At 39.2% G+C, this 205,000-nt stretch overlaps 7 protein-coding genes and 1 non-coding gene across 11 annotated transcripts in view; 3 read left to right on the top strand and 5 right to left on the bottom strand.

Moving 5' to 3' along the window:
- Positions 1-27,959, bottom strand: part of LOC124390344 (neuronal PAS domain-containing protein 3) — a 220,455-nt gene extending 192,496 nt beyond the window's left edge. For all 3 annotated transcript variants that reach the window (XM_046856232.1, XM_046856233.1, XM_046856235.1), the window contains exon 1: positions 27,229-27,959. In XM_046856232.1, the coding sequence (XP_046712188.1) occupies positions 27,229-27,278 (50 nt within the window). In that variant the 5' untranslated portion in view covers positions 27,279-27,959. The remainder of the gene's footprint in view (positions 1-27,228) is intronic.
- On the bottom strand, positions 978-1,050 carry trnag-ccc. Its single transcript has one exon. It is a non-coding gene; the product is annotated as a tRNA-Gly (tRNA).
- A 10,074-nt stretch (positions 27,960-38,033) lies between the features above and the next one.
- On the bottom strand, positions 38,034-145,104 carry akap6 (A kinase (PRKA) anchor protein 6). 2 transcript variants are annotated; one of them, XM_046855064.1, is made up of 15 exons: positions 144,973-145,104; positions 134,446-134,811; positions 121,229-121,480; positions 118,841-120,307; positions 115,047-115,169; positions 107,220-107,316; positions 104,957-105,135; positions 84,286-84,401; positions 81,318-81,438; positions 66,286-66,432; positions 58,629-58,940; positions 46,490-46,705; positions 41,487-44,570; positions 40,572-40,694; positions 38,034-39,095 (listed from the first exon to the last, which is right to left on the bottom strand). In XM_046855064.1, the coding sequence occupies exons 2-15, from the start codon at positions 134,767-134,769 to the stop codon at positions 39,054-39,056; spliced, it is 6,603 nt and encodes a 2,200-aa protein (XP_046711020.1). In that variant the 5' UTR covers positions 134,770-134,811; positions 144,973-145,104; the 3' UTR covers positions 38,034-39,053. The 2 variants fall into 2 exon arrangements, with proteins under 2 accessions (XP_046711020.1, XP_046711021.1); XM_046855065.1 differs by lacking the exon at positions 144,973-145,104 and adding an exon at positions 144,668-144,741.
- Positions 145,105-150,332: 5,228 nt separating this feature from the next.
- Positions 150,333-161,613, top strand: zranb1b (zinc finger, RAN-binding domain containing 1b). Its single transcript, XM_046855066.1, is given in 11 exon segments — positions 150,333-150,723; positions 153,274-153,609; positions 153,612-154,197; positions 157,069-157,256; positions 157,372-157,525; positions 157,608-157,679; positions 158,275-158,473; positions 159,356-159,476; positions 159,870-159,999; positions 160,860-161,089; positions 161,172-161,613. Coding segments are annotated over 10 exon segments (2,136 nt in total). The 5' UTR covers positions 150,333-150,723; positions 153,274-153,372; the 3' UTR covers positions 161,391-161,613.
- Positions 161,614-162,637: 1,024 nt separating this feature from the next.
- psmc1a (proteasome 26S subunit, ATPase 1a) lies at positions 162,638-166,928 on the bottom strand. The gene is made up of 11 exons (XM_046855067.1): positions 166,796-166,928; positions 166,407-166,460; positions 166,196-166,292; positions 165,957-166,081; positions 165,350-165,535; positions 164,975-165,103; positions 164,353-164,449; positions 164,076-164,265; positions 163,502-163,653; positions 163,200-163,354; positions 162,638-162,893 (listed from the first exon to the last, which is right to left on the bottom strand). Exons 1-11 carry the CDS (start codon positions 166,796-166,798, stop codon positions 162,759-162,761), a joined length of 1,323 nt encoding a protein of 440 aa, XP_046711023.1. The 5' UTR covers positions 166,799-166,928; the 3' UTR covers positions 162,638-162,758.
- A 13,763-nt stretch (positions 166,929-180,691) lies between these two features.
- On the top strand, positions 180,692-181,867 carry LOC124390367 (antimicrobial peptide NK-lysin-like). The gene is made up of 5 exons (XM_046856263.1): positions 180,692-180,802; positions 180,951-181,012; positions 181,194-181,331; positions 181,416-181,573; positions 181,683-181,867. Exons 1-5 carry the CDS (start codon positions 180,700-180,702, stop codon positions 181,729-181,731), a joined length of 510 nt encoding a protein of 169 aa, XP_046712219.1. The 5' UTR covers positions 180,692-180,699; the 3' UTR covers positions 181,732-181,867.
- A 19,237-nt stretch (positions 181,868-201,104) lies between these two features.
- Positions 201,105-202,162, top strand: LOC124390176 (antimicrobial peptide NK-lysin-like). Its single transcript, XM_046855958.1, has 5 exons — positions 201,105-201,239; positions 201,341-201,405; positions 201,542-201,661; positions 201,748-201,905; positions 202,007-202,162. The coding sequence occupies exons 1-5, from the start codon at positions 201,197-201,199 to the stop codon at positions 202,071-202,073; spliced, it is 453 nt and encodes a 150-aa protein (XP_046711914.1). The 5' UTR covers positions 201,105-201,196; the 3' UTR covers positions 202,074-202,162.
- Positions 202,163-202,875: 713 nt separating this feature from the next.
- Positions 202,876-205,000, bottom strand: part of tonsl (tonsoku-like, DNA repair protein) — a 36,000-nt gene continuing 33,875 nt past the window's right edge. The window contains 3 exon segments of the mRNA XM_046856539.1: positions 202,876-203,456; positions 204,262-204,395; positions 204,904-204,977. Coding sequence (XP_046712495.1) covers positions 203,269-203,456; positions 204,262-204,395; positions 204,904-204,977 — 396 coding nt within the window. The 3' untranslated portion in view covers positions 202,876-203,268.

The raw sequence follows: 205,000 nt of genomic DNA, 5'->3' as shown, positions 1-205,000 counted from the left end.
AATTATAACCCGAGCCAAGGTGAACGGCTCTCTCAGAGCATAAGGCAGGGGAGCTGTTCCACATCAGCACCGGCTTGTTTTATTCCCAGGCCCCACTGTTCAGACCAATTGCGTTTTGGCGTGAGAGCAGCAATCAGGGTCAGTGCGCAGGTCTCAAGCAAAGATATAGCGTTATCGATTTCACGGCAGTGGAGGGGGTGTGCGGCAGCTCGGAGCACTGCAGGCCCCTCTGCCTTCCTCCAATCAGAAAGCCAGGGGTCAGGGGTTGAGGGTCAAGCCTGTTTCACACCCGTCATGATGAATTGGACTTTGTTGGATTTGATCGCATGATACTCTGCATTTGAGAGGCAGGCCGCGGGGAGGCAATACACAACAGGTAAACATGCCTCCCTGCTGCGGCTGGGCAAGAAAACAAACACAACTCTCTATTTAGACTCTACAGCTCTGTCAAAAATCAGGCTTGTGAAACAAACAGCATTTACCTACTTTTGCAAACACTGCCTTTAAATACAGATGTAAAGATAATGCATGAATATGTTCTTTCATTTTGTGTTGCTGTGTTTTAAATGTGTAACCTCTTAAGAAAAGGTTCTCTGTGTTCAAAAATAAAATTAGATTTTGCATGATTTTCCACTAACCCCATCATGTTAGTCAATCACTTTTAACATTTGTAAAAAAATAAATAAATATTGTTTTGTACTTAAAGTCTCAGGGCTAATGTGCATAGGCTTGAATTTAAAAGCAATGCAAATGAATGCTTAAAGACAGAATTGTACAATAAGGCTGGAAGCTACATTAATAATAATATAATTATAATAATATAATAAACTTTCTTTCGGCTTCTCCCGTTAGGGGTCGCCACAGCGGATCCTCCGCACGTTTGATTTGGCACATGTTTTACGCTGGATGCCCTTCCTAACGCAACCCTCCCCAATTTATCCGGGCTTGGGACCGGCACTGAGAGTGGCTGGGGATGGTTCCCTGACCGGGAATCGAACCCGGGTCGCAGCGGTGGGAGCGCTGCATCTTAACCACTAGACCACCAGGGGACCATAATAATAATAATAATAATATAATCTGTAAATATGGCTATAAGTGATGGTTTATGTTATTTATTTAAAATCAACACAGGATAGCATACTCTTAAGCAAGCATTAAAAACGTTTAGGATTTAATAGAGGAATGTGAATGTCCTTGTTACTTGGTGAAGTAGAGATTGGTACTATGGCAGACAGACAGACAGACAGACAGACAGACAGACAGACAGACAGACAGACAGACAGATAGATAGATAGATAGATAGATTCAAACCATTAAAGATTTAAAAATATACTACATGGACAAAATTACTCAGATGTGCTACAATTAGATTTTTCTTTCACCTGAACTAGGAGACCCAAATCTGTTCCATAATGACACACAAAGTGAGCTCCTTGAAGATCTAGTGTACTTGGTTGGTGTGGAAGAGATTTAGTGGCCTACTACAACTCTGACCTCAATCCTACTGAAAACCTTTGGGATGAACTGGAATGATGACTGCACTCTGGACAATCAGTACCTGACTTGAAACATTTTTCCAGAAGAGTGGAAGTTATTATAACAGCAAATGGGGACAAAATGTGAACTGGGATGGTCAAAAAGCACACATGAATCTTATAGTCAGGTGTCCACAAACTTTTTTGTGGAGAGTATTTGCTCAGCATTTAAGATGTTGAGGTTTTCGTAAGATGTTGAAGTTTTTGTTGGGAGTGACGAGGATGGACAAGGTTAGAAATAAGTTTATTAGAGGGACAGCGCATGTAGGACGTTTTGGAGACAAGGTGAGGGAGGCAAGATTGAGATGGTTTGGACATGTGCAGAAGAGGGACATGGGGTATATGAGGATGGAGCCACCAAGAAGGAGGAAAAGAGGAAGACCAAGGAGGCGGTTTATGGATGTGGTGAGGGAAGACATGCAGGTAGTTGGTGTGAAAGAGGCAGATGTAGAGGACAGGGGGGAATGGAGATGGATGATCCGCTGTGGCGACCGCTAATGGGAGAACCCGAAAGAAAAAGAAAAAGATTTGTTCAGCATTTAGAAAAGATAGAAAAAATGTTTCACAATGAAAAGGAATAAAAATTAAGAATATGATACAAAAATAGTTTGTAATTTCCAGATTTCCAGTAACAAAAGACTAATAAGATAAAAGAGAAGGAGATGGCACACATAATGGTAATACTTCCTGGAATACTCTACTTTAAAACTTAATACATTAGGTGTCTAAAAAAAACAAGCAATACACATTTTCTGTATATTAAATAATGAACTACTGTATATTCCTAAAAATGTGCTGAAACATGTGCCAGTCACTCTAGAGTCTACACTTAACCATTTACCTCAAAACGATTACAATTATTTATAATATTATACAAGCTTGCATAGTTATAGAAATTCCCCAAAATACCAGGATCATTATCACTCCATGGGTGAATAGAGACTAAGCCCAGAATATTATTTTGAACAATAGACTTAAATCTCACTCAGGAGTTGCCCTTTCTATATAGCCAAAATTGTATATGCTGAGAGCCAGCTGTGTAGTAAATCAGCATTCGGCTGCACATTTTAGTGTATTAACTTTATGCACTGCTTTACTTTTCACTAAAAACAAGACAAATGGGTATCAATGGACCACTGAGCACAGACAAGCTAGACTAGATAATGTATATATCTTTGCTATACAGTGAAGTAAATTATGTGGGTTTTTTTTTTTTTTGCTGCTTCTCATTTCTATTTCTTACAAAAAAAGCTTTGCAACACTTTTCTCTAAAATGTTTGGACATAAATCATAATTGTGTAGCTTGTGAAATGTGCCGCTTTTCTTGCAAAAGCACATATTTAAGGTAGCTGAAGTGAGGTAAATGTGTTAAAGGGTGCTTGGAGAGTTTTGCAGATGAGTGCACTTTGGCACCGAGCAGTGGGTAAAGTGCCCAAAGGCGAGTAAGAAAACAGCCTTCCAGGAGCAACCTTCCAGAAAGAAACAAATGAACAATGCTCCAGCCAGCGGATCCTGTCGCACTCAGAAAAAAAGAGAGAGAAAAAACGTTGGACCTGGGACTGCTATAGCAACGCGTGATACAACACAGTGGTGTTTTATTCCCTCATCTCTCCAGCTCTCTGACACTATCATAGGCTCATGCTAACAACCTGAGAAGAGCCAAATCTACTGAATGTACAAGTTAATTAATGTTAAGCTAAGCTAATGCACATGCTAAGGTGGCTATAAATATGCAGATACAACCTGGCAGCTTTGGTTGTTCACATCAAGAATTGGAAAGTAGGATGGGGAACAGTTTCAGGAAGGGGCATTAGATCTTACCCTAGGATGGTTATTGTTTTTGCATATTTATTTTAGAAACTCCTGGGATTTCCGTGCACAGCAGTCTATAAGAAGGACACTGCCAAACATCTAGTAAGCAGCAAAAATTCCTTGTTGATGACAAGTCAAAGAAGAATGCACAAGGCCAAACCTAGAAGAATTCAAATAACCAGTCTATACAACCGCTGCGAGACAAAAAGCATCATAGTATGCACAGCACATCTAATCTAGGGGTGGTTAAGCTATAAAAGCAGATCACACCAGGTTCCACTTAAAAAAAAACAACAACAAATTGGACACTAACCGAAACTGGATCAAAATAATTGTCTGGTGTTTTATTTGTATTTATATTATTCCCATTTAAAGTGGGGTGATAGATAGATAGATAGATAGATAGATGGATGGATGGATGGATGGATGGATGGATGGATGGATGGATGGATGGATGGATGGATGGATGGATGGATGGATGGATGGATGGATGGATGGATAGATAGATAGATAGATAGATAGATAGATAGATAGATAGATAGACAGACAGACAGACAGACAGACAGACAGACATATTTAATTGAAAATGACAGTGAAGTTTTTTTAACTGTAAAATATCCAGACTCACTGTATGTGTGTGTGTGCAGCTTTTTACAGTCCACTAGTGGAGCTCTTATACAGGAGAGAAGAAATCGCTTTTCTTTCATGAAAGGCAGACCAAACTCCCCCAGCCAAATGCACAAAGCTTATATCCTTCTAAAGCTCTCTGGGAAAGAATCAGAGAAATGCATCATGGTGCCAGCCAATGAGCATCCAGCATCACACAAGGGCATTTTCTTGTTGCTACCTTTTTTTCACACAAGCACATGGGTTGTGGAACACCACTTACTGCAAAGCCGAGATGGATGAAAAGATAAAAATGTGTATGCAAAGGAAATATACAGCTAGCTCATGATCTAACCAGTGACCTTTTTTTTTTATAGCTGTAGCTGCAAGTGGTCTCTAACTGCAATGAATCCCCAGGTCCACTGCACAGATTCACTTTACTCGTCACCAATCGCTGAGGTCTGCTTGTACAAATGAACACACACTGCTCATAGGTAATTTATAGTCAGCCATGGGAGCTCCAAAATTGAGCCCCAGGCCCCCAAGCCTGAGATATGCAGTGCAGCATGAGCTCCAATTGCAGAGGAGGTCAGAGAAGGGAGGAAGGGACACGTGGAAGAGGAGTAGAGGGAAAGGAAGGTCACGCTTCATCAGGTTGCACCTTACAGAGGCCACGCATTTGCTAGCCAGTCTGGACATCGGAGAAATATGCTGTCAGTCCTCACCATCAGTCTAATCATTGCTGATTCCTTGGTGGAGAAAAAGAATGTAAATCAGCATAGCATCCTGCATGTTGGTTTTACTGACCTCTTAAACCGACACTAACCAGCATTTTGTACATTTTCTTCACACAATTACTTCAAGTAGACTTCATACAAACACTAAGTATATTAGTTGTTTCAAGCTGAGAATAGAGATCAATTCTTGGGCAGAAACGTGTACACAGAAGCTCGAAATGAATCATGCAATTATTTCCAATCTAGCAACGTTTTTAATCTTAATCCATGAGCTCATCTAAGTTGGATATCTTTTATGGCTGTGTCAAGCTTGCTTTCTATACTTTATATAATTACTCGCTTTTTAAAAAAAAAATTCAATCTTTTCTACAAAACTGTACATCACTGCATTCATGCTGCAGGTTTCCAGGCTGTGCTGCGGCTGCTCTCCCACTGGTCTTGCACTGTTCTCTGAGTGTAGGAGGAAGGCTCGCACTGTTGTTAACCTCTTATCAAACAGTTGCTAACACTCTAAATTGTTTCCCCCTCAGCTGAGACTTGGCAAGAACGCCTTTCATTCTTCCTTTCGCTCTTTCCATCTGCCTTCATGCAGCCTTCCCTCGGAGGCGGGAAGGGAAGAAAAAAAAAAACAGGTTGCGGCCAGAAACGCACGCCTGCGCTCTGCCTTATATAATTAATCAACTCGCCGTGAGGATATCGATAGACTGAACATCTAAAATTCTCCAGGCGAGCTTTCGCCTTAAAGCAAAAGAAGCCGAGCAGAGAGAGCGGCATGCGCCAGGATTGTCTCAGAGACTCGCTCGTCCTGCTGAGAGCAAGAAACAAAAAAGTGCAGGCGTTCGTTTATTCGGCAGACTCTCAGTGTTATACCTATAGCATCTCCATTCTTTATGCAAAATTGGAGAAAAAGATGCCAGCATAGGTGCATGAGAGTGCATATATTACGCACTTTAAGATCTAGCAACATGTGAAGTCTTCCTCGCTTTCCATCTGTCTCTCTCTCTCTCTCTCTCTCTCTATCTTTCTCTCATCCTCTGCCAGTTGGTGCTGTTTTGACAAAACACTGCTAATGAAACAGTAAGCATCCCACTGGTCCTACGCCTTCTTTCTGGGATAGCAAATTAATTTTTCCTCTGTACTGATTAAAAATTTACCTACCACATGCAGCGGAGCAACACTGAAATATGCAAATCTTTTCCTTTTTTCCCCCCACTCTACTTATCTCCAGATCAAATGTTGCGGAGATGTATACTTCAGAAGTAAAGCCTGTGTGCTGAGATGGAGAGAATTTTTATTTTACAGTGCAAATATCAGCACCTTTTCTCATATGTTTATCAAAGTGCAACATTTATATCAGAGAGGGCAGAGGACACAGTTGTGTGAAGTCAAATCAAGCACAACACATGGAAAGGGAGGGCATGCAATATCTATACACACACACACACACACACACACACACACACACACACACACACGTATATACACATACTCATACACACAATTTTAAATTGGCCTCAGAGAAGTGGATGGCAAAAAAGTGGATGACTCATCACAGTAAATCTGAAGTATGCCTGTTTTTAAATAATATTCCTGCGAAAATTCCCATGCAAGCATATTACAAACGGTGTCGACTGTAACTGTAATTAGAATCGTTCATACCTCTTTTACTGCACTGTCAAAATGGAGTGCACCGTATTAAAAAAACGGCCAACGTTCATAACATCGTGCTGAGCAATTAAGTGAACAATGCGAAAAAGATTTAAACCAGTTTCCAAAATCCTGGAGACACAGCTAAAAGACCCTAGATCCCATTAAAGTATTTCGGAAACGAAATTATGAAACAATGCTTCTTAAAGGGGGCACAAAAAAAAATAATGATTTCAATCACCTCCCTATTTGAACGTGGCACTCCGCTAATTAATTCTGTTGAAACGAGTCTAATTAAATTGGCCTAATACGAAGCAGCTGACTGCCATCTCTGCACGCAGACGTGGCGCTTGTAATAGTCAGGTTATCTGTGCAGTCCACAGCCACAGTGACAAGCTTAAGCCGTGTAAATACAGCCTCCTCGCACTCCTGCTCCGGCATCAACACGGCCGTACTGAGAGCATGCAATTCCCACAGCTTTACTCCCCTGGCCCTCCCCCCAATAAAAAAAAGGGTGAGCCAGAAGAAGCGGCCGTTCTCGTGCTGAGGGCCCATATTGTTCGTTTTGTTTAATTGATAGGGAAAAATAAATTTCAAGTCCCTCTTTTAGCACCTTCCTTTGGAATAGAGGACCCAATTAAGGGCTCTCAGACAAAGGGAGATTTGGAGTGGCAAAGCTCTCCTCTCTCTCCCCGAACACTTTCCCATGACAGAGCGGGAATTCCTTGACTCTGGAGTCACACAGACACAGAGAGCTCGAAGAGTCCGACCTTCTAAATAGAGAGAGAAAGTGTGTGTGTGTGTGTGTGTGTGTGTGTGTGTGTGTGTGTGTGTGAGAGAGAGAGAGAGAGAGAGAGAGAGAGAGAGAGAAAAACTGATAGAAACAGGAAACTAAATAAAATGATTTCCTGTGAGAAATAAAGTCGTGAGCAAGAAAGAAATACTATTTCATGAATGATCGATCACGCAAACACTTTTTCATGATTTTTCCAAAATCATGACACCTGTTAACGGCAGCATCTCCTGAATAAAATGCAAACTTCAGTCAAAATATACCAGCCAGCAAATTTAATTCAGTAAAACTTGAATTAACTTTCAAATAAAAAGCAAATATTAAAACTATATGGTAATTTAGATCAGTTTTTAAATGTGTAGAATTATAATATGGTCTTCTGAAAATATAACAAACTTAAGTGTATAGTAAACAGCTATCAAATCCAGACTTGCATATTTAATTCCATTCAGACACACAAACTAGCATTTAATATGGTAAGCTAATTATAGCTTATTGTACAAAAATATTGATTCATACTGTATGACTACTGTTTCTGTTGTACTTTTCCTCCTGGCTTAAAACATCTCTGACATCAGCAATCAAGGTCACAAAAGCCTAAGCTTCAAGGTCAAACAGGAAGGTTCAGTAATAGAAGCATTCAGTCAAACCTACTGAATAGGCAATACTGAGGATTATTATTAACCTCCTGCAAAAGCAGGCATCTGCGCTTTACTGTGGAAAACAAACTGTTCGTCCTTTCTTCCTTAAAGAATGCAGGAATGAAAGGAAATGTATAGCTACTAAAATTGTGAATGGGTATAAGTAAGGCAACAGTTTTAAGGCCGACCTAAAGGTTCTCCTTAGATCTGCGAATATCCTCTAAAATAAAATCCATAATGAAGTTTAAACAGGAGTAAAGTAAACTAAAGCAAAAAATAAAGGTGCCAGAGATATGATCAGAGAAGGGTACACATTTTTTCATCAATAAATTGAACGCCCTGCTTATATAATATATGTACTGTATTTAGGTCAAAAGTCTGTGTCTGTTTTGTGTCTAAAAGCTGAAGCTTGAAAAAACATAAGAAAATACATAATAAGCTTTTTAGGAATATTTTAAGAATATTACTTTTATTATGAAACAATTTGACAACCTTCTTTGACCCATACGTAGTGTATGCTAAATATGCATAATCAAGGACGGATTTTTTAAAAGGATCTTCAAAAAACTAAGCAGAGGCAGTGCAGGCTCAGTTCTGTGTCTCATGGGAAAGAGGTGTGTGAAGTGCTGTTTGTGTAGGCATAAAAAATAAAACTGTGTACTGGCTGGATGTGTGTGAAAGCAGGCTGAAATCAGTTCCCTTTGTCTCTGAATTATCTGAAAAGAGCGCAGCTAACTGAGGGCTGCGCCTCAGCTGAAACCCTGTTTGCACTGCCAGCCCGCCTCCGAATCAGCTCTTTCTGCTCCAGCTACTGACCCATTAAGTATATTGTGTACATATGCAAAAAGGGACACAGGCAGGTGTCCGGGCCTGGTGCAGCGCGAACACTACTGCTATGTGTTTCCCCTGTTCTGTTACTGAAGGACAGCAGAGGAGGAGAGACAGAGAGAAAGGTGGGGGATGGGGGGGATGACTAGAGAAAGAGTATCAGACAGAGAGACAGTGAAAGACACATACAGACAAGAAAAAGCAAGGATGCAGCACAGAAAATCAGAGCGAGTGAGTGAGGAAGTGAAATAAAAAGAATGAGACAAAGTAAAAAGAAAAAGTCAGTGAGGCAGGCAGAGGCAGACGAGGACGGGTGGCCGGTAAGGATCGTGTCCTCTAGCTGGCACTCTAATGCAGTTGCTTGTAAACCAGCAGTCTGATGGACGAGCGTCCTTCCTCGCTTGCTCTAATCAATTTATTTAGCAACTAAGATAAATATCCTGCACTGACATAGGGGGATTAGGGGGGGTTCACTGGTCCAACTACGAAACGCGCTGCTGAAGCAAGAGGGGCATTAACACAATACATGTCGTCCATTTCTCCTTGTGACTGACTGAGGCCAAGAATTTGAAGTTAAACTGAGGTGTACTGTATATGCAAATATTAGAGAAAGTGCTGATATAATGTGATCTAATAGCATACTGTACAGATAGGACCTTAAATTATTGTATAATACTCTGCTGGTTTTGGGAATAGCTTTGTCTCATTTGATATGTGAATTTTGTTCATTCCAAAGGGAAATTCATGAAATTTGGGGCATCCTGTATACATTTAGAGCGAGTCAGATGTAGTGTATTAATGCTCTATAAGGACAAAAGTAATGGTACACCAGATTTTCCCAGCCCTTTGTGGTTCTTTCTCAAACTGATATCGCAAAGCTGAAGACGCACATTAGTGTAGAGTGTCTTTGGATGCAGTAGCATGAAATTTTCCCTTCACTTGAACCTGGAGACCCAAACCGGTTGCAGCATGACAATGCACCTGTGCACAAAGCAAACTCCATGAAGATATGCTTTGCATGGGTTGGAGTGGACAATCTCTTGCAATATGAACACCTTTGTGATGAATGTGAATGCTGACTGCCCCCCAGGCCTTGTCATCTCACTTCACAATGACTTTAGTAACACCCTCGTGTCTCAATGAGCAGAAATCTCCACAAGCACACTCCAAAATCTAGTGGAACATCTTCCCAGAAGAGTGGAGGGAACTATAAGAGTGAATTGGGACTTAATGTGGATATATTGGACATTATTAGCACTCAGTGGTCACAGTTTACATTGCCAGCAAATGCCTGGGGTTTAGGTTTTAGCTGAAAAGCCAACACACAAAGAGACACCACCACAACCACCACATAGAAAACCGATTGCGCAGTTCTTAGAAAGAAAGTTAAGGAAGGAAGGGAGAAGTCTAAGGAAGTAAACTTGGCCACGCTCTGTGGGTGGGAAGGATGTCATACTGTCTTTCCCCTGTCAATCACAGCAAAACTAGTCCATCTTGAGCATCTATGAGCTTGTGCATGTGAATTGCTTTCCTCTGAGTGTGGTTTACTGCTTTGTGAGGCCTCATGAGAAGCGGTTTACAAGATATGCCTGGCTCGCTTTACATGTCTGCTAAAGTTGTAAAGTGTCTTCACATGTGTTAGCCCTTCCCCAGGTGGTAGTTGTTATATGACCGGACAAAGAGTTCGCTCGTGGGTGGGGAATGGCCGCTGAGCCCTGGTTTTCAATGATTTAATGATCTGAGGCAATCGGTCATTTTTTTTTAGTGTTTAATCTGAAATGGAGCTTTATTTAAAAAAGCCAGGTTCTGCATACCACATAATTTAAAGTACACAATTCGGGATGCGGCTGTCACCACCCTCAAGTAAAGACTATATTCAGTGTAGTCCACACCCTCGGCAAGAGGAATACTGAGTGTTTGTCACTGACACCAAGTCCAATGCTGCGTCAGCCTCCTGGTGTGCATCAAACGCAAGGTGGTGTTTGCACCATGCCTGACATGACCCATGAAACCAAATGAGTTGTGACAAAAGGGAATGACTTTAAGAGAACCGCTATAATCATTTATAGTAGCTTCTAATGCGTATAAACACAGCAATCAGAAATACAGGACCAGTGACATTAGCTTAACTCCAATATATCCAGATCCTGTCACCAGAACAATGCTTCATCAGTTGCTAGAAAAAAAAAACACCATCAGCGCATAACGCAAACCTGCCTTTCCTCCCACTCTGAGGTGAGTCATTTGCCGTGCAGCGAGCTTCTCCCCAGCTGGGAGCTGGAGAGTCTTCAGCTGTCGGTTTGATTGCTCTTGCCTGAGGCATTAGGTTCAATCCACCATGTCGCACCTCAGTAGTTCTGCATAGACGGCTGAAATCTGACTCAATTTACCGTGGGGATTTGTTAACTTCTACATACATTTAGCCGTGAACTTGGTCAGCTCAAATTGATAAACCTGTTGCCCAAACAGTAGTGTGCACTTTTATAGAGCAGGATTTCTGAAAGAGTCGCTTCTCTCATCCCATCTTTCTCTCTCACTGTATCTTTCTGTCAAATTCCTGCTAAATTGTTGTGTAGTCTTGGTTTGGTGTGTTTCTTTCCTTTCCTTCTCTAGCAAGAAATTAGGACGTAAAGTTTCATTAGCGAGACGAGAGGAAGAAATCGGAACGTTATTAACCCACTGGAGAGTGTGGTCATGCAGTGGCCCCTCCAGCCACAAAAAGCCAATATCAATCTCCCAGCAGTGATGAATTCCTATTTCAACTCTTAAATGATAGATTTTGTTTTTTTATAAAAAATAATAAATACGGTGAGGAAAGGGCAGAAATAGGAAAACACGCTGAAACCCAAGAGGGGAGCAGAAAAACAGTTATTTAAATGTAAATAAATAGGAAGTTTATCTTCTCTGTCCCTCTTAAAGTTTGGCTGCTTTATCTTGGAGCTCCTGTGGTTTTTCTCTCTGCAGCAGCTCAGTCTATTACGCAGTGTGTGCTGCAGGTCATGGTGGATGGTGCTGGGGCGGTCGTCCACAGCCTAGTCCTGCCTGCCGGAATTAATGTGGTTGAAGACCAGGCTGGCAGCGGCATTGCTATCAGCTTCAGACCATTACCACATGTCATTTGTCATTATGTAGGATACCACAATACGCCAACATTTAATTTTCTGCTGTACTTTATCGGTAGTGAGACTTTCCCTCTGTCTCTGTCTCTTTCTTTTTCTCTTCCTCTCTCTCTGGTCCATTGTCTTTGACCTATCTACATAAAACCCAGGAAGACGGATGGTAGCAGAAGCTCTGTTCCTGACAGGCCTGAGTCCGCTGACAGCCTCAGTGCCCAGAGGAGCAGTGAAGCACTGCCAAACATGCCAAGAGTCACACCCAGGGAACGACTCAGAGGAAGCACTGATCTGGGACCAGTCTTAGTCTTTCCTGTGCCAATAATGGATTTATAGACAGACAGGGACTTTAATCCAACATCAGCACTCCTGATGTGAAATGTGCACTTGTCTAACTACTGAAGGATCTGAGATGAGTTTTTGCCCGTTCTGTGCTTTGCTGGTGTGAGGTCGGGTTTTTTCGGCTCTCCTTATGCGAGATAATACTGAAGAAAGGCCAATTCTACATTCTTCACTTAGCTGTTCAGCTCTCCTGCACATATGCACAGCAGCAACAGCTGAGATGTTACCCAGAATATGATGTAACATTCTGCTGATGGAAAGAATACATTTTAACATCCATTTAGGCCAAACTAAGAGAATGGCTCAGAGGGAGAAAGTGTTACATGTGTCTGTGATGTGTGGTATTGCTCTGTCTAATGCAGCATGAAAGACAGATGAGAAAATGCATAATAGACTGCAGCTATACAAAGCTCGAGTCTGGACAATATAAAACAGCAAACGTGGAGATATATTTTAAGACTAGAGATGGGTTGAATGCAAAGGTGTGCAAAGGAGGTAGTGAGCTGAAAAGAGTGTGTGATGTATCTGGGGGATGGAGACGGAGAAGACATCAGAGACTGGTCTGTAACCCAAGCCTTATAAGCACAGTTATGTTAATAAAAGTGGGAAAGCATTCAGGTTCTCAAAGGGAAAAAAGGTAATCTACTAACAAAATATTCTGCGCCCACATTTCCGGCAAAAGAGCCAAAAAAAGGTAAAAAAAAAAAATACTACCTGAAAATTTTCCCTGTTTTCCCTGAGGATGATTCCTGTGCAGATTTGAAATTCAACCTGAAACCAGCTAAAATCCAACACTTGGTTGTGGATTTGGGTTTAGTCCTAAATAACCCCAATTTCAGTTTCAGGCCAGGAATTTCAATTCAGTGTACAAAAAAATGGTGTAGCCATTTTCAAATTTAGTAAATCCATCCAAAGCTTTGAGCTAACATTAACCATGACCTTTAGGTTCATAGACTTGTGTGTCATTCAAACACAACTCATTTAATTCCACAGCATGTCTCCAATGTACTGAAAACATTACAGGTAGTAGTCTACCCAACCATTTGTGTCATTTGAGTAGGACAGCCATCACCTTCGATAAGATTTTAGCTGGCGATTGACCCGTTTCAATCTTTACAGTAAATTGAGCATTCATGTTTCTACTTAGAGAATAGTGTCCCTGCTGCTATACTCATGTCCTCCACTCAGACTCTTTCAGTGATCTGCCCTGCCTCATCCACAGTCGCACTGCTAACCCACTCCACCGCTCACATATATCTGCATGAGCAAATGTAAGTCCATGAATGACAGACTTCACCTTTGTTGGAGGTTAAACAGACTTGCCATGAAGATCGCCAAAGCTTTGGTGGAAAAAAATTTGCTTTTTACCCCATCTATAGTACAGTATATATCAAAATCAGTTTTCCCAGACATAGAGCGAGATGCTAACGCACATTTAGTCAGACGCCTTAAAACCAGCCAAGGTCTTTCTCATCAGTGCTGAAATTCAGTCAGCACAACTGCCATTAATAAGGCAATGAGAGGACAGTCTAGAGCACTCCTCTGATATAAATCTGAAGGCCACTATTCTCAACTCTCTCCAAGAGCAATAAAGACAAGAGCTGAATGCCTTTTAAAGTGTGCTTCGCTTTAACACCACTCAAATTTACTGTTTTAATTAAGCACACTATCATTTCAAGCGTTATTTGGGGTACTTGACCAGTGTATATATTCTCCTCTGTATATGTGTACAGCGCAACACGTACGGGTTCGCATAATAATAATAGTATTAACAATTATAACAATAATAAATATCCCTGGTTCTCATGCAATGTTTCTGGGATAGGCTGCTCATCCACAGCAACTCTGAGCATAGGACAAAGCGTTAACGCATATGATACTTGAAAAGGTAACCCTTTTGGATCATAAAGCCAAAGTACACGCCTTAATCCGTGTATTCAAATTTAGACATAGCATCAGTAAAGCAGTCCATGCACTCGTAGACATCCGGACTCTCACAACAACTAAGAACGAAGATTTGAGATAATTTTGGACTCTGTTACCCATGAAGCTACTCTTAGCTACAGGTGAATGTGAGATGCTCGGTAAAAGCAGCATTTCTCTCTGCTAAGATGCTGCCATTCATCAGCCCACAGCTTCCAGCTCCAAGCTAGGGTTTCAGCTCCATTACTCTCTTCTGCTCTTTCAGTTATCCCTCTTTACAACACTCCCCCCACCCTTCACATTCAAGTTATCCCCTATTTTTCTGCTCAAAGACCTCACGCTGTGGCTGTGTCCAAGCCTTCAGCTCCCATTCCACTTACTCTTTCATGTCTTGTGTTGATCCAGACCCATTTCACGTCACTCTCTATAATTACCAGTTTGTTTTCGGAGTGCTGGGATGGACGGATTTTGTTTCAAAAGGCAGTTGGACATACGGATTAAAATAAGATGTAAACATTAAAATTCAAAGGAAGAAAAAGCATCCTGAGATTTTTTTGTGTGTGTGAATGTGTGTGTGTATACATATGTGTGTGTGTGTGTGTGTGTGTGTGTGTGTGTGTGTGTGTGTGTGTGTGTGTGTGTGTACTGCAATCAATATCACTGCTCTGAGAGCTGTGGTTGAGCCCAGTGAGATTGGGATGAATTCAGTGTGCCTGAACACATCACTAAGCTTTGAGTGTGGGTCTGCCAGCTAGTCAGGAACGGGGCTCTGACTGAACAACACTTAAAGCATTCAGCTACAGCCAAGCAAGGAAGGGAGGGAAGGACAAATGGAGAATGAGAGAAGGACAGAGACAGTGAGGGATGGGCTGCAGGAGCATAGCCTTGGTGAAGAAAAAGTGTGTTTGTGGGGGGTGGAAGAGGAGGGGCACAGGGTGCAGACAGACAGACAGCAAGTCAGAGAAAGGAAAAGGAAGATGGACTTCCAACAGGAATAAAGGCCTGATGAAATGGGACTCCCAGAGACCGATGCTGGCATACAATGGCGCATTAAGTGAATGAGAGGATTAGGAAATGTGTGCTGCCAGTGCAGCAGGACAGACAAGTGAGCGCTGTTCTCCTGTATGACAAGCCACACCCAAGGGCCTAGGATTCTCTGAAAGGTGGAGGAGCCATTTCATTCCATATCTCCGCTCCCATCGCCCACATTCATCTTGCTCAGACAACTTGCTCCAATCCATAAAACAGGCATTAATATGAAGCTATCACCCGGCTAAGAATTTTCATTTTAACTGACAAGGTGCCCCATTCATCATAGGCAGTAAGTCTCTGTGCTCCTGGACTGCCAGTGAGGAGAGGCAATGCTGCTGCTGTTAAGTCAAAGCATATAGACTCTGTGAGGAAAAAAAGGCTACAAAGGTGTTGGAGCTGAAGTTGTCAGAGGATAAGCACTTCTTTTTTTCATACCACACAAGAAGGTTCAGAATGGTGGCTGAATCTGGACAAAGCAGGAAGAGATTTGGCCTTCACAATAGCAAGTGCCGATGACCGCTTATTTTCTAGAGAAGTGTATAATACTGACCCACAGTTACAGTAATAGCAGCATGAGGCATGGAGACAAAGTGATAAGTAAAGATATTGATATTCTGTGCAAGAAACCTAAAGGAAGGGCTTTAACAAGCAATTCCTCACTCTAGGCTTACAGCAAAGGTTCAATGATGTCCCTCTAGTTTAAATTGTAATACTTACTTGTGTTTAGCTTTTATGTAGTAACATTTAAAAATGAAACAAATGCCATGTCTGGGTTTTTAGTATTTTATTATTATTATTATTATTATTATTATTATTATTATTATTCAGTTACCAAAAATTAGGTTGAACAAAGAGAAAAGCTAATAGTAAGATGTTGGATGTCTGATCAGAAGTTCATGAGTTCGAATCCCATCACCACCGAGCTGCCAATGCAAAAGCCCTTTACCCTCAACTGCTCAGTTGTATACATGAAACAATTGCCGCTCTGTATAACAATCTCCGTAATGCAGTAAATGTAAATGTAACTTCACACACTATATAGTGGTTTGTGGTTGTTGAGAGCAAAAACACACTGTGCTACATTGTTAGGACCGTTACTGTTACTGTTACTGTTAGGAGACAATAATGAATAAAACTCATATGTTTTTGTTTTCCTTTGGCCTGTATTCATGTTCTTAACTAGCCAATCTTTTATCATATTACCTCAGATAGTTTTTTTTTTAAGTTAACTTAGAGCTATTTCTGACAACTGGACTGGGCAAAACATTAGAGCTTTTACTTGCCCGGTGGGTTAGTTATTAAATTAAAGCATCATTAATCCACCGTTACTGTATAGAACACACTGTAATCAAAGACAATAAAGAAACGTGCATTTTGCCTGACCTAAACAACCTTCCCATTAGTGACCCCCAGTGGCCCAGATGTTGCAAATGAATTAAATGACACCTATTCTAGATCAAAAGCTAAAATAAAAATATATTATATAATAAACATAATGATCCTACCGCCAACCTTATTATGTATTGACTCTTAAAATCCAAATTCGACCATTTTCATAAAAAAACTAAACAAACGAAAACCCTCACATGGCTTTCTGGTCAATTTGGTCACTTACACCTTGTCAATAAAAAAAAAACCTCTTTCAGCATTACAGGACATAATTCCTACACACTTTCTAAGCCCCCCAGAAACTGCCTCAACTGTATGTCAGTGGGCTCATTAAAGAATTTGCATCGGAGCATGGGACAATATGCGCAGAGCAGGGGGTTAAACAGCTGAGCCAAGATGACGCAAAGCAGGAGAAAACAAAGTGCTCTAAATATCTGCAAATGGTCTCAGCAGAACATTAGCAGCGTATAGAGGGCCATAGGGAAGACAGAAGATTCATTTTAATGAGTGTCACAACTTAACAAAAATGTTCTCTGTCTCCATTGTTGACAATTTTGCTGGTTTTATCGTAAACAAGCAGGGAGAAATATCTTCTGACAGCATCGCCTTGATATGGTAAACAGGAGGGCTTTGAAGTGTAGCGCCAAATTATACATTGCTGAAGTGAGATTTTTAAGATTATTCTTGTTATATCTAATGACGCAGCTCATCAGAAATACACACACTGACATTTGTAGCCTGAAAAAAATATTTACAAGGGTCCTCCAAACACACACACACACACACACACACACACACACACACACACACACACACACACAGAGAGAGAGAGAGAGAGAGAGAGAGAGAGTATAATGAATGGGGCATGGTTTGGGTTATGGTATTACTCAAATATTTATGATGAATACAGGCCTGCATGCCAACGGAATTGTAGGACTTCCTGTGGAATGTGTCTGAGCCAATGAATCTGGGCACACAGTAGGTGCCAGCCTTCACAGTACCCTCCCTCTCTCTCTCTCTCTCTCTCTCTCTCTCTCTCTCTCTCTCACACACACACACGAACACACACCCTCCTTCCTCACACAGCAGATGCTGTGCTCATCTGGTGTGCTACACAGTAACTGTCAAAATATTGATGCACAGCTCAGTCACACACTGCTATCTTTTAACCCTTTGTGACTTGTATACTGTTTGTGTCTGAATTAGTCGTTATGTTTCATCTCAAATAAAAATATTTTTATTTTTTGTTCCATGCACCTACTGCTTTCAGAACTGATACATTTCAAATTCTGGGTTTCTTGATGTGAGCCTGATTATTCCAGAATGCACTAAACTGAGGTCAGGAGTTATTACACAGATGGTTAACAGATTTCATATCCTAGCGCCTGCTGAACTGGCACATCGGCTCTTCTGGGCCTGACACATATCTGACAGAGATCTGTACACAAGTAGTACACACAGTGCCAGTACCACCCCCTCCACCCCCTAGTCCTCGCCTGAGGCACATAGTCTCTAGCCTTGTTTACTCTCTCACTCACACAAACACATTTGCTTCTTGGGTGCGACAAACATACAGTCAATCCAGAAACATATCAACCAAAACAGATCAGCCCTCTGCGATATAGACCGAGTAAAAGAGAGCAGTCCCATTTTTATACTGTAATACACTAGTGACTTTTCGTAGCCTTTCTAATTTAAAGAAGAAAAAAATTTAAGAAGCACCTGCGGGTAGAAAAGTACGTTGTGCCACATAAAGTGACCCACTTCATCAAGATAAAGGTACACATGCTGTCAGAATGAAGAAAAAGCCTGCAGACTAGTGTAAGAGGAAATTTTCTGGCTGACCAGCCGTAGAGATGCACTGTTCTGATTGGTTAAATGTTAGGGTTCCCAACATGTACTCTATTCAAAGAGTCATAACAACATTGCAAAGTTTTCTTGTGTAACCCCCAAGATTTGGCTTCTTTAAGGCAAATCCAATGTTAGGAAGCTGGGGTCAGAGCGCAGGGTCTGACATTATACAGCGGCCCTGGAAAACAGAGAGTTAAAGAACTTGCTCAGGGGTCCAAGCGTTGCAGTTTGATGATACTGAGGCTTAAACACAGACCTTGCAATGAGCTACCACTTCCCCTTCGATTTGATTCCATACAATGCACTGCCTGCTTAAATAGGAAGTAGGAGTGACATAGTATTGAAGTGTGACAATACTCTGTGGAGATACAACACGCACACACACACCAGATTCACATTTGCGCTAAGACTGAGGTAGTGACATATGCAAGCAATGAAATGCTTCATGTTGGTAAAACACAACTGCGACCTAATACAGCTACAGCCTCCCTCTTCAAAATGCACAAACGTTTTTTTTTTTTTTTTAATCAATCTAGAGACGTTTGGAAAGGGAAGAGTGCATGAAAAGAAACCGAGCCAAAACATGCCAATAGAGCATGTTTATTGCTAACAAGCCTCTTCTGTTGATACTGTAGAATAAGACCTGCCTCTTGGGGCAAGACATATACATTCTAAAGAGCAGTTAATTGGTTCACAAAGGTGTGATAAACTATAAAATGAAAATGAGAATATCTCTCAAACTATTTTATATATAGTAGTTTTTCATATATACTATCACATTGGTCCTGATAGCACTAAGAAACACTTACAGATTTTGTGGGCATTTTAGCTATTATATTTGGATCTAAATGGTTTGCTTTCTTGCCTGAAAAAAACATTTTGCAGAAATAACACTCGCTTCCATAGAAACAGGAGTCTGAGTGGTAACAGGGAAGATGAATGGCTATTGTTTACGGAATTATTGGTAAATTGATGACCTATTAGCTTCGTCTACACCTTGGCTTTGTTTGCCATTTTAATCCTGGGGGACCTAACTGCTTTGCTTGAGGTCTACATCGCAATGCGTGGAGTTTATAGCATCCTGGGTAGGCCATCCCTTCATAGCTGTGGCTGAAAGTACGCACAGCTATTGAATGGTCGAGAGAATTTTTCTGGCCAACCTTCGAGGCTATAGATCACAGAGGTATAGCAAAAAGCTGGGGATTGCACAGAGACTTGCTGCCTTGTGGGGAGAAAAGGTGTATTAGATATGATATGTTAAAATCTAATTGGTGCAGTCAGAAGGCCATGATAAGGAGAGGGGAGGAAGATTAAGTTGAGCTATCAGGGATTCTATGAAGCTGCAAAATGGCTCACACCAGATAACGATGACGGCACTTCAAAACATCATCGGCAGAAGCAAGGTGACATGCCTGGTCTAGGTCCTCCTCTTTCTTACAAAGAGGAGAGACAGGGTTAGCCAAAGATGAGAAGAAAAGGGAAGAGGGGGAAAGATTGAGAGAGAGAGAGAGAGAGAGAGAGAGAGAGAGAGAGAGAGAGAGAGAATGCTTGCATAGTCAACATAGCTTTTGAAACATGGGCTTCTTGTTGAGACACGAGGTGCTATAATACTAGGAAATATGTATGCTAATTCAAATGATATTTGTTAAAGTGTGAATCATCATGCGTTTCCATCAACCATTCTTGTGTTAAAATTCTGAAGAAAGCATTAAGATGGCATAATCAAAGATCCCCAAGCTAAGCACAGTCATGGCACACTGAAAAGCTTGTAAAATCCATCAAACATGTTTGTCATGATTTATTTACCTCAATATTAGAATACCAAAATTATAATGTTTTTGCTTTACTTACGATGTTCTCTTCTAAAACATTTAAATAGTAAAAAAAAAAAAAAAAAGCACTTGGGAAAGTTTTCACTTTGGTTTTACACCAAATAAGAAACCAATTGGGTTCACACAAAAAAAAAAAAAAAACATCTAGTTGTCCAACAGAACAAAATGCTTTACACTCAGTCCAGATGAACTTCAAAGTAAATGCACAACCCTGAAAGCTTGAATGACAGAAAATGGTATAAGCCATGCTAAAATGAGGGCCTGCCATTGCTGTGTGCTTTTTATTTCTTTTTTCCCCACTTTTTTGTTCCATGGTCTTCATTTTTGCCCGCCCACAAATCCTTTGGGATCTGGAACCGATGTCTAGCACCTAGATGAAATTGCATATTGCACTGACTGAACTTTGATGATGGCAATGAGAACGCAGTCCGAAAAGGCGATACCTTAAATGTTCAAACTGCGGGAATAAATTAAAAATTAAAAATTAGGAATGCGTGATGCAACACAGTGTACAGAAAGCAGTAGCGGTGCACAGACGATGCATGAACACTAATGTTCGCCTTGTACTATATATTGTGGTAGGGAAGCGATTCAAAGATGTAAAAATAGTAAAATACATCAAACACTAGTTAGTTAGGATTAAAATGATTGGTACAGTAATGCATATGTTTAAGTAGGCATGCTGAATAATTGTTATTTGATTGTCCAAAAATAAAAGATAATTGAATTGCCAAAATAAACCTTTGTTCTTCTGTAAAACAAACTAAGAAGTGGACTGTAATCAGAACGCCGCATTACAATTGGAAATAAAAGCTTACAAAAGTGTTTAAAACATTTTTATTTTCGATTTATGAAGACCCAAACATCCAGTCAGATCTGGGATTGTCTTCTTTTTGCCAGACTTTATATCTGCATATTATAACACCAGATATCAATTCGGATGACGGTGAGAAGCTTGAATACAAACTGATCGACTTCAGTCACGCAGAAAATTTTGCTCTTCAGCGTTTTCGACGCCGGGCCAATGCTTATAGAGCGACAATGTATTTTTTTTTTTCTATTCGAAAGTCTTTAGGATGTATTTAAATGAGAGATTTAGTTAATGAGTTTGGGCAAACTCTGGAACAGTCTTTTAAGCATTATCATTCTCATTAATTTTCAGAATTACCCGCTGTGTTGTGATAGCTGTCATGGACTTCAGACTTCAATTAATTAAATACTACATATGTATATAAAATATACATATACGTGTGTGTATGGACTGGGGGGGTTTGTTGTGCGAATGTGACTAATGGTATAGGAATGAGAATATGTTTGTGTATGTATAAATGTATATGTCAGTGTGTGGATGGAAACAAAAAACAGTTTCTTTGAAAAATTCTGCAATTTATGGTTTCTCATGAGCACACAGCTAAGCCCTAAGATAAATATGCAAATGCACAAAAAATGCCAATAGAAGGTTTTTTTTTTAAATTAATGTATTCAACAACTCCAAGGCAGGGGAAACAATGTCCTTTAGGACTAGAGTCAGGAACAAGGATCTCTCCTATTACACTCTTTAATACAGGGCTACAGGGATTTCCTCAATCCAGTTTGCTTCCACTGTTTTGATAAAATGCACTTTACAAGAAGTTTGGACTTATTATCAGATATGCTAAAGAGTAATAATAGCATAACACTTTTGGATTAGAAATCGTCGTAAGGTAACAGATGCGGATGTAAGGCCTTGGCAGTCGAACATATTCAAAGGAAAGCAGAATCCCAGCTTTTGTTGCATAGCAATCATCTAATAGGTAAACAATCACCATGTTTTCGAGCCATTTCATGTGGGGGAGAGTGCACATCGGAGACATCGGTGCATCATTTCTGCTTTATCTGTCCACTGTTCTTGTAAAGCAGGAACAATTAACCCTGCCTTCAGCGTGATTGATATAGGCTTTGCTTTCAATTTGTTCCACTACACAGATCATGAAATTCGCAATGTGCCCATCCTTATTGACCTGCACTTTCAAACACACAGGGCTACAACATGACGAAAGGAATTAAAGAGAAGAGAGCCGCGCAGCCATGAAATAACGTCTTAAAAAGGAAAAAAAGAAGAAAAAAGAGGGAAAAAGAAACAGACGTGACCTCACAAAGCCTTGACTATTTCAAGTGCACTCTCTAGAAAGTTCTTTTCTATTCAATTAAAAAAGTTTTTTATATCTTGCTTTTTCATCAACGTGCTGCCTGAAAGCAGGATGCGAGCTTTTAAACCACTGGGGTGGTTAGGGGGGACAGCAATGTTGTAAATAGGGTTCACAGTTTTCATTTCAAACATTTTCAAATGTGAGCTGCTAAGCTAAGCCTGTAAATCATTAAGACATAGCATTTCAGCACCTCTTATAGACATTGTAACGTTATATAAAACGTTCACAAAAATTATATACTGTTGGCTATCTATTATCAGGCATTTTTGTGAGTGACTAACAATGTCTTACAGAGTGTAATTTCATGTAGGCCTGAGATCAAATATGAAAGGAAAAGGGGGGAAGCCTCATGCCTTGAGCTAAGGATGAAGCTTTTACATGCAGGTAAGAGAAACTTACCCACCTTCAGGCACCAAATGCATGAGACTATATATCATTTGAATGTAATGTATCTGCTCAGATATAACCAGGAACATCAATGTATACTCATCCAACAAAATAAAACTTGTAAATAAAATGTAAAAAATTATCGTTTCCCATTTGCGTAATTAAAGCACAAATAAGGATTTGTGTACTCGTATAGATTTTAACTTAATATTTAAAACAAAGCAATTTTCCCCCCTTCTGAAAAGCTTCTAAGCGTGTTTACTTTAGCTTCTGGCTATTCGAACATATCTAGAAATATGACCTTTCCCACAGTCTGCTGCAAATGCCTGAAGAAGAAAGCCTTTAGACTTTATTGGATGAAAGAAACACAATCACTTCACCAATTACATGTCACACCAAGCATTATGTGGATGGCAGCGTGTTTCGTCAATACGCAAGTTGGGCTTCAGAGAGAGGGAGAGAGTAACAGCTGAATGCAGCTTCCTACTAAAGTGTGGCTTTGGAAAAGTGCATGCTGCTATAACCATGGGAAAAAGGCAGCACAAAGCCAGCAAATAAAGCCAAGCACGGGTGGCCTTCTTCAAATGACGCAATGCTTAAGGAATGCGTGTCAGAAAGGACCTCAGCACGCTGCAGCTCCTCGGCGAGGTGAGGCGAAGCCGGCTTTACTTCCATTTTCAGCCAAATCGCTGCTATAGCGTTTGCTTATTAAACTGACAGGTGGGCTCCCATGCATATGCGCCTCTCAATCCATTTGCACAACTCTTGCAGCGGGTGTCATTGGCAGGCACAAGGGCGGTCTGTGGGGAGTTAATCGGGCCATGTCCTACCTCCTGCTCGGCCTAAGCGGAATAATCAATTACAATTTCACAGGCAGAACCTCGGCGTGTCACTGAGGGTCGTGCAGGTGTGTGTGGTCAGATCGTAGCGTGATAAACTGGCGATGGTGGTGATGGTACCACTATTTATTTTTTTGTGTTACTTTTCAGGACAAGATTTTTTGTCAAACTCTAGTTGAGAGACAGATGTATAGCTGAGGCAAATATATTACTGCGCTAAAAGAAAGTGCCTTGAGATCTCAGGAGAACACCAAACACCATGAAAAGTCGAAAAAAAAATCCCAAAGTACAGTATGCTGCGAAGGAAAACTTTGAAGTGTATTTCAACCACTGAAATCTTTGCCTGTGCATGCTCTAAGGCATAAATATATGTACTGAATTCTATACCTCTGCAGGTTCAAACAAAAACCTTATCTATTCCTGTGCCCACATATTTCACAGCAGAGTGTGGATCTGTCAGCGCTGAAAGCGCGAGAAGCAGCCGAGGCACAGGGCGGGAGGCAAGCAGAGGCAGCTAAAGGGCAACGCTCGCTGCTAGCGTTGGAGCTGCACACATAAACGGAGGAGAGGGGAAAAAAAGGCAGATGGGAGTCAGCGAGCAGAACATCTGTCCTTCAAGCCAGAAGTTAAATAAATGTCTCACTCGTGTGGATGTTAAATGCATAGGTGGAAGGTTTGGTTTTTACCTCAGCCTTGAATCATAATAAACACTGAAAGGCCACAAGATCTGCTCTAATGTTACACTACAGTTAAGAAAGAAAGCTAAGCTTTGCCTGCGCATCATCCTGAATTGAAGGTGATTTCCTGTGAAACACTAGAGAATGATAATATTTACTGAATGGTACACAAGGACAGATTCCTGAAAAGCCTGCGATCACTAACAAGATTCACAGTGACCGTTTCATGTTTATTCATCAGTACAATAAAAGATGAGAATGATTAAACATGTTTATGACAAAAACTGCCAAAGGCGCAGTGCTGGCATGGGATGACGAGTCAAAAAAGAAAAAGAAAAAGAAGAAAGGAACACAAATAGGGCTAGTTATTACATTCATAGGAGCCTTTCGTTTTGCTGCAGCCTCGCTTTCTCTACAGCACTAATGCTGTTGATTCTCCCGCTACTGATACCACTGATACAAACATAAAGGGCTCAAGCTCCATATGAAAGCCAAAGGTACGGCAGAATGAAAAATCCCCCGCCTGACCGAGTGGGGTGTGTATCACAAAGGCGGCGATGAAGCAGTGCACAGCGTGAGGCGTGCGGTAGCGCAGCATGCTCCGTGCCTGCACTATTACCTTAGTGGGCTACATCTTCTTTATGTCTGTCTCTCGACGCTGACCTTCAGAGCAACATCAGTGGGTGGAGGAGAGAGAGACAGAGACAGCGTAATCACCACACTGCACGCCGCACAAACAGCCACAGATGGGGCTGGAAATCCCTCTTAATTGTGATAAATATGCATCGGAATGGCATGTCCGCTCCCCATCTATACTGTGTTCAGCGTTCCGATTACTGGTAGGAATTGCCCATTCTTTTGTTTACTGATATAGCACTGGGTTGCCAGTGTACCTCTAAAGCAGGTAGAAGATGCTTTTGCAAAATGCCATTTACAGAATTAAATGCTAAAGATTCATTCCATTTTGCAATTCTTTATACCATAAAAGGGATCATGTTTTGAGTTTTAGTTCACAACAGCTCTAAAAAACAATTTACACAGATGGCAGAGCAATGCTTTTAACAACAAAAGCCTACATATTTTAAACCCTATATCTTCTCCAAACTCCTATACCTGTTGATGTAGACATCAACAGAAGTAGTTCCTCCAACAACAAATCCACATTATAATTATACTGTTGAGTTTTTTTTGCATGCAACAGTATTCAAACATCTGCACCATTACATTCCTTTATTCTGTTTTCGTTCATTTTCCCATTTCACTAATACAAACAGAAAACGCAACAAAGTCAGAATGCTCGACGCAAAGCCAGATTCGAGGTAACTGCTTCATAGGAAACTGCCAACCAGCTTCTCTCCCTCATTTATTCCTCTTGTTTTTCAAGCCCAAACTCTCAGGTGCTACTCCATCACCAGTCAATAACTGTGAACCTGCACGTGTCATTAAGATCCATTAAACACCTTCGGTCCGAATTTTCAATTCGTTTCAGCTCTCGAGAGGAGCAGTGCAGCAAAATCGCAGAGTGCGATTTAACCCCTTCTGAACGGCAACAGGAGACAGGTGATAAAGAGTGCACTCATGCACAGGCTATGAAAGTTTCTCCTCTCAAAATTAATTCCATCTTCAAGATTTCTATCTTGCCGATATGCTCAGAATGGCACAAAAATATGCCCCTGCTACTAAGATTACAGCTGACTGATTTAGCATAAACATCTTCTGCTGCTGTGCCAGTGAGAGTGTGCTGAATGTAATGCCACACTCCAGGCCTCTGCTACAGTATATGACTAATACCTTTGTCTGTATTAGTTCATTATTAGAAAATTAAGAATGTGGCATCTGCAGGAAGAGTGGTCTGTGGTTGTCTGTGTTTATGATAGTCTAGCACTGATAGTCTAGACAGAAGTCCATTTGTCCCACATATATACATAGTGAGTATTGTGTTTGTGTATAGCATCAAGCAAACCTGTTTATACAATGACTTCAAGACCAATATGTGCAGATACAGTTTGGTGTGTGTGTGTGTGTGTGTGTATATACAGACAGCACACCTTACACAGTACACCTTGTTGCCTCAGACACTTACTAACCTATCTATTAACACACATGATGTAAATGGGTATTCGGCTTTGAGAAGTGCTTGTGTGACCAAATATGTTATTGACTCAGCTTTCATCCAATTCATTCCCAGCAAGGTGGTCCTGGATTTTTCGGATAAAACACCTCATTTAGTCAAAGTGAGACAAACTGAGATCCTCATTAAATCAATCAAGTATAAAGCATTTAGAGAAAAGTCATGCTTTATAAATAGTGAAACTGTGTCATGCAACATACACACCAGTACAACACTGAGCTTTTAGACTCAGATAATAGAACTAGTATTCCAATGAACACAGTACAGCAGGTCTTTTTTTTATAACAATAAATTGAAGATTTTATAAGAGACAGACTATTCCAGGTAGCCACAGCCTCGGTGTTTGGCACTGCGTGCTGATTTGTGCTAGGATTATCCCGCATTACCTGGAGGAAGCGCTCGGCTCCGTTACGGCGCTTGAGGAATCCATGCGCTACATTCAAAGTTCCTGAACAGCTCCCTGCTGCCTTATGCTAATTTCTCTCCGCTTTTACCGTCCCGCCGCAAACAGCATCTTTTTTCACTCATGTCATGCCCAGCCTGGCCTAGCGCTTCACCACAGCTCAGCTCAGCTGCAATGACAGCGACACCAAATCCCGCACCGCCAGCCGCAAACACCACCACCGAGGCGGTACTGGGCATCACGCATGGAGCCGAGCGCGCTAGTGCACGCGTCCTCGGGTCCGCCAAAACCTCCTTCCTTCCTCCTCCTCCTCCTTCACTCCTCGGTGTGTGTAAACCTGTTACCCGAGCATCAACCTCCCCTGATTGTCAAAACACACTCCCGTGGGAAAGGGCACGCCCGAAACTTCTGACATCTCAATCACACACACACACACTCGTGTATACACACACACACAAAATGCACAGCATCTAATGAGCAGGCGGCGACGCGTTAACACGCAACAAACCGAGCTGTTTTACCGTTCTCGTCTTGAAGGGTCTTGCTGAACGCCAGGCTTGGTGGGCGCCATCTTCCCGCAATTATTTGATTTCTGACTTTTTTTCTTTTTTTTTTGTTTATTCCCTCTTCCTCCTCCTCCTCCTCTGTCGTCTTTACGTTGATTCAGACATGCAGCCGAGGAGAGCGAAGGCGGTGCGATGCGGACGCGGTGAGGTGGTTAGAGAGCGGCATGGCGCCGTTACCGGAGCGGAGCGTTCATGAGCGGAGGCGCTCCACAGGCATGCCGCGAGCACGAGCCGCAGAAGCCCGGCACGCGTCTTAGATTTGGTCGGCGGCTTTTTTTATTGTTATTATTATTATTACGCGGCAGCGGATCTCGACTCACGCGGGACCGTCACATGGTGAGCTCGCCCCGGTGGAGTGCGTCCTTCTCCGGCGCGGAGTCAAGCCGCCTTTCCGTGCGCGTTCGGCTGCATTTTTCCCTCTTCCGCTCGCTGTAGTGTGCAGTAGCGCTCGCCTCCTCCGCTGCCGGCGCAACAACGCCACTCAGTTGTAGTTGGAAACAGTTTTTTTGCCTTTCGCGGAATTTACAGGTTGTTCCGACGCGTAATTCCGCCATCCGAAATTTCTCCAAACACACCCCCCCCGATTGTTCATTTTGCACCCAGCGTTTCAACGCTTTGCAAAGTGGGATAAGAAACGACACTGTTTGCAAAATATAATAATAATTAATAAATGGCACATTTCATGGAAACAATCACAACTTTTTTTTATTGCCTTTAAATCAATCTGATTTCCCCCCAATAGAATGCACAGCCTATTTAGTTGAGTTGAGACTGTGTAAATATGGCTTTTAACAACACCCGGAAAAACCATAATTATTCATCCTATACATGAATATATACATCATGACAGCTCTTCTCTAACACCTTTACATCAGTCTTGGTTTTTTTTTTTTTTTTTGGTTTTCATTGCAAAAAGTTCATCTTGTACTTAAAAAAACATATTGTAAAGCCTTTCAAACTATTTATAAATTTTTGTGCAAAAAAAATGTATTAGAGATATTTCACCCTCAATGATTTATATATTAGATTTCTCTTCCCCATAGTTTGCAAGCCAACATGAACCTGTGACCTGTCAAGGTCAACTTCTGATACACTGGCCATAGAGGGTAGGGTGAAATATGGTGTGTGCAGCAGACAAAGGCAAAGTGGTGTGTGTGTGTTTACGATGAACTTCACCTGTACTGTATGCCTGGGCTCCAGAATATTTATCACTATATATATCACTGTTTTTGTCTCAATCCTAAGGACTCTATGGATGTAGTGATTTCATATACTATCACAGATGATTCAATTAACAAGCTCTTTATTATATGAAATGAGTATGAATAGGGCAAACACTAAAACAGGTTGAACGTCTCAAAATAAGGGGAGATTAAAAGTTTAGGTCGTATTAAATCAAACCGGGTTCGATTCTATTGTTTTCATCATCACCTTCAAAAATATCTGTCCGAATCACAGCTTATTAAACAACATGCATAGATATTTATTGACTAACTTTGCCAAAAGCCTAAACCATAGCATGCTCTCTCTAATATACGGTATACCCCAACCTACTTTATGTGATTTATCTGGAAGTAGAGTCGAACACTTTTTGTCATATACTATTACATTTTATTCTTAAAAGGGTCCTATTGAGTGGTCGAGGAAACATTTCCTAAGTGGCTACTGTTAACACCCATAAATTCAGTCTACAGTTTTGGCTGCAGTGGAACCAGCAATAAACTTACAAGCTACTGTCGGCTTGCAATGAGATTTTATGACCTAAGTGGAGTTTTCACATAGAAATGGAAATCAAGGTAGACACAGTAAAGCTATTCTGTGAACCATTTGACCTGAGGGAACTTGTTTTGTTAGTTCTAGAGGGATAGTAAATAATAATAATAATAATAATAATAATAATAATAAGATTAGTAATGATGAATATATACAACAGGTTTGGTGATCAGATAGATGTATAAGTATTAGACTTAGAATTTACATAGGATGATCAAGTAGACTCAAGTAGTGTGTGTGTGTGTGTGTGTGTGTGTGTGTGTGTGTGTGTGTGTGTGTGGTTGATGTCTAATAAAGTGCAACTTGCGGGTAAGTATAGGGTGTAATCAGTGTACTTAGAGCAATCTGGTGTTTGTGTTGAATTTAGATTACAATGCAAAACAAAAACAGTGATGCGACATGACAGGACACGGCGTAAACACGCGCTCGTCGGCAAAACGTGAGATCGGGATGACTGGAATGGAATTCGATGAAAGCAGCGTTGTGCCGGATTCGGATTCGGACATACCTTTGTTGGTAAGTGCTCAAGCCCTGGACGTTTTGCGGATTGCCGTTGGTGGCGCCCGGGACTCGTGCTGCCGGCATCCCCGCGGCTCCTGCGCCCGCCGCCGCCGTCACCTGCACGCTGAAGTCCGGGAAGATCCTGATCATTCCCGCGCCGAGCAGCGCACCAGCCAGCGAGTGTGTGAGCGTGTGTGTGAGTGCAGCCTGTCCTCCGGCCGAGCAAGTCACAGCGCAATCCCATTAGTGACAAGCACGAGCTGCGGGGCCATTCTCGCGCGTTTGTGCTCTGAGTGGAGACTGACTTGACTGCTGCAGCTGCTACTGCTCTTCAGGCTTGCACGGGCATGGACGAGATGCTCAGCGGAAACGTGTCGTAACGCTTCAGGGGGGAAAAGTTTCGCCTGGATGCTGAAGCTGGTCCTTTTCACACCGGAGGCTCACTTAACCTCAGTCTAATTCAATGGTGAACGTTTGATTAAAGTCGGTGCATGGGATGTTAGACGCAAATCTGAAGTTTTTGACCGTTGCCTGAACGCTATCTCTAAGATCTCTGCCTACTACACAAAACAGTGATTTAGTTAGAAAAAACACGTCCTTTTCCTAAATATGCATAAGCCCAAATCTCTGTAATGTAAAGATAACCCCATTGAAGTGCAACAAATATGCGAATTGTGCAGACAGCTAAAAAAAACACTAAGCGACACTAGGCTCAGTTATCAGCAGGACACACTGCAGAAGTTATGTGCGTGTCTGGAAACCAGCTAAAAGTCCAAAAAGACTCGCGGTGACGTATTCGACTGTCCCTCCTCTGTATTAATGCCTTCAAGTTTGCACGTGAACCAGCTCGAGCTTTTCCTCTGGACGCGACGCTGGCACTGCGCGCGCGTGTCTGTATGTGTGTCTAAATATGCTAAGCTATAGTGTACAGCGGTGCGTCTACTGTTGTGCGTGTATGTGTGTGTGCGTGTGTGTGTATGTGTGTGCGTGTGTGTGTTCTACCGCTGAAGGTGTTGCTGTGTGAGATCCGGATCGCGTGGGAGCGGATGTATGAGCCGATTAACTGCGCCGCGCGAGCGCACAGGGAGCGCGCGCGGGCCTCCGGCAGCCAATCAGACACGCGCACGTGAGCGCGCACCGGCTGCTGCGGCAGTAACCCTTTAAAAACCCTGAAGCGTGCATGCTTACTGGTATCTCATGTTGGATCACGACATTGCGGAACCCAACAAAATGTCTTATTGTAAAACATAAAACATAAAACACGACATTGACTTTGGCATGGCTGTTGATTCCAAGACTTAGACTTAGTCTTAGTCTAAGTATTTTAGAAACTTTTAATGTGATTGACAGCTGAAAGTGACCAGCTGAAGATAGGGAAAAAAACAAGAAAGTATTTCTTCAGCTTTTCAGTTTTGGTGAACTTGTGCCTCTTTAACCTTATATTCTTGCTCTTAGCTGTGATGAGTGAAAGCCAGCATGGTCTTCTGCTGTTGTAGGCCATCCAAGTTCACCTGTTACAGGTGCATTTTGAGAGGCTTTTCTGCTCACCATATATGAAAAGACTTGCTGTCTGAATCTTCTCATTACTTGAGCCATTCTCCTGCATATTTAACTGTAAAGATTGTTGTGCGATAAAAATCCTTGGAGATCAGCCTTTTCTGAATAAGACCGCTTGACCAGAATAACATCACCACAAAGTCATTCAAATCACATTTTTCCTCATTCCGATGTTCAATGTGAGCATCTCCACATGCATGATGTAATGCATGCTTTGTTAAATCACAACGATTAATCAAATAATTGTACAGATGCTCTTTCATATGCATGATCAAATAACTAACATTATTCTACAGTGAGCACATTACAATCAAATGGAATGCAGTAAAAAAAAAAAAATTTAATTATGTTAAATATTTCTTTTAATATTGTAACAGGAATTGTTTAAGACCTTGATGCTTGTTTTTGTTTAGCTTGTTTCTTGTTGCATGTCCTTGTTTTGCATTAAGTATTTGGCAGCAGTGTATTATTTGGTAGTAAGGTTGTTAGGATATTAGGTACACTTTGTAGGTGTGTAATTACTGACTGTAGGTCTGCTGCTATACACATTTTGTCAGCTCTCCTCTAACCTTACTGAAATGCTGAAATGGTGGTGTATATATACGTATATATACGTATGTGTGTGTGTGTGTGTGTGTGTGTGTGTGTGTGTGTGTGTGTGTGTGTGTGTGAGTGTAATCACAGAAACAAGGTGCAAAGACTGTTCATTGTTTTATATTTTTGATCTACAAATTAATTTAAGCCAGTGTTAATAGAAATACACATTATGTGAAAACGATGGTTTATATGTGATTTTCACACATTAGGTTTCACACATTTTTAAAACTAGTGAATGCGTATTTATTTCCACGTTAGTTCTTTCTGCAAGATTTATTTATTTTCACATTATTTTTTACACATGTGGTTTATGTGGAAATTTTTTCGGTTTCCACAAGATTAATTGTTATCACCACGTGTCATTTCAGGGCATAACGAAATGAACATCATATGTCACACACACCAGCAAATATTACTCATATAATGACATGGGAAAATTTATGCTTTTTTTCTGTATGGGGTTTTGCTATAAGCAATTCACTCTTAAGTAATTACGTAGGATCTGAAAGTATTATTTACATTAACTAAATGCAGTGCACTGAAATAAACTTTTTGAATACTATTTAAACTGTATGGAAACTACCTATGATTCCAATTAGTGATGAGGACACACAGTACTGTTTATAAAGAAATGGAATGAAAATGTCTCACTGACTCTTAGGTCCTTGAACTGTCATCGCTCTGAAGTTGATTGAGTGTTTACCTATAAAATATTCCAAAATGCAAATATGGAGTTAATGGTCATGAATCTTCCACTCTAGCACGCTTGTCCTTTGACAAAGCCAAAGCTGATATCAACATACAATATATTTTAGGGCATTTTTATCATATATTTACAGGTTTTTAATAGTTTTTAATATAAATGCGTGTTAGAAGACAGCTGAAGGAGCAAGGAGCCCTTGAAAACGATGGCAAATATCAGATACCTTTCATCTGACAGGCAGATTTATGATTGTCAGGTGGCATATTTAAAGTTCTCTTCACACAACAGATGACACGTTAAACGTGTTTGGGCTATGAGAGAAAACGAGGGCGATAATAAGAGGCTCGACGATAAACCTGCTTATACAGTTTGCACTCGGGTACAGTTTACAGGGAGAATAATTCACTTCCTATCTCTTAAATGAAAAAATGCTGCCTATGATAATGAGTTGACATGATTATATATCAATAAAGATGTGCCAGGAGCCTCACCTGAGAGACAGTAAATGGAATACCTCTCTGTAACCATGTCTAATGAAACCACCTTAATAAACAGGCCGGAGAAGCACCCTCCACTTTGCTGCTATTTTCTTCAGATGGCATCAAATAGATTGCACTGGAAGGTTTAAACTGACACTGCAGACTCTGATACAATTAGATTAACACTTTCTTCTGTTTACTTCCCGGGGTATTTGCTGTACTGCATTTATTCGTCTGCAGCTCTTTGCTAAACTACACGAGACAGATCCGAGGGAGCAGTTGGCCTCCCACGTGCCGTAGCTGAGCTGATAGTGTACATCCACACTATGTGTGCGCTAGGAATCGATATTAGGCACGGCCGGTGGGAACGCATAGCCCAGTGTTTGCAAACAGTTGTGATAACTAACCTGCTTTTGAATGCAAAAGTTATAATGTTAGAGCTTTGAGTTACACTGAAGCATTTTCTTTGCAAATAAACCTTGCTGAGCAATGATGATCTTTGATCAAATGAAATGAAGGTCTTTGTTATCATCTGGATATAGTTCGAAACGTGAAATATAACCCTTTACACCCATTGCAAGTCTTCAACAAGAAAACAAAATCAACACAACATTTATGACATTTCTTTTCAGAAATTGTGTGATATATTTTTTTTCTCCCCCCACCAAGGATTATGTTCAAATCCTTTAGTAGGGCCTCCACACGGAGACAACGACACAGTGCCTGCCATTCTCCCCCAAACCACATGTTGACAAGTCAGCTTAATGTGAAGCAGTATAAACTGTGATTGGGGCTGTCAGTCCTGCTGTTTGTCCAAACTCTCTCCATCTCACACTCCTCGCTCATCCTCAAAGAGAAATCTCTCCCCTGCTGACTGAACAAACTGCAGACGAGTCTCCAACCAACAGAGCTCCTATTTTTTTCTTCTGTTTTTTTTTTCTTCTCCTTTTCTTTTTTTCCCGAAGACCCAGTTTCTCCATCTCGATGCCTATCAGCTCAAGGACCATACTGAATGAATTCAAGGGCGTATTTAGGAAGAATTCTGGGATTTGACAACCAGTTGCAAGTCATTTTTGCTTATCAGAACCTGCCAGTGTTTTACTCTCACCCCTAAAATGAATGTCTATTGTCTGATAATCCTGTCAATCATAAGGTCATCAGTATATTCGCTAACTGGACTGAATAATTAAAGCTGCAACTCTGTATTACTTTTTCTTTTCTCCTTGCCTCAAACGAAAGATTCGGTTGTAATAAGAATATGGTTATTGCTTTGCTCATGAAGAAATAAGTGCTGCTTTTAATATGACCTTGAACGCATACATGCATTCGAATGTTGTAATTGTAACTGTATTAAATGTTTATTTAATAATAATGATATTTATGTGAGTAATGCCTAATGAATGTTTTCATATGCAAACAATCTTTTTTTTAATAATTGCACAGGCTGATTTAATGAGGTTATGAAACCTGTTATAAAACATTTCACTTTTCCCTTGTTCTTCGATAAAAAAAAAATATTCTGAAGGCACAATCAGCATATAAATGATTGTTTTATTCATTACTGATTGCTCTGCTTAAGAGACTAATTTCCCCCTTTTGATGGTAGATGTGAATGTATGTGAGATTGAATAATTTTTACTCTTTGCATATTAGAGTTAAATTTCATATGACTTTTCTCCTCTTGCTGATTGATTGGGCAGGTCGCTTTTAAAAAGCAAAGGTGCAAAGGCTATTCAAAAGTTCATCGTTTTCTTTCAAACTTTAATGCTTTTTGAAAGATTGCTTCTTCATGTTTGTAGGGGGAACACCAAAGTTCAGAATAAATGATAAATTAACTGTTGGGAAAAATTACAGACAGTGTACCAGGGGAAAAAATCCTTCAGAATGGAAATGATTGATTTGGAGGGCCTGTGGAAAACGACATGATGGTTTTTTATTTATCCTGGATGATAAGCTTGCCATGCCCTTCCACACCACTCTGCTATTTCACATCGGATTGTTTCTCAGCCAGCTTTGATGACATGCCTGGAATCCAATCAGCTAACCCTCAAATTACATGAACAGACTCAACACATTCTTTAGTGTTTTAATGGGGCCAGCACCCCTGTCATTTGCTCCTTTCCTTCAATCGCTCTCTCGCTTCACACACCTCGTACTGTCGGTGTCTGAAGAATGTAATGATCCACCACCCGGATCACCTTAATGCAAATATTAATACATATTTCAGTATCATTACCTGATTCTGAGAGTAGGTACATGTCGGATTTGAGCTCAGAACAAAAGTTTCACATGAACTTCCACTGTGGATCAGTTATAACCTGAAATATATGTTCATAATTGTCATGTCACAATATTGATTGCTTAATAACTATGTAAATACGACTTATAATTAATAATGGTGGTGATAATGATAAACATCAATAATAATAATAAAAATAATGTAGAAAAGTGGTGTAGCATTGCCGTCCCACAACTCCAGAATAATGAGTGCAGGTTACGGTTTGAATGTACTTCTTTTTTTCATGTGGGATTTCTGTGGGTTTACTGTTTTTTTTCCATATCCCAACATGTACAGACAGATTGGCTAATTTAAAAGAATTTTGTGTTATGAATATATGCATGATGTCCTATAAACAGTGACATACTATAATATTTGAACAATATTCAACCTTTGTCCAAAAGGTTTGTGGACAGCCGACCATCACATACTGTATATCTGCCCCAAACTGCTGCCAGTATTTGTGTGCTGTAGGATTACTATTTCTTCTCATTATAACTGAGAGACCCAAACTTGTTCTAGCATGACAATGCCCTTGTGCACAAAGTGAGCACTATTAAGAATCCACAAGTCTGTCGTGCATAAACAGGACTGCCCTGGACAGAGCTCTGAACTTAATCCCCACTGGACACCTTTTCAAATGAAGTGGAAAGCTGACCACCAGTAGATCTTCTCACCCAGCATCAGGACAATCCCACTGCCACAAATAGCACATCCTGTGTTCCCAGGGGAGTTTTTCACATCCACTGGGGTTTTGAGCCACCGTTCAGGTCAGTATCTATGATGGACATTTACAGCATTTTGAACAAGTTCCTTTTACCTCATTCCTTTTATTAGCCTAGTGTAACTTTGATGCATAAAAGCTGCCAGGGTCAATGTCATTCTGTTGAGTAGTTTTTGATATATAGACATCTGCCCTGGTGACAGGCTACATTTAATATTCTGCTTTTACATCATACCTTCCCTTGCTGACTGACTGACACCCAGCAACAGCAAAGAGGCAAGTGTGAAGAGTGGACAAGAGTCACTGATATATGCTTTAAGATCCCTATAAGATACTTTGTGTGTGTGTGTGTGTGTGTGTGTGTGTGTGTGTATATATATATATATATATATATATATATATATATATATATATATATATATATATATATATATTCAGAATTAAATCCTGTAATCCTGTTAAGTGTACTATATGATATCAATCAAAAGTAAAATTCTGAAACTATTGGTCACTCTCTATTGCATTTAAAAGATCCTGATGACATTTGAATGTCAGTTTTAGATTTTTTTTTTTATCCCTCATGTGTAAAAATCCTTCACTTTCTTGTCATATAATGTCACGTAATCAAGTATGATCTTTTCAACAAAGAGTATTTGACATGATTCCCCCCATTCTATGCTTAGCAAGACTCCAAATCAACATTCCGGCTACTTGTAATTGCAAAGGCATCACGGTTCGATTCACATGACCTTTACTACCTTTAAAGTCATTTCCATTTAATACAAAATATCCTGTTAATTGTTCATCTGATGCAGTGTTTTGAAGATAATGTTAGATTCAATTTCCATCCTAATTTATCAGTGCTATCAGTCAATGCAAATCTTTGGGTTTTTTCTTTGGTTTTTTTTTTTTGTGTGTGACTTTTACTAGCAGGCGCTATAATATAATCTCCTGCCATTTTTAACAATAAAAAGAAGCACTGGTTGTGAAAGTGAGTATTTCAGACAAGTCCGTGATGGCATTTGTTTTGCTGTGTTTGTTTTTTATACAGGCAATGAAAGTGAGAAAATGACAGTGCATTACATTGTGAAAGCACTAAGCACACTCTTATTACATTCTGTGTTCTTCCATCTCCTTGACACTGCCTTGAAAACATTAAACAAATCAAAACATAAGCAATAAGTCAGTGCTGTGATGTGTCATTATGTAGATATGTGAGAATTTATCAGCCACCTGTCATTACCGTAATGTGGCACAAGTGATCGTGTAAACTGATAAGAGGCAGACAGCTCTATTACTTACCCCCAAAACACTGCTGTATTAAACGAGCAACCAAAACACACACTGAAATTCTTCTTGCCGTTCTGCATTTTTTAAATATTGAATTTAAATTTGTTCATTTCTACTGTCTGATTTTGTTCTGATGCAAGCACACACTCATCATCAACAAACAGGCGTCTGCTGCAGCAGCCGAGGGGCGATTACAAGCGGAGAGCTTATCAGGCTCGGCTCGGCAATCAGGAGAGCACTTGATTGGCAACTGAAGAGTTGGAAAGTTGTGACGCTACTGTATATCTGTGTCTCAGAGGGCCCCGTCGCATGGCCTGTGGAGTCATCAACACTTCCTGTAAACAGCACATTAGCCATGGAAATAACCATGTGATGTTTGGCTTCGAGGGGGGCATCGGGTATCAAGATTAGTGGCTTTATATAGTCTACAGTATGTTTTGCAACTGGCAAGTTCACCTGTTAAAAAAAAAATCTTCACACACACAGGTATATACATATATGCAGCTATAGGCGAAACAGCATGTATTCTACTTGAGAAGACTTAAGAAAGTCCATCTGAGCCCTTTACGTCTATCTATCTATCTATCTATCTATCTATCTATCTATCTATCTATAGTACATTATTGGCTATTTTTTTTCCTCATGTTGCAGTATTGTAACTGTAGTGATACCGCTATGTTCCAGGTTAGCTGGGAAAGCTTATTAATATGGATATGACTTTAGAAATTCCACTGTTTTATTTCTAAAGCTCACATTATGCAATGGCACATTCTTTTCTACTCTGCATGAAAGTGTCTGACACAGATGCAATATTGTTTTATAATATTTACAATGGGAAGAAGCGCACATTTCAGACAGTTTTCAATAAATTATGTTTATTTCTGAAGAGTTGGTATACTCTCAACCATGCAAGGTAGCACGTTAAGGCTTATAATTATCCACATCACAGAACAGAGTTGTACACGAACACGAATAATTCATATTGTCATTGTACACAGAGATTTGAACGTACAGTATACATATATACAGATACCCATTTGTTAGCCTCAACGTTACTTGTAAGCAAATTCTCTCACTAATTACTGAACATGGAAATATAAGCAGTGCGTGTGTGTGTGTGTGTGTGTGTGTGTGTGTGTGTGCGTGTGTGTATTTTTTAACAAAAGTTATAAGAAAGATTAGCAAGGCACAAAAATGTAAAAGTTTAAAACACTTCTTAATTTTTTTTTCAAATAACAGGGTTTAAAATAAGGAAACAGAAACAGTTAACAGCATCCCATCAACCAGTGGAATATCCATGCCACACAACCACACCCACATGTTGGGTTGCATAGATAGCTCTCCTCGACACTCATTCAGTTTAACAGTCTGTAGATCCGGGCTTTGTCTGCTAAAGCGGCTTATGCGGAGTAGAACTGAGTCAAACTGGAGCTGCTTTCCAGACTGACTGAGACAAAGTGTCACATACTGAATATGTGGTCTGAATGTAGACCTCAACAATGTGCTGCACCTCACATCTTGCGCTCAAATTGCAAATGACAAATACAGATGTGCAAAGCCATGTCTAGCTATCGTGACAGCTACTCTGTGCGAGTGTGTTGGTGTGTGTGTGTGTGTGTGTGTCTGTGTGTGTGTGTGTGTGTGTGTGTGTGTTTGAGAGTGCATTAATGTATAACGGGGAGTTTGGAGGAAGACGATGAGGTAGCTCAGTCCAGGGTGAGCAGTGAGTACAGAAGAACAGTGCCACTATGATGTCTTTGGGGTCAAAGGTCAGGAGCAAGCACTAGTGTATTACAGTGCTTGGTGAGAGGTCCTTGCTCCAGGATTGTGTTAAGATCCCAGCTCGGAGAAACGCTATGCAGCAATGGAATCGCTCAGTCAGTGCCTACAGGCAGGGATAGCAAGATTTCCTGAGAGCCTCTAGAAAACACACACACAAAAAGAACAAAAACAAACAATATATTTATTCGTAAATTATAAATGGCGAAAGAGTCAGGTTAAATGATTCCTGGTTTAACTGTAATTTATCTTCCGATCCACTAGAGGCACTGCGAAGAGAAGAGGGGAGGGTGTGTGGGTGTGGGCGGTCAATTTATTCTCAAATGCATCACAATCCATCACAATATTTCATATACAAGAATGTGTTAGGTACTAAAATTGCACACAATTTATCTAAAGCAAAGAAGCAGAATAATTTATTACAAGTCATTAGACACCGGACACATCCGGGACCGCTCTGGTATTCTGTCATTGTTATGGTGTTATACGTGTTCGGGTCCGACTTCTACCTGCTGTGTTTCAAACGTGCTTCTTTGGTGTTGAACAGAGGCTTGAACACTAGCCGGGGAAGGTTGATTGGTGCAGTCGGTATAGTACTTGATTACATTGAGCAAGCAGTGGTGGGGTCTTTCCCCCATCAGTTGTATATTATGTGAGTGGCTTCTTTGTTGCAGTGGCTTCTTTTTCTTCAAAACAAATCAGTACCAGGCAAAACTCTTTGGCTACGTGACGAAGAGGACAAGACCTACTGGAAACATTACTTTTGGCCGCCTTCAGAGATTCCCTCACCTAATTTTCAAACAATTTACTTGAATTTCTGCCATTTTGGGCTGTTTGACATCTTGCTAGTGATTTGATCATCGAAGAAAAAAGAATTTACACTGATTGTCAAAGTCAATACTCAAGGTGGTGTTTTTGTTTTATCCCTTCAGCTGGAAGTTTTTTTTTTTTATGATCATTTGGAAGTAGCAGCATGCTTGGACAAAAATCGCATTTAAAAGCATCCGATGTGAAATAAAAAAGTATCTCGATTGAAGCTTGCTTTTATCAGAATAAAAAGAGTGCTTAATTGTTTTACATATTATTTTCTACTTTCATTTCTCATGTGGATCAAATCTCTGATGTTAAGGTCTTGAAATTCTCCCAACATCTAATGCTTAAAGGTTGCATGAATGTGGTATAGAGATGTAACGACTGATTTTCAGACCAATTTCCAAGTAAGGTTGTCATCATATATATAAAGTATAGAGGCCTATAATTTAAACCATAATGTGGCCCAGAGTCAGACAATGCGTTTTGCGTCAGCGGCTCCAGAATAAGCCTGCGAGGTCGGTGCAGAGAGCATTTACAAAGACGCTGGGTGAGGGGAAAAACACATTCTCGTTGCAAATTTGCTCTTTGGAAAACCACACCAATAACAAATAGGAAGGTGCTTAGTTGCAGTATGGAATGATGTGGAAAATGGGGTGCTTACAATGCGCCACAAGATGTTGAAAAGACCCATCAGCCATTTTTCAGTGATATGACAGAAGAGGCCTGGGGGGGAGAGGTTTGTGCGTCTGTGTGTGTCAATTGTGTGTGGGGTGTTTGTGCTGATGCATGACCTATAGTACGAACCTTGGCCTGGGGTCTGCTGCTCACTCCACTCCTCACGGTCGATGAGCTGTCTGAACGGCGTGCACTGAGCGAAACCCTGCGGTCTGTCTCCACCGGTCCAGCACCGCGCTCTGACCTTGCCAACTGAGGAAATAATGAAATGAGAGCTAGAAATGACGATATCACAATCCTAATGGAGAAAATTGCTAACATTTTAATGCCCCTACCTGCTCAAAAACAGGCACAGATTTTGCACATTAATGTCACTCAAATAACCTTATGCTTGTCGAATTTTCCTATTAGTGTCATTAAAATAACACAATGACTCTCAAACTGCTCAAACAATCCAAAACCATTTTACTCGTCTATAACTTACATTTAGTGAGAGAAAGATGGATTCCAATGAGAACATGAATGACTGTACTCAGGAACCACTAAATAAAAAAAGTAAGATTCTCTACTTCTCTGGCCATCAATTCACTTAAATATTCATATTCTAGATTTCAGGTCTGTGCCTTATTCAAGCTTGTTTTTGGCATCAATGATTAGCTTGAAATCTAACCACTTAATTTACCTAATATAAGGCCAAACAACAGATTTACCATTGTGAGCTGGAACAGTGCAGTGGTGAAGTTTGCATATGAAATAGCAAACTACTTAAAATAGCACACAAATACATGCTAATTCAGTCATGAAATTAAGTAATGATTCCCACTGTAGTCTTGCTTATGAATCATAATATAATCTGACTGATTATGATTATTCTGTTCTGTAGACCTTAACATTTTAAATCTATGCCTGTAAATCCTTATTCCATTAGAGAAGAGGAAAGGGGGGGGACAAAAATCCTTCTTAAATATTTAGTGAATACGTCGGAAGAAATGCACCGAGCTCTCATTACACGCAAATAAAGCCCAGTGTTAGGTCGAAACGTACCTGTTTATAACTCGACTTGGCTTCCTGAGGAAAGCTGCACCCTTTTCTGACATTCTTCTGTTTCATCCACTGTGAAGCATCACCTCTTTCATCCCTATCATTTTTTCTTATCAGGGGACAGTTAATTTTAGGATTAATATTGAGTCCGCTTTCCTCTTTTAAAGGATTTGTACTGGAGCAAGAGACTCTTATCTTAGTCATTACAGGGGAAATATTGGATTCAAGCATTTTAGTATCTGCAAAACATTCAACAGTGTCTATCACGGTTTCACATGGTAAAGGATTAAGATAAGGAGCCTCATTATGGCACTGTGGCTGGGTTCCAGCTATACTTCCTGGAGAAATACCATGTGCTTTTTGGTATTCATTACTGGGTGGTGGAGGTGCTTGGCTCAGGGGACAGAAGGGGTCTATTAGTTTGGTGCTGCGTCTCGTGGGCCTTTTGCTAATGGACATGCTGTAGCAGAGCGGAGGACCTAAATAGACCTCTTCTGTGCAGGCCGCAAATAGAGGCTCTTCATCACGGATTTCTGGGGTTCTGGAGAGAACTGGGGTGCTACTCTTTTCTTCTGTGCATGTACTGACCTCGCCACAATCACTATCATGAGAGGAAAGCGATAAGTACGAATAGAAATCACCCTTGCGTAAATGGATTGGCCGATGAGAATGTTCCAGGACTTTCTCTTTGATCTGGGAAGTTGAGGTGGGACTAGGGGATTCCTGAGCTTCCTCTGCTTGGACATCTTTAGTTTTCAGCGCAACTGATGTCATGTCGATGATCTCCATCACAAAGCTGTGGACATCCTCGCTTCTCTCTTCATTCGAAGAAAATGACTGGTGGCTACAACAGTCTGATGGGCTCTCGTTATGATTTTCATGGATATGGTTCAGAATGGATGCTGACTGGTTCTGGGAAGTCTTGTGAGCTAATCCCAGCATGCTATGGTGAGACGTCGAGCACTCCTCTAATGGCGACAGGGAAGGGAGTTGATTCCGGGAGCTGTGGCATGGTAGTTCTCCTTTCAGCTGGCCTTCCAGAGATGATTCTCGAGACTGCAAGTTTATCTGCCCACATGAGGATGGGGAGGCGGTGACCACCATGCTCATTACATCACCTTTTAAATCATCCATGGTGTAGCAATCCTTAAAAGATTCTCCTTTCTTAGTAAAAAGACTCCCTTCCTCTCTAAGGAGCTCATCCTCATCCCTCCCTTTGATGTGCGAGCTATCCACATTGCCATTCTCCATGTCATCAACAAAACTGCTGATGTAATTTCTAGTAACATCTGATGGGTTGCTGTCCACTTCTTGTTTCTTGAGGCTGTCATTTTTAGCATTGGAGTTTGCCTCCAGGAGCTTCAGAGTAGCCTGATTCAAGAAATGTTGATCACTAAAGGTCCTCACAGGCGACAGAATCTCTCTAGACAAAGTTCCACATTGCAACTCATCACCAAGGTCTGCCTCATTCCTTTCCCTGTTTTGGGCTCTGGGTTTGACCCAGCTCTGAAACTTGCCCTTCATGTAGTCTAGTCCCAGTGCAAATGTGCCCTCTATGTACTCCTCTTCAGAGGTAATACTGGAGTCTTCATCATCTTTGATGCCCAGTTCTTCCTCTGTAAGAGTGAGAGTAGAACTAGAAAGCAGGTCGCTGTCATCTTCATCATCAGTACAGGCTGTGGTACATGACACATTCACCACCATGCTCACACTTCCGTCTGTCTCGTCTGTCAGCTGTTGGCTGCGGCTATGCTTCCGGAAGGACGCATTGGAATTGGCAGCCAAGCAGCGGTTTTTCTGCACAGCCAGATCCTCAGATGCTACAGATGAGTCCTCAATGCTACTTAGCTCTGTGAGTGAAGCTGCCAAACTCTCATTGATGGAGGAAGGGGCACCCCCCGAACGGGATCCCCGTCCCAGGAGATGCAGAGAGCTACTTGGAAGGGTAATATCAGAAATGCTGCGTGTGATCTTCTGGGCAAGCGGAGTCTGGATGTTTTCTAGGCGTTTCAGCAGCTCTAGAGTTCTCCTGCTTAGGTCCCCGGTGGTCTCTGTAGACAAGTCCAAGTCCCCCAGGCTACCCTGACTCCCTGCGTCTTCTGAACTCTTACATGGAGCAAGCCAGCTCTCCAGCGACATGCTACGTGTGAGGGTCTCTTTGGCTGATGGAAAGAATTCACCCACTGCATAGAGGGAATCTAATGAAGATCCCTGAGATAAACGAGTAGACTCTCGTCTGACCTTCCCCTCATCGTCATACCCAACACTGAAAGCTCCAGTTTCATGGCCCTCGTCCTCAGATTCGGGACTAAGACAGCGCCCATTAATAAGAATTTCCACTGGTTCATTTTTATGCTTCCTTCTGCCCTCTTCAGATTGTTCTGTTTTCTTCTTTCTAATAAAATATTGTTGGCCCTCTGTCTTTTGTGCCATAGTGTTTTCAAGCTCAGCACACTTGTTAGCACATTCCAGTATCTTATCTATGTCTTCATCTAAAACTCCATCTATACAAGGTGAGTCTGAATGGCTCGGGGGATTAAGAGTAACCTGCACCTTTGGATCATCACTCTGATAAAGCAGACAGATCTCAGAATTAGCTGTTGTTTCAGTGTCACCCTCGCTGACTATTCCACTCTCGCTTTCTGATCTCCTGGTTGAATCTGTCAGCACCCCCTGCTTCCCACTCACAAGCCCTGCTATGATGTCAGGTAGTGACTCTACTGAAGAAAAAGAAGAGTCTTTGCTCAAGCTTTTTAGCAATGGTTGCTTCTCTTTGGGTTTGGCGATATTTGAAGACAACTTCAGATTGTACTGCGGTTGTTGATATAATTCGACACTATGCAAACTGAACACCTGATAAACACGGGAAGTAGGGGGATTTGAGTGAAACCCATCCAGGCTCATTCTGCTCTGTGAAGGGCAGGTTTCCTCAAATTGCTCCTGCTGGTGCTTTTCTGACTGGTCTTGCTCCTCATTTTCTTGTGATTCCATATTGCCTATGGTCATATCAATCTCATCCCATTCCCAAAAGTCCTCTGATGCGCCACGGAGGTCCATCAGTGATGGTTCAATCAGGTTGCCTGGAACCTGTGTAGGGACAAAGAGCACTGGTATAAAATGTAAAAAAGGCAGAATGCTTTATGTAAGTGGATAAATCTATCCCATACACAGATTTCTGAGCTTCACAAGCTTGTAATCAAACTTTAATGAGATCAAAAGCACCACTAAGCTGTGAAACATTTTTGCTGTTTAAAAATTCTGCTTAGACCCATGAATTCTACACGGGATACAATTAAACAGATTGCTTGGCTCTTTATTAATGAGCGAGGTCTATTTATATTATCCTTTTATCTCATTAATCTAATAAACTGGCAAATCTAACACTTGCTTTGTATGTCATACAGTGCATATAATGAATTTTTATTAGATTTCTGTTTATTCACTTCTTGCTGATAAGGGAAATACTTATGATGAAGCTTGGATTGCTAATGCATAATAAAAAAACTTCAACATTGAGAACAATCAATCAGTTTAATCAAATAGAAAATCATTTATTTAAGCTGCCTCAGCTCTTATTGCACTACAGTTACACCAAAAAAAAAAAGGTTTAAAACTGTATTCCAACAACATCCCTTCCTTTAACCTGAAGAGCAAAATATGCTCATGCGATGTCATAAAGACTTGGTGAACAGGGCATAAAGAAGAAGCAGTGTCCCTTTTCATTTCTGAATGTGTGTCAGTGGAAGTTAGTTTCAAATTACCAGGTCTTCTGTTGACCTTCATACAGAAAATGGTGTGATAAAACATAGCTCTTGAATAAACACACACACACACACACACACACACACACACACACACACACACACACACACACAATCCTCAAACATAAAGGGGAACAAATCCAAGCTAAGTTTGTCTTCTACACCTTTCGACAGAAGGCCATTTTTATCATTGCAAACAGAGCACTGTATTAACAAAAACAGACCTTCCTGGTTATTTTTCTTCTCTTTTTCTAAACACTTTCCAAAGTGAAATTGCTCTTCAGCCCTGCAAGGTCAAAGCCGGTGAGGGCCGAGTCGTTTGTCTTGCTTGTGTAAATGAGAGGGAATAAATAAGTGGACATCCACAAACTCTGGGTGTTGCACACAGACTCCACAGAGGCCTGCTGCTGCCACACAGGAATGCACAGAATCTGCATAACAAAAGCCTAAATCTAACGATCACATTTAACACACTGCAATTCAGTTACTATAAGTCAGCATTAGGGAGTTTTGGGGAGTGTGTGTGTGTGAACGGGGTGCTGTTTGTTTTGCAGTAAACCTAACGTGGTTCAGCAAGAAAGGTAAATGTTGTATGTTCTAAAACTACACACAGGCCCTGGTTGTTAGTTAGCACATTATATAGCGTTTGTTCACTTAGTGCATTAAGATCAAGTCAATTCTTACTTTTTAATATACTGTGAGTCTTTTCTTCTTTATATTACACAATGATAATATGTGGTTACATTTCCTACCTTATTCATCACCATTATTGCTCCATTATAGCTGTGCTGCTCTATATTACTGCTACAATATTTCTAGCCAAGGAAAAAAAAACACTTAGGCTCTGTGGGTTACTGAGTTGAGTAAGAAATAAATTGACCCTTATGGAGGCAGTTTAAGAGCTGGGTAAAACACATACTGAGAAAATGAATAGCTGTAAGTGTAATAAGATTTAGTGAATGTGCTATAGATGGTAGTAGGGTTGGCTTTGTGCTTTCATTTAGTTATTTATACACAGAATGCACACATCATTGACTGCATCTTTTAGACATGTGTGAGAGGGGATTTGTGGCTGAAATGTTTATGTTAGCTATTATATTTTCATGTTGATGCACTTTGTTTTGTACAACTGTGTGTTTTTGCCACACCACACATCCCACATAATGCACACAGTGACTGTCTTGAACACCAGTCCTTCCAATATTTACCCAAGCAAATGTAGCTGTTGGGTGTGTTAAATCTGACCTGGTCTCGGCCCAGAGTGCACTTGAGATGACTCTGCCACTGGAGCACCTGCATGACGATGGCCTCCCAGCGCCTTTCGAGGTTCACTTGAAGTAGCTGGAGAGATTGACGATCAGCCTCAGAGCTTTGCTCCTCTGGCCCTTCCAGGAGCCTCTGGCACAGACGTAGCACTGAGGCCACCCCCTTTCTCCGTCCTCGCACTTCGATACATAAAGCCTAGAAAGAAAAAGTGGCGTATTCCAACATTTTAGACTGCTTTTCAACCTCTATATAATAATTTGATAATAAAAAACTAATAAATATATATGAATCTGTATTATATCGTGGATCAAAGCTGAAGCATTGCTACTAATCACTAAAGTGAGAGAATGAGACAAATAAAAGAAAAAGGAATTGGAGGTGATAGAGGTAAGAATGGAGAGAGAGAGAGAGAGAGAGAGAGAGAGAGAGAGAGAGAGAGAGAAAGAAAGAGAGTAACTGAGTAACAGTAAATGAAAGAAAGGCAGAATTGAGCCCTGCACTGATGAGGTCTCCACAACAATCCAGGCTGTCAGGAGCATGTAAATCACACAGTCCCCTCCACCCTCTCCCCCATAAACAGCATTGAGTTTGATAGTTACAGGCCAAAGCCCCAGTGCTGTGTTCCAGAGCCCAGCTATAACAATAATGGAATGAAATCGCCATAACATTCACATTTCCCCCCCCGAACAAGAGAATGCTGCAGAGGTCATTCCATGTATATGGTGAAGAGGGGTTCAGGATGTTGATGGCCTTGTGCCTGTACCGAAGCTCTCTGTGAAACTCTGCTCCGTGTGCAGTATAGGACAAAAACATTACCAGAACAATTTATGTAAATCCAACCTGCTCCACAAGGCACTGCCTGTCTCGTTCTTTACATTTTTCAATAAATATTAAACACCATTACATTTAAATTGGATTTTGTTTCTTCAGCAGTTTCGGCCTCTGTTTTAGCATATATTTACAGCTCCCCACATCTTTTAAGCAGGTAATGAGACTGCAAAATGCAATGGTGGAGGAGAGAGGGAGGGTGAAGGAGGTCAGTGCATACAGTGCATCCAGAAAGTATTCACATTGCTTCACTTTTTCCACATTTTGTTATGTTACAGCCTTATTCCAAAATGGATTAAATTTATTATTTTCCTTAAAATTCTTCAAAACAATACCACATAATGACTATGTGAAAAAAAGTTTGTTTAAAATCTTGAAATCTGCAAATGTATTAAAAAATAATAAAAAAAAAAAAGTACAAAAGTATTCACAGCCTTTGCCATGAAACTCAAAATTGAGCCCAGTTGCATACTGTTTCCACTGATTTTCCTTGAGATGTTTCTACAACTTGGTTGGAGTCCACCTGTGGTAAATTCTGTTAACAGTGCATGTCGTAGTACAAACCAAGCCATGACGTCTTAGGAATTGTCTGTAGACCTCCAAGACAGGATTGTATCAAGGCACAGATCTGGGGAAGGGTAAAGAACCATTTCTGCATCATTGAAGGTCCCAATGGCCTCCATCGTCTGTAAATAGAAGAAGGTTGGAACCACCAGGACTCTCCCTAGATTGGGCTGCCCGGCCAAACTGAGCGATCGGGGAAGAAGGACCTCAGTCAGGAAGGTGACCAAGTACCTGATAGTCACTCTGAAAGAGCTCCAGCATTTCTCTGTGGAGAGAGAAGAACCTTCCAGAAGAACAACCATCTCTGCAGCACTCCACCAATCAGGCCTGTATAGTTGAGTGGCCACTCCTCAGTAAAAGGCACATGACAGCCCATCTGGAGTTTGCCTAAAGGGAAAGAAAATTCTCTGGTCTGATGAAATAAAGAATAAATTTGGCCTGAATGCCAAGAGTCATGTCTGGAGGAAACCAGGCACCGCTTATCACCTGGCCAATACCATCCCTACAGTGAAGTATGGTGGTGGCAGCATCATGCTGTGAGGATGTTTTTCAGTGGCTAGAACTGTGAGATTAGTCAGGATCGAAAGAAAAATGAATGCAGCAATGTACAGAGACATCCTTGATGAAAATCTGCTCCAGAGCGCTCTGGACCTCAGACTGGGTTGATTGTTTATCTTGTCCAAACAGGACAATGACCCAACAAATCAGTGGCTACAGGAAGACTCTGTGAATGTCCTTAAGTGACGCAGCCAGAGCCCAGATTTTAACCCTATTGAACAGCTCTAGAGAGATCTGAGGACTGCTGTGCACTGACGGTCCCCATCTAACCTAATGGAGCTTGAGAAGTTCTGCAAAAGAAAATGGGAGAAACTGCCAAAAGTAGTTGTGCCAAGCTTGTAGCATCATACTCAAAAAGACATGAAGCTGTAACTGGTGTCAAACGTGCTTCAACAAAGTATTATGCAAAGGCTGTGAATACTTATGTACATGTGATTTTTTTTGTTTGTTTTTTAGATTTCAAACACACTTCTTTCATGCTCTCATTATGGAGTATTTTTTCTTATAGAATTTTAAGGAAAATAATGAATTTACTAGATTTTGGAATAAGACTGTAACATAACAAAATGTGGGAAAAGTGAAGCACTGTTAAAACGTTTCGAAAGCACTGTAAGTATATAACTCTTAAATCTGGATAACAATTTGAGCCCAGCATGTCATTTAAGACATGTATGCTTATTTACGTGATTTTTTTAGTTTTAATAAATTTGCAAAGATGTCGAACAAACTTCTTTCACGTTGTCATTATGGGATATTGTTTGTAGAAGTTTGAGGGAAATATTGTGAATATATAATGAATTTAATCCATTTTGGAATAAGAACGTAAAATATAACAAAATGTGGATAAAGTGAAGCGCTGTGAATATTTTCCGGATGCACTGTAGAGTGATAGACTTATCCTGTGGAACGGGAGTTGAAACATTGGAGCTTAGCAAACTTGGGGACGTTCAAAGCTGATGCACAAACAAACAAACAAAAACGCACATGCAAAATAAGACAATGCCAGACATCTAGTTTGAAGAGTCGACAAAAGTGTGTTCTCAGAGCAACTTGCAAACATTTATGTCAGCTGGATGGATTCTGTTTATCCTTTTACACAAACAGTGCATGTTAGTGCTGCGGATGGTCAACATTATTCTTTTAACAAACACCGTTTTGTTCCCTCACTGCCTCTACTCTTCATGCAGTCCTTCTCCACACAGCAAACAATCAAGATGGCCATTTTTCAATCAATATCACAAGTCCATTCATACAGATTAAATGGCACAAACCTTAGGCTATATCATAACACACATTGAACAACATATGGACCTATTAGACTTCCAAACTCCCCAGAAAATCTGATGCTTCATTGTTTCTGCATTGCTGGGCTTCGTAAATTTGATTTCTTCCCCCTCCAATGTGTCTTGCCTTATTGACAAAAGGAACAGGCAGACTATGATGTGCCAATATTTGCTAAAAAGCTTTTCCAAATACATGGAGCGGTAAAGTGGTCTGCTTTTCCCTGCAGTATGTGAATGCGAACCTACACAATGACTCCATTTCAAACCTACAGGCTGAGTGCTATGGCTCAGAAGCTGGCTGCTGGCCAATGCTCGCTCTGTTGTCCCAGTCTGATATCAAAAGGAGAGAGAAAAAAACAGAATGAGAGAGAGAGAGAAAGAAAGAAAGAAAGAAAGAAAGAAAGAAAGAAAGAAAGAAAGAAAGAGAGCGAAACAAATGCAGGAGCCAAACAAGGGAACCATCTTTCAGTTGACCATTCTCTATGAAGGAAGTGAAATGAGGAAACTCACATGAGTCGTATCTATCAGGTGCTTTTTAATAAAGGTATCATCAGATCAGCCGCTGCCGAGCACGCACTAGCGCTAAGCCAATCTTCACAATGCTTTAGATGACTATTCGTTCTCATCGGCCGGATCTCGCTCCACTATCGCCTTGCTAAATCCATCTTACCTACTGTATTAATCTACAGGTTTTCTCGATATCAGAGCTGGTAATCAAACCCGAGGCACGCTGAGGTGGCGTAATGCAGCTGAACCGCACAGACCCTCCAGGAGTGTTTCAAACTCGATCACGATATGTTGCACCAAATGAGAATTCCTACAATGAGAATGCTTTCTCTTCATCCTCGATTTGTCTCTCTGTTCACGTTCATTCTGCTCCATAATATGAAATATACAATTTCAATTCACAAAAAGACACTTGCAAGTCAGAAGGGCTTGGAATTATTCACACACTGAGGGCTAATGCTTTTTTTGTGAGGATTAAAATGGCAGATGAGTAGAAAAGAGCAACTCACTCTAGCTGCTTTGCTATGTTTGTTTGCTCCTCTCTGCTAGGAGAATGAGTGCACACTCCATCTCGCTCTTTCTTCCACGCCTGCAATTTGAACATTTTCAATTAATCTAGCCAAGATGGAGAAGCGGAGACAAAACCCCCTCCAGTTAAGGCAAGGATACAGGCATCTCACACTGACAGTGACCCAGTGGATATTCAATCAATTACCATTAATTAGAAATCTCTGATTAATTCTATTTGTTGATTAAGTCAATTAAAACCACAAGCACTTGTTATCGCAAATGAGCGTAATGAATTCATGTTGACGATTTGTTCCCAGACACAGATTCCCCGAGCTCATGCTGCTTGCAGTTTCATCCGTTCGTCACAGAAAGTGTGCCATATTCCTCTTGCATTCTTCAACACGACTGCTGATGCAGCGTAAACAAAATCCCCGCACTATCGAGGCTCAGTAAAAGGGGAAATTCGAACACAGATACCTTTCAATTAGAGTTAATGATAAACAATACTGACTCTTTGCAGAGGTGGGAAGTAATGAAGTACAAATACTTCTTTAGTGTACTTAAGTTGATTTTTCTGGTATCAGTACTTTACTTCACTATATATTTTTGCTTTTTACTTTCATTTATTAAATTTTTACACAAATATCTGTACTTTCTACTTCTTACATTTTTAAACCAGTCTTGTTACTTTAGTTTTAATCTATTAGGTGAAATTATCAATATGTTTTCTTCTTATTGCGTGACATTTTTAGCCATCAACCTATTTCTTGTTATTGCTTGGCTTTTCAATCTACCACTGGTGTATCATTTTCTGGCTCTTATGCACCACAGATGTAGGCTAGTTTACATAGCTAACAATGAGCAAGGCAGAAGGCAACAAGAAGTTTGGGGTTAACGTGGATGAGACAGAGGGAGTCAGTGATGTAAACATGACTGAGAACAGACACATTTTTGATCACCTGATCAGTACTTAGTACTGTACTTACATAAGTATCTGTACTTCTGTACTATCTGTACTTCTACTTGAGTGTAGGATTTGTGTACTTTTGCCATCTCTGACTCTTTGGCAGTCCTTGGATTCAAACTAACAACCTTCTGCTCATAGTAGCGGACAGTAGCAAGCAGGCCATCACAAATCTGTCTGAATTTAAAATGTATTCATTACCCTGACACAAGTTCTTCTGCCACAATATCAATATTTAACGCTGGGTGCATTTTTCTAATTACTTTGCCTTTTCTTGTCTAAGAAAACTGACATTTTCAAAATGAAACTAATGCCTTATGAACAGTGGCCTCCCCTCTGTTATGTGATAAAGCAAACAAATGGCAGAAAAGTGATAATAATACCATCAATAAGGACATTTTCTCATTAGCGTCGGTAAATGAAAGTGAACAAGCAGGACGCAGAATAAAAAATAGGAGTGGGTGTGTGGTCAGTCGATTGTGTGGGTAATGAACAGGCCTCTCTGGGCTGTCACCTGTCTGCTCCCCATTACCTGCTGATAAGACACTAACGCTATGCTTGGCACACCCCTATTCGCTAACAACCCCCCCCCCCCCCTTTTTTAGCACCTTAATGCGTTTAGTACTTGCCAAAGAACAGGAGTTCTTTATTCCTAATCATGGAGAAAGTATTGATATTATATCTGCACTGTCACATTTCATTAGCTGAACCGAGGCCCACAGGATGAGGCCTAGAGCTGTGGCTGCACTCTTCTGATCAGGAGCGATGAGATAGAAAGAGATGAAATCAGACTGACAATACAACAGAGATTAAACTTTAGATTTAGTACAAACCCCACACAAAGTTACTTAGAAAGCTATTTAAATGGTCTACGTGAACTGAATAATTAGTACTAAAAAAAGGATGGCCAGAAAAAACAAAAACAAAGGCTAAATTTTTATCATTTGTCTTTGTATATTTGTATTGTATTTGCATATCACTTATATTATAGTGGTGGACCTTATACTTACATGTTATTAAAATATACAAGTTTTAAAGTTAGCAGTCCAAATTTTAAAGCCTCTATAGAAAACAGCATTTGGTTGATTTTTTTTTCCCCCCAAAATAACCTTTTTAGAAATGTATCTTTAAACGAATATCTTAATTAGTGTCATTTTCTTCAGTGCCACATGTTTTTTTTTTTTTTTTTTTACAAAGTATTTATTCAGGACTGAGGAAGCTATTCAAAGAAATCCATTAATCTATCTGAAAAACTAATTACTTTTTTAACAGTAATTGGATTACTTCACTCATTACTTTCTGCATAACGTAATTACACTACTACCGCATTAAGTGGTGAGACTATAAACTGAAAACAAAAGAATAGCACCCGAAAGACCAGTCAGTATTTTTGATGAATGAAACAGCCAGCCACAGTAAAAGCTAAAAGAGTGTATAGCTCTTTTTGTCCTGAATAGAACATAACCAATAGTCCAGGGTTAAAGTCATACCCATTTCAAGTCACTTCACTACCAGCACATTGCTTGATGAGTGGCTTTAACATACAGCATGCTAAACTTACTTTTAGTTATATAAGTAATCACCTTTTAACAATCTAGCTCACTAAACAATGGTCATGTCCATGGTATGCAAATCCTATTTAATAAGTCATGCAAATTATATACAAACCCAATCCCCAAAATTTGGGACACTGTACAAATTGTGAATAAAAAAGGAATGCAATCATTTATAAATCTCATAAACTTATATTTTATTCACAATAGAATATAGAAAACATATCAAATGTTGAAAGTGAGACATTTTGAAATGTCATGCCAGAGGGCAGAGGATCACCAATTCCCCCAATGCTGCGGTGAAAAATAGTGGATCAATATCAGAAAGGAGTTTCTCAGAGAAAGATTGCAAAGAGTTTGAAGTTATCATCATCTACAGTGCATAATATCATCCAAAGATTCAGAGAATCTGGAACAATCTCTGTGTGTAGGGGTCAAGGCCGGAAAACCATACTGGATGCCCGTGCTCTTCGGGCCCTTAGATGGCACTGCATCACATACAGGAATGCTACTGTAATGGAAATCACAACATGGGCTCAGGAATACTTTTAAAAAACATTGTAGGTGAACACAATCCACCGTGCCATTCACTGTTGCCGGCTAAAACTCTATAGGTCAAAAAAGAAGCCAAGCCAAGGCTCATTTAAAATAGACTGTGGCAAAGTGGAAAACTGTTCTGTGGTCAGACGAATCAAAATTTTATGTCCTTTTTCAAAACTGGGACACCATGTCATCTGGACTAAAGAGGAGAAGGACAACCCAAGTTGTTATCAGCGCTCAGTTCAGAAGCCTGCATCTCTGATGGTATGGGGTTGCATGAGTGCGTGTGGTATGGGCAGCTTACACATCTGGAAAGGCACCATCAATCCTAAAAGGTATATCCAAGTTCTAGAACATCATATGCTCCCATCCAGATGTCGTCTCTTTCAGGAAAGTCCTTGCATTTTCCAACATGACAATGCCAGACCACATTCTGCATCAATTACTGCGTTGCGTAGAAGAAGGATCTGGGTACTGAAATGGCCAGCCTGCAGTCCAGATCTTTCACCCATAGAAAACATTTGGCGCATCATAAAGAGGAAGATGTGACAAAGAAGACCTAAGACAGTTACAGTTGAGCAACTAGAAGCCTGTATTAGACAAGAATGGGACAACATTCCTATTCCTAAACTTGAGCAACTTGTCTCCTAAGTCCCCAGATGTTTGCAGACTATTTTTATAACAGAAAAAAAAGAAAAAAAAGAGGGAATGCAACACAGTGGTAAACATGGCATTGTCCCAACTTTTTTGAGATGTGTTGATGCCATAAAATTTAATATCAACATATATTTCCCTTAAAATGATACATTTTCTTAGTTTAAACATTTTATTTTGTCATCTATGTTGTATTCTGAATAAAATATTGAAATTTAAAACATCCGCATCATTGCATTCTGGTTTTATTTACAATTGGTACAGTGTCCCAACTTTTTTGGAATTGGGTTTGTAATATGGCAGTACATATACAGATATATAGAATTATATGCAATACACTGAGTGAAAATTAAGTATGTTAATGTAATTAAAGATTTTAATTCACCTACTTTTAAAAGCATCTAGTAACACATCAAAATCATCCAAAACATACTGTGTCACCTCAACATTGATTTCAACATGACCTAAAGCCCAAACAGCTTGATCATTTTCTAATAACATGCATGTTATGTCTGGTGGTTAACTGACACACTGCACTGTAAGCCTCAACTCATTGCCATTTATTGTTCAGAACTATCAGTTTTAATAAACGTTGAATAAAAGTTATTTTTCTTTCTTTGTATGTTAAACCACTATATATGCAAAAGTTTGTGGACACCATAAGATTCATGTGTTTTTTGAACATCCCATCCCACATTTAGTCCCCATTTGCTAACCTCCACTCTACTGGGATGATGTTTTCAGTGCATGGGGCGTTCCAATTTATCCCAGTAGGGTTGGGGTCAGAACTCTACAGCAATCAATTGAAGATCTTTCACTCCCACCTATGTAAAGCATATCTTCATGAAGCTGGCTTTATGCACAGGGGCATTGTCATGCTGAAACAGGATTAAGTCTCCTAGTTCAGGTGAGGGAAAAATGTAATTGTACTGCTAGAAAAACAACCAATTCAATTGAGTGCATCCAACTTTGTAGTAACAGTTTGGAAGAACTGCATATGGCTATAAAAGTCAGATGTCCCAATACTTTTGTCCATATAGTGTATATAATGTGTGTATATTTCAATATATAGTGCATTCTGTAAGGTGGGAATGAGATTAAACGTTTGTTGGCTGAGAGTGTTCATGCAGTGACCTGAGCAACACTAAAACTAGTTCTTCCTCCAAAATTACAACCTTGTGGCTAAATGTGGTGCTTTACCCAGTAAAATGAAGCTTGCAATAATGCTGCACGTAAAGCAAAAAAGATCACAGGTAGTTTATTGAACTCTAGTTTGGCTCTAGCAGTAACAGTAATTTTCTTATAAAGCAGGTGGAACAATTACACAGGACATTTGAATACATTACATAAAAGGGCTTAAACTTCCTTTTTAAGACATCCGTCTTTAGAATGTCAGACAGCCGGTATATAAAGCTGCTGATAAGAAATGACTAATGTTATTAGCATGAAATGATATGAAATCTGCATTAACTATGCCGAGGACATTAGCATAACACAAAGCTTTCTATCTTTCACAGTGACACTGATCAGGCGAAATGGGAGATGCTGTGACACTGTGATGAGTACAGTGATCTTTAGTAGCACGTATTATTAACACAGATTTAATGAGCGTAATACTTAATCCATAATGCCCTGAAGCTGGAATGCTATAGTTATATCCCTCTACTAGACAGGAAATGTTATACACAGAAAGGATTAAGGTGCAACGACGTGTCATTTGAAAATCTCTCTCCCAAAAGCCAGTCAGTCAATCTCTTCCTTCTGTACACATAGTTCATTAGGACTTGCATATACTGATACACTAGGACAGTGGTCCCCAACCCCCGGGCCACGGACCGGTGCCGGTCAATTGGTACCAGGCTCCACAGAAAGAATACATAACACATTATTTCCGTTTTATTTATTATCTGATTCTAAACAATGTTTTATTTGGAAAATTACCGGATTCTCTCCGCCACATTTGTCTATGACTCACTCTTGATGCATGTCATGATGCCTCGGTCACATGTCTTACCTCCATCCTCTACCTTCTTAAAGGGGCTGCTCCGGCCGCTAACACATAATATATTACCGCTAAATTAAAACCCGCAAGCTAGCAAAATGAACAAAAAACAACACAGTGGATTCACGTTTTTAATTATATTTAGAAAATACAATTTTTTTGCCAGTCGTATCGTTTTATTTTGTTGTATTTATCCGCCACACCTTAAAGGCCGGTGCATGAAAATATTGTCCGACATTAATCTGGTCTGTGGCGCAAAAAAGGTTCGGGACCACTGCACTAGGACATGTCTTAGCTATAGACAGATGACAAATCTTCTTGGGATACATTACATGACCAAAGGTATGACCCCCTGACCATCACGCCTTCAACAGACCATAAAGCTGAAGGCATGCAATTCTATAGAGTGTCTAGGTATTCTGACCATTCCCTTTAATGAACTTAAAGTGATTAAACCTAATCTAGCATGACAATGCACCTGTGCACAAAGCAATGTCTATGAAAATATGACTTGCCGTATTTTAGAAGGTAAGGTCTAAAGTGGCCTTCACAGCAGGGGTGCACAGAATTTTTCAGCTTGCAAGCTACTTTTAAAATGCTCAAGTGAAAATGATCTTCACAGAGCCTACAGCTGCTCTTGGCCGAATAAACAAATCCGCACAACCATGCTACATAATCTAGTGCCAAGCATTTCCACAAGAGTGGATCTTATTCCAACAGCACGTACATATATGTGCCCACAAACCTTTGGCCACAAAGTATAGCTTAATTTAGCACATACACGCACACACACACATGCATATATATACTGTATATAAAATGAATATACAGGGTGGAAGAGTTTCGCAAGTTCCTCCTGCAGCCCTTTATGTCAAACTGTCATGATGAGAGAGAATGATCACAGACGATGATCAGGGCAGCATAAGACGCACTGCTTTGAAGAAGCTCAAGCCTGAATTAACTTCATTGATTGCGCAGTTTCTGGCCTATTGGCACAATCTAATGGTCAAGTGTTGTCTAGAACTGTAGCTCATTTCTAACATGATGAAAGCCTGTTGCTTTGGCTGGCATGGAAATGGGGGTAAGTATGGTCGTCGGTGCAGCTCTCTTCACCCCCTCTCGCTTTCTTTCTCGCTCTCAGTTGTGATGGCTCGGAGAACAGTGGCTCTATTGCAGTGTGGATCTAAGCTCTCCTGCTGCTGCCTTTCAACTTCTCAGCAATCATGCCAACTCTGCCTATTCAACTCATTCATACTGCCAAGCTGAAAGAACAGATGTGGCATCATTAAATGCCCTCCATTCTCCTATTTAATGTTCATTCATCTACTTTAGTGCAACAGCACGTCTGTAGAAACTGAACTTATCAATATTTCCAGTTGCAGCATTGATATTATTATTCTTATTATTTTTAAAACTACACTCTGGGAAAAAAAAAAATCAATGCATGCCTCCTTTGCTGTGCAGCATTTTATCACAGGCAAACTCTTCGTTCTGGAGCCACTATTTCTGCCCCTGCTTATTTCACCCCTGCCTTATATATATATATATATATATATATATATATATATATATATATATATATATATATATATATATATAAAAGTTTTCTTCTCTTATGTTTGTCACTCAGCGGGGGGAATGTAATCAACTCCACTACCTGTGTTTTGACATTGCTTGATTAATTCCCCCTCGCTGTTCCTCAGCATTTTAACTCAAATAATTATTTCCTATAGATTTTCAGTCAGAGCTCTGACGAGTGCTTTTGCCCTGCATTTATTACAGAAGCTCACATGACACACTCCAGTTTGCAGAACAGGTTATCTGCGTCAACATCGCTGTACTTGATTTCATTTCTAACGTGCACTCTGTGCTGTGACTGCAACCTTGACACGGGGATGTTCTAGCTAAAACACATGGAACAAAGAAACCAAAAAAGAGAGATATCAGTTCTGCTTTGGTGGTACTTAAATACAGTCTGTCCATCTAGGTAGAGGAGGTCTGTGTGATGAGGTGGAAGGCCTATTTCAGCTTAACAGCAGTCTCCTGTGGAGCCAATGTCTGTAGTAACAGGGCATGACCAGTTCGGTGGCAGTAAAGACCTCCTGATAAGATCTCAGCGGGGTTGCTCTAATCTGTTTCTCTCTACAGCTCTTACCTTGAAGCGCTCCAGCTGCTTGACAGCTTGTCGCTCTGCTTGCAAATCTTGGTCATGGTTTGGTTGTGGGTCGTGTTGTGGGTCTGGCAACGGGGCTTGATGGGCATCGCAGGAGGCGTCCGCATGGCCGTGATGCCGCGCGTCCTCACGAAGGTTTAGGTTAAAGATGAAGAGCTCGGTTTCTCTGAGCCAGCTCTTCAGCTCTTTGATCTTGAGCTCCAGCTGAGTGACCATGCTGCTGGTGCCTGGCGAGAGCAGTCCGCGGGTACCTTGCTCACCCGGATGTACTTCCACGTTTTCTCCTAGGCTCTTCTGCAGAAACACAAACATATATTTGACTGAATAACATGCCACACACAAAATCTGCACACGCAATATGATTCCATTCTGGTTTCTGTGTTACACCGAAGGGTTTGTTCGAAAAAGAAAAGAAAAAAATACACAACCTCATTTTGATCAAAGGGATAACTTGTTCCACCTAAACACTTTAACTAGAATCGAATGAATTGCCTTTTCACGAGATAACACTTTAATTAACTCTAATTTACTTGGATCGAATTAAGATATTTAGAAGTAATTTAGAAGAGACTGCAAAGCTATTACCAAAGTGCCATATGCACTGGATAAGAGGGTTTCGTTTCAGCAGCACGTTAAAATTTCATCGTGCAAAGTGACATTTTAGAGAGACATCGAAATGCTTGTTGAATAGTAAACAATCAACCGCAAAAACACACACCAATGATTTTTGAAATGGGCTCACTGAACAATTTTCTCCCACTGACAGTGAGAGAGGGATCCATGCTGTACCCTGTGTGTGTGTGTGTGTGTGTGTGTGTGTGTGTGTGTGTGTACGCCTGAAAATCCATGTGCCTGTGTATGTGCTGGTGAACAGCGAGTGTGCAGCTCTTCTCCCATCTGTCTGACAAATGTACTTTTGTAGACCGAGTGCAGGTTGCAGGTTGAACACTGAGACAGCAACTGCGAGCACAAAACACTCCATTATCCAATTAATACACACACAGGCGGTGTAATTGTCCTTTCTTTGTGTGTGCTGTGTGTAAGAAAGCTGTAATGGAAACAAATGTGATTATGACTCAGCATTGAAGTGGCTATTTCAGCATGCAGCATCAATTAAGCTCTCAGTTCTGGCCAGGTTCCCCCCTGAGCCCCCTCCCTGCTCGCCACTTTATTAACACATCTGTGTTCCTCTCATCCCCATGCATCGTTAATGCTAAGACAATGGACATCAACAGAGCAAGCTGTTTTAGAGGTTGTGTGAGAATGGGCTCGTTCACACCAAAAGAGATCTAAGGTGTTACAGAGGTTACTTTCCCACAAGCAGACTTAAAGTTTGGTCTTAGATAAAATCTGCTCATTTTACAAGCCAGCAATGTGGCCCAGAAGAAAAATATCCAAAAAGTGATGATTGATCCGGATATAATGGTGAGATCCCCGTCATGACACACTCACAACCTTCTATTTTAGAAATTCGCACTAATTGGAAGATTGAGGGCTCTGTGGGATCAATTGCATACACTGTGTTTAGCCTGCAACCTGTACTCAGCCTCCAAATGTATGAGTGTATTACACATGAGCCTCTTTTGACCCAAACCTTACAATGTGAAAAAAATCAAAGTGCAAATTCTACAGTTTGGTGTTGTCTGCTGTTGGCTTTCCCATGTAAACAATTTAAGATGTAAAGTGAAATAGCCAATACAACCTTTAAATTCAACAGCAGGTCAATAACTGTATCCTCTTTGCTTTATTCCATGTGTTGTATTTTTTAATAGTTCTCTGTAGAACACAATCATTTAAACCACTTTTCCAAATCCAGAATAACACTTTAGTATTTTCTCCACTCTCATCCAGTTTCAGTGCTACATACCTTTGTTGACCCCTCAGAGACATAAGCAATCGAGTCATGCATACTGTTAATGCACAACAATGAACAACCCAGCATTCAAAATGTTCAAAATGAGCTTCATAAAAGCAGACTGGCATCAAATATTACACATTTGCAGGGGCACACACACACACACACACACACACACACACACACACACACACACACACACACACACACCTCAAGGGACAATACTAATGATATGAAACTTCGATATATTTTAAAGTAGTCAATGCACAGCTTTTATAGCAGTACAGATTTACTGTCTTCTAAAAAAAACTTTAACATTACTGTCAAAATAACTGGCAACAAAATTAAGTACACCCTAATTGAACATGTCAAACTTCCACTTCCTCCATAATGACATCACAGAGCTGCTGGATGTTAGACACATGGTCTCCACCTTTCACTTGAGGATGCCTTTGTCTCATTAGACCACAGGACATGGTTCCAGTAATGCTCTTGGACAGTTTGTCCTCAACCCAGCCATCAGGGTTGCACAAGCCAGTGCACTTTTAGTGACGGTCCCAATAGATGGAGAGGATTGCGTTAAAAAGGGCATCCATCTTAAAACGTGCCAAATTTGTGGATATGTGGATCACGAACCAGAATTTCATACTGGATCGGTCGAGGCCCGGGTTACCAGATATGTTGTGTGTTCAGGAGACCAAGGAGAAGGGGAGTAATGCCAGAAACACTGGAGGTGGGTTTATACTTTTCTTTTATATTGTGAGAAATGGTGTAGGGGTGATTCTGAAGGAAAAGTACAGTAAGAATGTAGTGTAGGTGAAAAGAGTTTCTGATAGTGTGATGAACATGCAGCTGGAAGTTGAAGGGGTGATCATAAATGTCATCAGTGTTTATGCTCCACAAGTTAGCTGTGAGATGGAAGAGAAGGAAAATTTTAAAAGTTAGATAATGTGGTAGAAAATGTACCTAGGAATGAAAGATTGGGGCAGATTTCAATGGCCAAGTAGGTGAAGGGAACAGGTGTGATGAGGAGGTGATGGGTAGGTATGGCCTTCAAGAGAGGAATGTGGAAGGGCAGGTGGTGGTAGATTTTGCTTAAAGGATGAAAATGGCAGTGATAAATACCTATTTTAGGAAGAAGGAGGAGCATAGGGTGGATAAGAGTGAAGGAAGGTGCACACAGGCACACAGATGTTATGCAGGAGATGCAAGTGGAGACTGTAAGGTTGGTAGGGGACAGTGTAGCTAGACAGGATCGGATGGTGGTCTGTAGGATGGCTATTGAGGTAAAGAAAATGAGAAAAGTGAAGGCTGAAAAAAGAATAAGGTTGTGGAAACTGAAGGAGGACGACTGTAGTGTGAGATTCAGGGAAAAGGTCAGACAGGGGCTACGTAAGTGGTGTTGAAGAGGTGCTGGATGATTGGGCAACTACTGCAGAAGTGATAAGGGAGACAGCTCGGAAGGTTCTTGGTGTGACATCTGGAAATAGAAAGGAAGACAAAGAGATGTGGTGGAATGATGAAGAGCAGAAAAGCATAAGGAGCAAGAGGTTTGTTGAAACAGAATTGGGATCGACACGGTGATGAGAAAAGTATGCAGGAATGCAAGGAAATGCAGAATCAGGTAAAGAGGGATGTGGCAAAAGCAAAGGAAAAGGCATATGAGGATCTGTATGTGAAGTTGGACACTAAGGAAGGAGAAAAGGATTTGTACCGATTAGCAGAGAGACCGAGCTGGGAAGGATGTGCTGCAAGTTAGAGCAATAGGAGATGGAAATGTGTTAACTAGTGAGGAGAGTGTGTTGAGAAGGTGGAGGGAATATTTTGGGCAGCTGATAAATGAGGAAAATGAGCAAGAGAATGGTGAATGATGTGGAGATGGTAAAGCAGGAAGTGGATTATTAGTAAGGAGGAAATGAAGGAGATTGCTGGTACTGGTTTTATGAACAAGGAAGATCTGCAGACCTGCAGTAACTACAGAGGAATAAAGTTGATCAATCACAGCATAAAGTTATGGGAAAGAGAATTGGAAGTCAGGCTGAAAGAAGAGGTGACTATCTGTGAGCAACAGTATAAGAGAGGAGTTGTGGTATTGTATGAGGAAGTCGTGTGTCAGAAAAGTATGTGAGGGTGGTGCAGGACATGTATGAGGACAATGTGACATCAGTGAAGAAATGACAGACTGGTTTAAGGTGGAGGTTGGACTTCATAAAGGATCGGCTCTGAGCCCTTTCCTGTTTGCAGTGGTGATGGACAGGTTGACGGACGACGTCAGACAGGAATCTCTATGGACTAAGATGTTTGTGGATGATATAGTGATTTGTAGTGAGAGTAGGGAGCAGGGTGAGAAGAGCCTGGAGAGGTGGAGGTACATGCTGGAGAGAAGGGGAATGAAAGTCAGTAGGAGTAAGACAGAGTACATGTGTGTGTATGAGAGGGAGGACAGTGGAGTGGTGTGGTTGCAGGGGGAAGAGGTGGTGAATGTGGATGAGTTTAGGTACCTGGGGTCAACAGTGTAAAGTAATAGAGTGTGTGTTAGAGAATTGAAGAAAAGAGTGCAGGCAGGGTGGAGTGGGTGGAGAAGAGTAGCAGGAGTGATTTGTGATAGAAGGGTATCTGCAGGAGTGAAAGGAAAAGTTTATAGGACTGTGGTAAAACCTGTGATGATGTATGGTTTAGAGACAGTGGCATTGAGTAAAAGACAGGAGATGGAGCTGGAGGTAGCAGAGCTGAAAATGTGAAGATTTTCAATGGGACGACAATGGACAGGATTAGAAATTAGTTTATTAGGGAGGGAAGCGTGATTGAAATGGTTTGGTTTAATTGAAATGGTCATGTGCAGAAAAGGGACCTGGGGTATATCAGTAGAAGAATGCTGAGGGTGGAGCTGCTAGGAAGGAGGAAAATAGGAAGGCTAAGGAAGAGGTTTATGAATGTGGTGAGGGAAGACATGTAGGTAGTTGGTTTGAAAGAGGCAGATGTGGAAGTATGAAGACAGATCCCCTGTGGCGATCGTTAATGAGTGCAGCCAATAGACGAAGAAAAAGAAGAAGATAAAAAGAAGAGGTTGTCTTCAGCAAACTTTTGTAAAGCTTTCTTGTGAGTCAATTTTAGAAGTGTCTTAATTCTGGGACAAAGGCCATGCAAACTGACTTGTTTCAGTGTGTGGCGTATGGTCTGAGCACTGACAAGTGGACCTTCCACTTCTGCAACCTTTAACGCAATGCTGGAATCACTCATGTGTCTGTTTTATAAAGCAAGCTTCTGCACCTGACGCACAGCATGAGAAATCAACTTCTTTGATCGACTCTTGCGAGGCCTGTTCCGAGTGGAACCCGTCTTGGAAAACATCTTAATGACACTGGCCACTGTATGGATATATACATATATATTTACATACATACTCATACATACACAGCATAAAATGCTAAAGAATCATTTATTTTTTAAATCCTATTTGTTTTGCACATGCATGAAAACGCTAAAGAATCCATATCGCTAACGTAAGCCGCTTTCCACTTCCTGGTTAGCGACTAATGCAAGCGCTATGGATTCTTTAGGGTTTTTATGCATGCGCAAAACAAATCTTATTTCTGGTACGGAGTGAGTAGCCACAGTGACACTGCGCTAACTCTAGGTTACTTTTTACACCTCTGGCATTGTTGTGTATATTTTCAAATATAATAATAAGAAACGTTCTCGAGGGAACTCAGATTTGAACTTGCGTGTAAAAGGATTGCATTAGTGCTAAACCAAAAGATTTTGAAACTAATACATGTACCGTTTCACCCCAAGTGAAAAATAAAGTTCGTACTTGAACATGTGTCCAAACTGCACCCATATCTGACATCATCTAGGTGATGAGTCCATGAAAAAAATGTAACACGTAAAAATAGGAAAGGAATAAACGAGACGAGGAGGAGTACAAAGAGATAAGCAATCATTTTTTTTGTGTCTGATGAGTATATTCCTGTACAGGAGATCATTCATGCAAGTCTATTTTGCTGAGAGGTCAAAAAAGAGCCCTGATATTCAGCAAGCAACAGAAATATCTCAGATATTCATTACCTTTCTCTCTTTCTCTCTGTCTCTTCTCTCCTTATCTGAATATTGATAATCGACAAACTCGCTAGTGTTTTCAGCATATGACAAATGTGGTGAAATCTATGCCCTTGGAGGGTCAAGTAGCGCAAAAACAGGAATTTATTGCCACTTTATTTTGTTCTGGAGCAATATGCAATCATCAATTCTTCATAAGCAGCATACTTCGGAGAATGGTCTGTCTTCATAAATGCGACAGAGGACATCAATTTCGTTTAATTCACAATTTGTGTCAGCACAGCAGATGCCAATGGCTGACTTGATAGGCTTGTTTAATATGCAATTGAGACGGCGTAATGCACAGCGCAGGGAGAAGAAACGCTCAGATTGAACTCCTCGCGCCACTGCCGTCTCGCTCCTGTCGCTGACACATGCGCCGCACCGTCCGCACGATCACACATCCGCAGCTCTTTTTCAAAGTTTGGATGTGGCCATTTCGCGTAACTGTCAGCGATTATTCTTTTACATATGGCTTTAATTAACACTAACTGCTGCAGCTGAACTGAATGGATATTTGGCGCTCGAATGCTTCGGCTTCCGGATAACGACAATGTCGCTAATCTGACTAAGTGTTACTGTGATACAAATAGATCATATTCCAAAATAACCACACAGACAGACACAGGTTTGTTTTACTATCCTTGCGTAGATTCTTCCACTGAAATAATTACTGTGTTAAGAAAAACAGATTCTTCTTCTTTCGGTTTCTCCCATTAGGGGTTGCCACAGCGCATCATCCTTCTCCATACCCCCCTGTCCTCTACATCTGCCTCTTTCAACCCAACTACCTTCCTGTCTTCCCTCCTAGTGGCTCCATCCTCAGCATTCTCCTACCAATATACCCCATGTCCCCCCTATTCACATGTCCAAACCATCTCAATCTCGCCTCCCCCACCTTGTCTCCAATACGTCCTACATGCGCTGTCCCTCTAATAAACTCGTTTTTAATCCTGTCCATCCTCGTCACTCTCAACAAAAACCTCAACATCTTCAGCTCTGCTACCTCCAGCTCCACCTCCTTTCTTTTATTTAATGCCACTGTCTCTCGCAGGTCTCACCACAATCCTATAAACTTTCCCTTTCACATAATAAAAGCAGATTAACGTAACAAAAAACTAGGACTCCAGCAACCAAACTTTCAGCACATATGTACATTTTTTAAGCTATTTTCTGGCTCCAACCATTCACACATACAAAAAGAGAAACACACATACACCCAAAGGTTTGTCTACACCTTAATCTAACCCCTACTCTAACACCAGTAACAAGAGACTTATTTGTTTTTGTTTGTTTGTTTCTATTTATTTAAATCTGCAGTTTTTTTTATCTTCCTCATGCGGACCAGCCAAAAGTTCACACAAAATACTGAATATGTTAAATATTCCTGTTCTGCTTGTCCCCACCAAGATAAAAACACACAAGTCAGGACAGTGATTATAAAGATAATAAACATAAACATCTGCACTTTTTATATAATGGGCTAATTAGTCTACAGATGGGGCTTGAGAAATGAGACGGAAAAAAAACATCCACCAGCAGTAGTTAGTACTATTTATCTTCAGCTCTTCCTCTGAATAGCTGAGTCATGACTTTGCCATTTGTGTAATTTCTGAATGTGAATAGCATCAAAATATACACCACAAGGCAGAGGGGTGAGAACAGATTGATTGTATAAAGCCTCACCTCTAACTGATCCCACTTGACCCTAAGAGCAGCCATGCGTTCATCAAAGTCATCAGGCAGCTCGATGCTACTTCTTTGCAGACTCTCGGCCCAACCCAGGAGCTGCGTTTTCTTTGGGAGCCACATGGCCATCTCCACACGGTTTCCCTGCAAAATAAACAAAAACACATACACAAATAAGCTTACTAGTCATGGCATTATCTACATATGATAAAAAGACAACATTATCATCTCACAAAGCTACAAAGTCACACAAGAAACAGATTTATTTTTTATAACCAGGACACACTATCCTCCAAAATCAAATGAATATGTAGCTTTGAAGACTACAGAGCATATTTGCGACTCTGAGAGGATGGACACTAATGCCCTCTAAAAGCAGTAATTTGCAAATTTGATACGATTTTAAGCAATTATATTTTCAGTTAAATAGCTGACAAGCATACTGTAAAGGCTGAAACTGACGCTGTTAAATTTTGCACCTTTTTTTTGCTCCCTAATTTCTCTCTCTTTCTTCCCTATTTCATTTTCTGCACCAATAGCTACTTGATTCCTGTTGTCATTTATCATTACGGCAAGAGGCGCATTTAAATATTTAAATGCGCCCTGTTTTCTTCTCTCTTCTCGTTGTCATCGGGCCAAGATTCATTTTTCATTGTCGCCGTTTTTTTTTGATGGAGACGCTATCACACATCTTTTTAAGCCATCCATCCCTTTCAGGTTTTAATAGCGGCCACCAAAGCAAATAAAAAAAAAAGCGGCTCCTTTTAAAAGTGAACGGGATTACCCAAGTTTTTGTTGTTGTTGTTGACAGCAACTTTTGATTTTAATAGTTTTGCCTTCATTATAAAAAATGTCACGTAATTTACTGAGACAGCAGTGAAGGATGAGATGAAGGGATAAGGAGGTGAATTGGAATGCAAAGGATGAGGCGATGGGAGTGGTTTGGCTTCCTCAGGTCAGAGCTGACCATGAAAGGTAATCAGAAAAGAAAGGACCACTACCACCCCCACAAATCAAACCCTATATATGTTTCATAGCTTGAAATATATGCATATGTAAAATGTATATGTAAATGTAAAATTCATGATGAATTTACACAGCAAAAAAAACCCCCAAAAAACAGTAAGTACAGCTATAGCACACCATAATTTCAGAAAATGTCTGTGAAAAGACCTGTGTGCACCAGAAAACCTAGAAGTTTCTCTTCTTGAAGCAGAGCAACTGTATAGTCAAATCTATACCACTTTTAAAAAAGGGGCCACCATCTAATAGAAATAAGTGCGGTGTGAGTGAGGAAATGGCAGCCATTTCCCTTAACAAATTCAATAATTCAATAAATCAGCCAGCAAAGATAGTCTTTTAAATAGATGAAATATCAACAAGCGATAATAATATTAATTCACTTGGCATATTAACATAAAAAGACTGGAAATGTCAGCAAAAATGCAGTCACACATGAGCTCATTTAATGCGTTTTCCTAGATCCATCTTCCCCATTAAATTAAAGTTTTGTTCACTCTCTGTAACATGGTGAGACAACAAAAGTAAGACTCTATGAGCTGAGTCGGATGTGGGGTGTATTTAAATCACTTTATGCAAACACTAACATGTTGGGATGGTGATGGTGGTGGTGGTGGTGGTGGTGTGTCAGACTGAGGCAACAAACAGAATTTGCACCAGCGTGCTCAGTGCAGGCATTTAAAGCACTCAGCATACTACAGTAGCTTTAAATCAAACAGAAAGCATTACTGCTCTTGTTTTTTTGCCCAGAAAATGAATCTATGGAGAAGAGGGGAAAAAAGTAATTTAGGACTCCTCTGATGATGCACTGAATCTCCTGTATTAAACGTTTAGTATAAAAAAAAAGAAAAAGCACTTCAGAAAAGCATGTGAGAAACTAGACAGGGAGATGATGAGCTGTAAATCGACTCTGAGGTGCATAATATGTGGAATTTGATATGCTTTCATGATAGAGATCTGCCCAAAAGAAACTGGGAAAAACTGATAATTACTTAATCAGTTCAGGCCCTTTTCATGTCATGCCAGCACCCTTGATGTTCAGCTGTAGACTGGGAAAGGAAAGGAGAGAGGGAGGGAAAGAAGGAGAGAGGGCACGAAGGGGGTTTTTGGGAGAGAAGAGTGATGGAAATGGGATGAAGGCCTCCCAGTGATGTGTGAGACTCACAGCCCTGAAAGACCAGGAAGTAAAAAAAAAAAAAAGCTACATATTCACTTTTAAAGACATGGCACTGCCATTTGGAAGTGATTTCTAAACTGTTTATGTAAAATGGCTGCTGACATGCTTCTGTGCTTGGTTGTTCTATTTTTCCAGTGAAAAATCGCTTTGCTTCAAAAAAGAAGAGTGAAAAAAAAACTGCCGAACCGGCCTGGAACAAAAGGCTGTGCAACAGTGTTAATTGTCACCATGGTGACCAGAAGAATAAGCCATTTTACAACTGGTATAGAAGGCGCACATTGAGGCCTGAGTCAAAAACGCTCTTCTATTTTTTCATCCCGCTTTCGCTTCTGTGTTTAAGAACAAGATGGCCAGTCACTAAGAGGTCAACCTCAGACCCAGGAGAATTTCCACCAGCTTTTCCAGACCTAGTCGAGAATGAGATTTCAACAAAGACAAAATCAACTTTGGATTGTAAACACACACACACACACACACACACACACACACACACACACACACACACACACACACAGCTGCAGCAACAAATTGCATAAACAATGACATCTTTCAAGAAACAAGAAGTGCTTGTGCAAAGACTAGGAGGTTATAGGCCAATACACTGCACACAATGCTACAGGGAACCCTGGGAACTCACCTCCTCTCTATCAGAACATCAAACTGTCAAAAAAATATATACGGAGGATGCAGGAATTTAAGACATCCTATTAAAAGCGGATGCTTTGGTCAGATTTCCAAAAGATGTCCAATCAGCTTAGTGATGAGTTAAAACACAGAGTGACAGCAAGAGCCCTAGGCCTTTTAAGATTGTGTAATTTACTGCCAGGAAATAAAACTAGACACTAGACACTCCTTTGATCTGTGATTGAGGAGGTTTTGCTTTATTTAAAGAATTTTATGACTGAATTTGGTTAGACTTCCTGCTGCTAAAAGTCACGTTAGAGGCGTGCCGTATACATATCAGATATATCCTACATATATATGTATGATATATTCAATGTCACGGTTCTTCTTCTTTTTTTTGGAACTTATTTATTTATGTATTGTTATTTTATGTTTCCCGTTCCCGTCTTTGCATGAGGCTTGGTGGTGACCCCCATAGGAAGCCCATGCCTAATGCTATTGAGCAGCGAACAAAGACGCTTTTTATCCAGGGTCCGAGGCCTGGAGCTCAGCTGTGGGTTCAGGGAGGAGGGATTGGACTAGAGTGAGTCTTAGTGGCCAGCCCTCCGCTGCCCCCTCTCCACTGTGAGCGTGGCACTTTTCTTCACCAGACAAACACAGGAAACAATGCAATCAGCCAAGAGCACAGTGTTTTAACAGGCAGAGAAGCCTCAGCCTGGGCCCTGCTCCACACTCCTCTAAAGCCTGAATAATGATGCCAGGCTGGAGTATTTGGCCTGTTCCTGTTGCTCACTAAGCACCAGAGTCCATAAGAAACACTGCAAATTCAGCTATTCCTTAACACTGATGAGGACACATATTCTCGCTTTCAAGCAACTTTAAATTGTAAATAAATGCATGCCCTGTGTAAGAGTATATTTTATATTATATATATATATATATATATATATATATATATATATATATATATATATATATATATATATATATAGAGAGAGAGAGAGAGAGAGTAGTCACCTTTTGTACAGACAGGGAAAATTACCGGTCGAACAAATTACATTTGGGATTTTGAAATCACTTCACTTTTCTCGCCGCTTATTCCATTTGCATCAACTGCAAATCATATTACGTAGGCTATGCATTGTTAATTGAGTCCGTAATGCATTATCCACCATATAAATCAAATGACAAATATTAAAATGAAGAGCAAATTCACTAATAGGGAATCATGAAACAATCTTTTTTAAGTATCCTTCATTAATAATTGAATTCTAATAATGTCTATTGTACAGAGTAGTTTTAGATTTTTTTTTTCTTTCATGGAAACCCTTTTCTGCACAACTGCCCTGTCTGTGTTTGACTGATGGGATAATAATAGAGATAAATTTAAATTGTGTGTAATAGAAGGTACAAAAAAAAAAAAAAAAAAAAAAAAAACAGAAAATAAATTCAGAAAACAATAAATCAACAAGCAACTAATAAACCTAAGAATACACAGTCTACTGGAGTGAGGAGACGGTCAATCAGGGACATTAACTCTTCATAAACTGCCACCATTTCCTCTACTTCGACAATTTTTCCCCCTCAACTGAACCAGCCATTGGGGAAAAAAATCTAGAATAAGAAAATTTTAAAGAAAAAGTCAGAAACTGCATATAAACCCAGACAAACTCACTCCTGCTGAAGCTAAGCAGGAATTTTGCACTGTGTCTGAATTGTGCAACAATGCAATGCAACCTAAATGCTAGACAATCTTCATTCTAATGAAGTGGGTGTCAAGGTCAATGTAAAATGTGCTGTGATGAATGGCGCTGAGCTGGATTCTACAAATCTGCCCCGCACCACAGCCCTTTCACTTTAATTGTGGCGCTGAAATGTGCAGAGGGTAAGTTGCAGCAAGAGGGCACAAGGGAGACAGGAGGGTGTGTGTGTGTGTGTGTGTGTGTGTGTTTTAGGAATGAAGAGTCTTGGTCAAGGGGGGTGTCTAAAAAAAGGATGCTCTGATATCTAAGCAATCTTGCAGATCTGTAATATGAATCTAATAGCATCTTTAAATTCACTCATGTCTCAAAATCTGAATCAATATTCAATCAGAAATAGAAAAAAAAAAAACAAATTCTGTTCAGCACAAATTTCCAACAGTCTGTAACCTGCTATGTGCTATTACAGCTAATAAGCATCCGGGTCATATTATTAATCATCATACTCTCCATTATTTATCAAAAACAGAACACAAATAATGATGCATTAGTGTACAGCTAAATACATAGTACACAAGTATCCCAGTCAGGTGAATAGTTAAAAAAAAAAAAATCAGTTTTCTTTTTCTTTTTTTCCCCCACAGCTTTTCTCCAAGGATTTCTGACAGCAGGGAGAGCAGAATGCAACGGGCAGATCACGAGATGTGATGATGGTAGGAGCACACTCGTTTAATGCTATATCTCTCCGATCCTCTGGGGACTGAGCAACTGTTTCTCCAGACTCCCGTGAAACAGCAGGTGAGACAGTAATTCCTTTGGGCTTTCCACAACAGCAGAGCAAGGGAACATCACACACATACATACATACACACACACACACACACACACACACCAGCATGTTCTCTTGCATCCTCTCACAGCAGCACCAATATATATTATGCTCTTAGATTTTGTTTTCTGGGAAACAACTAATCAGAGGTTTTAACTATAGTGACTTTATTTTAATATTCAAACCACTGAGACATTTTGGAAATGCTGTAAGCTCATATACAAACCAATTATAGACATTGTTTACAGGGTAGAAATGTATGTTTCTGGATTTAGTGTCAAACTAAAGTACTGTATGGGAACAAACAATTTAAATGTATTCTTAAAGTTACAACACTGCTATTAACTTCACTTTGGTACTATACATTTTTCTCTGTTTGCTTTATCTGATCGTGACCCAATTCAGTTTTCTGATGTTGTTGTCAGTCTCAAGGGTCGACATATTGTGCATTCTGTAACGCTTTTCTACTCACCAGGGTTGTAAAGAGTAGTTAGATTAGTTACTGAAGCCTTCCTGTTAACCCAGATCAGTCTAGCCATTCTAACTGTTCACTAAATGTTTTTTTTGTGTCTGTTTAAGACATTGACGCAATGTCCATGTGATTGGCTGATTAAATAATTGCAGGTGTATAGATGTTCCTAATAAAGAGCATGTTTTAAGGTGTGCACCTGTGAGCCTGTGTGACTTTGTTCCCACAGCCTTCACTGGGAGAGAAAAGAGAAGAAAACGGCAAAAAGAGAGAACACCAAGTGGAAATTGAGTGAGATTTTTTTCGCTCTCCCACTTTCCCGGAGAGTTGTCCGTTGCTGTGGAGGCCTGTCCAGCATCCTGGAACAAAGCCAGTAAAACAACAGGAGAGGAAGACAACAACACAGCGCTCAGTCTGCCATTCGCTACAGCTCCAGCCGCACAAAGCCAGCATTACATCAGTGCACTAAAATGCCTTTATGACATCTATCGAACTGAAATTTGACTAGAATCACAGAAACTACGGGGTAAAAAGCAGCCGTGCAGGATTGCATGTTCTGTTTCATCCTCTGTCTATCTCTCTCAATCAGCTAATCGCCTCTCTCTCTCTCTCTCTCTCTCTCTCTCACTTTCTCTCTCATTCCTTGCTTTCTTACTTTCTCTTCTTCACTGCCTCAAAGCCATGGGAGTATTTGCTCACAATTAGAGCGCCACCCCCCCCTGCCCCTCATTGCTTTCAACTCATATGAGTAAACTTTCCCAAAGCCCCATAGTGCTTTCTTCAAGGCAAACATGCTAATACCAATGCCCTACTGCCTAGCTACTGGAAATACACTTTTAGAAAGACCGAGACTGAAAAAGAAAAAAAGAAAAGTGGATGGGACTGGGGTGGAGAGAAATATGTAGTCGACTTCAGAATTTATAAATGTGAACAGCACATATAATCATGTGCCAAGTAATATTAAACACACACACACAAATATATAGTATATATACATACATACATACATACATACACACACACACACACACACACACACACACACTGCACTTTTCAACTTCCTGTAATGTGTTGAAGGTCAAACTCACTGGTTTATCCTCATAGTGATGGGTGGCAATAGTGAGAATTGAAAGTGACAAGATTTAATTTTAATTATATGCTTTTAAATTATGTCAAATTGTGTGTAATGTTTACTTAAAGAATTTCTTCCCTTAAAGGAAGCCAATCATTTATGCAGGTAACTCTCCTTCAAAAGAGAGAGAGAGAGAGAGAGAGAGAGAGAGAGAGAGAGAATGACAAGGATACGATATAGTAAGTCACAGGCAGTCTTCAAATGCATAGTTGCATGTGTAAATTAAATACTAAGGCTGAGGATATTTTCCTGTAAAGAACAAAATACAACAACAGAATAAATAAACAACAGAACAATTTCAGAGGTCGATCAGAAGGTTGTAAGTTTGAATACCACAATCACCAGAAAATTTGAATACATGAAACATTTTCTAAAAATGTTGCACTTTTTTAACTTTCAGTGCTGCTTCATACTAAAAAAATGTATATACACATGATCAAACTGCTATTATATCTGTGCCAGGCAGAAGTCCTCTCTGAAAGTTGAATATCTCTGTGGTACTGAAATCATCGAGTCAGAGCATCGGCTGCTAAGAAAGTGGAGTTCGACATTTTTAAAAATGTCCTCCAAACAAATTCAGAAACCTCCAATTAAGCTAACCACACTGACATCTTATATTTGTGTGTATAATAAGCAATATGAAAAGTGCTGACAGCAATTAATCTATCAGTGTGGACATCAGCCAAGATCAGTACATACCAAGAGCAACAGGATGCTTAGGATATATATATATATATATATATATATATATATATATATATATATATATACACACACACACACGTGTGTGTGTGTGTGTGTGTGTGTGTTCATGCGCGTGCAAGTCCTTGTGCCAGGCTTAGGATGAAAGTGTGCCATCTAGTGGATAAAGTAGAACAGTGCATTTTTGGTGCTTTTCTTTGAGTATGCTGGCTGACAGCTCAGAGACAGGCCAATAAGGAAAAAAAACACACTCTCTCATCTCCTTTCAGCTAGAGCAGGTCTTTGGAAAACAAACTCAAAAACAGATATTTGACCAGCTGGCTGTCTTCAAGCCTGCCAGCACTCTGATACACACTGGCACTCACACACACACACACACACACACACACACACACACACACACACACACACACACACACACACACACGTGTGCTCTCTCTCTCTCTCTCAGAGTCTCTTTCTGTATACTTATTTTTTTTACCCTGTACTTTTTCTTTTTACATTTCTCAACCATGCACAATAACCAGTATATCTTAAATAAAAAAATCAAAAAATCATTCGCAATTCATATGGTTCGTCCTACTAACAGCTAAGCCTCTACATTCTACACCCCCTGTGGAGTTCAATGGAGCTGTCCAGATCTCCAGAGATCCCTAGATTTCGATCCAACCATACACTCTCCCGGTTGCTTAGATTGTGCCGTTCAAGTGTTGTTATAGCAACACCCTACTTAACCCTAAATGAAGGCAAGTGAGCAAAGCATCAGTAGGATATGTGTTTGTCTGCATCTCCAAATATTCACTCTGATGTCCGGATCTGTGCGCTTCACCTCAGAGCTGTGCATGTTTTAGCCCGAGTCCACCTGCTTATATGAGTTGGTGAGAACCCATCTTTAAGTGTACTAGGAATTTAAAAACAACAAATAGCAAAGAGTGTTGAAATTGTGGGATGACTGTTGGAAAACACAAGAGCTAGTGCATTATCTGGGGAAAAGTGGAGAATACAAGCAAGATGAATATGTGGAAATAAAACAGATGTTTGCTGTTATTACAGAATTGTCATTCTTTTGGTAAATGAATGACAGTACAGGAATTATGAACAGACTGAAAGGCTTGAGCACTTCATATTTGGAGAGATACAATCACTATGGAACAATACTGCCAGCTGATCAGGCATATGCAGACATCATCACACACTTTAATGCAAATTAATATCTAATGCATGTTTACAAAATTCCAGTACAAGCCTATCTGGGAGATATTGTGTGTGTGTGTAGCTAGGAGTGTGCAAATGTGATCAGAGACTTGAGGAATGAGAGTGCTACAGTGGGGAGCCCTGCATTAGTACAGTAATTAACCAAAACCCCACGGAAGGAACCACAGGAATCCATCAACACTGCAGAAGCCTTCCCTATCTCTAGTCTCCCCACTGACACCCCATATGAGCATTGCTCCCTGCCACACACACACACACACACACACACACACAAGACTAGATCAAACATTTTAGATCCCAAAACATAGACACAACACAACTACTCAACATGTATATGCAGATACATACAAATACACACACATACAAACATACCAAAGAGCCCAGACTAAACCTGGTGTATCTCTTAACATCCCATAATGCACAGACAGACATACACACACTAAGGCCAAACATATTAGATATCAAAACCTTGACATTGACACGACCACAACCCACAATGTGTAAACACATACCTCCCCCCCACCACCCACCCACACTCACACACACAAAAGTGTCCAGACTAAATCTGCTGCATACCTCAACACACTCACATACACAATAAATTAATGCAAAACACACACATACACACCTGCTAAATAAAACATATTAAATTGCAACATATTAGACACAACACAGCAATATCCCATAACGTGTGCATTCTCTCACACACGCACACACATGCACACGGACGCGCACACACTGAACCCCTGTAATTCACAGTGCAACTACAGCACAAGTTTCAAAGAGCAGTACAACCGAAAAGGTCCAAAAACGGTTCAGGATTGAAAAATGGTCTTTGATCTTTGAGATAAAAAAACAAATGTGTGAGTAAAAATCTGGATTAGGTGAAGAATATGAATGTTTTCTCCTAAATCTGTTGTCCACGTTCACATCCTAACAGCACACACACACACACACACACACACACACACACACACACACGTCTAGCCTGCGAGCGAGCGGTCGGTCCGCTAACGCAAAATAAGCTCTTTAAAGAAGTGAAACCAGTAGCAAATGGAGAACATGGCACACTGCCACATGAGGAGAAAGGAAAGGCATGAGAGAAAAGCAGAAACCGGCATACAAGAAGCACACGACTGTGTTTTCTGCTCTCTCTCTCTCTCTCTCTCTCTGTCTCTTCTTCTGTCTCTGTCCATCTCTGTCATATTGCTCCTCGGCTGCTCCTACACCTCTTGTCATCCCCTTGTTTCTCTCACACTGCGTATCATCCTTCTCCACCATCCTCTTTTCAATAATTCATGCGCTACGAGGACCGAACGACTGTCTTTCTTGACAAACAGTGTTTTGTTTAGTTTCTTTTCTTCTCTTTTTCTTTTTTTTTTCATTTAGAATCAATTGTGCTCGCTCACAAAATTCGTGAAGAATTGTTGAAGATGGCTTGATTTATTTGACACGGTCAGAGGCCCTGGCCTTTATTGCGTGCTAATGTTGACCATGTGCGAGTGAGCACGATGGGACGAGAGGGATGTGAGAGAGAGAGAGAGAGAGATAACTGGACTCAGATCAGCTCTTTCCGCAAGTGTGCTGGGGCTGAGTTTGATCTCACCGCCTGCATCCAGGCTCTACAGGACTTAGTGCTTGTTGCGTCTCTCCCCTGTGGAATGTCTACCCTTTTTTTTAAATCCCATTTCATCATAAGCAGCCATTTGAAGCACACAGACACACATCCACAGACATACACACACACCCAAACAAAAAAGAGGAAGAACAGGAGGGAGGGGTATAGAAAAGAAGTAAAAGGAAAAGAAAGAGAGCAACACTAGTAGAGAAAGAGGAAAAAAAAAAGGAGGGAGCATCAGACTCAACACTGGGTTCTTTGTGCTGAAGTCCTGGCACGGTACACACACAGTCACACACACAGGCGATGGCCCTGATAAAGGGTGTTGTGTTGCGAGTGTTTGTGGCTATTGGATCAGAAGGTGTGAGAGGATGGAGATAGAGAACGAGGAGTAAGGGTTTTGGCAGGCATTAGTGATGCTCTGATAGGTATGTGAGAGCGGAACAGTAATTATACTTTCGTCATTATTCTCCAGTATCTTTAACACCAATAATATTTTGGCAGCAACAGAGAAACAGTGTCATTTTCTTTTCTTTTCTTCTTATTTTCATGTCTACCAAATGAAATAAAAGTCAATGTGCAGTTACTCCAAACATGAGCTTCAATAGACTGAATCTCTGTACTACATAATAAGGGATAGTGTCTCTGCTGTCAATCACAGTGACACAAGCCAGTCACAGACATCCAGGAGATCCTGTGATGTAGTTCACAATATGCCTTGCAATATCTACCACTGTGAAAGTCAAAAGTTGTGAAGTGATGTGTATCCATACGGTTAAGCTAATAAAAAAACTTATGAAAAAAGTGCATGAACAAAGTCAGTGCTAAACGTATAGACAGTTTATGACAGCTACCAGCCAAACATGGTGACGCTAAACATGTGCTTTCACCCATATATATATATATATATATATATATATATATATATATATATATATATATATATATATATATATTTAAAAAAAATAGGAAAGTGCTATCAACCCTCTTCCACATACATAGTGTGGACAGTTTGTGGACATCAGACCATAAGATTCTAGGTGCTTTTTGAGCCTCCTATTCCATTTAATCCCAGTTTGCTGTTGTAATAACATCTACTCTACTGTTGTTGAGGAGATTAAGCTCATACAGCCACAAGGGTGTAAGTAAAGTCAAGTACTGATGTAGGTGAGGAGGCCCAGGGTGCAGTCAGCATTCCAAATAATCCCACTCAAGATCTTCCACTCCAACCCATGTAAACCATGTTTTAATGGACCTCGCTTTGTGCACAGGTGCATTGTCATGCTAGAACAGGATTTGGTTTTCTAGTTCAACGGAAGGGAAAATGTATTCCTACTGCATCCAAAGACATCCTATATAATTGTGCGCTCCAACTTTACTTTGGAATACAACTTTCCAGTCATATGTGGGTAACACAATGTTTCCAAAGTCAACATTACATGTAAAAAACATGTAAGCAATTGATTATTTTTCAGCTGCATTTCAAGAATTAATAAAAGCCACAAAAATGACTGTTTCAACTGCACTTCTAATGGTAATGTATTAAAACTGCCAAATGCATTGAAGGCGCATCGCTTCAATGCATTTGCACACCTCACAAAAGGTGACCTATGATATTCCCCCTGTTTAGATCAATTCCAGAATCCAATCAGTTCATGTGGATACTATGATAATTACATTTATATCCAATAGACATTTAGCACTCATTCATGATGAGAATCGTGGACAAACCGACAACCTACAAACAAAGTCTACAACAGTGTTTGTCCAACAGTAGATGCACAGTTTCTTCATGCGATAATTGGAAGGTCTCTGAAAGTGGGTGGAATCTCATAACCAACTTCAACTGCACTAATGCACACACACACACACACACACACACACACACTTTCCCACCCCGAGCCTCTACTCTCTCAGGGTCATGATAAGTGTTCACTTTTTTCCCTTTTCAATGAACAGTCACTCGCTTGCCTGCCAAGTTCCATAAATCCCTGCAGGCTTTTCCGGAAGAGTTTTATTAATTGTAAGCATCCTGAAAGAAAAAAAACTTTTGTTTACTTTCGGAAGGTTGTCCTGGTAACCGACTCAATCGCTGCTTCTTAAATGGACACTGCGGCTTTTAATCGCAGCGAGCCTGTTCATGGGGACTGAGACAGAGAGGAGTGCTATAGAAACACACACACACACACACACACACACACACACACACACACACACACACACACACACACACACACACTGTGGTGCCAATGAGAACTTTAACTAGTTACAATAATAAAATAAATCAAGATTAGACAATGTATATTAATCTGTATGTGAATCTGTATGTGTGGTGGGCTAACCAAAGAAAAAACCAAGTTGCAAATAGCATTGAGAACCTTTCAGAAAACAGAAGACATACAGTACAAAAAAAATACAAATGTTGAAATAAGGCCAGGGGACAGAGACAGGGAAAAGGGATATTTCTGAAAAAAAAAAAGAAGAGTTTGTTATAAAGCAGAAGATACACACAAAAAAGAGAGCAGATAAAGAAAAAAGCAAAGCGAAGCGGCGGGAGAGGAGATATGGTGGTGGTGATGAGAATCGCATGAAACGCCACCTGCTCCAGCTCCATAAAGCAGCAATGCGTCACGCTCACACAACCTCTGTAACTCTACCATTGCAGGCACGCTGTCAGACATAATGCAGATTAAACCCCATACACACGCGCGCACACACACACACACACACACACACACACACAAACGCGCACACACGCACGCACAAACACAAGCCATACATGCTCTCTAAGCATTGCACTCTCCCTCTATCAGACACAGTAACACAGAGCCACCATTGTCATCAGCGCTTTTCTTCTCTTATTGATGAAATAATTAATCCAGTTTTAAAACGTAAACATTCACTAATACATAATCTTCTCCTAATAAAGTGCAGCATGTGACTACACAAGCTGGTTTGTTGATTCAGAGAAAGGTTTTGTGTGTGTGTGTGTGTGTGTGTGTGTGTGTGTGTGTGTGTGTGTGTGTGAGAGAGAAAGCAAGATGAGGAAAGTTTGGTTAAAGAGAAGCTTTGATCAGTAGAGGCATCAGAGCGTGTTAGTTTAGACAGAAATCTGTTCCTGCTGTCAGTAAACAGTGAAGGCATTCACAGTCTGTAACACACACACACACACACACACACACACACACACACACACACACACACACACACTAATAAGCATTGCCTCTGATTGATGTCTGACTGGATTGAACGTTAATCAGAAAGAGAATGCACAGATGTGCTGCTTAACCCTGCTTATGTATTAATGCGTCTACGTGACCGCATGAGAAACGTTGAACTGTAAGGGCAGCCATTTTAGCGAAGCCATCGGCCGGTGTGAATGAGTGTGATCCGTGAGAGAGAGCGGGCCGGAGGTGTTGCATTACTGCAAGCTGAGACAGTATGCCTTACAGGCAAATGAATGAAAGAAAAAGGAAAGAAAGAAAGAAAGAAAGAAAGAAAGAAAGAAAGAAAGAAAGAAAGAAAGAAAGAAAGAAAGAAAGAAAGAAAGAAAGAAAGAAAGAAAGAAAGAAAAGGCATTATATTTCCTGCTCTCTATCTTACTGTAATATATGACTAATGGTAGAGGTCACTATGCCCGATGAGCAGGAAGATTAGTTCTGACCTTGGCGGTGACCTCGGGAGTCTCGGAGAAGAGGGAGTGATAAAGTACAGAGTACCGAGGGAGGAGGAAGAGGGAGCGGCTGGCTCTTGCCATTGCTTGTCATTATGGTTTGTTTCCAGTGCAAGCGGAGCTGGTTATTAATTTCATTCTTTTATGATTCACAATCTGCTCGCTTGAAATATGCCATATGCTCCGAGCAATTGTAGGATGACGAGTGTCAGGATCGGTCCAATAAAGGCAACCTAAATGAGGCTGATTTACAGGCCATGGCTTACGGCGAGCAGCGTTCTCTATCTCCCCTTCCGTGTGATAAAGCCCTGAATGTGGGCAAACGAATGGCTCCCAATCAATCCCCCATCCACGGCAGATAAAGGCAGGACACCCAGCACACACCCAGCACACACACACACACACACACACACACACACACACACAAGCACGATAACAAACACGGGAGCACAGAACATATTTATTAGGTAGGCATGCAATCAATAGAGTCCCCAAATCAGTTTGTATTCAATCAAGAACAAATATACTGACCTAACACAAAAGTAGCTGGCTTTATCTATCACTAATAAAAATTCATTGAGACAAGGTGAGTACATGGGATATAAAAAGAACAAGGCCCTATCTTCCTGCACTTGCTTCCTTTTCATTTACTACCACGTTGCACATTTTCTTCCCCGTTCTGTCCTTCATTGGTTACATCAACAAGTCATAGACTAAGCAGGTAAAAAATGGTTGCGATTTACTTTCCTGTGTGCCATCGTTCTGCTTTTTAGTCTGTTACTAAGAACAATATTTGATCGAATGAGGAAAATTGGGTGATGAACGAGCTCACAGAGCTCACTTTAGGTCAGTTTCTGATCCGATTCTCACCTTATAGAGATGCTGCTGCTGTTCCTCTGACATCATTAGCTCATGGCTGTCTGTCACAATGGACTCCATGTCCAGCAGCCAATCCCAGAGCCGCTGGTACTCACTCTCGAACTCTGATAGGCTGGAGAACGGAGGAGAGAAAAAGTACAGTTGTGTTAATGGTGCCCTGAAAGAGAATTTCTGGTTGACATAAACTGCATTCTCTCCTCATCTCTGCGGCTCATCTGGCTGGAGAATGGGTTCCTGGGCTGCGTGCAGCTCTTTTACTGAGGGAATATTTGACAAGTGGAGGTAATTACTTTGTCCCGTTAGTATGTGGCGCCGCGGTGCAGGTAAGTGAGGTGTGAAAGGGGTCGGAAGCAGAAGGGATCTTTAACCTGCGCATTGAGTGACGGATCCTGCGCCAGAACAACTTAATTAAACATGACTTCACCTCCCTATTCCCAGAGCCTGCCTTCAGCCTCGACATGAAAGGACATCAAATATTTATGAAAGGACCAGAAGCCATTGTGTCCATACTCACACGTGCTCACACACACACTCCGTAGACATATTACTGCACACACACGCAAACAAACACCAACAACAATTGAGGGGACACACACACACGCACACACACACACACACACAATCATTGGTGTCTGTGCTTTTGCTGTGTGGGCCTCAGCAGGAGGGCCACGTGTTTATAAACATAAGTGGGGAAATTGTTTTGCATTCATACTGCTTCAGAACACTTTGACAGCTATGTCAAACTAGTGCCATTTTCATTGTCGGGTTTTTATAAGCAATCCAGAGAGTTGTCCCCAAAGGGAGGAAGAAACTATGAATAAGATTACACAAATAACCATCAAAAAGCGAAAGAAAAATCAACACTTCTCCTTTATTGCAACTCAGCCCAGACGCAAACTAAACAGAAGACTGGGACTTGAATTGCGCTGCTACATATGTAATTTCAACAATCGCTGTGGCGTGTATTTGCATATCGAAGCAGGGTTTGATGAAACGAAACAACGGTGGAGAGAATATGAATATTTTAGCTACTTGGAAAAATGACGTCGATCAGCCAGATGCGACTGAAGGACTGGAACAGTTTTAGAACTCAATGTGTGGTTTGGAAGTTAAACATACAAATATATTACACTATGCCACCGCAGACTGTTTGGCCTTAAAAAAAAACTTAAAATACTTTGGCCTTAAAAAATTTGTCCTATAAACAAAGCTAACCAAATGAGGTAGAACTGTGTAAATACTCTTTCACACATGCCCACTGGACACTGGTTCAACAGCTAAGAATTAACACACGAAGTTTTCATTTAATGTTTAAACTTCATGCATTTCATAGTGCTGTGGCAAACCATGATGTTGTAACCTCGGCACATGTTTCCGATGTCCACCACCTGCTGCACTACACGCATCAGCCAAAGTGCAATCAGGCTAGGATTTTGTTTTACGAGGTAAATTAATCAGATTAATTGGTGTGTTTCGGAGATTTTACCCAACGGGGCTCAATCCTGGGTCCCTGCAGCGAAAAGTAGATGCCCAAGAGTAGAGAATGAACAATAAGCCAGAGTTTCTATTAAATAGAATCTATAAAACAGCAGATTCCATGACAGATTAAAAAGAAAAAAAAAAAAGAAAAAATATTCAAGTGCACAGTGGTAAAAAAAATGTTCCTGTACTATCTAGCCACACTTCAATTAAACATTGTGATTGAAAAAAAAGTCAGCAGATTAAAATCATCTTTTGCATACAATGAGATAAATAAAAAAAATAAAAACACCAAACTTAGTAGTATGCACTTATCACGCTAACTAACAGATCATCCATTATTATACTCTTATCTACCAGATTTCAGCCCAATCTTAATGCAATTTTTTTTAAACTGCAGTTTTTATCTTGCTTAGTGGGCTAGTTAATAAATATATAATCTCAGCTGTAATACATGACGGAGTGCTCATGAGCAGGTAAGACACTGTTTTCTTTTAATGCTTGAATATGGTTTCCAAATGTTGTGTGTTATAAGTCTGGCAACCTCAGCTCTAAAGTGTGTTTCTGGGAGGAATTACTGTACTGAATTCTTGATCAGCCCCCAAGTCAGCCACTCAAGTCCAGCCTTAAAAGGTCGGCCTCCTTATTGACACCTCTCACAGCTCATGGAAAGTGACACTTTTATAGAAGGTGATATTTAATTTATGGTGTTTAATACAAGCTTCCATTCCGTCACTGCTCCGCTGCCCAGTCAACCCTCCTTTAAAACAAACAGTCTTTCTAGGGAGAGCTGTTGATTGGTGATTGAATGGCAGACGTCCCATCTCTCTGTCAGCAGAAAGTGTGTGCGTGTGTGCATGTGTGTGTATGTGCACATGTGTGTCTGTGTGTGCCATACAGAGGCGTGTTGGAGGAGGAGAAGTGGAGAAAGGCAGCCCAGGCGATAGCTTTCGACAGGCCCTCCCTCTAGACATGTTTCTAAGCAAAAGGTAAGGGCCAAAGAGTCAAAACAATGAATCCTTGAGCAGGCAGCTCGTCATTAAAATTCAAAGGATCATTACAGTTTTTTTTTCTTCTGCAAAATAAATCATTAGAATGAAGGGCTTAAAAGGATTAAAACGATGCTTGATTCAAAGCCAAGGCACAGAGGCAGGTCCAACCTCCCGAGTTTGTCTACTGCATTAGGGTATAAGAGACAGAGAGGGAGGGCCGCCTTTAAACTGACAGGACAAATCCTACAAATCAGCTACTTGCTTTAGGTCTGGCTTCACAAAAATGAAAATGATAGAGGTATTTCTATAATGTATGTATAAAAATCATAATTTACGGTTGTTAACATACCAGGAACATGTACTATATACAAAATTATACAAATAAAATTCATATATCTCAAGTTAAATTGCATGCATTTACTAACTGATTAAAATTTTTTTATTTATGTCCTTTTAGTAGTGTGGTCTGTGAATGGCTTCTCCTGTACCTGGTGGACTTGAAAGAGACGTTTTTGTTTCTGCTGGAACAATAGTGCTGCTGTCCAAGTTTCATACTGATCTGATCCAGAATTTCAGTCTGGGCCTCTCTGTAACACTGCTGAACCTGTTACATACACAAACACAAACAACACCACATCAAATTGCAGATTTTCAAACTTTCTGTGTTGTTTATATACAGATAGGTGACAAACTAAAAGGAAAATATGATATATGTTATTCTGTGACATTTTTGAGACTGTTTTTGATCTGTAAATCAATATTTGTACACATTTTTACACACCTAACCTGGTGGGAATGGTCTTCTTCCAAGCACGGGCAAGAAGGCTCAAGAAATGGGTTTGGTCATTTTTAACTTTACTCATTTTGATTGTTATTAATGGCATTTCAAGACAGACAGTTTTCTTTTATCCAGTCTCACTAATGCAATGCAAATACAAATGGATATTATATAAATGAACTGAACAAGACGGGACTGTTATAAAGAGCTCTCCATGGCATCTTCAAAACACCAACTGAGAGAACATCTTTTGTAAGAATGAAATTCCTTATTCCACTGCAGTTCCAGAAACATGTAGAATCTATTCCAGAAACCACTGAAGCCATTCTGACAGCTCGAAAGTGACCCAAAACCTAACTAAACAATTTGATATTTTTTTCTTTTAGTTTGTTACCCACCTGTATTTACAGTAAATGCTTTACTGGTTCAAAATCTTCTTCAAAATCCCATTATTATATAACATACATTAATAATGCATTCCCCACTGCACACAAAGCACCAAATATTAGAAGTAATGAGTTCTATGAAGAATAAGTGCTGGGTTGTAGTCACTATAGTCACAAGCAATTCTGACTTTGCAAACCAGTGTAAGAAAAGGAAAAAAAAACTAAAGTTTCTGCTGTGCATCTGTACTCAAGAAAATTGGCTACATTGGGCGAATGGAGATCAGTTAAAGCCCAAAGTATGCGGAGATGAATCTGCGGGCTAGCCAATAAAATTTCCAACAGCCTGCTTTGATTTTTTACTCATTTCTTGAAACTGTATGAAGCGCAGTGGTTTGCATTCCTTCCAGGAGGCACACCGCCTGCTCCGCAGATGCCTCTATAAAGGTCAAACAATTCCACGAATGCAAACTGCTCCTCAATCAAAGCTACCCTAGATAATAAACAAGCGAATCAACAGAAAGATGTGTTGCCTTTTCATTCCATTTATTGGGCCGGTATCAAACGCTCGGCTCTGGCGCTTTTCTCATTTGGGAGGAATGAAATGAACCTAACTAGGAGCTCCAAGAAAATTAGCGGCGCAAGTGCGGCGCGTTTTTCGCGTCTCCCCCCTCGGAGGAATTTGCTTTCATTTGCCTTCATTTCGGATTCACTCAGCTCGCTCGCTGATGCCATGTCAGGATCCTAATTACCCAATCCCGCTGGAGCTGCTTACACACACAATAATGACTAATGCCCGCCACAGACAAAAGCAATTTCTCCGAGCCACCTTCACTGTGAAGACAGTCCTGCCCAGTGTGGAGCTCTGACTCCAGGTGGCCTGTGTGATTTTGATTCTTCTCCCCCTCGTCTCTGAAGAGTTCAGAAATCAGAAAGAATCCCTCTTACACTGATCAGGCATGACTAGCTTTCACTTCAGCTTTACAATCTGACTAGGAGACGTATAAGAAATCTATAAAAGTCTATGGCAGGGCTGGTGGAAAAATACAGTTCCTTTGGGTGAACATGAGAAATATCAATACTGCAATATACAGCTACATGTATTAGAGCTCCTGCATTTATAGGAGAAATTGGTCTATTGATGAGAGTATTGGACTTCCAACTGTGTATGATAACCCTTTATGTCCAGTGCTATGCAAGAAGTATTTTCTATGTATTCACTCTATTATATTATACTTTACATACACTTTGAAAAATGCATGTTGCATGAGCAAAACACAATCATTAAATGAAGTAAGAAATAAATCATGAAGGGCATTAATATTACTTTAATTTGCCCTAAAGCTCAAGATATTTTACTTGCAACGATAGCATTTTTTTCAGTGTAGAAAGCCAAGACACTTGAAACTTCATCTATAAATATTTAATGAACAGCTCAGTAAAGGAAGCTTCACCATTAGCCTTTTTCTGAATATGTTTATTTTTTTTTGTCTATGTAGCTCTTCCACCATTCAAATCCCTGTGAATGAGTTAGTATAGAAAAGATAAGGTGTTAGCATGAGCACATTAATATAAACCTGCGTTTGGGACTAAACCCAGCAATGCTCTTAATGCTGCTGTTATTAATCGACGTTCAAAAATTGAACACTGTTGCAGTATACATAATGATGTGACGTCTTTAAAAACACAGGGCTTTACCGACATGCAGTGTGGAAAATACACTCAACCGGAGCAGCTTACAGACCTTGCACATTCTGTATTCCTGTTTCAAACAGAATTACTGAAAACTCAGCATCTCTTGTGCTGTCAAAAACAGCTCTGCATTAAAAGAACGGGTAATACACAAGGGTCAATATAAATTTAGATCATTTGTAACTCCTGTCTCAAGAACACCCAAGTTATGCAAATCTGATGCGAATTTGCTGAATCAAGTCGTTTTAGGCTTTTTGTTTACATGCCAGTGCCAATTTCATAGCCCCTTGAAACTTCCGTAGCTCTACATCCCTTGGGACTGGAGCGAGCGATCTGCCTGTCAATCACACGCTGGAAGAGTGCTACAGTGATCATCACTTCCTTTGCCCCCCCCCCTCCGACTTCACACATGGATATAATTACAATGAGCTTTCGGATATCAGGCCGCAAGGAAATTAAATTTATGGTAAATATTAATAATTTATAAACCACTCTCCACACTCACTCTAAACAGTTCGGGCTTCCAGTGGTTGTGCTTCAAAAAAACAAAAAAGAAAGAAAGAAGAAAAAAAGTCAATAAGAGCGCACAGCCTTAAAAATTAGCAGGAGGGAATATCAGATGTTCTAAGAGCCGTTGAAGTCAAAAGCATGCCGAGAAAGGTTCCTTTAAGTTAGTACCGAGATTGATCCGTATGGGCCTCTGACATGAATAATAAACTCGTAATCTGCCTCACAAACACTGTTAGGACCTGGGGGCAGATCCTGCTACGTCTTCCATTTACAGTCACGCCACCGTAATGCCTTCTGCAACCATGAGGAAATGAAAGTCAAATAGGAATTAGGAGTTGCAACAAAAGACCTGCTCGAGAATGTAGATACAGTTGAAGCCTGGTAGAAATAGAGCTTTTACTAATGGACCACTACAAACTTCTAAAAAAAAATCTTGCAAATAGGGCATGGTATCAAATTAGTCCCAACAAAACAGTGGATGTATAATTTTGCTTTTTGACATGAAAAAAGACTGCCAGATAGAAAAAAAAGAAGGAACAGGATTTAGGAAGGTGGCTGTAATGTAAACAGTGTTAACGAAAACAGCAAGGGAGCTATATAAATTAACAAGGAAAACTATGTGACTCGGGTGAGCAGTAGCAACAACGAGAATGGTAGCACAGGGTTTTAGCTACCTTTTAAACTAGATGCTTTAGCGATATGACCAAACACACGGTTTGTTTATTTCTTTATCGTCTTCTCGGAATGCAAGGAGCATCGTACAAAGATTGAAAACTGTAGGAAGTCTCCTCGACAGCCCCCACCCTCCCTCTTTCTTCCTTCGTCTGGTGTTCCAACCAGCCAGAACATACATCGGCCTGTTTGAAATGTCTCCCATCAGACACGTCCTGATGTTCCCAGGCAGTATCGGAGCGCGGCGCAGTGCAGGCATGCTCAGAAAATAAATTCAGTCGGGAGTTGTGTGAGCTCGTGCCAGCAGTCATAAACGGGCAAGAGTTCTATCAAAGCAGCTCATAAACTTGCACGTACAATAGCAATGGCTTCAGCTACGCAGAATTCCGAGAGGGCTTCCATTTTGAGTTTTGTCGAGGAGGGTGTTTGGGGTGTTGGTGGGGTGTGTGTGTGTGTGTGTGTTAAATGAATAAAATGAAAACCCTGCTCAGTTGGGGAGGGGATATCATTCATTTCAGCACATACAGGTTCATGAGGAAAGAAAGGGAACAATGTGGGTTTATTTCCTGCCTCACCTACATGCAGTAGAATATTTGTGCAAAGAGGAGGGACTTTGGAATTCATTTGGAAACTACTACTTTCCAATCACCAGCTGTAAAAAAGCTGGGTTTAATACGTAATGCTGTCTCCTGGTATGAATCACATGACTTTACAGCCCAAAATAATGGGAGTTATTACAGCATTGTAAGACAGGAGTTCCTCTCATTCCTTCATGCTTATCAGGCCTCCACAGCTAAACAGGCTCTGATATAACCACATTCATGGCCTGTTGTTGGCTGCTTCATCAAATTTGATGATGTGAGCAGTTAAAACTGAAGGCCATATATCTGCAGCTATCTATATAGCCAGTAGAAAAACCAACCATCAGACCAGGGCAAAAAAACTGTTTAAGCCATATACTGTATACAGTATATATACATATACAAATATATATATATATATATATATATATATATATATATATATATATATATATATATATATATATATATATATACATACATATACACACACACACACACATACAGTATCCTCACAAAAGTGAGTACACCCCTCACATTTCAGCAACTATTTTAGTATATCTTCTCAAGGGACAATACTATAGAAATGAAATTTAGATATATTTAGAGTAGTCACTGTGAAGCTTGTATAGAAATTCAAAACTGTCCTCTAAAATTACAGCCATTATTGTCAAAATAGCTGGCAACAAAAGTTAGTACACCCTAAGTTTACATCGTGTAACCATGTAAAGCCACATGTCCTATTCATCATGTTCATGACAGGACCATACAAATTTGTATTAGAACAGATACAATGTGGTACTTTTGAGAACAGTTTTCTCATACTGACCACTGGTTGCTTAACATTTGCACCTCATGGCAAAGATCTCTGAGGATTTGAGAATTAGAATGGTTGCTCACCTCAAAGATGGCAAAGGCTATAAGAAGATCAGTAACAGCCTGAAACTGAGTTACAGTACAGTGGCCAGTGTCATGCAAAGGTTTTCCAAGACAGGTTTTATTCAGAACAGGCCTCGCAACAGTTGATCGAAAAAAGTTGAGTCCTTGTGCTGTGCGTCTGGTGCAGAAACTGGCTTAAAAAAACAGAAGCATGAGTGCCGCCAACATTGCTTTAGAGGTTGCAGAAGTGGAAGGTCTGCTTGTCAGTAGTCCTGTCTGGTCTGATGAGACCAAGACAAACTTGTTTGGCTCAGATGGTGTCCAGCATGTGTGGTGACGCCCTGGTGTGGAGTACCAAGAACATTGTGTACAGTCAAGCATGATAGTGGTAGCATCATGGTCTGGGGCTGTTGAGTTATTTTTAGAGGACAGTAAGTCTGTACAGCTATACAAGCTGCACATTGCACATTGACTACTCTAAAGTTTTATTTCTGTAGTATTGTCCCTTAAGAAGATATACTACAATGGTTGCTGAAATGTGAGGGGTGCATATAATATTATATAAGGGCTAGAGCTGCATGATTTGGGGAAAAATGTCATGTTGCGATTATTGTGGTCAATATTGTGATATCCACAAAAGTCCACTTGATTGTTTATCAAAGAAATTGTGTATTTGTAAAACTATAAAGGTTTTTGAAATGAATAATTTTTTACAAAATGAAATAACATTTACATTAATGTAAACATATTTTCTCCAAGGTACAGCTGAGTTAAATAAAACAATAAATAAAAACATTTTTCACAAAAATAAGATATTTGAAACATTTTGCCCAAACAAACAGGGGATCCCCTGCCACTGCCCTTGCCCATTTCAATTATTTACCTGTTTTTCTGCTGAATTTTAAGATACAGTATATGTTTACAAACTTGAATTCAGGCAATTTTGCAACCATTATTATTAAATGTGTTTAACCATTATGATGGGAGGGCAGAGCCATAGGTGGTGACCATACAAATCTTGTCTCTAGCGGATAGCACAAAAGACCAGAAAATGAATTTTGGATTTCATGAGAGCTACACATTCCAAAAAAGTTGGGACAGGTAGCAATAAGAGGCCGGAAAAGTTAAACGTACATTAAAGGAACAGCTGGGGGACTAATTTGCAACTTATTAGGTCAATTTGCAACATGATTAGGTATAAAAAGAGCCTCTCAGAGTGGCAGTGTCTCTCAGAAGTCAAGATGGGCAAAGGATCAACCAATTCCCCAAATGCTTCGGGGAAAAATAGTGGATCATTATCAGAAAGGATTTTCTTCCAGACAACATTGTCGGTGAACACAAGCCACCGTGCCATTCGCCGTTGCCGGGTAAAACTCTATAGGTCAAAAAAGAAGCCATATCTAAACATGATCCAGAAGCGCAGCCATTTTCTCTGGGCCAAGGCTCATTTAAAATGGACTTTGGCAAAGTGGAAAACTGTTCTGTGGTCAGACAAATAAAACATAGAAGTTCTTTTTGGAAAACTAGGACACCATGTCATCCGGACTAAAGAGGATAAGGACAACCCAAGTTGTTATCAGCGCTCAGTTCAGAAGCCTGCATCTCTGATGGTATGGGGTTGCATGAGTGAGTGTGGTATGGGCAGCTTACACATCTGGAAAAGCACCATCAATGCTGAAAGGTATATCCAAGTTCTAAAACAACATATGCTCCCATCCAGACATCGTCTCTTTCAGGGAAGACCTTGCATTTTCCAACATGACAATGCCAGACCACATATTGCATCAATTACGACATCATGGCTGCGTAGAAGAAGGATCTGGGTACTCTAAATAGCCAGCCTGCAGTCCAGATCTTTCACCCATAGAAAACATTTGGCGCATCATAAAGAGGAAGATGCGACAAAGAAGACCTAAGACAGTTAAGCAACTAGAAGCCTGTATTAGACAAGAATGGGACAACATTCCTATTCCTAAACTTGAGCAACTTGTCTCCTCAGTCCCCAGACGTTTGCAGACTGTTATAAAAAGAAGAGGGGATGCCACACAGTGGTAAACATGGCCTTGTCCCAACTTTTTTTAGATGTGTTGATGCCACGAAATTTAAAATCAACTTATTTTTCCCTTGAATTATACATTTTCTCAGTTTAAACATTTGATATGTCATCTATGTTGTATTCTGAATAAAATATTGGAATTGGAAAACTCCACATCATTGCATTACTTTTTTTTTCACAATTTGTACAGTGTCCCAACTTTTTTGGAATCAGGATTGTACATGTACTCACTATAAATGTGATACAGAGTGCTGTATTTCAACGAATTTACACAAAATTCATCTTGCTACATTCTTGCAAATGTTTTCTGTGTGTTTAAAGTGTGTGGGATTATTTACGGCTTAAACAATTTAAAAAAAAAGAATTTTTGTGGTGGCGTCCGTTTATCGCAGTATTTCATTTATCACGGGTGGTTTTGGAACGTAACCACCACGATAAACGGGGGATTACTGTGTGTAAATTATATTATATATATATAAACCATATTAATCATATTTCATATTTTTACTATCTATCTATATCGATAGATCGATAGATCGATAGAAATCTTGCACATCTGAAATATTGTATTCTCAGTTATATTTATGACATGATAAACAACTGTCTTACTATAAAATAAAATTTCATTCTTCAGAACACTGTATAGAGTTCGGGTTATTTGTCATGTGCACAGCCACATTAACAATTCCTTTGACCTTGACATTAAAGCATGTTACGAAGTCTCAGCCCCAGTGGAGCAACAGATCAGTGATCTATCGGCCTCGCTCTCCCGCCCCTTTAAGAAATATCGGAGGCAGTTGGAAAGCTTTAGCTTCTGCAACATTTATCAGGGCGTGAAATTAGCAATTGCTAGGGAGTAAATTGCTGCCTCTTATTTAATGTTGTTGCTGAAAGGTGACATTTAATCGCTGATCTCCCGTTTCCAAGAAGTCTAAACACCTGGAGACCCATGAGGAGGAAGAGACAAGAAGGCCTCAGACCATGCTCACATTATAGATTAGTTGGGAGAGGCAAGGGTTAGATCGATTGTGTGATCATCAACATTTTCAATCTAATACAGACTTGCTCTACTTAAATATGTGTTGGCTTGCTGAGCCAGGTCATGCATGCCAAGCAATCAGACAGGCCGTGTAGCAAGAATGTCAAATTATGACTCGTACTCGGATATATAAGGAAATGTTTCTTACCTGAATATTTCAAACATCTCTTTCCAAATCTCCTAAAGCACCCATTATTTCTTTTTCTCTACCCCTGTTTGACTAAAGAGCTAAAAACAAAGGCGCTGCAGGAAACTAATTCAGAGACATTCGCTTCAAAAAAACAAAAATCTTCCGACTTCAATTCGCCTCTGCCTTTTCAGCAAAGCTTGACGGACCGCGCCGAATGGCATAGATGAAGATATTTTGAACGCCGAGCCAAACGCTTCAGGCAGGTGCTACATGAGAATCCATTAATACAGGTAATTAACATTAGCCACAATTTTAATTAACATGCAAACTAATTAAGAAATAATTAAAGAACATAAAAATCTGATCTTAATTCTAAACCGGAGGAAGCATGCTAGCTTAACACGCCTGCTTCAAGTTTTAAGGAGAAAGGAAAAAGCTGACTTGTTTAGGTGGGGGCACGACTTGAAAGCAGGTTGTATTTCAAAGTGGATGGGCGGTGGTGGTGGTGGTGGTGGGGGTGGGGTGGGGGCAAAGATTAAACAGGCTCACATAGATAGGGCTATGTCAGGCTCTTCCAGCTACAGTGTTGGCCAGATTGCTATTCAAAACACCGGGTCAGTATATTAGCAACACACACACACACACACACACACACACACACACCAGCAATTACAGCCTGTGTGTTACTGAGATAGAGCACAAAGAGAAAGAACAGAGAGTAAGAGAAAAGAGAGAGAGATATATATTTCTGCATGTGTATAATAATTACACAGATCTCAATATTCTACTAAATTCACTTTAATGCACATTAAATACTCTGAAACTGTCAACTTCACTACCTTTTCCTGTTAAATGTTCCCACTGACGAGAAGTCTAATACCCCAACAAAAAAAAAAGGATATTCACGAAGGACATTCATTTGAGCGAATATCTCCAGGATGTCCACAAAAAGCAGAGACACAGGGAAGAATGTCTTGCATGAAATAAGTGCTTTTAAATGCTCCTCGTAGCAATCACGGTACAAAATTGATTTTAGTAATAAGAGAGAGAAAGCCATTGTGGAGATCGATGCGTCGAGTAAGAACGCAGTGTACAGAGCCAAGCTTACTATTTCATTAACAGTAGGACAAAAACTCCAGAACCATTCTCAATGACAAATGCCCAGGACTATTATATGCACATTTCAGGTAAGTGCTTTGGGCCAAGTTAAATTCGATTTTTCGGCCCCATTGTATCTCTATTTATTATTTGTTGTATTTGTTCCAGATGGGGGGAGCTGGTGCTGCAGACAGAGTTCCTTCAGCTCCGGAGAGCCGAGTCTCGAATAAACTCGCTAAGAAAAATATTACTCCAACTACCACGCTCCAACAGCTTCTATTCCAGGCACACACATACTCACACAGTCCTAAACAACACTTTATTTCACTCTAGAAAAATCAAACATCTTCGAGGTTTTACATAAAAACAGTTATTGTAGTCGTATTATGAACTTTATCCCAAATACGCAAGAAACATGCACATGCACACGCACACACACACACACCACACACACGCAGATCTGTGGTACAGCACCATCTGATGACCTTGGTCTTCATTAGCTGTGGTTATGAGCTGTAAATGGCCTGTCGAAAAATGCTGTGTGTGTGTGTGTGTGTGTGTGTGTGTGTGTGTGTGTGTGTGAGAGAGCGAGAGTGTGTGTGTGTGTGTGTGTGTGTGTGTGTGTGTGTGTGTGTTGCTAAGGCAGGCAGCAGAAGGCAGAAGGCAGCCTGGGCAGGAGGAGGGGTTAACATGCTGAGGGGAATCTTAAAGCTGAGCTCTGACAGCACCTAAATGGCTCTGACACCTTAGCGCTGCTCTCAGTCATAGCAGTAAGCCACCTTCAAAGTTGCTGTCAGGTAAATGACCTTGTATTCCATTAACTGATAATTAAATGGATTTATTCCACTAACGGTTTTAATTAAATTGCTGGAAATATTGATTACCTCTATCATCTCTCTCCCCCCACCAGGAAAAAAATAAAAGGTTTTTAGAATTGTTTATTTAGAGAAGGGATGTGAATTAAATAAGATTGAATCTCTAAGAGAACTAAATAGCATGTCTTACATTCACTGGGCAAACAGAAAAAAAAAAGACAGGAAGGCGGGGTACATATTTTGATGTTTGATTAATTAATCATATTGAAACCTTTTTTTCCCCCGTGCTAAGCATAACCTTTAAACCTAATTAAATCCTCCACTTTAATCAGACGGACAGTGCCTCTATCAAACACGATGTGATGTCAGTCCTGGAAAATGTGCTCTGTGCAAGTGTGTAGAGAGGAGATGCTGAACATGGGGTTAGGGGAAACGAGCTCACGGTGGCCGCTGAGGTGGAACTGTGCTATTGCCGTAATGCATATTGGTTCCTGCGCTGAAGCTTGTGTCATCAGAGCTCAGAGAGAGAGAGAAAGATAGAGAGTGCCTCAGTAAGACCCCCTACATCCACTGATGGACAAATTAATTACGCATGAAATCAAATATGATTTGTAAAGAAAGCGTTTATACAAGAAACACCAAAAAACAGCAAGTCACCGGAACCCAGAGCTAGGCCCGGGAAAACTAACGGAGCACGGACATACTGAAAGCAGAAGGAATAGCTTGCTGGGGTTTTTTTTTATAAGGTTTGAAGCACCTTATCTTCTGAAGCACCTATGCAAGTGGGTGTATAGAAAAAAAACATAGCTTGAAACACCACATCAAACGAGTTGTTTTTTAATTGTAAGCTAAAGCTGATCCGTCCCTGCTTGAGGATTCACAAGAAAAGCAAGAAAACTAGATCGGTCATACTCATTCGCTCCCCTCATGGGTGGTATGAAAACGTTATTGTGTTGTGGGGAAAATTAGCAATAATCATAGGCCATTTGTTGTAATTCTGACCAATTAAATGCAATTCAAAGTCAGCTATGGCAGGCACAGAAAGAGCGCTGCCTATTGTTGAAAGCGGAATGTTTTTGATAAACTGCATGTTAAGATTCTAGACTATTGTCGGCACCGCATAAACAGACGTAGCATGTTGACAACAATAGTATAGATGCAACGATAAAAGAAGAATGGACGAGAGCATCAAAAGGGAGCGAGAGAAAGAATATCAAACGTACCATGCTAAAGAGCGCAGGAACAAATCAGAGCAGACATCCTATACACACTAAGTTATATTTCTGGCATAAAAGTCAGAAAAGATGAAATAGGAGGGACAGGAAAGACCAGAGAGAGGATGTCTTTGATGATGGAAAATTCAATGAATACTTTGTGTGCAAGGTAGGTTAGTTGTCTATGTGTGTTTGTGTGTGTGTGTGTGTGTGTTCTGTGTTTCATTACAAACCAAACTGTTATGAGACTCCCAGCAGCCAGGCCTTCACCCTGTGCACGCAGTACATCCTGGTGCAATCTGATAAGTAGTTCTCTCATAAATGTTTTTTAATTTTATATGAGAAAGATTTAAACTCATTACTTCATACGAGCAGATCAGCATCCACACGTACGCACTACATATATCCTGCCTTGTAACCATACATTAAACCTGTGGATAAAATGTTGATAATATCTAAGTAAAGCACTAAACTGTTGAGAGCACATACAATCCATGCACAGGAAAAAATAAATAAAAATCCAGCATGAGCACATCACAAAGCATGGACACACACCGGCACAGGCTCACCTATGGGACATTGTCTACACTCGAGCTGAACAGGAAGCTGCATTGCACAAAGCACACTTACTTCATGTTCAAGGCCACAACCGGACTCGGTTACAAAATATCACAGCTGGAGCATAAAACACGAGTAATACGGCAGGCAAGGTGAGCCGTGTTTTACAAAAAAGCACAACATTTATAACTGCCACGCTGCCGTAATGGATTTCATCAGTTTGAAAAAGAAAAAAAAAAAGCAAGAAGCATCACCAGGGTGGCATGTAATAGGGAAAAGATACCTGTGCATTCACAATGAGTAAAAACATGCAAGGTATCATCGCCAGAGCCGGCGCGGTTTATTGGAAAGTGATAAAAGGTGATATATTTTGATAGCAACATTATAAATTGCTGTTCATTTGTCATTATTACTCAGTGCCGTTTTTTTCCCGTCATTTTGCGCCTTTATTTACAGAGGTGCCGGTAAAATTAGAAATATCACGCGCAGTAAGATATCCAAACGGCTTAGGGTTGCATGTTAAACTCGGCAGGCTGCGTTATTAGTTTTGCTCAATCTACAAAATCTGTGACAGACATCATTGTTCTCAGTGTAGCTATCAGCTAAGTCAATTCTCAGCTATCTGACAGTAAACAGTTTGCAGAACCAGACCTAACAAAACGTGCGCCGTTCCCCCTCAACACACACAATTCTCAATCATGTCGGCTATCCATCCGTCCTCCTCATAAACTGTTCCCATTCAAGGACATGCGACGAATGCAGCACGCCTCAAGATAAGGCGGGTCGTTTCAGCCGCTGCGTGACACTATTTAAAAGATGCATCAACCACTCCTTTGCTTCAGCTGCGCCAGCCTGCCTTTATACTTGCATCATTCCAAACAGGCCAGAGCAACAGATTCTGCTATGAGCACCAGGAGTGATTCTACCTAGTATATTTTTTTTAACTGCTTGCAGCATCTGTCCCTGTTGGCCATCAAATATGAAGAGAAATAGTTACGTTTATCAAAGAACTCACCTGCACAGGGTAAAAAAACGTGGGGTTTTTTTTAGTCGTACACTGCACCTGTGAGATGCACATGCAACCGCAGAAGAGAAGTGTGTCACTTCTATATCTGAGTGCTTCAGAATGTATTTCATGAGAGGGTTTTTTATTTTTCTCCCCCTTCGGCCTCTTTTCCATCCTCCTGTTTTGCTTTTCATGCATAGCAGCTAGCACATGCAGCTTCAGCGCTTTGGCCAGATTTCAGGAGGAAGAGATCCAGAGGGCAGACATTATAATTTTATATCACTTCAAGACAGGAGAGAAAGAGAACGAGAAAAAGAGACAGAGCGAGAAGAAGGGGGGCAAAAGGCTCCTCTGGCAGTCGGAGAGATCTCAGAGGAGGTGTGATAGGATGCGTTTCTGCGCCTCTCACCTGAAAGGCAATCTTAAATCAGCAGCCGTGATACGGTAATTCCACCGCTCATATTTCATAACATGGATGACACTTTTATGTTTAGCAGATTGGCCATAAGCATTAGAGATACAGGCAAAGAAACAGGCTGAATATGAAGAACAAAGAACCAGTGACAACACGGCGAGCAAAAGCTTCGGCCTAGGAGAACCTTGGAAAAAACTTTTAGCGGGGGCTATGACTAAAGTGCGAATACCGAATGGCTGCATTTTTAGCCAAAACATACCCCCCCACCTCCACCCCCCAACAGGCGGATGGTGGCCTGAGTAGCAAAATGAGTTTATTCACAACTGCATCGTGCTCAATTGCTAATCCACTGTGCACTCTGGTCCACTGACTACAGTGTATCTCTAACACCTCCGGTATTAATAATATACCCACCAATTCCTTTCAGATGGCTCTCTTTCCTGCTGAAGGCTTGTTAAATATTCATTGACAATTATTCTACGCTGACTGAAGGCTAAGTGCTTAGAGAGAAAAAGAGAAAGAGAGAGAGAAAGGGAGAGAGAGAGAGAAAGCCATGCAGATATTGATGTTCGCTTCTTGCAGTCATAGCCTGCAGATCCCAATCACACGCTCACTAGACGACCCAATAACCAACGACAGCATTTTAGAGTGCTGCTGCTATTAGCAAATGAACAAACATTTCAATGACCCATGTCACCAACTAAGTCAAAACATGAAGGATTTAAGACAAAAATGAATGAATCTGCTTCCATTAGTATGAACACAGATATGGACTTGGACTTACGCTGTAAATCGAACCACTTCTCAATGCGTGGTAGTAATCAAGAGTAACTCGAATTCTATACAGATGAACAATTTAACACTAGCTTTTAAACATTTTTTTAGGACAGATGACACCTAGAACTGAGCCTAAAATAAACTGAAAAAGCATGACACTATTAACACATACACACAGATTTATAGACATTTTCACGCACCCAATTTTACGCACCTATTCACACTTGGGGTGATTCAGTCTCACCAATCAACTGACTAAATTGACTGACTACCTTATTAGCTTGATCATGTAATACTCCATTCAGCCAATCACATGGCAGCATTGGTTGCGCTGGCAAGAAAGCTAAGGTAACCCAAACACTCTTTACAACCCCAAACAGAAAAGTATCTCAAAATGCACACACTGAATGGTGGGACAAATGGAAAGATTAGATCACTGCGATAATGAGTTTACAGTGGCTGGTGAGAGGTGGATGATATGTTTGCACCCAACATTTATACAGTGCATCCAGAAAGTATTCACAGTGCTTCACTTTTTTTTTTCACATTTTGTTATGTTACAGCCTTATTCCAAAATTTCTTAAAATTAATTATTTTCCTCAAAATTCTACAAACAATACCCCATAATGACAACGTGAAAGAAGCTTGTTTGAAATCTTAGCAAATTTATTACAAATAAAAAAACGGAAATAATCGTTTTGTCATGACACTTAAAACTGAGCTCAGGTACATCCTGTTTCCACTGATCATCCTTCAAATGTTTCTACAACTTCATTGTAGTCCGCCTGTGGTAAATTTATTTGGAAAGGCACACACGGTCCCACAGTTAACAGTGCATGTCAGAGCACAAACCAAGGAATTGTCTGTAGACCTCCGAGACAGGAATGTAACAAGGCACAGATCTGGGGAAGGGTACAGAAAAATGTCTGAATCATTGAAGGTCCTAATGAGCACAGTGGCCTCCGTTATCCGTAAATAGAAAAAGTTTGGAACCACCAGGACTCTTTCTGGGTGAAGCCGACTGGCCAAACTGAGTGATCATGGGGGAGAAGGGCCTCAGTCAGGAAGGTTACCAAGAACCCAATGGTCACTCTGAAAGAGCTCCAGCATTTCTCTGTGAAGATAGGAGAACCTTTCTTGAATGAACAACCATCTCTGCATGTATGTTAGGGTGCACAGACGGAAACCACTCCTCAGTAAGTCACATGACAGCCCATCTGGAGTTTGCCAAAAGAGAATTAAAATTCTCTGGTCTCATGAAACAATGATTAAACTCTTTGGCCTAAATGCCAAGCGTCATGTCTGGAAACCAGGCAATGCTTATCACTTGGCCAATACCATCCCTACAGTGAAGCATTGTGGTGGCAGCATCATGCTGTAACTGTACCTCCACTCTTGGTTCCACTAGATTTTTTAGTGTAGTTATGGAGATTTAAACTTCTTCATCCCCACAGGCATTAGTAGGTACTGATGTAGGATGAGGAGGCCTGAGGTGCAGCCAGAGTTTTAATTTATCCCAAATGTGATAGGGTTGAGAGCAGAGCTCTATAGCAGGCCATTCAAGATCTTCCACTCCAACTCATGTAAACCCTATTGTGCATAAAGGCACTGTCATGCTGGAACAGGTTTGGGTCTCCTAGTTCAAGTGAAGGGAAAATTTTACGCTTCCGCGTTTAATGACATCCTGTACAAGTGTGCACCTCTGACTTTGAGGTAAAAGTCTGGGCAAGAACCACATATTGCAGGAAAAGTCTTTTGGCCCAGTACTTTTATCCATATCATGTAGTATATTGATATTACTTATTAAGAAACAATTTATTTGATGTGATTGTAATGATTAAGTGTAAGCGCTGCCGCTGAAATAATAGCAAGCATAAAAGTGTGGAAACATTTGTCTGGCTTCTTAAAGATAGTCTAATTCCAGTGTTAGCTTAATTATACTGAGGTTTTTTTTCTACAGCAGTGAGAAAGTCAAGTACTCCCAATAGCACTACACCTCAGTATCACAGCAGGGTTATCAGATTAGTCTTTATCAAATTTGGACTGAAGTCATTAAACATTGCAGGCATTGCGTGTGGAAAAACTGATAACCACAAAGGAAATCAAAATCAAAATAGTTTCCTGTTGCACTGTGCCTTTTCAGAAAGGCACTCTAATTCTAATAATCGCTGCCTAAAGTGTGCATTGTTACTTTGTTTGCAAGCGAGTTAGATCATCTTTGATCTGAATGCCAAGTGCAGTAGGCAAAATAGGAATGAAATATAACATCTGGTTTGTATTCTTGACTTGTTCAAGTATCATATATAGCCAAAGGACAAATTATAATAAAATATTAAGCTTTTGGTAAAAGTAGAATTGTATGTATTCATGAAAACTGAAATGAAATTCGCTAAAATTAGAAGTAGGCAAAGAAATAGAAGAAGTATTCTTAGAGAACTGATGCAATATCTGATCCCAAAACAGTGAGACACGTTATGAAAAACGTAGTTTTTGCTCTGTTTTTATGTTCTGCCGCCCATTTTGCATTTACTAACAATATTAATTTCAAAACACAGCACTCATGCACCTAATGTGAATGGGGGGGGACTGTAACATAAGTTCAACCCTACCTGCATATTAATTCATATCGTTTGTGTGATTAAATATTTGAAACTGTCTGCAAAACTAGGCACTATTAACTTTTTCATAAAACATTCATTCCAATTGTCAAACTGCCATCGGCAAAAAACACTTAGAGAGGTATGTCAATATTAAATCACTTTATAAATTACAGCTGGAGTGCCTTTGCATGCTAATACATGCAAAGAGAACAGAAACAAATTACTACCTATTTGGATCGTTGATTGTATTTCATTTTTCACTTAGGCCCAATAAACATTTTTCAGAGCATGTAGAAGAATGTGATTTAGACAAAACCTATTAAACTCAAAGGATGCACAAATGTATAGATAGATAGATAGATCAGGTCCACAAACACTTGTATATATAGTATATACACAGTGTGTGTGTGTGTATATATGTATATAAGTACAGTTTTACACATATTTCAGTAGAGTTACTTTCTTGCACATAAATGCAAAATGTTAAGGACAACATTACAAACTCGAAGAAAATGCTAAGAATGTACAAAATTCCTGATTTAACCCCAACCCCCTTCCCCCACAACCAAATCATCCATATCCCAGCATAGCGAAATTATACCTCTATAACACCTGCACCTAAATATGCATCAAAGTCTAAAATGTTCAATTTGAATTCTTAAAGTTAGCACTAATGTTAGATTTAGAGCATCCCTGACCATGAAAGTGAAGAGTACCTATAAACTGGGGTGAGGTGCAGGCGACGTTCCTCTGCCAGAGTTTAAGTGCCACCTCGTGTAATTTCATTTTCACAAGCAATAACCCCGGGTCACTTTTAAAGCATGGTGACTTTGATATACCTAAGACTCCTTCCATATGCATGATAGGGCTGTGTGCTGTGACACGGCGGCTGTTAACATATGCCAGCGAGTAGCACGGAGATGGCTGAGGTGCCTGCAGCCCCTTTTTTCCTCCCACTGTTAGAGACACCGCCAGAGAGAGTGAGACAGAGTGAGAGAGAGAGAGAGAGAGAGAGAGAGAGAGAGAGAGAGAGAAAGGGGTGAAATGGCAGCCCTGGGGCAGACAAGCTGTCTCCAAGCAGACTCTGATAAGCGGCCTTCTTCCCTTTTACATATACACATCCATATGACAGTAGCGGAATATGCCACAGACACCTGGCAGGGATCAAGCTTGCAACGCTGATACGTAGAGCGCTTTAAGCAAAGCACGAGGTCTCCAATGAGCCGTGGAGGTCCCTAACACTCTGATAAACCAAGAGGGCAGGGTTGCATCAGGAAATGCCTGGCTGGAAATTATATATGTAAATATCACAGTAATGTTGGCGTTTCATGACGAGGTTGTTGACCTTGAGGCAATTTTGACAAGCTGGGTACAGGATTAGACTGCCCAGCATACAACAAAATAAATAAATAAATAGCACGTTTTAATCGGAAGACGGTTGAAAGTGGTGTCTATGCGGTATGCTCATGATTCTATTGCACCTCTCACATTTTCTTTAACTGCAGCTGCTATTTAGGGACACACTGACAAAATCAGGCAAATATATAACCACAGAAGGTATGGAGTGTAATTTTAAGTGGGGTGTGCAAACTACAGGGCTTGTGACAAGAGGTCCAGGTGGTTACTTATGGTGCCTCACATAAAAACAGCAAGACATTAACCCTAAGCTGGATGTGACTCTATGGCATATTCAGTCAATGTTAATAATCTGAGCAATTCCAACGTCACCAAAATACCTGCACACATGTAAATCATCTTACTATGAACATATATATCCTGACATTTCACTAAATCATAAAATGCTACTGCGATGCTTTACCATGGAAATAAGAAAGACTACCTAAAGATTTGGGCAGCTCTGTTTATCTTATGATCGTAATTTTTTTTGTACAATCTAAGAATATTGTTACTGAGACTCGATGCTCCGCGTTGCTGCTTATTGATCTCGTCTACATTTTTTTTTCTGCCTCTTTCTGGATCGAATTCAATGACTTTGTGTAACAATAAAGCCAAAGCAACAGACACTAATTTCTATCATTCTGTTGTACCACACTATTAATCACCACATACGCTGCTATTTCTTGTGTGCTTACTCCATTCTTTCTCTTCAACTCCTACTACCATTTGACCAACATCCAGCCCTTGCTGGGATTTTAAGGTCTCTTAGAGAATAATTCCATAACACCAAAATGTGGATCGGAGCATATGTTCAGAGCAATAATAACAAAGCATAATTGCTGTCAGGAGAGATTCGCCCTGCTTTGCACACACCTTAATGGCGTTCTGGGGAAAGGCTTCATGTCTGAGCAGCGCGTATATTACGTCTATGACAGCGCACATTGCTCATCGGTGTGCCGTTTTTTTAACCAAAGCAAATTAATAACCTCAAGCAACACCTGTTGTAGTGCAGAAATTAATGGTGAGGTGGGGGGAGGCGCGTTGTCAAAAAAGGCCGCCTTGAAAGCACTACCCGTATATTGTTTAGTCAGAGAAATGTGGACCCAAATGAGCACTAAGAATTCCCTATACCTCCATCAGCATGGCTCAATAGGCCATAAAATAGTTGAGACACGCAATTAAAACATTTTCTTTTGAGATTTCTCATCAAAATAAACGTGACCTCTGGGTGCATATACAAACCTGGAATATGCTACTAACACAGGACGAGGGTACGGCATGGAGACAGACCTAGCTGTAAACACAGGCAGGGAACTCATTTTTTTTTTTTAGAAAAGATGTCTTCTAAAGGTCAGGCGTCTACCAATGGATGAAGGTTGAGCACATTTTTGGGGTGGGATAAAGGACAAACCTTCACACCACATTGAGCTCTAAATTAAAGCACAACAGGTTTTCATGGCTTCGACATGGCAGACATGCTGAGACGAGTATCAGAATGCCAACCAGTGCTACCAATGGCCTTAAACTCAAACACCTCCTGCATGTATTTACCCCCCACCCCTGTCTTAAACACAGCCCTATTCAAACACGATGGGATTTGTGGCTCCTTGGGTGACCTTCCTCCCACTTCTCCGGCCTGCCTCTAATTAGGCGATGCATCTGATCATCATTAACAGCTCTGAGATAATGAATCACTTGCTCCTCTCTCTCGGTTAATTCGCTATAACCAAGCGGCTAATGGCTGTCAACGCTGACTGATCACACTGATTGTGGTGACTTCTAATTGCAACAAAACAATTTAAAAAAGCACCTCGCTTAGTTATGCCTCCCACAAAAGAGAGCACAGTGTTGAGGAAGGAGGTAACTAGAGAAGGAAAAAAGAGACAGGGGAGCTCGATACGAGTTGCAGATAAAGCGAGAGAGGAGTTATGTATATATCTTGCTCTTCTAGAGAAGCTCAACCTCCTGAGGGAAAAAAAGCAGCACTGTTGCATCCTCCACACACAAACTCAGGGATCCCTCGCTCCCTGCCACTGCACCCAGAGCCTCGTCATAAAACGCAACATCTAATTGGAGTGCAATTACCTAATCACAATTGACAATTAAACAAAGAGAAATTGGTACCTAGAATGACTACCCCTGCAATTACACATTAAGTGCAAGGTATAAATTGGGTTTCGCACATGGCCTGGCATAATTGTGTGTTTGTGTGCATGTGAGAGGCAAAAGGCTCGCAAATTATTCCTGCAACCACACAGACATTAGCTCTTATTTATGTACAGGAATTCCCTGTATCTTTATTCTTTCCTAATTTATACAGCTAGTGATAATGCTAGACCATGATCCTGCAGCCCTTTCCTATGCTAATCGGCAGCCCTTCCCTGCCCAGCTTGGACCCTGCGTTTGTTTATTTTGCTGAGTGAGCAGTGGATAGCTGCGGGCTAGCTGAGTGGAGTGGAGAGGGATTGGAAGGAGGGGAGAAGAAAGGAGCCAAAGAGGGATGTAGTGCAGGAAATGGGTCTGAGATTTAGCCGTCTGGCTGGGTTAATCGACCATACCTCAGAGCTGGCATGGAGATTGGGGTCCTCTGTGTTTTTAGGGGTCTTGTCTGTCTTAGTGGACAGAATCTGGGCTTTGATGGTGTCCAGTGCGCGCAGCATCCAACTGTGCTGCCGGCGGATTTGCCTCTGAAGCTCTTGCCACTGGTGCGCGATCATCTGGAGTATGTCCCGGAGGCCTGCACGTATACACACAGACGTTGTATTCCCATTCATAAAACACAAGTTTCCAAAGAAGATATTGTATTCAAATGCAGACTATATGCTTCAATAGTTTTTTTTTTACTTTGTAAACTTAAGCATACATTCGAACGAAATGAAACCACAAAGGAAAATTCAGACCTTGTTCTTATGCACATACACAAAGTATTACTCAGTGTGGTGAATCCCTGCTCAGCAGTGCAGAGGTCCAGCAAGTCCCCCACACACAAGTCTCCCACTAGTCGCCTTTAACGAGTCTTTAATGTGCTGAGATTCCTCCATTCATCATGCCTCCCATTTAAGCACCACCCCTACACACATTCCCTCATCTTCACCACAGCAAGTGCATCTACATCGCCACTAATAATACTTCAAACATTAGCCTAATCACTACCATCAGCATCTCCATCATATAAGGAGTGGTATGATGTAGACAAAGAATGATATTTTGATAGTTTAATGTCAATTTTAATGTCTCTGTAGAGAAACTAATCAGAAGCTGGAAAATGGTGAGGCTTTTCCTTTTCAACCACTTTGTACATTAGCCAGTATATCTTTATTTTATTGTGATTATATTTTTAATTTATAAATGCATGAATACACTGTGGATGAATGTGGGGAAAAAAATTCTTTCACATCTGCTTTTTTGTTTGATTTCATTTTAAAATAAATAATTCCAGTTTCAGTCCATTTAGTCATAGTTTTTGAATGAACAATTATTAATTCTTGTCCGGATATCCTCCTATTGCATCATGGCTCGCATGGTAATACTGCCAGGCTCTCTTTGTTTTGTTGCAAGTTGCTATTTGATTGCAAACAAGTTCCTTATTTGCCATCTAATTAGTTGGCGTGTACATATTTTGCACTTTTCTTTGGTAGGATGAATTGGTACCAAGTATCTCTGCAATACTAAGCCTTACTGGCAACTTATTAGTTTCACTTTTTCGGTTTATTTGTTTACTTGTATTTCAGCTTGGATTATAGTTTAGCATTGTCTGTCTATTCATGTAAAATGCATTGGATTTGAACATGGACTTTTGGTTTGAAAGACAAGCACACTCTCCATAATGTTAATTGCTAAAATTAATTTTTTCTCCAATAAACAAAATTGGTGCATTGTTATTGAAGGTTTAGTTTTCATTAACTATAATAGCCTTGACTGCAAGTTCTGCATTAATTCCTGTGCACGCAGAGCCATTTCTAGAGACACGACTCCTGCCATTGACATAGTCTGCTCACTCCAAATCCTGCTCAAGGTAATTAAAAACACACACATGAGGGGCAGGAGTGCCGCAATGCTCTGTGTGCATGAGGAGTTTTTGTCTATTGAGTGTAGCACCATGCCACCTCTCGCACCTGCCGAAAGCTTGGATTTGCTGAGTTGCTAGGAAACCAGGTATTAGGGGCCAGGGTGGAGTGTTGGGAGGAGATTTACTTATAATGACAATGTCTAATATATACACTGAGAGGATGCTTCAAGCCAAATGAGATTAGATGTATAGGTGTGTGTGTATGTGTGTATGTGTGTGCATGTTTTAGGGGATTGGTATGTGGGAGCTGGTGTGGCATGGTCTGATGGGCACGGTAAGAACAGTCCTGCTCCGGGCGGCCATCTGCATATTTAATAGTGTCTGGCTTAACCAGCTGACAGGGAGGTCAGCTTAGTGGATTTGTACATTTGCGCAGCACTCTGACAGACGCTTCAGGGAAATAGCCATGGAGCGAAATAGAGGAAAAAAGAAAGATTGAGGAAGAGAAAACAAGGCTGGGATAGAGGGGGATGTGAGAGCTAGTCTAGAAGGTGGCCTTTGACTTTGGCTCCCGCTGTTCTTAATTCCAGCTCTCTTCATACAGGGCACTGCACTATTGCGTCTGCTCACATTCCACTCGCCGCTTTATCCCACAACTCAATTCAGCCAGACGCGCACAGAGTGGATGTGAAAAGGCGAGTGCGCAGTAGCGGCGGCGGCTGAGAAGCGGTTATTTGAGGATTTATAAATTCTGAAGGTCAGTATGTTAATATAAATATTAATAATAAATGTGCAGCTTGCTGGTGCACTACCTGATTTGTGGCAGGTGATGAGTTCCAGCAGTTGCCTCCCCTCCTCCAGTAGACTGTCTTTCAGAGCGTAGTGACTGTCCACGTTCAGCTTGAAGCTCTACACACACACACACACACACACACACACACACACACACACACACACACACAAAACCAAGAAGAGAAACACACACAGCATGATATCTCTGTGCAGAGAAATATCCTCACACTCCGTTTATCTTCCACACATTCCCTCATGCGTTTACACTCCCTACGTCTTTCATTCACACATGCACAAACCCACATATGCACATGATATAAGCTGAAATATTTTCTCTTTAACTCAAATAGTCCCACATTCAGTTGTCAGAGTCTCTGTGTTACCTCTCTCTCTCTTTCACGCTCTCTCGTTCTCTCTCTCACAAACACACACCCCACCGGCAGCACTGTCTCCTTTCATCTCAATTCATCTGCACTCTTGAAACAAATGCTCATAAGTCACATTAGGGGCCTTTGTGCAATTGCTGAAAATGCACATAATCTCTTGACACACTGGCTTCACACAACCTCCAAAGATCCTTCACACACTCCCAGACCTCAAACACACATTATTCATAAAGCACCGCGCCTCTGTGCATTGGAGCCTCTATTCTCCTTCTCCGCGTATTTGTCTGAGTCAACCCTGCTATCTGTGGCGTGCTGAATTATTAACAAATGACAGACGTCCCTCTAATACATCATCCATGGCATAAACTAATATTCAAATGACATTATAAAACTGAAGCCATTTCTCCCACAGATGTGCCCTCCAGAAAATGACCTCAGAAGCCCACTCCATTCAGCAAGGGAAAAACTGTTTTACTCTTTCTTCTCTCTTTCTCTTTTTTTCTTCTCTAAAAAGAGTGATACAATAGCGCACCAGCCTTCCTGGCTCAAAGGATCCATCAGACGTGCATCCCATAACTCTCGGGCGTGTGCGCTTCCCCCGAGTGCCTGTCCATTTATTCTGATGTCTCTATTTCAACTACTACACTCCCTTTTCCCCTGCTTTCCCAAATTCTCTATACACACATACACACAATCACACATACACACACATCTCCTTGCCGCCTCTCTCCGTGGGTGCCACTGCCGTAGCACAAACTTTCATGTTGATTGGTTTTGATAATACCCAACAGAGGGCTCTCCACTTGCTAAGTGTAATCAAAGTGTAGAGAGCATTATCCCAGCTCCTGGAGGAGAGGTGGGGGTGTTGTGTGGTTGAAGATGTGAGGCAGGAGTGGAGATTGTGGAGGGAGAGCGATCCCATGAGGCGGCCTGCAGTAAGGTGCCTAGGGCCATCTTCCCCTTCCATTCTCATCTCCTCACATCTCCCCCAGCCCTGTTTTACACCATTACCAGCTGGTCTGATCTGACTGGTCCTGCCGAGAGAGCCCGGAGCTGCCATTAGCTATCTGAGCATCCCTCTATCTTTCCCTCTGCCTCTGTCTAGAGGAGAGGGCTCTTTGTCTGTGCCTGTCTCTCTGACAAAATCCATGTTCGCCAGTGTTCTGCATGCAGCTTACCAGCCTTCATTCCTGTACATCAGAATGTCTACTGGCAGATATAATTAATTATTTCTACCTTGCTTGGAATCACTCTGTTTGCATGTATGACTATCTATTTCAGCTGAACTATACAGTACATCAAGTCTCTATGACTATATAGCCATGGTACTAACAATTAACTAGAATAAAAATAATAATAAACAAGCCTCCTTGCCTTTAATAATAGATGATGTGCCTCCTCTCCAACAGTGGATGCAGTGCTTACTCTCACAAGCCAGTACATTTCAGACAAACATCTTGTATTTTTCACAGAAAAAGCCCATTTGAGCCAAGGGCAGAAAACCAAACAGAGACCTTTTTGTTTATCCTGTTTATTCAACAGTAACATATTCAAACAAAAATCTTTAATATTACATACAACGGTGCCATCAAGAGCACCAGCCCTATCATTAGGAGATCACAGCTTGGAATCCAGGAGAGCAAAATTGGCCGAGCTCTCTGGCTGGGAGGGACGGCATATCCTCTTTCCCTTGTCAATCACAGCAACATTAGCAAATCAATGCCAGCTGTGAGTTCATGTATGGAGAAAAAGGGAGTCGGTGTTTATGTACATGAGCAGCAATTATTAAAAAGCATTTGTTTTTATTTTTCCTTGCTTGGTAGATGTTATGTGACAAGTACTGGCAAATGACCAGGTAAGGGTCACAATTGTGAGTGTAGTGACTATACCTAACACTGTTTTGATTTCCAGCTGAAAGCCAAGGACAAATTCTAATGCTCATTGGCCAGAAAAGTGTACAAACTTCATCTGAAAGCCATAGGGTCTAAGGCAGAGACTGACCTATGCCTGGTTTGTGCAATGCGTTATGCAACTCTGGGGCTTTACAGAGTGGACTACTAAGTTGATATAAGCAGGGATGGTTTTCTGAAAAACGTTCTTCCTCTATTGCATGTGTGTGTGTGTGTGTGTGTGTGTGTGTGTGTGTGTGTGTGTGTGTGTGTGTGTGTGTGTTTTGTTTTCATTTAAATTGGTTTGTAATGGTAAGGACAGGGCCGATATACTACATAAATGATCCATCATACATGGAGTCCTCCACCAAAATCAATACGACTTTTAGCACATATCTAAAGACACATTATATTAAGCTCAAACTTAACCTTCTGAAAGTAAAATCAGAAATTATCTTCCTTGATGAACTCATTTTCTTAAATGTTCTCTAAACTTTTCATTTTGATTCCATCACTACAGTCTTGTAAGTAAGATTTGATCACTGCTAATACTTTCAGTGTACAATTAACTTTAACATTCTGATGTAAGAGAAAGAGAAATGTATTTTGACAAAATGGTACTGGTAATAGCCAGATCGGATGTAGAGAAAAAATGATGTGACTTGACCCTTAAAAGCATTAAAACTTCTTATAGGTTTGCTAAATGAATATGAATTGCACATATGCTAAATGAAGTGTCCAATACTTTTGGCTGCCTGGGTGAAGGCTGGAAGATGAGAAGCTTACAAAAGGCAGTGGGTTCTGATGCAGAGATGGGGGTAAGGGGGATACGCTGGTGATGGATCAGCACACATGCACATCTATCACCGATGACAGACGAGAGCAAGTGTGAAGAGCGCTTATTTATGGCTTGGAATACAGACTGAATTGATATCCTTTACAGACCTAAACGCCTTAAAAACGAGTAAACAAATAAACAAAAGCCTCACGAACCAGATATCTGTCACTGACAGAATGTGTTTAAAAAAAAACAAACAAAAAAAAAAAACAATGTGAATGCTAATATAAACTAGGTCCATGTGGAAAGGACTTTCAGTGCTATCATACATTATCATATATTAATTGGAGAATGGAAAATAAGTATGATGAAATCAAATGCTAAAGCTTAATTAAAGCCAGGGAATTAATATTACAATCATATTAAATCCTATGCATATCATCTTTTTTATGAGATCAGGTTATATTTAATGCAGCATTCATATAGATCCTTATAGATTCCTGCTGCTCTTAAGCTTCACAAGAGAGGACAATTTCTTGGAGTGCATGATCACTCTCGACACATGCAAAGTGCCCTTGCTTCCTTTCTAAAATCCTTTACCTTCACTACTTGAAGTCATAGAGGAAATATAATCTGCATAAATTTCCCATGCGAAACTGAGACCTTCTCCTGTGTCCTGGAGTGTGTGTTTGTGTGTGTGTGTGTGTGTGTGTGTGTGTGTGTGTTTGGTGTGAGTATGTATGTAATCAAACGTGTGTGTCAGGGGCTTGGCATGTGAGGTGTGTTCTGTTGTTGTTGGTGAGTGTTTTGTTATGTATGAATTGTTTGCAGGAGCAGGTAGGCAGCTCTGCTCGCACACTCTGACTCTTCTGCTCAGACCTGACAGTGGGGCAGCCAGGTTATCACTGACGTGACACCAATAGATGTGACGAAGCAACCACTGGACCACAAGCTTTCCCCCGCCTAATCCCCAAATCACACACACACACACACACACACACACACAAACACACGTGTCTGCGGGTGTGAAAAGGGTGATAGATAGAGGCAAAAGAATACTATTAGCTCAGGCAGTGTCTGGGGAGCAATGGGGTTTGTGTGTTGTGGTTTGATGAAATTTCAATGTAAAGACTCCATGTTGGAGCAAGCAGAGCTCGGCATGTGATACGTTTTGGTATTTTCATGCCCATATTTGAAAACATGGAAGCAGCACAAATGTGAGGGATAAAAGGATCAGGTTTAAATAAATACATTATTATTGAGGTAAGTTTAATCATGCTGCTGTAACATCCAATCCAAACTCTACTTTTAAATCGGCTCCTCTCATTCGCTTTAAAGATCCGAGTGTGCGCAGTGCGGCACAGTAACGTTTCCGTAATAACATATGATTCGATTTCACTTACAGATTTCATATCGATTTTTTTTCAGTGGTAGCAATAACCAACCGACCAACAGGACTTACAGAAAATATCTTTTCCTCTTCCTTCACTTGATTTTACGTCAATATTTTAGTGGTAGTGTAATAAACTTGGCAGCTTGGATACAAGAATACGTTTTTATTCTCTATGTCAACAGTCTAAAATCCACAGTTTAAAAAAAGGGGATGAATATATTCAATCTATATTCTGTTTTAACCTCACCATGGTGTAAAACACAAAACTTGTGTATACCCTGTATACGAAACAGTAAATGAGTTATTATCAGTATATGAGTTATATTAAAGTATTATACTTTACCAAATACTTGTGTTTTTATCAGTAGAACTGGCCGCTCTTGGTTCTGCAGTTATGTACTCACTATGACTGCATTTCAAGCAACTCATTTTTTGAAAGTTTTGAAAAATGGGTTTCTTTGCACTTTGTAAACTCTGCTCAACTCAAGTTCAATCCCCATGCCCAAGGGCCTTGAAGATAATCTACTTTACACTAGCAAAAAACACAATTTTACTCGCAAAAAATACTATTTCATTGATGTATGGTGTAGAGTTGTTAGATCACTTAATAAGTTTTGAGTGGGTCTAAATGTACAGTACCAAATCATGAGCATAACACAAGATCTGGAATTGGGGGAGAGAGACAAACCTCATAAAAAGTGCAAATTCGAATGAAAATGTTGGTGGTAGCCTAACAGGATTGGGCGGCATGACAATTATATAAATTAGTGGATTACTATCAGAGTAATATCAATTTTCTATATCAATTTGAATGAATTTAGGTGGTGTTTCTGCTTCACTTACATGCAATGAAAAAGCATGGTGGACAGGATAGAAGTAAAGGGTTTTTAAGGCTGCATTTCACAGCTGGCACAGATTGAATTATTGGATTTAACAGAAGCACAAATATGCTCCAGAAATGCTCTTGGTATAAATTATTCTTTAATAAGTTTGTTCATTTTAGTGATGAATAAAATAATCAGGTCTGTTTTATTCCTGGGAAATTGCATTTCTGCTCCATTTTTTATTTCCATCCGACAAGCTTTTATGCTGTCACAAACTCTACTGTAGAAACAGGACTGACCCTAGAACTGGAATTTTCACATGGCGACCAATTGGAGTGATACAAATAGTAAAACATCCTGATGAGCTCATAGTAAATATATGCACTGCTGAAACACTGCTCATCCAATCAAATTAGTGGACCAGAACTAACTGTTGTATAAATTGTGAACATACACAATAGTGGAAAATGGCTACAGATAGGCCAGAACGAGCAAAAAATGGAAATCAAAACAACATGTCGCATATTGGATACTGTCTCAAGTCGAATTGAATCTGGAAAACATTTACATATAAAATGATTTTCCTCTATTTGTTTTCTTTGCTATTCTTTATACTTTCAAATCATATTCCAATATACAGTATTATATTTCCAAAGTAAGTATAAATGTGAAAGGCATCAGCTCAAAATAAATTTGAAAGCTTAGTGGATTCAGTATTTTAAAAAGGAAAATTGCTATTTATTGGTATGTATTATATATATTATACAGTGGAACTCCAAACAAGACTTATCTGAGCTAAGAAGGAGACAATTTATTTTTCAATTTGGGTTGATCAGGTGACCCCTTGTTCATTTCACTAGACAAAGCACAGAAGTGTTCAATATTTATTTGTTCTGCTTAGTCCTTGGTTGTATAAAGCCATTTGAAATGGTTCAGAAAAATAAAATAATAAATAAATAAATCAGGCCATAGATTTAAATCATTTTAATATTCCTCAGTCTATTCAGTGAGTTATCCTTGAAGAGACCACTCCCATCATGATAGAACGCTTTGTTCTAGGATAAAGGGGATCATTTAGAATAACATATTAATGAATTGCAGCAATGCTGTAATGGAAAAAGGTAAACCCATTCCATGCCAGCTAAACTTTTACTACAGCATACTTAATTACTTTAATTTGTCAGCCATGTACGTTTGTGAAATTATTTTTGCAGTAGTTACTACAGTCATTTGATATATTGATTGTGAATGATTAATATCTACAGAAAAAAAACTGCTAATATCCATTTTTTGAAAGGTTGTTCACAATTCTGTTATTAAAATAGTCTAAGCACAAAACTAGCCTGATCTGATCACATGCACCAGAACACTGCTCTACACTAGACTATTTCCCACAAGCACAAAACAGCAATACATAGTGAGAAGGGGTGGTGTAAACATCACATAAATTTGAAGTATCACACATAAAAATAGGCTAAAATAAGAAATGAAAAAAGTCAGAGATTCAATCTGATATTTGCTTTTCATAATAGTCAGCAAAACGAAATCCATGATTCTTTATATATGAGAAAAGAAAAATGGATTCCGTCCAATTGTACCTTCAGTGTAAATGTATTTTATTCACATCTTTTATTTGCCAACATTTGGTCACCATAATTTCATTCTGGCAGGAATTCTTTTGTGTATGCAGCTTGATTTAGTAGTGTTCACACTCGATCAAAAAGACGAAGTTAAATTAGAACTGTGCACTTGGCCTTGCAATGTGCCCACAGCCTAATACATACACTTTTTTTATTTTCCTTTTATAAGTCTTTGAATTATGTGTGTGTGTGTGTGTGTGTGTGTGTGTGTGTGTGTGTGTGTCCTCTGTAATGGCAAGTTCTAATTCCTGCTGCTCATTTGCCAACACAGACTGCTACGTCCCTCGTTAATGTGATTCAGGGACCTGGATCCACCATCAAGCTCAATCAATAGCCGTTTCATTTCACACCATCCCTCAATGCCTTATAAACACAGCCCTCCCTCTCCCCCTGCAGTCAACCCCCATGTTATAATTCTCCCATGGGTACCGGAAAGAGCTAGCTACACACACACACACACACACGCACACATTCCATGTGGCAGCTGGACTATGAGTCTGGCATTAAACCTGAAAAAAAAAACCTGCACATCTCTACATCAGTATGAAGGAGTACAGCCTTTCATAATAAAACTCAACGTGATGTTTCTCTTAGAAGAGTAAAAATGGAGTGAACATGGTGATGAGGCTTTTTCATGCTCCGAAATTTGAAGCCTTTGCAATTTTTATAGTATATAATAACTGTTCAGTATCAGCCCAACCTTGTATCCCTCATCGTGTAGTAAATAAATGATTAGTGCTGTATGGGAGAGGACGTACTCTTTCAATCGCTCTCACTCGAACACAGAAGTAACGACTCCACTGTCAAGCTTTTAGGAGCGCATCTCGGGTTTGTGAGAAAGAATTTCATTAATAAGGAAGATGGGAACACAATGGTGTAGCTGCATGGCCCATCAATGTGATTCAAGCTTGTGTGTGTGAATGTGTGTTGGACTCACAAGATGTGTTTCCAGGTAAAGGTTGAGGCTGTTGATATCAGCTCGTGGTGGAGTCCAGTTCTCTGTGCTCTCTAGTGCTTCCCTCAGCCAGCAGATAAACTCGTCCAGGTTAGAGACAAAGCCCTGAACAACATAAACAAACAAACACACACACACGCACACATATATATAATTAACAACAGTAATAATAATAATACAAAATTATTTGAACACAATGATTATTTCCAGAAATGTAATTTTTTAAATGTATTTTAAAATTGTATATTTTAGTAGCACTAAAGATAATAAAATAATAATGACAAATATTTTTTGTACTAAATTCATTATTTAAAAAAACATTACATATTGAATATATTCATTTAAAATTATATCTACTATATATATATATATATATATATATATATATATATATATATATATATATATATATTACTACGTATCAAGTGTATTCTGACAAGATTTGTGAAATTAATATTCACAAAATGTAAATATAAATATTACTGTATATTTTCATACTTCTCCCTACCTATATTAAATATTTTGAACTTTTATTAACTATATTCCATTTTTTCTGCAAACATGTGAGTTTAAAGAATTTTTAAAACAAAAGGATCTAAATTCTCCTGATGTAACGTGCTGTCTAAAGTGAAATCCAGCCATGAGGCTCGCAGATGCTTGACAATCAGTACTCGCTGAAGCAAGCCTTTAAAATTTCAATTCGGATATCGCTGATAAAGTCTGGGGTACACAAAGTTGCTTTAATCTAACATGGACAGTGCTTGGCAGAAAGTCATTCAGCACTTGTCCTTGATGTGCTGAAGGAAAACTGCTGGCGGTGTTCTGATGTGTGACCACTGCCACCTTTTGGTCATCTCTAAATCTGCATCTGAAGTAAAGAATAATGATCACTCCTTATATCATTTGCTTTCAGATCAAGCCTGAGGATGACCAGCGGGAGAAGACAGCAAGAGAGAAACACAGTCCTCTAATTACAACGAAATGCATGCACTTATACATCACAGTCCTCTAGAGCCACATTCTAATGCCATAAACCTGAACAGATCAAATGGCACTTTGTAATATCTCTAATGAACTACATAGCCAGACCCCCAGGCTTTATCCGAAGATACTTCTCCCTTTTTGCTATAGCAGCTCATTACCTAACATTGGTGAAAATCAAAGATATTGATACAAATGACCTCTCCACACGCCAGCTAAGAATGCTATAATTTATTGAATATTTTGCTTCAACTTCTGAAGAAGAGTGGCTTTGAAGTGAGCAAGACTGCCTCTGTTTTCAAAGTTAAATGCTGGTGAGAAAGTAAAAAAAGGGTGAGAGAGAGAGAGAGAGAGAGAGAGAGAGAGAGAGAGAGAGCAAGCGACTGAGTGAGAATGAGAGAAAGATGAAGAAATGGTGTTCTGTGTGCCGTTCAGCGTGGATTCTTGTCTCGTGCAAAGCTTCATAATGTGTAGGCACAATGCATGCATAATATATGAGAGACAATTCATGGACTATCAAAATACCTTTAAAAACAAGTGCCCACAGCAAATGGAACTTTAAGAGTGCATAAAGTTTCTCCTTATCCCTGTGCACATGAATCTCAATAAACCTGAATCCTTAGCTTATAGAGTCTAATGACTCGACTTTAGGTCTCTGTGTGTTAATGTTTACTGAATATGGCAGTTAGTGTTCTCCTCCGAACACTTACAGCTGCCCCTATGGTATGTTGGTGAAGAAACAGCAATTCAAGAGCATTAAACCAAGGCCTGCACTCAAAAAACTGGGCTGGACTATATATTTCCCATACACTATAATGACAAATGTTTGTTTGTTGTTTTGTGATTCCTAACCAGAAGATCTACCAGAAGATATATATATATATATATATATATATATATATATATATATATATATATATATATATATATATATATATATATATATAAATATAATATTTTTACCACATTCCATATTTAGCTCCCATTTGCGGTTATAATTGTCTCCACTCTTTTGGAAAGAATCTCCAATAGATATATATAGATATATAGATATATAGATATATAGATGGATGGATGGATGGATGGATGGATGGATGGATGGATGGATGGATAGATAACAACCGCTAACAACCACAGCACATCAGGAGTACATGAGTCAATGGAAATCGAATGGCTTTGCTAGTACTTTGTTAACACCATATCCAGAAGCTATATATTCATCTGCGCTGAGACTGTTTTTGGTGTGAGCAGAAGATGAAGACATATACAAGATGTAGAAAACAAAGTTCTCTAATTTATTGCCTTACAAAGTAAAAAGTGCACCATAAAAGGAGGGAAAGAAATATATAGGGTTAGATAGACCTGAAGGAAAGAGAAAAAGAGAAAAAGGGAAAGAGAGAAACAGAGGGGCTGAGAAAGACAAGGAGATGGAGAGCAGGTTGGTCAGATGCGTCACACTTGACTAAGCCCCTAAAACTGCCCCCAGCAAAGGCTTCAGCTGCCAGCTGTCTGTTGCCGAGAGGATGAAGTCATCTCCAGGGGCTGCATGCTAATGAAATCAATCACTTTCCCCCGTGACACGCATCATCTCAGGTGAACGTGGCTGCCTGCCTTAGCCTGGCCCAGTCATCTTTTTTACAGACACAAACACACACTCACACATCCTTTCATACTCTTTCCTGTGTGTTTTCTTCTTCCTCACAATACCGACGCAGAAAACACGACTAGCCAGACATTTGTTTTATCATCGTTTCATCTCATCTCATGTCATCTCATTTCTACTAGTGATTCTAATCGTCTTATCGGCTGGTGAAGGTCTAATCAGGAGCATTTTACAGTTCTGCAGGCAGAGATTTGCAGATTAAATGCGAAACCATATATGTTTTTAAGCAGATGCATTACAGCACTACGTTTTTCTTAAGCATGTTCCCTGTGCTGCAGTACAACGTGCTTGCATACTTATATATTTTTATTGGTTCTTCATAATTTCTATAAAAAAATTTCTCTAGTTGAATTGTTAGCTGTCTTAATTGTTTACTGTTACAGTCTGCGTACTTGTCTGGTCCAATTAGTATCTTACATGTCACATATGTGTGTGCACACACTACAACAAATTTCTCAAACATGTAACACTGCAAAAATAAAAAAGATTCTGGTTAATACAATATGATGCTTGTATTTCTTTAACTGAGCCAGTAGGTGACAGCAGTGCAGCACCTTTTTAAAGCACCCCTTACTGCAGAACTAAAACTCCAGGAAATTGACTTGGCCATGTTCCAGTTCACCATTCCTGGGCCGGTGTATGGTTGGGAGGTATAGAAGGATGTGAAGTTCAGCTACTCCCACTTAAAAGACATTTGGACTATTGCTTTTTGTAGTTGGCATAACGTTAAGCATTTTTGGTGTGGCCTACTGATTACAGATTTGGGCTACTGATCAGGAATAAACAATTATACATTTAAATTGTGGATTGCTATAGAATTTTTTTCCAGTAATATGTATTCAGAGTTCTCTTTAACTATACTTAATTGTACCATTTACTTTTCTTTTCGATGGTCCTAATTTATAAGTAACTCACCTTGCACTGAGCGGTATGTCTAGCACATACGCAATTTATGGAAGTTTATTATTTTTTTAAATGCACAAACAATATGAGCCAGTCTTGTTACACATACACAAAAACCCTTTTGCCTGTTTGTAACTATCTGGGGGATTAATAGAATGTCCCTGAAGGCAGTAGCTGCAATAATATACACCCAGCTGTTTTCCTAACTAAAAAACTCTATAAATCTCACCTCTAACTTTCCCCAAATGTCCTGGTAGTTCTCCTGGTGCTGGATGTCTTCCAGTAGCTGCTCAATCATAGGTGTACACTGGAGCACCATCCTGGAGGCCTCAGGTTGCACCGTATTCCTCTCAGCTCCTCGAGACTTGAGTGCACACCAGCCACCCTCATCTTCTGATAGCAAATCACTGAGGGGTCCAGACTCGATACTTTCATCTACAGAGGGAGCCACATCACTGGATGATGATGAAAACCTCCCTGTTGAGAAGTGCTTCCTATTGGGCCGAGGAGAAAACAGATGGTTATTGGTCTCCCATTCTGTGTTGGTCTCTGTTAGCTCCCAATTGTCCACATCCTGAACTGATTGCTGCAAGGCTCTTGGAGGTAAAGCCTGGGCCAAACTTTCCAACTTTGAGGCCAACATTTCAGTCTTCTTCAGCTGGGCAGGAAGGGCAAGAAATTCCTCAGAGCCATACCAGAAATCATCTTTAGGGCTACTGTTCTTCTCTGCAATTTGAGAGCCCTGTTTCGGCATGATCAACATAGAATATGTAGTAGGAAGACGGTCATCCAGACTGGAAGAGCTTTCACATGGTTCATGATTTGAAGTTTCCTCCCCTGAAGAGGGTGGTGGAGTGGAGGAGTCACTGTTTACCTGCATGGTTCTGAAGTGCTTGCTGTTTGAGTGTGAGTACAGGTTACTGTGTTCAGTGTTGTCTACCTGCTCAGCTACAGAAAAGCTTCTCTGGTGGGGCATTTGGACTCTGTGCTTCTGGAAAACTGCTTGGTGAGTCGCATGCCGATTCTTTGCATTCATGACGTGAAGATTCTCTTCTGACTGAGTCCCGCTGCTGGGGTACACTGCCTCCAGGTCCAGCCAAAATCTAGAACGATCAGGCAGATCCAAAAGAGATGGTGTGCTTCTGCTAATGTCAGCATGGTACTGCAGAGACGATTCTACTACAAACATGGGCTTCTTGGGCATGGAGGGCTGAGTAGGTGATACAGCATTACTGTAAGAGCCTTGTAGTGGACGCTTGGACTGGCCAACATCATTTTCACACTGCATATCTGTGTCTATGGATGATGCTTGGTCCATGGGCTTGCTCTGAGTTTCCTGGTTTAAATCAGCTGGTTCCTCCACAGGCTCCTGGGTGGATCTTGGTATTTCAGCCACAGAACCCTGTGTGGATCTGATTAATTTCTCCTGTGTAGGCGAGGAAGATTCTTGGTTCTGTCTGGAGGCAGCAATAGTGAGAAGATCTACACTCTGAAGCAATTCAGGGAAGTCCCGCTCCAGCTCAGGATAGAGAGAGCGCGGCTCTTGAGGCAGGCCTCGGCCCTCTGCGTCTTCACTGGGGCTGTAGTCACTCAGTTCATAGGCAGTGATGCCACAATCCAGGGAGAAGTAGTCCTGACTACATTTAATAATCAGCTGACCCGAGTCATCCACCTCTGTCAGGGAGTCCAGTCGAGCCTGGAGGTAAGACAATGAAAAAAATAGAAGAACAGTATTTATATGCATATGTACATAAATGCAAGTTTTACTTATGCACTTGCAAAGATTATTTAGATTTAGAGCTGAAAACATCCCCAAACGAAAAAAATAAGCCTTTAAGAGAAAGTGAGAAAACAGCTGTTTATACTGCTATAATATTAACAGGAACTACCACAATTCACAAATGTGCTACAATTAAAAAAACATAAACGGTATTACATTCCGAAATTGTAACAAATTGTTAAAAATGTAATTGTTGGCAAATGTTTGCGATATAAAAGAAATAAACCACCGTAGGATTTGGTTTTATGGGAACATAATAAAAAAACACAACATGAAAAGACCTATTGTGTTTTATTCCTTAATTTTGTATGTTTATGCAAACTATGTAGAAGCTTCTAAAAATCATATGGGAATTCCTGATAATAGAATTCACCACCTGGGACAGGATTCACAACCTATCCCTTAAGGCTATGATAAAAAGCTCCTGTGGCTTCAAGTTTTGGCATGGTGGGTGGTGCAGCAGTTAAGAGTTTAAGGTTCAATTCTGAGTCTCATATGTGTTTAGATTTATATTTTAGCCAGACAAAATAAATGCTAAAATTATGTAGTGTACTATTTTATTTTTCTATTTCATTCCAAAACAAGTATAAAACTAGTGCATGTATTCACTTATTTCAAAATGTAGCAATTACAGAATGTTCTTCATTTTATTAATGAGAAAAATCTGAGATATTCATGACTAAAGAATTAATAAGTTGTCTGTATGTTGTATTAGGTAGGATGCATTTTCCCTATTTTGTCTTCCAAAACATCTATCGCTGTGTAATAGTGTTTGCCTTGCTATTCTACCTTGTGCATATGTGTGTACATATAATACATCGTGTGTATGGGTGTGACCTGGTCGTGGTCCTGGCTGAAAGCCTGCAGTATGTCTGTTTGCCGGGTGTAGTTGCCGTTGGAGTCCTGTAGTCCCTGGAGAAGCCTCTCCTTCAGAACCAGCACAGACACACGCAGCTGATGCCAAAGGAGCTGCACGGTCCGGATGTCGACGATGATATTCACCGAATAGGACAGCAGCTTCAGGGAGAACTCAGTCTCCAGCAACGCATGGATCTGCTCCACATGATCTGATATGTCCTCACAGATGTCCTGTGTCACAGGAAGACACACACATAGAAAGATGATTTTACGTCTTGATTTACACAAGAGACCTTAAATGCTTTTAAAGTAAAGATAATACTCTTAGAAAACATTTTTTTTTTAAGATTTTCAAATAAAAGGACAAAATACATACTTTATCTCTGTAAAACATCAAGTATCAACTATGAATTATCATTTCACTAAAAAACAGAAAAAAAAAGAAAAAAAAAGGGTTGTGTAAGAATTAAGATGTCTGAAGACAGCAAAAACAGATAGTTCAACTAAAACAACAAAAATCTCTAAAAGTCACATGTTCACCTTTAAACTGATTTTTCACTTATATCAAATTTACCTACCGTTAAAACTAAGAAGCACCGTAGACTATTTCACGAAACACTATACAACCAATGAAAGAAATAGTGGAAAACTTGTCACACTTCCTCATTCTGCAGCTGAGTCAGTTTCACATGAGATGTGAATAATTTACACACAATATCACAACATAAACAACTGTGTGCCACATCGCACTGTAAAATGCTACTATGCCACATGCCACAAATACAGATGATCCTGATTACACTCTGGGGACCACAGCAAACAAAACTAAACAGGGACAATCAGAATTATTATATTTTGGCTTTATCCTAGTTATTTAGATCTTTTTAACTTCAAATGTACATCTACAGGACCAACAATAGCATGACTAGCCTGGTCCAAACTGGATTTAAACCATATACATAATCTTATTTAACCCATGACCATTAATATCCTATAATAAGACTAATCATGATCATGCAAGAATGTATGGCCTATTAACAGTACTTCCATACATATTTAATACTGTGATTATCAAAACTAAAAAATCTAAAAAATAGATTTAAGTATCTATTATGAGAGCAAATAAAAACAAAACATAGGGCATGACATAACAGAACATTACTGAATCTTACAAAAACTGAATCTTACAAATTACTGAATCTTACAAAATCTTACAAAAATCTGCTATACCCATTCTTTTCAAAGACTAAAAATTGAAGGACTAGATTTAGAACTGTTAGAAGGGTTAGACTTTTTTAAAACAGTGAATAGGAATAGGTAGAGTCACATTTTGAGTACTGAGCATTAATACTAGAAAATCATTATCAGTGTATGAGGTACAAAGGCACCTTGCAAAAAGCTCATTCATTTCTCAATTTTGGACTTTAACAGAGTGGCCTTCAACAGGGAGTGTGAGAACTTTTGGCATTTTAATGGGACCACTGTCCACAAAAGGCTGAGAAACCCTAATCTAAATATATAAATAAATGTGTGTTGTCCATTCCAGTATAGCTACTGGTAAGAACTCAAATAGTATGTTTTTCTTTCTCTGTCACCATGGAGTAAATTACAAATTGCTGATATTAAAAGGCTACTTTCAGTATTTAATACTGTGAGACAGGAATCTTCACCCTGACCTAAAACAGGGGTCCAGCTGCTGGAAACATATGACGTACTCAGCCAGTCACCACACACTAACACACTGACACATGCACACACATGCACACACATGCATATACAGTCTATTATGGTAGAATCACGAGACAATAACATACACAGGTTATTATAACATTCTATAATAAGTATTAAAATCCAGCTTCAAAATACATTTCTGTAATATCAAAATTGTTGATTTATTCTATATATTTAAAGTTCTCACGAAGAACTTCCTGCAAAAAACAAAAACAAAAAACAAGTAACTTCCTTAATAGCCTCATCATCTTATATCTTGGAGATTCTAGTAAACTCCATGTGTGAATCTACTGCACTGCTTCAACTAAAGAAATGAGGACTTCAGCAGCTATGAAGTATCAGAATGCTGCAGACGTGCCAAAGCAACTGCCGCACTGTTGTTACTCTGTGTTTTTGCCAGCCTTCACCAGCAACTTGGCCATGGTGCTTCCTGCCTCCGAATATAATGCGGCATGTCTGAATGTAGGTCAGAACTTTTGCCAACATGACTGGGACTCCACACAAGACCTCCACCACAGCAGCACAAGAATAAAAACACTACAGTAGGGGTCAACTGTACCAAAATCAGTATCTCAGTCTGATTAAAGGACTTTTTTTTAATCTCCAGTCAAATAATTAAGAACAAGAATCCTGCTAAAGACATAATGAACATGATTCTAATATTAGCATTAATGACCATTAACTTATGATGTGGTAATATTATTGTAATATTTCATGAGGACTTCTTTTGGACAGAATAAATGTTACTGAATACATGCATACATTTACTATAAGCGTACTGTCATATTTTTCTGTGTATGCAATATTGACACAGCACACTAAACAGCTCTGAGTTATCATGCAAATATGTGCAGCAAATAGAAGAATGTGGACAGTGACTTCATCAGGGGTGTAAAGACAACCTTTTAAAACCTTTTGCACTCATACATTTCATTAAAGCACAATAGCAGCAAAAGCACTGTTTTTAAAACCGCAAGGAAAAAACCTCCTTACATACACAGTCTATAAAAAAAATCAGAAGAATCTGTTCATCATTTCATTTATATCCAACAATACAGACTAGATTTTAATCTTACATTGTAATATACGGCATAATGAATTGCATTAGAATGTATGACATAATTGCCTGTAACCTTATCCATGCATATCCTAGAAGTGAATACTTTTACGCTGCTCTAATGCATGATAATTATATTCGAAATGTCCCTTTTACTATAGAAAAGAAGTTAACCCCATTATTACTATCCTGTGCTACACCAGTGAAAGCAAAATCACATCCATAATGGCACATGCTTACCTCCTGTGGGCTGCATGCGATCAAATGAAATAGAAAGAATTGGAGTAAATAAAAGTGCAATGCATTCAGTGAAAGTAAGCAAGAATGAGCTACATCTACTCTGCCACTGTTGCTCACATGTTTTTCCCCTGTCTCTCTCTGAAGGGGGGTTTCTCACCACTGCAAGGCTATTTTAGGATTCGACCGCACTCCCCTCCTTACAGCACTTGTGCTGGGTTCACTGAAAATAGCCAAGAGCAAATGGACCAGTCATTTGCTACTGGGGAGGTCACACTCACACTCCCAAGAGCCTATGACTTTCCACACGCCCTTAGACACAGACATTTTTTGTTGTTGTTGATTTTGTTGCTGCTGAGAGGCAGACATAGAGCTATGAGTGGCTATGCAGGGCATTTAATGGACAACCTTCTCAAATGTTAATTTTAACGTTAACTTGGGCCATTTTGCACTCTACACCACTATTTCTGCAGGGATAAATAAATGAAGGCATCTCTACCAGTGAGCCATCAAGTTAATATAACTTGAAAAATGTCAAAACATTTTTAAGAGGCACATGCATGTTCCTTTTTTTATATGCTTCGAACTAGGTCATTAAATGATGTGAAGATTTACTTTGACCAAACCGAAATACACACATAACATAAAACAAAATAAACTGTTAAAAAGTTTGTTTTCATTGAAAATCCATCCCTTAGCATGAATAACAGCTTTACACACTCTAAACATTCAGCTGAAATACTTTGCCATGCTTCTTGTAAAACTTGGCTTGACTGTGATCCAGTTTGTCCCAGAGCAGTTCAATAGAATTTAGGTGTGGTGACTGGGCAGGACATTCCATTATCAATAACATTCCAGCTGACTGTTTGCTCTCTGAATAATGCTTACAGTGCTTGACAGTATGCTTTGGGTCATTGTCTTATTATATAGTAGTTATATGTTAAAGTTGGTTACAAATAACCGCAGTACAGACAGAATTGCATGGCGTTCTATGTAGCATTATATGGATTGGTAGCCATGTTGGTTAAGTTTTCCTTTCCCCCAAACAACCCCAACCCATTAAGATTTCACCTCCATGTTTGACTCTGGGTGTGAGGCAGTCTGCTAACATCTTCTCTACTGTTCTCTGTCTTACGAAAGTTCTTTTGTTCATCCAAATTTCAGTCAAAATGTCACATTTTGACTTACCTGTACACAGAACATTCTTCCAGTCCTTCACTGTTCAATTCTTGTGTGTTTTGCCTTTTATCTCATTTGTTGCATATAAACAAAAGGAACAGTAATGTGTCTCAAAAAACATAAAATGACCAAAAACCAAACTTTTGATTACCGGCACAGGCACTGACTGTGGTAAACTAAAAATATTTATTCATTCTTCGTCAGAAATCTGTGGGTCCAAAGACTGTCCCAGGAACAAATTTCAAAATGCTGTCAGTCATTTAGAGAGGGAAGTCCACCTACCTACATCTGGAGATGGGAGGAAACCAGAAAATCCAAAGGAAACCCAGACACATAAAATAATATACAGTTACATATACATTGGCCTTAATTTAAATTCTATTGACCTGAATGCATGGTCTAATTTGGGTCTAAATTAAACATTGACACTAATATATCCATGGAATGTACCATACTAAAACTAAAACAGGTTCTCAGTGGCCATTTCGGGGCAGCTCCGAAGGAGCTTAAATTCAGTATCTTGTATAAAAGATGAAACATATAAGTCACACCCTAATGATTAATACTGCAACCACCAACCACACAGACTAAAATGGCTTGTATATTTTGATTGCCTTAAAAAAAATGAAAACCCCTTCTAAACAATATTGCATTGCATTTTCTCTCTTAACACCTTATTTTCTCATGTCAGTGCCTTTTCTTGTTGGCTGTGATAACATGCCAGGATTATCTGAATTCTCCAGAGTGCTGGGATTACATCACTAGAAATAAATATCCACAAGCAGCTGCAAGCCGTCTCTAACTGAGACCTGATCCTGTCTATACTCTGTAAGACATATTGCATGCATATGAGTTCAAATGTGTATCTAATATAACTAGAGTCATGGCTGCTTTAAGTTTGCCCACACCCAGTGTGTGCACATTATTCAGTGGGTAGGGCTAAGAAGAGAATGTAGACACACCACAGCTGTGACGCAAGGTCTTCATACCCACCTCTCCCTCCCCACATTCTACACACAGCTACTGGAGGATGATGGCACCACAGCATACGGTGACAGCTATGCATTCTGCACATAGTCTTTATTTATAACACCTTTTTAACAAGCTTTTTGAGAGAATGAGATGCTTGCTTTGTTTTTTTAAATATGGCACCATCTAGTGGTGAACAAATATCAGAACGCATGCTCATCAGAATGCAACCACATAAATCAATATCCCATTTTAAAATGAGAACAAGACTATTTAAAGCTTTAATGTATAAAATAAAAATGGATCTAAATATACTTACAGTTTCTCTCAGTTGCTTTGTTCAAAAATGTATCTCTGTTTTTCTTTTCAAAAATGAAATTCTCAAAACTACTTGTTCAACCTCCACATCAATAAGTCACTTGTGGACATCATAAAAGCATTTCTTGCTGCTTTGATCAAATTGTGAACGCTTTTGTACATTCATTTAATAGATTGTGTACAGTTGTCTGCTGTTTCCTACATTATCAGTTGTTTGTGTCATGTTGATTAAAATATATTATACTGGTTTCACCTTAATAGCCTTAACCCCAAAACATCTGAGCATCAGTTTATTGTATAAGTAATTGAATGCAAAATGATTAAACCAGCTGTCATCATCTGTGAAGTTTAATTTCCTATTTAAGCTTTTTGGTAAATGTATCTTGAATTAATTAATTGTGCAGATGAATTTTGAATTTCACTAATGAAGGTGAGATCAACCAATAATCAACTAGTTTTCTTAAATAGGTCAAAGATGAATCTTGTGAACCTTCAATCGGTGAGCGCTTACAGACAGAGCAAAACACAGAATTACAATTTCTGAAAATGGATGAACAACCAAGAAATAAACGAACACTAGTACAGTACAGTAAAAATGTGAATGCTGTCTGGTCTTTTGCATTTAATATAAATCAAATATTCAATCAATGAATAAATTTGTGCTGTTGAAATTCATAGATGCTATACAGAAGGAAATCAGCCATGTGCATTTTCAATCATTGTAATCCAAATTATAGTTTATATCAGTAAATACTGAAACTGTGCATTGTCTTACTGACAACATGCATAACATTTTGATTATCTTGTTTGTGAACTATGACAAAAGCACTTGTTATTCTGATGGTAATGAAATGTTCATTGACACAATACTTTTGAGAGATAAACTAAGGATTTTGAAAAAAACATCCGGCTTTTGGAAGAAATCCAGGTAGCAGTGTAGCTAGACAGCACCAGATTGTGGTCTGTAAGATGCTTTGGAGGTGAAGAAGTTGTGGAGGAAAGTGAGAACTGAAAAAAGAATATGATGGTGGAAACTGAAGGAGAAAGACTGTAGTGTGAGATTCAGGGAAGAGGTCAGATAGGGGGTAATGTAAGTGGTGGTGAAGAGGTGCTGGATGATTGGGCAACTACTGCAGAAGTGATAAGGGAGACAGCTAGAAAAGTACTTGGTGTGACATCTGGAAATAGAAAGGAAGACAAGGAGACATGGTGGTGGATGAGAAAAGTAGGCAGGAGTACAAGGAGATGCAGCAGCAGGTAAAGAGGGATGTAGCTAAAGCCAAGTAAAAGGCATATGAGGAGCTGTATGAGAAGTTGAACACTAAGGAAGGAGAAAAGGATTTATACCGATTGGCCAGGCAGAGGGACCGAGCTGGGAAGGATGTGCTGCAAGTTAGAGCAATAAAGGATGGAGATGGAAATGTGTTGATTAATGAGGAGAGTGTGTTGAGAAGATGGAGGGAGTATTTTGAGAAGCTGATGAATGAGGAAAATAAGAAAGAGAAAAGGGTGGATGATGTGGAGATGGTGAAGCAGGAAGTGGATAGGATTAGTAAGGAGGAAGTGAGAGAAGAGATTAAGAGGATGGAGAGTGGAAAGTCAGTTGGACCAGATGACATAACGGTAGAAGCATGGAGATGTTTAGGAGAGATGGCAACAGAGTTTTTAACCAGATTGTTCAACAAGAATTTGGAAGGTGAGAGAATGCCTGAGGAATGGAGAAGGAGTGTGCTGGTACTGATCTTTAAGCATAAGGGAGATGTGCAGACCTGCAGTAACTACAGAGGAATAAAGTTAATCAGTCACACCATGAAGTTATGGGAAAGAGTAATGGATGCCAGGCTGAGAGAAGAGGTGACCATCTGTGAGCAACAGTATGGTTTCATGGTTTCACTACAGATGCATTATTTTCTTTGAGAATGTTACTGGAGAAATATAGAGAAGGTCAGAAGGAGCTGGATTGTGTGTTTGTGGATTTAGAGAAAGCGTACGACAGGGTGCCAAGAGAGGAGTTGTGGTATTGTATGAGAAAGTCAGGTGTGGTGGAGAAGTGAGGGTGGTGCAGGATACGTATGAGGACAGTGTGACATTAGGAACGACAGACTGGTTCAAAGTGGAGGTGAGACTGCATGAAGGATCAGCTCTGAGCCCTTTCCTGTTTGCAATGGTGATGGACAGTTTGACGGACGAAGTCAGACAGGAGTCTCTATGGACTATGATGTTTGCGAATGATATTGTGATTTGTGGTGAGAGTAGGGAGCAGATTGAGAAGAACCTGGAGAGGTGGAGGTACGTGCTGGAGAGAAGGTGAATGTAAGCAAAAGTGCAAAGTAATGGAGTGTGTGTTAGAGAAGTAAAGAAAAGAGTGCAGGCAGGGTGGAGTGGGTGGAGAAGAGTGGCAGGGGTGATTTGTGATAGTAGGGTATCTGTAAGAGTGAACGGGAACGTTTATAGGACTGTGGTGAGACCTGAGATGTTGTATGGATTAGAGACAGTGGCATTGACTAAAAGACAGGAGGTGGAGCTGGAGGTAGCAGAGCTGAAGATGTTGAGGTTTTTTTTGGCCTGTGATGAGGATGGACAGAATTTAAAACAAGTTTATGAGGGATAGTGCATGTATGACGTTTTGGAGACAAGGTGAGGGAGGCGAGATTGAGATGGTTTGGATATGTGCGGAGGAGGGACACGGGCTATATCGGTAGAAGAATGCTGAGGATGAAGCCGCTAGGAAGGAGGAAAAGAGAAAGGCCAAGGAGGAGGTTTGTGGATGTGGTGAAGGAAGACATGCAGGTAGTTGGTTTGAAAAAGGCAGATGTAGAGGACAGAGTAGTATGGAGACGGATGATCCAATGTGGCGACGGGAGCAGCCGAGATCATTTACATATATTAGTTTGGTCCAGGATTAGTGCTGATCAAGTGAGAAAGCAACTTACACAACGCATTTAACAGAAGGGATAGTGATTACCAAAACATTACTGCCAGTATACGTAATCTATTCTAATAGCTGAAGGCCCTCTATTATACTTTAATCATCAGTTTCATTTAAAATGAGCGTGTAGCTTTGCTACTTTAATCTAAAGCTTCCTGAACAACCTTCCTGATCATCAATCCTGAGTATAGTTACTATTTATGTGAGTTTCATTTTTCATTGATGTCGTTGTGGGTTAACTGATTTCCTTCCATATCTCAAAACATGCCAGTCACAAAATTGGGTAAGACCTACAGACATTTTTCTAACATAAGCAACTGAATGTAAGAATTGAAATCTTACAATTTACAGAATTTAGTATAAGGCAACACATAGTCAGCTAGGAGTGAAGCTGGCAACTTCAAACTGTCCGCTTTAGTTTGCTTTAGTCTGTTCTCCTGAATTCTATAATTATATTATCGTTAGCTTTTTTTCTTTTTCTTTTTTTTTAATGTAAGTGAAATATCAAATGCACCAATAATTTTCACCACTAGATGGAAGTATTCACTTATCTGAAGGTGACTATGACACAACAAGTGTTAAATTGCTCTCCTGAAAGGCCACAAACACTGCAGAGATTGTTGTTTACTCTGTAGGACAAGTGAATCCGCTCACAAAAAAACCCAAAAAAAACAACCACTCATTATTAGATTTCGTTTTATTAGAACACTGCAAAAATACACTTGGTCACTAATCATGTCTGTACTTTCTAGCATAAAGATGATCAGTCAGTGATCATGGTTAGCATTATTAACCCATATTTATGTAGCTTCGTGTTGTTTTTATAAAACCAGAAAACTGAGAAGACAAAGAATATTAAGAATGGGATTGAGGATTGCCTGAAACACAGTGGGGAAAATACATTTAGAGGACTGATAAGGTACAGATGAAATTGTTAATTACATGGACTACATAATGTGCTTTATTTATTTTTATCCTCACTCATATTCCTTGTTTTGTATTCACCAACCACTGAAATAAAATCTGACAGAAAAATGGAAATAACTGAGGCATGGTAACAGAGAAGCCTTAGTCAGTTCCATTCAGCAGTGTTTGCACAACGTAACCCTCAATAAAACATTGTCTGCTGAGAGAATAGACAAAGAGAGCAATCATTCCCAATGCAGAGTCTTGAGAGAGGTTGAGCTAAACATTCACTCGAATTCGAACTTAAGTCATTGTGCTGAATGTAGATAAAACGATTAATGTTGAAATAGAAGATTTTACGACAGCACTCCATCTTGGTCATTTTTGCTTGCTTTTGGTTAGGAAATAATAATAATAATAAGAGGAGGAAGAAGAAGAAGAAGAAGAAGAAGAAGAAGAAGAAGAAGAAGAAGAAGAAGAAGAAGAATTATATATTGCTTCTCATTGGCTTCTGTTTAAAAGGAGAAAAAATGCTTAATGTGAACAAAACCTAATGTTCTATGTTACATAGGCATGTGTGCCTTTCTTTACTGAAACCACAAACTTCATTTCCCATTATCCCCAGTCTAGAATTTCATTACATTTAAATTGAGCCCTCACAACTATCCTATCCCACTCTACAATCTTTAAAATTCTAATAATGCACACCTTTAAATACACATTTTGCAGAGTCTGTTTTATATAAGTATATAATATATTAGTTATATTAGTAAGCCATACATACTTTGTTTTTTGCTCTGGCTTGAGTCAGTCTCTGCCAAATTCAGTCTTGGCGATCACCTGACCCATGTCTTGTTTACTGGTTTTGATTACTACCTTGCCCTTTGGATATTTTCTAGCTCTGTTTTGCGCAACAATCTGAACCCTTAGTTTGCCTGAGGTTCATGATGTACCATTTTTTATGAGTCTAAAAAACAACTGTCATTATATTCACATATTTGAATCCATCAAGATCATGCTAGCCAACATATTTATTTAAAACAATGTTCTGCAAACAACAGTGAAGTATATTTCTTCAGACACAGACCAAGAATACATGTCCCTTCCCTGTTGAAAACCCTTCACATATTATTTATTAGTAGTCACAGATAGGCTATAAAAAGCTGTGGCATGTGGGGCTTCAGTGTGTTTGCTTTCAACATTAAAGGGACAAGAGGAACACATGTCAGTGGCTAAAATCCCAAAGACAAGAGGGTAGTGCTGTTATAAAAGTGGCCTGCAACAGATGTTCCATCATTCCTGCATGAACAAACAATGAACAAGCTGAGAAAATCTTTGCCTAAAGCAGCACTATTCAACAAAACAGCCAGAATACTTTCCTTCCTCTTGAAGATGCAGAACTGCAAAATATACAAAGCCTGCAACCTTTCTATTAATAGGAAACCCCCATATTGCAATTATACTGTACATGCTCATTAAAAAGGGGCATTGAGTAGAACGGATGCTCTAGCAATTACCAGGGGAATAAAAATACAACGAATTTAAACCTACGTCCCAGCTTATTAGCTAATATCATGACAGCTTAGCTAATTTAGTTACCCAGATGGGTTTCTTTAGCTTCAGTAGAAGGTAGCTAGCTAGATTACAAGCACAATTAGCTTGTTTATATATATATATATATATATATATATATATATATATATATATATATATATATATATATATATATATATAATTTAATGCTGTTGCTTACTGAATGCTTTGTTATACTTGTTATATTTTTACATCTGAGGCTGGCTATGTTTCATTACACTGTACACCTGTGAATATGCATGATATAACATTGAACTAATGTGAAACCTCTTAGCTGATTTATGGTAGTTAGCAATGTAGAGGTTTGTTACCAGAGTTAGATAACCTAGCTGGCCATTTTACAATGATTGCTCATCACATACTCCATGTATTTCCAGTATGTTTGTCATAAGGAGCTAACAAATATGTATTAAATAATAATAAGTATTAAAACTGTTTTTTTTGTTTCTATATTTGTACATTGAAAATACAGATGGCTAAATCTCCTGCTGTAACCATCAATAACCCCACAATATAATCATGGGGTACTCCACCCTCCAATGGCAATATTCAATTAGCTAATAAAGACATATTTAGAACCGAAGCTAAAGCTAGGTTAGTTTGGGCAGAAATTAAATTAAAATAACACTCCACCAAATGAACATGATCACACAGAATACACTGAGGTGGACAATGAGAGCATTGTGCTTTTTTATTGTTTAGTGTTATTGTTAGCTTCCCCGCAATTCTAAGTTTGGATTTCCAAAGATGCAAGAACAAACAACTGGGCATCCTCTGCTGCTTTTACAGGTAGGCATTACTGACTGTAGTATACCTCAGAAAAACCTGCTTGGAACGACTTCAGTGTAGTCAGTCATTGTATTTGATGTTTATTATTTTATATTGATCTTAAATGGTCATGAAGTTGGTTTTAAAGAGGCAGATGTAGAGGACAGAATAGTTTAGAGATGGATGATATATATATATATATATATTTATATAATATAAGTTATATAATATAAAATATAAGTTTTATTTCTATAGTACTGTCCCTGATCACTCGTTTTTATCCGCCAATGTTACAGTTTTTCCTCAGTTGCTTTGGAGCATTTCTTGAATCATTCTGAATATTTGCAATTCTCAAAACAATTTGTACAAACAGCACAACACATTGGATTTCTTGCAAAAGCCTGTAATTTTCTCAAAATCCTTAGTTCATCTGTCAAAAGTAAGTATTGTGTCAATGAACATATCATTACCATCAGAATAACAATATTTTTGTCATTGTTCACAAACAAGATCGTCAAAATGTTTAGTCATGTTGTCAGTAAGACAATGCACAGTTTCAGTATTTACTGATAAACTACGCTTTGGATTACAATGAATGAAAATGCACAAGGCTGAATTTTTTCTGTATGGCATCTATGAGTTTTAACAGCGCAAATGTATTCATTTATTGCATATTTGAATTATATTGAATGCAAAAGACCAGACAGCATTCACATTTTTACTGTACTGTACTAGTGTTCGTTTATTTCTTGGTTGTTCATCCATTTTCAGAAATTGTAATTCTTTGTTTCACTCTGTCTGTAAGCGCTCACCAATTGAAGGTTCACAAGATTCACCTTTGACCTATTTTAGAGAACTAGTTGATAGTTGATTGATCTGATGCCATTCACTCACCTTTATTAGTAAAATTGTAAAAAATAAATTGAAAATCAAGATTCATCTGCACAATTCATCAATTCAAGATACATTTACAAATAAAATTGAATAGAAATTTAAGCTTGACGGATTATGGCAATTGGTTTAACCATTTTGCATTCAATGACTTATGCAAGGAACTGATGCCCAGATGTTTTGGGGGTTTAGACTATTTAGGTGAAAGTAATATAATACATTTTGATCAGAATGATATAAACAAAAGATAGTGTATGATACAGCAGACACAATCAAATTAAATTAATGTACCAAAGCATTCGCAATTTGATCAAAGCACCGAAAAATGATTTTTATGATGTGGAGGTTGAACAAGTGTTTTTGAAAATTGTATTTTTGATCTGAGAAATGCTGCAAAGCAACTGAGAAAACTGTAATAGATATACCAGTTAACAGAAAAATTGACCAAACTAAACAAGATATTTGTGGCATCTAAATGCTATGGAAGCTGCACTTGTATATGTGACAAATGGAATAGTGTTTAATTACGCACTTTAGCACATCTTAATTTTCATCTGCATGTAGAGTACATCAGGCCCATAGTGTGTAGTTGTTTTATTTTACTACAGTCTCTCTTACCTTTAGCTGTAACAGGTGAGCATCCACATGCCTGTTGAGGCTGTCCTGCTGCACCGACTGCGTAAGATCTTTCACTCTATCTGCTGTAGCTCTCAGCCAAGTCTCAATCTCTGGCAGGTGAAGCACCACTTTCCAGTCAGCTCCTGTGTGTAGGGGAGGGGGTTTCTGAGACCTCAGGCGGAGTCCTGGGCTCGGAAACTCATTATCTCCACTTTCATTAGGCTCACATGAACCATGTTTAGAGCTGGACTCCAAGGTGGGAGTGATGGAGGTGATCATAGGTGAGGCAGCTTCACTGGCCACCGGCGACACTGCGATGCTCATGGTGAGAAATATGTTAGATCCGTACAGTGGTTGTGGGGAGAACTGTGGGGAGAATAAATAAGGAGAGGGAACAGGGGACAGAAAGAAAAAGAAGAGAGAAAATGTGACTATGAAACACATTAATTTATTTTTAAGGTTTGAAAGCAGATTAGGCAGGAAAATGCACTGTCAATTCATTTCATGCTCTGCTGACATACAAATTGACTGAGACCTACCCAATAACATGCCCAAGAGCTTTTTATTCTCTAGTATTTTTTCTTATGATGCAAAAAAAAAAGGTTTTGCAATTTTTTCATTACACTTATCCTCTCCCAATACCAGACAAGACTTAAATCAGTAGTGTAGTGTAAAGTAGTGTTATGGGGTTTTATTAGTCAACTGCTATGAACAAACGATCATAGACATTCATATTAGCTCTCTGCATGAGCGCTGGGCTCACTGACACTTCTCTCTGCACTTCATCAGCATCGATTCGCATTCCGTAAGTCTATACTAACTGTTAGGTTAGACTACTGATTCCCAACCCCCCAACAGGGGTGGAACATTTTTTTTGAGGGGTCGCCAAGTGCACTCTTGATTTGTTTGGGTTTTTTTGGGGGTTTTGTAATAATTTTTTTCTTTCATTTATAAAAGCTCGATAAATAATTAAATAGCACGATAAATAATTGTTGTGTACAAAAAGTTAATGTTGTGTTTTAACTGGTGTATTTTTTTGTTTTTAGAATACAAAAGAAAAATACAATAATAGATTAATTCTCTGATTAAATTATATTCATGTTAATAGATTTTAATTTGATCCTGTTGTTTGTTTATCAGTTAAATAGCAGAGCCTGGAATGAAAAGTCTGTCCTTGTGAACTCTTGCATGTTGTTACAGGTTTTTGTGTAATGGATAGATTTGTTTAATATTTAAATCAAATGTTAAAATAGGGGTCTCTAGAAAAAAGGTTGGGAACCACTGGGTTAGACTATACTGTCTGCTAGCTTTCTTAAAAAAATTTTTTTTTGCTAAATTGTTTCTCCTGGTACTTTATATTTTCCTAATAAACCTCCCAAAGAGACACCAGAAATTCGGAAAAACTGCAAAAAAAAAAAAGCTAAATGGTTCTGAGAAAATTATTTAATTTAGAAAACCATATAAATTATAATTCGTTTTTGACCCACTTATCAGATTAAAAATTTTTTGTTGTTATTTTTGCTTTAGTAAACCTGCATACAAAAGCCCTGACCAGTAAGATGTAAAAAAAAACGCTGTTGGTCACCACAATAAAATGTCCAGAGATTGTTGACTTACTACAGAACAATCCAAAAATAAATATGGATTAATACGAATGTATGAGTGTATAATTTTTATTTTGCACATGGCATGTAAGGATTTAAGTTCGACGTTGCTTTATTGGACATGGAAGTGTCTAATTATAGGTAGATCTCTTAAATGTGTACATGATAAATGTATATAAATGACATAATGGTAGCATTCACTCCTATTAAATGAAGAGCGTTAAGCACAAAAAAGGCACAAATGAAGATAAGTCAGAGTGATGCAGATATCACTGCAGATCTAGCTGTGCTGCAGGAAGTCAATATTCAGAGTCATGTGATCAGTAGGCTTAAACAATATGCAGCCTCATCACTTTGTTCTGCACCAGTAGAAATTCACCAGTTACCCAAATCATTCGGGCAATATGACATCTTGACATTTTCACATTGTCTGCAGCGTACTCCACTTTGCTACGGAATAATGCATATTATAGGCGTAAAATTGCTTCAGCCTCAAACTTAAAATATAAAACTTGTGCGAGAATTTATATAAATGAATTCCATTTAAATTTATATTTGATGTAAACTATATCTATGTCGGTATTAATTGCAATACATGTGCAATAAACTTTCTTTCGGCTTCTCCCATTAGGGGTCGCCACAGCGGATCATTCGCATGTTTGATTTGGCACATGTTTTTACGCTGGATGAACCTTTCCTAACGCAACCCAACCCATTTATCTGGGCTTGAGACCGGCACTAAGGCTTGTGCAACTCTAATGGCTGGGGTTGGTTCCCTGACCGGGGATCGAACCCGGGCCCATGTGCAATAAGGATTAATATTGCATACACACTCCCCAAAGAAACCTATACCTTTCTCTGTAACTGTATTTGAAAGTATAATAGGTGCTTAGTTACATGCAGAACTGTGGAAATATCACTGCCACAGTGAAGACAACCTCGCTCTGCTGCCACACATCCTCCCAGCTTTAGCAAATCAAATATAGAAAAGCTGCCTAAAGAGCTTAACTCATTCATTCCCAAAGAGTGAATTCAGCATTTCATTTCTGCCTTCCGCCTCTTAAAGTCCCAATGAGACAGTGACAGCCAGAGAGTGGCACTCATCTTACCAATATGTGTGAGAGAGAAATATAAAGAGACTGAAGGACAGAAAGAACAGCCCAGCCTTTCAAACTCTTATGAGCAGCAAGCGAGAAATCAGAGAGATGAAAAATCTGTGCACATAATTACATAATAAAATCTGTGCACATAAATACTCACAGCCTAAATGTACACTATATGGACAAGTTTGTTGACACCCGATCATAAGATTTGTCTGTGATTTTTGAACTTCCCATTCCACATTTAGCCCCCATTTGCTGTTATAATAATTTCCACTCTACTGGGAAGATGTTCCACGAGATTTTGCAGTGTGGTTGTGGAGATTTGTGCTCATTCCACCATAAGTGTTAGCAAAGTCACGTACTGATGTAGGGTGAGGAGGCCTGGGGTGCAGTCAGCATTTCAATTAATTCCAAAGGTGTTCAATAGGGTTGAGGTCAGAGCTCTTTAGCAGGCCACTCAAGATCTTCCACAATGACCCATGTAAACCATATCTTCATGAAGTTCACTTTGTTCGCAGGGGTGTTATGATGAAACAGGTCTGGGTCCTTAGTTCCAGTGAAGGGAAAATTTCATGCTACCACTTCCTAGGAAATGCTGTGCTATTGTCTGCCTCCTACTTTGTGGTAACTGTTTAAGGAAGAACCACATATGGATGGAAAAATCAGGTGTCCCAGTACTTTTACCTATTTAGTGTATTTTTAATACACCAAATTATCCCACTGGCCTAAATTTTCTCACAGTAAACAGTACATAATTAAGCACAGAGGAAAAGAAGGGGAGCCTTAGAGCTTTTACTTTGACAACTGTACGATCTGTCAGATGATTCTCACTTTCTCTGTGTGTCAGACTGAGGCAAAGGCAGAATGAGATCACTGAGTGAAAAACAACCTTAATGACACTGAGCGTTTATCGTAAGTGCCTCGGCTGAGTCACAATCTGAGCAATCGAATGTCACGTTACATCTAACAGCAGAAACCCCCAAATTCTATACAGAGCTTAATAAAAAAGCCACTGAACGCAAACTGCATGAAGTAATTTTTGTTGTCTAGGAAAGCCACACCAGCAGTGAGATAAATCTATTTTATATTCCAATAAACAACAAACCAAAATCAATGCAGATCTCAGTCCTAGAAAGCAGTAGCATCAGATCTTAGACAACCAGTGAAAAAAAATCTTTACATTTCTTACAAGATATGAACAGCCAACTAGCATTGCAGACTTTGAACAAGCTCATATATTCTAAATACCCTTCCATGTAGAGATCATTTAACCACAGTGCTAGGCAGAATCCAAAAGATTGCTAATAAAGTAGATTAGTCCACTCATTGCCTTTTATTGCTACTATCTGCTCATGTCACCTCAACACATTCAAGTGCATAAATGTATAATAAGGATACAATGCATTATAGTTTCAGTCATATCGACAAGTATTTACAGCAAGCTGTGGACGTTTAGATGTTAAAACCAAACTTATTAAGGATTATTAATACAGGTTGCATGAAATCACAGTAGGGGAGCTGTAAGCAATTAATGTTTGACCATGCAAACCCCTCAACACAAGCACAGTGCAATAATTTGTTTTGCATAACCATTATAAAACCACTCAGCCACTTTATCATTTCTCTCTTTTACAATGTAGCTTTTACTTTTCTGGGTTAAATAAGATTAATTTGTGTTATTCTGTCTTGCTTTGTCAGTATGGTATATGCAATAACAATGCTTTTCCATACAAAGCTTTTAAACACAAGGTGTCACTGAGCTCTATATGACACGCTGTCACACCTAAAGCAGACTGTGTAAGCCCGACTAATGGCTGATTACTAAATAATACATTTCAGCTAAAACAATCTACAATTATGTTTATGATTTAGGTATAAGCTACTTCTCAGCATGAGAAAAAACATTCTAACATATGTGAATTCACTCTCTCTGCAATATTTAATTCATTTATTATATTAAATCATTTATCTGGTCACTTACTTATACTGTATCCTCCTGTAACATCCCCCAGATATGTGGACACTAGTGTATTTACTGTATACATAAGCACAAAAACATGTTAGCCCATATACTTTTCAATTTGCATACATATAAGATCATTTTCATGTTTTTTAAGTTTCATAAATGTTTATAAGCATGACAAAAATCACAAAACTAGTTTACTTTAGGCCTATCTTATCTGTTTCTGAAAGGGTTTATGCAGTTACACATAGCCTCTGCATACTCCTGGACAGAGCTGCTAAAACTGCACAAAATGCTACACACATAAGCGTGACAGTAATAACCAGCTAAAGAAGTAATAATAGGCATCTAATAACACCAGTGCAGAAAAAGAACAACAGAACTCAGCATTCAGTTATTGTTAAATATAAATATCATCTCCAGAAGCAGGATAACTACTTCATATCAAGGAACCAAAATAAAAAATATAATCATCACCTATAACTAGACAATTATTACACAATGATACACTATGATATATAAAATTTGCAGTGTTATATTAATAATGAAGTACTGGGAAAAGCTGAAATTTGCAACCAACGATGCAGGTGATTTTTCCTGCAGTAAAACTGCTCTATATCCGGTCACACCCACTGTTTCTGCTCTCTTTACAGACCTATCATATTGCATTCTGGGTTTGATAACTTAGATAACCCACAAAAGCCTGAATCGATACAGCTGGATGGTTAGATGGTAAGAGTGTGGATGTGTTAGGAGGAGCCTCCCAACACCACCATTCTTCTAACTATGTTTAAAACCTATTTCCTGAGAGGCAGTGAGTCACCAATACTGGCATCATCTGAGTTATAGTGACGATACACCGGGTCCATTACCAGAAGAGTGGTTTGAACAGTGAGTTCAGTGAGTGTGTGTGTGTGTGTGTGTGTGTGTGTGTGTGTGTGTGTGTTTGTGTTAAACCTGCTGTAATCTCTGTATATTTTAAGCGATAGTGAATATAATAAGCATGCAAGAATAACTAGTCTAGCTTCAGCCAGAGAGCATGGAGGACCTGAGACAATTGTCTGCAGAGGAACAAAGTCAGGATTATTCTCTGTGGGACTCAAGGCCACGTGCCCTGAATTATTCATTGTTTTGCAAAGCTGACATGTTACAGAAACTTGCCTTCCTAAACACTGCACATGTCCATTCCAAAGAGCAGCACAACCCCTTCTGTAGTTGAAATATGCCATTATTTAACAGTGAAAAAAAGTCAACCCTTTTTCTTTGAAAATAATACAATCTTAATACTTTTATATATTAACAATCACAGATTTAAAAAAAAAAAATTGTTCTTGTTCACATTTGTTCACTATGCAAATTCATTAGTCATTATTAAAATATCACACTTTACAAGGTGATCCCAGTAATATCCTGCATGAATTCACCTACAAAAACTAAAGACTATGTTCTTTTCACATCATCATAGCATTAACCAGCATGATTCTGGCTTATGCAGAAAATCAAGACACATTTTACTTGCATTACACTTGAGATAATAAGGGCATTTTTTCTGTCTGATTCTATGTTTTGTGTATATTTTGCCATTGCCACTCTACTGTGACCACTTTCTATTCTCAGCTATTATTACCCAAATAGTTGGGTGATACTTTTGTTTAACTAGATGTCTTTCGAAATAGTACTTGCGTATGGTCACATTCACCTTTTCATATGATTGGTATTGTTATAGATTTTATCACCCAAATAGTAGGATGATACTATTGTTTAGCCAGATGTCTTTCTAATGATTCTCTTTCATCATAATCATGTATGATTTTGCTCAGAGATTGTCCTCGATGTCCTGTTGCTGCTCCCATGCTATAATTGATTAAATGTCAGTTAAGCTTTATTTTCCACATAATACTTTGTAGCTGCCTCTATGATAATATGTCAAGTCATTTGGGGAATGAGCTTGTTCTAACATATTTCTCAGACTATAATCTGGGTCAAAGCAGTCTGTAATTTCTTACAACTACGACTATATATGTAATGAGCTTTATATCATAACATGACATCCTCTTATTTGTGGCTTTTGGACGGGCACTACAGAAGACACAATTTCCCTTTCATTCCAGAACTTTGGTCGCAGTGGTACTACATTATCTACAGATTAGCATTAGTCTAAGGAATCTTATTTTGTGCTAGAATTGTTTACTGTCTGCACCAGAAAATCATACAGTGTAAAGCTGACTTTACCCACCCATTCCCCATGTCTATACCTCAAACTGCAGAGCCTAAATATTGCTTATTAACTTTTACCAGTACATGAACCATTACATGGATGTAACCATCACCTCTGGCTTGTTCATCAGAGATTTAAATCTGCTTTTAAAAGTCCTGTAAAGTTGTTTTGTGACTATTTCTTAAAGACCTATAACAATATAGTGGAACTGAATATAATTTTGGCAGTTTTAGGTCAGCTTAGTTTTGACATACATAATATCTGACTTTCTGGAAACTACTGTATATTGCACAGTACAATTTATAGGCTTGTGGCATATAACACAACTTCCTGTCTATATTAAGTGACCTTCTGCTATTTTATTTATCTGAAATCACTGAGCTTGTAACAGTCTTTTATATCACCCCTATCACATAATTCTTCACAATGGAGTCATTTCTGTTATCTTTTATAAACGCTTAAATAAGGTCACTGAAACATAAAGATTAACATATATAAATGAAACAAACTTTCTTTTAAACATGTCTCAGTAATATATCATCATTCTTTAAGGACTGTCTCCTGAACCTTTGATCTAATATTGGGATATCAAATCTCAAACGTTTGAGTCTATTCCTTAGATTTCTTTTCTACTGTGTCTTAAAAAAATATGCATTTGTAGAAACAAGAAACAGCAGATTTTTAATAAGCTGCTATTGGGGCTATTGAGTGCAATACATCAATGCATCTTCCATACTGCGAAAGTCAACATTTGGCAGCACCACTATTTATAAAGACTAGATTTCTAAGAATAGCAACAAAAACAAGATTATATAAGTTAGGCAAAAAATATATCAATTAAGGCAGAACCTCAGTCTGTAATTTGCTACCATAAGTCACATCATATTTAACAAATTCAGTGTAACTGAACTTCTGAACTGAACTGAACTGCTATGTATGTATGTATGTATGTATGTAAACATACATACATAGAAGTTCAAATGTGCCAAACATTTTATTTACTACAGACATGATATCGGAACACATTAGCTAGACATTAGCTAGATTTTAATAAAGCAAACCTACACATTTATTGCATTTGGCAGACACCCATATCCAAAACAAACTTACAATTACAATTTAGGATTGGGGTCTTCCAGTCCAAAGTCCAACACCTTAACCATTAACCTACAACTTCCAGTACTAAACTGTTAAGTCTACAAGGCAGTAACTTGGGTAAAACCTTCCTTAACTCCATTCTAAAGTTACATTTTCATCATGCACACTGAGATGATATTTGAACAGAAAATGTAATTTTTTCTTCCAACTCTGATTCAAATCACGGGAACACTGCATCCGCCATGATGGCAGAATGATTTTGGTGTGTCTGACCATTCATATAAAGTGCAGAATATATGATTAACTACATATGTTTTGAACTACAGAAAATGTAAAAGAGAAAATGTAAGTAGCTGAAATTTGACTTTTGACTGTACTGCTGTAAAACCTGTTGGGTAAGATTTCTGATCTTTTTGCCTTTCTTAATGGATTTTAAAATTGTAGCAGCCATCCATTTACAATTACACTTATCCTACATGGGGTCGCAAGAAAGCCTGGAAACTAGGCCAGAAAAGTGGAACCATCCCTGAACAGACAGTTTTGCATGTGCAAATGTAATGAACTGGGTGGGGAAATCCAAGTACCTGGAGTATCCATTAATTAAAGCATGGAGAGAACATGCAATCTCCATACACAAAGGGAGGGACACAAACCCCCAAAGTGTATTTTACATCAAAGATCTGAGGCCTGGCAACCTCATTAAATAAAACCTAAACAGCAGCTTATTTAATGAACAATTCCATTTCAAATCACGTCAGCAAAAAAAGTTAGACATACTGCATGTTAAGTCATAAAGACCGGAGGTCTGTCTAATGAAGAGGAAAAGGGGGTTTATACGGTTAGTCAGCAAACACACAGGCCCTTGTGACAGGTGTACAGTTACTGACAGGGTTGATCATGACACTTAAACATTCAAACCTCTGAACAAATCTATACAAGATATCTAACCTACAAAAATGAATTCTCTGCTGTTGTTAAAAAAAAGATTTTTTTTTAAATTGCATTGTATCACAAAGACATTCCTTTTCTGGTTCTAAGATCAATATGTTCACCTTTGAACTTAATTAACACAATGGCTGGAGGGAGCTTTTTAATCAGCAAGTTATGAACTCCATGAAGAGAGATGTGACAACTCAACAAAAACAATAACCTGAGCACAAGCGACAAAAAGAGAAGAAGGACAGGAAGGAGTTAAACATTTTTGCTAATACTACATAGTGATGTTGCATTTACTGGTCCCTAATATGTTAATACAGATCATTCTCATGCTTGCCTATTTTTCTCAAAAGGGGTTTCTCCAAAAAAAAAAAAAAGAAAATGGGTTTAATAATGCTGTAAGCTCAAGGCTAAAAGTGGCTATCTGCCCACTGCCCCACCCTACTATGCATTTTGCTAAAGGCTACTTGTTCTCAATATGCTTGAGTGATAGTTCAGAGCATTGCTGCACTCTTCCCTTGAAATATGAAACGACTGTCAGAACACGTTCATCACAAAAGCGTTTGACTCATCTAACATTGCGATTTATAAAACCAGCATCCAACATTTACTGTTGCCTCTGAGATCCTGTACATGAAGGTGGCCTATGTTCAGAGGCACATATCTTGCATCAGAACATGCTGAAAGCCCACTTTAAAAGCTTGGAGGATACAACAAAGACAGGCAGCTGTAGGAAAGGTGTAAGCTCTAGTAACAGCAGGGGACAACTTTAATGGAACAGAGCTTCATATCCCTTCTGATCTCACCCCTCCTTTTTCTCCTGAAGCACAGAGATTCATCACCATAATAAAACAAGTGTCTCGCACAACAGGGAGGGGCCGGACAACAGGGAATTCTACCTATACACACAAATTGACACAATCCACAGCCCAGAGCATAGGACAGACATGTTTAAAACACTGCAAACACTAACAAACACACATGTACAGAGCCTTTATACAGAGATGCCTTAAGCCACACCTCACAATACACACAACACTTTCCTTATAGCTGGAACTTAGTGGCAGGTGATGGCAGGGCCGAAACAAAAACAGTCCTCAACAGTAATGCTCTAAAGGAGCACACTCACTATTAACCCTTTATTCTCCACTCAGCCGGCAAAGAGCATCAGCAGAAATGCTCCTAAATTACTGTACATACACACATATATAAACACAGCCAATGTGGGCAATGCAAACACGCTGATTTCTATAAAGGAAAACTCCACACAGCTTCAGATCCTGCTGTCCTGCATGCATACCTTTCCTACAGGCCGAATAGCTGGAGCATCAAAACAACCGCTAGCACACACATTTCCCGAACGCCTGGATCAGTGCTGTCGATGTGTGCGTGTGTGTGTGTGTGTGTGTGTGTGTGCGCGTGTATGCGGCAGCATTTCCCCTCTCTGCGGCCTCTTTGACAACGCAGGACGCATCTCGCCGACTTGACTGAATCACCAGTCACCGCTATCCGCGGCATATAACCTTGGCAGCAGAAACACATAGTTGGGCCTGAACCAAAAGCACCATTCACAGCATTGAGGAAGGAGAGAAGTGTGGCACTCACCTGATCCCTTTACTTCATCTCGTGCTCAGGGCGTGAGTGAGGATGCGATGTGGGGGAGGTGTGTGTGTGTGCTGAGACACTGCGGCCTCGAGCAGCGCGAAGCAGCGGATGCTGATGATGCAGCGCCTTCAGACGAGCAGCCCTGTTGCCTGGGAAACTGGGGTGTGATGGAGCAGTCATGCTGCGCTCTGATTGGCTGGAAAGGTGTGGCGCTCGAGGTGGGCGGGCTACAAGAAACAAAAACCAGTGGCCGTGGATTACCTACCGTGTATATATATGTATATATATGTGTATATTTATATATATATATATATATATATATATATATATATATATATATATACAGTCGCATGATTGTCATGAGTCAACCATGTAAATGTAAATTATTATTTTTCATAATACTCTAATCAACATGGGCATGGAGAATACGGATGCTTTATGCAAAAGTATGTTTATCATTAGTGAAACCAGACTCAACATAGGGCATGAATACAGAATATTCTTGTGTTTTAAGTAATTATGGTGTTTTGAATCCTGTAAATCATCATAACACCAAATAGAATCTCTGTTATGTTTCTACACGGACAGCTTTAATTGCGGATGTGTGCACCATGGAGGATTTTGGTGCTTGATTTGACACTTGCCGCATCAGTAAGACAAATGTTTAGTGGTTCAAAATTATTTTCAGGTGGAGCTAAAGACGTTGTGAATAAATGTGTGTTGCATTGACAGAAAAAATAAAAAAATAAAAAAATAAAAAAAATATATATATATATATATATATATATATATATATATATATATATATATATATATAAAATATACATATGAACAAAATGGAACATGAAAAGCAAGAAATAATCAAAAAGAATAACAAAAAGAATAGATATAAAGAAAATAAAAAAGAATACTTTAATTTTATATAAAATATATTTTGTATTTAAACAAGTGTTTAATCTCCTACCAACCAGCAGGACTACCACAGACCCAAATGAGTCCTGTACCTTTAGAAAGTTCACGTAATATCACTCGTTATTTATATAGAAGACACCATCAAAGAATTAACCTCTTCCATTTAAACCTCTCCACCATCATGGGCAAGACCAAAGAGCTGCCAAAGGTTGTCAGGGACAAGATTGTAGACCTGCACAAGGCTGAAATGGGCTACAAACCATCAGGAAGGTGCTTGGTGAGAAAGAGACCACTGATAATTCGAAAATGGTAGAAATACAAGATAAGTCAAGTCAAGTTTATTTCTATAGGGCTTTTCAAAACAGACATTGTTTCAAAGGAGCTTCACAGAATTTAACAGTTAAGGTGAACAATGTGTTTTTATCCCTGATGAGGAGCCATGGCAACTGTGGCAAGGAAGAACTCCCTTAGATGTTATGAGGAAGAAACCATGAGAGGAACCAGACTCAAAAGGAACCCATCCTCATTTGGGTGATATCAATCTTTAAACAATACAGAACACTGGAGAGTGAGAACTAACATGAGCACTGGAATGTAAGATTATGAGTAATGTCCTTTCCTTTCTTATAAAGTCTTTTGAGATTATGGAACCAGGAGCTACTGAGCAACTCATAAAATAGCTCAACATTCGCGATCATCACAGATTCAACACCAGCTTCTCCATGCCAGAGCCTTTAAACACTCAAAGAAGTCCAATGTCAAAACTCCTCATGAAGTAGAATCCAAATGGCACTGGTACATCTCTAGATGGTTCGGGATGTTTGCGGGGTCAGCATCTACTTCTTTAAAGGTCCACAATCTTTATAAGGTGGGACGTGACTGGAGCTGGCACAACCTCAGGAGGCCTCGGGATGGGTAAAGAAAGAGAAGCAGTGGAGAGGAATTAGCGTAGCTGCTGTTCCTACTATTAAAAAGCACAAGTTGATATTGTGCATGTGATCAGATGTAATCGAGCACAAGGTTATGATATGTGTTGTGTGTTATGTGTAGGCCTTGCTAAAAAGATTTGTAAATGTCAATTGAAAATGTTTTTAATCTGCACTTAAACTGGGAGATTGTGTCTGAGCCCCGAAGACTGTCAGAAAGACTATTCCAAAGTTTAGGAGCTAAATGTGAGAATGCTCTACCACCTTTAGTGGACTTTGCTATTCTAGGAACTTATAGAAGTCCAGAGTTTTGAGATCGCAGGGAGGGTGATGGATTGTAGCGTGTTAGAAGGGGGGAAAAAAGGTCAGTTGCCCTCGCTCTGGAGCTCCATGCAAAAACTCATCGCATGGATTATAGATGATTTTAAGAAAGGCTGAGGGATCAGCCCAAAAATACACTGCATGAACTTGTCAATGATCTCATGATAGCTGGGTCTCTCTGCTCAAGAATGCACTTGAACAGGCCCATCTGAAATTTGCCAAAGATGTAATGTGATCAGATGAGATCAAAATTAAGCTTTTTGGCATCAGCTCGACTTGACGTGTTTGGAGGCAGCGAAATGCTGAATATTACCCCAAGAACACCATCCCCACTGTCAGACATTTGGAAACAATCTGCTTTGGGGCTGTTTCTCTGCTAAGGGTACAGGAAGACTTCACCACATAAATGGGGCAATGCACTGTAGAATCTTGGATGAAAATCTTCTGGCCTCAGCCAGAACACTAAAGATGGGTTATGGATGGGTCTTCCTTCATGATAATGACCACAAACATACGGCCAAGGCAACAATCTGATGGTCCTGTAGCCCATTTCAGCCTTGTGCAGGTCTAAAATCTTGTCACTGAGATCCTTTAACAGGACATGGTGGTGGGGAGGATTGAAAAGAAGAGTTTGATTCTGTGACGGGTGTCTTTTATACACCAGTAGCAGGCAACAATGAAGCTTGTGGAAGGTCTGTGGTTTATTCTCTGAGATATTTGGAACAAACCTACCTGCCAAGTTCAGAAACTGTGTGCAAGTGTACCTAAAATAATTGATGCTGTTTTGCAGGTAAATGGTAGTCACAAAAATTAGATGATTAGATTTTTTTTTTTTTTGTTCCATATTGTTAATTGACCAAAATAATTTATTAACACTTTTATTTTTGAATGCATTCTTACTTTACAGCATTTTTTTCACAACTGCATAAAACCTTTGCACAATACTTAACCAATCCTAAACCAGTCCAACTGCCCACAATTTTATTTTTATTTTTTTTACATTGGAACATGGAAAGAACACACAAAACTAGCCAAGGATTAAAATCAGAGACTTTGAAGGACTGCACAAGTGCAGCTCCTCAGATATAACTTTGAAATGACAATCACACAATGTAAAACAATCACGAACAAAATCACACTGTTACAATCGAGCAAAGGAAAAATGCAGCATAGTAATACACTGTTTGCATTTCCCTAAAAATTCCACTGGATGGCAATAATGTTGAAAAATCGAGAAAGGAGGCGTGGCTTGGATTTAAGGAACAAACGGTGTGCTCAGTCAGACAATGACAAAAAGTTTACAGATGTTATTCAGTTAAAGATTTAATTCAGCAGATCTCTGGTTGGTAGAATCAAGTAGTATTTATATGGAAATTATAAAATAAAAATAGTAGAAGTAAATTAAAGGTTCTTTCCTAAACACCTTCAACTCAGCATTTTTCTCTTAAATTGTATTTAAATTGTGTATTTATGCCATTAACAAGTAGCTTACTATTTATAAAAGGGCAACATGTGTGTAAAAGTGACAAGAAATGTATTCACTGGTCTAAATAAAAAATAAAAAGACAAATTGAATATATTAAGAATCCAAGAATATACTTTAAAAAGGACAGTCTAATGTTTATAGACATGATGTTCTTTATTTCACTTTGTTTGTGTGGTTTGCTTTTGGAATATTATATTTTAATACGGCCCTCAAACAAATCCAGTCAAGCCATAATTTTATATATAATACTATTTGAATATAAATACATGGATGTTGTAATTTATCAATCTCACCAACTGTTCAAATTCTTTATAAATATAGTACTCTTTTGGAAACATTCTGCTCTACCTTACAAATGGGTGTATGCTAGGAATGTAGTTGCATTGGTATGTTCTCAACAAAGAAAGAATCCGTAAAGAGCTATAATTGTGGCATTGAGCTAAAATCACCTTGCCTCTTTTAAGAAGTTGACAAAGGATTAGCCTGTTGCAACAGGCTTTTTACTTTCTTTAAAAGCCTGTTACCAACCGATAACTGTTGTACCACCCACAGGTTGGGGAAAAAAAACATAGACAAGGTTCTTGTCGTAGGTAACAACATCAGAGCAACTTAAAGCCATTACATAGTGATGCTTCTTGAGAAATTCTAAAAAATATAAGACAATTTTGTTTGTTTTTGAACGTAGTATGAATTACAGCACTGTATCTACAATAGGAATTTTCCAAACAACATTTTAGTCTGTTCTTTTTACTAATAACTTTTATCAATCATTTCAGTATATTGCTAAAAGGGACAATGTAAGACCTGAGAAAATATACTCTTGCAGATAAATTATCTATACCAAGTGGAAGTGATCTCAGGCTAAAACAAATGGCACCAATTAACTTATAAAAATTATGCTAATAATTTGACAATTGTTGCTATTTCTGCCTTGGAGTAGATAGGCAACAGTGTGAATGATTCCCTTAAATGAAAACCCCTTAAAGTATATCATCTAAAATACAGCAGCCTGAAATTCCGAGAGACTGAGTGAATTTGCTATATTAGGCATAATAAACATGAATTACACTGAAAATGACACAGAAAATGCTATCATGGACATCATTGTCATCAAGGTCAAAATTAACTCTAATGGATGCTGGAATATTTACGATATTATAAATATGAAGAATTCAATGAAATGGGTTTTCTGACCAGAAAGCTGACAGTGAAAGTGGTGATTCTGGACACGGTCTTGTAAGGAGCAGGTGAGCATCAAGCATGTGATTCGTTTAATGGGAATAAACAAAATTAGAAAGGCACATTCAAAGACATATTGATTAGATACTTAATCTTATGCACCTACACTTAGAAGATTTTAAATTTCAATAAAGTTTATGGCGTAGTTTGTTTGTTTGTTTGTTTGTTTATTTATTTATTTGTTACAATATTTTGTCTTATTTTAAAATTAAGGATCAAGCCATAAATACGGGTTACAAAAAAGATTATGCTTTAAATAACACTACATTGGCATGAAAATTATTCGGCTTTAGTTTTGCTTAGATGTAATAAAAACGCAATAAGATGACATCTCTAAACCGGTGCTGAAAACCAACTACACCGAACCCCTGCATAATGCTGCGGTAGATCTTTTCTGAAATGATTACGTCACCCTTTTACTACAGTCGCCGTTGCCTGATATGTATGAAAAGCCCGCCATTGCGGCTCCAAACGAAGGCGCTATCCGGCCGTCACTACTTTGTCCGTAGAGCCAAGATGGCGGTAAGAGCTTGTCAGTTTTCTGGCAGCCTAGTTACACAGGGAGAGTCCGAAGCCCTTTAATCGATGTCAATGAAATACGCAAGCCCTAATTGGCCGAGATCAGTCACGTGGAGAAGCAGCCAATCACGTTCGAGCACCGCTCCAGGTGGCGTCCCTCCTCCCTGTATCTCTGGAGTAGGTTTATTTTGGTTTACCCTGTTCCCGTGCTGCCGCCATTAGACAAATCGGCACTGGAAATGGGAATTAGCACTTTATAAGTTCCCGGAAAAGATAAAAATTGCAAAAAATAAAGCAAAAATAAAGAAACTGGGTTTCGCGGATAGCAGGCTGGTTGCGGTGGATAAGGTAAGGGTGGAGGTAATAATCCGAGTGTGCTGCTAACGGCTAAATCGTAGCTGCAGGGGGTTTGTCGGGTTGTTTATAAGGAAGGATAGGTTTCGTTCGGTCAACTGCACGAAAGCGCCGGGGCTGCGTTACTACAGAAATGCAACTCAAGAGGGCTCTGTGCTCTCTGAGAAACCGAGAGCACGAACCGAGAACGGGTAAAGGCCTGTAGGATTAGCGTGTCCATTGATTTTTTTCCCCCTTCTCCGTTTTGCCCACACAAGCTCGGAACGCTACTGTAGATCCGCTGCTCTCCTCTCACCTTCTGCCCAAATCCAAGGAGGCTGCTTAGCTGACCTAGCTAGCTCCAGTGATCGGATAAGGACATCCTGTCATTACTTAGACTTCAGTAGTACGTTAAACAAAAATATTGTTTTTTGCGCCGTTTAGTGTCCATGTTCATTTCCAAGCTCTGCTTTAACGCTGATATCTAAAATAGCATCACTTCTGATGTTAACAAATTTGAACTGAGTTTTCAATTAATGTAGTTTGTTGACGTGCTATAATTTAGCTCAAACTGTGGTATATAGTTTAAGCAGCTTACTCTCCGGACTAAACCGTTTGATTGGGGTCACAGATCGGACTGGAACAAACACACACAGCCTAACTTCATACACGTCTGTGTGTGTGTTGTTAACCTCGGAGTTAAACCACTTCAGCGGCTATTCGTTCATGTGAGGAAGTGACGTCTTTGGTCCTTGAACGTTTCCTTTTAGCTCAAGCGAACATTAAAGACAGGAGCCGGATTATTATACAGTGATATTGCGACAGTTTATTTATTCTTGCGATTAAAAAATAAAAGTATTTACAAAAACTGGGACAATGTTAATGCTCTCTTAGACCAGGAACTCCCTTTGCTGTCGGAAATTAAAATGTTAACATTTCCCGAAAACAAAACACGACGTGACGCTTGGATTACAACTGTAAAGGCTGGATAACAACGCGAGGATATCTACTGTTATATAAAACCAACAACACATAATTAATTAAAATGTAATATGAATTAAATAAAAAAAGACTCTTTAGGGCAGCATTGAATTGCATGCATTTTGTTTATTTGTGACCACACGCAGGACTCGGGTGGAACGTTCCATCTCACACACTGTTCCACGCAACATGGCTACAAACTTCACCAAATCTAATCAGAAACATTTAAAAACGTATGAAATAATAACGTGTGCAATAAATTGTGATGGAACACAATTTTGTAATGCGCGTGCTGTGTTATACTAGCTTCACTGTTCTTAACCCGCGCGCGGGTTCTTAGCCACAGTGCATCTGATCTCTCGCTCTCTACACTCCCACAACTCCCGCGCATTTCACGCGACTCCAAGTTACTGTTGTAGTTGTACATTATTTTTAACCTTAAATTTCACTCGCTACAATTCAATTAAAATTTAGACAGAAGTGTGATTTTATTATTAGCATAGACATAAAGACATGCGTGCAATGCGCACCAATAAACTCTCCGGTTACCATAGCAACAAATCAAAGCAATGGGCATTTTTTTAAAGAGTGTATGACACTCCAACCCTCATCAAACGCACGAAAACGCATGATGCATTCATGCTGTATGATCAAATGTTTTCGACTCTTCCGCTAAGGAAGTTATCGAAGGCATCCAAACTGTTGTCTTTACCGCTAGTCCCGTATAGACGCACTCGGTCTGAACCAGATAATAGTTAAGGTAAATGTTTAATTTTCTGAGTAAAAAGTTGTCGCATCAGTGTCTGTTTTTAGCGATTATAAATATCTCAACTGTTCTGTTTAACTAAACCTAACAATAACGTTAGTCTTTTTGTTTTGACAGCACCGTGCTTTAAAAATGGGGCCACCGAAAAGAATTTAGCACCAAACATGCGCGGTATCATCTCAACGCGTTTGTTATTGTTTACATCCTTGAAATGGACTATAGGAGGCGATGCATTCCTGCTTATTTTATCATTAACAACAGTATGAGCTTGCTAATGCTGCTTACAGTTCATTAGAGAACTGTGTGTGAGCCAACACGACTAGCACAGTAAAGCATATCTGTGAGCTTGGCTTGCCTGTCGAGCAAGCTGGAATTGTCTGCGTTTTGTGTGTTTGTTTCCCCATTTGGACTTTGCACAAGAATGCTCCAGAGTTTGAAAGCAAGTTTCCCGTGGGACAAACCCATTCAGGTTGTCTGTATTGTATTTTATTTCACGCGGAAGGGCGAAAAGCCGAGTTCCTGTATAGTCAGTACATAGCCCTGAAATCCCTGCAGCTTATGGTTTGAGAAAGCACAGCTGCACTACCACATGTAAAATATTCAGATGAATGGGATGTGCCTCTACTGCGTCTTACTCAAATGTGAACAAGTGCCCTCGAGTTATCTCATTCATCTATCTGACAAAACTAGCTGTATATTACAAAAGGTTATTTTGGCCGTATGGTTCTCAGCGTGTATCGTTACTAATCTTGTGCTTTGATGCAACTGTCATGTAAAATACGCATCTGATTGACTGATTTGTGTGCTTCTTTTCTCAGAGCACCCTGGCAGGCTGAGTGGCCTTTGGTCAGGCGTGAGCCAGCGGAGGGTGGGAGGGAAGAAGGGAAGGGGCATTGAGAAGTTCTGCTCGAGCGAGGATGACTGATCTCCAGCCGAAGTGGAGCTGCGATTATTGCACGTACGAGAACTGGCCATCCGCCATTAAGTGCACTATGTGTCGCGCCCAAAGACCCACTGGCCCCATCATCACCGAGGAGCCGTTTAAGACCAGCTCGAGTCTCAACTCGCACCTGTGCTCCACTCAGGAAGGCTCCAGTGTTCTTATCTGCCCCGATTCTAGTGCCCGACCCAGAGTACGTATGACCGATGAGGCCCGGAGATAGCCAGCAAATGGTCATGCCACATGTGCACCTATCTGAACTGGCCACGTGCCATCCGCTGCACTCAGTGTCTCAGCCAGAGGCAGCAGGGGCCTCAGCAGGGCTCTTACAAGCCCTCAGATGGCCCACACACCTCTGAACCAGGCTGTCGACTTCCTGCACCAACCGCTCCTGACCCGTGTGAGGAATACAATGATCGTAATCGCCTGAACACGCGTGTACAGCACTGGGCTTGCTCAGCCTGCACCTATGAGAACTGGCCCAAGACCCTAAGGTGTGTTGTGTGTGACCACCCTAAGCCGAGTGATGCCGTTCTGCAGGAGCCGCAGCCTGAGAGTACCATGGCCCTGTCTATAGTGAACGAGCAGGAGAGGACAGCAGGGGGAGGGGGTGTGGGGGGCAGTAAATCTGCTCAGAGGAGGTTTTCACCGCCTGTGCCAACAGGCCAGGCCGAAGTACAGATTGAGCTCGCGTCCGGGGCAATGGGCGCCCAAGAAGAGCACCAAACAGACTTTAAGAAACTAAAGCAGATCAGGAACAGGATGCGGAGGAGTGACTGGCTCTTTCTCAATGCATGTGCAGGTGAGAGGAAGTCTGGGAGCTTCAAAATGTTCACTTTCATGGATCCTTATTTTTAACTGCAATGTGTACTAGCCAATACTCTGAATTCTTGAGTGATTCCTCAATTTATTTGTATTTTTTAAATATTCCAAACGTGTTCCTGCAATACAGTTTATATCATCATTGCTCAGCACTGTAACACAGGAAGCTTGTTCTGGTTCACCGGACCTAAATTTGACCAAGATTAATGTATTACCACACTGCAGAAATTGGTTTATCTATATTTTTACACAGTTTGAAAACGTCATAAATATAATTTAGTAATATCTATGTGCTCACAAAAACAAAATGAGTCTCTTGGTTTTGTGTTTAAATATTCCCCTGTTTAGTAGATATTCTTATTTTCATTTACAGTGCAGAATTTATGTGGAAAGAAGAGAAGCATTTAATTTTCTTCCCATATCCCAGCTTGTTTTGAAGCTTGGGTCAAAATACAGGGTAAGCCATGATACCGTGCCCTTGAAGCAGAGAGGGTTTATAGCCTTCCCCAAGAGTCCAGAAGTGGCAGCTTGATGATGCAAGGGCTTGAACCCCTGACCTTCTTAGCAGTAGCACAGACCCTTAGCCATGAATTTGACGACACACACTGTACACAATAAATTAGCATATTCCTACCCCATGAACTAGCTTTATCACTGCATAGTAAAAGCTAGCTATTAGTAAATATGGTTTGTTTGTGTAGTTGTGGTTTTTGCAGCTTTGCATGGTTTATAGTTTTTAAATAATTCTGTGTGTAAAGAATTTGGGTGTATCTGCACTCATAGACAACCCAAAATCTTGATTTTTTTTTCTGTTGATTATACTAAGTCCAACTTCAATGAAAAACAGAGCAGGCTACATTGGTGTATGAGCTGTGTGCGGTTAATATGGCACATTTAACAAAAGCCTAATGCCTGCACTGCCACTTGGAGGGGGGAAAAGGCTGATATGGATCAGTAACACATTGACCCACAGTCCAGAACAAATGTAAGCCCCCATAGTTGCTCCCAAACCTCTGCTATAGATTACCAAACACCACAAAAATAGCAATAGAAGAACCTACACTGTTAAAAACAAGTTCTCTTTATTGGATTAATTAGATTTAGCAGAAGGGATAGCAGATCTAGAATGCTATTGGCTACTGTGGAATTCAGTCACCCCACCCCACCCCTTCCTGACTTCCTTTTTCTAAGACTAATGTCATCATCAGGATCCAAAAATGGCTCTCAGCTGACTTTCAGCCAATTTGTTTCATTATTTCAGACAAGCAACAAAATCTCATCTTTTTACTTCAGATCACTATGACTGATTAAACTTGATATAAATGTCCTTCTCTAAAGATGTTAACAAACTGGACAGCAAGATTGTTTTGTTTATAATCTGTGTTAAGATTTCTTACAGGATGGCTGCTTGCTGCTTTTAAACGTTTTATCCTTTTCATCTAATATGAAAAAGGGCTGAGTAGACAAATTTCACTTCAGAAACTGGTTTCCTTTTGACAAAATGAAACTTTGTGTCATTTGACATGAATATGGCTGAAAAAATGCATGACATTAATGGCTTATGTTATTTTTGCATAAGAAGATTTGTATCTTTAGATTAGTTTTTTCTGTAGTTGCTGATTTTATAATATATAATGTGCTATGTAGGTTTAGCGTGTGTGTTTATATTTTATGTACCTTGGTAATTTCTCTGTAACAGTGCAGAAATGTGCAGTTCTGCAAATGTTTTATTCTCTGCAAATGTCTATAAGACCCTCATGAATTTTTTGTGATTTTTTTCTTAACTCTGTTAGCAAATGGTTTGATATGAATCAACCATTTTCTAGAAGAATCTCTAACAACTGAAACCTGAAGAAAGACATTTATCAAAACACTGCCTGATTTGAGCTTTCAGTTTGCTGAACCTTTGCTGAAAGTCCATGTAAGGAAATATTGAAAGTCAGATTTTTTTTCCCTCTGTTGAAGATCTACAATGCTTTTGTATCACCATGGAAATGCTTTTTCCTCCCCAGCTTTCGATGTTTATAGGAGTTTCTTCGGAAATTTTAAATCTACAGAACGTTTCATTTCAGAAAGCTAAATAACTATTGCTGCTTTAAACATTTCTTTTTATTCTTATTTTCTTTTTTCATTTTTTTTTTCATAGAGAGTCAGCAGTTCAATCAGATCTGGTCTGTAAATGACAAAAGTTACACTGGATTTAAGATTATAATTTTGAGATGAGGATAATTTATAGTAACTGCTGGTGCCAAATAATTAATTCCCAACTCCATAAGATAAAACTATAATTTTGTGTTTATCCGTGAACCCCATACTAACATGTTTACATTCTATAGTTTTACAATTGAATTGAGCAGAGTGGACTTTTTGAGTGTAAAATACACCAGTTCCAATAATTTGTCAGTACTAAAGGCAAATATTAAATAATTAATTTGAGATTTATGGACATCACCCTCCAAAAGTATTGGAAACGTCAAGGCCATAGTTTTTCGGTTTGAGTTCAGAAGGCTAATATGAGAAATTAAATCATAATTTTAGCTTTCATTCTCTGATATTTACATTTAAATGTGTTCTACAACTTTGAGCTTTTGTTTAAATACACCCTTATTTCATTTGTTAAAAATATGACTGACAGGCTTTTGTTGTTTCTCAGGTTAGAGTGCTGGAAAAAATCTGATTGAGCATTTTTTTCTTTTTATATATATATATATAAATCTCTTTCGATATCAAACCAAAATGTCTTCAGTACATTACAAAAACAATAGACTGGCTCTTGTTTTTACAATACCTTTGGGGGGGACTGTATGCAGTTTGTATGTATGTTTACCGTGTGTATTTCATCGCTTTGCAGGTGTGGTGGAGGGCGATTTGGCTGCAGTCGAAGCTTATAAGTCATCAGGTGGTGACATCGCACGCCAGCTGACCTCAGACGAGGTCCGCCTGTTAAACCGCCCGTCTGCATTTAACCCTGGCTTCACTCTAGTGCACCTCGCTATCCGCTTTCAGCGCCAGGACATGCTCTCTGTGCTCCTCACTGAGGTCAGCCTGCACAGCCCCATTTCTAAATCCTTACCATTCATGAACTAGTCTAGTGAATCTCATTTCTCACACCTGTTACATTGACGCATGTGTTTGTGTGTTTATTCTCATTCAGGTGTCTCAGCAGGCACCTAAGTGTATTCCAGCCATGGTATGTCCAGAATTAACAGAGCAGATTCGTCGGGAAGTGGCTGCCGCACTACACAGGCGTAAAGGAGAATTTCCCTGTTACTTCTTTACTGATATCACTACCTTTACCCTTCCTGCAGGTGAGACATATTGTTTTCACTAAACCTCATGTGTGATGGTAATTGTGCTTGCTCTTTATTTGACCTGCCATATCTTATGTAGATATTGAAGACCTGCCTCCTAATGTTCAAGAGAAGCTGTTTGATGAGGTGTTGGATCGAGATGTGCAGAAAGGTACAAAATAATGGATAATGGCAATATTATTGCACAGGTTTCGATTTTTTTTTTTATTTCTCAGATTTAATTTAAATAAATTTAAATAAAACTAAAAGTTTTTTTTCTCTTTAGACTGAATGGAATTCTTAGTCTTGTTTCTAATAAACCAGCATTAGAATGTATTTATTAATAGAGGCTTCAAAGGCATTTTTGTAAGCTGCTCTGGAAAACAGTTTCTGCCAACTGCTGTAAACATAAAGAGAAATGTCCAGCTCTGATTTTGTATTTATTTGATATGTTTGCCAAATTCATTACACCAAATAGCCCCTAATGGTGTGGGTTATGCTGCCAGAAATACACTAATCCCCTTAAATTACACTTGGTGATCATAAATTTGGAGGTTTTCTTTTTCTTTTTTCTTTTTTGGGGTGGTTGGGTGTATCGCAGACATCTAAAATTCTTTTCAGTTCTTTTTGTCTTCTTTCTATTTTCTTTTCCTTTGTAATCTCTTGTAAGCTCTTTTCTCTCTGCAAAAGTTAAACAAAAGATTTTTTCCATAAATACGCAGTCCTATAATAAGCACACTTCTATAAACTGCTGTAAATTGTTGCAGAGCTTGAAGAGGAATCTCCAATCATAAACTGGTCATTGGAGCTCGGCACACGGCTGGACAGCCGGTTATACGCTCTGTGGAACCGCACTGCAGGAGACTGCCTTCTGGACTCAGTGCTGCAGGCCACATGGGGCATTTACGACAAAGATTCCGTACTGAGAAAAAGCCTGCATGACAGCTTACATGACTGCTCACACTGGTGAGGGAAAACACATCACAAGCCTCTCTAGAGCGAATCAAAGAAACCATTATTTGTTAATCGAAAGAACAGAAATTTTGATTAAATATGGCTGATTTGCACATGAACAGATGGCTCTTATGCATATTTTTTCCTGGAGTGTTTAATCAGTTATCAAATACTGAATTGGAAATTAGACAAATACAAAAGTAATGGGGGTGGGGGATAGGGTGTACAGGTGAACCAGAAAGCTGCAGTATTGAATCATTTAAGAGTTAGACAACGAAGACCTCACTGCTGCAGTCTTTGACATGAACTGCTAGAAGCTATTTATTCCCCAGATAGATTTTTGGAGCCATCGTAGTTAGACAGTTTGGCAGGAATTTGTTTTATTTAAACTTGAACCGTTTCTAATTTGAGAGCACACCTACAACAGTGACCTTTTTCAGTTCAAAAGACAATGTTTAATACTATATTTGAGTATTTTGGCTGGGGTCTGATTTTATGGAAGACTGAATTTATCATTTGCATGCTCACACACATAAAAAATAAAGATTATAAATAAAATACATAAAAATAAAGATTAATTCTACTGTTTGTACAAAGAATATTTTTTCATGAACAATGTTTTCTAACCAAATACTCATTATTCATATTAAAGTTGCAGAGCCATGATATTTCAGGAGTATAGTGTATGTAACTCTCTAGAATGGAAATTTACATCACAGTCTCGCACTAAATGCATCATCATAACCCGTCAATGAGTGCGAGATAAGTTTCTTTCAATATAATATTATTGTAGGTGACTCACATTTCCTACATGTCTGATTGATTTCTCTAGATATAAATTATTTAAGAGGTGACTTTTTTTTATGATATTGATTTGTTGTGTTTGTATTGCAGGTTCTACACACGCTGGAAGGAGTGGGAATCGTGGTATTCCCAGAGTTTTGGCTTGCACTTCTCTCTGAGAGAAGAACAGTGGCAGGAAGACTGGGCTTTTATTTTATCACTGGCCAGTCAGGTATGCATTCTTTTTCATATCCTTTCTTACACACGCAGACATTGTATAGAGAGAAACGGTAAGATAAGATATACCTTTATTCGTCCCGCAGTGGGGAATTTTCTTAGACTAGGCAACCTACTCCTCACTTCAGTCTCATGTAATAATCACATAGCCATTATGGTGGCAGGATTGATGAGATTTTTCATAAATATCAGTTAATGTTCAATTAATGTATTATCACTTATTAATGTACAGTATGTACTATCAATATAAGATTTATTTACAACTGTAAGATTTCTCTCTCTCTCTCTCTCTCTCTCTCTCTCTCTCTCTCTCTCTCTCTCTCTCTTTTTATTTATTTATTTATTTGTATTTATTTTTTCCTCCCCTTCCTCTTTTTGTTTGCTGAAGCCTGGGGCGAGTTTGGAGCAGACTCATGTGTTCGTGCTGGCCCATATCCTTCGCCGGCCCATCATCGTGTACGGCGTGAAATATTACAAGAGCTTCCGAGGGGAGACGTTGGGATACACCCGCTTCCAGGGTGAGCCGTAGAAATAAGATTCGAATGCACAGTATTTTCAATGTAATAATTACAGTATCGATCATAAACAACCGAGCGTAATATACAATTTGGAATAATGTATATTTAATAGCTAAAGTGACTGAACTGGACGTCTAAGCTGAACTGATGAACAGTCAGTGGCACGAATAAAATCGCAGTAGATGTCACCCAGAGACTGCAAAGACAGCTGATTATATTTACTTTGAAATGTTAATGTTAGCAAAACTGTTGCACACGGAGCGGCATACATTATCACTCGGCAGCTTTAAGGCCCGTTTTTTCCTTTCATCACAGAGCATTGTGTGAATGACGACAGAAGGCGCATGCAGCCCATGTTTAATAAAATATTGGGAAACATTTTCACACCGTGCCATAATCACGATCGTAGCACCCGCCTCTCTCGCACCTGTGAACAAGGCATTAATTAGGCATCACATTCAGAAAAGTGTGTCTCTAAAATTCATACAACATACCAAATGATATTATGCTGGCTAGAACATGGATTTCTGCTGTAAAAGGATTTTAGCATCACTTTCGCACCGCTTTGTGGCACAACACATCTTCATTGGTTACAATCAAGTTAATTTCACTGCAATTTATATGAACTTTTCAATGCAAGTCATTTTTGTCCCATTACGTTAGAAGATTCTGAATTTTGGACATATGGGTTAGCCATATTTTTGCCCAGCAGATTATATAATGGTTATATAACACAAATCCAAACTGCCCTGACATGCGGCTACCACTACTCCTAATGGACATTTAGAATTATAAAGCAGATTGTTGGCATGATGCCCTGATGTAATCTAGTCTAATGTCACATCCTGCCTCCTCTACAGGAGTGTATCTACCCCTGTTGTGGGAGCAGAGTTTCTGCTGGAAGAGCCCTATAGCACTGGGTTACACACGAGGCCACTTCTCAGCCCTGGTTGCCATGGAGAATGACGGCTATGATAACCGCGGCGCAGGTGCTAATCTTAATACGGACGACGATGTCACGGTTACGTTTCTGCCCTTGGTAGACAGTGACAGGAAGCTGCTGCACATCCACTTCCTGTCTGCACAAGAGGTAAGTGGAGGTTTTGACTTGATTGGGCTGTGATGTGTGACTTCCATAAGCAAGCAGCTAAGACATGTTGCTTGTTCCTTAGATGGGAACAGAGGAGCAGCAGGAGCGTCTGCTGAGGCAGTGGCTGGACTGCTGTGTAACGGAGGGTGGAGTCCTGGTGGCGTTGCAGAAGAGTTCGAGGAGGCGGAGCCATCCTCTCGTCACGCAGATGGTGGAGAAGTGGCTGGATGGCTACAGGCAGCTCGGCACCTGCCCTGCCCTTTCGGATGGCGAAGAAGAAGAGGAGGATGAAGATGAGTGAGCAGCAAAGGCTTCGCTTTACTCAGAGACTTGGTGCACCTTTACCCCCTTGCAGAGAACACACGTACACTAATGTACCATTATTTATCCTTGTCATATGTACACACACACCATTCTTACTCTTCAGCAAATCAGAGGTCTTTTCTCATCATGATGCAAAATAAAAATTATTTTGGCCCATGCAAAATAAAAGAACTTAGGTTACAAATGGTACATGCCTTAAAGAGTATGCCCTTTGTTTTATTCCAGTTATTAGTACTAGATTTGCTTTTGGAATCAAGAATTGAAGAAATAAGGTATTTCAGTAGTTATGCTAAAGGCACTTAAGCACACTTTTAAGAAAATTTGCTTCGGCTCCATTTTTAAACTTTAGTTGTTGGTAATGTGTTTCATATACTTCTACATACATTTGAGATCAGTCTTTTTGTCCAGATCCATTCACTGAACTATTTATTTACCTGTATGACAGTTTGTGAGCGACAGAAATGAATACATACCACTGTATGATAAAAATGTTTTGATCTCTCGTGCATGAGGAATTTCAAACTTGATACAAATATCTGTGGGTAATTAAACACTTTGTTCATGCCTCACACAACAGAGACAGCCTTTCCAAATGGATCATCATCATTTTCAGTTGTTTGTTAATGCTGAAGGTTACACTACATGTGCACTAAGTCATGTTTCTACATACTGTAACACTCGGGTGTCTGGTCACATTTGTTTGCAGTTGAGGTGTTCTGAGTGTGTTTTTTTTCCCGCTTCTGCTAATACTCTCTGGATGTGCTTGTTAATATTACATTCAAAGACTTGACTGAAAACCAAAGTGAACATTGGTCCATGGTCTTGCAGTAATCAGACTTGTTTGTTTTGATGTCCTCACTCCTTTCTTGTGGCTGTGTGTTCAGTCTAGTCCCTCGCCTAGTTTAAAGACACCCTTGAGTTCTTATTTTCCGTTATTATACAATTATGTCAGATTTTGGGTATATATTGTTTGTCTCTGATGTGTGATGAGGTGGAGACCAAATCATTGAAGGATTATAAGCTGAATGTCTAACAAGTAAAGCTTCTTTAAAACCGTTTGTTTTTAAAAACAGTGTATGTGAAGTCTTATAATATGCCTATAAAGGCACTGTCAAGTATTTATTTTTTTACTGTGTTCAAGATGAGTGTGTCCGTGCCTGTTTTTTTTAATGCAAAACAGGTGACAACTGTACTGCCAGTTTTTATAAAAAAAAGCAATTGGGCTGAAGTGTAATACAGTTTAATTGCAAGAGACAGAAATGACAGCCAGCACAAACAAAAGCAAGTGTAATAGTTTTTTTTTTTTTTTTAAGTAAGACTAGGCAAAAACGTAACAATTGCCAATCTAAAGGTAGAGGCCTTCTGGTGTCCCTTCTTGTTTTTTGTAGAGCACATTCTCTTTGGACTTCTTGAAGTCCTCATTTGTTACTTTCATTCTCCTCTCCCTCAGAGCCATAAGCCCTGCTTCTGTGCATATCGCCTAGGGAAAAAAACAAACCAAAAACATGTTATGTCACACTTCCAACTAAAATATATAAATGCACTGCCCACTGGTTATGTTTAGTGCTGAACAACGTTTTTATCACAATAATTATTGATCTGATAGAGCTATTTGGCAGTAGGTGGCAGCAGAGTGTCATTCACCTGCACACAACATGCACAGATATTTAACGAGGAGAAAGTGACAGGTGAAACTGTAGAAAGTGCTTGAAGTGAGTAGTTTATACTCGTTATATATATATATTTTTTAAAATGCCGGTCATATCTGGTCTGTTCAGGATCTTACCTTAATGTCAGCGCCGGAAAGGTCATCTTTTGCCAGGATAAGGTCGTCAAGGGTTACATCATTTGCAAGAGTCATCCTACTGGTATGAATCTGGAAGATTCTGCGCTTGGTCTTCTCATCAGGCAGTGGGAACTCTATCTTACGGTCAATTCGACCTACAGATCCATATGTAGAAATTTCAGCATTAAAGCAGAAAGACTTTTCATTTCATAGAAAGAAGGAAACAATCTGAATAAAATAAAATTATTTAAAAAAATCAGTAATAATCTGATTGCATCGAGTGGGCTAGCTCAGCAACAAACCTGGACGGATAAGAGCTGGGTCGAGCGTCTCTATGCGATTAGTAGCCATGATTACTTTAACATCACCACGCGAGTCAAATCCATCCAGCTGATTCAGGAGCTCCAACATGGTCCTCTGAATCTCCCTCTCTCCACCAGAGTTAGAGTCATACCTACACAGGGAACATTGCAAACCAACCACTTAACTCAGGCAATCAGGAATATGTTCTAAAATAATTTGGTCAAAGTTAAATCTGTCATGTTCAAGCTGTAAATAGGTCACGTTCTATGAGCTGACTATTTAATTTGTCTATGGCAATGGCTAAAGACGTACATTCAAAGAAATACTATACATATTTTGTGCAAATGCTGCACACTATATAATATTTCAGTCACACGCATATAAATGTGTGAACAGGCTTTAGTAATGTATAGGATTATGGTATGGATAGGTATAACCATTCCAACACACAAACTGCCTTTACACGAGTTTATAAGAATACTTTAAATGTTATATACAGTATATGAACACTAGGTGGCTAATACAAGCATAGAGAATAAACATTTTGATAGCAGCAGCACACATCTGTCTTACCGTTTAGTTCCAATGGCATCGATCTCGTCGATAAAGACTATGGAGGGGGCATGCTCCTCTGCGACTCGGAAAAGCTCTCGCACCAGTTTTGGGCCATCGCCTAGATATTTCTGAATAAGTTCTGAACCCACAACCCTCAGGAACGTCGCAGATGTCTGATTGGCCACAGCTTTAGCCAGCAGGGTCTTCCCTAAAACACAAAATAGTCAGTGTCAGCCAATTACCCAGTGCTCAGCAAAACACAGCACTGATTTCTTTCTTAGGTGTTTTGACTGACCAGTCCCTGGTGCACCATACAGAATGACTCCTTTAGGAGGCTTTATTCCCATTTCCTCATAATACTCTGGGTGTGTAAGCGGAAGCTCAACTGACTCCTGCATAAAGAATTCCAATACGAATTGTCAGCATTATTAAAAAAAATTATATATATACAGTGGAACCTCGGAGCTCGCGAGGGTTAGGGACCAAGACCGGTCGCGAGTTCCGAATTTTCGCAACCTTTTGATACGCCCCTTCCAACCCAGTAAAAACCCAAAGAACACTATACGGAATCGATTTAAATGAGTAAATAACACTATTTCACTATTTACATAATAAAAATAGTTTTAAAGCATTTTTTAGACAATTTTAATGAGATAAACCTTGATTAGAAATGTTAAAACTAGCGTTTTGAGCAGCTTGCGGTTGCTCACGAGCCGATCTGAATGAGAGTCGCCAGGCGGAATGAAAGTCGCGAGCATGCGAGGTCGCGAGCTCCGAGGTTCCACTGTATGTGTGTGTGTGTGTGTATATATATATATATATATATATATATATATATATATATATATATATATATATATATATATATATATATATGTATGAATGTGATTAGCCGCTGTGTGTTTGACATCATATACCTTGATCTCTTGAATTTGGTTGTCTAGACCTCCAATATCAGCGTATGTCTCTTGAGGAGCCTTTTCCACTTTCATCACAGTTACCAGAGGATCTGTGTCGTCCATCAGCACACCAATCACTGCGTGCACCTGCAAACATTCACAACACTCTATAATATGGAATTTTCGCAACCCCTTCCCTCTTGACTCCAAAACCATACTCCAGCATTCTCAGTGTGTCGGTATAATAGAAATGATTGTCTTTTTAAGAATTCATTACTATGCTAAAACAGTTTTAAATCTCAGCCCGCAGTGCAGATATTGTCATCGCTGTGTAAAAGTTTACACTATGTCTAAAACACTTTACAATGTACGATTGTGGAAAATCATATTAACCTTGTGATTCAGTAAAACAGAACAGCCTGGTTCCAGAAGGTCTTTATCTACGAAGGACAGAATGCTGACGTAGTGCTCCGAGCCCACTGATGTAGACACGATCGCATGGTTATCATCAATGATCTCTTCGAGTGTTCCTACTGACATGGGCGTGCCTCTCAGGTCATCAACTTTAGACCTCTCTTCCTGTACAGAGCAACAATAACAGTAATTGATAGAATTACAGCATTTAGTCTTAGACTTAAACAAAACAAAGACATTCAAATAATGGCAAGAAAAATAATCAAGACATGTATTTGGTTTCAGATGAAAATGTACAATTCTGGGTTGGGAAACAACTTTATTACAACCCTAATACTGCAACCATCTGTGCTTAAGAAACATCTAATAACTTCACAGCTGCAGATTTCCAGACCTTGATTCAATACTATTTTAACTATATAATAGTGGATGATACTATACCCTATTTACTACATAATGCACTATTTTCGAGGTCTGCCATTTTGTAGCCTGTGTCAACACAGACCTGTCTCAGGTTCTCCCTGTGTTTGTGTATGTTTAATTCTATGACATATTTTCCTATCCTATCCGAGTTATTTCAACATACCTCCTGTTTTTCCTCAAGCGGTTTCATCTGTTCTTGGTTCCGGATAAACTCCTCCTCCATCAGTAGATAGTCCTTGATCCTCTCCTGCTTCAGCAGCTTCAGTCTGCACTGTGTGTGGGGAGTCACTAAAAACAAAAAACAACAAGCCCATTTTGTGGCTTAGGCGTATCCATGCATTACTCAAAAAAAAAAAGGGAAAAAAGAATAAAATAAAACAAATAAAACGTTTTAGATTATACCCAAAGGAAGCTTGCTTGCAGCATCTGGACCTTTCGTCTTCTTCTTTCTTTTCCCAACCCTGGTGGGAATGGGGGGCTCATATTTCTTTTTCTTATCCTTTCAGAAAAAATATGTTTGGTATTTGTTAATCAGTGAAAGGAAAATTAGATCTCATGGCTGCTCTCTGACCTGGTGCCTCTTCAGTCATAGGGAAATTTAAGCGGTACTTACTTTATCATCTTTCTTCCCCCCTCCAGGGCCATGTCCTCCACTCTGATTCTGTCCCTATACAACACAAGCGGGCATCACATTTAATATCATCGTGTAAATGATCCCCATGTGATTCAATTCTTAATTAACATAATGTCAGGTCACGACTATGACTGAAAACTACACCTAATTTACTCGAATAAATCAGCGGCTGGATAAAAAAAAAAAAAAAAGAAATCGGTTATGTATTACATCTAATTTGCGAAGCCGAATGTTGTGACCAACACATACAGCTTTAAACGTTCAAAAATGACTTTTCACAGTTAAAATATATATATCATCTAATTCAATATCATATTTATACAAGACTAAAGTGTCTAACGAGAAAGAAAAGAAATTTGCTTGCTCACCATTGTCGCTTGTTTGCCCGCTACTTGTTCCGGGTTTCGACTTCCGACTGTCTGACCTTTTTTTTTTTTTTTTTTTTTTACACTCGGGAGAGCATGAGTAATAATGTTATACTGCCACCGTCTGTGCTGGAGAAACATTAATAACTTCTAATATATAAGTAAATGCAATTTGTTATTGTTCTTAAGTAGCTTTTTCACGTATCTGTATTTTACTACCATTTGTGAAACTACATTTTGCTAAATCAGTCGTTATTTATGAATGAATAAAAACTTAACTAGTCAGCAAGCAACCAATCATTGTAGAGCACGTGTCTATGTTTTGAAGGGGTGAAAGGTGTTGGTTTACCAATCAGCAGGTCCCCACAAGGTTGTAGGTTCAAGCCCCAGCGCAGCTAAGCTAAAATGTTTTTTTTTTGTTTGTTTTTTTTCCATTTAATAGTTTGTCTACTTTGTGACATTAAACTGTAACTCTTTTTGATAATTAAAGAAACATGTTGAAAAGATTGCTTTATTTATTTGTGTTTTTAGAAAGACTTGTTTGGCCTACTTTAAATATGTTACATGGTGTTGAAATATAGAAAAGAAGCCATGTTGGTTCATTAGTCTTATTGACTGCTTGCACAAAGGGCAACTGATAGCTCAGTGGGTAAGGTGTTGCTTTACCAATCACCAGGTTCCCCCCAAGGTTGTAGGTTCAAGCCCCAGTGCAGCTGAGCTAGTTTTTTTTTTTTAAATCTAATAGTTTGTCTACTTTGTGACAATAAACTGTAACTCTATTTGATAATTAAAGAAACGTTGAAAAGATTGATTTATTTTTTTGTGTTTTTTAAAAGACTTGTTTGGCCTACTTTAAATATGTTACATGGTGTTGAAATATAGAAAAGAAGCCATGTTGGTTCATTAGGCTTACTGACTGCTTGCACAAAGTGCAACGGATAGCTCATTAGGTAAGGTGTTGGTTTACCAATCAGCAGGTCCCCACAAGCTTTTAGGTTCAAGCCCCAGCGAAGCCAAGGAAACATTATTATTTCTATTTTGAAATCTAATAGTTTGTCTACTTTGTGACATTAAACTGTAAATCTATTTGATAATCAAAGAAACATGTTGAAAATATTGCTATATTTCTTTTTGTTTTTTGAAATACTTGTTTGGCCTACTTTAAATATGAGTTACATGGTGTTGAAGTATAGAAAAGAAGCCATGTTGGTTCATTAGGCTTACTGACTGCTTGCAGCCAGGGCAGCTGATAGCTCGTTGGGTAAGGTGTTAGTTTACCAGTCTGGAGGTCCCCACAAGGTTGTAGGTTCAAGCCCCAGTGCAGCTGAGCTAAAGATCTTTTTTTTAATTTGAAATCTTATAGTTTATCTAATTTGTGAATTAAACTGTAAATAGATTTGGTAATTAAAGAGACCTGTTTAAAAGATTGGTTTATGTCTTTGTCTTTTTTAAAACCCTTGTTTGGCCTATTTTAAATATGAGTTACATGGTGTTGAAGTATAGAATAGAAGCCATGTTGGTTCATTTGTCTTATTGATCACTTGCACAAAGGGCAACTGAAAGCTCATTGGGTAAGATGTTAGTTTACCAATCAGCAGGTCCCCACAAGGTTGTAGGGTCAAGCCCCAGTACAGCTAAGATAAAGTCATAAAAACAAAATTTTTGAAATCTAATAGTTTGTCTACTTTGTGACATTAAACTGTAAATCTATTTGATAATTGAAGAAACATGTTGAAAAGATTCCTTTATTTCTTTGTGTTTTTTGAAAAGAAGCCATGTTGGTTCATTAGTCTTATTGACTGCATGCAGAAAGGGCAAGTGATAGCTCATGCGGTTTGGTGTTGGTTTACCAATCAGCAGGCCCCTACAAGATTGTAGGTTCAAGCCCCAGCACAGCTGCGAAAGCTTTTTTATTTGTCTTTTGAAATCTAATAGTTTATCTAATTTGTGAATTAGACTGTAAATCTAGATGTTAATTAAAGAGACATGTTTAAAAGATTGCTTTATGTCTTTGTCTTTTTTAAAAGACTTGTTTGGCCTATTTTAAATGAGTTACCTGGTGTTGAAGTATAGAAAAGAAACCATGTTGGTTCATTAGGCTTATTGACTGGTTGCACAAAGGGCAACTGATAGCTCAGTGAATAAAGTGTTGGTTTACCAATCAGCAGGTCACCACAAGGTTGTAGGTTCAAGCCCCAGTCCAGCTGAGCTAAAAAAAAATTATATTTTTGAAATCTAATAGTTTGCCTACTTTGTGACATTAAACTGTAAATCTATTTGATAATTAAAGAGACATGTTTAAAAGATTGCTTTATGTCTTTGTGTTTTTAAAAGACTTGTTTGGCCTTTTTAAATGAGTTACCTGGTGTTGAAGTATAGAAAAGAAACCATGTTGGTTCATTAGGCTTATTCAATGCTTGCACAAATTGGAACTGATAGCTTAGTGGGTAAGGTGTTGGTTTACCAATCAGCAGGTTACCACAAGGTTGTAGGTTCAAGCCCCAGCAAAGCACTGGGAGCTTTTTATTTTTCCTTTGAAATCTAATAGTTTGCCTACTTTGTGACATTAAACTGTAAATCTATTTGATAATTAAAGAAACATGTTGAAAATATTTCTTTATTTATTTGTGTTTTTTGTAAGACTGGTTTGGCCTTTTTTTAAATACGAGTTACATGGTGTTGAAGTATAGAAAAGAAGCCATGTTGGTTCATTAGGCTTATTCAATGCTTGCACAAATTGGAACTGATAGCTTAGTGGGTAAGGTGTTAGTTTATTGATCAGCTGGTCCCCACAAGGTTGTAGGTTCAAGCCCCAGCAAAGCACTGGGAGCTTTTTTTATTTTTCCTTTGAAATCTAATAGTTTGTCTAATTTGTGACATTAAACTGTAAATCTATTTCATAATTAAAGAGACCTGTTTAAAAGATTGCTTTATGTCTTTGTCTTTTTAAAAGCCTTGTTTTGACTACTTTAAATATGTTACATGGTGTTGAAGTGTAAAAAAGAAGCCATGTTGGTTCATTAGGCTTATTGACTGCTTGCACAGAGGGAAACAGATAGCTCAGTGGGTAAGATGTTGGTTTACCAATCAGCAGGTCCCCACATGTTTTAAGGTTCAAACCCCAGCGAAGCCGAGGAAACATTTTTCTTTTTCTTTTTAAATCTAATAGTTTGTCTACTTTGTGGCATTAAACTGTAACTCTATTTGATAATTAAAGAAACATGTTAAAAGATTGCTTTATGTCTTTGTCTTTTTAAAAGCCTTGTTTTGACTACTTTAAATATGTTACATGGTGTTGAAGTGTAAAAAAGAAGCCATGTTGGTTCATTAGGCTTATTGACTGCTTGCACAGAGGGAAACAGATAGCTCAGTGGGTAAGATGTTGGTTTACCAATCAGCAGGTCCCCACATGTTTTAAGGTTCAAACCTCAGCGAAGCCGAGGAAACATTTTTCTTTTTCTTTTTAAATCTAATAGTTTGTCTACTTTGTGGCATTAAACTGTAACTCTATTTGATAATTAAAGAAACATGTTAAAAAGATTGCTTTATTTCTTTGTACTTTTTGAAATACTTGTTTGGCCTACTTTAAATACGAGCTACATGGTGTTGAAGTATAGAAAAGAAGCCATGTTGGTTCATTAGGCTTATTGACTGCTTGCACAAACGGGAACAGATGGCTCCTTGGGTAAGTTGTTGGTTTGCCCATTTGTAGGTCCCCACAAGGTTGTAGGTTCAACCTGCAGTGAAGCCAAGGAAACATCTTTCTTTTTCTTTTTAAATCTAATAGTTTGTCTACTTTGTGACATTAAACTGTAAATCTATTTGATAATTAAAGAAACAATTAAAAGATTGCTTTGTCTTTTTTGAAATACTTGTTTGGCCTACTTTTAATGAGTTACGTGGTGTTGGAGTATGGAAAAGAAGCCATGTTGGTATATTCAGTGTTGGGCAAAGTTACTTTCAAAAGTAATGCATTACAATATTAAGTTACTCCCCAAAAAAACTAATTACGTTACTTAGTTACTTTTTATTGAAAGTAATGCGTTATATTACTTTTGCATTACTTTCACGTTACTTGTATCTTACAGGTAACAGGCCTTACAGGTGTAACATGTGTAATATAGATAATTGCCATTAAGAAATAAGTTATATTAGAGCAAAAGACATGTCTTAAACATTTAAAATGCTTAATAACTTCTTAGAGAACAATAAGATGATCGACTTACTTTAGACCACAAGGCATATAACTATGTCATTCGTGTATATAAGGTTAAGGGTGTGGGCTGCACACCGGTGATGTGGAGGGAGAACATACCTTTCGCTGTCATCATGTAAAACGTGCAATTCCGTAAATATGACCTCGTCCTCTTCTACATCATTACTTGCTTCATCATCAGCTTGAAACATTCTGAACGTTTTTACAAAGTTCACGCTATTATTAGTGACCGTGGCAGTTTATATTTCCACAAAGAGCAAATGAGCTGTTCATTTGCTCTATCTCCGCTGCGATGGCATCGTACGTGTGTCTCCCACAGAAAACTTTTATTCTGAGCAGTTCATCGATCTGCAGTGGTGGAAACATATTCCAAGTCGGCAAAAGTTTTTTTTTAGTTCTGTTTCCATTTCCATATATGCCTTATATGCCCCCCTGCACACACACCTGTAGTGCTGTGCTTTGTTTTTTTTGTTTTTTTTATGTGGTATTTTTTGCAGTTGACAAGAGCTTTTCACCAACACATAATCTACATTTACTTTTTGTCCAAACAACCCGCAACAACTATGGTTAATGGTTATTGTTCCCACACTCCCCTAGGCCTAGCCAAGGTGGGAATGTAATAATTGAAAAGAAGCCATGTTGGTTCATTAGGCCTATTGACTGCATGCTCAAGTGGGAAGTGGTAGCTCAGTGGTTAAGGTATGGGTTTATAGGTCAGCTGGTCCCTACAAGGATTTGAGTTCAAGCCCCATCATTACCAAGGTAAAATTATTTATCTTTTGAAATCGAATAGTTTGTCTACTTTGTGACATTAAACTGTACATCTGTTTGCTAATTAAAGAGACCTGTTTAAAAGATTATAACTTGTAATGTAGTAAGTATTCCAGTAAGGTTTTAAGTTTTACACAAGTAGGATTGTCAGGAAGTCTTTACAGCATAGCTTGTGTTGAAGTTGGTTCCAATTAGCCGCAGTCCAGACAGAATCACATGCTGCTGAAGTATGGGAAAGAAGCCATGTTGTTTCATTAGGCCCATTGATTGCTTGCATACGTGGAAAGCGGTAGCTCAATGTTTAAGGTGTTGGTTTACCGATCAGCAGTTCCCCTCAAGTTTGTGGGTTCATGCCCTGGCATCACCAAGGTAATATTGTATTTCTCATTTGAAATCTAATAGTTTGTCTACTTTGTGACATTAAACTGTACATCTATTTGTTAAAGAGACCTGTATAAAAGATTGCTTTATTTCTTTGTCTTTTTTAAAAGACTTGTATGGCCTACATTTATTTAGTTAAATACACAAGTACTGTTCAAATCACATACTCTACATTTTAATCGTCATACTGGAATTGGTGCCCTAAACCTTGTAATGGAGTAAGTTTTGCAGTAAGGTTTTACTAGTGTTACACAAGTAGGATTGTGCACGAGGGGATGGGCTCCTCGTCATACAAGCCACTGAGGAGGCCTGCCTGCCTCATTCCCAGAACCGGCGGTCCTTCGTGGAAACGTGTATGATGGTAAGCTTCTGGGACCTCCTCCCGGCCATAGAAAGCAGTTTCTTCCCGTCCTCCCTGCATGTGCAAAACAAGAAGTATCTGCTTGATCTGAAACACAATCTAGCCGGTCTTGAGGTTAAGGAAATTGCAAGTCTCAGCATGGGTGACCCCTCCTGTCATCGAGTCTTCCATTGCCAGACACCTTAACCCTTCTCCTGTCCTACCATGTGAGATGGATCGCTTCCCTGCGTTCGTTCATCAGGCTTCAGACAATAAGAGCTCTTAATATCTCCTTGCTGTTGTCCACCAAACCGTTGCTAGGCCCTGGGATAAGAAGTCCTTCGCCGTGGCTGCGCCCCTAACCTCGCTCCTTCTGATCATAAATGTAAACGGCCGGCCTGATGCTTAGCCACAGGGGGCTTTCAGTCTACATTCATGGGTGGCCAGCCCTCCAGACACCTGTTCTGCCCTCCATATTTCTGTTCAAAAGACGGGGGCTCTTTCAGCGGGGTCAGCCCCCCCTTGCCAGTGAGTGCTGATCTCTATTTCTGCAGGCTTCACTGTTCCGTGTCGTCCAGAGTGCATTTCCCCGTTCCAGAGGGAAAGAATGTAAAAAGTGCGCAAGCAGTGTTACCACACAGCCCCCTTCACACTCCTCGCACAAATTTAATAAAGGCTTCAGCCTCACTGTTTCACAAAACACAAAAAAGAGAAAAAAAATGAATCAAATGAATTCATTTCTGAGAGAGAATTTCTCACTAGTCCCCTGTATGTCACCCCTGGTTTGCTCACTAGATGGCGCCATTGCACCAGTAATGAGCAATCCCGTTGGACCAACTCCGGGCAGTCCACCAGGCTGCGTGGGGCCACTCGGCGATCACAATCACAAGGGATTACAGACTTCAGTTTGCCAGTTTGCCCACACGGACAAGAGCTCTGCTCACATTCTGAAAAATGAAATCTCACCCCTCCTCAAGAAGGGGGTGGTTTGAGTTGTAGCCCTGCACCTAAGCAATCAGGGCTTTTACTCTCGCTATTTCCTGGTCCTGAAAAGAGACGGTTTTCTCTGTCCTTTTCTGGATCTCAGAATGTTGAACAAACATTTAAGGAAATACAATTATAAAATGTTATCACATGGCTCTCTTGTACGTTTAATAAAACAGAATGATTGGTTCTGCTCAATCAATCTGAGCAATGCTTTTTTCTATATAAGCATCTATCCTCCGCACATGAGATTCCTTCTTGAGAACAGCGGGTCTCAAAACATAGATAGACATAGATAGATGATTGGCTGATTATAGCCGATTCAAGAGAGAAAGTGATTCAAAACCCTACCCGTCTGCTCGCGCACATCACAGTGCTCGGTTTCAGAGTCAATGTGAGCAAGAGCAATTTCACTCCCGCTCAGAATGTCATATTCTTTGATTTGGAGCTGAATTCCGTTAAAATGTGTGTGCACCTGTCACAGAAGCACATTTTCTCCTTCATGAATTCTCTCTCACAGTTCAGGGAAGGAGCAAGGGTACAGTATTGCACATGTCTCAGATTACAGGGTCTAATGGCTTCAGCTGTCCATGTCTTGCCTCTAGGCCTTCTGAGAATGAGGGCTTTTTAATGAAGTAGACCTTATCTCTTTATCTCAGCCCATTGCACAATCTTTGCCGCTATGTCACGGTGACGTGCACGTGCACAGCAGCGCTGCGCCACTGGAGAGGTGCATGGGACCCCTCTCGGGGTGTTCATGCTGCAGAAAGTGGTAACAACAGATGACTCCTTAACAGGGTGGAGAGCCACACAGGAAGGCAGATCAGTGAATGGTGTGTGGCCAAACACTTCACTTCATATAAACTATTTGGAGCTCCTTACAGTGTGGAAGGCTCTGAGCCATTTCCTACCCAGCTTCATCATGTGCTTATGTGCTGTGACAATACGACAGCTGTAGCACATATCAACCGACAAGAGGGGATGCGCTCCTCCAAGCTTCATGCTCCAGCTCACAAGCTGTAGGTATGGAGCAGACAGCATTTTCTGTCGTTAAGGGTGACTAACATCCTGGGCATTCTGAACAGGGGCGCAGACCTTTTGTCGAGGGGAACCCACTCTACAGAGCGTTAGATAGTGGGGTTGCTATGGTTGAGGTTCGGCCGGGCGGCCATTGATCTCTTCACCTCGTGCGAAATCACCCACTGTCCTATGTTCTTCCCGCTATGGGACGAGGATCCCTCTCTCGGCGTGGTCGCACTGGCTCATCCATGTCCCAACGTGCTGCTCTACGCATTTCCTCCACTCTGCCTGATAATCCTAACCCTGGAAAGGGTGGAAGTACAGGATTTTTCTCTGATCCTCATAGCACCCAGGTGGCCCAAGGCACCGTGGATAGCAGAGATAATCCCTCTTCTGTATGCAGAGCCATGGCCCCTCCTATTGCGCACGAACCTCCTGGAAGATCTACCATCCTTACCCAAAAGGGCCTAGCCCATGATAGGGCAAATTTAAACACTTTGGGGCTTCCCACTCGTGTTATTGCCACTATTCAGCATGCCAGGGCCTCTTCCACACGTTACCTCTTTGATTCTATCTGTGCTTAGCTGCTGATATTTTGGGCTTCTTGTAGGACCTTGTCGATCATGGAAGAACCTTTTCTACAATTAAGGTCTATTTAGCTATCGCTGCGCGTCATGTCAGGTTTGGCGGCACTACAATGGGGATCTAGGGGATATCTCCCTTAAACTCCTGTCCTTAAAGACAACTCTGTTTCTGGCATTGGCTTCCGCCAAATGTGTCAGTGATTTGCATGCACTCTCGGGTTCATTCTTCAAAAAATTATCGCTCAATGGGTATACGGTTTTGTTCAGACCTGACCCAGCCTTCATGCCCAAATGATTCCCAGCTTTCACTGGTGTTGTGACCGAGCTCTCTGCTCTTCACCCTCCTCCTTTTTCCTTTGCGAAGGACCAGAGGATGAATGCTTTATGTTCTGTGCGTGCCCTGTGGGGTTACATCGACAGGACAAGCCCTTAGCGACCAGCTCTTTGTTTCCTGCCCAAAGCAGGCCAGAAGCATTTTCATGCGCGACAGAGAATGCTAAAACAGATCATCTCTAGTTTTGGTATTCCTAGTGTGATTGAAAGTGACAATAGCACACATTTTGCTTCTAAAGTAACACAACTTTTGGCTAAAAGCTTAGCAATTGATTGTTATTTTAATATTCCCTATCACCCACAGTCAGCTGGGGTGGTAGAAAGAACAAACAGAGCCATTAAGGAACGTGTTACCAAAGCCTGCATTGACACAGGCCGAAATTGGACTGTTGTTCTCCTGGTAGTATTCCCAGAAATGGGAATGACCACATCTTTAACTACTAAACTGTCACCTTTTAAAATTATAATAGGCCGGCCCTTCCCCACCCAATGGGTCAGGGGCCGCACTGGAGTTTCTTCCCTAGGTAACCTGGAGGTGATGGTGGACGATGGTTCTGACTGATTATCAGCCACAGTGGATTCACTCAAGCAGAATCAAACTAATTTAATCTGTGCAGTAATTGGTATAACGGCCTAAGAAGCTTACCTAAGTGAGTACTCGGGGCTAAAACATGGAAACAGAGCCCATGGAAAGATCCTTTCTTTATAGTAGAAAGGGGGCCACCTCCGGGGTGAAGATCTACTGTAACTCACTTGACTGTTTTGTTTAGCTTACCCTGATAACTGCTCTAGGTCTCAATTCTATGACTATATCTGCATAGTTGTAATTACACTACAAATTTTCCTAATTCTCGTTGAACACATCATTTAGAGAGGGGAAACAGTTAAGTATACCTGATAATAATGCTTATAGACATATTATTTGCTGAGCAAATTTTTTTGAAAATAATTTATTTATGAGTGTTGAACACTACTTTGTTTTAGGATTGTTATATTGTGTGTTGAATTTATGGAATTGTACTTTGTATGTTGCCATGTTTATTGATGAAGGTAAAACAGGACAAAAAGTTTTGTCTTTATCTTTTCATACGCAGTTTGTTTCATCGATCATGTTCCCATGAAGAACATCCTATGTTATGGTGTGAGGCGCTAAATTATAAATGATTTAAAGTGGGCATTGTAAGTGTTTGTAAGTGTTAAGATGAGCTTCTCACTGGTTTTTTAAACACATTCCTATTTTGTCTGTTCAGTGTCTATAGGATCTATAGGATGTGAGTATGTAAGGTACACGGAATGTCTTTGTCTGGGCTCACACATCTCTGGATACTATGTCTTCTTTCCCAATCAGGAACAGTTTTAGCTCATGTTTTTTCCAGTGTGTAAATATACTTGTCTGTTATCTGCAATAAACCAAAGAAGAACATTTGCGCCATTCTGTGTGCTGTGTGATTCTTTCCTGATCAGAAAAGGCACCACGGGCATCGTAGATCGCATGGAAAACCTCTTCAAGAATTACGTTTTGTTTGGTCATGATAAAAATCTAACAATTATAGGTACAATTCATATGCATGATCACAAATCTTCTGCACAGGTTGATGCTGCAGTGTCAGTGAATCTCACTGTCTTATGTTGTTTTCTCACTGAATGTCGCACGTGCGCTAGTTAGTTTTTTAAAATAAATAAATAAATAAATAAATAAAAATAAATATATATATATATATATATATATATATATATATATATATATATATATATATATATATATATATAATGTATTTATTTATTTATTTATTTATTTATTTACTGCTTGCATAGGATTTAAGAAGATAATTAACATGCTAATGCCTGGTCTGGGGCATTCAGGTATATGTTAACACCATCTTAAAAAAACAGTTGTAGCTGCCCATCAATCCCATCAATCTGGGAAGGGTTATACAGACATTTCCATAAAATATAAGGCTAATCATTTTACAATGAGGAACATTTTTCACAAATAGAAAACATTGACATGACAATTTTTAAAGTAATAGACATCCCAGCAAATTCACTCCAAGGACTGTGCAATTCTCAGAGAAACTGCAAAAAAACAGTCACAGGACCTCGGCACATTGCAGTCATTGAGTTGACTATGAACAACTCTATATACCAAGTACTCTAGAGTAAAATGTGAGGCCATTTGTCCAAAAAACAAAATATTTTTTGCAAAGGCCCACTCAATGTTTAAACCTAAACCCAACTGAAATGCTATGGTGGGACCTTAAGAGAGCTGTGCATAAACAAATGCCCACAAACCTCAATGAACTGAGGCAATGTTGTAAGGACGAATGAGTCAAAATTCCTCCACACTGATGTGAGAAACAGATAAAGTCATTAACAACATTTCAAGTTACTGCTGTTAAAGGTGCTTTTACAAGCTAATGAACCCTAAAGTGTATTTAATTTCTCACACACAAATTCTCTAATTTGAATTAAGTCTACAACCTGCAAAGCACTAGATGATTTTTATTATGTCCTGATACATGATGAGCCAATTTGGAAACTGGTGGTAAAGTAGAGACCCTGGAATAAGCCAATAACTGTATATTCATGTGGTCTTAAAACAAAATAGCCTGCAGGTAATGAATAATTGTGTGAATGTGTGTGCATGGTAGCCTGCAATAGAAAGAAATCTTATCCAGATTTTATTACTGTGCAACAACAAGTCTCAAAATAGGAAACTTTTCATCAATCATAACAAAAAATAAATAGATGACAAAGGAAATGAGATATAAATAATAAAAAACTGAATACATGGTGATTAAACATCATAAAGTGTCTTGTATATAGTAGATAGGTAGGTACACTAGAAAATAGTCAGCATGACCATAAGCTAGTCTGCATTGTCTACGTCAGCGTTTCTACTTGTGGTCACGGATACAATATTTCTGTGGGAAGTTAATAGGTATAAAAGTACCCCAGGAGATGCTACATTAAGACAAGACCATTTAACTCTCAAGAAGTCACATCTCTTGCATCTTCAACCATGTTCCGAAACATCCTTGTTACATATTTCATCATTGCCTCAGGTAAATCACACAGATCTAATCTGTATTTATTTATCTGTATTTAAATCTGTTAATTTAAATCTATTTAAAACATTCAAACCCTGTACATTTTTCTATGAAATGTTTATAAATAGGTGGTTGTATAAATTCTGTTAAATGGTTAATGTTTTATTTGATCTTGTTCTCAGCCTGTGCAATGCAGCTGGAGTACCTGAAAGATGATTCTGAGGAACTCCTTGATAGAACTTTGGTTTGTTCATCACATTCATCACATGATCTTATTTTTATATTTCAGTAGAATGTATGTTCAATCTCATCAGTGTTTACTCTAAACACCACCAAAGCCTCCAAACTGAACAAGTCCCACAAGTAAATTTTACTCAGAGTTATTGTTTGCAATATTTACTCTTCCAATGGTTTTGTTAATCAGAATGAGGATTTGCTGATGACTGAGGAGCAACCAGTTCTTTGTTTAATTTGTAAGCACATCATAGAGAAAGTAAAACATCATCTTGGTAAACATGAAAATGCGGTGAGTGATCATACTATATACTGTAGGTCAAATAAAGGAACTGTAACCTTGGGTTTTTTCACACAGTTTAAACTTTACTACAGGAAAAGATCAAAAAAGAATTGATGACACTCTGTGACAAATCTGGACCTGTAAAAAGAATGTGTAAGGAAATGGTTACTAACAAAATTGATATATTGGTGAAGGAACTTTATACAGATGATGATCCAAAAACAATCTGTGCTAAAGCTGACCTTTGCAAGTGAGTTATTAAGACTAATTCTAAATAATTTTACTTACCCTGTATTTGTTTTTAATTATAAAATAAATAATATTTTGTTTTTTAATTTAAAATATTACAGGTCAGTGAGAGAGCTGGAACTGATCTAAGCTATTCTACAAAACTTTCAGAAACTCAGAAGATGCACACTTGGCAAGAAATTCATTAAACTAGAACTAGATGTTTAAAATATAAATGCTTGGACATCATTCTGTGCTAATAAAATTTCTTAAGCAATAATTCATGTTCTCATTCTATGTGTACGCATTAGTAATAATCATAATTGTGGAATCTGTAAAAAATGTCAAATTTATTCAAATGATAGTGCCATTTAGAGTGTAAGAGCTTGTAGTTGTGGTTTTAGATGGCTACTACTTTACCCCAGAAAATCATGTCCTTCCAAGATCTCTTATGTAGAAGAGATATTGTAGGGAAGTAGCAGCAGTGGGAGAACTCCATCACACGGAGCAAAAAAGGGAAATGAGGACTTTCAATATATTATTATGAAAACCATGCAATTACAGGAAAACAACAGAATAGCTAAAAAAGAACAGAATCATGGTTTTGCAAAGATCTGGCCAAAGTCAGACCTCAACCTTACTGAAGTGCTTTTGTGAGACCTTAAGAAAACTTTGCATAAACAAATGCCCACAAACCTCAATGAACTGAAGCAATGTTGTAAAGAAGAGTTAGACAAAATTCTTCCACAAAAGATGTGAGAGACTAATAAGGTAATATAGAACACGAATATTGAAGTTAATGCTGCCAAAGGTGGTTCTACATGCTATTGAATGATAAGTTGTAGTTAGTTTATAACATAAGGATTCTCCATTTAAGCTTTAATTTTGTAAAAAATAAATAATAAAAGGTGTAACATGTGTTGTGGTTCATCTGAATTTGTAATTAACTAATTCAAAGAACTGATGAGTAAAAGCATATAATTCAAAGAGGGTGTACAATATACTAAGATACATTGCCTGCAAGTGTAAATAAGTGTGTGAATTTAAATGTGAGTATGTGTGTGCATGGTAGCCTGCAATAGAAAAGACTTCCATCCAGATTGTTTTACTGTGCAACACCAACACTCAAGATAGGCAACCCTGACAAAGATAAAGTTGTTACTGGATGTGAGTGTGAGATAAAGAGATGACTGACTGTAAAAAAAAAAAAGTCTAATAGGTCAAAATTAATCAATTATAACTTTAATAAATAAATAACAAGAAATATGAAACATAAATAATAAAAGAAAGTAAGTACAGGGTGATCAAAAATCCGAACATTTCTTGTAGGTTGTAAAAATAGTAGGTTGGTAGGTACACTAGAAAATAGTCAGCATGACTCAAGCCAGTCTTGCAATGTCTATGTCAACATTTCTAATTATGGTCACAGAAAATACCTCTGAGGAAGTTTACAGGTATAAAAGTACCCCAAAAGATACTGCATATGACATGCACAAAAATATTCAGCTCTCAAGAAGTCACATCTCTTGCATCTTCAACCAACATGTTCCGAAACATCCTTGTTGCTTCTTTCATCATAACCACAGGTAAATCACGCAACTCTCATCTGTAGGTTTTTTTTTATTAAAAGTTAAAACCCTGTCAATATTTCTATAAAATGTTCAGAAATAGGAGGTTGTATAAATTCTGTTTAAAAAGTTAAAAGGTTAATGTTTTATTTGCTCTGGTTCTCAGCCTGTGCAATGCACCTGGAGTACCTGAAAGTTGATTCTGAGGAACTCCTTGATGGAACTTTGGTTTGTTCAACAAATTGCATATTTGATCTTATTTTTATATTTCAGTAAAATGTATGCTCAATCTCACGTATTTACTCTAAACACTACCAACACTGCCAAACTGAACAAGTTTTACAAGTAAATTGAAATTTTACTCAGACTTATTGTTTGTAATAGTTGTTCTTTGCTCTTTGCTCTGTAGATTTCAGCCACTTCCAGTGGTTCTGTTGATCAGGATGAGGATTTGCTGATGCCTGAGGAGCAGATCCCTGGTCTGTGTTACATTTGTAAGCGCATCATGGAGAAAGTAAAACATCATTTTGGTACCCATGAAAATGCGGTGAGTGATCATACTATATACTGTAGGACAAATAAAGGAACTGAGGCATTAAATTTTTCTAAGACAGTATAAACTTTACCACAGGAAAAGATCAAAAGAAGATTGTCAAGACTCTGTGACAAATTGGGACCTGTAAAAACAATCTGTAAGGAAATGGTTACTAAGAACATTGATATATTGGTGAAGGAGCTTTCTACTAATGATGATCCAAAAACAATGTGTGCTAAAGCTGGACTTTGCAAGTGAGTTATGAAAACTTGTTCTTAATAATTCGACTAATGCAATATTTGTTTTCGAACAACTGAATTATAATAATTGGAATTTTTTTATCTTTGATTTAAAAAATTACAGGTCAGTTGGTGAGCCAGAACTGGTCCAAGCTATTCTACAAAACCTTTAAGAAAACTTTAAGAAGATGCACACATTGCAAGAAATGAATAAAACAAGAACTAGATGTTAAAAATGTACATGTTTGGTCGTTCTTGTACATGTTTGGACATCATTCTGTGCTAATAAAATATTTTCAAAAGCAATAATTCATGTTCTCATTCTATGTGTACACAATAAAAATAGTCATAATTGTTGAATCTGTAAAAAGTGTCAGATTTATTCAAATGATAGTGGCATTGAGAGTGTGAGAGCTTAGAACTGTGTTTTTAGATGTGTTTTTAGATTTTATCATGTCCCTGCAAGATGAAGTCTTAGCTAGTAGTCTTGTTGTTAGGAAGAAACAACAGTGGGAAACCTCCATCACAAGGAACAAAATAGAGAATTAAGTGTTCTCATTATTTTATCATGAAATATTGCAATTTCCGGATGTCAACAGAATTGCTAAAAAAGAACATTCACAATGGCCCAGTCAAAGTCCAGACCTCAACCTTACTGAAATGCTGTGTCAGGACCTTAAGACAGCTACGCATGAACAAATGCCCACAAACCTCAATGAACTGAAGCAATATTGTAAAGAAGAATGAGCCAAAATTCTTCCACAATGTGAGACTAGCTGTCAGAGGTGAAAATACTTAATACTTAAGTCAAAGTACTATTAATTTCCCCAAAAATTAGTGTAAGTAGAGCAAAAGTACTAGAGTAAGAGCCATAAATACTACTCAAAGTACGAGTAAAAAGTAGCCCTTACAAAAGTACTCAAGAGTAGTGAGTAGTATCTGTTATGCTGTGAATGTTATTACACATTATACCCTGCAAATTAAAAATGTACCTTACATCAGTGTTATTCTCTTTTATGGTTTTAATGTTTCTCAGTAAAAAAAAAAATTAACAACAGGATCAATATCAATAAAGGACATCAGCATACCCGTTTCCCACTTAATAGAGAAATGAGAGGATGATTTTAAAAAGTGGCCGCACATAACAAACAGTATAATTTTTAGCTACTTTGTCGTTTGCTTTTCAATGATGTGGAAACGAGTCAAAGCCTGAATGTTTTACACTATATAGCTTGGGCTTTAGTGTCAACATCAGTTGTTATACAGACAAGGGTGCTCATGTTGCGCAGGTTCAGGGCGCTCATGTTGTCATGTTGTCACACAGATTGGTCGAGTTAAACATGCTCCTGAGGTTCCAGTGACCACTGTTCCTGCCCCTCTCCCCTCCTTGGATCTGCCCACTTTGTCCTGACCTGCCTCTGGATAGTGTTCTCTTTGATTGGAGGCCACACTTTGCAGCTAGGGATGGCTTCTAATCAACACCCTGGGGTTCCATGAAATTATGGAGTAAGAACAGGAGCTTTGAGGATGGATTTGGACTGTAGTTAATGTCAACAGTCTGCTACACTGACTCAGGACTACAGTTTACTTCTGATCACCATCACTGTACCCGGCAACATAATTTATCTGTAATTAATGGACATTCAGTGCAACCCAGATGAGGAAGGGTTTCCTCTTGAGTCTGGTTCCTCTCAAGGTTTCTTCCTTATGCCATCTCGGGGAGTTATTTCCTTGCCACAGTCGCCACCAGCTTGCTTATCTGGGACAAACTTACACTTATAAAGAACATCTTATTCATTTTTATCACCACATAATCTGTGTAAAGCAGCTTTGGAACAATGTTCATTGTTATAAGCGCTATACAAATAAAAATTTATTGAATTGATTTGCAACAATGTGGTAGGTCAGTAAAGTGAGTAAAAAAAGATGATGATGATGATGAAGAGGACCACTTTAAATTGTGTTTAACGACTTTGAACTAAAGTTAAAATAATAATTTGATAATATGCACTGGGCATTGTGTAAATAATTTTTTACACTGTATTTATATTTACCTACATTTATATCTAAAATAATACTGCTAACCCTAACCCCTTAAACTTACCCATACCTTGTCAAGCCTTACCCAACTTGTCAAGCCTTACCCACATCAAGCCATCAAGTGTTTTGAAATACATAAACACAATTAGCAGTGGTGTGATGTAATGAATAACAATAACTCTCATTACCATAATGAAGTAGTTTGTTCCAGAATTGTACTTTTTTTATTGTAATGGTACTTGACTGCAATACTTTCCCTCTAACTGCCGTCGCTACTTATCCACCTGTTTTCTGGGGGCGCTCTTTGAAAAAACTATTAGGGGGAAAATATGTTTTGTTTATGTTTGGTTTTGAGTGAGAATATGTTAAAATTACATTAATAACCCAGGAACAACATGTGCTGTTTGTAGTTACAATGACAACCAGACAAAGTGTAATTTGAGGCTTAAAGAACAGTGTTATATAGAAGAAATAATATTCTTTCTTACTATTTATTTTCTTGCCTCCTAAAATTTTAGTTTTTAGATCATGCTTCTGCTACTAGCCTAATACTAATGGTAATACTAAAAGTGCAAAGCCTTCTATGCTGGCCTAAACACTATCAGATGCACTGACCTACATTTACAACCTAAATTCTTATATTTGTTTCATGGAGTTGTATTCATTTATTTCCAACAGTTTATTTTCTTAATTTCATAGCGTTTCTCTTGGCTGCACTGCTTCCTGTATGTGTATGTGGACGTTAGATTTTTTGTCCAATCAGATTTCAGCCTCCATGTGCTGCCATGTCAATCTTATCTACCCACTGCCTGAAAAGTCTGTCCTGCTGGCCCTTTTACCATAGAGAATATTATGAATAGGTCTGTTTCGCCTCACAGAATAGTGCCAGCATTTCTCCATGCTCTGATTGGTTGGTCAGAGGGAAACTGTTACAGCCAAGTTCGATTGGTAAAACATGTGTGTATACAGTAATTAATACATCTGTTAGATTTTTTGTTATGCCTACGGAGGAAAAAAATTGATTTGGTCTCGGACATACTTAAAAATAAATTTTCAAAAAAAAAGCTAGACATCGTGAGAAGAGGTCATCCAACCCCGAAGCTTGTCTCAGCTCGGAAAAGGGTTTGTTTCCCACTTCCATACCAGTGAATACAAGTGGTACCACTGGCTTGCAGCCTCTGAAGAGCGGTGCAAATTATGAGTCTGCATCTCTCGTGAGTAGGTTGGATTTTATTAAATTTTTAATGTTTTTGTCATGTTATTAGACAAATATTGATTCTGAACTGTTCCAGATGATGTAGGTGGCACAGTTGCGGTTGTAGTGTAGATGTTTGGTGTTGTCTTTTCTTGTTTTTGCTTTAGCAAAATGGTATTCACCCTCCATATGTGAAATGCCTCTCTCTATGTAATGCCATGCTTTGTTATATTGCGTTTTTATATAGTATTGATGGTTTCTATAATTGCGACGTGATAGTGGTGGTATTAAGAGGTGGATTAAGTCGGGTATGTCCTCACTGAAGGCCCAGGTACCAAATGCACTGAATACTAATAACATAATGCAATAATCATTATCATCAATCCAACTTCATAGTAGGTTTCTTTAATGACAATGTTCAAAAGTAAAAAAAAATTTTTTACAATTACCATTTTTAGGTACAATGATACCTATTAATTGTGTTCATGTATTGCAAAATGGCACTGAGAGGTGATGCGGGTAAGACTGGCACAGGTTTCCTGGTATTGGAAGCAGTACAGTTAGCAGTAATTTAAGATGTAATTACATGCAGGTAAATATAAGTACAATGTAAAATACGTACTTACGCAATGCACAGAGTATAGTATCAAATTATTAACCTAAATTTTAGCTAATTCAACATACTTTATTTAAAACGTGTCATCATCATCATCATCATCATCATCTTTTTTTACTGACCTTCCACAGTATTGGCCACTTTTTGAAATCGTCTTCCCATTCCTTTAATAAGGAAGGGACGGGTATGCTGATGTCCTCTATAAATTCTGTCATCGTGTGATTCCACAGCTTGCTCTGAATAAATAAATGAATGAATGAATGAATGAATGAATGAACGAGGAGCTACACTGCAGCGAATGATAACACCCATAGTTCCATAGCAAAGCCTCATGGGTTGCAAGAAACAGGTTAAGACCTCAAAAGAATGTTTGTCATAAATGTTATCTGATTATTGTTTTGTTTTTTTTTTTATATATATAACATGTGTGGATTTTCAATGCTAGCAGTCAAAAATAAAACTGTTGGAGAAATACTGTGTGTGTGTGTTTGTGTGTGAGATTCCCGATTAATATCATTCCAATTGAAAAATTCTTTGGACTGTTTACATGAGACGTTCTCTAATCCGATATGGTGTTTTCAAGTGCCAGGTGTTACACCAGATTCTGTGACCATCGTATGTTGTGAACCTAGAGTGCTAGAGTGCGCTGTTGTTAAAATGCATCTTAAAATAGACCATCTAGAGAAGTTCTCCATGCAACAGCGTAAATTCAAACACCTTAAACATGCTTTTAGAACAGTCTGCTGTCGTGTTGCGTAGAAACAGATAGACTAGCCATTAACTTTTCAAAAAAGATTCATTTACAGTACTTAAAAAAACAAAGCAATTCAAATGCTTTTGCCTTCTCTATTTTCATGACTGCTTTTTTTAACCACCCTGAATGTTATTTATCAATTAAGGCTATTAAAACGACATGTAGTCAGATGTGGATGCTTTAGACTGTTAATTGTATATATCCTGAAACACTTAAATTAGCACTTTCCAAGTTTGTAGAATTCAAGAGTTATTTTTATATTAAGTTTGTAATCTGGCGTACCAGTGTAGATTTATTCATTACTAGAGACTCAAAGCACTTTTGTACGTCGCTCTGGATAAGGGCGTCTGCTAAATGCCGCAAATGTAAATGCAAATGTAAATATTTTTATTTTATTCATTATGTTAACATTGTATATGAATCTCTCTCTCTCCCTTTATATATACAGACTTACAGCAGGGTCACCTTATCTGAAAAGGCTAATACAGGTTATCGAAATCCGTTACCCCCCTCTATTAATAAATTACATTTACATTTATAGCATTTGGCATTTGGCAGACACCATATCCAGAGCGACGTTCATTCATACAACTGAGCAGATGAGGGTTAAGGGTCTTGCTCAAGGCCCCAGCAGTGGCAGCTACAGTAGGTAACGTGCACGGCGCCAGGCGCGTTCTTGCGCCAACATTTATTGAACAGTGGACGCTGATGTTTGAATTTAACGCTGTTTGCGTGGCAAACTTCTCTATCTTCTTCTTCTTCTTCTTCTTTCGGCTGCTCCCATTAGAGGTCGCCACAGCGGATCATCCGTCTCCATACCACCCTGTCCTCTACATCTGCCTCTTTCACAACAACTACCTGCATGTCTTCCCTCACCACATCCATGAACCTTCTCCTTGGCCTTCCTCTTTTCCTCCTACCTGGTGGCTCCATCTTCAGCATTCTTCTACCAATATAATTCATGTCCCTTCTCTCAGGAAAGGGCTTAGGGCCGATCCTTGATGCAGTTAAACCTTCACTCTGAACCAGTCTGTCGTACCTACTGCACACTTCACTGCCGTCACACTGTCCTCATACATGTCCTGCACCACCCTTACATACTTCTCTGACACACCTGACTTCCTCATACAATACCACAACTCCTCTCTTGGCACTCTGTCGACGCTTTCTAAATCCACAAATACACAATGCAATTCCTTCTGTCCTTCTCTATACTTCTCCATCAACATCCTCAAAGCAAATAAGGCATCTGTGGTGCTCTTCCTCGGCATGAAACCATACTGTTGCTCACAGATGGTCACCTCTTCTCTCAGCCTGGCTTCCACTACTCTTTCCCATAACTTCATGGTGTGACTGATCAACTTAATTCCCCTGTAGTTACTGCAGGTCTGCACATCTCCCTTATGCTTAAAGATCGGTACCAGCACACTCCTTCTCCATTCCTCAGGCATCCTCTCCCCTTCCAGAATCCTGTTAAACAATCTGGTTAAAAACTCCACTGCCATCTCTCCTAAACATCTCACGCCTCTACCGGTATGTCATCTGGTCCAACCGACTTTCCATTCTTCATCCTCTTAATCGCTGCTCTCACTTCCTCCTTACTAATCCTATCTACATCCTGCTTCACCAACTCCACATCCTCCAACCTTCTCTCTCTGTGATTTTCCTCATTCATCAGCTGCTCAAAATACTCCCTCCACCTTCTCAACACACTCTCCTCACTAGTCAACACATTTCCTCTCCATCCTTTATTGCTCTAACTTGCAGTACATCCTTCCCAGCTCGGTCCCTCTGCCTGGCCAATCGGTATAACTCCTTTTCTCCTTCCTTAGTGTCCAACCTCTTATACAGCTCCTCATATGCCTTTTCCTTGGCTTTCGCCACATCCCTTTTACCTGCTGCCGCATCTCCTTGTACTCCTGCCTACTTTTCTCATCACTCTGTCGATCCCACTTCTGTTTTGCCAACCTCTTTCCCCTAATGCTCTCCTGCACTTCCTCATTCCACCACCACGTCTCCTTGTCTTGCTTTCTATTTCCAGATGTCACACCAAGTACTTTTCTAGCTGCCTCCCTCATCACTCCTGCAGTAGTTCCCCAATCATCCGGCACCTCTTCACCACCACCGAGCCCCTGTCTGACCTCTTCCCTGAACCTCACTACACTCTTCCTCCTTCAGTTTCCACCATCTTATTCTTCTTTCAATCCTTACATTCCTCCTCTTCTTCTTCGCCTCCAAAACCATCCTACAGACCACCATCCGATGCTGTCTAGCTACACTGTCCCCGCCAACACCTTACAGTCTCCAATCTCCTTCAGGTTGCATCTCCTGCATAGCACATAGTCCACCTGTGTGCACCTTCCTCCACTCTATCGTCACCCTATGATCCTCCTTCTTCTTAAAATACGTGTTCACCACTGCCATTTCCATCCTTTTAGCAAAATCTACCACCATCTGCCCTTCCACATTCCTCTCCTTAAAACCATACCTACCCATCACCTCCTCATCACCTCTGTTCCCTTCACCTACATGCCCATTAAAGTCTGCCCCAATCACCAATCGTTCTTTCCTAGGTACACCATCTACCACGTCATCTAATTCACTCCAGAATCTTTCCTTTTCCTCCATCTCACAGCCAACTTGTGGAGCATAGGCACTGATGACATTTATCATCATCCTTCAACTTCCACCTTCACGATCATCACCCTATCAGAAACTCTCTTCACCTCCACTACACTCTTACTGTACTCTTCCTTCAGAATCACCCCTACACCATTCCTCTTCCCATCCACACCATGATAAAACAGTTTAAATCCACCTCCAATGTTTCTGGCCTTACTCCCTTTCCACTTGGTCTTCTGAACACACAGCATATCTACCTTTCTCCTCTCCATCATATCAGCTATCTCTCCCTTTACCCGTCATAGTACCAACATTTAAAGTACCAACCCGAACCTCTACTCTCCTACTCTGCTCCTTTTCCTGCCATCTCTGTAGACGTCTTCCTCCTCTCCTTCTCCTCCTTCGGCCAACAGTAGCCCAATTTCCACCGGTACCCTGTCGGCTAACGATACCTGTGGCGGTCATTGTTAACCCGGGCCTCGACCGATCCGGTATGAAATTCTCCTTTGTGATCCGCATATTTGATTTGGCACATGTTTTACGCTGGATGCCCTTCCTAACGCAAACCTCCCCATTTACCCGGGCTTGGGACCGGCACTAAGAGTGCACTGGCTTGTGCCCCCCTAATGGCTGGGTTTGGCGAACTTCTCTATATGGTCTATTTTAAGCTGCATTTTAGCAACAGCCCCCTCTAGAGTCACAACATACGATAATCGTAAAATCTGGGGTAACACAGAAAGCTGAGCTTTTTGGTGGTTGTGCTAAGGAGCATCAGAATCCCACCCCTTCATCCTCCAGGAAGCGTATGGATGAAGGTCCGTAGTGGGGACTGGTGAGAGAGGGTTGTATTGCTGGAATATATTGACTTGGAATGGAAACTAAACGTTCGCATGAGTCGCCGGTATTTAACACGTTTGTGTGGACTGGTATGGGGATTTATAGCCCCAGAAGAAGAGACCGTCAGAAATCCAATTCCCCGTATTATACAGGTCGCGGATGTTTTAGACAATCTCGGAAGCTGTGTGGAAAACCGTGTTGTGGCAAATGAATTTATTGTTCACTAGAGTACAGTTAAAACAGTTTGTCTACAAATTCTGCAAGGGAATGAGCCGATACGAGATCTAATACAGATGCCGGGTGAACAGGAGGCTTCTGAAATCGCATGGAGTTTTGCGGAAGCGCATTTTGTGTCGCAAGCAATAGGTCTTATAAACGGCAGTAATCGGTTTAATGCGTTTACATTGCAGAATTTTTATTTTGTTCGCTTTATAAAAAGGGTTATCCCAACGCTCTCAAACCGATTACAATTTGATTTAGTTTGGGCATTTTTATTCCAATTGAGGTCTTTACATGGAACATTTTCATTTGGATTCGACTTTTAAAACGATCACAATGCTCTATGTAAACGCACCTATTATTGTTTTTAAGGCCGGTGGTGCTTGTAAAAGGCTGCCGGGTGGACGGTGAGGTGGAGAAACTTTGGTTCCCGACTAATGGCGCCTCTCTCCTTTGTTCTCTCACTACAGGCAAAATATGGCAGGTGCAGAAGAGGAATTCCCACCGGACACTCGCAACGCTTCATAAAGGTGGGAGATTTATCGGCCTTGCGTTAGGAAGTCCCTGAGCGCTACGTCTGTAGGGACCTGAGGCATCCTTCTCCCGCTCCAGCCACTCCTAACCCCCTTTTCTAGGCACCAGAACACTATTCCTCCTATTTTACTTCCAGTTTTGCTCTCAAAATAAAGACACTTTACCCCAATTCAAGTTTCCCGTGTCTTTGTTCAGCACGAAAAGTCGCTACAATATGTACATAGTCATTAAAGAACATAATATGAAGTGGGATTGATGATAATGATTATTGGATTACATTATTAGTATTACCGTTAGTATTCGGCTAGTAGAAGAAGCATGCTAGTTTTACATCTAAAAGCTACAATCATAGGGAGACAAGAAAATAAAAGAGTAAGTAAGAATATTATTTCTTTTATAAAGGTAAAGAATGCAGACAGGCAAGGCAATACAGGCATGTCCTGCACTCTCACAATTGCAGTTTGCTGTAACGTTAGGTTTGTGTATTTATTACTTAGATTTTATACAACACAAATTCTCCATTTTGGCTTTAATTTTGTACAAATAAATAATTGTGCAATGTGTGTTTATCTGAGTTTGTACTTAACGATTCCTAACTAAGACCTGATGAAGATCAGATTATTTTTTATTATGTCCTGATACCTAAAGCCATAGAATTCAAGAAGGGTGTACTACATAATAAGAAACAGTGAATGCATGTGTAAATAAGTGTGTGAATTTATATGTGAGCATGGTAACTTGCAATAGAAAAAAGTTTGATCCAGATTATATTACTGTCAACACCAAGTCTCAGATAATAGGTATTTACTGGACGTGAGTGTGTGATAAGATTCTTGACTGTAATAATTAATAGGTTAGAATTCACCAGAGGTGGGAGACTCGAGTCATATAACTTGACTCGAGTCAGACTCGAGTCACAATTTTCTGGACTTGAGACTTACTTGACTAGATGTCTGAAAAGACTCGACTTGACTTTAGACATGCTCCTTGTGACTTTAGACTTGACTCGGACTTGTGCCTATTTACTTGAAATGACTTGTGGAAAATATTTTTTTTCAATTATTGTGATTTTTTATATATTTAAGAATGAACTATATATTTTCCAATAAGTCGGCGAACCCAAGCTTCTCTTCCGCATGCATAAACCGCTAGACGCTATCCGGAAGCCGCTTGCCGCCTGCCAAAACAGCAGATCCCTCCGCGGACAAGACAACATGGTTACCGCAAAAAAACAGAAAACCAATTCGTGCTCTAGTCCGCTTATCCAGCTTAACCACTTCCTTGACATTTGTGATGGACAGAATGCTCTTCAGTTTTGGTCTATATATAGACCCATTGCCCTCTTTATTTAAGGTGACTACCAGGCTTATGGCAATTCCAGCATCTAGTGCACCAGTTGAACGTGTATTCAGCCATGGGGGAGTGATAATGCGACCCCATCGCTCACAAATGACAGATAAAGTTTTGTCCAGTATGATTTTTTGCAAATGCAATTTACTGTAATTTGCCTTCACATTGGCATTATTTTAAACTGTCCAAACATCACAGTTTAACATTGAAGTGGTCAAGGGTTAAGGTTGTTATGGCCAAATACATAAATATGGTTTGATATACTGGGGCATGACCTGATATATATATATATATTTTTTTACATTATTAAAGATATTAGAAAATGAATGAAAAGCGCTAGAGTAACATGATCATAATAGTTTGTGGATAACTCTTAACAGAACAAACAATGTTGTGTTCATCACCTTTTAAAAACCACTGCCTCACTTGTACAGTAAGATTTTTTTTTTTTCTAATATTGATATTCTACTTTGAGTATGCAACCCATTGTTTGGTGTCTGATGAGATGACAGAGTATACTTTAGGTATTATTATTACTATATGTTGAGATGGGGGCATGTGACTGTTCACTCCATGTTTACACAGATACATCAGGGTATTCATAGATAGAAATGATCCAGTTTAACAGCTGTAGTTCTGACTCCTCCTGAGAAGGGAACATCAGCACATTCTACTGTCTAAAAAACTTACAATAATATGAAATTCCCAGATATATGTTCTTAGGTTTTTTAAGCGTGTTCACGTTGGCCTACTTGGATTAAATTGAAATGTTGAATGTTTTTGCTTAGTTTACACTTTCATAGGGGACATCACAGCAAAATAACTATATGTAGGGCTAGCACAAAATGGGAAAAGTTTTATTAATTCTTGTTTACTTGTTCATTTAATTTATTTTTATTTTAGAGCATTTAAAGTGCTTCTTAACGATATTTTATTACACACAAGTTAATTTATTTATTTCTGTAACCCATCATCAGCCCTCTGTGTCTAAATAAGTAATAAAAGTCCCTGAGTTAAAAAATGTCTAACAAATCTGTGTGCTACTTGGTATGACTTGATGACTAAGTTGCAACTTGACTTGACTTGACAAAGAGTATGACTTGACTTGACTTGACCCTTACAACAGAATGACTTGACTTGCCTTTGACTTGCAATGTTAAGACTTGGACTTGACTTGAGACTTGCATTTAGTGACTTACTCCCACCTCTGGAATTCACCAATCATATCTAAAATAAATAACAAGCATATTGAAATATAAATAATAAAAGAAAATTAGTACAAGGTGATCACACATAATAAATTGTCTTGCAAAATAGTATGTAGGTAGGTACACTGGAAAATAGTCAGCATGACTCAACTGCTAATTATTTTACCTGTGTCTATGATAAAAGAAGTATATTTTAAACTTTTCCACAGAAACTGATCAAAGAAATATGTATGACACTTTGTCACAGTTTCAAACCTATGGAAAACAAGTGTAACAAAATGGTTAATAAGTACATTGATATGTTGGTGAAGGAGCTTTCTACAAATTATGACAATTATAACAATGTGTGCTAAAGATGGACTTTGCAAGTGAGTTATGAAAACTTGTTTTGAATAATTTCACTTATACTCTATTTTCAAACCATTAAGTTGTAGTAATTGCTATTTTATCTTTGATTTAAAAAGATGACATGTCAGCCCGTGAGCCGGAATTGATCCAAGCTATTCTACAAAACGTCCAGAAACTTTGAAGATGGACAAATAGCAAGAAATTAATTAAACCCGTACTAGATGTTTAAAATAAAAATGTTTGGATATCATTGTGTGCTAATAAAAATTTTCTTAAGCAGTAATTCTTGTTCTCGTTCTATTTATACACAATAGAATTAATCATAATTGTTTATTCTGTTAAAACTCTCCGAATTATTGAAATGATAGTCGCATTGAGAGTGTGAGAGCTTGGAGTTGTGGTTTTGGTTTCTACTTTAATCCAGACAATCATGTCCCACTATGATGAAGTATTAGGTAGTTTTATTGTAAGGAAGAAACAGCAGTGGGAAAACTCCATCTCAAAAAACAAAATAGAGCATTTAGGATTTTCAGGATATAATCATAAAAAATAACATTCTGGCATAGTCTTTCTCTTAAACATGTGGCATTTTAGTTTCCGTTAGAGGCTCCCTATGCTATTTTATCCTGTCCTATACTATCCTATTGTGCAAATTTCAAGTCATTCTGGGCTATGATGCAAAATTTATATTGCAGACTTTTAGGTCAGAGTCTGCATTTCTGCTAATTTGTGCTGTAAATAGGAAATATGTAAGGTTTAGAAATTGTATTGCAGCCAGTTACTGAAGGGTCTTAGCGATGCTTTATTCATGTATACAATAGTGTGAAAATGAAAGTACACCTTGTTTGAATTCGATGACTTTACATAACAGAACATCAAAATCATCAGATCCTTATTGGGTCATAAAATTAAGTTAAAACATCTATCACTGAACACATAACATATTACACAATGTCATTATTTATTTTTACAACAATTAAGCCAAAATTGCAAAGTCATCTGTAGAAAACCTAAGTACACTTTTACTGCTTGAATAGTATTTAAAAGGCCAAGAAGCACCCATGCTGTAATCAAATGCTCTAAATTGGTCATCGGCAACTGAGTACCTGTATAAAAACTGAGGTTTTAGCAGTCTGATGCAGTCTGGAGCATTTAGATATGTGTTAACACAATGCAGAGGAGGAAAGATATCAGTGATCTCAGAGATGTTTCTGGGCATCAGTTTGGGTAGGTGTAACAGGTTCAATAGTTTCTGGATGGAAGAAAGAGAAGACAAGCCACAGTTCACTAAACAGAACTTTATTTATTTGCATTCACTTTTGCCCTAGCGTTTTCCTTCCCACATATCACGCCAGGGTTTAACCACACACTCTCTCTGCCACTCGCTGTTCAGTTGTCTTTCAGCTCACTTCTGCATGATGTGTCTCTCCCCATGGCTGTTGTCTCTCTACTTTTTATTCACATTGCTGGACACTGAAACAGAGCTCATTTATTAGTCTCATCAGCTGCAGGTGTGCGCTTACAACTTGTTTCACCCGGTTCCACCTTCCACTCGTGAAATGGTGCTGTTCCTGCTGGCAAAGTAGGTTATAAGTCCATTTCCAAACTATTCAAAGCCCACCATTTTACAGTAAGTAATATTATTCACGTGGAAAACATTTAAGACAGATGTCATTCTTCCAAGGAATGGACGTCAAGGGAAATTCACCCCAAAATCAGGCTGTGCAGTGAAATTTCAAAACACCTTAGTTTCATTCCAGACTTTAAAGGTCTCTCTTAGCATGTTAAATGTTCCTAAAAGAACAATTTGAAAAAGACTGAACAATTAAGGTTTGTGTGGAAGTGTTGACAGGAACAAGACTCCAGTCTATAAAGAACACGGCAGCATCAGTTATGTTTGCAGAGTTGCATCTGTACAAACCGCAATGCATCTAGAACAGTGTCCAATGGACAAATGAGACCAAAGTGAAGATGGCGATAATGCACACCTCCACTTTTGCACAGCATATCAGCACACACTCATATCAAGCTTAAAGCATGCTGGTGGAGGGGTAATGATTTGGGCTTGTTTTCAGCCACAAGACATGGGCACTTTGCAGTCATTGAGTTGACCATGAACATCTCTGCACAACAATACTCCAGAGTAAAATGTGAGGTCATTTGTCTGACAGCTAATGTTTGACTACAACAGAATGGCTGGAAAATAACAGAATCATAGTGTCACAATGGCTTAGTCAATGTCTAGACCTCAACCTGACTGGCATTCTGTGGTGGGACCTTAAGAGAGCTGTGCTTAAAAAAATGCGTGCAAATCTCAATGAACTGAAACAAGCGTGTAAAAAAGTGAGCCAAAAACTTCCACCACAATGATTTGAGAGACTAATAAGGTCATACACAACATGATTACTACAATTTATAGCTGCTAAAGGTGGTTCTATAAGCTACTGAGTCATAAGGTGTACTCACTTTTCAGTTTTAAACAGATTCTCCAATTTGGCTTTAATTTGTAAAAAGAAATATTAAAATAGTGTAATATGTGTTGTTGTTTACCTGAGGTTGTAGTTGCCTAATTCTAAGACCTGCTGAGGATCAGATGATTTTTTTAATATGTCCTGATACATGAGCAGCCACAAGGGCATGGTTTTGAAGTAAAAAAGAGAACCTGGAGAAAGCCAATAACTGTATATCCATGTGGCCTTAAGAAACAGTGAATGCAGGTGTAAATAAGTGTGTATTTATATATGTATGCATGGTAGCCTGAAAAGCTAGAAAACACTTCCCTCCAGATTGTATTACCTTGCAACACCAAGTCTCAGGATAGGAAACTCTGACAAAGATAAATTGGTTACTGGATGTGAGTAAGAAATAAAGAGATGCCTGACTGTAAAAAGATTAATAGGCCAGAATTTATAATCATAGGTAAAATAAGTAAGTAAATAAATAACCGAACAAATAAATAACAATGAATATGTAAATAATAGAAAGAATACAATATAAATATAAATAATAATAAAAAGTAAATACAGGGTGATTAGACATCATAACATTTCTTGTTAAAATAGTTGGAAAGTAGGAAATATGCATCATGGTATAAGCTAGTCTGCACTGTCTGTGTCAGCATATATATATGTGGTCACAGAAAAGGTTTCTGTGGTAGGATTATAGGTATAAAAGCACCCCAGAAGACACTGCATTAGGACAAGAATATTCAGCTCTCAAGAAGTCACATCTCTTGCATCTTGTATCTCACATCTCTTGCAATCACCATGCTACGAAACGTTCTTGTTGCTTTTTTCATCATAGCCTCAGGTAAATCAATTGGCAATTGTAATCTGTTTGTTATTTTATTTATATGAAATGCTCAGAATTATTAGGTGGTTGTATAAATTCTGTTTCATAAGTTATAATGCTAATGTTTTATTTGCTCTGGTTCTCAGCCTGTGCAATGCACCTGGAGTACCTGAAAGTTGATTCTGAGGAACTCCATGATGGGACTTTGGTTTGTTCAACAAATTGCATATTTGATCTTATTTTTACATATAAGAACAATGTATGCTCAATCTCATCAGTGTTTACTCTAAACGCTACCAAAGCCTCTAAACTGACTCTAAGTCTCACAAGTAAATTGTAAGGCTTAATATTTGTAATATTTACTCTTTGTTCTGTAGATTTCAGCCACTTCCAATGTTTATGTTGGTCAGGATGAGGATTTGCTGATGCCTGAGGAGCAGATTCCTGGTGTGTGTTCCATTTGTAAGCGCATAATGAAGAAAGTAAAACATCATCTTGGTAACCATGAAAATGCGGTGAGTGATCATACTGTAGGTCAAATAAAGGAAATGGTGCCTCAAACTTTTCTAACACAGTTTAAACTTTACTACAGGAAAAGATCAAAGAAAAATTAATGAACCTCTGTGACAAATTGGGACCTGTGAAAAAATTTGTAGGAAAATGGTTACTAAGAACATTGATATGTTGGTGGAGGAACTTTCTACAGATGATGATCCAAAAACAATATGTGCTAAAGCTGGCCTTTGCAAGTAAGTTATGAAAACCCGTTCTGAATAATTTCACTTACCCAGTATTTGGTTTTGAACCATTAAGTAAAAGTAATTGTAATTTTTGTATCTACAGGTCAGCCAGTGAGCCAGAATTGCTCCAAGCTATTCTACAAAACTTCCAGGAACTCTGAAGATGCACACGTGGCAGAAATTAATTAAACTGGAAGATGTTTAAAATAAAATGTTTGAACATTCTGTGCTTGTGCTAATAAAATATTTGAAAACAACAATTCTTGTTTCATTCTATGTGTACAAAATAGAGTGTTGAATCTTATAAAACTGTCAGATTTATTCAAATGATAGTGGCATCGAGAGTGTGAGAGCTTGGAATGGTTTTAGATGGTTTCTACTTCACTCCAGAAAATTATGTCCCAAAAGATTAAGTCTTATGTAGGAGAAATATTGTAGGGAAGAAGCAGCAGAAACTCCATCACAAGGAGAAAAAGGGAGCCTTTCTGATTAATGTGTATTAATGCCCCTGATCCTGAAGTGGGTGATCATCTATGTTGACACAGGTCTGTTGCATGTTCTACTGACGCTTGTGGGAGCATTTACTCCTATTGTGTTAATTTGACCATTTTTGGTTAGAATGGAAGCTGCCATTTCACCTACATGAGACTGCAGCCTTTTAAAAAATATTAAACTTCAACACAGGTAAAGATTAAAGCAAAACTGAGGAAAGTATGTGACAAAAGGGAACCCTGAAAAACTTCTGTAATAAGAATATTGATGTTGGTAATGTAACTTATTCCATATTTGTTTTAGAACCAGTAAAATGCCAGTAAAACAGTTAAATTAAACTTTAATTTGTAAATTTAAAACAGTAACTTGTAATTCTTTTTTAAAAAGTTCCACAGTGTTTGGCATGTATATGTGTGTGTGAGCATGAGTCATAGTTCCAGTCTTTCTATACTTTAAATAAAATTAGTCAGTCAGTTCCACACAAACCTTGTCAAACCGTGCCTTCTTTTTTACTTTTTCTTTTACACACAGTTGGACAGCCATGTTAAGACATTTAGATGATTCATATCAGAATAGTCCTTCATTGTAGAAGGCTTACAAAAAGGCTTACCACTGCCACAGTCATTGTCAACAGTTCTAGCATTCTTAGTGGTAGATAAAATTAGATATAGCAGCCCACGGTGTTGTTTCTCATTTTAGAGCACGAGGAAGGCCTGCATTCTCACTGAATTCAATTAAATGTGGATAAAGTGGCGTGAATAGATGAAAATACCCAATACTATCAAGACAACCCAGTAGGTAGATCTTTAAACTATGCAACTGGCCCAGAAAGGTGAACCTTTAACGCATCTGCTGGTCAATCAGCATAAACCACCTTCATTGCTGCATGACATGGAGGACTTTTAAGTTGTCTAAAATTCAAGTGTTGGAATGTAATGGTCTAAATAGAGTTTTTACCCATACTACACAGTCAGAATCTATAGATCTGATGTGGTTACTGTCTGATAAGATCAATGGCTACAAAGTATCCTGTGGGCAGCCTTTTGGCTGTGTATGAATTTATTAGAGATAGTAATGAGAAGTTTTGTTTGGTTGTTGATTGGTTACTGGTTAAAAAAAAAAGAACCAGTGGGCTCATACCTGATAGTATCAAGAGGCCTGTTTTTGAAGTGCTGTCCATGCAGTGTGTGTGTCCAAATTCAATAAATACTGTATCTTGAGCTTTTCCTTGTGTGTTGACCAGCATCATGACTATTGGATACATTCAGCATATTCGGAAAGATGATACTGATGATAAAAAATACAGTGCCTGTCACAGTTTTGTCACACTTCTGTCATACATATTCATCCATCCCTTTTGTTAATTCATGTATCTATCCATCCATCCATATATATATATATATATATATATATATATATATATATATATATATATATATATATATATATATATATATATATATATATATATATATATATATATATATATATATATATATATATATACACATATATATATACACATACACATATATATATATATATATATATATATATATATATATATATATATATATATACATATATATATATATATATATATATATATATATATATATATATATATATATATATATATACACATACACATATATATACAGTATATATATATCACAAATCACTCTGTCCCTTTTCTTCACCCACTCCACCCTGCCTGCACTCTTTTCCTCACTTCTCTAACACACTCTTCATTACTTTGCACTGTTGACCTCAGGTACCTGAACTCCTCCACCTTCTCCCTGCAACTGCACCACTCCACTGCCCTCTCTCTCATTTACACACATATACTCTTTCTTACTCCTACTGACCTTCATTCCCCTTCTCTCCAGCATGTACCTTCACCTCTCCAGGCTCTTCTCAACCTGCTCCCTACTCTCAGCACAAATCCCAATATCAACTACTAATACTAATACTAAAAGAATAGACAGAAAACAGAAAAACCAAACCCCAACATTTCTTACATGGCAGCATACATCAGGTAACTTCACTTTTGCAGGTTTAATTCTGTTATGTTTATGAGGTGTCAAGCATTAGACTGACATCCCACATGGGGATTGTATCCTTTTTGTTCCTATTCTGATCCTGGGGAATAGGTTCTGGATCCACCCTAATAAATATTTACTGAGATGAATGAATGGATACATGCATCTATTATCAAGTTCAAAGTAGTAATTGTGTTCAAATTGAATAATATGAATCTTGTGCATGTTTTGAACTGCTATTCTCTAATTGCAAATTCTTACAAATTACAGTGCTGTCAAAGGTTTGAAAACACATAGTCTTTTATCGTTTTCGAGAGACACATGAACATTCTTTTTACTTCTATGCAACAGACTTGGTCGCTTAAAGGTATAAAGACCAAACAAATATATAAACATAATAAACATATAAACGTTAAAGTTTATTTGCATTTTAATTCTCTTTTAGCATGAATAACAGCTTTAAACACTCTTGGCATCCGGATATCTAGTTTCTCCAAACATGTCTCTTTTAAAACTTGCCAAAGGTGTTCTTTGCTAATTCTTTGCTAATTTCTTTCTGATCTTGTGATGCAGGTCATCAGGATATCGGTGCAGTGACTGGGCAGGCCAGTCAATGATTGATAACACTTCAACCGACTGTTTGTTCTCTAAATAATGCATGCAGAGCTTGGACCTATGCTTCTGGTCTTTGCTTGTTGCATGGTGAAGTTGGATCAATTAGTTACAGTCAAGATGTTATTCCTTGGAGTTAAATATGGAATAGTAGCCATATTGGTTCAGTATTCCTTTCACCTGGTGGTCTAGTGGTCTAAGATGCAGCGCTCTCACCGCTGCGACCCGGGTTCGATTCCCGGTCAGGGAACCATCCCCAGCCACTTTCAGTGCCGGTCCCAAGCCCGGATAAATTGGGGAGGGTTGCGTTAGGAAGGGCATCCAGCGTAAAACATGTGCCAAATCAAACATGCGGAGGATCCGCTGTGGCGACCCCTAACGGGAGAAGCCGAAAGAAACATATATATATATATTCCTTTCACCGAGAATAAGTCTCTAACCTTCCCTGCTCCAAAAATATATATCTGTAAAATAATATGCAACAAATATCAAAACAAACAAAAAAAATCTATTGCATTTAAACACTATACATTGTATCCCAGTATAACATGTGGTTACACTGTTATATATATTTTGAGCATAACTATCGTCAAATCTGCATATTTCTGGGTGGTCACAGAAATACAATTATACTCAAGGAAGTCAGCAGAGGCATAAAGACCACCAGAAGGGGTTGCATTGAGACAGACTATTCAGCTCTCATTGAACCACATATCTCTCTCATCTTTAACTATCACGATGATCTGCAAATTCCTTGTTGCTTCTTTCATCATTGGCTCAGGTATGATTTATTGGACAATTCTAGGAAGACAATTCTAATTAGTTTTTTTTTTTTTTATCCTTTGTTAAGAGGAAATTGATTTGTTTCCTCTTCTACTCTAGCCTGCGCAATGCACCTGGAATATCTGAAAGTTGACTCTGCTGAAGAACTCTTTGATGAAACTTTGGTATATTATCCTGTTATTTTTTTTATTTTTTGCATTTTTCTAATACAAAGCCTTCAAACTGTACACATGTCTACCTAAAATATGAAAATGTCAAATGACTTGCTTTGATATTTGCAATTTGCTGGTCACTTCGCAGGATTCAGTTGATTCGAATGAGGATTTGCCAATGCCTGAGGGACAGCTCCCTGGTATGTGTTGGGCTTGTACGTGGGCCATGAAGAAACTGAAGGCAGAAATTAGTGGCAAAGCAAATGCAGTGAGTGATGAGCATTATGCTACATAGATAAAAAAAAAAAAATAGTGCCATGAACATTTCTATTTCAATTTTAAACATTATCACAGGACATGGTTAAAGCGAAAGTGTCAAAGGTCTGTAACTCAATTGGATTCCTGCGAAGTCTCTGTAAGAGAATGATAAACAAGTACATGGATGTCTTGGTGGAGGAACTTTCTACCACAGATGATCCAGGAACGATCTGTAGTAATATTGGCATTTGCAAGTGAGTTACAAAAACTATAAACATAAAAAATTTATTCACTAACCCAGTATCATGCATGTTTTTAATTTACTGTCAACTCTAATCCTATATCTTCCATTCAGAAATTACAAGTCAGTGGGAATGCTGGAATTCATCCAAGCTTTTGCTCCAAACTACAAGAAGATCTGAAGATCTGTGAAAAGAGGAAATAAATGTTTGAATTAATTATTACCAAGTCAGCTTTTGTAAACCAATAAATATATTTGAAATTAACAATTTACTGTCTCATTCTATTTTCATAATATAGTCCATTTCTAATAAACCACTACCAAATGGCATAACTTGATTGTGATTGTGCAACTGTATGAAGAGAGAACTATGAAAACCTGTGCTGAGATTTGGATTGCAACTTCATTGCAAAAGACAGTCAGCCATTCAGAAGTTGTTGCAGAGCAGAGATGACACGGGAAGGTGCAGATGTTGAAAAGCCATCATGAGAAATAAATGGGATTAATGGGATAAAAGAGGAGAATTCTTAATTGCGGTTTAAGTTAATACAAGGAAAAGCAGTCCTGGTGTTTCAGACATAAGGCAGACATCCAAAATCCTGTTGTTGTGTTTTCTAAAAGTATAACTTCATTTGTAGATCCCTGTGCATGTTTATTGCATGCATGTGTGAATGCCAGTCATGCATGGGGAGAGTTGCAAATGTAGAGTGACAAACAACGGATCAAATTCTCAAATGGTTTAAAGTTTAACACAAAATCACATTTAAAGTGAAACTGACACAATGTGGCAAAGTATTGGTTTAATACTTGTGTTCTAAATGTGTTTTTTTTGCTTATACAGTCTAGTTTGTGTCTGCTACATGAATGAATGTAGTATTTCACATGCACACATTTGTATAGCGTTAAATTTATTAATACACTTCCTATTAAGGATCCATAGAATTTGTAAATTAACACAAAAATGAATATCACTCTCCATCATGTACGTCTGTCAATTTATTCTGTATTTTTTAATGCCAAATGTTTAAGACAGGGCTGCAATCGAAAGAGAAACTACTTCACATAAACAGTGGATGGACACAAAGACCCCTTACTGTCTCTGCAACACTCATGTACATTCTAACAGACACCGAACACCAAATTTAAATAAATCTTACACAAATATATTTGTACAGTAAAATTTTTTTAACAAAAATGAAGTGTGTGAGTGTGAGTGTGGTTGTGTGTGATGGGTGGGTGGGTGTGATGTGTGATGGATGGGTGTGTGTGATGGGTGTGTGTGATGGATGGTCGGGTGTTGTGTCCAACACAGGAAAAGACCAGTATTGTGTCAGCTCAGTTCAGTTCAGTTCTCCAAACCACGATGATTGTGCAGGTTAATGTGAAACAGGAGCAATAGTGAGGAGACACTTTGAGTTACGGGACAGGATACGGCCTGGCCAGCTCCGGCGCAGAATCTCCTGATCCAGCTTGTTAAGACTTTGAGAGCACAGCTGTAGATCCTGAACACGATCGGCCAGGCTGTCTAAACCCACTGTGTCCCAGGGTCCACACACCTGGCAACCTGATAAGATTTAAAAAAAGATGTTTTATTGGACAGAGACGCACAATTAGGAAAGCAACAAATGATTATTTCCACAATAAATTCAAGAAAAGATAAAACATAAAGAAGCACAGTAACTGTAACTAGTCTGGACACTTAAACCACCAAAATTTTATTTTCAAAAATAAAGTTTTTACAAAGCACAAACTGGCCACAATGCAAATGCGATGCACAGTGAGCAACATACTACATGAATAAATAAAGCTAATTAACTGGTGCCGTGAACATTTCAAAGTTTTAACATTGCCACAGGACATGGTTAATGTGAAAGCCTGTGACTTAATCGGATTCCTATGAAGTGTCTGCAGAAGAATAATTAACAAGTACATAGACGTCTTGGTGGAGGAACTTTCTACCGCAGATGATCTGTAGCAATATTTTTTTTTGCAACTGAGTTACACAAGCTTGCATTTATTAAATACTTCCACTTTCCTAGCAATATGCAGGTTTATTTTATTGCCACTTTATTGTAATTATAGTCCTATATATTTTATTAGAAAACTACAGTATAGTGGAAAGGCTGGAACTGATACAAGCTTTTCTTTAAAAACTACAAACAGTGCTCTTAAACTGTAACATTAAGGTATTAATCTTGTGTAACTATGTTATACTGGTTAGGTTTGCAATGAATCCAGAGCTTATCTCAGGAACACTGAACGGATAGAATAGACACTAGTCCATTGCAGGTCACCATGAACATTCACACGCTTGTGTACTATTTACCATGGAAAGTCCACGAAGACATAAATATCCTCAGATGACTAACCTTGAAGATTAAGTTGAGTCAAAGTATGTCGTGCTTCCCCAAGAGCATTGAGGATGCTTTGAAGTCCAGTTGAAGTCACAGAAGGATTAGCTGACAGATCCAGGGACACAAGGGATGGACAAAGAGCAAGACACCTACAATATCAAAAGTAAATTACTGATTGATTATAGTCATTTCTATTCCGGTACCTTCTCACAAACTACCTGATATTGCTAAAGCAGTTCTCAGAAATAAATAACTCGCACAGTCTGAATAGAATCAAAAATGTGATTAAATATGTACGGTCTCTACTAAAACTATTAAAACAGCAATACTAATAGTATGTTCTATTCTCTCAAGATGTTTTGGCTGAAGATCTAAATATAGAGATGTGTCAAATAAAGTGGCTTTATTATCATTTTACCCATATACAGTGTAATACATAGTAAAACATTCCTCAAGGACCCAGGTGCTACATTAGTATTTCACAGCACAACACAGAACAAAGACTCAATCAGGTCAACACAGGAAAGATAAAAAAAAAATTTGCCTTCATTTGAAATTCACAGTATTCATTACATTTCACAAAGAAAAGCATCTCAGTACAAACATGAATGAATATATGAGGATGACAATCTTGGTGTAGAACATTTTAGACTTCACCTTGTGAATGATCTAACACTTTGATCAGTCAGGCCATTTGCAGCTAGGCCCAGATGTGTAAGTGTACAGTCTCCCTGGAACACAAACACATGTAAAC

This window comes from Silurus meridionalis, chromosome 8, assembly GCF_014805685.1.
Source record: "Silurus meridionalis isolate SWU-2019-XX chromosome 8, ASM1480568v1, whole genome shotgun sequence".
Lineage (NCBI taxonomy): Eukaryota > Metazoa > Chordata > Actinopteri > Siluriformes > Siluridae > Silurus > Silurus meridionalis.
Note: the sequence above shows the minus strand (reverse complement) of the source record. Positions and strands in the feature narration are given on the sequence as shown.

Excerpts from the sequence above, each read along its gene's own strand:
- LOC124390367 (XM_046856263.1), top strand. The coding sequence starts at position 180,700 with ATGACATGCACAAAAATATTCAGCTCTCAAGAAGTCACATCTCTTGCA. Across the intron at positions 181,013-181,193 it reads AACTCCTTGATGGAACTTTG|ATTTCAGCCACTTCCAGTGG; the intron begins GTTTGTTCAACA and ends TTTGCTCTGTAG. Across the intron at positions 181,574-181,682 it reads GCTAAAGCTGGACTTTGCAA|GTCAGTTGGTGAGCCAGAAC; the intron begins GTGAGTTATGAA and ends AAAAAATTACAG.
- psmc1a (XM_046855067.1), bottom strand. Across the intron at positions 166,293-166,406 it reads GGGGGAAGAAAGATGATAAA|GATAAGAAAAAGAAATATGA; the intron begins GTAAGTACCGCT and ends TTTTTCTGAAAG. Across the intron at positions 164,450-164,974 it reads ACCAAATTCAAGAGATCAAG|GAGTCAGTTGAGCTTCCGCT; the intron begins GTATATGATGTC and ends TTCTTTATGCAG.
- akap6 (XM_046855064.1), bottom strand. The coding sequence starts at position 134,769 with ATGAGCATCGCAGTGTCGCCGGTGGCCAGTGAAGCTGCCTCACCTATG. Across the intron at positions 44,571-46,489 it reads GCACTCTGGGCCGAGACCAG|GTTCCAGGCAACCTGATTGA; the intron begins GTCAGATTTAAC and ends GTCCCTACACAG. Across the intron at positions 40,695-41,486 it reads CCAAGTCGAGTTATAAACAG|TTGGCAAGGTCAGAGCGCGG; the intron begins GTACGTTTCGAC and ends TTATTTCCTCAG.
- LOC124390176 (XM_046855958.1), top strand. The coding sequence starts at position 201,197 with ATGATCTGCAAATTCCTTGTTGCTTCTTTCATCATTGGCTCAG. Across the intron at positions 201,406-201,541 it reads AACTCTTTGATGAAACTTTG|GATTCAGTTGATTCGAATGA; the intron begins GTATATTATCCT and ends GTCACTTCGCAG. Across the intron at positions 201,662-201,747 it reads TTAGTGGCAAAGCAAATGCA|GACATGGTTAAAGCGAAAGT; the intron begins GTGAGTGATGAG and ends ACATTATCACAG.